General features: G+C 41.3%; 6 protein-coding genes, 1 non-coding gene and 2 pseudogenes across 7 annotated transcripts; 5 read left to right on the top strand and 4 right to left on the bottom strand.

The window, feature by feature from the left end:
- The first annotated feature begins 18,707 nt into the window (after positions 1–18,707).
- On the top strand, positions 18,708–18,968 carry LOC130882269 (small nuclear ribonucleoprotein G-like). Its single transcript, XM_057782173.1, has one exon. It carries the CDS (start codon positions 18,708–18,710, stop codon positions 18,966–18,968), a length of 261 nt encoding a protein of 86 aa, XP_057638156.1.
- A 16,612-nt stretch (positions 18,969–35,580) lies between these two features.
- On the bottom strand, positions 35,581–45,162 carry Six4 (SIX homeobox 4). Its single transcript, XM_057783070.1, has 3 exons — positions 44,321–45,162; positions 40,918–41,606; positions 35,581–36,377 (listed from the first exon to the last, which is right to left on the bottom strand). The coding sequence occupies exons 1-3, from the start codon at positions 45,160–45,162 to the stop codon at positions 35,581–35,583; spliced, it is 2,328 nt and encodes a 775-aa protein (XP_057639053.1).
- A 7,608-nt stretch (positions 45,163–52,770) lies between these two features.
- Positions 52,771–53,281, top strand: LOC130882268 (60S ribosomal protein L26-like; annotated as a pseudogene).
- Positions 53,282–54,577: 1,296 nt separating this feature from the next.
- Positions 54,578–198,517, top strand: Mnat1 (MNAT1 component of CDK activating kinase). The gene is made up of 8 exons (XM_057783202.1): positions 54,578–54,834; positions 93,487–93,639; positions 95,929–96,002; positions 105,916–106,019; positions 110,462–110,602; positions 118,209–118,334; positions 147,794–147,915; positions 198,069–198,517. Exons 1-8 carry the CDS (start codon positions 54,746–54,748, stop codon positions 198,187–198,189), a joined length of 930 nt encoding a protein of 309 aa, XP_057639185.1. The 5' UTR covers positions 54,578–54,745; the 3' UTR covers positions 198,190–198,517.
- On the bottom strand, positions 84,185–86,295 carry LOC130883031 (RING finger protein 44-like). The gene is given in 3 exon segments (XM_057783201.1): positions 84,185–85,912; positions 85,914–85,988; positions 86,150–86,295. Coding segments are annotated over 3 exon segments (1,299 nt in total). The 5' UTR covers positions 86,257–86,295; the 3' UTR covers positions 84,185–84,795.
- On the bottom strand, positions 93,831–93,937 carry LOC130883265 (U6 spliceosomal RNA). The gene has a single exon (XR_009057950.1). It is a non-coding gene; the product is annotated as a U6 spliceosomal RNA (small nuclear RNA).
- Positions 129,956–131,871, top strand: LOC130882689 (geranylgeranyl transferase type-2 subunit beta-like; annotated as a pseudogene).
- A 7,928-nt stretch (positions 198,518–206,445) lies between the features above and the next one.
- Positions 206,446–212,706, bottom strand: Trmt5 (tRNA methyltransferase 5). The gene is made up of 5 exons (XM_057782851.1): positions 212,569–212,706; positions 210,498–211,153; positions 208,633–208,757; positions 206,998–207,649; positions 206,446–206,665 (listed from the first exon to the last, which is right to left on the bottom strand). Exons 1-5 carry the CDS (start codon positions 212,571–212,573, stop codon positions 206,586–206,588), a joined length of 1,518 nt encoding a protein of 505 aa, XP_057638834.1. The 5' UTR covers positions 212,574–212,706; the 3' UTR covers positions 206,446–206,585.
- Positions 212,707–212,751: 45 nt separating this feature from the next.
- Slc38a6 (solute carrier family 38 member 6) lies at positions 212,752–274,288 on the top strand. The gene is made up of 16 exons (XM_057782852.1): positions 212,752–212,930; positions 214,267–214,397; positions 217,868–217,941; positions 231,965–232,017; positions 236,094–236,133; positions 248,562–248,640; positions 256,810–256,892; positions 257,278–257,336; positions 261,717–261,782; positions 262,013–262,066; positions 263,975–264,054; positions 264,376–264,476; positions 271,464–271,588; positions 272,704–272,848; positions 273,031–273,125; positions 273,388–274,288. The coding sequence occupies exons 1-16, from the start codon at positions 212,823–212,825 to the stop codon at positions 273,487–273,489; spliced, it is 1,395 nt and encodes a 464-aa protein (XP_057638835.1). The 5' UTR covers positions 212,752–212,822; the 3' UTR covers positions 273,490–274,288.
- The last annotated feature ends 14,070 nt before the right edge of the window (positions 274,289–288,358 follow it).

Genomic DNA, 288,358 nt, shown 5'->3' with positions numbered 1-288,358 from the left:
GCCCTTGCTTTGTTACTTATAAATGTTTATAAATTAATTTTAAATTATGTATTAGTTTTATTTATGTGTGTCCATGTGTATGTATGTGCATGTGTGTTACTGAACACAGAACCCAGGGCTTCTCAAATGCCACGCAGGCATTCTGCCACTAAGATGAGCCTTTTTTGTTAAGACAAGGTCTTAGTAAAAAGTCCTGTTTGGCTTAGACTCATGATCTTCCTGCTCAATCTGGGCTGGTGTTATGGGGATACACCACCATGATGGGGTATACCCGCCAACCTTAGTAGAATCTCTAAAACAATTTCTTAATTCCATTTAAAGCACTAACATGGGGACAGAGAGATGACTTAGTGATCAAGAGACCAGGAGCTCTTATAAAAGTCCTTAGCTCGATTCACAGCACCTATATGCTTGCTCACAACCCTCTGTAACTCCAGTTCCAGGGGATTGATTCAGTGTCCTCTTCCTACTCCTCAGGCACCAGGCATGCATGCAGGCTCAACGCCCAAATGCGTGAAATAAAATAAAGATTAAACACTATCATGTTGGAGAACTCATTACTTCACATCTGTCTTGTATGTTTCCAGATTCACCAAGACGAGAAAGATATGCCTAGTGACAGCAAGTCGCGGGCATCTTGGCGCCTACAGAAACTAGACAAGGTGAGAGAATAGCGTGCAGGGGCTCCTCCAATTACCTGTTGGTCAACTTGAAAGTTGGAGCGAACACCAGGAGCTAAATTGCTCTCTCAAGTTCCCATTTTAGGTATTTCTTCTGTTTGCCCTCTGCCTACTAGGCTGCGAGCTCACTATAGGAAAAGTAAATATTGTCATTTCAAATAAAGAACTGTTTATTATATAACAGAACAGAGGCTGCCTTCTATTTTTGAGTCTCTGGTGAGTTAATTGGGGACAGTAGGCAAAGCAGCTGCCCGGGAGACAGCTTTCTCCAGCAGCCGCAGTCTTTAATGCTGACTGAGTTTGTGTTTGTGAACTCGTAATCGTGTTGCTTTTTTCTAGAATGCTTTTGTGGCTTCTTCTGAGGTTGAACAAGCTTGCTACCTTACCATCCTATGTGACTCCCATCACAAGAGCAAAGCAGAAGTCAAAACAGATCAAACCCAGCCTGAAACCTGGTGACCGTGAGTGGGAGTCAGATCAGATTCTTCTAAAAGAAAGAAAAAAGAAAAAAAAAAAAGAAAGAAGAAAGGGAGTTTGGGATATAGTTCATTATTAGAGCACTTGCTTAGCATGCATGAAGTCCCGAGTTCAATCCTTAGCAACATACAAACAAAAAAAGCGGGGGGAGGGGAGGGGGCAAAGCAAGCAAGCAGACTGGGAAGATGGTTCAGTAGGTAAAAATGTTTGCTTTGCCAGCCTGAAGAACTGAGTTTAGATCTCTGGCATCTACACAAAAGCCACGTGCTACGGAGTGCATCTGTGACCTCGGTGCCAAAGGACAAAGACGGTGGGCTCCTTAGAATTGACTGACTAGACAATGTAACCAAACCGGGGAGTCCTAGGTTTAGTGAGAAATCCCGCCTTAAAAGGTAAGGGGAAAGCATTAGAGGAAGACATCCATCACCAAACTCTAGCCTTCACATCCACAAGAAGGAATACATCCATACACAGGGCCAGGGGCCAGGGAAGGAGGAGGAGGGAGAGGAGAACAGTAGTATTTTCATCGAAAGTAGGGGATCCAAAACTTTGGTTCAATATAGCTTCCACTTCCTCTTCTTCATTCTTCCCCTCCCTTCCTTCTTTAAATTATTCTAATATATATATATATATATATATATATATATATATATATATATATATATTGTGTGTGTGTGCGTGTGTGTGATACATGGGCACAATGTATGCCACTGGACACACGTGGCGGTCAGAAGACAACACTGTGAAGTCATTTCTCTCTCTCTGGCTTTATTTGTGGGGATTAGATCTGGGATTCCGAGCTCACACAGCAAGAATTTTACCTGCGGAGTCATAGTCTGGTCTCCTTTTGAGTTACAGTCTCTTTCAGATGCCTAAGTGGGTCTCATCATAAACTCAAGTGAGTCTCCCCCTTCAGCATCCTCAGGACCCCGGGGTTATGGGTGACACCGTCAACCTGTCCTAGCTCAAGTTTTCATTATGTCTCCACACCTACACCCGTCCTGAGCTCCTGTTCACATTTCGAGGAACATAGGCTTAAGTGAATGATAGGAAAAGCAAATCTGGTTTAAAAGCACCTAAGTTTGGGGGCCAGAGAGATGGCTCAATGGTTAAGGGTGCTGACTGCTCTTCCAGAGAACCTGGGTCCAATTCCCAGCACCCACATGGCAGCTCACAATTATCTGTAACTCCAGTCCTAGGGATCAAAGAACCATGGGAAAAAGCTAATGCACATAAAATAAAACAAAACTAATTAATTAATTTAAATAGGAGTACCTAAGTTTTGATTAGTAAAAGAATGCTGTTTTGTAGATAAGCTATACCTCTATAGAAAATTTATTTAAGACAAGGGCTTACTCTGTAGCCACAGCCAGCCTAGCGCTTACTCTGTAAACTAAGAGATCCACCTGCCTCTACCTCTGCCTCCTAAACACTAGGGTGAAAAAAAGTGTATCGCCATACCTGGTTGACCTCCTTCTTTATTTATTTTTTAAGATTTTATTTTTGCCTACTAGTATTTTGCCTGCATGCACAGATATGTGCACCACCTGCCTGTCTGGTTCTACGGATTCCTTGGAACTGGAGTTACAGACGATTATGAACTGCCACGGGGGTGCTGGAAACTGAACCCAGGTCCTCTAGAGGAGCAGCCAGCGCTCTTCCTTAACTGCTGAGTCATCTCTCCTGCTCTGAACGTTCTGATTTTTAAAGGGCTTCTTACACTTGGTGCTCATTTGTGAGATGGATGAGAAGGACCAATATTATTAACTTTATCTTATAAAATAAACAGATACAAAGAATGGCTAAGTGGTCACAGATGGTGCCAGGAGCCAGAGGTGCCCCACCTTTGTTTACATAGTTAGTTCATTGTCTTATTTTTAATAGGTCAAAATATATAGATGTACCTAAATTTTTCAATGCCTCTGAGTACTATTTTATTTACCTATTTACCTATAATGAACATATCTTTCTTCTAGATTTTTATATTGTATGTCTATAACTGTATTTTTGTATATATCTTTGAGTACGAATATTGTGTTAGGATAAAATGCTAAAATTGAAGTTACTAAATCAAAAATTTCATATAATAGATTTTTAAAAAGTGTATATATGTGTGTAGGCCTGAGTGTGTGTGTGTATATATATGTAGATATATACATACATACACACACACACACACACACACACACATATATATATATACACACCACATACATGAAAGCACTCGGAGACCAGGAGAGGGTGTCAGAGTCTGTAGAATTGGAGATAGGGGCCGTTGTGAGCTTCCCAGTGGGTGCTGGGAACTGAACCTGGTCCTCTGAAAGAGCAGTATATATTCTTCACTGTGAGCTGTCTCTCCAACCCCTCATATTTTAATTTTCATATATGTTGAAAATTGCTCTTAAAGAGTTTGTGCCATTATGAATTCATCTTGATGGTAAACAAAACTATTTGTTTACATATTTAAATTTTGCTGCTGTTGTTTTGAGACCTTATGTAGCTCTTGATGAACTGAAAGTCAGTATGGAGACCAGGCTGGGTTTCTACTTGTGACAATGATCCTTCCTCTGGTTCTCGAGGGCTCTAAATGTCTCCTTAATCTCTGTCAACTTAATTAGAAAGATGTGATTGATTTAAACTTTTCCATTTTTTTATTTTTATGCAGTTTGGCATCCTTTTGAATTGTGTCTAAAGCAGATATCATGATTTAGGAAAGCCTGCATTTCTAACGTGAGTATACCACTTCATGACTTTTTACACCTGAACAGCCATCGAAATCATTTCTGTCACCTCAGAGAGTTTTCTCTCCTACTTTTCCTGGCTGTTGCTCTTCTCACATTAACATCTATTCATTTAGCCTGTTCTTGAGTTTAATATAAGAAAAATATAATATAATCCTGTCTTTCTTCAAAACATCTGAAAGATTCACCCACTCAGTTCTGTGGGAGTTGATGGTTCGTATTGTACTGCATTCACTCATTTATGGGCATTTTGAGCTGTTTCTACTTTTCCATTATAATGGACCAAGATACTGAGAACATACTTGCGCATACCTGGCACTGGGCAGGCCTACTCATTTTTCCAGGTTGCACATCTGAGGAAGGAATCAGAAATAGCTGAGAGGTATTTTGGGAAATGCTCAGGATCACTAATCAATGTGAAATTGCAAATTAAAATATAATGTCAAATAAAGACTAAAATAAAAGATACTACTCCTTCCCATGTCAGTTAACACCTATCAAAACAGCTGCCAACACAAAAACAAAAGAAAATGAGCGCTGAGGAGGGTGTGGGGGAAAGGCAATCTTTGTATGCTGCCGTAGGGAGTAAAATTTAGTATAACCATCAAGTTACCCAGTATGGAGGTTGCTATGGCTGTAAAAGTGGTGTGATTCTGAGGGGGTGAGGCAGGCTAAAGTCTTTCTTCAGAGCATGAGACGGTTTCTACTGAGGCTGAAGAGGAATCGCATGAGTAAAGCTCACATCCACAAGAGCGAGCCGCATATGGCAAACAAGCCGCGCGTGGCATTAACACGCTTTTTCCACGGAGGCACTTAAACAAATGCAATAGCCAGCTGTAACGATTAATCTGACGGAAATTCACTCCTAGCTGCTACACCTGGGAGGCACACAAGAGCACACACATTCCAAGAGCAATTCCACTCTTGTTTTCTTGGGATTTTCTCAGAATTCCACTTGCGCAACTTTACTCCGACGGTGCTCCAACACGGAGGCTCTTGAAAATTGAAAATGACAGTATGAGATGACACAAACTTTGAGATCCCAGCTCTGAGAGGATGAAGCAGGAAGCTTGTGAGTTTTAGGTCATCCAGGTTACACAGTAATTTGAAGTTTCCTTGGGCCACATAGCAAGACCCACCGCAAATAAACAAATATTGTTAAATATGTAGCTTCCCTTGAACCCAGATACCCCACTTTTTCCTTATTCATCTGTCAGGTGGAAATGTGGCATATGGGTATGTAGTGGAATATTAGTAAACCGAAAATAAAACACAAATTCTGTTGTTTGAGACAATATACATTGAACCCGGAGGACAATATGTTAATTGAAGTAAGTCAGGCACTTAGGAAGACAAATACGACATGAATTCAGTCACATGAATAGCCTAAAAAGTCAGCCTCCTGGAACCAAACTGTAGAATAGTGGTTTCCACCATGTCAGAGGACGGGGGAGGGGGACTACTAACTGAAGGGTACGTCAGTTCACTTAAGACGTCTACAACATGGTGCCTACAGTTAGCAATAAAGTGTCATAGATTCAAAAAATTGTTCAGAGGCTCCGCCCCTTCCTGACTAATTTACTGCTGCCAATCATTCTTGTTTGAGTGTGGGGCCATGGATAGGAGTCCTGTGTTCCCGTGGATGGCTCTACACCCGTGCACACATAAACAGCATTAACTGGACTTAGTCGATTATTTAAAAATAGACGTGAAGTTGAGAGCAGAATGTGTTGGAGTGACGTGGGAGCATTTGGAGGAGGGAAATGGGGGATACACATGGTATTTTGTGGTGATACACGTATAAAATTCTCAAGAATAAGGAAAAATATTTTTTAATTGTTAAGAGAGTAGATTTTAAATGTTCTCAACACAGAGATAATAAGTGATTAATAGATATGTTTAATTACTTGTAGTAATTGATTAACAATATGTACATATAGTAGTAGATCATATCGTATACTATAACAAATATGTATATAGATTTGTCAACTAAAGCTCAACACAGCTAGTGAAAGATTGTGAGGTCCTTGAGTAGACATGTTTTCTGAATTTTGTTTGTCTATCTGGTTTTTTTGCTTTTAAATACATTTATTTAATGCATGTGTGCCACAGTGCTTGTCTGGAGGTCAGAAGAAAACTTTTGGAGTCTGTGCTCTCTTATCATGTGAGTGTCCAGGCTTGAACTTGGGTCATTGGGCTTGGCTGGAAACATGTTTCCCAACTGACAATCTCACCAGCTCCATACTTTTAGCTTTCAACGATACTATCAAGCAGTTTTCCAAAGTGACGCCAATCGTACAGACTTCCGTTGCTCCACACGCCTCCCCCTCAGCACTCTCTGTCTTTTAATTCAGACTTTCTCATGGATATCCAGGGTTGCTTGTGGTTTGGATTGATTCCCCTGGTGAATAATGACATCTTCTCTTTTTCTTTTTTCTTCTTTCTTCTTTTATTTTCCTTTCTTTTGCTTTCTTTTTTTCCCTTTCTTTTCTTTCTGGTTGTGTGTGTGTGTGTGTGTGTGTGTGTGTGTAACGTTTTTATGTATAGTTCTGACTGGCCTGGAACTCTCTTTATAGGCCAGACTGGCTTCAAACTCACAGAGTTTTAACCCTACAAGTACTGGGATTAAAAGTGTGCCACCAGATCAGGCCCAACATGACTTTTTTTTCATAGGCATAATGGCCATTTGAATACTAACCTTTATGTAGTACTTATTCATGTCTTAGGATCATGCTTTTAAAATTGTGGGTATCTGGGGCTGGAGAGATGGCTCAGAGGTTAAGAGCATTGCCTGCTCTTCCAAAGGTCCTGAGTTCAATTCCCAGCAACCACATGGTGACTCACAACCATCTGTAATAGGGTCTGGTGCCCTCTTCTGTCCATACACACAGACAGAATATTGTATACATAATAAATAAATATTTTTGAAAAAATTGTGGGTATCTTAGTCAACGTTCTATTGCTGTGAAAAGACACCATAAATATGACTACTCTTATAAAGAAAACCATTTAATTGCGGACTTGCTTGCAGTTAGGTTTTAGTCCATTATCAGCATGGAGGAAGCATGGTGACACTCAGCAGGCAGATATAGGTACTGGAGAAGCCAAGAGCTCTACATCAGGACCCACAGACAACAGGAAGAGGAGAGACTCTGGGCTTGTAGTGGGCTTCTGGAACCTCAAAGCTCACCCCCAGGGGCACCCTTCCTTCAACAAGGCCACATCTCCTAATCTTTTCAAATAGTGCCACTCCCTGATGACCAAGCATTCACATCTATGAGCCTATGGGGCTACTCTTACTCAAACGACCACAGTGGGCAAACACTCATACACGTAAAATAAAAACAAACAGGGTGTTATTTAATTAATTTGCTATTTTATGTGCAAAATGTTTTCCTGCACGTACGTCTGTGTTTGTCTCATTCCCAGAGAGTCCAGAAGAGAACAATGACTCCTTGGAACTAGAGTCACAAACAGTTGTGACATGGGTCCCGGGACTCAAATCCAGGTCTTCTGGAAGAACATCCTGAAGGGACTCTGGCCAGCTCAAGGATGGCAAACATGGCAGGCCTTGCCCTTCTTCCCCATTCCCTCCGCCTTACATTCCTAAAGCTAGTCACCAAGGTCTGTTCCCTTATTTGGCCTCTTCCTCCTCCTGAGGCTGACTACCAAGGTCCAGCTATCAAAGCATTGAAATCTGCCAATCGAAAGTCCTCTTTGGCTCACCAAATTAATATACCCAATTAAAATTAAACACCTCATCTTAATACTGGGTTTACCCTTTTTTCTTTTTTAATATTTTATTTATTTATGAGTACATTTGTCTGTGTGAGGATGTCAGATCCCCTGGAACTGTGAGTTACAGACAGTTGTGAGTTGCCATGTGGGTGCTGGGAATTGAATCCAGGTCCTCTGGAAAAGCAGCCACTGCTCTTAGCCACTTAGCCATTTCTCCAGACACAGTTTCCCCTTTTACCTCTATAAACTGCCGTTTGTCTATGGGACAAGTCTGTTTCCCTTCTATCCTTTGTCCCTCTGGGATCTTTAGGTCCTGAACCAATATCAATCACTTCACATTCAATGTTCTTAACCACTGAGCCAACTCTCCAGTCCAACAAAATTTAAAAGAAATAAATGAAATAACACAAATTGTTGAAGTTGGGCATGGTGGCACATGCCTTTAATCTTGGTATTCAGAAGGCAGAGACAGGCAGATTGCTGAGTTCGAGGCCAGCTGGTCTATAGAATGAGTTCCAAGACAGCCAGGACTGCACAGAGAAACCCTGTGCAAAATAAAAACAAAGTAAAAAAGAAAGGAAGAGATTGCTGGCTCTAGAGCGATGTTTCCATGCCCAAGAGGATCTGAGTTCAGTTCCTAGAACCTGAATGATTGAAGCTACAGGTGACCCTGAGCCACTAACGTGGGCCCTGAGCCGCTAACGTGGGTCCTGAGCCGCTAACGTGGGTCCTGAGAAGGGAATGCAGGTCCTCTTGGAGTTTGGTGTATAGCAGTTTCCTCTGAGATTGAAATATTCCATCCAACATGGAAGTTCCTTAAGTCAGAAGGCAAGCAACCCAAGATAGCGTGAGGAATTCCCTGAAACTGACCAGTCACTAGGCCCCTTCTTCCTAAGAGTAAACAAACCAAGCTGCAAAGAAGATTCTGAGACCAGAACACCTTCCTGGAAGAAGCAGAAACTAGCAGAGTTGTGTGGAAGAGGTTCAGACCAACTGAATTACTCGGAAGGGACCCTCTCCAACCAGTTGAGCTGTTGGTCAGCTGTGCCCTGTGCTCCAGGTTCCCAGCTTCTGTGAGCTGTCATAATCCACGCTGGGATAGACTTTGGTGATTCATCTGTCTTGGAATCGATTGTGCTCCTGTAACTAACCCCAGTAAAACTCGTCTGTTCTCCATGTTGAGCTTTGGTGGTCTCCATACTTTTGGTCTGTGGTGGGTTCTTTGTCCAGGGCGAGTAGAAGTGTGTGTTGCGTCTCCCCCAGGAAAAGGCTTGTCACACAACAGAACTACAAGCATTCTTAACCATTTGCCATTTCCCTAGCTCCCTATTATTCTAGTTAAAGAACAAAGTTGGGCTTTTGAAGATTGTTCTCTGCTGTATATGTGCTTTATCGTTGATGATTGAAATTTATTGTTTCCTTTCCCTACTTTAATATTTGTTTGTTGCTCTTTTCCATAGTTTCATTAGATGAAAACTTTTCTCATGTATTCAGTAGATAAAGGCCATGTGTGGTGATATTTTGCTTGTACTCTAACAAATAAAGCTTGCCTGAAGATCAGAGGGTGAAGCTAGCCACTAGTTAACCATAGAGACCAGGCGGTGGTGGCTCATACCTTTGACCTCAGCACTGGGAACCTCATACCTTTGATTCCAGCTCTTGGGAGGCACACTCTTTTAATCCCAGCACTAGGGAGGTGGAGACAGGAATATAAGGCCGGTGGAGACAGGATCTATCTCTCACCCATTCAGTCTGAGGATTCATAGAGACAGGGACTCAGGCCCTTTGGTCTGAGGATTTCGTAGAGGTAAGAACTTTAGTGGCTGGCTGCTTTACTGCTCTGATCTTTCAGCTTTCACCCCCTAATATCTGACTCTGGGTTTTTGTTATTAAGACCAATTAGAATTTGCGCTACAGTCATGGATTTCCTTCTAAGTACCTTTTGCTTTGGCTATGGTGTTCCATAAATATCCACCAACTCAAGTTATATAATAGTGCCAGATGCTTTTTATATTCCTTTTAATAATTGCTGACAGATGTACCATAAAGCTTCCAATTAAGATGGCAGGTTTGCTCACTACTCCCTTTGGCCTAGTTCATTTTGGCTTTATGAAGTTTACTTTCCTTATTTATTTAAATTTTTTGAGCTTTTACTTATTTTGATTTTATGTGTATGGGTATTTTCTCTGCATATATATCTGTGTAGCCTGTGCATACAGTGCCATTGGGGTCCAGAAGAGGACACTGGATCCTCTGGGACCAGAGTTAGAGATGGTTGGTAGCTGCTCTGTGGGTGCTAGGAATAGAATCTGGGTCCTCGGGAAGAGCAGTCAGTGCCCTTAACTGTTGAACCATCTCTCAAGCCCCTATTTGTTTATTTATTTAGAGACAGGGTCTCTCTGTCTAGCCTGAAACTCACTCTGTTGACCAAGCTGGCTTCTGATTCTCAGAGAACCTCCTTTCTCTGCCCACTGAGTGCTGGGATCAAATGAGTATACCACCATACCCATCAAGTTTATACATTTTAAAGTTATAGTATTATATCTGTATTAATTTAGAATCCTTAGTTCTCATCATTGAAATCAACACTCTAATTATCCAATGTCTCTCCTCACCTGAGTGCACACATGCTGTACTAGTTTAATATACTCTGACTGGCATCTTTAGGCTGACCTCTTAGAGTTCTTTAAAATTATCTGCATCTTTGCTTCAAGAATGTTTCTAATGCGGACAATGAGGACTACTGAGAACTCAAGAACAATGGCAATGGTTGTTTTTTTTTTTAAATATTTATTTATTAATTATGTATACAATATTCTGTCTGTGTGTATGCCTGCAGGCCAGAAGAGGGCACCAGACCTCATTACAGATGGTTGTGAGCCACCATGTGGTTGCTGGGAATTGAACTCAGGACCGGCAATGGGTTTTTGATCCTACTGCACGTACTGACTTTGTGGGAGCCTAGGCAGTTTGGATGCTCACCTTACTAGACTAGAGGTGGGTGGTCCTTGGACTTCCCACAGGGCAGGGAACCCTGATTGCTCTTAGGGCTGATGAGGGAAGGGGACTTGATCGGGGGAGGGAAATGGGAGGTGGTGGCGGGGAGGAGGCAGAAATCTTTAATAAATAAATAAATAAATAAATAATCCACTGGAGAATCTTGTGCATGTGTAGGCTTTATATACACCGCTCCTCTGTTTTCTTCAAGTAAATCAGTCCGAACTCATTAAAATAAGCAATGCATCATGAACAAATATTTTATAATTTAGTATTGTCTGGTGATGTGAGAAGTGCCCAGAAGAGATGATGTTGAGAACTTTAGCGATCTTCTCCAGATGAAGCTACCCCAGTGATATGGCTGATCACACTGATTCACTTACCGTTGCTTACTCACCAGCCACCATGTTAAAAATTCAGCATTTTGTTTGTTTGTATAATTGACTCTACTGCTCATTTTGTGATCCCTTACTCTTTTAAATCACCTGATTCTGACCTAATTAACAAAGTGGATATTTGACTCCAAAAAAAATGTTTCTAATGAACAAAGTATAATTTAGTATTATATATAAAAACCCCGAAATATATTTATAGAATGAGCTTTTTGTTATAACCTAGTGGAAACAAATTTTCTTATCTTTTTTTTTTAAATTGGTTTCTACTTCTCTATGCCTCTTCCTTACATGTGGAGGTGAGGAGTCATAGACAGCTCTTTATGTCATGGTAAACAGAACACAGACAAAGGGGCCTGGCTAAAGCCTCAAAGGCTAGCTCCCAGTGACACTTGTTCAAACATGCGAGCCTGTGGAGGCACATTTCAATTTCAAGTAATGACAATCTTGATCTGAATTTTTAAAAATGTGCCTTGGTGTTTTGTCTACATGTGTATCTATGTAAATGTGTCAGAATTCCATGGAGCTGGAGTTACAGATAGTGGAGAGCTGCTATGTGAGTGCTGGGAATCAAACCTCTTAACCCCATGAGCCTTTTCTCTCAGCCCTTAATCTGATTTTTATTAGTTTTTAAAGTATCATTCTTTTAGCAATTACAAAATGGTTTATTTAAAATATCAAATCCTCCCATTCTGGAATACAGTAATTTTCTTTTCTCAGGTGATGCCAGGTGTGCAGGAAGTTATATGTTATCCCTGCAAAATGTGCATTTCCCTGAAATCCTGGCATGCAATTTTATTTGGGAATGAAGCCTTTCCATGGAAATTTAAGACAGAGATGAGGTTTACAGGATTATTGTGGTCCCTAAATCCAACGGGATACAGAAGCGTTGTGGAAATACTTTCTGCCAATAGATTTGTGATACCAGCCTTAGGGTGTGGCCTGGAACTAGCTCTTATAGACCAGGCTGGCCTCGAACTCACAAAGATCTGCCTGCCTCTGCCTCCCGAGTGCTGGGATTAAAGGCGTGTGCCACCACCGCCCGGCCCAGTTGTTTGTATTTTTGATACAGGGTGTCATACATAGCCCTGGCTGCCTGGAATTTACCCTACAGTCCACTCTAACCTTAAACATCCCTCATCTCTTATAAGGAAAGAAACAGGCGGCCTCTCTCTCTCTCTCTCTCTCTCTCTCTCTCCCTCCCTCCCTCCCTCCCTCCCTCCCTCCCTCCCTCCCTCCCTCCCTCCCTCCCTCCCTCTCTCTCTCTCTCTCTCTCTCTCTCTCTCTCTCTCTCTCTCTCTCTCCCTCTCTCTCTCTCTCATCCTGGCTTGGATGGTAGGAGCAGAGCAGGTGGCTTGCTGTTGTTGCTCTTTCCCCTTGTTCAGAACAACTGTGGTGGCCTCTAACTTGTCCTGTATCAATGAGTGTTCACCCCTATTACACATCTAAATCAATTCTTTTGAGCCTCTCCCAGACTCTCTTGTATTCTTGCTGCACCTGGCACCCAGTGCATATCCTCTGAGTGGCTATAAGTGGCTGTGGGACGGGCGGGCAGAGAAACCAGTTCAGCAGGACCGGGAGAGATGGAGAAAAGTCTCCATTTATACAGAAAAGGACACAGGGGTGTAGAAAGGGCACCCAAGTGAAGACAATTGTCCACACTGCTGAGTGATTCTGAGAATTGACAGAACTGTGGCAGACAGGTGGTGTAGAGATTGCTGCCTGAAGGGCTGCCAAGAGAAGCCAATCAACAAACCCCTTCCTTCCCTCAGGACTCTGGTTTTGAAATAAAACAGAATACCTTCTTATTGTTTCAGGCATCCCAGTTGCTGGAGACCTGTGGCAGTCACAGCGACTCGATACAAAGCTCCCTGGGAAAAGTTGTAGGGTTTATTAGCATAAATCTGGAATTTGGAAGTTGAATTTATTACTAATCTTAAATAGTTTTTACTGCTATTGGTAATAAAAATCTTTGAGAGTTTTAAAATTAAAAGTGTTTGCAGGCAGTAGTGGTGCACATTAATCCCAGAACCAGCAGAGACAAGGGGATCTCTGTGAGTTTGAGGCCAGCCTGGTCTACAGAGCTAGTTTCAGGACAGCTTGGGCTGTTAAACAGAGAAACCCTGTCTTGAAAAAGTCCCCCTCCCCCCAAAAAAGTTAAAGTTGTCTGTATTTTTTTGTTTGTTTTTTGTTTTTTGTTTTTTGAGACAGGGTTTCTCTGTAGCTACGGAGCCTGTCCTGGAACTAGCTCTTATAGACCAGGCTGGCGTCGAACTCACAAAGATCCGCCTGTCTCTGCCTCCTGAGTGCTGGGATTAAAGGCGTGAGCCACCACTGCCCGGCCCAGTTGTTTGTATTTTTTTTTTTTTTTTTTTTTTTTTTTTTTTGGTTTTTTTGAGACAGGGTTTCTCTGTGGTTTTGGAGCCTGTCCTGGAACTAGCTCTTGTAGACCAGGCTGGTCTCGAACTCACAGAGATCCGCCTGTCTCTGCCTCCCGAGTGCTGGGATTAAAGGCGTGCGCCACCACCGCCCGGCGTTGTTTGTATTTTTGATACAGGGTGTCATACATAGCCCTGGCTGCCTGGAATTTACCCTACAGTCCACTCTAACCTTAAACATCCCTCATCTCCCTGCTTTTGCCTTGCTAAGAGCTAAGATCACAAGATGCATCACCATCCTAAGCACAAATAAAATCCTTAAGCTCCTGATCAGCCTTCTGACAACTGCTGAGGATGTAGAAAAACACTTTTTTGGTGGGGGAGGGTGGCATTGCAGATCTGCCAAAGTGCGAGCTGTCTTCATTAATAAAGTCTTACCATCTAGTCCTGGTGGGCAACAAAAAGCAGTGGCATTAGCCATTGTTTTGGGCCTTCAAGGACCTTCCTGACTAAGCTCCTAAGGGATATGTCACTCTGTCACTGGGAATTTCGTTTGATAACCTGGAATCAACATCCTTCTGCCCATGCTGGGTACCATTGTTCAATCTTTATATATTTGCATATATACAAAGAAGTGTGTATGCTTTCAAATGTACTTATTTCTTTTATGTGTATAGGGTGTTTTGCCTGTATGTATGTCTGAACACCCCATGTGGATTCCCTGTGACCAGAGTTACAGACAGTTGTGACCTCTGATGTGAATGCTGGGAATTGAACCAGATTCTCTAGTAGAGTAGCCAGTGCTCTTAACCACTGAGTCATCTCTCCAGCCCCTGTATATTAAACGCATTTATATATTCTTTATATACACATATATAAAACCTCTGCCTACCCCTTCTAACTCCGTCCTCCTGTCCACATCTCTACTTAAACCTTTAGGTCCTTGTATCCTCTCCCCTACTCTCATATAGCCTACGCTCTAAAAGTTTCCTCTTCTTTTTATACTCTGTTTAGGACTCTGTGTGTGTGTGCGCGCGCGCGTGCGTGCGTGTATGTGCACGTGTGTGCGTGCGTGTGTGTGTGTGTGCTGCAGATCAACCCAAAGAGCCTCCTGCACGTGAAGCATGTGCTCTACCACTGAATACCTTCACCCATACTTTCTTCTAAAATAAATTCTAGCACTTTTTCCTTTTAAAAATGTCTATTTTACCTACTATGTGATATTGTCATTACTTGTGGATAGTTTTCTTTTGGAATCTAGGCCTTTAGGCTAATGCACTTTATAGTGATATTATTTTTTGAATATTTTTTAATTATTTGTGCCTGTGGCTATAAAAAAAGTTAAGTATAAACTTGATTATCATTCAGCAATTCTAATTTAGGTCAAAATTTATGCTAAGATGAAACTATTTTTTCTCTTTCTCTCTCATATTTATTATATAGAGTAAAATTTTGCATGTCTGTCAAGTCTGAGAGCTGTTCATCCCTGTGTCTCTTGTTGGGCATATGAAGTTGCCCTACTTATCTTGATATTTCTTTCATAGTGTGTCTAGCTGTTGATATTTTGGCTCTCTTTCCAGGAGATATTTTTTCAGTGTCTTCTCTGACTTCTGGTCGCTTTCCCAGTCTTTTGGTGACTATATTGTTTTTTTTTTTTAATATTTATTTATTTATTATGTATACAATATTCTGTCTGCGTGTATGCCTGAAGGCCAGAAGAGGGCACCAGACCTCATTACAGATGGTTGTGAGCCACCATGTGGTTGCTGGGAATTGAACTCAGGACCTTTGGAAGAGCAGGCAATGCTCTTAACCTCTGAGCCATCTCTCCAGCCCCTGGTGACTATATTGTTAATCTCCATAAACCCTTTCTTTCCAACCGTCTGTCCTCATGACAGTCTCTCCTGGTTTGACGATTGCAGCATCTCCCCTTGGAGACACAGATGGGAATTTCTTGTGGTTTCTTATGGTTTCTGATTAGATTTCCATGCTGGATTAGTTATTCCAGTGTTGGTTTTGATTGTTCTCACTAAGGTACATACAGAGATCTTCCTTATGATCCACGGTCTCCCACTCTTCTTCTTTTCCGTGTGTGCTTTTTTCCCTTTGCCCTGAGTTAGAGCTGGATGTTACACATGTGAATAGACAAATGAATGACAGAGCACTGTAGGGGCACAGGGTGAAGAGAGACGTCACTGTAGGGTGCTAGGGGCGAATGGTGAGGACGGGCATTTCCTCAAACACCAAAGCAGACGAGGATGGTTCCTTCTGGTGCTTTCGACTCCACCAGCACAGTTACATGAAAATGCTCCCTAAATTCTCTCAGGCATATGTCCACCTCGGTCTTAGAACAGTAAGATAGGAGAACCAAAGTCCAGAGACTGATGGGGTCCACTTGCCCTGACAGACTCTGTCAGTACTGATGCTCACACCCATCTTTCCAGGGTGATGGCTGAGAACGGGATATGGTGGTCCACCCTTGCAAGCTCAGCACTCGGAAGGTTGAAACACAAGGATTATTAATCCAGTCCAGACTGGATTTAGGAGGAAACCCTAATTTAAATAAGCAAGCTAGCAAAAAAACAGAAACAAACAACAGCAGCATCAAACCTACAACAGCAAAGCCAAGCAAGAGGTTGAGTAGGGAAGATGTATTCTTTAGAAGTTTATTCAATTTTAGGGTTTTGAATTATAAATTGGTTTGTGTTATGCTGGGGGTCAAGATGGGGTCTCCGATCTTATGATCTCACACATCCTAGGTGAGTACTCTATCTCTGAGTGACATTCCCAGTCCTCATGTCTTTTGTCTGATGATTAAGGCATGAATGGTAAATGCCTGCAAATGTGATTAGCCACATTTAGTGGGTGAATTTGGGAAAGCAGTGTGATAGAGTCAGAGAGCATGATAGAGTGAAATCAGCTTCCTCTAAGCATATTGCTGAGCACGGAAACTCAGCTAAAGAGTGAACAAGTGAGCACATCTGTCCATCTCACTGTGGCCCCATGCTCTATCAGCTGTGAAGAAAGAGGGAGGGGCTTGAAGAGGGAAGGCTCTGCCAACTGTATGTAACCACCACAGTAAGGATGTAGTTGATGTTGCTAGAGTCCAACTTTCTGTTTCGGATCCACTGAAAATCTCCGCTAAAAGCATAGGAGGGGCTGGAGATGGGCTCCAATGGTTTAGTGCACTGGCTGGTCTTGCAAAGAGAACCTGGGTTCTGTTGCCAGCGTCTACACGGTGGTTCACAAGCATCCTTAACTCCAGTTCCAAGTCCCTGTTCCCCTCTTTTGACCTCTGCAGGCACCAGGCAGGCACATGAGATGCCTACACACGAACATATGTGCACACACACACTAGCACGCAAACATGCAAAATACTCACATAAAAAAATGAGCAAAACATTTAAATGAACATAGCTTAATCATGGAAGGAGACTGTGACCAGAGAAAAGAAGTTTTCCAAGATGCTTGAGGCTCTGTTCACTCCATTTCTCTCTCTCCCTTCATTCGTAGAGCTATTATCCACTTCAAAGGCTTTTCTGAGTGCTGACAGGGAAGAAAGTTCTGCCAGATTGGTACCTTCAAAACAGATCAAGATTTTCAACATGTCCCGAGCACCATTAGATGAAGATAAACCTCAACCACATGACAATGTTGATGGGATCACTCATTTCCTTCCCTTTTAGCAGAATAACTGTCATTCCCAGATGCAGGTCAGTTGTTTAGTCTTAACAAGGTTGTAGTAATCAAAATTCAGGGTGCTTAGCTTATCCAGTTTCCCATCTGCGTCTCAGCTATAATGTTTAATTTTCATTTCCTCTTTTCAATTGACATTTAACCTCGTCAGGGAGGCCCGATGGGCCTTTCCGGGGGATGCCGTTACTTCCTTATTCCTGAATAAGAGCTGGAATTCCATTTGGAAAGAGAAATTACATGGGGCTTGATCAATACCCTCAAAGAACTAAAAGACAAGAATTACCTGTTATCTGGCTTTAAAATGTACTCCATGTCTGTGATTTGTATCCTTGTGTTAATTTAGGGTCACTAGTTATTTGATTAGCGGTTGTTAAGATCTAAAATGGATTTAAATGCAAAAAGAATCAATACTTGGGCTAAATATTTAACAATCAGGACATTAACAAGAGACTGAGTCTTCTCAACTGAATTATTCTTTGCTTTGTACATTTTAGAAGGATGGGCATGTTTAAAAGAGATGACAAATCTGCTATTTTATTTATTTACTTTTGGTTTTATTTTATTCGTTTATTATACAAGGTCTCTCTGTGGAGCCCTGGTTGTCCTGGAACTCACTCTGTCTTAGACCAGGCTGGTCTCAAACTCACAGAGAGCCACTTGCCCCTGACTCCCAAGTGCTGGGACGAAAGGCATGCTTCACCACACCTGGCAAAATATGTTACTTTACGTGTCTACGTAAGTTGCTTTCTATGGCCATAGACATGAGGTTATCACTGGTGGGAAGGCTACTGGTGATACCTACTACACAGGAAGTGGTCTTGACCGCAAGTCTTTTCTATTATTTGAGACAAGGCCTCAAGCGGTCCAGGTTGACCTCAAGCTGCCATGTAGGCAAGATAGGGTTTGAATTCCCAATCCTGCCTCTGTATCCCAAGTGCTGGCATTCTAAGAGTGTGCCACCATAACCAGAGTAGCTCTCCAACTGGAAACGTATAGTAAGAATTGCAGCCTGTTTTAAGACAGGGTTTCACTGTGTGCCTCTCGCTGACCTGGAACTCATTATATAGATCAAGCTTAACATGAATTCTCAGAGATCCACCTGCCTTTTCCTCCTAAGCGCTGGGATTAAAGGTGTGCGCCATATCTGGCAATAGATGGCGTATTTTGGTTTGTTTGTTTGGCTCATACTAGATGTTTGGTACGATTATTTTATTTTTGTCATTTAATTTTCATAACAGAACATGAAAAAGGTGCTAAGTAACTCAACAAGAATCTGCCTCCCACCAAGTCACAAGCGGGCCGGAGGCCATGTCTACAGAGGACAGATCTAAAAACCTCTAACCACTATGTTTAAACACACACACATTCTCATACACAGACACACACACAGACACACATACAGAGACACAGACGCACACATATGTACACAGATGCATGCACATGCACACACATGCACAGGGCTCTCTTGTGCTAGTACACACAGTACTACTGAGCCACACGCATCTCAGCACAATATGAGATAATTTGAATCTTGACAAATCTTTAAAACAGAGAATGTTGAAGGCCACCTGCTCCTTTCCATTGTGCCGACCCTGACGAAGAGTCGCCATGAGCAAAGCCTACCCTCCCGAACTGAAGAAGTTTACAGACAGGAAGTTATCATTGAAGTCAAATGGTGGCAGACGTATACAAGGAATATTCCGGGGCTTTGATCCCTGTATGAATCATGTGATTGATGAAATGGCAACTAGTGGGCAACAGAATGACATCAGTGTGGTGGTCATACGAGGAAACAGCATCCTCATGTTAGAAGCCTTGGAAAAGTCTAAACAATGGCTTTTAAGCAGAGGAGTTCACATCCTTCTCTAGAGGGCTGTTTGACTGGGCTGTAAAACTGGGTCATGTACATTTCCATAAGAAACTTTTTGCTAAATAAACTCTTGTGATACTCAGGAAAAAAAAATAGAGAATGCCCCAAATACTATGTCTTGGTTACTTTTCCATTGCTGTGAAGAGACATCATAACCTAGGCAATTCATAGAAGAAAGAGTTTACTGGACTCACAGTTCTAGAGGGCACACCCCTTCCAATAAGCCAACAACTACTAGTCCTTCCCAAATAATTCCACCAACTGGGGAGAGCAATTCAAATACATGAGCCTTATGGGACCATTCTCATGCAGCTCACTATAGACCATGTGTTTAGATTTTGGAGTCTATCAATTACTTAGCTCTAACGATTTGTCTGTTTCACTCTTTTGTTAAGTTTGATGTCACCATTGAAATTACCTGGTGCGAGTAACAAGGAAACACGGAACATGCAACAAACCCGCTTAGGAGTTTATTAGAGGGGGTCCTTACAGGCCTAAGGATCGGTGGGGGGGCAGGGGATGGTGCATCCAGCTTTTAAAAGCTGCCAAGCACATGCGCACAGAGGGTTGGCGTGACTACGTCACACTGACAACGCAGATGACACGGACAACTCACGCAGGCACACAAGGGTTTAGCTGAGTCGTTCGTGGATATAACCACGCATGCGTGCATGTGGGTCACACGGGGCCCTTTGTGGCCAAGGGCCTGTCCGCACGTGCTTGCCTTTAGAACCTGAAGTGAAGTCCTATCTGTGGCTGAATAATTACAACCATAACCAAAAATATTTATTAAATTTGATCCTACAATTTTAATGGTAGAACCCACAAAATATGTTAATATGTTCAGACTTCTTTCAGGCCCTCTAGCTGAGAACTTTAAGGTGTGTACAATCATAGACTGTAGCACTATTTCAGACTGTGAGTTCTGGGAAAACTAACCTTAGCTTGAAGTGGGTGGAGTGGATCCCTCCCATACGTGTGGGTGTGTGCTTGAAGAGCTACAAGAGGTAGGTAGAGGACTGGATCTTCAGACCAAACATACTTAAACACTGCAGCTGCTTTGAAAACAGCAGAATTCTCTGGGCTCCTTTTGTTCCTTAGAATCGCTGGAGAAGTGGTCACAGTCATGCAAATGTCTGTCTAGGAAACCCCCTGGGCGCTAGTGGAAAGTGGTCTCAGGGGTGTAGCAGAGTCTTTTGTTGACTCTACAAAGGGCACTTCTATCAACAGCCCTTGGTTTGCAGAGGCGGACCCTGGAGAGAGCAGGTAGTAGTAAAATGAGTGAATTTGCACAAATACCCGAAACAAACAAACAAAAGATAAACACACCACCAACAACAAACAAAACAAAACCTTTCCCTGTGATTCAGTATTATTAAAATACCTCTAAAGGAATGAGACCATCTTGATTGAGAAACCAATGGCCAGAAAGAGCATCTGTGGCCCGTGTAGATTACCCCAAGGTGAGGGAATGTGACCTGAGGGTACAATTGAAACTGGGCCATCACCTCTAGTGTTTGTCACCTAGGCATAGAGAATATGCCTTAAGAGCCGATGCCCCCCATGCTTGACCGGGGTAAAGGAATTCCGCCAGTGCCCTTCCACCAATGCCCAACCCTGCAGTGTTCTGGGTTGCATGCAACATTCAAAGACTTGATTCGTTTTTTTCTTAGTTTAACAACTTTAAGAAGGAGCAAGCTGGGGCCCCACAGATGGCTCAGTGGTTAAAAGCAGTGGTTTCTTGCCTGAGGACTTGGGTTCAATTCCCAGCACCTCCACGGCAATTCACAAAGTCTGTAACTGCTTTACTGACCATCTTCTGGCCTCAAGTACACATATTCTTTGCACATGCAAGCAAGCAAAACATCCATATACATAAAAGCAAGTTTTTACAAAGATTTTTTTTTTAAAAAAAGCTATGTGTAGAGGCACACATTTTTTTTTTTAATTTTTATTTTTTTGTTTTTTTTTGAGACAGGGTTTCTCCGTAGCTTTTGGTTCCTGTCCTGGAACTAGCTCTTGTAGACCAGGCTGGCCTCGAACTCACAGAGATCCACCTGTCTCTGTCTCCCAAGTGCTGGGATTAAAGGCGTGCGCCATATGTGTAGAGGCACACATTTTTAATCTCAGCATTTGGGAGGCCGAAGCAGGTGGATCTCTATGAGTCTGAGGTTAGCCTGTTCTAAATAGCAAGTTTTAGGCCCTAAGGATACATAGGAAGACCTTGTATCAAACAAAGAAGAGGTACTTTTTTTTTTTTTTTTTTTTTTTTGGTTTTTTGAGACAGGGTTTCTCTGTGGTTTTGGAGCCTGTCCTGGAACTAGCTCTGTAGACCAGGCTGGTCTCGAACTCACAGAGATCCGCCTGCCTCTGCCTCCCGAGTGCTGGGATTAAAGGCGTGCGCCACCACCGCCCGGCTAAGAGGTACATTTTTTAAGCTTTAAGGAGGAGCAATATTATAATACAAGCTCCAATAGTTCCCAAGTATGCTAATCACCACTAGTTGCCAGGTTTGACATTAAAATGACAGATGATAAATTTTCAATTAAATTTTAACTTTAGGTGAATATGCTTTATTTGAAGATATCTTAATAATACTGAAATATATTTTTTGAAAAAAGAGTTATTTGCTTTTCCGAAGATTATTTCAATTTTGGAATTACTAGTTCCCACTATTCTTTTTTTTTTTTTTTTTTTTTTTTTTTTTTGATTTTTCGAGACAGGGTTTCTCTGTAGCTTTGGAGCCTGTCCTGGAACTAGCTCTGTAGACCAGGCTGGCCTCGAACTCCCAGAGATCCGCCTGCCTCTGCCTCCCGAGTGCTGGGATTAAAGGCGTGCGCCACCACCGCCCGGCCCCACTATTCTTTTAAATATTCATTTTTGATCTATTTGGAACCCTGGGAAACATCCTTTCCACGCCTTGTGTCCTGAGAAGGTGCTTTTTGTAGAAGTGTTTAGGCTAGAAGAGTTGTCCCAGTCAGAGAATGCACAAGTCCTGGCTTCAGTCCTCAGTACAACAGAAAGAATCACCAAGACTGTGCTATGAAACAGGCAGAGGCAGGGATGAAGAGTTGAAGGTCAGCCTGGGCTACACAGTAAGACCCCATGCTAAACAAAATAAAATAACACAAAAGGAAAGATTTTTATATCAAGTAGTTCTGGGAACCTAGATGGAATATTCTTGACTTTTTTTCGTTTTCCATGAGTGTGTGTGTGTCTGTGTATTCATGTTGGTGTGTATGGAATTACACATGTGGAAATGTGCAGCATGTGGGTACACAAGCACACAGAGGTCTGAGGTTGATTGTGGTATCACCTCAATTGTTCTTCCGTCTTACTCAATGAGACAATCTTCACATCAAACTCAGACTCATAAACATGACTAGGCAAGCTGCCAGCTTACCCGCCCCTGCCTCTGTCTTACAAGGGTGGAATTGCATGGCATTTCTGTGGGCTCTGGGGTTCTGAACTGCAGTCCTTACAAAGCAAGCACTTTAACCACAAGGGTATCTCCCCACTCCTTTCTATCTCTCCTCCCCTTCTTGACTTTTAGGGCAACTCTCCCCAACCTCTGTCACATGCTGGAGATCCTTAGGGAACTTTTTACAGACTGGAAAGGTTTTTTAAAGAGTGGGCAGATTTGATTTCAAATCTTGGACCTTCTACTCATCTTTGGGATGAGTCAGGGCCCAAAATTCTGAATCCTAGTTTGAGCCTTCAGCTGTGGAATGGGAGGAGATGACAGGAACTTTGCAGAAGTCTTAAGATTTAGTGAGCTAGTAAACATTTCTACACTTAAGTATTATCTTGAGACATCTACTGGCTCTCCTGATCACTTCCAACTTATGCAAGTTAGAATATAATTTATCTCTTTCTTGAGACCACATCAAGAGTTTTATCGTATAGTTTAAGAGCCTAAGGAAAAGGAAAGAAACTGGTTACCAGCTTCCAGCACACCATGGAATGATAAAAACAATAAGCAAACAAAAAGCAGACAGTAGATGGGTGGATAGTTTCTGATTCCCCCCCCCCAAAAAAAAAAGAAAGAAAGAAAAAGACAAGGTTGCCTTCCAGGCACTCATGGAACAGATATCTCCTGAGCATCTGCTCCCTGCCAGGGATTATTCTAAATCTGGAGGAACCAGAGAGAAAGTGAAAGAAGAAGTCCTTGCCCCTGACAGAGGGCTACACTCTGGAGTACTAGTGACAGAGTGGACACTTGTTCTGATGGACTGCAGCACAAGGGTTAAGAGCACAAAAACACACAAGCAGTTAGGTGTGGTGGCGTGAGCCTGTCACCCCAAACACTCAGGAAACCATGGCAAGAGGATCAGGCGTTCAAGGGCTAAGAAGTGTGTGTGTGTGTGTGTGTGTGTGTGTGAGAGAGAGAGAGAGAGAGAGAGAGAGAGAGAGAGAGAGAGAGAGAGAGAGAGAGAACACATAATGTGTAATTCCACTTATATCAGGTACCTTCCTAGAACAATCAAGATCATAATTTGTAAAATGGTACTGGGCTGGGGGAAGGGGACCAGCAATATTATAGGGTTGGTGGGGTTGGGGATGGGACAGGGCAGGAGAGTAGTGAGAGATATCTTGATGGGGGTGTGCATTTGGGGATTAGGGAGAAAATTGGTGCAAGAGAAAGTCCTAGGAATCCACAAGGATGACCCCCCAGCTAAGACTCCTAGCAATAGTGGAGAGGGTTCTCCTGTAATCAGATTTGCGACTACCCTAATCGTCATCAGAGAGTCTTCATCCAGTAATTGATGGAAGCAGATGCAGAGATCCACAGCCAAGCCCTGGGCAGAGCTCCTGTAGTCCAGTTGAAGAGAGGGTGGAGGTATTATATGAGTCAGTGGGGGCAAGATTTTGACAGGAAACTCACAGAGACAGCTAACCTGAGCTCGTGGGAGCTGAGGGACTCTGGACAGACAGCTACGGAGCCTGCATGGGACTGACAGAGGCCCTCTGTATGTGAATGACAGTTGTGTGGCTTGATCTGTTTGTGGGGTTCCTAGCAGTGGGATCAGGATCTGTCCCTGGAGCATGAGCTGGCTTTTTGGGACCTATTCCCCAAGCTGGGTTGCCTCGCCCAGTCTTGATGCAGGAGGAGGAGCATGGTCCTGCCTCAACTTGAAACGCCAGGCTTTGTTGACTCCCAGTGAAGGCTGCCCCTTTCTAAACAGAGGAGGCATGGCTGAGGAGAGGGGTAGACTGGAGGTGGAGGGAGGGAACGAGAGGAGAGAAGGGAGGGGAAACTGTGGTTGGTCTGTAAAATAAATGAAAAAAATATAAAATAAAATGTAAAAAGATGCTGGGGCAGGGGAAGGGGAACAGTAATATACTGTGCAAAATATACGCCCTGACTCTGAACTATAGCCCAGCATATTTCCAGCTCTTAAACTGGTTTTTTTTTTTTTTTTTTTCAGTAATTTATTTTAACTTTATTTTATGTGCATTGGTGTAAAGGTGTCAGCTTCCAGGAAGCTGAAGCTACAGGTAGTTGTAAGCTGCCGTGTGGGTGCTGAGAACTGAACCCAGGCCCTCTGGAAGAGCAACCAGTGCTCTTAACCGTTGAGCCATTTCTCCAGCCCCTGTTTTGTTTTTGAGACAGTGTCTTACACTGTAGCCCACATTGGCCTGGAACTCACTATGTGGCCCATTCGTCTCAAACTTGTAGCAATTCTCTTGCTTCCGGTTCCTGGGTTCCTGGACTATAGGTATGAACCACGCCTGGTTAAATGGTATATACTTTTTTAGATTTATTTATTTTATTTTACATATATGAGGGTTATGCTTGCGTGTATTTATATGTGTCATGTGGCCTGCCTGGTCCACACCCAGTCACGATAGTATGTTTTATGTTATATTTACTTTATTACAATTAAAAATAAAGAGGACCAGGTGAACTTTCGTTTCAATGATGTATAATTACATATATACACATAAATACATCTTTTTATTTATTTCATGTGTGTACATGTGTGGGTGCATGTGCCCAAATATGATAGTGGAATATCTCTATAATTTCCCAACATAACTTTAATACTGAAATACTAGCTGGTTTGTATGACAAGTAGCCAGGTGGTGGTGGCACGCACTTCTAATCCCATCACTCAAGAGGCAGAGACAGACAGACCTCTGAGTTTGAGGCCAGCCTGATCTACAGAGCGAGATCCAGGATGGACAGAGCTGTTACACAGAGAAATCCTGTCTCAAACCCCCACCCCACGAAAGAAGTGTGCAGCAAGTATATTCCACTGTGGGTTGGTGGCTCACCGCACACTTTCACAGAAAGTAGTGAATTAGATCCTAACAAAAGAGAGCACTTTCTCTAATCTTCCTTTTCTTCAGGACTTGAAATAGTCATTAATAAGGTGTCTAGTGGTGTATACAAAATGTGACTAATATACACATGGAATTAGCTAATCAAACAGTGAAGGCAAACTCAGGCAGGACTCGTCGACCATCAGGCCAGGCCAAAGCAAACAGGTATTTCGCACTGTAAGTTAAAGGCTAATAAACAGACTTCACCAGTTCAAGAGAGGCAGAGAAATACGGAGACACTGTGGAACTTTGTTCCACAATCAAGCCACCAGCTAGGGTTTGGACAAGATCAGTGTCTAAGCCCTGAAGAAACCAGAGAGTGAGGCTCAGGGTGTTAGAAAACAATATTTTATTATCAGGTCGGTTAGGGCTAAACAAGCTCAATTCCAGGTTCTAACTAGTAGGCAGATGTGACTGATTTTCCCAGTCACTAGGTGGTGTGTGAGGAAGTAGTTTAGGGGTACCACTCAGGGGCCAGAAGGAAAAAGAGGAGGTGCTGGTTTTCACTTCCCAACACCACCACTATTATTGTAGTTAAAATACATTCACTGGAAAGTCTGATGGACAGTTTCTATCTGTGTGTGTGTTGGTGGTGTGTATGTTGTATGCAGACCTGTGTGTGCAGGTGCTTGCCAGAGGAGAACTTTGGGTGTTAGTTCCGCCTTACTCCTTTGCTAAAGGGTCTCTCCTAGAACCTGGAGCTTGTTGGCATAAGCCATCCCATTCCACAGCATGAAGTTTTCAGGCATTTCAGGGTATGACCACATCTAACTCTCTAAAAAATATTTCTATTATGAACTGAGTGAGATGGCACAGGTCTTTAATCCCAGTACTTGAGAGACAGAGGCAGGAGGATCTCTGAGTTTAAGGTCAGCCTGGTCTACAGAGTTCCAGAAGAGCCAGGGGTACACAGAGAAACTGTCTTCAAAAACCAAAAAACGTGTGTGTATTATTATTATTATTATTATTATTATTGTTGTTGTTTATCTGTTTATATGTATGTATCCAAGGAGATACGACAGATGTCAGGTCCCCTGGAGCTTGAGTTATAGGTAGCTGTGACCTGCCTGCTGTAGATGGTAGGACGTCAACTCGGATTCTAAGAACAATAAACATTCTTAACCATTGAGCCATCTCTCCAGCTACGAGACTTTGGTACATGCTTCGTCAGCGAGTGCTTTTACCTGCTGAGCATCTTGCTAGCCTGACATTTCTGATGACTAAGCCACTGTCTCCTAGGTACCTTATTGCTACATGCCTCTGCCCTACCTGTCCACTGGGTGCTGCTATCCTCTTTTAAAAACCTGCGCCCTGGCCCATGGCACCTTGGCCAACCATATTATCCCCACCTAGTCTATCCACTGTGACTGGGTCACGATTGGAATGTGATTACAAATGGACATATGAGAATGCACAAGAACTTGGAAAGGTCCTGAGTTATCTGCTCAGCACAAGAGGAAATGAATGAATGAATGAATGAATGAGCAGATAAAATGGGCCGATGAAAACATTTCACTGGGGTTGTTATAGTGGATGCTCCCAGCCTCTTTAAACTCTTTAAACAATGGGGAACATCTCTCTTTTTCTCCTTTTCTTTCACTGGGTAATGTTACACTTCTGGTTATTGAACCAAGGGCTTCCTGTATACACATATTCTACCACTGAGCTACAGTCCTATCCCAATTCTTTGTTTTTCTATGTAAAACTAGAATATGTGTCTCTAGCAGCTGCTGGTAACAGGGACATATAAGGAAGACAGATCTCTCACGACAGACACTGACCCCAACTCAGGGAGGAGGCCCAAGGATGGATGGATTGAGACCCTGGTGCCAGAGTGGCTGTGCTGGTAAAGACATTTGCCATGCAAGCCTCATGGCTGGAGTTTGAGTTCCTGAACCATATGGTGGAAGGAGAGAAGGGACCCCTGCAAGTTTTACACACACGCGCGCTCACACACACACATTCCACATGTGTGCATATGCATGCACAAATAAAATGCAAAAATATTTTTAAACTATGTGATTTTAACTATGTAACTTTCATTTGCTGTCCTTGCCTTTGGCTTTGGGGATTGATTCTAGGGCCAAAGGCATGGTGGCACACACTTTACACATTTGGAACTCTGTGGGCTCCAAAGGAGAAAATAAAAGGCCTGGTGAGATAGCTCTGGGTAAAGACTCTTGCCATGCAAGCCTGTCCACCACAGTAAGAGGAGAGAAGTAAGTCCTGAACATTGTCCTCTGACCTCTGTACACTAAGGCCTACATTCAAGCATCACACACACATACACACACACTACTCAACTGTTTTGAAAGAAAGAGGGAGAGCAGGATGGAGGGAAGGGGGATGAATCAAAGAACCCTTGTTTTCCTACAGCGATTTTATGCTTTAATTATTGGTAGTGACTTATCTTTTCAACAAAGGAATCTGCTGGGATTTTGCTAGACTCTGGGTGGGAGAAACTACATTATTGTTTTCAGAAGATCCACAAACTTAGATTCTGCTGCTTGCCCTTGATACCCAGTAGGAAGTGGAGCACACAGAGAAGGAAGAGGGCAAAGTGGCTTTCTCCATGCTCCCCCATTTACTGATCTTTTTGTAAATTCCTTCGGTAAATGGGACCACCCCAGTCTGCTTCAATACTCAGAAAGGGCATGGGCTGCTCTTGACTTAATTCACCATGATCAGCATTGCCGCAGCTTGATGCTTTGCACTGCAAGTTTTCCAAAATGCAGATTCCGCCAGGTGGAGTGTTGGTCTCATCATACCTTAAATGGCTAAACGCCAACACCAGATGGCCACATAGGGTATTTGGGGCAGAAGGGTAGTGCCCAAGGGAAGGCAGCCCTATTAGGTGGCTAGAAGGGAAGGAGGGGGATGAGTTGCAAATCAGACCTGCTCAGCCTAACTGTGTACCTTGACTATTTCAAGGAGTCACAGATTGTCGATCTCATAGCAGTCATTTGATTTAATCATTTTATTTTAAATATATTTATGTTTTTGTATATATCTGTGTGTATGCCTGAGTGTCTATATGTCTACCACGTGCATGCAGGAAGCCTGTGCAGGTCAGAAGAGGGCATCAAATTCTCTGGAACTGCAAACAGAACTTACAGACGGTTGTGAGCTGCCACGTGGGTGCTGAGAATTCAACCCAGGTCCTCTGGAAGAACAGGCAATGGTCTCAACCATTGAGCCAACTCTCCAGTCCCTGATCATTTTGTTTTAAATCTGTTGTCCTTGGTCACTGTACATTTTCGTTCTGGGATTGGTTTGACTTTCAATTCTGCGATGTGTGTTTTAATATATATATTAAACTATGCAGTTTGAATATATCTCAAGCTGTTTTAAAATAGTTGATGTCTACTTAGCACAAAGCAAGAGAGGTGAACTGATGTTTCTAAAGTCCTGGGGAAGTGGAAACTCGCATTCTCTGATGGTTTCTGTAGGTGTCTGCTCAGGTCAGCTACTACAGGAAACATTTTTGGAAAGTGTGTACCTATACTCAAGTGTCAAGAGCTCTTCTGGGCTATTTTGAGATATTGGCCTAAGATGACTCAGTAAGCGCATTCTTTTTGGCTAATGCTGCTCGTGTCTGTCAGACTATAAGGCATCGTCTGTCATCTGGAACCCAGCCTCACACTTGGACATGAGTGGAAAAAAAAATTCTCTGGAACAGTAAGGAAAACAATTACCATAAAACCACCCACTAATGCTGGAAGGCTTGAAGAACCACTCAGACGCTATCCCTAAAGTATTGATTGGCTTTTGAGTTTTAAATGGTGATAACGGCCTGGATGGGACCTGCCTCGGTGGTGTTAGCATATGGCAAGGCTTTGGTGCTGTCCCCAGCACTGGGGGTGGGGGTGGGGGTTGGATAGGTATCATATTTTAACGACATGATTCCTAATCAATATCAGTAAAATGGCTTTAAAAGATTATGGAAATGCAGGCATAGTTTAATTTTAGAATGTTCTCAGTCTCTGAAAAGAAAAAGAAAACAGAAAAGAAAGGAAGACACAAATCTCAGAAAAGGTCCTTTGTCATTTTACACAGGTGGAAGGGGTGAGGCGATGCGTCCCAGGAGAGAGCCGGTGCCTTTCAGAGATTCCTGAGGAATCTGGTGCTTCTGAGAAACACTTTCCTGTGAACTTTGGGCAATGTATGTGCCCAGTTTAAGCGATAATTCTTAGATAACAGCATTGTCGAGGCTTTTAGTTGGGTTGTGTCTCTGGTTCTGAATGTTCCATCAAGTGAGGAGCAGATACTGGGTAGACCAGGTAGACTCAACTGCAGTAGGGAAACGATAACCCTGGAAACAACAGGGGGAAATCCTAGCAAGGGAGAAGAAATTAACATGAGGGGCCATAAAAAGGCAGGCTCAGACCGGAAGATTCCGCAGAGTGCTTTCCCGCTTGTAAAGGCTTGGGCCTACGCGCTGAAACACAACCACAAGGCATTGGGAGGTGGTTTCATTGTTCACAGGGGATGAGGACACTCTGGAGATGGCCATAGGAATCTGAACCCGTCAGCCTTCCTTTCTGGAGACAGAGTGGCTTTGGCTTGCCTCAGCAGAGTACCTGGAGGACATACCATTCTGGAGACCTTTGTGGGCAAATGGCCCTCCCTGCTGTTCCAGGGGCTCCTGACTATTTCCTGTCAGATAGCTCAGAACAACCAGGCAATTAGTTTCCCAGTTCCTGCCTTTTGTCTTCCTTAAGTTCATTTTCCAGAGTAGCCACACTGACATTTTAAAAGCCACCAATGTCTTCTCAGACTCAAATTCAAAGGATCTGGCTCTACCTTTGATGTGGCCCCTGCGTCTCTGAGGTGATCCGCCATAGATGTATAAAGTTAACCTTGCAATTGAGACCTGCTTCTCTCTCAGGGATTTTAAACCTGCTGTCTGACCCTTGCGTTGAGGCACTCATATTTTTGTTCTGAATCATATCATTTAAGCATCACTGCAGAAATGCTTCAGACCTTTCTTGTCCAACCTGTCTCCCACCCAGCCACTCCCCACTTGCAACTCCATCACTCTCAGTTACTCTCATGGTATTAACCTTTATGTGCGCAAACGTGTCTTGTTCATATGCTGCCAAGGTGTCCTGGGAGGAGATGTGCAAGGGCAGGTTGCCAAATAGATTATTTCTTATGGGATCCTGGGAAAGCAGGAAGGAAAATCAGGTAGCCAAAGACTTTGAATTTCTGTTGAATTTTATGAGATTTGCTATTTTCTGAGGAGCCACAATCATAGTTGAAACAGGGTAACGACCTTTCAAATGTCTTACAAAACTCATTTGGTTAAAAAGTTATGAAATGTAATCACTTCACTTCGTGTTTAACTGGTTTAACTACTACATCGGGCACTGCCAAAGGAGCTGGACGTTATGAATGCGTCTAGACATTCCACCCGACACTGACTTGATGGCTTTAACTAGATTTGTGAAAGAATTCTACAATTAGTTCCCAATCTGGTTTTTAAACATCTCCTGTGCTGGTGTAGAAGAATTGAATTCAGAACTTCTGTAATTATAAAATTAGGACTAAATTAGGTTAGTGCTCAATCTTCTCCACTCGACAGAAATGCAGGTCTGGCCAAACCTATTTGTCAAACTGGGGTATAATCACAATGTGGCTAACAACAGTGCCCTAGGGGTGAGCAACACAGCTTAAATTTTAATCAGTGAGTAAGAGATCTTTGACTCTGTCCATGTACTCCTGTAGAGTACCTACTGTGTGCTGTATTCCGAGTTCAACTCTTGGGAGATAGAAGCGAGTGAGGCATATTGCCTGCCTCTAAGGACAAACGCTAAGGTTTAGGTTTGAGTGTGCAGTACAGCTAAGTGAATTACGTAATTCTATACAAAGACCAATGCAGATTGCCTCTCTAAAATCACTCCAGTTGGCCTTCTAAGTTTTTGCCACCTGAAATAGTCAGTGTCTTCTCACTCTTTCCTTTTCTAGGAAGACATGAATCAAAGTGATTTCCGGCTTCTTGTCTACTGAGATGGGTTACTCACATTTGAAAGAACAGTAGCAACACAAAGTATGTATAAATATAAAGTTTATTTAGCATAGTGTTTAGAAAAATAAGTTCACATCATTTCAGAAAACAAATAAAACACTTAATTGTCCAGGCATAACCCCCCATTACAGTACAACATACAGACTTTAGATCTCTTTGGTTGGGCAACTAAGCACAGAAATGTTCTGGGACATGCTGTGTGCCATCACCTAACAGTGCAGTAGAGGCTTTGCTCCTCATCCATGTTATACATTCTGTATAGAGTTTCTCTTCATGTAAGGCACAGTAAAACCATATTGAGTATACAGCTGGTTGCTTTCTATACGTACAGTACATGCAGCAAAAAAAAAAAGGTACATTTTTTTGAGAAACCCTGAAAACCAAGAGTCACATGCTATATAATTTTGATTCATAAAATATATGGTGGTAATGTTGAATTAAATTGCATGTATCAATTCGACACAAAATAACCATTCAGTTCTATCATCTAAGTTTTAGGAAGACTTTGAAACAGCGCTTGTAAAATGCAATTATTTTCCCCCACAGATTTCCTGAATTATTTTCATGAGATGATCTGTCAAAACATCTGAAAGAATGGAGGACTTGTGGTTACGTATTAATGCACACATAATGAAGATGTAGCAAGGTTGCCTGCTACACATGCCCAATAATCCAACTTCAACATGCAGGATAACAAGGGTACATACAGAGAGACTTAAGGTCAGTGTGCAATTCAACTATGGATTTTTTTAAAAAAGAAAATCTAGAAAATCTATGACTATAACATCTACTTGCCTTTCACGACACAAGAAAGGCACCAAAAACACATACAAGTCAGTCTTTACTATAAATGTACATGAGATAGTTACGCAGTGCAACACAGGTGCTTTTGCTTGCTTGAGGAGTAAAACTGCACCTCTTTTGAAAGCTAGACCATCCTGTCTACTAGACGTAACTAAGAGCTGAATGCCAATTCTGGCTATAGAGTGCATAGATAGGCTGACGCCAAAAAATCCCACAGCCAGCAGCAGGGGTTGAGATTTAAAGGGAGTTATTTACCCCTATTCTGATTCCTCTCCTTGAATCTTTAGAGGGTAATTTGCAGCATCTTCAAGCATTGTTTATGTAAAAAGGATATTCTGCCATATGAACTCCAAGGGCTCCTGAGTCTGGCCCTTGAAGAAGAAGAAGAAAAAAAAAAAAACAACCCAAAACAAAGTCAGTTGCAATTCTGTGAAAGGAGATCATGGGGTTTATCTTATCCCGTTCACATATACACAGGCTACATACCAACTGGCCCTTAGTTTACTGAAAGAGTAGAAAAGAACAGTAAGTTCTTACATTGTGCACTGGTTCTTACCTGGTGGCTTGCATAGCTACCTGGAATAACTGTAGGGTTAGAAGTTCAATGTGTTGGAATACGACTACATTTCCTAGGTAAGTATTTAGTTTTGTGCTATCTTTTCTTTTTCTTAGGGAGAAAGAAAGGAAGAACTCGGAATAAAAGAGACAGTCTTGTGGATATATGAAAGTTTTCCATCACACATGCATGCACACAAACACACATACACACACAACCCTCATATAACTTCTTGACTTTCCTACTTCCCTTACCAGACAGGTATTCTAAAATAACTAGCTTTTGATATCTGCAGCAATCTAGTAGAAAATACCATTTTTATGTAAACTATACTGCAAGACCATGTAGCTAATCATAACAATATGGGTCAGCACACAACTGGGGGGGGGGATGGGGACAACCAAACTGTGGCAATAAAGTAGTGGCAGAGTAGAAGACCACACTAAATCAAATGGCTTTGTTTAAACAAAACCTCCAAAAACAAATAATCTCTGGCCAGAATCATGTATTTCAAGAATTGAGGGACATTCACCAACTTCACAAAAATGGGACTTAAGTTTTTATCAAAATGATGGCAAGGAATTCTTCATAGGGCTCTTCATCTAAGCTGAAAGTTCCCTTTGTAATAACAGCAAATGCTAAGCATTTGGTGACCCGTACTAACAGGCTCAAATAAGGAGCACGTTGGAAATCAAGCGACTCTTTCCCCATCTTGAAGAAAACAAGGTGATGTGGGAAGGTCATATGTCTATCTGTTGCTTTCATTGGTTAATTAATAAAAAAACTGCTTGGCCTGATAGGTCAGAACATAGATGGGTGGAGAAGACAGAACAGAATGCTGGGAGGAAGAAGGCAGTGAGGCCAGACGCCATGGAGCCAGCCGCCAGGTCAGACATGCTGAATCTTTCCCTGTGAGTCACCACTTCGTGGTGCTACACAGATTATTAAAAATGGGTTAATCAAGATATGAGAATTAGCCAAGAAAAGGCTAGGGCTAATGGGCCAAGCAGTGTTTAAAAGAATACAGTTTGTGTGTTGTTATTTCGGGAGTAAAGCTAGTCCTGCGGGGAACTGGGCGGGACAAAAAGCAGGTCTGCCCGCAGCTCATTACTACGAGGTGTGGTGCTATCTTTATGCTTGCCAATTTAAAGTCCCTGGGAGGTGGTGGCACACACTTTTAATCCCAGAACTTGGGAGGCAGAGACAGGTGGATCTCTGTGAGTTCAAGGCCAACCTGGTCTAGGAAGTAAGTTCCAGGACAGCCAGGGATACACAGAGAAACCCTGTCTAACCCCCCCACTCCCCCCCCCCCGCCAAAACCGAAACAAACAAACAAAACAAAGCAAAAAAAAAAAAAAAAACTGAAATTTACCATTAAGAAGATCACTTTCTTAAATCTGAGATGCTCCGTACTAATGACATGAAGGCATTTAAATTGATATATCTTGGGGTCAGAGTCCTGCTAAAACGTTTAAACACAGTTGAAAGCACACAAGAGAATATCCTACGGAAACCCAAAGAACTTGCTTGTAATGGAGATGTGATGAAAGAGGACAGGCAGCAGTCACGTGTCATAGTGTACCAACCGGTTCAAAACACCGAGAACGCAGCCTCAACAAGACAGAATTGTGCTGAATGTACTTTAAGTATCTATCCTTTGTTTCCTTTAAAATGTTGTTTCCATAACCTGCAGAATTGATGTTTCATAGTCTTCCATACCTTTTTGACTTTCATTGTAATGAAAAGCATCAAAGCTAATTGTTTATCCATTTGCATAACAAACATTACACATGACATCCAGTGAACCCTAAGTCCTCTGCATATAATGGGGTTCTGCGGTAAACTTAACTCTGTTTGACAGTGCAGAAGAGCCATCAACACTTTTGCTGACACTTCTGTACCTTACTGCTAATAAAAAGGCCACAAGGTAAAAAAGGCACATAGGAGTCTATATAAAACATATTTAAATGAATCAAAGCTTCTAAAGAAAGAAGGGCAGGACGAGAAGTACCAAAATTCCAGTATGGGGGTTAAAAGTTCCTGTTTCAGTGCTAACATTGACCTTAAGAGACTCTGGATAAAAATCACAAAAAATAAAACTTGGTTGAGAACAAAGCTGTTCCTGCTATTCCTGCTCAAACAATAAATATAAATTAAACAGTAAGAAAACATTTTTTTTCAGTTCATAGCGCCTGAAGACTAAGAGAGACGTACAAGGTATAAATAAAAATTTTATACTTGCTCAAATTCTGCATATAGAACTGGCATATTTACATTCATACCCAAGTTGTGTCAGAGTTTAGTGGAGTTTTGAACTTTCTCTGCCACATACAACTATTAGCAGTCACACTTGGAAACACGTAGAGACAAAACCAAGTCTTTCCCCCAAATGCTGAAAATGCACACATATATAAGCTACTTAATTTGAAAAATATACCCTTATAATAATCCGGAGTACCGTTATTTTTTAACCATCTCAATGCCCATGGAGGAAAAGTAAACAAAAACCAACCACATTGCTTCTAACAGCCTGTAGCTCTTATTTAAGTGTCTAAGTTAGGTGTACACATTTTAAAATTAGAAGACTATCATGTTCCATTCCAGCCCTAGACTTATATGGCTGACTAAATGCTTTATGATGGTTTGATAGGCTTCTCCTACTGCCTTGTCGCCATGTATTCCAAAGCCAACATGACGAGAACAGAAAGGCTTCTGTAGCTCCACCCCTGTACATTTAACTATGATCTTCATGCAGACCGATCCAAATATATTTGCTCGCACAAGTAGAGTGCATTCCTCTAAACGAGTAAAGGTTCCCCATCTTCAGGGTTTCACAGGGGGAAAAAAAATCGCTGCTGATGAAGGAGAAAAGGGGTATGTGCGTAGTGAGTCAGGCTTATAAGTCTTGCATGTCTTCGTCCAGCTGGACGGTTTGGAGCTTGGCCAGCTCTTTCTTGTCCGTTCCCAGCTCTTCACAGACAGTCTCAACCATGCCATCCAGGACATACTTGGATTTGGAGTCCAACATCATTAAGTTGTTTGTTGCTTTGTTCTCAGAATTTTGTAAGAAATTCTCTTTTATGTTAGCTACTGACTGCAGGACCAAGCGATGTTCTCTGACAAAATCCTGGTGGACTGCTGGCGAGGAATGACTCACAGGCTCTTCAGGGGCAGGAACAATTTCCCCCAGGGCAGCCTGAGTCATGGGGACCGACAATAGGTCTTGACTGGTAATAAGGGAACAGTTCTGAAGGGTTGCATAGTTAGTATTGCTGACAGAGGTCACAGTAGATTTGCTTGCCACAGGTGCAGACATTGGCCGGCTCTCAGCAAGGTCAGGGTTTAGCTCAGTGGGATTTAGTAGTGTAGGGGGAGACAGGGAAAAACTGTGAGCCGGGGACACATTAACCAGCGAAGAGGCCAGGGGATGGAGGCCACTCCCAGAGATATCCTCAGAGGACAGGCTTGCGTTTACTTGTGCATTGTGATTGACAGGCATCAGCTGAGAAAAAACCAGGCCTCTTTCTAACCCTTCCTGTTTCACAGCTCCTACAGTTTGGCCTGAATTAGGAACAGTGTAGACCACCGCACTGGGGGCAAGAGGGCTCAGGAAAAGTTTGCCATGCTGGACGGTGGTGGACTCACTTGTAAACGTGCTTCCATCTGAAGTGCTTGAATTTACTGAAATGTTACCTAGGGGAAGAAGTACCAATTGGCATTAATGCAAAGAATACAGAAAGGAAAAAATAAACAAACCAGTTACTTCTGTAACACACATGATTCTTCGTCAGGTTATTAAGGTTACTTATGGAGAGGTGATACTTCAATGTATAGTTGGGCACTGTTAGCTGCAGAGTCCCAGGCTTAGAACTCAGACTAGCTTTCTCTCTCTCTCTTTTATTTCTTTCGCAGTGCTGGAGATTAAACTCAGAGACTTCTATACCCTGAACAAAATATTCTGCCAGATTATCTGTATGTGTTAATTCAACCACACAATTAATCGTAATAACCAAATGAAAGAAAGAGTAAATTTGGGGCCTGGGGGTGGGATTCAGCATGGTGCAGGCCTTGGGTTCAGTGCTCGGCACCACCAAAAATTAAAACAAATTGAAAATTAAAGCCAACCAATCAAAACAAGCAAGCATATGGGAGCTTGGGCAGGAAGACTAAATTTGAGCCCAGCTTGAGTTTAAAGGAAAAGAAATGAAAGAAGAAGAAGGAGGAGGAGGAGGAGGAGGAGGAGGAGGAGGAGGAGGAGGAGGAGGAGAAGAAGAAGAAGAAGAAGAAGAAGAAGAGAAATTCTTATCCAAGATCTGGTATTTGTCGAGTTTCTGGCTCTTTACACCTCTGAATTGGTTGGTAGTGATCAATAGTACTGCCAGTTAGAACAAGAGAATACAGATACACAATGAAATATTTTTGTTAGGCATGCTCGGTTACTGACATAAGATGTAAATGAGAATATGAAAATACCACATAAAGTTAGTTTTCTGGAACTTACACGTTCACCACGTCAACCTGCACAGACAAGTGGCAGAGTTTCACCAAACCACCGAAAACTCCCGACAGAGCAGTCTCCAGGCAACAGAACCCTCAAGGTCCCCCCACCCTGTTGTGCTCGCCCTCAATTTTCAGTGTTGTAGTGATGGGAAGAATTAATGGCAGCATCATTTTTAAACACAGAAGGACATAAAGGAGTAGAATTAACGCCTCTTTAAAAGGTGCGTGTCTTTTGACGTTCTCACTATAACGGTCTTTAGAGACTAGAAGAAACTAGAAACACAAAACAGATGATCAAATGAGAAACTTGGGACAGTGCAGACCCCATGTCTCCCTCAAACAAGACCTCCTTTGAGTCTTTACAAAGTGAAATGATGACAATTAAATGACCCAGGTCCCCAGATATTACCAGCAAAGGAAAAGTGAATTTGGGGAGAGTTCTGGGGAAGGATTAAGATGGGTTACTTATCTACCCTGCTCTTGAATTGGAGGTTAATCGCCCTCTTTACAAGTGCAGAAAACAAGCCAATATAAAGTTAAGTAATTCACTTAACATTGACCTTCTCAATTAACAGAGTAACTGGGATCGTAGTTCTAGCTACCCAGTGCCATAGGGCCATGTATATGTCTCCCAACATTTTTAAGCGCCTTATGTAAGCAAAGGAGTGTCTTTACAGGAGAAAAAGAGAGAGAAAACACTGTATTTGAACTCCTTTAAAAAATGTCAACTACTAGTTTGTAAGTATTCATCACAGAAAGACTGTTAAGGACAAAATGCTTCTGTGTATCTTTGGGCTGTTCTCTAACATAAATGTGTTTTTCAGGCCATACAAATGAACAGGCTGCTTTAATTTTAAACCTCTTGGCTTCGCGTGTTTTAAAAGTCATGCAGGTTTCAAAATTGTGAGGGGGAAAAGCCACAGTCAATACTCACTTTGCTTTGGGTGTCGGTGAAACTGTTTGCTAGCAGACATATGCACAAAATTACTTTTTTGGCAGAGTCATAAATAACAACACATGCAGCATTTCCCCGATAGCTATTCAACACAGTAGACTAATAATACTCTGGACATGGAAAAGACTTGAACGTATATAAATGAAGGGAAAAACGGATACATTCCAAGGGATGATTTGGTTTTCTTTTTTCAGTGTTGGGAATTGAACCCAAAGTTTCACACATAAAACAGGATTTTGTTGCTGTTGTTTTGAGACAGGGTCTCTCTATGAGGTCCTGGCTGCCCTAGAACTCACTAAGTAAACCAAGTTGACCTTGACACAGAGATCTGCCTGCCTCTGCCTCCCAAGTGCTAGGCTTAAGGGGAGATATGTACCATGATGCCTGGCTAAATCATGAATTTTTATATAATTAATTAGTTAATTTTTTTGAGACTCTGCCTCCCGAGGGCTGGGATTTCGGGTATGTGCCACCACTGCCAGGCGCTAAAACCTGATTTTAAAGAACAGCTGCAGCTGAGTTACAAATTAAACAAGAATTTAAAAATCAGCAAAAAAACTGAACTTAAAAATCCCAGGTACAAAGTATAATTTTACAACGATGCTGGGAGGAACAAAAAAAAATTCTCTTTTTTTTGTAAAATGAATATATATAAATGATATATATATCATATAGATCTGCTTTTCCATGTAACTGCCTATATAGCTTTTTTGGCTATCTAGGAAGACAGGACTGTTTCTGAACATTTTTTAAAGAATGTTTAGTATAAGTCTGATTTGATTTGGTCTGGTATTTTTTTGGAGACAGACTCTTACTATGCAAACTAGCTTGGTTTGAAACTCACTATGTTGCTCAGGTGGGCCTTGAACCCCCAATCCTCCAGCTTCAGTCTCCCAAATGTTGGGATCATAGGCATTTACCACCATTCCCTATCTTTGCATGATTCTCCTTCTCCTTCTTCTTCTTAAAACTTATTTTATTTTTATTATTTTATGTTTATTGGTGTGAGGGTCAGATGCTCTGGAACTGGAGTTACAGACAGTTGTGAGCTGCCATGTGGGTGCTGGGAATTGAACTAAGGTCCTCTGGAAGAGCAGTCAATGCTCTTAACCGCTGAGCCATCTCTCCAGTCCCTCTTCTTCTTCTTTTAAAATAAAATTCAAATTCCCAAAATACTTTACTGCAAAATGTAATATACCACTACTACAAAGAAATGTTGCCTACTGGAATCATCTGGTTAAACTTAAGCTTCCAATTCTCCCAGAAAGTCAAATGGTTGACAGCCCTGTCATTTGATCTTAGCTATTTTAACTGACAATGCTATCCTTATTCCTGGTAAATATCTCATCTAAAAAAATATCGACCGATGGGCATTACAGGGTGATGGTCACGCCTTTAGTCCCAGGACTTAGAGGCAGAGGCAGGCAGATTTCAAGAGAAATTCTGTCTTGAAAAAGCAAGAAAAAAAAAAGTAGGAAACAACAGTCCCCCCAAAGCTCGCTATTACTTCATAATACTCTTATATGATAGCATTTTTCTTGATTACAGACGAAAAACATTATTGTATCTCTCCTTTGCCAACAAATATATTCAAATTTCCTGTGCAACTTCGCTGTCTTTAAAATGCTACAAACTACTTGGAAATTTTTGTAAAGAAAGAAAATGGGTGAGAGTCATAAATTATTGTAAAACCAAGCTCTTTGACTTTGCTCAGGCATTTGTCTTTTGTCCTTACGTTGGATAGTGACTGGAATTAACTCTATATAATCTAGGACAATGAACATCCAAGGAGTGTGTCACAGGACCACAGTAGCTTACTTAAAGATATATATACATGTGTGTGTGTGTGTGTGTAATGAAACATCTAGCCATTTTTCTTTAATGCCTCCAATAAGTTGAAGTAGACTACAGTTATAGTAGCAAGAGTTGTATAAAAATTGACCATGCTTCAGAAGGTTAAGCTTTAGTAAAAATCTGGGCTTTCGGCTTTGCTTATAGGAAGGTAAACATGATCACCACCTTCCACTCCTAAGAGCTGGAAACTGTAACTTCCAATGCCCAAGTCTAACTGTTCCTGTTCCTATATAGAGAAAAGCGATGAGTGATCTAGGTTTTATTCATGTTCCTGAAGAACTAATGCTCCAGCCTCAGACTTATTTCCTTTCTCTTTACAGACTTCAGTTAGTAAAGCCACAAATACGCAATGACACAGTTGTTTTCATAAACATAAACCCACAAAGCTGAGAAATGAACATATATCTAGGGCAACAGAAAATCACATATTCTTCTAAATTCCTTTCAGGTCTTTTGAGGTTTTAGTTTTAATTATAGGGAGAACACAAGGCAAACAAGAACAGATTCTGTCTTTCAGTTTATTCTTTTAAAACATTTTCTGGTCAAATAAATAACTGCTTGACTAATTTCATGTTCCTAGCAATTTTATTAATTTTTAATTTTAAAATGTCAAGTACTGGGTTAGTTCATAAGCACTGATTGACTTATCATATTCCTGTAATTGTACAGTTGGCAAGATCTGCTATAAACTGTACTTTTCCATTCTGCTTGGGGAAATTAAACTCCATCCTCAGCATGTAAGAAAATCAGGAAAGCTGAATAGTAGTTAGGCACTGGGAATCACATCAAGGCTATTCTGTAACTGTGTAAACCAATGAAGTATCTGAAAAAGAACACCAATCTATACCTTTCACTAAATGCGTCACTTATAGCAGCTGACCAACACATGACCTGGCGCATTATGGTACCAAATGAGGCTTTTACCTTGTGAAGCTGCTACCGAGACAGGAGGTAGCTGCAGCGGAGAGAATCCAAGGCTCCCGTTAAGGAACTGGCCGTTTGCTCCGGAATTGGGGATCTGGACAATGCCGTACTGGTTAATTTGTACTGGTGTAGTAAAAGTCACCACAGAGCCCCCCTCCTGGGAGGCCACTGTCTGGACACCTTCTCTTTTCACCTCAGTGCAGGGTATCAGCCCTGGGAATGACACGGGGGCGCTAGGGCTGTAGGAGCTGGTGGCAGCTGAGTTCACAGCAGAACTCTGGAGGACTTTGAATTCCTTCACATCCTGGGAGGTGGATCCCAGGATGTCTGTCATGGCTACGCCATTGCTCACAATGTTTGAAGACATTTTTGGTGGGTTCAGTGATACTGTCTGTGTATTTCCCACATTCAGTCCATTAAGGATAACTCCATTGTGTCCCTGAATAAAAGAATTGCCATTAAGGAAGACAGGTGAAGTACTTGCAGGTACCAAGCTTCCATTCAACAAAACTCCAGAGGAGCTTAGTGATATCTTAGCATTTCCAATTTGTTGCATGTATACTGGCTCCATGTGGCTGGAAAGGCTGAGGTTTGTGACGGCGTCAGATGCACCCGAAAGTGGGTGAGGAGGCAAATCCTCGTGTCCCTTGCTGGATTCGTCTTCGGTGCTGGGGTTGCCATCTGATTCACTGTTCAGGGAGAGAGGACATTTTGAAGGTCAAGGGGATGACAATCTGTATAGTTTGTAAAATGTCCTTCAAAACCAACCAAGGTGGTGTTTAAGCAGGACCGTTGCTGGCCCTGCTGAAACTAGAAGTTGTGAGCAAATTCTGCCCAACCAGACGAGAAGATGAATTCAGATCCGAACAATTTTTTTATAATAAATTCAGAGAAAGACCAGAAGGTTGGATAACGCAAAATTCAACTAAAATAACTTATTACTGCGTTCTCATTCTTATAGAATCCATTGCTGCTCCAACTCCTAAAGTCACAGAAACAACTCAGCAAAGGATGTGTTTTCCCTGTTTAGGGGAGCCAGCCCCTTTCTAAACCCTTCAGATTGCTATCGTTTTGAAGGCAAATGGAATTGCCAAAGGAGCAGGAGGTGTGAGGTGTACAGTTTTATTTGCCATCTAGTTAATAAGACACCATTCTCTCGCCTGCTCCCAAACTTCTACTCCACCAGACTGATATTCTCATTCAATAAAGTGGTTGCCCTTGTAGGAAAGGCACTTGCAACCTAAGACATGCACAGTTGCCTTTGAATCCAAAGGAAGCCATAGGGACCTATTTAATACACACCATCCAGTGCCCTGGTGAGGAGGGAGGGAAAAGGTGAGCATCAATCAGAGGTCTTGTTAACTCTCAGACGCCTTCCCAGACTATTCGGTCCTTCTATTGCAGAATCCTGGGCTTAAGAAAAATACCAAGTTCAGGTCAGGGAGGATGGTGGGAGTTTTCCATCAGGGAGGATGGTTTGAGTCTGGGCGGGGCCCGAACAGAAGCAGTTTGGAAGCATGGCGGGACTTGGTCCAGCAGAGGATCCAACATCCCAGTGTGATCGGTTCCCTTTCAAGCTAAGGGGAGGGGATTACCCGGGCTTTGGGCTTCGGGGCCAGGAGCGCAGAAAGCACTTTGATTTATGAGCTGAGGCTGAGCAGCCGTCGCCATTGGTGAGGGTGACTCACCAGGGGTGCGGGTGGGAGGTAGATCCGGAGAGGGGCCTATACCAGGCAATAGGGCTGGGGGTTGAGGGTGTGGAGTTAATGGGGGAAGAGGGTAAAGTCAGCAGAGCATGGCTCAGGATGTGTGTGTGTGTGTGTGTGTGTGTGTGTGTGTGTGTGTGTGAGACCATGTCCGGCTCCACAGCAAAAGTTACAGGACAGCTGGCCTGCCTGTGGCAGGGGCTTCGTACCCAGTGCCCTGGCCTAGCAGATTTCCGTTGGTGTGTCTGCAGAGCACTCCAGGGTAGACAGCGTCGCCTAACCAGTGCTCCTTCCATGGGTCACCCCCTCCCTCTCTCAAGACCGAGGAAGGATGCTCACAGGTCGCCGGGCATGTTTTGTTTATGGTTACTGGGAGCCAAAGCTAGGACTGCGACTGCACAGTGCGTCTCTCTCCTGCCTGGGGCCAGCTGTGGGCCTCCAGGCTCCACCCGGGCTCAGGAGCAAAGCAGCGAGAGCGGGCTGATGCCGGTTGATGCAGGGTGATCACCTTCACCTGGCCCAGGCGGGCTGGCTCTCCGGATCCCTGGTTCCTTCCCCACAGTAGAACGTGTGAACTGCGTTTGGATTCTTTTCTCTCCAATACCCTCAGGGCGGGAGACACTATCCTGACTTTACCCGCCCAACAATACACACACGCACAGAAACACACAAATACGCATACACACCCCACCCACGGGGCTGACTTGAGAGAACATACAAAAGCGGTGTGTGTGTGGGAAATGCATTTTCTACTATAGAACGGGGAGAAAACACAATAAAGTTCAAACCAGATTGGGGGGGGCTGAAGGAGGACTGAGTGGATAGCTCCCCCACTTCTTTTCTGCTGTCCACTTTTACGTCAGATTGTCGCCTACCCCCCCCACCAACTGCCCTATCAAGAGGGAATCTTGCTGTGTTAGGGGGCTCAAGAAACTGCTCTTCAGGCCAGCCACCTCTGAAGCACTGTAACCCGATCCGAACTTGTTCAGAATCAGGTTTCAAAACACCGCAGGGACGAGCTACACCGGCACCCCACGCTGCCCCAGGCGCGACGGGAACCGCGTTGGCCAGGGTGAATGATTAACTCTGTCATATTAAAGCCTCGACGTCCCCGGACCCCATCTGGGCCACTAGTCTCCACTACCACTAACGCTCCTACTCCTTCCAGAGTGGCCCTGGTGACCTCCAGGGCGAGCCAGGGGCTCAGACGAATCCTGAGTATCCAGGAGCGTGTGCGCACTCCAGGCTCCGAGTGAGCCAAAGACCCTGGCCGGCTCCGGCGGCCCCTGTGGGCCCGAAGCCGCGGTGAGAGCAGTCTCTCCGGCGTGCACACACGCTCACTAAGAGAACCAAGGAGAGAGTGGCAACTTCAAAGGCAGCAGGATGGGGGTGGGAAGCCGGGCAGCAGTGGCCAGCCGAGGTGGGGGCGGGGACTGAGACCTAGGCGGGCGACCAGAAACTTCTGGGGGCAGGAGGGGGAGGGTTAGGAGGGAGGATCCCCCCCCTTCCCGCTCGTTGCCACCGTCGTCCCCCTCCCGGTAGGGAAGCGAGGTGGGGGGCGGGGAGAGGTGGGCAGACGGACCGGGCTGGTGGGGAAGGTAAGCGCCATGTTTGCGAGCGCTTTGGAGGAAAAGAAAGCTGGGAAGGGGTGGGGGTTGGGGGGAGGAAGGGGGTGGAGGAGGAAAGTTGGCGCTCACCTTTTGGACTGGGTCTCGGAGGGATTCCGGTCGCGCTGCCGCCGGTTCTTGAACCAGTTGCTGACCTGGGTGAGGGAGAGGCCGGTGATCTTGGCTAGGTGCCGCTTCTCGGCGGGCGAGGGGTAGCGATTCTGCTTGTAGAGCTCCTTGAGCGCGTTGCGCGACTTCTCCTTGAAACAATACACCGTCTCCTCGCCGTCCCAGATGGTGCGGGGCAAGGGGAATTTCCTGCGCAGCCGGTATTTGTCCACGGCGCCCAGCGGCCGGCCGCGCGCTCGCTCGGCCTCGGTGTAGCGTGCCTTGTACCAGAGCTGCTGCAGCAGCGGATGGTTGGCCGACTCGAAGCTGTGGCTCTCGAGGATGCTGTACAACTCAGGGTAGATGCCCTGGTGGAAGGCCACGAGCGCTCGCGCCTTCAGTAGGCTCTCGTTGCCACGTAGCAGGTCGCTCTGGGGCAGGGACCACAGGAACCGGGCCAGGCGATCCAGGTTGCCCCCCTGCTGCAACGCCTCGCACACGCAGGCGACATGGTCCGGCGAGAAGGCCAGCGGGGGCTGCACGGCGGCTGAGTGCTGGTGCCTGCCCAGAAGTTCCGAGTGGAGTTGTACCTGATCTGCCGCTCCGGCCGCCGCTGTCCCTTCCTCCCGGCTTACCCTGGAGGCAGCCGCGGCGTCCCCCGGCTCCAGAGGGAAAGGGGCTGGAGCCGGGGGGCTCAGCCCAGCCGCCGCGCCCCCCGCCACTTCTCGGTGCGCCTCCTGTCCTTCCGAGGCGCTTTCCATCCCATTCTCCTGCTTGATGTCCGCCGCACTTGCAATCTGACCGGTGGGGGAGGAAGAGGACATTTTTTTGTTGTTTATTTTCCTCCCTCCCTCACTCCCTCGCACTCTTTTCCTCTTTCTTTCCCCCTCTCTTACTCCTCCTTCTTCGTCTCCCTCCCCCCTCCCCCTCCGGAAAGCCCACTCCCTCCCTCCCGGTTTCGGCTGGATCTGGCCGATCAGGTTTCCCCCAGGCCACGCAGTCACCATTAAGATAGCTGCTAGAGCAAAGTAGTGTAAACGGATAGCTGCTTTCTGCTGTTCCCCCAACGTGACTCCTCCGGTTGCTGCATACTATATGGCACTGGCCGCCGGGCTGGCCCGGCCGCGCCACCCCATTGGCTATTTCGCATTCAGAGGGAGGAGGAGACAGTGTTTCTATCCCTGTCGATCACCCGCCTCCCACTCCACCCCTTGCCTTTCCCTCTCTCCCTGACCCCCAGGCACCTATACCTGCCGGAAAACACCGACATTCTTTTCTGGCCCTGCTTTTGAATGGGCAGTCACCTAGTGTCGCCTGAAAACTGGACAGCTCTTTCAAAGAAAGACCCTGTGACTCCCAAGGGAATATTAATCGTGTGCTCTTACTGTCTGGACAGCTAAATTTTTAACAAAGAGACCACCCTCAGGATGCAGATGACAAAACTTCAGAGACTAATTCCGAAAGTTTCCCAGCAGCTCACACCTCTCCTCCCCTACTTTGGAATGTCTTTATTAAGGATGTGTATTCAAAAGTGTCAAGATCACTACCAAGGAATGTTCTAAGAGTGAAGCATTGATAGTAATGGAAATTCCGGAAGGGGAACTGCTCCAAAACCTTGAAATAAGCAGTGTGTGTAGCTCACTGAGATGACAAAAGCAAGAAACATTAAAAAAAAAAAAAAAAAAGAGAGAGAGAGAAAAGAGAAAAAGAAAGAAAGAAAAAGATGTTACCAGAAGGTCTGGAAACCCTAACTGAGATGAACCTGATACAAATAACATAAAGAAAATGAAACTGGTTTATCCTGGTTAAGTAGTGTAAAAGAGAACTAAGCTTTAAGTTATAATGTCTTCAAACACTAGTAGAAACACTTCAAATACGTGCACCAGTAGGTCTTCCCTCAACCAATGTGTTGCTAGGATGGATAAATAGTTTCTCGTTGAAGGTGACAGATCTGAGAAGAACACCATCTCTCTATGCAGGCATCTTGGAGGTCAGTACAGGATCAACAGCCCTTGCCATACACAGACAAATGGAAGACTGGTCTCAGGGTTTGAGGCTGAAGTATGGGGTGGAATGTGTCTTTTTTTCAGGGTTTTCATGAGGTCTTAACTCAGGAAGGGATGAGCCTGTCTCTATCTCTGTGGCTACTGTGGGCCATTTGAATTTGCCTGTGGCTACTGCTTCTCAAATGCCTTCCCCCTAACCTCTACTTCAGGCTGGCCTTGTATCGTTTCTGCTTCCCGGTTGGTCATAACTGCCTGCTTCAGCATAATGTTAGGCAGCTGTTTGGGTCACCTGCTGTCATATCAGTTTGGTGAGGTTTTCATTTTCTGCTACCAGGCTGCATTTTATTGTTGGTCAGCCAAGATACTTAATATAGAACCTAATTTTTCTACTTAAGTATTTATTTGTGTGTATGTGTGTGTATTTACTTGTGTGTGTATGTATGTATGCATGTGTGTGTGCATGCACATGCCAGCCATGACACATGTGTGGAGGTTAGAGGACAAATTTTGGGAGTTGGTTCTCTGATTTTCTTCTTCCACCTTATGGGTTCTGGGGTCTGAACCCAGGTGGTCAGGCATTGGCAAGCGCCTTTACCATTTCAGCCATCTCAACAGCTCTCTCTCTCTCTCTCTCTCTTCCTTTCTTTCTCTTTCTCTCTTTCTTTCAGAACCACTATTCTAATGTGAGGAAAGCAGAATTGACATCTTTGGTAGATAACTCTCATGTTCAGGATAATATCTGGGTTTCAAAACTTTTTTAAAAAAACAAACTTTCTTGCACTTAAATATACTTTTTATTTTGGAATAATTTTGATTTACTGCGAAGTCACAAAAATAGTAAAGAGGGCATTCCTACTTATCCTTCACATACTTGCCCTTAATACTGACACCTTCTAGGGATACATTTGTGTGAGAAATTAACATTTGCATATTACATAACATAAATTAATTTTAGATTTCATTATTTGGAGTTCATTTATCTTACTAGTACTTTCTGTTTTGCAGCCCAATCTCGGTAGCCATATTGCACTTGGTTTTTTGAATTTTAAAAGGATACTTATCAGAGCAAAATATCCAAGAAACAGTGTGGTTTTGTGGAAAAGATACATATTTAAGGTTCAGCTAGCTAGACTTGGGTTTAGTCCTGGCTCTGTCATTTATTTCAGTATAAAAAAAGAGAGAAGGTTATGGTAATTATCAAGTAAGTCGTTTCAAAAAGAACTTGATACATAATTAATCTTCTGTAAACAATTGCTATCTTCCTACTGTTTCTTTGGCCATCTTATGATCTTAGGAGTTAGCTTTAGAATTATTACCTATCAAATATAGTGTACGACCTAGGAAAGAACATATTTGGCTTTTGCATGTCTTCTGTATATTGTCTCTAGTATGACTAGGTTATATGCACCGGTGGCCTTGTCAGGTCTTCAATAGTGTATCTCTGGAAACCATGGACCTTGGGACCTGAATGATTCCATTTCTAGAAGATGTTTCTAAAACCAGGAATTGCAGTCTTTAGGTTTCTTGAGTAGGTTGAGCTTCAGAGCATATCTTGCTATAATTCCTGGTAGATTCAAACATGGCCAGTAACATAGGAATGGAACACTAGGTCTTGTATTGAGTTTATCTTGGAGCACTGGTTGCACCAACCGGTTTTTGAAATTGTTCTATTCCATCCCTCTACCATGTTGGGAACACTGAGTCTGTCGTGTTGGCATACGATGACATACTATGTTGCTTCTTGGTAGGCTCTTCCTCTTTCAGAGAGCAAATGTAGGTGGACTTCGAAAGTCACCCCCTCCATTGCTACTTAATGAAAGTGGTTGATATGTAGTGAGAATTTCTGAAGGATTATTCTTTTATCAATCATTTTCTGAGTCCTGTCTGAGCATAAGGCATCACATTAGGAACTAAAGAAGGATGAACCTATTGAGTAGGATGCTGAATTCTTATGGGAAAGATAAAAGGTAGAAAAACCAAAAAAAAAAAATTTATAAATTAATGCAATCTAGGATGTTGCAGGGGGCAGTCTGCTTGTTTGTCCCGTCTGCCTGACTAGCTTAGCCCTGAAATAACTACACAGAAACTGTATTAATTAAAACACTGCTTGGCCCATTTGCTCTAGCCTCTTATTGGCTAACTCTCACATCTTATTTAACCCATTTCTATTACTCTGTGTATTGCCATGTGGCAGTGGCTTACCAGGAAAGATTCAGCATGTCTGATTCTGGTGGCTCCATGGTGGCTCTCTCCGACTCTGCTTTCTTTCTTCCAGCATTCAGTTTAATTTCCCCCACCTACCTAAGTCCTGCCCTATCAAGGACCCAAAGCAGTTTCTTTATTAACCAATGAAAGCAACACAAAGGCAGAAGGACCTCCTACATCACTAGGATAAAAACAAGAATGGACTTTTAGCTGAGTCTTTGAAGGATGAGAAGTTTGAGAGGGTAGTGATTCATTAGAGTCAAAGGGAGCAGAATGGGAAATGCATGGAGCCATGATCATTTGAGGTGTTTCTGAAATACTAAGTAGTTAAATATGGAGTAGGGGTTTTATATAAATGGGTAGTTGGAGAATGGTTAGAAGACAGGACATTGATGTAGGAGGATTGATCCAAAGTTGTAGGCCAGCTTTGGTCACCTAGCAAGATCTGGCCACAAAGCAAAACAAAAAGGAAACCCAACTTTGAAATGTTCAGTTTGCTGTCATGTGTGTAGTTGTCATGTGTCCTATCATGGCCACTGTCAGTTGGTCTAGAATGAGTACTTTCCCAAATCAAAATCTTTTTTTTAAGGGTTTTCTATTTGTGCTAGAAAAATTAAGATTTGTGTTCGGAGACTTGGACAAATGCTTACAAGTTCTTGGTGATCAAGTTATTTGCCTTTGTAGTATATTGATCAACAGAAGGTAAGGTAGAGGGTGACCCAGTGAGTCACATGGGTTACAGTGTAAAAAAGAAATACAGACATGAAATGATGGATTGCAAGACGTCTCCTGGGCATATAGGAATACTCCTTCCTTTTTGTGATGGTATAGATTTCTCCAGAAGCCCAAAACTCATTGAGCTGGCTTAAGTAAATGGATGAGTTTACTGAATTATGATTCTGGGTTAGTTACTTTTTTCAATGACTCTATAAGATATCTGACACAAACAACTTAAGGGGGGGGGTGGACAGTTTTAGAGGGCTCAGTCCATGTTCAATTGGCTCTATGTTTCTGGGTCTGGAACTGTGACAGTCCATCATGAGCACAGGAGCACGTGGCAAAGGTTGTCCTCATCATGACGAAGGGGAAGCAGAAAGAAAGGAAATATCAGGGGACTAAGTATAACCTTCAAAATATGCCCTCAGTGACATATTTCCTTCAACCTGGCTTCACCAAATAAAGTTTCCAGAATCTCTCAATATAGTGCTGCCAGCTGGGCACTAAGCCATCACTTGAGCTAGTAGGGCATATTTTATAGTCAAACCCTAAAAGATACCGAACAATGTGAAGGTCAGCTGGAAAGACTAAGATCTGCTGTTCTATTCTCTAGTTCCCAAAGCTTTCTTCAGGAGGGAAGTTTCATGGCTCCCTATAGTCCCAGTTAATTGAGTATCATCAAAGAGACTGTTACTTTTCCTTACTGCCTGTTTGAAAAACTCCAGAGCGGATTAGTTCAGTGTTTTAGGCCAACTTTTAGGTTTAAGGATCTGCATCTTACTGGACAGGCTCTGTGGGAGAATTTACACCGCTGAAGGAACTGTTTTCCATAAGAATTGGGGAGAGATGTTATCTCTAACAAAGGGACCAGACAGCCAGGCTCTCCCCCCCCTCCCCCCCCAAGGAAAGCCTGATGAGCATCTATAGCCCTGGGGCAAGGAAGAAAGTCTGCATTTAAGAAAACAGTGCCTAGGGAGAAGGTTCCTTGCAAAGTTGGACCGGCAGATTTGGCAAGAGCAGCCGTGTACTTAATTGGTTCAGGTAGCTTGTCTTCAGAAAGGCAGGAAGTTTGACAGATTGTTGTTGTTGTTGTTGTTGTTGTTTCCCCCAACATAGATTGAGCTTCCACTTGAAAGGGAAGTTCGATGATGTCAATACTTTTCTTTTCAAAGCTTTTTTGCTGTCCTGTGTGACTGAGCCCTCTCTGTCAGTGATGATGGTGTTCATTTCACACCTTCTGTTTTGGACAAGGCAGTGTTTTGAGTCCATCATGTAAGCCCAAGCGATGGTACCATTTCATCATTATAAACACACCTGAGAAGGACACTGAGGTAAGGGCCTAAAAAATTAAGGCTCAAGTACAATTGTCTGATTTGAAAGCAGGTCATGCTTCTCTTATGAGTTACACTGCTTCTTTTTGATGTTACTGGTAATATATTATTACTGTGAATGAATGAGAATCAACAGGTATAGTGTTAAGCTTTTTAAATGAAATATCTCATTCAGTCTGTACAAGTGTTATCTTAAATTTATTATTGGGAAAAATCAATGCTTGAGTTATCATGTAACTAGCAAGTAAGTAAGCCATTATTTCTACCAGTTTTCTTAGTGCTGTGGCTCCTATCTATAAACAGCATTTTCCGCTGCCTGTATCTCTAGGAGCCTAGTATCTGACAGAGTTCCAAGTCAGCTGTTGTCTCTGGGCTTCTCTGTCAGCCGTTGCCTACTTGGCAAATGGAAACGTTTCTAGCAGTTTCCTTCTACACGTTTTAGTGTTGCTTTCCCTTGATCTTAAGGTTTGAAGGGAAAGAAGAGCAATTCACTTTACAGTGCGGTTAGAAGTTCTCTTTTTTCAAAGACTTTCCTGGTGCTAATAAGCAATAGTGCCCGCTGAGTGGATGGCATCTTAGCATAGTATCGACTAAACTGTCTGTCTTTTCTGGCTCAGGGACCACACTAATGCACCAGAAGCTTCCTGCTCTTTTAAAATGTAAAGACCCTAAAGTTACCTTTACTTTTGGGAGAGTTGCATTTTGGCGATAGGTTTACTGTGACTCTTTTCAAATCAGAAGTGCAGGATGACAGACCTCCAGACCAGCATGGCTTTTCATGTTTCTTACTTTAGAAAACTTGGATTTGATTAACTTTTATTAGTAAACAGTATTACGATCAAGGAGAGAATATAGTTTACAAAGTGAGCCCCTGATGTTTATACACTGATGTCAAGTCCTGAGCCATCAGAACCCGCTTCCTTTGGAATGTGATATGTAGCCGTTTGTCATGTTTCCCTGTCCATAACATATGGAAACCCTAATTCTCTTTTCAACCTATGGATGACTTCTATGTTCAGTTTTTATTTATTTATTTATTTATTTATTTATTTATTTATTTATTGTTTCTTTTTTTTGCTTTTTCGAGACAGGGTTTCTCTGTGGTTTTGGAGCCTGTCCTGGAACTAGCTCTTGTAGACCAGACTGGTCTCGAACTCACAGAGATCCGCCTGCCTCTGCCTCCCAAGTGCTGGGATTAAAGGCGTGCGCCACAACCGCCCGGCTATGTTCAGTTTTTAAAAGGAAGTGGGACTATTTTTTCTATGTTTTTATTGAGAGGAGAGAATTCTGTAGAGAGGTAAAATGCTGAGGTTAGACACAGCTGATATTCAAGTAATGTGCTAATTTGAAAAACCTTGTCTGAGACAAGTATAGTGCTCACTGAATACTGAGACAGGAGGACTTCCATGAGTTAGAGGTTAGCCTCTAACTGTGGAGTACACAGTATATTCCAGGCCAGCGTGACAGCCTGTCTCAAAAACAAACACCAAACCATAAAAAAAAAAAAAAAAGAAGTGGGCAAGCAGTCCCACCCTTAACTGAGGAAAGATTGGCATTTGATAACATTTGGGAAAGGAAGAGTCAGTTTTCTTTGATGGAGGATCATTGGTATACTTCATAATAGGCCCCAAATCTAAGAGTAGTTGACCAATACAAACTGTCCTGGAAAGGGGGGGCATAAAGAGAGAGACAATGGGGGGGGGAGAGGAAAAGAGGAAAGGAAGAGGGGTGGAGGGAGGGAGAGGAAGAGAGTATGAAATTGAGTGGGTAGGAAGGGAGTGGTAAGGGTGGACCTAGGAGTTGGGGGAGAGGGTTGAATATGATCAAAATTGTGTGAAATTCTCAAATAAGTAATAAAAAGAATATTAAAACAAAACAAAACAGGGCTGGTGAGATGGCATATGAAGTAACGAAAGGCACTCATCACCAACCCCAACGACCTGAATTCAATCTACAGGACCCATAAGGTAAAAGTAGAGAAACAGCTCCTGTTAGTTGTCCCCTGACTACCACATACATGCTGTGGCACATTAACACACACACACACACACACACACACACACACTTTTAATAAAAAAAAACTTTAAAAAACCCCACAACTCATACAAGTAAGCAAACAAACAGAACCACAAAACATTGTCTACAAGTTCACTTCAAACAGAATTTCGGTTCGATGGCGGTAATTATAAAAGATGTATGGCCTCTTTCCTCTTGCGGCCATTGCTGCATCACAGCCACCAAAACGAAGTTAAATCTGTCTGTGACTTCTGACCAAAACAAGAACCACAAATGGCATTTCAATGCACCTTCTCACATGTAGTGGATTCAGAGAAAAATCAAGGCTTCACCTCTTTCCAAAGAGCTGAAGCAGAAGTACCATGTTCCACCTATGCCCATTCGAAAGGATGATGAAGTTCAGGTTGTCTGAGGGCTCTACGAAGGCCAGCAGATTGTCAGAGTGGTCCAAGTGTACAGGAAGAATGTCATCTACATTGAATGAGTGCAACGAGAAGGTTAATGGCACAACTGTCCATGTGGGCATCCACCCCAGCAAGGTCAGTATCACCAGGCTAAAGCTGGACAAAGACTGCAAAAAGATCCTGCAAAGGAAAGCCAGGTCTCGACAAGGAAGAAATGAGAAGGGCAAATACAAGGAAAAACCAACTGAGAAAATGCAGGAGTAGGGGCGTCCCACACACAGCTTTCATTAAAGACTGCTTAAGTTAAAAAAAAAAAAAAGCTTGGCTTTTAAAATGTCCACATTTCACTGTTATTTGATGGTCATTTATTAATTCATTTTGTCTTCATTCATTAAATATCAATAAAGCTGTGCCTCAGAGATGAATAAGATGCGTCCCTTACAGTAGGTGTAGGTCATTATCTAATAGAGCTCTAAGTCTTCCTGTTGATGCAGTGAATGAGACTTACTATTCCCAAAAAGAGAGTCAGGCTCTCAGATTTTGGGGTTGTTGAAATAAAGTTATGTGAATTGTTGCTTTTCCCTCCCTTCCATCCTTCTCCTTTCTTTCTTTCTTTCTTTCTTTCTTTCTTTCTTTCTTTCTTTCTTTCTTTCTTTCTTTCTTTCTTTCTTTCTTTCTTTCTTTCTTTCTTTCTTTCTGAGGCAGAGTTTCTCTGTGTAACCTTGGCTGTCCTGGAGCTCACTCTGTAGACCAGGCTGGCCTCCAACTCAGAGAGCCACCTGCCTCTGTCTTTCCAGTTCTGGGATTAAAAGTGTGTGTTACCACTATCCAGCTCGAATTGTTTTTATAAAATAATCTTTTATCCAATATTTTTGGAAAACAAAGGTAGTCTTTTGTTGGGGTAAGATATATGAGAGCCAGGTGCCTGGCAGTTCAACGTGCCTGGAAGTCTTGAGGGGAAGGTCTTTGTGCAGAACAGGTGCAAGATATTATTTATAGAAGTATTCTGACATTTAGTAAGAATTTGCATTAGGGGTGCAAAGAATAGTGTTTAGATAGCTTTCATGAACTTAAACAATTATTTTGCCTTATTTGTTTGGTTTTATTTTTTGGAGACACGGTTTCCCTATGTAGCACAGGCTGTAAGGAATTCACTATGTAGCCTAGAGTGGGCTCCAACTCAAGGCAATTCCCTGCTTCAGCCTCAAAAGTGCTTGTATTATAGGTGTGAGCCACTACACTTAGCATTTTTCTAGTCTTTATATATGTGAATCAAATTATGTTTCGATTACACAAGTATAAAGACGTATACAGCACAGACTATCCAATTTCCTGAAAGAAAAAACTAGTCTGTACACCAGCCTAAATCTTCGAAATCATGTGGCCATTTTCAAACCACACGAGAATTTAACTTTCTAATACGAGATTTCCTTGTAAAGTGTCATTAGGCAAGGGGTGTATAATTTCAAAGCATCCCTTCTCCCATCCCAATATACCGAGCTGCCTCACCTAAGGTTGTGATGGAACTGTAGCGCCGGGATCTGAGAATTCACTCCCGGAACGTTTGTGTCGCGGCGCCTGGCTTCCAGCCGGTGCTCTTTCACGAAGGACCATTCCGGCCAAGTGCCTGTTGGTAGGAGCCTGCTTGACATCGGGTCTGGGGGAGCTCGTAGGTGGTAGTGGCTGAATCCGGCGTCGGGGGTGGAAAGCCAAAGCAGAGGAGACGCCATGGACGATCAGGGCTGCCCCAGGTGTAAGACCACCAAATACCGGAACCCTTCGCTGAAGCTGATGGTGAACGTGTGCGGACACACTTTGTAAGTCTGGAGACCCTGGATTCCTAGGCTGGGAGGACAGTCCTAGGAGACGCTACGAGGCAACTCCGGGGGGAATAAAGGGTGTGGTTAGTTTCTACGTCGTGGGGGGGGGGGGGAAATGGAAAAAGGCGGAGTTGTTCTTTTAAAAGATCTGTAGCCGCTTGCCCCGAGCGTCTCTGGCCTACTTTGAACTTGGGAGTTTTGATTGTGGCACCTGCTTTTCCAGCCAGTGAAAATCTCGACTGTTTCCATGCCTTGTGTTGTTAGCGAGACTCCAGACTTCTGGCTGAAAGTGTGGGAGATTGGAGTGTTTAATTCCTTACGAAACGTTGTTGTTGTTACTGTGGGTGTATACTGTTGCTATTAATTGAATGGATTAATTGGAAAACCTTCTCCGTGTGTGTATGAGTCCTGATGTATTCGGTTGGACCTTAATCGTGTAAAGGAAGGAAATGCAGATTCTAGGCAGTTTTTTTTTTTTTTTTTTTTTTTTTTTTGTTTTGTTTTGTTTTTCGAGACAGGGTTTCTCTGTAGCTTTGGTGCCCGTCCCGGAACTAGCTCTTGTAGACCAGGCTGGCCTCGAACTCCCAGAGATACGCCTGCCTCTGCCTCCCGAGTGCTGGGATTAAAGGCGTGCGCCACCACCGCCTGGCTAGGCAGTTATTTTGGAGGTAGGTAATGGTTGGCTTTTATTGGGTGCATATTATATTCCAGGCACTGTAGCGTTTTACCATAAGCAATCTCATGGTGAGTTTATGTGTGTACCATTCCCTTCAGCATAGGAAATGAGCCTGACACTTCCCAGGACCTTTGGTCCTGAGAGTCTGCAACCCTGAAAGTGGCTCTAGGAAGTAGATGCATTTTGGTTGCTTGGTGGGGAAATGAGGGAGAGTGACCTTGTGTATTTTGAATAAATGCAGAATTTGGTCAAAGTGTCAGTCAGAGTTTTATGGTGAGGTAGTTTAGTAAAAGGTGGGTTGAGGTTAAAGGTACTATGACATTTTCAGCACATATATTCTTCTTACGAAAGGTAAATCACAGTGTGATAGACAGCATTTTTAGGCACGAATTGCACAATGGGCAGTATTTATAATTGTCATAATAGGATTGTTAATTTCCTTAATCGGTTCCTTTTTCCAATTCACCTTTATTTTGCTTCAGACAGTGCAGCTTGACTGAATGGTTTAAGATTAAAAATACAGTAAAGGTAGTCTACTGGAGTACACGAACAATGGAAATGAGGGATACTGTTGGCATATTATCAGGTACTTGTAAAGACTGGACCTCAATTGGTAGTCCAGGCTGGCCTTGAACTTTAAATTCTTCTGCCTAAAAGTTCTGGAATTTCGGGCATATGCTACGGTGACTGGCAGACTATTAGGTTTTTGGAGAAGTTTTATTTAATTTCTCTGCAATTTTTCTTTGAAATACACACACTTATTTGTATATATACTTACATTTGTGCATATATATAAAATATGTATACACACATATAAAATGTATTGAGATCATATCTTTCATTACCTACTTTATTCCCCTTTTTTTCCTATTGAACTTCTTTCCAAATACTCCACCAGTGACTGCACCATTGAAGATGCTATTTCCCCATCCCACCACCTGGACACCCCCTCTTTGATGGGATGTAGAAGGGCAGATGTCCATTGCTGCTGTGTGCTCAAGATTGAAATGACTGGGACATTTCTAGATGACAGTATTTCATGGAACTCCTCCCCATCTCTGGCTTTTAACATTCTTTTTGCCAGTCCCAAAATGCCCCCATCCCCATGGATGTGTGTGTGTGTCTGTCTGCCTGTCTGTCTGTGATATAGCTATCCCATTTTATTTTCTGTTGTACCCAATAGTTAGTGATGGAATTGTCCTGCTGAAGAGTCTGAATTTTGTTTGCTGAATCTCTTTGGCTTTGTTTACTGTGTTTCTCTGTCCTTTGTATTATATCTGAATTGTTAATTATATTGAGTTTTATCAGAGTAATATCTAATTAAAACATTTGTTGGTTAGACTAACTAGTAAGTGGTGTTCATTTATTTTAAGTACTATATTGTAGTGCCTAAATTAGGAAACAGCACCCTCTTTGGGCAGAAAACTTTGGAGAAGGCATTCATTCTTGGGGGTTGTTAGAAGACATATGGGTATCCTCCATGGGTCTCTGGTCAAGGAACTGCCTGCATTCTGAATTACAACCCCACCAACTGATCTCCATCTATTCAGTAAAGCATAACTGATGTGCCTTTTAAAGACTTTTGTTTGTTTATTTTATGGGTGTTTGCCTGCAATGCCATCAGAGGATAGAAGAGGACATTAGATCCCCTGGGACTGGAGCTGCAGATGGTTGTGAGCTGCCATGTGATGCTAGGAATTGAACCCAAGTCTTCTGCAAGAGCAGCAAGTGCTTGTGTGCTCTTGGCTGTCTCTCCAGTCCTTCTTATTACTTTTTAAAAGATTTTTTGAGACATCTAACCTATGTGCTATATGCCTATGTTGACCAGGAATGTGTCTTGTAGTTAGACAAACCTTGAATTCTTGGTATTCCTGCCCTAATTTGAATGCTGGAATTATTAGCTTTGTGCTAACGTGTGTGTGCACACGCGTGCGCAAGTGCACCTATGTGAGTATGTATATGCATGGAGGCCAAAGGATGCCCAGTGACCTGCTGTATCATTCTTTGCCTTATTCCTTTGAGACAGGGTTTCTCATTAAGCCTGAAGCTAGCTAACCATCCCTTGTAGTGCTCTGGCTACAGGCACCTAGGCCATGTCCAGCTTCTTTCTGTGGGTCCTGGTATCTGAGTTCAGGGCCTTGTGCTTGCACAGCAAGTGTTCTTAGCTACTGAGCCAACTCCAGCACCTCTCTCCCCTCCCCAACCTGTTTGAGACAGGATTTTGTTTTGTAGCTCAGCTGGCCATGAACTAACTGGGTAGCCTAGGCTGGCCTCAAACTCAAGATCCTCCTCTCTTGGCCTCCAGAGTGCCGATATTGGGGCATACGCAGGTGGGAACTTTGGTGACAGAAGGTATCCTAGGGTATTTGGCCTTATGGACACCTTTTAGAACATACATTTCTTTCTTTTCTTTTCTTTCTTTTCTTTCTTTCTTTCTTCCTTCCTTCCTTCCTTCCTTCCTTCCTTCCTTCCTTCCTTCCTTCCTTCCTTCCTTCCTTTCTTCCTTTCTTCCTTTCTTCCTTTCTACACGTGTTTTACCTGTATATATGGAGTCGGATCTCCTGGAACTGTAGTTAGAGGTAGTTGTTGGCCACCGTGTGGGTTCTGTGAATTGAACCTGGGTTCTCTGGAAGAACGTCCAGTGCTGTTAACCACTGAGTCATATCTGTGGTCCTCAGCACTTCCTTTCTATGAAGTCATGTTATCAAATTTGTGCCCTAAGAGAAAAACAGATAATAGGAAGTTGTATGTTAAATTTTAAGAATTATTGGTTAATATGCAAATTATTTTATTCTGTAAGAGCCCGAAACAATGGCATATTAATTGCTTAGCCCTTTAGATTACAAGTAGAAACAGAAATAAAATTAGTTTTTTCATCACTTCTTTCTTTGGTGGGCATGAAGTATATCTAACAAGTATTATGATAACCTTCTTGACTCTCAATCCTAGATTGGCTATTTAATGTGTACATTTAGTGAAAATTAGTCATTCATTCTAAGGCTCTGAGGGATTGCTTCAGGCACAGTAAAGTAAATTTAAGAATTTACTCTTACCTATGAAGAGATATTGCCAGTATTCTACATAAAAAATAGTTTCTTGAACTGGCAATATGGCTCAATGGGTAATTGTGCTTGCCATCAAACCAGGTGACTTGAGTTTGATCCCTGGGACCTACATAGTGGGAGGAGAAAACCCAACTCCTGCAAGTTGCTCTCTGATCTCCGAGACACACTCTCTTCCCCCAAGTAAGTAAATGAATGTATTAAAAAATCCTTTGTTAGGTTTAAGTTTTAGGAGTCTGGCAATTTGCTTCCTAATTTACTTAGCAAGTGGAGCCTAAAATGGTATATGGAATGAGAATAATTTAGTGAGAAGCCTGGAGATAGTTTGTGCTAAATCTATTTTCAAAGACAAAAAAAACGACAAGTTATTAGTTAGTATTCTTTAGTAATTGATATTTTTTGTAGGCTTTCTTATACACTCAATAAAATTGCCAGGTCATTGATTCCCAGACTTGCCTCATATTAAAGAATCATCTGGGATGTCTATTTAAAATACAAACTTCTGGTCCCTGTTACAATTTTTTCTCGGGGTGAGGTGGGGCGAAGACCCATACTTTATATTACTTATCTAGGTGAATTTTGTGGTCAAATAGTTTTTAAACATTACTAGGGTTGTTGTATAGCAAAGAATGGCAGGCATGGTTTCTGCCTTGCCACCCATAACCCCCGTGTTTTTAGCTCTTTTGAGTGACCCAGAGGAAATTAGCTTGTATTTTTACAAGGAAAATTTAGTTATAAAAATTTGTAATTGACAAGCTGGAGAGATGGCTCAGCAGTTAAGAGCAGAGAACCCAGGGTCATTTTCTAGCACCCACATGATGGCTCACAACTGTCTGTAACTCACAGTTCAGGGGATCCAACATCCTCACACAGATACTCACACAAAACACTGATGCACATAAAATTAAAAAAAGAAAGAAAATCATTTAAACATTTCTAATTGAGGCATGAAAGTGGCTTTATGTTATTCTTTTAAATAATCTACTTGTTATAAAGTGCTATTTGTTGCTAGGCAGTGGTGGCTCACATCTTTAATCCCAGGATTGGAAGGCAGAGGCGGGTGAATCTCTGTGAGTTTGAGGCCTTCCTGGTCTACAGAGTAGTGAGTTCTGGGACAGCCAGAGCTGTTACACTGAAAAACCCTGACTTGTAAAACCAAAAAAAAAAAGTACTATTTGTTAAAGAAATAATAAACAGAAATTTGCCATATTGACATGTGTGGTGCACGTCTTCAATTCCAAAATTTGGGAGGCATAGGCAGGTGCATCTCTATGACTGTTTGTTTTTCAATGTAGTCTTGGCTGTGCTGATCTCAAACTGATAGAGAGCCACCTGCCTCTACCTCCCAAGTTCTGGGATTAAAGGCATACACTACCATACATGACCTGATCTCTGTAAATTTGAGGCCAGTCTGGTCTACCTAGTTCCAGGCTAGCCAGGGCTATTTAGTGAGACCCAAGAAGAAGAAGAAACAAGAGCTTGAAATCTTGCAACCAAAGGAAAAGGGCCTTTGATTAGTGGATACATCTTAAACTGATGAAGGTAAGCACCAAGGAACAAAATGTTTGGTGATCTCAAATGCATAAATGATGTGTAAGTCAGCCATTGAGGAAAGAGAAGGGGAGAGCCTCTTAGGAGAGTCTGATGTGGCTTAGTGAGGAACTTTGTACGAAAGGATTGACAGGAAGCTGGAAGGCCTGATAATTAGAAATTAGAAGGCTCTTCGCAATCTTGCTTATACTCCACACCCACCATTCTTTTCAGACATACAGGGAAACGAAAGCCCATTCCAATCTTTTGTGTATACATTTGATAGGGATTATTCAATTAAATTTTAGTCATGTTTTCTAAATAAGATTCTATGAAGGTTGCATTCTGTACTTTTCTATGTTTAAAATGAAAATAGCATAAGAGGAAAATACTATATTATCCAATTAAGTTTCATCTACTTAGAACAATTCTCTCTTTACATTTTGTTTTTTAGGATATTAGTTTAAACAAAAAAGAAACACTGCCAAAACTTTAAATGTTCAGTCATGGTTTTGTGGGCTATTGCTGCATTTTGCCCCGTCTTTATCCTTGGCATATGATATACTAACAGTGCCAGTATTTATTTTATAATTATAATTAGATAACAAGAAGGCTAAATGAATTTTATCACTTTTGAGAAGAAGTAATTTCAATACCTTCACTTTTTGTATTTCATTTTCAAGTTATATATCAAGAGATATTCTTTGTGTACAGATATTATATATGTGCAAATATGTATATGAATTCTCTATAAATGGAAAAGACAATGTAAAGTTTAATGAACTTCAGTACAAATGCTTTGGAGTGTTAGATTTTTATTTAAGTTGAAACATGTAAAAAACAAGAATTACTTTGAAATGAAGGCAAATGAATATATATTCCCTTTTTTTTAGAACACAAATATAGTGGCTACATCATTGAAAATTGATGAGGGCTCCATCAATATGGTGCAGTGTCTCTGCACTGTGGATTCATATATATTTAATGAGCCTGCTATTCTACTTCCAGGTCTCTGAAGCAAACTGCGTCTGACATTAACTCTGATTTACTTGTAAACAACTCATCCCATTTAAATATAAATGCTTTGAAATCTACCAGTATTCAATATAGTTTCTTCATAAGTAATCTAATAATATTTACTTTGTTGCCATAGCTAAGTTGTTTTTAAACAAACAATACTCAATTTTTAGTGTTATTTCAGATTTTGCTTAGTAGGTCATGTTTAATTGATATTTTATTTTATTATTATTATTATTTTTTTTTGGTTTTTCAAGACAGGGTTTCTCTGTGGCTTTGGAGCCTGTCCTGGAACTAGCTCTGTAGACCAGGCTGGTCTCGAACTCACAGAGATCCGCCTGCCTCTGCCTCCCGAGTGCTGGGATTAAAGGTGTGCGCCACCATCGCCCGGCTTAATTGATATTTTATAAATGATTACTGGGACTGGACAGTTGGCTCAGTGGTTAAGAACATTTGTTGTTCTTGCAAAGGACCAGTGTTCAGTTCTCACCACCCTCTCAGGCACAATATGCATGTGGTGTACACACATACATGCACACCAAACACTCGTGCACATAAAATAACAAAATAAATCTAAAAAAAAATTATCGCTGAAGGGTGTTGGTGGCTTATCAACTTTAATCCCAGCACTTGGGTGGCAGAGGCAGGTGAATTTTTATGAGCCTAGTCTATAGAGCAAGTTCCAGGACAAGCCAGGGTTATGCCTAAAAAATAAAAAAAATCAGTGAAATGGTGTTAATAAATACAAATTCCATATCTATACTTACCTTATGCCAAATTGATGGCAAAAGGAGCTGCATTTGACACTAATAAGCAAATATACATACATACATACATACATACATACATACGTACATATGTGTGTGTGCGTGCGCTCACCTGTGCACACACAAGGATTTTGCTCCATCATATTCCACTTTGTGCTCTTGAGATGGAGTTTCTTGCTGATCTGAAGCAAGACTGATGACTGGCCAGTCCCAGCAGTCCTGTGTTCTCTCCCTAGGGCAGGTAGCTGCACCTCACTTTTTACGTGGGTGCTGGTAGTTTGAACTCAGTTTCTTCTTCTTGTGCTGTTGAGCCATCTTCCCAGCCCTTATTGGAAATATTGGGCAATAGTTTTTAAAAACTAAGTTATTTGTTGAGACATGGTGTTAGTAATGGCAGCGTAGCCCTGAACTCACCATGAAGCTATGGAAGACTTTGAACTTCTGTTCCCCTTGTCTCTATCTGTCTAGGGCTAAGATTTCAGGGATGCACCACCATACCCCATTTACCTGGTGCTGAGGGGTTTGTGCATGCCAGGCAAGGGTTGTCAGCTGAGCTGCATCCCAGTGCCAGTAACATTTTAAAGACAAAAGATTTGTACCCTTAGCTGGGCATGGTGGCCTGTACCTGTCATCTTAGCCCTTGGGAAGGCTGGAGCAGGAGGATAACAGGTTGTAGGCCACCCTGAATTACATAGCAAGACTTTGTCTCACAAAGGAAAAGAAAAGAATGCTTGCTTAAGGTAATTTAAATATATTTTAAAAATCTAAAATATATTTTGAAATAGATTTTTCTGCATTACTTAGTTTATGGATGTCTTGTTTATATTTCAGTTACTCGTTAATGTTTAATTCCTTTTGGAGGTTAATTGCAAAAAGCAATCTAATCTATATAATGTGCTGCAATTAAATGCAAAATCATATACATTATAGTGGGAACCCTGTCGATGATAGCAATCATCATGACTAGGGTAAATTTAGTGCTTCTAACTTTTCCTTGGAAAGTACATTGCATTTCTTATTTATTTCATGTGTCTTGGTTTTATAGTATTTGAAAAGAGAATGGAAATTACAACATACGTTATGTGAAGAAGTTAGTGTATAATAAACTAGGAAGTAATGAAAACATGGTCCAAGCAGATTTATTGCTATGGTGTTTCATGAAAGAGTCCCAAGAATAGATAAGCTCCAGAGTTTATGTTTTTCTTTCTAGACACTGAAGTTGGGGTGTGGGTGTAAGCACCTGTTCTACCACTGTAGAGGCAGGTGAATCTCTGTGAGTTCGGGGCCAGGCTGGTCTGCATAGTGAGTTCCACAAAACAAAACAAAGTAAAAATAAAAATCTTATCTTGGAAGTGCCATATTCAATTATATGGTAGTGAGTCTCCTAGATGGGGAAAGGGTTGTATAGAACAGGTACCTGGAGGGATAGGGTTATTATTGGTTACTTAGCACAAGAAGTAAAATTTCTCCAAATATTTTGAAATTTTATTTTATATAATATGCTATTTCCTTTCTGAATACTTAATGAAATCTGCCAATACAAGTTTCTGGGCCTGTTTTTTTTTTTTTTTTAAAGGGAAGGTCTTCAAAAGTTTAATGCCTTTAACACACACACATATATATATGCATATATATATAGTATATAATGTTGTCTTTTGTCGTTTTCTCAGGAATTTGCTTCTTTCTAAGTTTTTCATGGTAGTCTATTGTTCTTTTAATGTTTATAGACTTGGGAGTCATTTTGTAGATTATCTATTGGGATTGGGCTTCACAACTCTGCATTTTCGGAGTTTTGAAGATTATTAATGCTTTGATTAGAAAGTATAAGTATATACATAAAAGTATAACAGGGTTACTCAGTGTAACCCTGGCTGTCCTGGAACTAACTCTATAGACCAGGCTGGCCTCAAACTCATAGAGATCTGCCTGCTTCTGCCTCCTGAGTGCTGGGATTAAAGGCGTGTGCCACCACCATCCAGCAACTGTGGAGTCTTTAGGAGCAGTGCCTTTCAGGCAGTAGACCACAGGGAGGGGATTTGAGGTTTCATAGCCTGGACCTACTTCTTGTTGCTGCTCTGCTTCCTGAATGGGAATGCAATGTGACCAGCCAGTTTCTGCACCTACTACTGTGACTTCCTTGCTGGTCAATGCCTTCTCCTCCAGGAACTCTTTTCCTCTGGAATAGTAAACCAAAAACCCAAACCATACCAAACCAAGCCATCTTTCTCCCTGAGGCTTTGTTTGTTTTGTTGTTTGGGTCAGGATGTTTTGTTGTTTGGGTCTGGATGTTTTGTCAGAGCAACAGAACAGAAACTCATACTCCCTCCTTTGCCTTCCAGGCTTTCTGTTGTTGCTTTAATGGTGCTATATTTAGATTCCAGCATGCACAGAGATTTAGGAATGAATGCAGACAAGGGTGAGTAGGTCTGTACTCAGCCGGAGTGACTAAAGTTGAGATCAAGCATAAAAAGCAAGCTTCACCGGGTGGTGGTCACTCACGCTTTTAATCCCAGCACTCGGGAGGTGGAGGCAGCCAGATCTCTGTGAGTTTGAGGCCAGCCTGGTCTACAAGAGCTAGTTCCAGGACAGGCTCCAAAGCTACAGAGAAGAAACCCTGTCTTGAAAAAAAAAAAAAAAAAAGAGAGAGAGAGGGAGAAAAGAAACAAGCTTCATGTTCACGGTGAATTTCAGCAGTTCTTAGTGCAGAGGGCACAATTCAAAGAGGGTTTCTTGAAAGGGTTCACACACCAGTTTTCAAGAGATACTTTCTATAGTGTTAAAGTCTTCGTGTGGATCAAGCCAAGGCAAGCAGTAGACCTGGTTCAGGTACCCAACTCCCAACACCAGCCTTTTTTAAAAATATTTTTATTATAAACTGGGTAAGGTGGCAAATGCCTTTAATCCCAGTGGATCTCTGAGTTCGAGGCCAGTCTGGTCTATAGAGAGGAGTTCCAGCACAGCCACGGTTATACAGACAGACCCTGGCTTGAAAAAGAGCCAAAAAAAAAAAAAAAAAAATCTTTCTATCAAGATAAAATGATTTATTGCAGGTATCTTTAAATTTAGGCTGTATAATCAGGCACAAGTTAAGTATATTAGAATTTTAAGTAATGCGGATTTATGCATAACAGTTTTCTAATCAGTGACTGAATGATAAAATCATCTCTTTTTAGCTCAAATTTTTATATTCTTCTATAAAAAGAAAATATTTTTATTACTCCAAGAGCAGCCTCTACTTACTTAAATTTTATTAGAAGATTATAATGTTATTTTGAAGGAACTAAATCTTCTAGTTAGATATTATTTAAGTAATAAAAATCAAGAGCCACGCACAGTGGTGCATGCTTTTAATTGTAACTCTTGGTATGCTGAGACTAGAGGTTTATAAGTGTGAGGCCAGCCTGAGCATTGTAGCCAGACTGTTTTAAAATCAAAACCAAAGCCAAAAATTGAAACCACTTTGTTCAGATACTGTGAGAGAAACTGAAATGTTTCAGTTTGATTAAAACTGCGCACAGTTTTTGTATGGTTGAATAATGTATTGTAAATGGGTTTTATAAACTTAGGCACTAATGAAATGGTATGACTGTATTAGTTTGAAATCTGCATAGATGGAGTCAGAGTGCACCTTTGCCTTTCTTTTCTTCAGTTCTGGATCCCGAGGATCCGTTTGCTACTGTATGTCCCTTACAAGGGCTGATGCTTTTCCTGTGGTACAAACGTAGGAAGCCATACTTTGGCTAGCTCTTCCTGAATTGCTCTGTGAAAGAGTGTTCCATTTAATTCCTCGTAGCGGCTTCCGAAAGCGCTCTTTCACCCCCAGACACTTGGGCTACACTTGGGTTTCTCATAAGCTCTGATACTGTTAACTGATTCTTCTGTTAACTGGTGTCTTCATATTTAGTAGCAAGTTTCCAATGTGAAGCAAATAAATACATTTTTAGCTTGAAATTGTTTAACTCTCTGAGTAGGAAAGCTCTATTGGGAAAGTAATTATGTGAAATGGCTGTTGTTGGTAAGCACCTGACACACCTCCCTCATTTCTGTGGAAGTGTCATATTTCAGTCATCATGGGATCTATTTTTTGGGCAGCTGGAAAGCAGGAAAAGGAAAAACGACTTTCATGGCTGGAAGAAAGTACATTGTGCTCCCGCCTAGTACCAGACTTGGTTCTTTTTCCGAAGAAAATGGCTTCCACACGGTGACTCAGCCTCTTGTGGCCTTACCAGGACCAGGTGCATTGATTTTCATCATGGCAGTCTTGGTGTTTCCATACCAAAACAAATGGAAAATGGCCAGACATTTGCACAGTTTGGTTCTGAGACTTGCTAGATGAACGTAGTTTTTGGTATAATGGGTATGTTACTTTTCTGGGCATAGATTATGCCTCATGATCTACTTACTTAATTTAGACAATGAAGCTAAGTGTATTTTAAGAGTCGGAAAGATTCCCTGTACAAAAGTTTTCCACACACTAGATTCTAGGAATAGTCCTCTTCAGATTGTCCTCTGGGGTGCCCTGTTGTTTGATGGACCTTCATATCCTAGTACCAAATACAAGTTTGAGTTCATCGAAGTCAAACCTTTCAGAATAAACCTGAAGTCGGAACTCTTTGGGGCTGGAGCTATATAGCTCAGTGTAACTAACAGCATTTGACTGATATGCCCTGGGTTTGTTCTCCGACACCAACACTACACAGACAGACAGACAAACATATACACACACAAGCACACCCATAGACACACAGACACACAGACACATAGAGATATACACACAGACATACAGATACACAGAAACATGGACAGATGTACAGACACAGGCAGACATACATACACACAAAGAGGAACAGATTTCTAGTAAAAACTAATCACTTTACTAACTGAGGAAGAGAGTTAGTGCCTCTTGCTTTAAGAAGGTCTCTTTTTCAGGTTTATAAATTGTTTAATTAATGGATGAATTAATTTAGTGTTTGTGCACATGTATGTGTGTGAAGGTCAGTTTATAACCTGCAGTTCTTGAGCTTCGGTCACCAAGGTCATCATAGGTGCTCTTAGTTGCTGAATTATCTCTCTGGCCAAAAGTCTTTATATTTTTTAAAGATTTAACAGAGTGTTAACTATCATAGCAAGCATAATTTATTTTATTTTGATACTTAGTGGATTTAGGTGTTGTCAAATAGTTAAAACAAAACTTTATTTTGTGGGTTTTTTTCTTCTTTATCACTGGGAATTGAACCTTGTATATGCTATGCATGTACTCTAACACTGAGCCAGCCAGGGGTAAATGTCTGTGTAAGGTTGTGTTTTCCTTGTATATACTTTAGTGAGTACTATTAGTGTCAAATGAACTTAGCATTACAGAATGATCTTATCTTTTGTCCTGAGTATTAGAATTCTTTGGTTATTGAGTGTCACTCTTAGTAAAAATTTTATGGTTGTTTTCCTTTATTATATCTTGTTTTATAAATAGTTTTATGTGCATTTTTAACCTATTTTTTTGTGGAAGTCAGCAATTCTTAGTATCTAGGTAATATTTTGAGTGGGATAAGATTATCTAGTCTGTGAACTCTTATCAGGATCTCATCATATAGCCTTGGCTAGCCTTGAACTTATAGAAATCCACCTGCTTCTTCTTGGGTGCTGGGATTAAATGTACCACCATGCCTGACCCCATAAATTGTGTTTTTTTTTTAAACACAAGTATGTTTTCCATTTTCCTGTATTTCTATTGATTCTATTTGTCTTAAGTGTCTTTTCCTTTCCCTGTTAGAGCCATCTATTTCCCTCTCACAAAGCACATCACCACTGTAATTTGAGCCAGTAACTTGAAGTTCTGGAGACCAAAGTTTGTTGAGATTTTGTGTTTAGTTGGGCCTGGTGGTGCAGGCCTGTCAGCTACTGGGGAAACTGAGGCAGGAGAATCATAGATTTAAGCCTTGCCTAGGATGCAGAGTAAGTTAAAGATCAATCTGGGTAGCTTACTTAAATTATATCTCAAACTAAAAAGTTAAAACTGAGCCCTGGCAGAATTGCTCAGTGGGGAAGGGTTCTTTCCTCTGAGCCTGATAATCTGAGTTTGATCCCTTGAACCTTCAGGTGGAAGGAGAGAACCAACTCAAGAAACTTGTTCTACACTTGTGCCATGCCATGGCATGTATGTGTGCCTACATTCATACCTGCACACACGTACAAATAAATTAATAAAGATTTAAAATAATTTTTAAAGGTTAATAAACAAGGATTGAGGCTATATATAGCTGTATGTGGAATGCCATGAGACCCTAGTTTTAAATACCAGCAATGCACACACACTTTCTCTCTCTCTCTCTCTCTCTCTCTCTCTCTCTCTCTCTCTCTCTCTCTCACACACACACACACACACACACGCACACACACAGATTCACAGGCGCCCACATGTTCTACATCTGAACAAATAAGTCTCATCTTCATGACTTTTGAAAAGTGCTTTCTTCAATAGTGTCTAAAGGGTTTTAGATAGCTTCAAATGGATTAGCAAGACAGAATGATGGAAAGAGTCTTAAGGAATGGACACTTTCGTATGGTAAAATGGTTCTATATATTAGGGTATGTTCTAAATATGGATTTCACATTTTTTTTTGTACTTCACCAAAAATTAAATTATGACCTTCACTTGGTCAGAACGATTTACTGAACTGTGCAAGATCATGTACATACAAAGCTAAAGAAGACACAAAGTTTGGAGCAGCTTAGAGGTACAGTGCTTACCCAGCTTGGATGAGGCCTTGAGTTCAAGCCCCAGTGCAAGCAGGACTGGAGGGGATTGGTACCTAAAAGATCCGAGAAAAGAAAACTCTACGTGGTTTTTTTCTTATTAGCTCAGTTTGCAATTGAATTTATCAGCTGCTGTATAGGGGGTAGTTTAGTACTTTGTAGAGACTTCATAAAGCCCAAAGGCTCCCCATAAATTATCTGGCTGACACAATTTATTTTAATGGATAAGATTACAGATATTTATTTATTTATTTATTTATTTATTTATTTATTTATTTATTTATGCTTTTAGGATTTATGGTATTGGAATTTTACAAATTCAGAGTGGCCTCATCTCCCCCCAGTTAAACAAAATTCATGAAGTTAAGAAACTCATATCTAAGGAGTTAGGCTGTGCAATTTTTGTTGGTTTTGAAGCAGATTCTCTTTTGAGGTTTGAACAAGCACACTTGTTTGTTCATCGCTTGTCTTGTTAGTTTGTGGACGAAATGGCCATCACCGTGTTGCTGAGCTACAACCCATATCATTTGAAATGATGAATGAGCTTCTTATTTTCAAGTATGAATAGATATTTTAATTTCTTAGCTTTTTGTGTTGGAAGAGATCTCAGAGAGTTTCCATTCCATGCTTTTATTTTATAGATGAATAAACTAGGTTACCAAGGCATGAAGTGATTGGTCAAAATCTCTAGTCTGAAGCATTTTGTATGTTTGAATCCACTGAGACTTAATGATAGGGACTTAATGCTGTCTGGCTTCAACATTACTTGGCAAACTCCCAATTTATTAATGTGTTCGTTGTATCTTGTGCTTTCATATGTTATTTAATGATCAAGTAGTGAAAACTCAGAATTTACGGTGAGTTGTAATTGAGCAGTCATTTTTCTAAACCTATCATTATCTGTAATTTAGAAACACAATGACCAGGAAGCAGTATTAGTGTAAGCATAGTTTAATAAGTTCATATTAATCCATCCAGTAAAGCATAACATTTTAACATACCTTTCAGAGCCACAGTGATGGGAAAATGATGGAATTGCTTATTGTCAAAACAAAAAGTGCTTTAGAGATGGCTCTTTAGGAAGCTGCTCTGCTTCATGTAAACTAGTTTGGCTTAAGCGCCGAGAGATGCAGTCACATGGGCTTATCTGTCAGTGGCAACTGTTGACTGTCTGCCTTTACATTTAATGCAGGTGTTGGTGAGTTATGATTCTCAACTTGTCACTTGGTGTGGCAGATAATTACTTGTAGTTATAGACACTATTATATTCAAAGACTTGCCTTTTAATGCAGTGATACCCAACTTACTCTTTTAGTCTAACATGATAGTTGTGTCATTCCGTGCATATGGAACTACTGTATATATATTAAATGAATATTTACATATAATATCATTAATAGCAATAATGTTGAAGTTCAAAATAGAGCACAAACAGCAAACACTTAGGTTGTCCAGTGTTGTGGAAAGCCTCCTTGCCTAGAGCACCCATTAGTCTGAAGTGTGCCACTCTCTTTTTCCTCATTTACAACTTTACATTTATGGCTGCAGTCACATGGCCCTTTGCTAGGGAAGCTCTGTTGTCAGTCTGTCAGGTAGCAGAGCTAATTGTCTTTTAACTCTACCCTGTCTGCCAGCTGTCCAGCAGGCTAGTAAATAGATAAAGCTTATCACAAGAGGTTAGGAGTTAATGGTCTGCTTCCTTTGGAGCCAGACTCTTGGTCACTTGCTTTATGTTGAGTGTGAGGAGGACATGAACTGCTGAGAGAGAAGATCTGAGACGGATTTAGGAGGTGGTTGAGATGTGCTGATCAGAACTCCGTGACTAAGGAATAGTGTGCCATGGCTTGTCACGTTTGGTTAGGTCTTTTTGTATAGCCCAGGCTTGACTCAAACTCTTGGTAGTTATCTTGCCTCAGCTTCCCAGATGCTAGATTTACAGATTTATGCCACCATTCCCTGATCACATTTGGAATTTTGGTAGTTATTCGAAAAATGAAAATTTAAAGATTTAATAAAAGTTTTTCGGAATAGGGCTGATGAGATATAGGTAGATGAACAAACAAATCAATTAGCAGCCATGGTCAGTGAAATAGTATCCCAGCTGGTTAGAGAAAGAGGTGTACTTAGGAGTGAACTATAATTAGAGAATGAAAGTATAAATTGTGACAGAGATCTGATCACCCAGATCAGAGGGGACACCGAGGGGTAAAGGATCGGCAGTGCTGGCTCAGAAAGACTTAGGCAGAGTTTGGATGTAACCTAGCAGGCTGGTGCTTCTCCAGTGCCGGAGAAGATAATGGCAACAAGATGTTTAAACAATTGGGAATTGCGGTGATTTCCTAAAATGATAATGGAAAAAGATACAGTCAGGATTTTGTTGCTCGAGGCTGCTGTTTCTGATTCCTCTGAATATCTTGCTGATCTAAACACTGTGTTTTGTTCAGTTTTGAACTTTTACTTTTTTTTTCTGTTTTCTTTCTTTTTTCCTTTTTTTCTTTTTCTTTTTTATGAAAGGGCTTCTCTGTGTAGCCCTGGCTGTCCTGGAACTCATTTTATAGACCAGCTGGTCTCGAACTCATGTAGATCTGCTTGTCTCTACCTCCCAAATGCTGGAACTAAAGTTGTGTGCTATCATGCCCAGCTGAACTTTTAATTTTTAATGTGATTATGATTCTAGGAGAGATTGGAGGTAACCTTAATTAAGTGTACAATTCTTAAAATCTGTCTCCAAAATTTAGACTTGTAGTCTGAAAAATATATAGAATCCTAACATGTAAAAGTAAAAGGATAACTTAAATGCTTTTTCAAAATGGATTTAATATTCTAACTTTTGGTTTTATTATCTTAAACTTTTTACATTAGTTGTGTGTTTGAGTATGGGTGAATGCACATGTCCCATGCATACATGTGGAGGTCAGAAGACAATTTGTAAGAATTGGTTTTCTCCTCCAATCATGTGGGTTTCAGGGTTGAACTCAGGTCATTGTTAGGCAGCTAGCACCCTTTAACTGATGAAGCTATCTTGTTGACCCTATTTTTTAATTTCTTATTTTTAGTTTTAACTGTAGTACATGTGTGTATGTATGTAAATGAATGCACATGAATGCACATGAATGCATATACTGTGGAGATCAGAGGCTGATGTCAAATATCTTCCCCAATCGCTCTGTGTTTTGAGACAGAGTGTTCTTGAACCCGGTGCTTCCTGATTGGTTAGATTGGCTGACTAGTAAACCTCGCTTGCCTTTGCTTCTTTTGGCACATGGGTGTTGGACATACAAACCCAGGTTCTTATGCCTGTATGACAGATACATTACTTTAACCTGATAATATTCTAAGAAGACAATGTAATTAATATAATAGGAGTTCATCGCTTAAATAATCCATACTACTCCCTCTTCCTCTCATTTTCAGTGCCTTGTTTCCCAAAATCTTTTTGAGAAATGCTCATATATAGGACAAACAGTAGGTGAGTGAATATTTAATGCTAATTATTATATGATTTTAGATTTATTCCATGGGAGTTTTATTAATATAGTTTAATAATCTTATTAGTAAAAACAATGACCTGGGTAGATATTTGTTAGAACTTCATATATAATTGAAAACTTGAAACAAAATGAGAGAATAGATATTCTTTTTTTCTCGTTTTTGCTTTTTGAGACAGGTTTCTCTGTATAGCCCTGGCTGTCCTGAAACTCACTCTGTAGCTCAGACTGGCCTCAAACTCACAAGAGATCTGCCTGCCTCTGCCTCTGAGTGCTGGAATTGAAGGCTTGTGCCACCAACACGCAGTTAAGAATAAATATTCTGTAAGAACTAGGAGGGCTGGGAATATAGCTCAGTTGGTAGAGTGCTTGCCTACCATGAACAAGGCCCTAGGTTTAATCTCAGGCCACCATCAAAACATAATCAACAAAAACAAAATGAGAAAAGTGGGCAAGGCTTATGCCTGTGATCTTAGCACTTGAAGCTAAGCTAGTGAGTTCCGGGTCATTCTGTGCTATACTATGAGGGACCCTGTTTTAACTTTCCTTGCCTTGAAAAATCAAAAAGTAGTAAGGTAATATGAAGGAAATATGTTCAGTAGTAAAAACTGTTTCTAAGTAAATCAAGTTTCTAAGCTTCTGTTTTAATGTGTAAGATTGTGTTCAGAGCATTGTTTCTTTTAGATGAACATTTAAAATACGGCAACAGATCAGGGCAATGGTTTCCATATGCTTCTGGAGGTGTTAACAGTGCACGTTTAGATTGGAAATGCAATATAACCTGTACTCCGTTTTGGAAGGTGAGTAAAAGAGCATGTCACGGTAATATTTACAAGTAACCCTGTGCTTCGTGGATTTGTAACTTCAGTTTTATGAGTTTCTGGAAGCTGCAAATCATTCCTCCACAAAGCATAGTCTGACATGTGTGCTCTGTCTGGCCCAGTGTTTCCTCCACTACGTACTATTTATCCCTGGACTCTCTCTTAGGTAACCTATATTGGTGGGGAGAATTCAGCCTAACTTGCAGCTCAATTTGAAGAGATTTAAGTTATCTAAAACAACGAGGATGATTGGGGAAGTAAATAAAAGCCAAGCAGTAATTTCATCACTTTAGGTTTTCCTAGTCATCTTGAAGGCAGGGTCAATTGATGTTTAATACTGTGTGGTGTGTGTGTATACATGTGTCATGTGCTTGCATGAGGAGGGACCCAGATGTTTGTGCTGCTGTGTGTTACATGGATGCTAGATGTTGATGCTGAGTGTCGCCATTGCTCCCTACTGTATATATTGAGACAGGGTCTCAGTTGGGCCCAGAGCTTGCTGACTCAACTGCTATAGCTAGTCAGCTTGCTCTAGGAGTCCTGTGTTTCTCCTTCCCACACACTGGATCAGACTGCTGCCTCCATGCCCGGCTGACTTTTATGGGCATGGTCTGAACTCAGGTCCTCACAACTGCACAGCAGGTGCTTTACCCACTGAGCAGCTTCTCAGCCTCCTCTTTGGTTGATTTAAAAGCCTAACTTCGCTTATTAAAATGCTGTCATGGTCTTTATAAATAGTGTGACCTTCAGAAAGACAAGGGAAAATTGCAGTCGTTTTCAAGATATGTCTGTGTAGGGCTTTTGTAACCTTTTAAGTAACAAATTTATTAAAAAAGTTGGGACAGCTGAGCCCCGCCTATGTCTTCCTTGTAAGTGCTAGGATGGAAGTTGCACACTACCTTGCCCAGGACAAGCCTTGTTTAATCATATTAAATGCTGTTTCAATCTTGATCCTTAAGACACAATTGGTTCCATGACCTATGATCTGTCTTGGAAGATTAGATGGTTACAACAGTCAGAGGTAGGCGGGTCTCAGTGAATTCAAGGTTAGCTTTATCTACATAGTTCTGGGCCGCTACAGGCTAGAGTTAGGCTGTGTCTCAAGAAAACAAATAAGCAGAGAACCAAAAACAAGACTCATAAATTTATGGGAATTTTAAAAAATATTTCTTTCCTTTCTATCCTATTAATTCCCTGAGTTAAAAACTTTTTTCTTACTGTGTAATAAAACAATAAGATTGGCGCACGCCTTTAATCCCAGCACTCGGGAGGCAGAGGCAGGTGAATCTCTGTGAGTTCGAGACCAGCCTGGTCTACAAGAGCTAGTTCTAGGATAGGCTCCAAAACCACAGAGAAACCCTGTCTCGAAAAACCAAAAAAAAAAAAATAAATAAATAAATAAAACAATAAGATCAACTCTTTCAAAGGGAAAACAAAACAAAAAAAAAAAACAAAAGAGTTGGGACAAGAAGGGAAGTAGAACATCCTAGGACGGTTTGAAAAGTACTACTATTCCTGAAATGTTTGTGTCACAGTAATGGTACTGAAGGTTTTATATTTATTTTCTCATTTTGCAATTTTAAAAAGGGTTTATTTATATTTATTATTATTATTTTGACACTTTCCCCTTTTATTGAAAATAGATTTTTTTTCCTCACATATATATCCTGATTATGGTTTTCCCTCTCTTTACCCCCAGATCCTCCCACCTCCCTTCACATCTGGATCTACTTCTTTTCTCTGTCTCATTAGAAAACAAGTAGGCTTCCAAGGGATAATAATAAAATATAATATAATATTAAAATATTATAAAACACAGCAATAACTAACCTATCAGAGTTGGACAAGATAGACAAAAAAGTGGAAAAGAGCCCAAGAGAAGGCACAAGAATCAGAGGCCCAATTGTTTGCACATTCACGATCCTATAAAACACTGAACTGGAAGCCATGACATAAGGGTAGAGGAGTTCAGGCCCTGTATAGGCTGCTTCAGTCTCTGTGAGTTCATGTGAGCTTTGTTAGAGAGCATTGTTCTCTTGGTGTCCACCATCACCTCTGGCTCTTATACTCTTTCCTCTTTCACTTGCACAGGTTTCCTGAGTTCTGAAGACAGGGATTTGATGGAGATATTCCAAGGTCAATCATTCTTTATGTGATGTCTGACTGTGGGTCTCTGTATTTGTCCCCATCTGTTGCAGGAGGAAGCTTTTCTGATGATGGCTAAACAAGGCACAATGTATGTGTATAGCAGGATGTATTAGGAGTCATTTTATCACTACTTTTTTGTTTGTTTATTTTAGAACAGTAGTATTTCTTTTTACCCTAGGTCTCTGGGCTTAAGTTTCTGTTCTTGGTCACCCAAACAGTGTTGGGTATGGGTTCCATCTCATGGGCCTTAAGTCAAATCACATATTGGTTGGTTACTGTAATCAGAGACTATTCATTTGTTTCCCAGCCACCCAGACCAGAATAATCACATAGAAACTATTTACAGCACTGTTTTGGCCAATAGCTTAGGAATATTCCTAACTAGCTCTTACATCTTAAATTAACTTTTTTTTGTTGTTGTTGTTTTGTTTTGTTTTTCGAGGCAGGGTTTCTCTATAGCTTTTGGAGCCTGTCTTGGAACTAGCTTTTGTAGACCAGGCTGGTTTCGAACTCACAGAGATCCACCTGCCTCTGCCTCCCGAGTGCTGGGATTAAAGGCGTGCACTACCACCACCTGGCTAAATTAACCCATTTCTATTAATTTATGTGTCACCACAAGGTTGTGGCCTACTGATAATGTTCTGGCATCTTTCTCCTTAAGCAGCTACTTGTTGACTACCTGACTCTGCTTCTTTCCTCTTCTATCTCAGCTTGGAATCCCTGCCTTGCTGTATTCTGTCCTGCTATAGCCAAAGCACCTCTTTGTTAACCAATGGTAATAAAACATATTCACAGCATATAGAGGAGAATCCCACATAATTTCCTCCTTTCTGTCTAAATAAAAAGGAAGGTTTTAACTTTAACAAGGTGAAATTATATATAACAAAACAGGTATCAAAAAAGAATTACAATTACAATGTACAGTCTATTTGTATCTAAAAAGTTTCATATATAATTTATCTTTTATCATAACTAGGGAAAACTATAACTATCTGTCTTCAACTCCATCAAAAACCCCAGAAGAATATAATATTACCTAAGTAAACAGGAAGTGCATTGTAAGCAACTTCCAAAACTCTAGAATTAACAGGGACATCTTCCTGCCTGGATAGTCACCAAAGTTCTTCTGTAATATTGGGGAATCTATCTTCAGTCTACAGGCCCAATGTATCCAGCAGATTTTTCCAAGAAGAAGGAAATTTGAAAGACTGTTTTGCCTGTATTGGCAGTTTGTCAGTCACTTTCTTCTGTGTCCTGCAGAATGTCTGGCAGACTCTTTCATGAAGCAGGAACCCTGAAGGGCTGTCTCACCTTTAGGCAAGTTCAGTAGCCATTTTTCTGTGGGTACTACAAGTTCACTTTATACAACATACCTATAAGCAGTCCAGGCAAGAGCAGTTTCTTGCCCAAATGGCTAGCCTTGTCACATTGAAGGCAAATTCCATAATGAGATTCTTCAATGCCAATCAACCTCTCTGAAGTAATTGGTGATGCCAGAAGCAGACATGTTTCACTGTCGAGAAAAGTCTAAGTTTTTAAAACCTTTCAAATGCCATATTCTGCTTCCTGCCACCCAGCTCCCGGCCGCCTGGCTAGCTTATGCCCCAAAATAACAACACACAAACTGTATTCATTTAAACACTGCCTGGCCCAATAGTTCCAGCCTCTTAGTGGCTAATTTTCACATCTTGATTAACCCATTTCTAATAATCTGTGTAGCACCACGAGGTGGCGTCTTACCGGGAAAGATTCAGCATGTCTGACATGGCGGCTGGATCCATGGCGTCTGCCCTGGAGAGGAGAGGCATGGCATCTGGCTCACTTCCCTTCTTCTCAGCATTCTGTTCTGTCTACTCCACCTACCTAATTTTCTGACCTATCAGGCCAAGCAGGTTTTTTTTTATTGATTAACCAATGAAACAACAGATTGACAAATGACCTTCCCACATCATGTAGGTCTTTGAAGTGTTGAAGATTTTCTATCTAACTGAAATATATCTCTGTATCTAGAAAACATAACATGACTACAAGTTTGACTGCTATAAATATCTATTAATCTGTAATTTTAATTGTACACTACATTATTAAATAAGCTGGATAAATATAATACCTTAAAGAAGAGTAGAAATATAATATAGCAAAATTGACCTTAAATTTGTATCAATAAACCAAAGTCCATATCAGTGTTTCATTTAAAGAGATTGATTGTGATCATTTAACCATTTATACCTAACTCCTTTTAAATGAAAATAAACTTTTATAAATAATCATTTTGGGAATTTAGGCATAGTTTTCTCCAAATTGCTTCCTGTTGTTTGTTGGGCAAAGTATTTTTAGGGTTCACGGAGACCTTTCTGGGGATCTTGTTCTATCAAATCACATTAGCCTGGAAGAAATCCACAGGTTCTCATCTTCTGTGGAAACAAAAGCAGAACCTCTTTTTCAAAGTAACATATCCTTAGACTCAAATTTTGAAGTCAAGATACCTTTAAAATATATATGTAGGATTAGCTTAGCAGTCCCCAGAATCAAATGTCTCTCTGCAGTTAAAAAAAAAAAAAATTCAAAGAAAACACAATAATATGCATAATCCAGATTCTCTGTGTATTTCCCATCTCTACGTGACCTAATTATTTAACTCTATTACTTTTTCCTTAAGTCTATCACTGTCTGTATTCTTTCTTCTCTCTCTCCTAAACCTGTATACATTTATCCAACACTGTGATCCATTTTGAGGTCTTTTGGGGGGGGGGGGGTCCTGAATCTGTCTTATTGTGTATCTGTAATTATTTTCTGACCAAGAGAGTTTTTTGTTTTGTTTTTAAATGATAAGCAGGCGTGGCTCAGACTAACTCTGTAGCTTTGCCTGTTGGCTCTGCCCTGTCCAACATAATGGAGGTATGTTTACTGCCTCTGCAAGCCATGCTCACTGCCCCAGCTCCAGGGATGCAGTGGGTCTGTGTCACCATTATGCAGCTTGTAGCACTCTGCTTACAAACCCCATTTAAATGCTCTATAGCAGTACTTCCTGAAAGTTGCCAACACGAACCAGGAAGTCATCTCTTAAAGAAGCCATGCAGTTTTTGCTACTAATGCTGAATCAAAAAGCCTTCTCTTAAAGGAGCTGCACCTCTGCTCACTGCCAGCAAACAGAGCTTATCTGAAAAAAAAAAAAAAATCCAGCTACAAAGAAGCTGCACTTGGTCCTGTTCTTTGTGGGTCTAGAAGCTGTTAAGGCCGACCTAAGCTCCCTAACACGAGACTGTGGCTCCAAACATTGTCTTTGTAAGTAGTTTGTAAACAATAGGCTATGTATCAGCTGGCATTTAGTGTTTTCTGACTACATTATAGGTATTTCAAGCCATTAGAAATTTGATAAAGGCAATGAAAGGCTTATGAACTGTTAAAAGTGTAAGGGCAGTGAGGAAAGATTGACTAGCAAGTGGGTAGACGTGGTAGGTATGAGGGAGTGCGACAGAAAGCAAGCAAGCAAACCACACTTGACAGAAACTGAGGTTGCGGGTGGGTATGGCTCGGGGGTTGAGTACTTGCCTAGCATGTGTGAAGCCCTGAATTTGATCACCAGCATAGCAGTCCCCGTCGCCCTAAAGTGCGTGAAGATATAGCTTTAGGAAATTAGTTCTCCAGGTCATGTGTGTGTTTCTTTCTTTTTATAATTCCATTGGCTTACATATAGCATTTTTCTTTAAGAAGGTAGGCACATTATTTCATCACTTGGAGATGATTTTTCCTCCTCCTTTTTTTTTTTATTTTATTTTATTTTATTTTTCTAGACAGGGTTTCTCTGTAGCTTTGGAGCTGTCCTGGAACTAGCTCTTGTAGACCAGGCTGGCCTTGAACTCACAGAGATCCGCCTGCCTCTGTCTGGGATTAAAGGATGTACATGAACCCAGATACAGGCATTTGATTTGATGTTATGTACTTTTGCATACGTATAAGACTTTTAACATTTTCAAATGCTATTTTAAAAATTCTGGTGGCACACACCTTTAATCCCAGCACTTGGGAGGCAGAGGCAGGTGAATCTCTGTGAGTTCGAGACCAGCCTGGTCTACAAGAGCTAGTTCCAGGACAGGCTCCAAAGCCACAGAGAAACCCTGTCTCGAAAAACCAAAAAAAAAAAAAAAATCATTTATTTGAGACAAGTTCTCGTGTAGCTCAGGTTGGCCTTGAATTTGCCATATAACTAAGGCTGGCCCTGGATTCCTGTCTCCTGTTTTCTCCTGAATACTAGAAATACAAGTATGTGATGTTATCCTTAGCCTTTTAATTTTTATATAAGATTTTTATTTTATTTTATTTTGAGACACGTTCTCACTATGTAGCAGTTGGCTGCCCTAGAACTTGCTATGTAGACCAGGATGGCTTAGAACTCAAAGAAATCCACATGCCTCTACCTCCTGAATGCTGAGATTAATGATGTGTGTCTCCACGCTGGGCTATATAAGAATTTTTAAAATTGCTGTGGTTTAACCTGTGTTCTCCCTGCCAGTCTCATTCCAGAGTATATATGGGGAAAGGCTTATGGTTCTCTCCACATAAAAACATCTATGTTTCCGGCTTTGTTGGCAATACAGTCTGTTTCTGTGTCATCAGGTATCTGCAGGAAATAAAATACTGCATTAGTAATGCACGTATGTGTGTCATCTGTACAAGTATTCTAGTGGCAAGGTTAGAATTTGAAGCAAAGTATATGACAATAAATGAAATATTCATATAAGATGGTTATGTGACTTGGTTGAATTTAATGGGCAGGGCTCCAGAAGCTGCCTTAGAGGCCATTTCTATTGGCCGAGCCCAAGGATTACCATATTACCATACACTCTTCAAACTCTTTTTTTTTTTTTTAAAGATTTATTTATTATGTATACAACATTCCTTCCATGTTTGCTTGCAGGCCAGAAGAGGGCACCAGATCTCATTACAGAGGGCTGTGAGCCACCATGTGGTTGCTGGGAATTGAACTCAAGACCTCTGGAAGAGCATTCAGTGCTCTTAACCTCTGAGCCATCTCTCCAGCCCCCTCTTCAAACTCTTTATTGGGCTCTGCTAATAAGCTTTTTGAATAACAAAATACTTAAGGAAATTCCCTTAAAAAGAGTAAAAGTCTTGTTTTGACTCTGTAAGAGGTTTCAGTCCATGGCTCCTGGGTTCTGAGCTAAAGCCTGTGGTAGCATAGCAGCACATCATGGGAGGGGTATGTAGTGGAGGAGACCTTTTTATTCCTGGTGGCCAAGAAGCGTAGAGAGGCACTTGGGAGATGACTCAATGGTAAAGTGCTTGCCATCACAGCATGAAGACCCGAAGTTCTCTCATTAGGCCCCACCCCCTAAAGGCTCTTTGACTTTTCAGTAACACCATGGGCTGAGGACAAACGCCTTTAATACATAGGCCTTTGCAGGACATTCGAGATTTAACCACAGAATGAGCCTAACCTGCTGACAAGTGTGCTGGTTTTGGTTCTTTGTACAATTCAGAATCACTATTCAGTCTTACTACGCCCCATAGCCTCAGTGAGTGGGTGCAAACCTATGAATATTTGTGAATACAATGTAAATTGACATTAACTTCTCCAGACTCAAACTGCTGCTCCTTCCTCCTTGTTAGGATGAGGCGTAGTAGAGGACTCAGATGAGCATAGTAAGTCCTGACTCAAGTCTAGCTCACAGGTTTCTGTTCTTACCTGGGAGGCATTTAATCGGTTCCTAGATGTGTAGTTTGATATACATACATGGTACTGGCAGAAGCCTTTATTTGGCCTTAATAGGGAAAGTCAAGGTAAAACATAAAACTGTGCCTCCTCTGCTCTGCAGAGTGCAGCTGTCCCTGTAGTCTGAGTTTAACATGTTCATTGGGTGTAGATTGGTTTTCTGTCCACAGCCAGTACTGCTTTCTGAGGATTTATAGTTTTTGATCCACCATTGTGGGATCTTGCGTATTATGCTGTTTCTTGCCAAGAGTACTACTTTATACTGAGGCAGTGAGTCTCAGTTGACCCAACTCACTGCTTCTCTATCCACGGTCCTCTGATTGATATAGAAGTTAAAATTTTGCCTCTTAAAGATCAGCTGAAAATCAGGCTTGGTGACACACATCTGTAATCCAGCACTCAAAGGCAGAAGCAGGTGGCGAATTTGAAGAAATCCTGGGTTAAGCAGCAAGGCTTTCTCAAAACAGAAAAAAAAAAAAAAACAACAAAAAACAAAACACACACACATAATTTCTTTTGAGGTGTCTGATTGAAGGCAATTTTCTACAAGAGTTGATAGCATCCTTCAGTATCTTTTTATATCTTGAATATGTGACCTTAATATGGATGACTATTGGGTGTCCTGAGCAGATACAATACATGGATCCTTGAACACAGGGATCAGAGTAGGTGCTCTCACTTGGTAACTTTAGGCTATGTGAGTTTAGAGGTCGTGTTCCTATCGGGAAATCCCACTAGGGGACAGACACAGTGAGGGCTTCTTTAGGACATGCCTGCTATCTAGTCACATGGAGCTCCTTGTGCTGAAAAGTTACTGGAGAAGCAAAGGAGTCACTAGCAGTAGTATTTGACTTTCTTCATCATCATGAGGGGTTCAGGGAAGAATATGCCTGGCATGCAAGGGAGCCACTGGAATGTCTCCTGGTGCTCCCAAACCCATCACTGTGCTAACCATACAAGTGTAGCAGCCACAGCCTACAAAGGCTGTGGAACCAGGCATTAGGGCTTTTAGAGATAAGGGTTTGGGTAAACATAGTAGCAAGTTGCCATGCCAGCAGCTGTTGGCAGAGGATGAGGGGACTCTAGAGTGAGATGATGCCAGTAATGGCCAGGAAATGAACTGCAGCATCGAGGCTGTAGTTTTTCCTCTCTTGAAAAAGTTTCCTGTGGAAAAAGGAAAGACTTCTTAATGAGCTGTCCTAGCTATAAAGGGATCCTTTTCTAAGAGACAAGTATTTTTTGGATGGTTTAATTTGAATAAGCCACTCATTTTTCTACAGCATTTTATGATTGATTTGTAGAATCCATATATAGTCTGAATAATTGAAGTACTATGGAAAAATTGCCTTGCTTTTGTGGCAAGGCTTCCACTAGTATTGTACACACCCTTTCACATAGAAGCTAAATTTGTATAAAATGAAAATTATCAGTCTTTTTTACATGATTTAAAATTTTAAGTTACCTTTAGGAAGTTCCTGCCCCAGTGGCATAATTATGTCTTCCAATAATCTCATAAAAATTTAAAGTTTTCTCTCTTATCTATTTGTTCACATGAAATTTATTTATTTATTATTTTTTTTATACATCATACATTTATTAGTGAATATCCCTCTGAAATCAGCAACAATATTAAAAAAAATAATGATTGCACTACTTGGTCAAGCAGAACTAGCAACTTTCATTTTAAAAAAAGTACAAATCTGTTAAAAATTTCAATCCGTATACACATATATAATACAACATACTAGTTATGTTAAATGCTACAAACCAATGTGAGTCCAGTGGGATGGAAAAAACCACACATTTAAGCTTTAAGAACCATTTTCTCTATATATTAGCATTTTCTCAAATACGTACATGGGAAATGAGGTAACTGTAAGATGTGCAAGGAACAGGTCATCACATGTGTTTACATGTGTGTAATTATATATATAATATAAAACCTTTCCAACAGAACACAGGCGCTGGGCCCAGCAGTGCTGGGGGAAGGTACCTTGCCCACTGTCATTCCTAGGCCAGAAGTTGGTAAATAAAGAGTAAACAATGCCTAGCCCCCACCACAGGAAATCATTGGTAACATGGCATCTACAGCAAGGTTGGCAAATCACAAACATCCTAAGTAATTGTTTGGTAAATCTTTCTTAAATGATTAAAAAAACAAAACAAAAAATACAAATGAAAACCGTGTATTCCCCACAGTAGCTGCTCGTTGGAATCGTCACTGCAGCCAACACAATCCATGAGCCAATTCCGCTGCCCCAGGAAACCACAAGGGTTTGAAAACCTTTTGTTGGGGTGAGGAAGGGACAGGGGTTGGATAAGGTGGTTCTGTGTAAAACGTGGATTTTCAACACTGCTATAAATATAGAAATCACCTGGAATTATATACAGTAAGACTTTGGGTTCTTGTGGGGTGGGACCAGGCCGATGGGCCCCCTGGCAGGATGGGTTGTGGGAGGCAGGGCGAGCCAGGGCTGCTGAGGAGAACGAGGGTGGTTGGAGCATCCCTGAGGCAGCAGGCGCCTGCTAGGATGTGCTGGCCCCACACGTGGTTCGTTCACTCAGGGCAGCAACCCCAGACAGGGGTAGGAAAGGAAAAGAATGGGACCTGGAAGGAGGAGTAGGGAACTCAGCCTCCTCCAGAACTTGGAGGGCAAGAGATCAGACTGGGAGGGGCCCCCAGGTGGAGGTTCACGCCCTCCCTGATCTCCATCCTCATGGGATTCCTAGGAAGAGACTCAACCAGGCAGGTGGGAGACAGCCCCTGGCTGGAGGAAATGCCCTGAAAAGCAATCGGTCCCTGGTAGGCTCTAGGGACATGTGCAGTACAGTGCATGGCAGTTATCAGCTGAGCACAGACCCCCAACCCTGCCCTGACTTCCAACCACCCAGCGCAGTCCCAGCCACACGCTCATAGGGAGGCCTGGTGCGGCACAACCTGACCCTTCTCTGCCCCCTGGGCATTTGTTCCCGGTTGGTCCCTATGCCCTCACCCCACTCCTATTAAACCAAAGAAGGAAAAACAAAACCAAAAAAGGAAAACAAAAAACAAAAAAAACAAAAAACAAAACAAAAAACCAACCAAACAAAAAAACAAAACAAAACAAAAAACCCCGAACACCTCTAAATATCCATACCCCCTACACGCAATTTTGGGCCAAATGAATAAACAAAAACTGCTGTTCCTCACGTTCATGCAAACGACAGAGGGGGAGAAGATCGAGCACGGGTCTGACACTGTCCCTGGTGGGGGGGCACTCACCAGGAACACAAGGACATGCCCAGATTGTGGCTTGGCTCTTGCAGAACATAATGTGTTCAGCTTGGAGCCCCCATCCCATTTGCTCAAAGACTGTGGCTGGGATACCCTCCAGCCTGGGGTGGGCTGGAATCCTGTGCCTGGGGTGGGGTCCTGGGGAGTCAGACCCACACTGCACAGCAGTGGAGGCAGAGTCGACTGCCTAAGTCTGTCTGGAGTCCTGGGCCTTAGGAAATGGTCGCTGGCTCCCATCTGCCCACAGACCTGGCAGTCCTACCTGTGCAAGGAGTACTTCTCTTCAGTACAAGAGACCAGCTGACCCAGGGTGGCTACTCCTTTGCCCATTTTTGGGGGTGGGGATCACACCAGCCACCACACTTGGGGAATGGACTCCTGCCTCCCAGAGCCAGCAGGAAGAAGGACCCAAGGGCAAATTAAGAGGCAGACTGAGTTGGGGACACTCAGGCAGCTCTATGGCGGGCGGGCAGGCAGGCAGTTTGAGGAAGGAGTCTTTGGAGCTTGGCAAACGCAGGGGCTTATTGCAGGGGCTTCTCCAGGGTTGACCCTGGCACCAGCTCTCAAGTTGCCGGTAGGAATGCTGAGACAGGCCTGGCCCCTCCCTTACAGTTCTCCCTGGGCCACTCCCTGCCTCCCCCCACCCATTTCTGGAGCTTTGGGCAGGGTTCTTGTGGGTGGCTGTGGAGCCTCACTCAGCCTCCCTGGGCACCTCGGAGGCATCAGCCCGGCAAATGGGACAGGTCCGGTTGGCCTTCAACCACTTGTCAACACACTTGGCATGGAACTCATGGTTGCAGGGCAGGACTCGGAGCAGCTGCCGCACCTCAAAGTCACTGAAGCAGACCACACACACAGTCTGCTCAGACTGATGGCTGTCAGGGTTAAAGTGGTATGATGGCAGCTGCTCTATGTCTGCTTTGGTGAGGCCGCGGGGCTTGGCATCTCCCAGCCGCTCAGCCAGGTCCAGGAGGGCCTCAAAGTTCTCCATGTCATCCACATCCAGGTTGATGGTGGGGCCCATGGTGGTCGGTGACATTGGCAGCATTGAAAGGAAGGAGGGGAGGAAGCTTGGGTAATAAGATGGTGGTGGCGGCGGCGGCGGCGGCGTTGGTGGTAGCAGCAGCGGCTGCTGTAGACGGTATCTCTGTGTGCTCAGTCTCCGTGGCATCATGTGGGAATATGGCACACCAAAGGACAGCTCCTGGTGTAGTGGCTCATGCGGTAGGTAGTGAAGGGGCACTGAGGGTGACAAGGCTGGGCCAGTGGCAGAGGTGGAGTAAGTGAAGCTACCTAAGGGGTGCTGATCCCCTCGAAGGTCCATATCATTGTCCAGACGCTGCAGGGACAGACGTGGGTGCTGGGTCTGCAGGGACACAAACTGCCCGAGTGGTGCCATGTGGGTAGGTTGAGGTGGTGGGGCCGGTGGCGGGGGTTGAAGAATGTAGTGGTCACTGGAGATGAGGTGGGGGTAGGTATGGTAGGGCACAGGGAGCTGCTGCATGGTACTTGCCTGGATCAGCTGTGGAGGTGGGAGGCAGCAGAGGGGGTAGTGCTGCTCACTGAACATCACGGAGCATGCTGGGAGCTGCTGGGCACTGCAGCCAGGGATGTGTTGGCTTATAGGCAAGGGGAAGCCTTGGGCGGTCACTGTGGTGACTGTGTAGGACAGAGGGACAGGCCCCTGGTGCACCTGTTCGTGGGGATCAACCATGAACGGGCTCTGCTGGGTGGCCGGGTGCAGCATTCGTGGGCTCCTGCCGGCAGGAGCTGAGGCTCGGTGCTCCTCTACAGAGGGGTGTGACGGTCGGGGGCAGCAGCTGCTGGGAGGGGAAGTGCTCATCCTGGGTAGGTGGGCTGGCCAGGGGCCCCTCGTGGCCAAGGCTGCACCACACAGAGGAGCCCCAAGAGGACAGAGGAGCGCCACTCATTTATAATGCAGGGAGGGAAGACTGGGTCATAATCCACAGTAGATAGTTCAGGGCCCTAGGGCCCACCCAAGCCAAGATGGCTGCCCTTGAATAGAGATGGAGACGTCTTCCTACCTTCCCCAGAGCTGGCCTGGACGGCTGCTAGGTCTTGTAGAGAATCGCCAGTGACCCACAGGGGCAGAGGGTGGCCACTTAGTCACTGCCAAAGCCCATGGTCTCATCAGGGGAGCAGGTAGGTGGAGGGGCTGGGCCGGGGCTCACAACCCTGGGGCCACAGCTGGGCTCCACCCCCACTAGGCAGCGGTGCGTTGCTCCCGGAGAAGCCTGGTCCCGCTCCGGCTGCGGCTTGGAAGCCGCCAGCCGCGGCCCTCCCCCTGCTCCCGCAGTGGACCCTGCTCGCCCGAAATTTATTTTTTGTATACAGATATTTCCCTTAATCTAGAAAGCCAATGGTGTCTTCAAGCATTTAGTGAGAAGTATTCCTTTGCATATTGGTTATAATGCTATGTCATTCCTATGTCAAAGTCTTAGATATGCATCAGTCTTTGTTTGTGTGTGTTTGTTACACAGTTTCATATAGCCCAGGTTATCCTGGAGTTCACCATATGACCTTATGTCGTCCAGGTTGGTGCTGAACTCACAATCTTCCTGTCTCAGCCTTCCATGTGATGGGATTATAGGCATGAGCCATCTTGCCAGACTTTTCTTATGCATTTTAAACTTCTTTGGTGTGTGCTGATGTTTTGGTGGTAAATGGATCCATGCACATCTTCCTGGAATGTCAATTTTACCTAAGGAAAAAATTTAATAATTGATACCTATTTGAAGGTATTTTCCAGTTTTAAAAAAGGGACCATTATAGAGACAAGTAAAGTTTTCTTTCTTTTTTTTTTAACAAGTAAAGTTTTCATGATTTTTTTAAAGATAAAGTATTATATTTTGTAGAAATGTTGACCTGAGGGAAGTTTGGGGAAACATTTGAGGCTTGTCTTTAGTCTTTTTGCATGTGCATTCTCTTAGTTTTTCAGAGTATCATTGGAAAAGACTATGACTACCTTACAGGAACTTTCTTTTTCTTTTTTGTTAAAATATTCTTTTTATTGTTGTATTTCTAAATTGAGAGCTTAATGGCTCTTATTTTGCTGTGCTTTATGCTTTGTAATTTGAAATGTCATTATTTTGTGCTTTAAGGCCATTAGCTTTCTCAAGACCCAGCTCAAATTAGCCTATTTCTTCTGGATACTTTTATATTTATAATTCTTGCTACTAGTGTGCCTTTGAACTCTGGTCCCGATTGATTCCTTGAGTGATTGTTATCATAGTTAATGTTTTCTGAGAGCATAATAAATACCTGGTGCATTTCTGAACCTGTAACCTATGGAAAACTTACAGTTGAGTTAGCATGGCAGAGGTAAGGTTGCCTGGGTGCAGGGTAACAATCAAAAGATACCCTTGCTGCAAGCTAATATAGAGCAGGACCCTATCTCAAAACCTGTCTTCTGCTGGCCCACAGCTCTGGTAGTCCTTTCCAGATGTTTTCCTTCTTTGTTAAAAATGAGCTTTTATTTCCTCCTGAATTTGAGATCTTTCTGTCTCAACTTCTTGAGTGCTAGGTTACATTTGACACCATAAACCCCTCCCTCCCTCCCTTCCCTGCCTCCCTCCCTTCCCTGCCTCCCCATCTGTCTTCTTTTTTTTTAAAGGATCTTGATATGTTTCTAAACTTAAACTCCTGAGCTAGTGATCCTCCGGCATCGGCCCCTAAAGCAGATGAGACTATAAACACATGCCTCTACCTCTGTCTGTAAAATTCTGAACTGGTCATAGTAAATCATGTCTAATAATCCCAGGAATTGGGTGGGAGGCTGAGGCAAGAGGATTGCCATGAGGTCAGCCTGGACTACATAATGAATTCAAGACTAGCCTAGACTAGAGAGTGAGACACTGTCTTAAAAACCTCCCACATAGAGCCTAGGCTGTTTGGATGCTCACCTAACTAGACCTGGATGGAGGTGGGAGGTCCTTGGACTTCCCATAGGGCAGGGAACCCTGACTGCTCTTCAGGCTGATGAGGGAGGGGGACTTGATTGAGGGAGGGGGAAGGAAATGGGAGGCGGTGGTGGGGAGGAGGCAGGAATCTTTAATAAATAAATAAATAAATTTAAAAAAACCTCCCACATAAAATGAATAAATATAAATAAATTACAACCATTTTAAAATGAAGAATTCAGTGCAATTTATATATTTATGTATTGTGCACATATCACCTTTCTAACTCTAAAGCTTTTTTAGCATCACCGAAAGAAACCCTTTATCTGTTAAGCAGTTAGTTTTTAACCCCGTTTCTAGTAACTACCAGCCTGTTTTCTTGCCTATTCTATATCTCGCACAAAGCAGGATTGTGTAATATGTGGCCTTTTGTAAATTCTTACTCCTTTCACTTGGCGTATGTTTTCTCAGGTTCTTTCTCTGCTTGAATGATTCAATTGTGTTTACATACCACAATTTGTTCTTCTGTTCATCTGTTGGCAGACATTTGGGTTCTGTCTTCCTTTTGGTTGTTGTGAACACTGCTGTTTATGAACATGCTTGCACATGCATTTGTTTGAGCACCTGTTTTGGGGTTTATAATCAGGAGCAGAATTCTTGGTCATGTAATAAATCCTATTCATCTTCTTGAGGAACCACAAGCTCTTTCCCATAACAGGTGAACTCATGTACATCTGTACTGGTAATGTTCAAGGGATTGGATTTCTCTTGTTGACACTTGTACTTCTTAAAATTATAGTCATCCTTGTATGAATAAAATGATGTTACAATTAAATTTGCTTTTTCTCTAATGACTAATCATGGGCATTTTTTTTTTTTATGTACCTTTGGTGTTTTGTCTTTTTGGATTTGGGTGTTTTTATGATCTTTTTGTTCCTGATCTGTAGGGTTTCTTCATCTTTTCTGAACAGCAGACCTTTACCTTTGCCCTTTGCATTTGTAGATTGTCATTTTACTTCTGAGTAATATCCTTTACTCCTGCCTCAGCCTCCCAAGTTCTAGAATTTACAGATGTGGGCTCCACCCCTGGCCTCAGTTTTTTTATGAAATAAAATAAATAAAATAAAATCTGACAATAAATGTCAGAGGGGAAAGGGAAGGGTGTCATCTCGGTCTTTAAAAAAAAACGTTAAGTATGTCTTCGGAAGTGTATATAATACTGACGATTTAGACCTTTTCAGCAACTTTTCTTGTGTTCTGTAAAATTTAAGATTTTGTTTGAAAGAATTCCCAGGTTTATCATAGCACATACTGCTGACCTGTTGGTTCTGCTGCCAGAGAAATACAACTGGCAATTACCAACTTTTCTTACGTTCTTTTCATGTGTCTAGTTTCCATGTCTATAGTCTATAAATACATAGAAAAAGATGTGCCCACATAAACAAAATCAGCAGGTTGTTAGAAGCAAGATGTGGAGCAGAATGAATTAAAGCTTTGTTTTTCTCTGTATACCTCATGTTATTTAAACATTAAGGGTATTTGATATTCTTTTTTCAGGTAAACTCTGAGAAAGAAAGGCTGGGAATGTAGTTCAGACAATGTGCGCAGATCCCTGGTTTCAGTGACCCCAAATAAATTAAGTAAATAAGCAAATAGATAGATTAAAATAAAAAAATAGGGTAAGAAAATTCTAAAGTCGCTTGTTGGGACTGGAGAGATGTTTTAGTGGTCAAAATCATGAAGTAGACTTGGGTTCAGTTCCCAGCCATATAGTATCTCAGAACTTTTCATGACTACATTTTCAGGAGATCCAGCACCTCCTTCTGATTTCCATAGACACCATGACTGTGCTGCACATCCATTCATGTGGGCAAAGTCAGCACATCTCAGAAAAAGTAGTTTTTCTCTGCCCTTTCCTGAAAGAGACAGAAGAGTGCAGGGAATTGAACCTAGGGTCCCATTTATCCTAATTACACATTTTAACATTCAACTACCCCATAGCAATTCTGTTTCAGTTATTTTGGCTTTAAAGCAGTGTAGCTGTAGCAGGAGACAGCTCTTTCGTTCCCAGACACCCAGACCCAAATTATCACACAGAAGCTATATTAATTACAATATTGTTTGGGCTACTAGCTCAGGCTTCTTATTAACTAACTCTTAGATCTTAAATTAACCCATTTCTATTATCCTGTGTATCACACAAGGTTGTGGCCTACTAGTAAGGTTTTGGTGGTGGTGTCTTTCCTCTTTGGCAGCTACATGGTGTCTCTTTGACTTCATCTACTTTCTCTCTATATCTCTGTTTGGATATCCCTCCTGGCTTTGTTCTCTTAAGCCATTGGCTGAAATAACTTCTTTATTAGCCAGTAGTAATAAAACATATTCACAGCATACAGAGGGGAATCCCACATCATCTCCTCTTTTCTGTCTAGGATGGTTTTAACTTTAACATAGTAAAATTACATATAATAAAACAGTTTCAAACAAGAATTATAATTACAATATTTCGTCTATTTCTTTGTGAGTATAAAGTTTTATATCTAATTTTTCTTTAGCATACTACAAAAGAAAACTGTGTTTCTATACCACTTCTCCCCTTCAAATCTATTCTCTGTGCTAGGAAGGGGGAAGTCTTCTTTATCACACAGCTAGAAAAAGTTCAGTCTCAGCACTGAGGTTTCCTGGTGAAAGAGAGTAAATAAAACCAACGAGGAATCCATCTGTTCTATAATGTCTAGCTTGGTGATTCCAGGCCAAGTGTGCACTGTCATGGGGCTAGCAGGCAGTCTCATTTGGAGGCCTAGGCACCTTAGGCATGTGGTCTCTCATGTTTGGCCCTATCCCTGGAGCCACTCCCTGGGGCATCAGGAGGAGGAGAGCCAGTCATTGGCATTATGGGAGTGTCTGTCATGTGGGGGTGGGTATCATACCAGAGTGAGGAGAACCAGAGACTGGGAGGAAGCAGGATCATAGCCCCAGCAGAAGGAGGAATAGCGAAATGAGCTGGAAGTGTGTTTCCCGGTTTAAATGCAGCTGTTGTCAGTAAGGCTCTTGACTTCATCCATTTCTGGTAGTAGTTTTTCATATCCTCTTTTTCCTACCACTGCATTGTGTCTTTCTCATAGCTTGAGAATCATGGGTAATATATGTATTTGTGGTGGTTTGAGTAAAAATGGCCCGTAGGCTCTTAGATCTGAATGCTTGGTCACCAGGGAGTGGCACTATTTGAAAGGATTAGGAGGATAACCTTGTTGAAGGAATGTGTCACTGGGATGGGCTTTGAGGTTTCAAAAGCCCACGCCAAACCCTGACTCTCCTTCTTCAGAAGATCAGGTTGTAGCTCTCAGCGACTGCTCCAGCATCATTTCTGCTTGTGTGCATCATGCTTCCTAGTGATAATGGACTAAACCTCTGAACTGTAAGCAGGCCTCAATTCAATGCCTGCCTGCCCACCCGCCCGCCCGCCCTCCCTCCCTCCCTCCCTCCCACATCCCTCCCTCCCTCCTTCCCTCCCTCCCTGCCTCCCTCCCTCCCTCCGTCCCTTCCTCCTTTTCTTTCGAGTCTTCTTGAGACAGGGTCTTGTCTGTAGCCCTGGCTGGCTTGGAGCTATCTATAATGCTAGTCTTGAACTTACAATGCTCTTTCTGCCTCAATACACTAGAATTATAGGCATGTGCCATCGCACTTAGCATTTGAAAATTCTTATACCCTTTTTCACTTTTCTGATTCCATTTATCACTTATGTCAAATACTTACTTGGAAAAATGAAGAAAGATGCTTAAATACCACACTAGCTCAGAATTGAGAAATAGATGGTTATTTATTTAGGGGTAGACTCCCAAATCAGAATCTTCTGCTGGAATGGAGATCAGAAACTGAAATCCACAACCTGAACAGAGAGGCTGGAAAAAGAGGCTGAACGCATGCTCTACATCAGCATATCTAGTATAAGAGGCCACGCCCCAGTGGGCAGGTAACCACTGGCTGTAAGACTTCCTACAGCAGAAAATGTTTTGCTCTTGTTTGTAGGGATTTCTCTTTCTTGTCGGTGTGATGACTGTGGTACACACCTTTTGTCCTCACACTTGGAAGGATTTCTCTTTCTTGTCGGGTGTGATGGCTGTGGTGCACACCTTTTGTCCTCACACTTGGAAGGCAGAGTTACTGTGAGTTTAAGGCCAGCCTGGTCTACAGAGAGTCAGCCGGGGATGCACAATGAGACTGTCTGAAAAAAAAATCTCTTTCTCTCCTGCTATTTCATTTTTTTCATAATATTTACTTATAACCTGCAGTCAAGCAATGTGAGATTCAAGTTTTCTTACAAAAAATATATAGTTCTATTTTTTTGAGACAGAATCTCATAATATAGCCAAGACTGACCTCAAATTTGTTAAATAGCTAAGGATGACATTGTGTTTCTGGTCCTGTCTTGACTTCCTGAGTGCTAGGATTTATAGGATGCACTGCCACAGATGGTTGAGATTCATGCTTAAACACTACATCTGTTTGTTTCTTATGTATACAAAACCCAAACATGGTTTTATGTAATGTTTTTAGTAATTTAGTGTATGAAACAGTTTTATGATGTGGAATTTTCTGTTCAGTGTCATGGCAACATTATAACATTTCAGTTTTCTGAACATTTTAGTCTCTCTCTCTCTGTGTCTGTGTGTGTCTGTGTGTGTATTTTGGCCAGAGACCAATGTTGGGTGTCTTCTTCAATTGTTTTTCACCTTACGTTTTGAAATGAGGTCTCTCACTGAATCTGGGGCTCACAGGTAGTCTAGGTCGTTTTGCTAGTGAGCGTCAAAGAATCCGCCTTGGTTTCAGCCTCCTCAGTACTGTGACTACAGCAGCACGCCACCATACCCCGCCTGTATGTGGGCACCGGAAGTCCAAACCCATGCCCTCATGCTTACACAGTGAGCACCTTATGACAGCCATCTCTCCAGTCCTGTTTTGGGGTTCTGGATTGGGATGCTCAGCTTATTATAAAGAGACTTGACAGTGCATTGGCAAGATTTTCCTTCCCCATTTCCTGTTTTCCTCTTCTGAATCTTCTTTTCCTCTCTCAATTTAGTCACCTTTGACATTTCTATAACTAGTATCTCTTCAGTTATCTGTGTCTGAAAAGGAATTGCCAAATAAAGGTTATATTCCATAGTTTTATTTTTTGTAAAATTATAAGTAGCCATGAAATTTTTATCTCCCATCTTCAGTCTTTCCCTGATAGGCAGATTGTTTAAGCTTGTAGATTTGAAGACTACCTTAAATGCTGTGTTTTCTGTCATTTAAAATTTATTTACTTTTGAGAATTTCATACATTGAGTACCATATTTGCATCAGTTCATCCCTTCCTCTCCCCACTCTAATTCTTCCTGTCTCCATCAACTCCCTTCCGCACTCCTGACCGCTTCTTGCTTCACAACTATTACTATGATGCTATATGTGCTTCTTTACAGGTGTGAGAGTTGTGTGGATTTGCTGTTCGTGAGAGGAGCTGGGAACTGTCCTGAGTGTGGCACTCCCCTGAGAAAGAGCAACTTCAGGGTGCAGCTCTTTGAAGATCCCACTGTTGACAAGGAGGTTGAGATTCGGAAAAAAGTGCTGAAGATGTAAGTGTTATTTATTGCTGAGGGACTGGCCAGCAAAGACAACTTGGACAGTTATCTCAGTAGCCATTATCATTACCTGCTCATGTCGGCTTGAACAGATTGGCAAATAACAAAGTAGTTATAAAAATCAGCTATGCACTTACTTTACAAAATTTGTTAAGTTTATGGTAACTATATCATCTACCCTTTGTTAAAGAAGAACTGTCTTCACGAATTTGTATGTCATCCTGGTTCAGGGGCCGTGCTAATTTTCTATGTATTGTTCCAATTTGTGTATTTGTGCTGCTGAAGCGAGCACGAGAACTTTCTTGGTGTTTTCACAATTTATTCATTTGCTATTATTTAATTAGCAAATACCTGTGTTATATGTATTAGCAGTAATTAAAATATGGTGTGTAAGAGAGGTGTCAACCTTGTTCTCATGAGGCTTACTAGTAAAGTAGTATAGGATATTAAGGAGATAAAAAATAAAGTAGTGAACAAAGCAGATTTACTATAAGGACTGATGAGAACATTTAAGTTTCAATTTGAAGCTCATTTAGAGACACTAAAATATTAGCTGTACTTTATTTTGGCATGCATGTGGGTGCATTTTTATGATTTGTTAGTAGTTTTGAGTTTCATTTTATTTGCCCCCTTTGTTATAGGTATTTTATTATTTTTAAATTAATACGTTTTCTTAAGGTTTTGTTTTGTTTTTGGTGTTGGAGGATTGAATGTAATGCCTTGGGTACTCTAAGCACGGACTCTGCCTCTGAGCCACAAAGCTAAATTGTGATTGACTCCCCCGCCCCTGCATGGTTTCTCTGCGTATCCCAGGCTATTCTGTAGACCAGGCTAGCCTCAAACTCAGAGATCCACCCGCCTCTGCCTTCCCACGTGCCTGGGATTAAAGGTGTATTCCACCAGCACCCGGCTTATTTTTATATTGTCTGTCTGTGAGTGCTTGTGTGTGTGCATCTGCGTGCTGGTGCTCTGGGAGCTAGAGCTGTTGTTTGCATCCACACGAAGCTGGAGTTACAAGCACTGGTAAACCTCAGACGTGGGTGCTGGGAACTGAACTCAGGGCTTCAGAGGATTTCAGATTGGTTTTTCTTTCTTTTTTTCAAGTTATTAGTTTATTTTCAATCTTATCTAGTATAAGAATTTAAGAGTTTAATCTTCCTCTTAAACATTCTTTATATCTGTTAAAAGAGTGAATTCAACATCCTTGTTTCTTAAGGAGTTGGTGTTTTACTATAAAGGAAGGAGCAGCAAATCCAGATCCACAGTACAGGGTCCTCATAGCCAGTAGCCACCACTTGTTTCCCACTGAAAGTGGCAAATTCTTCCCCAGGCCCTCCTCATAGTGCCTGCAACAGACCACAGAGATGGTGGGCCTCAGATGCTCTGGCTAGCATTTTGCTGCTGGAAGTTCTGCAATGGGCATAGAGAAGGAAGGTGGACGAAAGGGCTGTAACATTCCTGTTTCCTTTTCTTGTGACCTGGCTATCCTGAGCACAACATGGCTCTTAACCGCTGACCCACCTCTCCAGCCCCTCTCTCAGTTATTGTGTTGGGGGCATACATTTTACTAATGGCTTAGTGACATCTTCCTAGATGCTGAATCGATTATACTTTATCAGTCACCAGCTGATCTTTACTTGTGCTACTTCAAGGAGTCACCTTTTCATTCTGATCTTTTCTCTTTATCCTTTTCAGTTTTGTTATTCACAGGTACATTACAATGTCTATATATTTTGTGACATGCTTTTTTTTAGGTTACTATTTGTCATGAAAAACCATCGAGTCTTCTTTTCATTTGAGCTTCGGTTTTCTGGACTTAATGACTATAATAAATAAATAATAAAATTTTAATTTCTAACTTAAGTTCATTTCACATCCCTGAAGCACCTCATTAAATCTCTTTCCTTAAGTCCTTTAAGAAGTGTCCTGTGATAGCATTCTCTCCTGATGCTACATCTTCTTTGTAATCCTAAGAATTTTCAGAACAGTGTTTCTGGGTTGCATGCATAGCTCGGTGGTAGAACACATGCTTATCATGAACAAAAATCAACCTTCTACACCCCAGAAAAACAAAACAAGACCAAAGTCAGCCCAACAAACCTCCCCTCTCTCAAAGACAGCTTGCGTTCTCAGTCTAGTATAAACCAGCATCAAGGAAACCGGGTTTCACACAGTACACCATTGCTGTCTCTATACCATGTATGAGTTAAGTAGGAATGAGCAAGCTGCTTATATAAGATGGTCTGCAATCATATGTAATACTTGATTTTTTTTTCTCTGTAGATATAATAAAAGAGAAGAAGATTTTCCTAGTCTAAGAGAGTATAATGATTTCCTGGAAGAAGTGGAGGAAATTGGTATGTTTAAATTTGATGTGCTGGTCTTTGGATAGTGTGCTGTTGTTATCTTTTAGATGCCTAGACAGTATCTTGCACAAAAGACTCTTGATGGTTTTGTTCTGGTAGCCCATATTTATAGGTTTCTTTCTTTTGCAATTGAATCATATATGTCAAATTTAAATCATACAAAGTAATGGGTATTCTTAAGTAATTTTTTCTTAGAGGAATTATCATAGAGGGAATAGCTTTTAGCTGGGAAAAGGGTGTGTCCACATTACCAGCTCTACCAAAGCAGTTTAAGCAGAAGGGAATACTTTGACTTACTTTGTAGGATTTCTGTTAACTTTGTCTGCAACAACAAAAGATAAGAATGTTTTTACTGTTTATGCTTCTGTGGAACAGTAGGTTGGGAAGACTTTGCAGTAGCATTTTCTAGTCAGTGTTTTCCAGGCAGACAGAATGATCTGAGAACTCCCCCCCCCCTCTCTCTCTCTCTCTCTCTCCAGAAGTTTCCTCAAGTTTATTTGTAAAAGCAGCATAAGGTCCTGATCATCTGCAAATACTGTATAGATATTCACACTAGTCCATCAGTCTTCACATTGGCAGACTGAGATCTTTTTTTATGGGGCCTTCACAGGGGCCTGGGCACCTTTGGGAGCCTGAGCTGCAGCTGAGGCCTCTGCCGTGGCTTGAACCTTGGGCTTTGTTTTTTAGAGCCTACGACCCCTGGCCATGTAGCTTCTTTTTTTTTTGGATTTTTCGAGACAGGGTCTGTCCTGGAAGTAGCTCTTGTAGACCAGGGGGTGAGCAATGAAAGCGAGACGGGTGAGTTTGTGGCTGGGGCCCTTTGGCACCTTGGGCTTCACCATCTGGGGCTTCACCAGGGCCTTGATGGCCTCCGCACGTGCGCTCATGGCCTTTGCGTTATTTGCCTGCATCTTCTTCAGGCCTTTCTTGTTGTGCTTCTTGGCAAAGCGCATGTTCCTCAGGAACTTGGGGTCGACCCCCTTGAGAGATTCGTATCTTTGTGACCAGGGTTTCTTTTTTTTTTTTTTTTGGTTTTTCAAGACAGGGTTTCTCTGTGGTCCTGGAACTAGCTCTGTAGACCAGGCTGGTCTCAAACACACAGAGATCCGCCTGCCTCTGCCTCCCAAGTGCTGGGATTAAAGGCGTGCGCCACCACCGCCCGGCGTGACCGGGGTTTCTTGATGCTATTTCTGTGCCATTTCCGGGACTGTTTGTATGTGGTGTTGTTCTTGGACTTGGTCATGGCTGGACTGTAATCAGCGGCTCCCGAACCCGAGAACTCCTTTTTAATGTGGTTAGTCATAAGGTGTTTTCCTCCCAAAAGTGTGTTGTGTTTCCTAGCTTCTCTCACTTCCAGTGCTGGCTAGGGATTGAGCCTTGTTTCTGTTTTGCTAAAGAGAATTTCAGAACTATTAAAAGGTATGGGAGTTGTGATATATTAATTAAAAATTAAGATTTTTTTTTAAAGTTGTGATAATTGGAGCTGTTGAGATGATTCACTCAGCTTGCTACCACACCTGAAGACTTGAGTTCCATTCTGGGACCCACAAAATGGAAGGAGAGAACCAATTCTCCAAGTTGTTTGACCACTACACATGTGCACTAACTAAATCAATGTAAAGCACACATTAAACAAGTTACTATAAAACAAAAAGTTACTGTATTTATTACAAAGTACAGATTTGGAAATGATATAAGGGTATAGCCTATGAAACTGTGAGGATCAAATAGTCATCTTCTTATTCTTCCAGTTCACAACTTTGTTATTAAAATAGAATAAAAAATCATCAGGTTTTTATATGTGGCAAATTAAAAAATTCAAATTATTTCGATATTAATATTACAAATTTTCAAAATTTCCTTCTGGGAAAGTCTAGATATCTCTTTCCTATCAGGGTTTTTCTGTAGTGTCCATGGTATTTGCTATGCCACAGTAGAAGCATGTGCAGAACATAATCTAAATTTTTTTTCTGATGTATTTTAGTAGCTTAGCACTGTTGCTTTTTCATTCTCAGTGCACTCATGTGCTTTGTATTAGTAACCATGAGTAGTGTGGACTTGACTAGGAAGATTGTAGAATGTACTGATGCAAAGGAGCACCTTAGGAACAGACCGGGAAGATGCTCAGGTATAGAACAAGCGGGAGGCTTGCCGCCACAAGAAATGGTTTACATACATCCTAAAATTGTTATGATTAGTCAGGACTCTGGTGATACAAAGCAGGTAAAAGGGGGCAAGTTGAAAACACTGTTACAGTTCTAGCCAAGTATTCTAGGTAGCTAAAGGAAACTGAAGGACAAAGAAACTGCGGACCAGGTTTAAGGGCTGAAACAGCAAGGGGACCTTGATTTTTCATGGCATTCTGGTTGAGCCTATTTATGTATTTCTTTTTCTGTGATATGAACTAATTTGAGGGAATGAGCAACCTGGGGCCCACAGGTTCATGTTGAGAAGGAGGTGCTAGTAACGGGGCAGAGTAAGCTTGGATTTTGTGACTATACAACATGTATATTTTCTTCCTTTTCTTTGAGATGAAGTTTCTCTGTGTGGCCTCGGATGTTCTGATAACTGTTTTGTAAGTCAGGTTGGTTTTGAGCTTGCAAAGTCGTCCTGCCTCTGCTTCCCAGAGTCTGAGATTCCAGGCGTACACCATCACCCCTGACCTGTAATACCTTCCCTTTCTCTGTGTGTATGTACATGTGGGTATATATACCCATGCATGTGAATATGGAGGCCAGAGTCAACGTTGGATGTCTTCTGTCATTGTCCACTTTCTTTCTTGAGACAGGGTCCCTTGCTGAATGTGGAGCTCACCTATTGGCTAGATTGGCTGGTGAACAAGCCCCCGGGATTTTCCTGTCTCTGAATGCCAGTGCTGGGATTACAAGGTCTATGCTGCGGTGCCTTGGGTTCTATGTGAGTGCGGGGATCCAAACTCAGGTTCTTGTGCTCAAATAGCAAGCACTTCACCCAGTGAGCCACCATCTTACCCTGTAATACTTCACCAGATATGAACCTTTAGACCAGTGCATTTGATTTGAAAAGATGATGTCATTATATATATTTCATGAGGCTATATCTGTAAAGTATATAGACACTCTGAACCAATGTCTAGTTAATTGTCTCATTGGAGCAACTGACATTTCCTTGTCCTTCCATAGACTGTGCTGACTCATGCCAAAGCATAACGATGCATAGTAAATGCTTCCCATTGGGCGTGGTGGCGCACGCCTTTAATCCCAGCACTCGGGAGGCAGAGGCAGGCGGATCTCTGTGAGTTCGAGACCAGCCTGGTCTACAGAGCTAGTTCCAGGACAGGCTCCAAAGCCACAGAGAAACCCTGTCTCGAAAAACCAAAAAAAAAAAAAAAAAGCTGTCCTCAAGTCCATCTCTGTTCTGCTCTCTAGTTCAGTTATACACCATGAATTATTTGCACCAGTGATCAAGCTTTCTTACATCAATTGTGCTTATTATTTTATGCAATTTAGACCAATAATGTATAAGTCTGGGAAACTGGGTGCTTTTTTTCTTCCTTTAAAAAAGTGGAAACAGCACTAGAGATGGCAGTTATAATTTATATAAGAAAGAAGCTGAACTCTTATTAAAAACTAGGCATTAGCATATTACTCAGTTGATACACCATAACCAAGATAATTTATGAAAGATAGAGTTTAATTGGGCTTATAGTTCCAGAGGGTCAGAGTCCATGATGGTGGAGTAAAGGCATGGAGGGAGGAGCTGAAGTCGAGACTTAGGTCTTGAGTTACAAACAGGAGACAAAGAGTACCCTGGAAATGATTTGAATCTTTTGAAACTGCAAAGCCTACCTCCAGTGACACACCTCCTCCAACAAGATCATACTTCCAAATCCTTCCTAAGCAGTTCCACCAACTAGGGACCAAGTGTTCAAACATATGAGCCTGTAAGAGCCATTCTTACTCAAGCTATCACATTACTGTATTAGTCAGGGCTATCTAGAAGAACAGAATCAATAGAATGAAAATTATATCATATATATATGATATAATTTAATTATATATATATAATTATATATATATGATATAATTAAATTAGCTTCCATTGAAATAGTAACAATAGCTGTCTCACATCTGAGAGGCTGCAAAACCTCTTGCTTGGTCCTTGAGTTGGGACAGTTTTCCAAAGAGTAGTCCCACAGTGGCTGTCTCACACCAGAGAAGCTGACAGCTCAGTTGTTGCTCAGTCCATGAGGCTTGGTGCCCCAGCAGCCCCTGTCTGGTGCTGAAGACCTAGAGGGTTGTTGGAGAGCTAGTGATTCACAGTCAGCGACAGAAGCCTGGCAATGCTGCTTCTAATATCGACACAGGAATGGCCAGCAGCAGCAGCAGCCACAGGGTAAATTCATTTGGCAGCAAGAGAGAGGCCAAGCAAGCAAAAAGCAAGTAATCTTCCTTTTGCTATGTCCCTTTTCTTAAAATCTGGGCTGCCACCAGAAGGTGCCACCCACATCTGGTGTGGTCTTCTCACTTCTACTGAAGTAATCAGTATGAAGTGAGACCCCTTGCTCAGATGTTTTTAACTTGTGACAAGCTGACATTATAACCAACTGTCACAATTGCATAGTTATGGTGTGTATCTTTTAAGTTAAAATAATCCGAGGGAGGAGGTAAGGAGAGAAGCAGAGGGCAGAGAGAGGAAGAGAAGAGGGAGAAGAGGAGAAGATTTATTAAATTAAAAAGCTTCACTGAGTAAAGGAGACAACAGAATAAAGAGATAGTCCTCAGAAGAGGAGGAAACATTTGCAAACCACGCAACTACTATTGGCTCCTGTATTAGTTCCCTTTCTGTTGCTGTTATAAGGTACCATGACCTTAGCAATGTTTCAAAGAGTTTATTTTGGCTCACTGTCCCAGAGGGATCATCACCATCATGGCAGGAAAGCATGTCAGCAGACATGGTACCTTGAGTAGAAGCTGACAACTCACATCTTGAACCTCTCGCCTTGAGCGGAGAGAACACGCACTGGGATGGCAAGAGTCTTTAAACTCTGAAAGCCCACCTCGAGTGATGCACTTCCTGCCATAAGGGTATGCCTTCTAAGCCTTTCCAAACCGCACTACCAACTGGGACCAAACATTCAAATGTCTGAGGCTATGGGGGACATCTCATCCAAATCCCAGCATCTCTGAAATGTACAAGAACCTTTGGCAACTCAATGGCAAAAGTACAAATAACCTTATTATTATTTGTAAGGAAACATACAAATAGCTAACGGATAAATGCAATACTGCTCAACATCACTAATTATCAGGGAAATGCAAATTAAAGTCACAATTAGATACCATCTGTTAAATGGTCCACTACAAAGAAAGAGCATGTGATGTGACAGGTTTGTTAACCAACTTGCTATAATAATTCAACATGTGTATGTACATATACCAAACATAGTATTGTAGTCTCTCTCTCTATACAATTATTATTTGTTAAAAAGGCCCGAGAGATGTTTTAGTGGTTAAGAGCACTGACCATTCTTCAGAGGACCCAGGCTTGATTCCTAGCACCTACATGATCACACAACTATTAATTACTTTGGTACCAGGAGATCTGAAGCCCTCTTCCTGCCTCTGAGGGTACCAGATACGCACAAGTTGCACAGACATGTGTGTAGGCAAAATACCCATACTTATAAATCCATAAGTCTATTTTTTCGAAAGATAAATATGAAACAAGAAGCTCTGTAAACTTGGCTGTCAGGAAAATTTAGTCTGTGGCTCATAGTGAACCAGTAAGGTTTTTAAAGGACACCCTCATCCCCCCCCCCGACAGGGTTTTTCTCTGCAGTCCTGGCTGTCCTGGAACTTGCTCTGTAGACCTGGCTGGCCTCGAACTTACAGAGATTCACCTGCTTCTGCCTCCGAAGTTCTGGGATTAAAGGCGTGTGCCACACCTCCCATCTAGGGATCAATTTCAGTAGTGTGGATGAGAAATAAGGAAATAATTGAATAGACTGTAGTTGTGGGCATAATAGAGAAGACATTTTAGAGAGAATATGCACTGATTTGATATTATAAAGTGAGTCAGAAAGAAGGGACAGATGACTTGAAATACGGCCTTGAACTCTTAGCTCAATGGTGTTAAGATAGTGCAAGTTGGAGTGCTGGGAAGCTGGCAAAGTGCTCGCTGTGCAAGCGTGAGGACCCGAGTTCACCCCTAGGACCCAGGTGGACAGGTAGCTGTCCTGGCTTGTGCTTGGAGTCCCAGTGCTAAGGAGGAAGAGACAGCAGATCTATGGGGCTTGAGGCCAGTCAGCCTAGCCTGCTTGGCATGTTCTAGGCCAGTGAAATACCCTGTCTCAAGAAGCAAGGTGGATGACCGTCATGAAAAGTGACGCCTAAGGTCGACCTCTGTCCTCCACATGCGTGCGCTCATATGTGGGCCTGTGCCCTCTACACGATCTCTACCCCTACAAAAGCTAATGAACGTTGTAGAATCATGTTTTTTATTGTTTTGTCTTGTGAGATGGGGAGTCTGCAGAAATGAGGAATAGGATAAGGCCACTACTTTGGGGCCCTAACACTGTTGGGTGTGGTTGTACAGCTGTTTCATGTGGTGTTGTTCTGATTGTTATTGTAGAAATAGAATTACTTTCAAAATCTTTTCTGTAGCTGTCTACTTTGTGCTTTGTCTTTCAAAGAGACTTAAGCGTTCCTGCCATCTGTGTTGACTTTTTCTGCTAGTCACAAGAACAAAATGTCAATTTAGTAAACACCTACTGATTACCAGAGTGAGCCGCATACACACTATAAGTTTCAAAAGTCTAAAAGAGACAGGCATTTTTAGCCCTCTTTTGTATGGAGAACAAGCACCCAGAGCCTAAATATTGTGCACAAGTTCATATTGCTAGTAAATTGTGACCAATAGTCTTCTCTCAGTGCTTTGGAAATGCATGACAGGTATGAGTAGTTAGTAGTCCAAGTCTGGAGTATGGCATGCTGAGAAATAGGCTGAGATGTGAGAGGAGCTTGTAGGTTTTGACTTGGTGTGGTTCTGTATGCATGCAATTCTAGTACCCAAAAGATTGAGGCAAGTGGTCATGAGTTATAGGCCAGCCTGGCTTGCAAAGGAAACCCTGTCTCATAAAACAAACAAGCAAATAAAAAAGACCTTACACCGATTAACTAGTTCACCAGCAGTAAGGAAATTGTCTAGAGCTACTTTTTGGTAGGCGTTAAAGAGTTTTGACTTTGGTTTTGTAGCATTAAGGCCACTTAAGCATGCAGTGAGAGGCTTAGAGATAGGGGGTTAGTTCTGGTCCGTGTTTGAGGAGTCACAAAATGAAAATGAAGACATTTTGTATAAAAGTATCATTATGAATTCCTTGAATAGCACGTGTATAAAAATTAAAATGTGTAATTTTGAATAATGATGTCAGGAAGTCACACTGGAAGGCACACATGAAGATGAGCTTTCCTCCGGCCCTGACAGCCCTCTCTGTGGGGAGACAATGTGCACATAGAACATTTCGTTCCTCCTGGCCCCAGGGGTCTTCTCAAACGTTTGTTCTTAGCTTCATAATAACCAGATTATTCTTTGGGTGCAGAGAATACTTATTTTAAAAGGGTGAGAAAGCCTGAAGGGCTTTAATTGTAAATTCTGAATGTCCAAAGACTTTAAAATTGCACTTAAATAACATTAAATCTTTCAGAAAATAGAATAGGTTTTCTGTTTGCTTTTAATTTTCGATTAGTCAGGTCAACATCTGAGCCATAGCAGCAAACAGATAAAGGGTCAGATGGTTGTCACAGAAAGTTAGCTCCTGCCCCTTCTCTGAGGCTGCCGTGCCATCCTAATTCACTAGGGCTCAATAAGCTTACTTCATCTAAGACATTTTTATGTCAGTAATTCAATTTTATGATCCTGATCCTTATCTTTGAAAGAGTATTATCTGCGATCATGATTTACTTCTGTTATATTGCCAATACTTCAATTTTCTTAGTTAAAAATGAAATAAATGTCTATTTTGTTTTTATTGAGATTTATCATGGCATTTGTAATTACAAAAGAAACAAATTGCTTCTGACCATATGAATTTAACTCAGAACTGACATTTATTAACTTTTGGATTATATTTACAGCAAGTTTAAAATAAATCAATAATAAGCAGGAATATTCTAGTAGGTCTAACAAGATATGTACATTGAAAAAAATTACAGAGTGGAAAGCAAGTTGAAGAGACTAGTAAGAAGTAATGTGTTTTGGGCATTCACAGAAGGGGAACTGGATCTGCAAAATGATTTGTTTTTTGTTTTTGTTTGTTTGTATGTGTGTGGGGGGCGTAAATACCAAATCTTTTGTTTCAGGTAGAAATGTGTTTCTAATTCAGAGCATGTATTTCTGTTGGCTCCTGACTATCTTCAATTTTCATTTTTTTAGACATTTTTAATTGATTCTTTGTGGATTTCATATCTTGCATCCCAGTCCTAACCATTTCCTCATCCCTTCATATCCACCCTCTGCCCTTGCAACTTCCTCTTCCTCCAAAAAAGTAAAATTTAAAAGAAAACTTAAAAACCAAAACAAACAAACATAACAATAACACAAGTCTCAGTGTGGAAGCTGTAGTGTGACCCAGTCAGCCACACAATATACCCTTTGGTCCGTACATCTTTACTTGTGTTTATTGCAGTGAGTCATTGATCTGGCTCGAGACCTCTGGGTTCTGCTATACCATCAATGCTAGGCCCTCACTGGGACTCCTCTTGGATATCCTGTTGTCCTGTTAATGGAGATCCTGCAGCTCTGGATTGGCAAGTCATGACCGTTCACATGCTCCAACAGTTCATAGATACTGTGGATGTTGGCGGGGATGGGGGATGTGTGCTCATAGCCTTATTTCTGAGCCTGGGTGTCGAAACCACCATGGTGAGCTCTCCAACTCTGTGCCAGGTAGCTACACTACAGCAGGTGGCAAGGAGCGGGGCAGTTCTCCTGCTCTCGTGCCCTCTGGGCAGCCCACCCGCACTCACCCACAAGGGCCAGCTCTACTGTTTTGCTCAGACGTACTCCAGGGCCGGCCTTCCCATTCTTGTGCCCCCAGTGCCACCTCTCCTGCCTTTCAAAGGTGGCATGGGGTGGCATCTTTCCATTACCTGCCTGTTGAAGGGGGACACCTTTCCCTCACCACATGACAGATGTGAGGGGGCATCTCTCCTTTCTTGCTCCTAGGGCTTGCTCACCTGCACAGGGTCAGCACCACTGTGTTGCCTGGGGAAGAGCAAGGTGCAGGGCCCATTCTCCTGAGTGCTGTAGTTGGTGAGGGGCAGGGCCAGCTCTCATGCTCTCATGACCTCAGGGCCAGCTCTCCCATCCACCACAGGCAGTGAGAGCCAGGTGATGGGGGAGGGCAATCCATCCATATGAGAGATGAGGAGTGGGGTCTGGATTTTTATACATGTTTGAAGGGCCAGATCACTTGCGCCCCCATCAGCAAAGTGATTTGTAAAGGTACTTCTTGCAGACCTGATGGGCTGAGTTCCACTCCTGGAACCCATATGATGGGAGGAGAGAACTGATGCCCACAGCTGTCCTCTGACCTTCACATGCGCTCTCTGGAACACACACTCTCCTTCTTTCTCTTATTTAATAAATGTCAAAAACACAACCCTCTACTGTAATGTATGAATTGAGAGAAGAGAAATAGTTAAGTCAGGTGTCTATATTACATATTCCATACATGTTTCCTGGACCTAGAGTTCAAGGTTATCATGAGTGACCCAATAAAATTGATAGATGATTAAAAGGCACAGCAGAAGGATAAAGACTGAGACTCCAATGAGGAAGAAGTCAAAATACTGAATATTTGGCTTTTATAGGCACCTTAAAATTTGTATTAAAATTATTTCATATTATTTCCTTTCTTTTACAGTCTTCAACTTGACCAACAATGTAGATTTGGAGAACACCAAAAAGAAAATGGAAATATATCAAAAGGAAAACAAAGATGTCATTCAGAAAAATAAGTTAAAGCTGGTTGGTTGCTAAGTATTTTCTTCTTTTGTATGAGTAACAAAAATTTTTACATAGTACTTAAAAAGATTTTATTAGTCCTTGGAGTATTTTATACAATGTATTCTAATCATATTCACCCCCACTCTTCATGACTCTTCCTCAATTTACCCCTCCCTTCCTTACCTATCCATCTTTGTGTCCATTAAAAAAAAAGTATTTCAAAAGAAATTTGTGCTGCTCAAGTATTCCTGGATGTGTGATCTCCCACTGGAGTGTTACCAGGAGCTGCACTTGCAGAGAAGGTTGTTTCTTCCTCTCACAGCAGCTGTTGATCGCCAGTGGCTCCATGGCCTGGGGTGGGATTGTGTGTCCAGCTTCCTCTCCATGCTGGGACTTGGTCTGCCTTGGGCTTGGTATGGCTATGAGGTCCTTTGTGCAGTTGCTCTGATGTGTTCAGAAGACACCGTCTCCTTGTAGTTGTCTACTTCTTCCGGCTCTTAGACTCTTCCCACGACCTCTTTTCCATTGGTCCCTCAGCCTTGGGAGGGGATGTGCAGCATATATGTTCCAGTTAGGACTGACTGAGCACTCTGCAGTCTCTTAGTTTTTGTGGCTTGGCCCATTTTGGATCTCTGTTGATCACCATCTACTGCAAACGGAAGTTTCTCAAATTACGGTTGACTGATGTGTTGATCTATGGGTATAATACTAAGTCATTAGGAGATGGTTTTACCCTATATCCATTTAGTGGCATAGTAGTAGTGGATTCTCTCTTAGGGCCTATTGCCTATCTAGCTGTAAGTTCTTAGCCCAACAGTGGTGCCAAGTATGGATTCCATCTTATGGAGCAGGACTTAAATCCAATGAGAAGGTGGTTGGTTACTCATCATGATGTCGGTGCACTGTTGTACCAGTGGCTGTGTCTTTCCAGGACAGTTATGTCTCCCAGGGTTCATAGCGAGGAAGACTGATGATGGTTTCTCTCTGGCAGCTTGCATAGCACCTTTCCACACCATGAACACTGGGTGTAGGGATGAAGCTTTTAGTGTCATGCTGGCCTGCTTTCACCAGGTGCTAGGACTCAAGTATGTTTCTTTTTACTGTCAAAATCTGGAAGGTAACCAGTAGTATTGATAATAGCCTTTAATGTTTGGGCTTCTGGGGGACCTTACTGGCCAGTATTTCCAAAAGAAGTAGCTCATACCTGGTATTGGGCTATTTATTTGTTAACCTCTCAAGTTTATTAGGAATATTGTTATACTTTAATAGTATAGCTTAATTTTAACTCTTTATGTGTGTATATATTTTAGAATACTTCTATAGTAGTAGGTTTCTATATATCTTTCTTGAGAGGTCTTTAGTGTTGTTTACCCTTCTCTATTATACATCCTCTACCCTCCCCTCTGCTCCATTTAGCCATTCCTATTCCGTTATTCCCTGTTAGCCCTTTATGGCAGTGTCCATCCTTTGGAAGCCCCTCCCCATGGCCCCATAGTGATGTGTATGGACATTACAAATGAAGCACACCCCTGAAGATTCAAAGCTAACATCCACAGATGAGAGAACATGTGACATCTTTTTAGGTTTGGAGTAGCTCACTCAAAATGATTGTCTCCAGCTCCAACCATTTACCTGCAAATTTCATCCTCTATGGGTCCTTCTGTGTAGCCCTGGCTGTCCTGGAATTCACTCTGTAGACCAGGCTGGCTTCAAACTCAGAGATCCACTTGCCTCTGGGTGCTGCGATTAGAAGCACACGTCACTAAACCTTGGGTTAATTTTTTTTTTATAGCTGAATAATATTCTATTGTGTAAATATTACCATATTTTCACTATCTGTTCATCAATTGATGGGCATCACAACAAAATGGCTGTTTCCACTTCCTGGTTATTGTGAATAGATCATAAATGATCGTGGATGAGTAGGTGTCTTTCAGATGTGATGTGGACTCCTTTGAGTACAGACCTAGAAAGGGAATAGCTAGATCATACGGTGCAGCCGTCTGTGGAAATCAGTGTGGATGTTTTATATAATACTATAAGAAACTACCCTTCTTTTAAAAGCAGTTATATTCACAGGAATTTAAGCAGAAATTTAAATTTCTAGAAATACAGCTCCTACTGTATAGATGCATGTAGTTAGGGGATATTTACATTACTGTAGCAAAACTATTTTGACATTACATTAAGCTGTACTTTTTAAGGAATGGATGTTTAAGGTAGACGGTTGTTATTGCTAGTGTCTGTCTGTTGTTATTCTCTGGGCAGTTAAGTTTGCATTTGAGCACTGATCAAGCTCATTTCTATCCTTGGACTTTACCAACTAAGCTTTCTTCCTAGTTTCAAGTTTGGCTGTTTTGTATACTTCACATAGGTGAAAACACAAAAGTATTTATTATATGTGGTTAAGTTTCCCTAAAATTTCTCAGACTTATTTTGTGATCTGTCCTGGCCAAAGTTTTGTATGTTATGGAAAAGATTGTGTAGTCTGCTCCTGTTAAGTAGAATGTTCTGTGTATGTATTTTTGTACCATTTTGTATAAAGAAATGTTTTTGGTCTCTGTTTATTGACAGTTCTGTTTGGGTACTTTTTCCATTAATTAAAAATGGACAGTTTAAATTTTTCTTGTGTTGCTACCTAATTCTCCCCTCAGTTGTCATAGTACATGCTTTATATAATTAGGTGCTGTGATATCGAATGCATATGTAACTTTCATATTTTCTTTTATGTTAATTTTTTAAAAATCATCGTATTATGTCCTTCTTTGTCTCTTCTGGTATCTTCTCTCTTAAGTCTGTCTTGTCTTATAATCTTCATCTCAGTGAACGGTGCTAGCATTCATCAGTGCTCAAGCCATTGTTCACTCTCCATGTTTTATTGATGGCTTATGTTCTAAACCTGGCTCTTCTAATAATTCTATTATTACATAATTAAGTAGCCATTTAAAAAAAACTCTTTTGAATACTGTTCTACCCAGTCTTCCTATTTAGCTTGAACCCGGTTCTGTTGATCTACACGTCTTGTCTTACTGCCTCAAGTCATCTTAGAAATCCACTCCTTGGATTCTTGTAATGTCTTCCCAGGTGTCCTTTTGTGTTTTATAGAAGAGTGCCATGATCTTCCTTCTCTTTTGCTCTCTAGCTTTATTTAAAACATTTTCCCATATCTCATGACTTAGTCACACCAGATAATCTAACTTGTTTCATGTCTTTGCCCTGTTTGCTAATAGGTTGTTGTACTGTTGGGGGAGGAGGCTTCATTATCTACTGGTTGACGTTCTCAAACAATGTACGGCCTTCCTAGGGCTACTGGAACAAATTGCCAAAACCCAGGTGGCCTATATATTATTCTTTTTCACTATTATGGAGGCTAGAAGTCTGAAATCCAAGTGTCAGCAGGCCATGGTGTCTCTCTCTTAGCCTCTGGTGGTAGCCAGCAGGCTTTGTCATGCTTTGTCTGTCTTAACATGTGCTTCTCCCCATGTGGCTGTGTCCAGGTTTCCAGAAGGATGTTATTTTAACTTGATTAAATCAGCACAGAGCTCCCCTTTCACCCCCATCAAAATAAAGTCATATTTATTAGTACCAGGATGTCACTCTTTAGCCTCTCTTTTCATGGGACACAGTTCACCAGCAGCACTGTATGACACCCTTTCTATTTATACTTAGAGTCCCAGGGAAAACTTGTCAGCAGATTAATAGCATCATTGCTGCATACACTGTGTATGCTGTATCCACACCTGATGCATTTATCTGCAAACACTCCGACACATTATGTAGATCTGTCTTTTTACAGATGCTCTTACTAATCCTTCTAGATGACGTTTGGATTCCCTTCTCAATGGGAGTGTGAATTAAAAGCTTTGACTTATTAACAGGGTATAGGAATTTGTAAAAATGGTTGGGAGAATCACAAGACTTAGCAGCTGACTGAAGGAGAATGGAAAAGAGAGTAAACTGAATGGCTCTGAGACTGAGTTCACTTGAGGTGTGCAGTTGTCGTCAGAATAGCACTACAGTGAGCCTGACTGCTTGACTTTGCACATACCAAGTTTATAGTACAGGAGTTCAGTTTCTTTTTCTCCTTAGACAGTTTGGTGTTTTGTTGAAGGAGGAATTTGCTGAATACATGAACTGAAAAAGAAAATCCATGTGAAGTTCCATAAGTTGAATGACTTTAAATTATCTATAATAATTACAATTTACTTCCCCCACCTCACCCAGTATTAACCAGTTACTCCATTTCAGTTTCTGGACTTAGTCTACTTGGTTTGCTGTGTGTTCTTCTCTGAGATACTACAGGCTCACATGAAATAATAAGTATTCTAGTTTATTCTGTGTAGAATTGTTAGATTACTAAAGCACAAGTGAGGAACTGCTTATGTTTTCAGTAAACAGAGTACAGCATAGGATTGCTGTTGGTTGGTAAAGTCACTCCATTTCTTATGTGCCTTTCTCTTTAGACTCGGGAGCAGGAAGAATTGGAGGAAGCACTGGAAGTGGAACGACAGGAAAGTGAGCAACGAAGACTGTTTATCCAGAAGGAAGAAGAACTGCAGCAGATTCTGAAAAGGAAGAACAAGCAGGCCTTTCTAGACGAGCTAGTCAGTATTAATGCTACTTATCACTTAAAAACTAATCTTCCCGTGGATTTGCTGGAAAATGGCTTTTAATGGCAGTTCAGAGTGTTCCTACTCTAGTTTACTTCCAACTTTTTCCTAATACATTTAAATTAAAAAATTATTATTATTGTGTGCAAGGACGGGGCTTCTGAGAACATGCGCATGCCATGATGTATGTGTAGAGGCCAGAGGAACAGTGTTGTGGAGTTGGTTTCCTGCTTTATGTGGGTTCTGAGGATCAAACTCAGGTTGGTGGGCTTGCAAAGCAAGTGAGGACCTTTACCTGCTGAACAGGCATCCCTTTAACTTTTGTTAGTTATTCTTTTTGGCAGTGGGGGTCTTTTGAGACAGGGTCTCTCTATGTAACAGCTTTGGGTGTCCTGGAACTTGCTCTGTAGACCAGTGCTGGGTTTAAAGTCATACACACTCACAGCCTGAAAATCCTTTTTTTTTTTTGATTCTGATAGTTATTGATGTCATCATATATACTGCTGAAGAGTAACACGTATCCCTCAAACCTTCATCCTGTATAATTTTTATGCTTACAATTCTGTGAATCAAGAATTCAAGTGAGCGTGGTAGTGCAGGTCTTTAATCCCAGCACTCGGGAGGCAGAGAATGGATCTCTGTGAGTTCAAGGTCATTCTGGTCTACTTAGTGAGTTCCAGGACAGCCAGAGCTACATAGTAAGACCCTATCTCCACAAAACCACAAAACCAGAACTCCCTTCCTTTGCAGTATACTCAGGTCGCCGTGCCGTCTGTGTGGCTTCTGTAGCTGGGCATCTCGTCCAGTGTCTCAGCTGTAGGAAGGAGGATTCTAAGAGTAAAGAAGTAGACACAGTATGGTTTGAAAGGCTTGGCTGGGAAACTGGCACAGTGTACCCACTGATCAGTGAAGGAGCCTGTTCTATTTCAAGGGCATGGGTGTAGATTCTACCCTTTGTGGGTCGATAATGACCCCTTCATCTATAGTATATGCTCAAAAAATGTGTGTGTTCTTAGAATTTGGTATAGTGTAAGTTAATTTGATATCCAGTTTCTACCCCAAGGAGAATTAAGTGATAGGATCATGAAAATGATTTTAACTATAATTCTTACCATATACGCATATACGTCCTTTTTATATCTTGCTAACTTCTATAGTGGATTTAAAGTGATTTATCCTAAGATGTGAAGATGCTTCTGGACAAGACACATTTTTGACCTTAAAGAAGGCTGTTAATGATCAAGTGTGGTATCTCATGCCTTTAATTCCAGCACTTGGGAGGCGGAGCAGACGGGTTTCTGTGAGTTCGAGGCCAGCTTAGTCTGCAAAGTGAGTTCCAGGATAACTGAGGCTGTTATACACACAAAGCCTGTCTCGAAAAACCAAAACCAAAACTAACCAAACAAAAAGGCTGTCAAAGTGAAGCTCTGTTGTATTGGGTTGTATAGTATTCCTGTTTCTTCCCCGCCTCCCTCTCCTTCCTACTCCCTCCCCTCTTTCTTTTTCCTTCCCCTTTTCAGCTTTTTGTCTATATTCATCTCATAATGTTATAACTTTATAACAGGGTAACTGTTATAAATATAAACAATACTCAATAGATTGTTTATTTGTCTCTAAGCTTATTAAAACATTGTTTTTAGAGCATTTCCTCTTAATAGTTTCCCAACAAGCTGATTTTGAACGTGTTGGTTATGTGCTGAAATATAGTGACTGCATGTCATATTTTTGCATGAAAAATAATCTATTTGGGTGAAATGTGAGTGTTGTTAGAATATTAGCACTTCCTAGCAGTTAGCTTTGTATTCAGCTTTGTTAGCAAACAGCAGTAAGTGACTGTGGTCTGAGAAGTGGTTCATGGAATTGACACTTTATTATTAAAACATATTTTAACCCCTAGTGATGCTGGTGACATCACAAGCTAGAAAACGTTTCTCTCTGGGAAAGTATTTCTGCATTATTTCCTTTCCAATCTGTCTTCACACATTCATTTTCCGTGAGGCATTTCTTCAGTGTTGAAATGCTCCCAGTCTTAATTGTGGTGTTGTTATTCTGTGATGGAGGAAATGTAAATCTATTTTCTATTGTGTTTTTGTTCGAAAAGCATTTTAAGACAGTTAACCAGAGGTAAAATAAAATGCAAGGTTACATCTTAAGTTAGATGTAGGTGATAAAGAAGAATAAGAATAAGAGGATTAATGAGGATTAGACACAAAGTCTCACCATAAAAGCCTATCTAGAGCTGGTGAGTTGATCTTGCAATATTGCACTTGCTGTCAAGCCTGACAACCTGAGTTCAGTCCTCAGGAGTTACTTGGTGGAGGGAAAGAACTGACCTTCACAAGTTGTCCTCTGACATCCACATGTGACCCACACAAATAAATAAAAATGTACAAACCCTCCCCACTTGCTATGAGTAGAAAGTGAATTTGCTTGTAAGTTTGTTGGCAGTGGAAGCTGGAAGAAGCTGGAAGGATGTGTGCTTCGGCCACTGTCCCCGTTCTGGAGCAGCCTTTCATTAGCTCTCTGTAGTCCTCAAAAGCACCAAGCCGCTGCCTCAGTGAGCTGCTCTTGGCCTCAGGCTCCCTCAGATGCAGCGAGGCATGAAGTAAGAGTTTTTGCCCATGTTGTACATTGTGTATAATCTGGAGTTAATACCGGTTCTTGTGAGTTCCCTCCTCTCGCTTCCTGTTTTCTTCACCTGCAAGTCATTACTGCACATATTTCCCTCACTGTTTAGACCATGTAACATGGTGTTTAAATAGTTCTTCATAATTCACTGTATTCATATTAGTATAATACCACTGCAGTTGGGCTTTTTATTTCCAACTTTTAAATTTGTCTATAGATTTTTAGTGTTATTAATATTTCAATCTTTATTAAAATTTTTGTTTCTTTTAATCCTTGGCCTACTTAGTTAAGTTTATTTTATCCTGATTAATCTGTATTAATGAAGTGAAAATGTATTTTTCTATGTGTTCATGTTAAATTTTTATAAAAACAGAAAGCTAGCATTGACATTTGTAAGTGTGTCTAGAAGATTTAGCCTTTGAGTTGTTCCCTGGACCACACTTATGCAAGGATGACTTATTAGAATTCTTTTCTTTCTGTTCCTAAGTTTGGTCTTTGTGCCCAAAGTCACCTTTTAACCTTCTGAAAAGCCCTGGCCGCACACTGTACTGTATGTGAAGGGTTTATGTTACAGTCTGAACGTTTATGGCTTTGCATTTGCCATAGTGTTGGCTAAAAAGTCCATTTATTTTAATCTGAACTGTAAATTCAATTTTTTAATAGTTTGGAAAAAGATTTTTAATCAGGTTCTGTGTTATTAAATCTTTTTATATTCCTGTTTGAAAATTCTGTTCCGTTTATGTCTTAAATTTTATGAGTTAATGCTGTTGTCAAATGCAGTAGCTGATTCTTATTAGGAATATTGTTTGCCAGATGGCTAGCTTAAAGTCAGTTAAAGCAATCTTTAAAAATGGTCATTATAAAGCTTTTAATGAGTGTTACAGGCAGTCTTATTAAAATTTCTTTAAATATTAAACAGTGTGCCTTTAGGCAATTACTGTGGGCTCTGCAGCCTTCCAAGGTGAAGTGCGATGGTCAGAGCGGAGAAGCAACCCCAAACTGGACTTGCATGTGCCGTGTTCCCGGAGCAGGCTTTACAGGCTTAGTCTACTCTGGAGACATACCTGTCATCAGAGCCCGTGCTTAATTCTGTTTTAACAAAGGCATCCAGGCTCCAAAATTTTGAGTGCTAAAGTAGGAGAGTAAATTATGTGGCTTGATATTAAACTGAGATTCCTAGAATACTTAAGTTTTATAAAAATTTCAGCTATCAAGACATTTAAACACTCAGTTCCTTTTAATGTGAATGAGGAACTAGGATTATAATAAACCAGTCTTGGTTAGCAACTTATTTGAAGTGAGCACACTGTCTTAGGTTAAACAATTTTTAAAAAATTCTGTGTGTGTGTGTGTGTTTGTACTTGTATGTGTGGGTTAGCTGCCTAATGTAAGTGCTGGGAACTGAACTTGGGGTTCTCTGAAAGAATAGCAAGCACTCTTAACAGTTGAGACATATCTCTAGCCCCATTTTCTTGCTTTTATATGTGAAATTTTTGGTTTTTTTTAAGAATAAATTCCCATTCTATGTAAGTATTTGCATTCATTTGCAAATATCAATGAGAAGCCAGTGATTTAACTTTTAAAATGCTTTATTATTTTTGTGTATGTATATCTGTGTATGGGTACATGCATGTGCGCACAGGTACTCCCAGAGGCCAGAGGAGGGCTTTGATTCCTGAAGCTGAAATTGTAGGCTGTTATGAGTAGCCCAGTGTGGTGCTGGGAGCCCAACATAGGTCTTTGGACCAGACAGATGGCTCAGTCATTAAATGCTAGGGCTCACACTTTGAAATGGAGAGTTTAGTTCTAAAGTCCGGTCCTGTGGATGAGCAGCAGGTGCTTTTAATCATTGCGTCGTTTCTAGAGTCAGATGATAATGACCTTAAGACAGCAGTTAACTAGATATTATGTGTGTGAGTGCATGGTGTGTGTGTGGGCATGAATGTGGAGTTGGTTTATTTCTTCTGTCTTTATGTGTTCTGGGGGATCAAACTCTGCTGATATCCTGGGGAATCAGGTCTCCAGGCTTTTGGGCAAAAACACCTTTACCTGTCCAACTGTCTTTTTGACCCAATGGTTTACTTTTTAGCCAAGAATATTTTTTTTCTTTTCAGGTTGTGCACCTGAAAAGATATAATTAAAAAGATATTTTTGGCTCTAGCCCATTTAAGGTTTTCTTCAATGTTTTGGATTATACGAAGTGCCTAGTGGAGGTCTAAAATTTCAGCCTTAGGAAGTGAAAGGTATTGAAAACTATTCTCATACTACTTCTTATTCACCTTTATTATTCCTCTCCAATAGATAGCAATAATAGCTATCTAATGTAGGACAACAACCTATCTAGGTTTAGGATCTGGTTTTTTTTTTTTGTTTGTTTGTTTTAATTTTAATTTTTATTCTTTTTTAATTAAAATTTCCACCTGCTCCCCGTTTCCCATTTCCCTCCCCTCCTCCCAAATATTGCCCCCTCCCCCCACTCCCCTTCCCCTATCCCCACTCCTCTTCTCCTCCCCCCACACCATTCCCCCTCCCTCTCGATACTGGAGAGCAGTCCAAATTCTCTGCCCTGCGGGAAGACGAAGGTCTTCTATCTATGTCCAGGAAGGTGAGCGTCTAAACAAGCTAAGCTCCCACAAAGCCAGTTCATGTATTAGGATCGAAACCTAGTGCCATTGTCCTTGGCTTCTCATCAGCCTTCATTGTCCGCCATGCTCAGAGAGTCCAGTTTCAACCCATGCTTATTCAGTCCCAGACCAGCTGGCCTTGGTGGGCTCCCAATAAATCAGTTCCACTGTCACAGTGGGTGGGTGTATCCCTCGTGGTCCTGATTTCCTTGCTCATGTTCTCCTTCCTTCTGCTCCTCATTTGGACCTTAAGAGCTCAGACCGTTGCTCCAAATTGGGATATAGGAAGGGTGGATACGGGAGCAGCGAAGTATATATCCTAACTAAGGGAGCCATCTTAAGGTTGGCAAGAGACTTGACTCTAGAGGGGTTCGTAGGTGTCCAGGGAGATGTCCCCAGCTGGTACCTTGGGCAGCTGAGGAGAGGGAACCTGAAATGACCCTATCCTATACTGATGAATATCTTACATATCACCTTAGAACCTTCATCTGGCGAGGAATCGAGGTAGAGATAGGATCTGTTTTATAAAGAAATTTGTGTCCTTTATGTTTTAATTTTTGTGATATTGCTCTTGGAAAATTATTTTGGTTTTGTTCTCTCTCCTTCCTTCCCTCCCTCCCTCCCTCCTTCCTTTCTTCTTTCTTTCTAAATTTTATGTGCATTAGTGTTTTACCTGTATGTATGTATGTATGTATGTATGTATGTATGTATGTGTGAGGATGTCACATCTCCTGAAACTGAAGTTACAGATAGTTGGGAACTGCCATGTGGGTGTTGGGAATTGAACTAGGGTCCTCTGGAAGAGCAGTCAGTGCTCCTAATCGCTAAACCATTTCTCCAGCCCCTGCTTTTGTTGTACAAAACAGGATCTTAAGTTGTCTAGGGTGGCCTTGGACTCACTGTGTAGCTAAGGTTGGCCTAGAACTCCTGCTTTTCCTATTAGGTATTACATGCCGTGTACCCCCATGCCCTGCTGTATTATACAATCTTAATGTTAGTGGAAGGAGAAACAAGTCCTGCTCGCTGTCTGCTGGTCTCTGCACATGCTCTATAACATGCGTACGAGACAAATACACAGCACACAGATAAAGAAATGCAATTTAAAAAACGGAAAAGTCTTGATGTGCATCTTTATTCTCAAATAACTATTGACTGAGTTGCTGTTACTGTTCCTATGCTGGAACTCCTAAACAGTCACTTTAAATGTACTAGTCACCGACATGTGTGTCTACAAATTTTTCCTGGGTTAGATTTGGGAAGAAAATGAGACTCTGTAATGTTTGCTTTTGTATCATAAGATGTTAACATGGGAGTTTCTTGAGGATTAAATTCTGGGTGATGGCTATTTTTAATGCTCAATACCCTGCTTTTTGGTGGCCCTGAGTTTTAGATACGCTAGGCACAGCGCTGCATCACCAAGCTGTGTCCCTTCTCTATTTTTTATTTTTAGATGACCTCAATAAATGGTCAAGCTGGCCTTGCACTTGCTGTGTAACCTTTCACATAGAAAAGGGGTGGGGTTTTGTATTGTTTTGATTATTTTTATTTTTGTTTCTGGACACAGAATATAAACTCTCATATGGGAAGGTGGAGCTGGAGGGGTCCTTTCTCTGCATGTGTTTCTGGGTTCTCATTTAACTGAAACCTCAGAAAGGTGAAAGTCTAGTTATATTTTAGTTTAGCTCCACAGCACCACAAACATGTAAGTGCTTCATTCTGGACAGGATAAATAACAGTCTCCTCATTAAGATTAGTGGTTTGCTGCTCAAAATAGGGGTGTGTACAGATTTGTGTAAACAATGGCCCTGGCTAGTATCAGTATATGATATTAAATGTTTATCATTTTGTTACTTGACTAAAATGTGATTTAAAATTTAAGAATAAAATATACATGTGGTGGTACTTACAATAGTCCCATTGTGCAAAACAGAACAAGGATTACTGAGGCAAACAGCCTCAGGTGAAATCTAATGGGAAACATTTCAAATGGTCTGAAGTCTGGGGCAAAAAGAATGTGTCTCAGACAAACCTCTGATCTAAGTTATAGCCCTTTCTACTGCTCTTTGCATGATTTGCTTTCTTTATTTAATAAATGGGTTGATGGCTAGATGAAATAGGACCTTATTATATTATCTTTAATGTGGATTTTATAAAACACTTGTTTGCAGGTTACTTTGATTTATGAGTCTATAGCAACCTTTTTATTATGGAATGTTAATATTCTTTTGTAAAGCATTCTACATGAAGTGAGTATTTAGTTGACATCATGTGCTCACAGAAGAGGCAGACGTTGAAAGTTGTTGTTTTAGTCTTTCCGTTTTAAGTTTCACACTGAACTTTTCTTACAGGAGAGCTCTGACCTCCCTGTCGCTCTGCTCTTGGCTCAGCATAAAGACAGATCTACTCAGCTGGAAATGCAGTTAGAGAAGCCCAGGTCCACAAAGCCAGTCACGTTTTCCACAGGCATTAAAATGGTAAGCCATATTTTAATTGCTGTTTGAAGGAGAGTTTTCAGGACTATGCTTTTAAATTCCCTAGTAATTTCTACAGTGACGTGAACAGTTGAAATGTTGAAGAGCCCCTATGTCCTAGGCCAGATATCTGGAAGCGTGGATACATATAAGGAAAGAGATAAGTAATGTGTTTCTAAGTGTGCAAAGCAGTTTTGTTCATTATGGTATGGATTGGTGTGGTGTGGGTGTGTGTGTTGCTGGAGGTGGGACCCAGGGCTTGCATGTTCTAGGCAAGTGCTGTTTCATTAGCTACACCCTCAGTCCTGTTGTTATTAGTTTATAAACTTGTAGTTGTAGGTTAAAGAAAATTGCATAAATATGGTTTTTTAATATACTGTTTATCTGCTGGTATAAAATAGAAATAGTGGATTGCTTTATACTTCTCTGCAGAGTTATTTTCTACATAAATACATTTTTAAAAAAGCCATTTGTAAGCCGGGCGGTGGTGGCGCACGCCTTTAATCCCAGCACTTGGGAGGCAGAGGCAGGCGGATCTCTGTGAGTTCGAGACCAGCCTGGTCTACAAGAGCTAGTTCCAGGACAGGCTCCAAAACCACAGAGAAACCCTGTCTCGAAAAACCAAAAAAAAAAAAAAAAAAAAAAAGCCATTTGTAGTTTCCTCTTATCCTCTTTAAGGATAGAGTGATTTGAATTAAAACATTGTCTAAATTTAGTCATTCACAAGTAAGACTATATTTATGAAGTTTTTTGCTATAGTTTAAGAATTATCAGTTTTTACTTTTATAACTTTTTAAATGCATATGTTGTGGGGGGTCTAGGTGTATGTACATGTGTCAGGGTGCATGTGTGGAGGTCAGAGGACAACTTGTAGGCGTTGATTCTTTCTTCAGCTGTAGAGGTTTTGGGCATCAAGTTCAAGTCATCAGGCTTCTCATCTATAACGTTGTCACTTGCTTCTTTTTAAGATGGTGCTGAGGGCTAAATGCTGTTTTCCTTAATTGCTGTTTGACGTTTATACAGCATTCTGAAAGTGTGAAATAAAATTAGCATTTTGCAGTATTCTGTAGTATCTTGTTTTCATACCATAGTATATATGAGATATAATATATCTATATATGTCCACTATTAATACAATTATGCAGAATTTTTATATATTCACCATTTTTTCTTAAAATATTTCACTTTATAAAGTAGAACGCTCATCAGTTAAAATTATAGGTTCATAGCTTGTTGTGAAATGATTTTAGTATCTCGTTATAAATTTTAGCAAATAGAATTTATCTTGTTGTGCTAGTTATGTTCTCTGTAATTTTCTTCCTTGCACCACCACTGCCCCAGTATTTCTTATGAACATTTCTTTATATTAAGACCTTCAATCATCATATTTAAATTGTCAGTTTTCCTCTCTTCTTCCATAACTCTTGTTGAATGGATGGTTGGAGACTGAATGAATGGACAGATGATCTTAAAGAAAATTATGAAAGCTCTTAGTGAATTTTATAGACTGTAAATATTGGTCACTTTGATATTGTGGTGAATGAACGTACAGATTGTTTCTTTTTATCTTTTGCAACTTTAGTTTTAGCAGTTGTGTAGCAAACAAACCAAACCCTATGTAAGAAATGGCTGTTATATAGACAAAAGACACTAGTAACAAAATATTTCCTCTGTCATGCTTGCTCATTCTAGTCAATTCTCAGGAACTTTTTTCAACTTTCACTTTTTGAGACCTAATTTTTAGTAGCCCAAACTGACCTTGAACTCTTGATGTAGGGGGAGATGGTCTTAAGCCAATCTTCTGTCTCCACCTCCAGGTGTTTTGGTTAAAGGAATGAGTCAATGAACCAAGCGACGCTGCTTTTCCTTTCCTTTCCTTTCCTTTCCTTTCCTTTCCTTTCCTTTCCTTTCCTTTCCTTTCCTTTCCTTTCCTTTCCTTTCCTTTCCTTTCCTTTCCTTTCCTTTCCTTTCCTTTCCTTTCCTTTCCTTCTCTCTCTCTCTCTCTCTCTCTCTCTCTCTCTCTCTCTCTCTGGTTTTTTTTTGTTTTTTGTTTTGGCTTTTTTGGCTTTGGGTTTTCGAGACAGGGTTTCTTTGTGTAGCCTTGGCTGTCCTGGAACTCATTCTGTAGACCAGGCTGGCTCTGAATTCACAGAGATTCGCCTGTTTCTGCCTCCCAAGTTCTGGGATGAAAGGTGTGTGCCACCACTGCCCAGCCACAGTGAATTTTTTGGTGTTTTTTTCTAAAGTATCTTTTTCTACCCACATACCAGTAATTTATACTTTTAAACTCCTTAAATGTTTCCTTCTATATTTAGGATATAACCTTTGCAATCTTAACACTAAGACTATGACAGGGTTCTATGAAATGTTCTGGGTAAGTGGGTAAGTGGATGAATGTTATACATTATGTTGATATCAGTGGACTCTAAAGATATGCAGATACATTGAAACCTCTTTGTCTTTATGGAATACCATGCTTGGAATACTCTTAAATGATTGTGAAAACACTAACTAGTTTATAAGCATTAATCATACTTGGTTGTCATTTGAGGGCTTTTAGTGGAAGATGGCATTTCACATCCATTCTTCTGTTTTCCAGCTCTTCCATCCTTTTTCCTCCTCTGTGGTAGTGCTCCCTGAGTCTTTGAGGGGATGATAAAAATGTCTTGTTTATGGCTGGGCACTGTCTCTGAGTGTCGTGTAGTAGCCACGAGTCTCTGCACTCACCACCTTGTACTGGAGAGATGTGCATTTTATTTAAAGGCTTTGAATGTCCTTGGATTTTGGTAAACCCAGTCCCTGACGGATACAAAGCTAAGACTGTATTTGTTAAGATGAGCTTTGAAACTTTTTGAAGAACAATCACTGATCAACAGATATTTTGTAATAAACAACACATGCAAGGTCCTTGTCTGTATACACTTGTTTCCTTAATAAGATTAGGAGACGCAGCCACAGCTGACCCAACAGCACACTTTTCATGAGATGTGAAACCCCTGTCTCAGTTCATCATGGACTCTTTAACCAACTTCTGTAGTGTGTGTGGCCATTTCGGCGAGACTTGAGTGTGCATTACATCCTGGCTTTGGTCAGCAGTGTTGAAGACTCACAGAGAAACCAGGTTCTAAAGAGCAGACTCCTTGAGAGTACCATCCTGAGTTCCCATGATTGTTTGCTGGTAAAGATACCCATTGTTTATCTGACCACTTTGGGTGGGAAATATGCTGAACAATCCTCTCTCTCTCTCTCTCTCTCTCTCTCTCTCTCTCTCTCTCTCTCTCTCTCTCCTCCCTCCTTTTTTCCTCCCTCCTTCCCTCTGTTCCTCCTTGTCACTCTCTCTCTTTCTGGTGGAAGCTATATCATACTGTGAATTTGTTTTCTAATCGTGTTTAGCTTTTACCAAAAGGCATAGTTATAGCGGAAAGGCTTACTTCTGTCTCCGTAGCACCATGACGGTCTGTGGGCCACAGAGTGCTCTCATGTGGGCAGAAGACAACCTGCAGGAGTTGGTTTTTTCTCCACCATGGGGGTTTTGAGGATTGACCCTAGGTCATCAGGATTGTGACAAATCACCTTTACTTAACAAAAACTTTTGTTTACCAACTTCAAACACCTAATTGGACCCACAAATTTATACGTATTTTTCTTTACGATTATTCAAATGAATAAATCTCTTCATTTCTCAACTCCCATCCAGATCCTTCTTCCAACTCTTAAAGCTGCCTACTTGGTGTTTTGAGATACATACTAGTTGCTAGATTATAAATGTCTTGAGGGTAAGAAGCTCCATGTTTAACTTAGCTTTATATAGTAACGAGTATGTAGTACTTAAATAGTATTAAGTATTAATATCAGTTTTAAATGTACAAATGCAGGTGATATTAATACATCTGTATGTAGTGAAAAGAAAACAGTACTAACTAGGAAGTAGTGTTTAAACTTTTGAGTTATTAGACATGATGGTAAAGGGAAAGAAATTTGACAGAGAGATGAAATGGGGCAAAACCCTGCCCTCCCTTAGTAGATGTCCATCCAAAGCTAAGGTATTGACTTTTTGTTCTGAGTTTGTTCCTGTCCTGAGTTCTGTTGATTTTTCATTCTTGCTGGCATTTGGTATTGTGAGTTTAAAATATATCTTAGTTGTGTTGAATAGGTATTAGTGTCATCTCAATATGTGTTGAGATTTCCCCAAATTTAATATTTATCATCTCTTTGTACACTTACTTGCTATTAGTATTCATTTTGTGTTTAATATATGCTTGTTTTTATGGGTTAACTTATGGTTATTTTAGTAGAATTACTAATTCGGAAGGAATGATATTTCTATTCTTTAAATATTTAGTTTCTTTGTCTGGGACATTCAGAGTCCATTCTACCTGCACTTTTGTCCTTGGCTATAGTCACATCCATGCAGGAGGACATTAGAAACTGTTTTTCCTCCCCAGCTTGCCCTGTACATGTTAACCACCTTCTCTCCACTTCAGCCACTGCTAACCACTCCCTGCATCAGTTCCATTCATGCTGCCGAGAGACAGAATTCCTTTTACTGTACAGCTGATATTCCATTGTGAATATGTACCACATTTTCTTTTCTCCATTGTTCTCGTGGACACTGGCTGTCGTGGCTGTAGTGAGCAGTGCAGCAGTAAATAGAGGCTGCAGACCTCGCTGATGTCCTCGTCTTCTTACCTTTGGGTCCTTACCCAGCAGGTGAATGACTTGCTCTGTCAGTTAGTGGTATTTTTTGGAATGTTGGTAGTGCTTTTGATAGTGGCCATGCTGGTTACACCCTCACCAGTTGTGTGTGGAGCTGCCTTAATTGCACCTGCCCAGCCTTTGTCTTTTTGTGAGAGCTGCTCTTTGGGAGATGCTGATGTATCACCGTGGTTTTGACCTATGTGCCTGTTTGTTAGCGCTGCTAAGCACTTTTCATTTATTTGCTGGTTATTTGTGTATTCTAAAGAAATATCTGTTTGTATCATCTCCCCATTTCTAATCAGATTATCTACTGTCATTGGTTGGTTTTTACTCTATTTTCTCTTTACTCTTTGTGGTGCCCACCACCCAGCTTCCAAATAAATACACTGAGTCTTATTCTTTCTTATGAATACCAGGTCTTAGCTTGCCAGCTCTTAACTTAAATAATCCCATCTTTCTTTTGCTTCTGGGCTTTTACCTCTCTCTAGTCTGTATACCTTTCTTTATTTCTTACTCTGTGGCTGGTTGTATAGCTGGGTGATTGGCCCCTGGCTCCTCTCCTCCTTTTCCTGGTGTTTGTCCTGCTTTTCCTAGATTTCTCCTCATCTATATTCTGCCTGCCTGCTAGCCCTGCCTATCCTTTCTCCTGCCTTGCTATTGGTCTTTCAGCTCTTTAATTAGACCAATCAGGAGTTTTAGACAGGCAAAGTAAAATAGCTTCACAGAGTTAAACAAATGCAACATAAAAGAATGTAACACATCATTGCATCATTAAACAAATATTCCACAGCATGAACAAATGTAACATATCTTTAACTAATAGTCTATAACAATCTACCACAGTTTTTCACTGTTGGGTTGAGTTTCTTACATTGTGGATATTAATAGACTGAAGTTTTTATCTTCCATTATGTATCTGCTGTCAGTTTTGTGTTTGGTCTTGCCTTTCAGCTTCCTTACTTGCAATTTTAGTTTTGTTGTTGGTAGTTGCTTTTTTTTTTAGCCCTGGCTGTACTGGAACTCACTCTGTAGACCAGATTGACCTTGAACTCAGGGATTCAACTGCCTCTGCCTCTTGAGTGCCAGGACTAAAGGCACATGCCACCATGATCAACTATATTACTAGTTTTTGAAAAAAAGTTTGTTTTTTTTTTCTAGATTTATAAATAGGCATTTTTCATCTTAAACTTTCCTGTTAGTGTGGCTTTTTGCTATAACCCATAGGCATCTGTATGTTCTATTTTTATTTTTATTTATTTCAAGATGTTTTAAATTTTCCTTTATTCTTTCCATTGGTCCATTGTCCTCAGGAGCACATTGCTTAGCTTCAGTGTCTGCCCAGTTTTTGAAGTTACTTTGGTCATTTATTTATTAGGGAAGACACATGATGTTTTCATTGCTTAGAATTCGTTGAGACTTGTTTTGTGACCTAATATAAGATCTTTCTTAGAGAATGTTCTATCTGCTGAAGAGAAGAATGTGTGTTCTCTTGCTATTGGGTACATTATTTTGTAAAAATCTTCCTGCCTCTTGGTTTATAGTTCCTTTATGATACCTTCTTACTGATTTTTTTTTTTCTTCTTTGGTCTGGGTCATTTGTCTATTGAAAAATTGTCAGATTGAGAAAATTGTGTTTTAATTCTTTGTATAATGTTTTTGTTCTTCTTCTTTACCTCAATCTATGATTTTTTTTTTTTTTAATTTTTTGAGACTGGGTTTGTCTGTGTGTAACCCTGCCTGTCTGGACCTCACTCTGTAGACCAGGCTGGACTCAAACTCACAAATGTCTGCCTGCCTCTGCCTGGATTAAAGTTGTGCGCCACCACTGCCCAGCTCTTACTCTGTAATTTTAATTGCCTATAAATTATCTCCCTAAATAGTTGATGCCTTGTCCATTATGTTTTTCTAGCCGTTGCTTGTATTTGCTTTGGGAGCTACTGTTCCTGTGTGCTCAGATTCATTAATTTTTTTTTCTTTCATACTGCCTAATATACTGTTTAACCACTATATTTTTTCATTTCTTTCTCCTTTCTTTTTTCTCACTCTCTCTTTCTCTCTCTCTCTCCCTCCCTCCCTCCCTCCCTCCCTCCCTCCCTCCCTCCCTGTTCTTTTTGTCTTCATTTGAGACAGGGTTTCTTTACAGAGCCCTGGCTGGCCTCAGACTCACAGAGGTCTGCCTGCCATCCCTCTGTCCCCAGCTGGAATTAAAGTATGCACCACTTTATTTTCACTTCATGAAATATATGTTTTATTTCTGGAAAGTTCTGTTTGGGTGTTTGTGTCTTTCATTTTTCTCCTCTTGTTCATTTTCCCCCTATTTTCTTGAGCATGTGGAACATGTTTACATTAGCTAGATAGCTGGGCATGGTAGCACAGATGTGTAAGTCAGTTCCTCAAGAGGCTGACATGGAGAGTCATGAGTTTGCCGTCTGACTTATTCACCTGAGTCCAGCAAAAGTGAGACCCCTGTCTGAAAACATAAAACTAAACCAACAAATGTTGTGGGAGATCCTTCCGCTCCTCCAGCTAATAGCCGCTGAGATATCAGCCCATTGGGGCGTGGTCTCTCTCCCTTTAAAAAAGCGGCCACTTCCCTCCTTGCTCTCTCTTACTTCCTGCTCCACTTCTGGTGACTAGACTCCCTGATTGCGCAGAGGGCTGTTGTCTGGGACGGTGATCTGTAAGTTTTTTCCCCTTTAAATAAATAACCATTCTATTAATCATAGTTCCAAACTGGTGTGGGATTTGTTTATGACTTACGCCTTCGCCTTCAAACAAATATCCATCATCTTTACTAACATCTTTTACTGACATTTCATCACCCGTGTTATTTCTAAGACTGCATTTATCAACTGTTTGGGTTTTTTTGTTGTTTTGTGTTTTTCTCCAGGAGCAAGGTGATATTTTTGCACTAGAAGTCCCTTTATCTCAGAATGGGTCTATAGTTTTTAGTGGCTGATTTTAGACTGTCACATCTGTTCCTGTGTATTTCATGTTTTAGATATAATTTTCAAGGAATTATTTTAAATTTCATTTTCAGCTGTTTAGTCCTAGTATATGTGTAGCTTCAACTTGTTAGTATTTTTACTAAAGATTTTTGTGTCTATATTTCTAAGAGATACTATAGTGATCTGTGTTTCCCTTGCTGTGAGTACCATTGTCTTGCTGTGCTGTAGTGCTTTTACCTGTCATGTTTTGTCAAGTATTTTGCTTTTCTTGTCTTAGTGTTAAAGGGGTGTGTGTAAAATGCTGTCATTCCTCATCATATGCTTTGTAGTGTTCTCCTGTGAAATCATCAAATTCTAATTTGTTTATATTTATTTGCTTATATATATTTATTACATGCAGTTGATAAAACTTAATTTAAAAAGTAGATTTAAGCTATTCAGATATACCACATTTTTATTTTATAGAATCTGAAGATTTCATTTAAAATATCATATTTGTTGACATAAATTTTCTTATACTGTTTCCTCAAAATCGGTTTAATGTAGCTGTAAAACTTACAATCTTCTCTTTGTGTGTGTATGTGTGTCTGCATGCACGTGCACGCACAGACAAGAAAGAGAGAGAGAGAGAGAGATATTTATTCTAGCCCAAGCTAGCCTTAAGTCTTAAATTCAGCCTTGATCTTCCTGCGTTAGCCTTTCAAGTACTAGCATGTAAACAAAGTACAGTAGCAGCTGTGGTTAGTTGTCTGACGTGAACTCACGCCGATCCAACACTCCTGGGAGAGACTCGAAAGCACATTTCAGAACAGCCAATGTACCGAGAGCCTTTGAGGTCCAGCACCAAGACTCTCTTCAGGGTTCAGATTGGATGCAACAGCAAGCCAAAAGGACTTTTTCTTTGGGTATTTGAGGGTGAGCGAATGAACTCTCTCACTATGTGCTTTTCCAAATCAGTCTCTTTATTCTTCTGCTTCTATACTAATTCTCCTGTCCTCTAGCTTCTCTCACCCCCCCATCATCTCTTTATAGGAGTTTTGAAATGATAAAAAAAAAATTACAAGCGTTACCTCTCATTGGTCAAAAGCACATTCCTAGGGTAACTGATAGACTGATAGGAAGCTGAACCATTACCATGGCAACACAAAGTTCCAAGATTACAGGAGTAAGATCAGGACCAGACAGGAGGGAGCGCAGTGCCCAGTGAAAAACTTTGAGACATAGGTCTATTGTCAACAGACTGGCAAGCGAAGAATGGGCATGCTTTTCTTAGGGTGCTTTGTGTAGCAGCCCAGGTTGGACATTTACAACTCTGACCTTGTGCACAGCTGTAAAGTTTTAAACTTATGATCTATTTACAAAACGCCTTTAGTCTAGCTTGAATTTGCTCTGAGGTGAAAGTGAGCTAATTGTGTGCAGTTAGTCTGAGCAAAAGAACAAAGCAGGCTTTTAAGTGTCTACAGTCCTTGTGGGACAAATCTAGTAAGAAGCATGTCCCAGCATATATTCTATACTCCAAGCTTATTTAGTTAAATGAAAAGTCACCTTCTTGACCATCCAGAGATATATGTGCCCATAAGATTGACATGTAATCGTGACAATACATATATACATCACATGAGTATACACACTACAATGCAGGTATTGGGGAGATACTAAGCTGCTTTAACAAAAGTGAGCAATAGTTTCCAGAGTCAGTGGTCCTATAGGCCTTGCCTGTACAGGGTTAACCTCCATCAGAGAACCATTCCTCTGGTGGGCTGATATCTGAATTATCAATTGCCTGTATATTTCCATGGTCTCTGATATCCATGTTTTAAAGGAACAGAAATTACAAGACTCTTGTTTACTTGGAGTTTTCTCACAAGGTCGCGGAAATCTCCTTACACAGCTTCATTCGTGGACCGTGTTCCGACTATTGTGAGCCTCCATGTGAGCTGAGAACAGAGCCTGGGTCTTCTGGAAAAGTAGCCAGTTTCATAACCATCGAGCCATTTTTCCAGCCCCACCAGTTTTCATTAAAGATTTTTTTATGTGTGCATGTTCATGAGGTGTATCTGTAACTCACCTGAGCCTCAACGTCTATAATTTTGTTATGTGTGTGAGGCTTCAATACAAACAGGCAATTTAAATGTTTCATTATATTTAGACTTGGAGCCTAAATTCATCTTATTTGATTCCCTTTTCATCAAGTTGTCGTAGCTATGTGATTCAATAATACCTCTGACAACTTCAACATCTTTACTAGGAAATACGATGTCCAGTTTTAGTTTTAGCACATGGTGTTTGGATCATATTGTGAAAGCATATTGCTTTAATTCACTTTTCTCCTGTCTTACAATATTGTGAACTCATGTAGTCAGATATGAGATATCAGATAAAATAACGCTTATCACCAAGTATAAAATGTATAAAAAGTAAGGTTGAAATAAGGTTGATAATGATCAGAAATATTAGTTTTTCTTAAAGGTCTATATGATCTTGATTTAACATTCTCTTTTTAATGAACACTGAATGAAAAAAATTTAATGCTAGCAAGGGGTACAGTGTATTTAGTATTGTGTTAGGAAATGCGTATTTCCTTCAGGTGTTTATGTCAATAACCATTTCACTGGACTGTATCACTGCCATATGATGTCTCACACTCCAGTTCTCAGCTGGAGATCTGATTTGCTGCCTTCATCCTTAAAAAGTGTTACTATGAACAATAGGGAGGCAAAGGCAAGGAGTGGGGTGACAGATGGCAGGGAAATAAAGCAGCAAATTTCTGCAGCCTTGTTTGTTTTGGCTAGTTCTTGTCCCAAGCACATGGAAATACTTTGCACATTTGAGAACTGTGAGCTGCTCATGTGTGTTTCTGGAGAAACAGTAAATCATTTGTGTACCGGAAACACACTCAGATTATTCTGTTGTGACTTTTTATTTCTGGGGTTTCCTTTGTCATAAGAAAATACGTTTCTTCTTTCAAATCATATTTTTGATAATATATTTGGAGCATCAAAAGCATGAATTTAAATTGGATGGTGCAGTTAATATAAAAAGATGAAAGTTTTATTAACATTTCCTTGTTATCATAGTCTTCTATTATCCTAAAAATAGATGTTATTAATGAGAAGAGACTTAACATATATACCTGAAGTCACTGGAGTGAGGTGTTTGCAACTGCCTGTGCTCCTAGATTTCTTGTATGTTAATTGTATTAATAAATTTTAAGACTAAAGAGCATGTTCTAGTGTTGAATACATTCCCATGTATATATGCAATATAGATATTATTAATCAATCCCCCTTTGTTACTGATACATTCCGTAAGCACAGGATACGGTGGAAGTTCAAACCTTTAGATTATTTGTTTGTTTAATTATGATTTACTTTAGCAAAGTGCCTCTTGTGTTGAACATGTTAAGTTTGAGAGAGACTGGTAACAACTTGATCCAGGAAGTACCATTCCTCCTTGAACAGCTATAGTATGCATGGTAGTAGATCCTGCAAACTGTGCCACACTTAGCTCTTTTTAAATGACGATAATTGGAAATAACAAGGATCTATATCTATATATATATATATTGGCTTTTTGAGACAGGGTTTCACTGTAGCTATCAAGCCTTTCCTGGGGGAATTTTTAATCTCCATGTTAGGAATTTTCCTAAAGCGAGCTCTCTGCCGACTCAAAAATCCCAATCAAGCCAAGTGACAATGAGCCGAATTAAAGGAGGTCCAGGCTTAATGGGATTTCTGCGTTCTCAGGTGGTCTTGAGGGGAACCGGGAAGCCGCATATGCGACCACAGGTGGGGGGGTGGTTGGAGGAGATATGGACGAATACCACATGGAGACTTTCTGGGGAGCACTTTAAATAGACTGGGGGAGGGGTCAAGGTTTGGTGTTCACAGGGGCGGAGCCTCTAAAGTTGGAGGCCTGAAACTGGGGCTTACGCTCCATATCACGAATTTCGGTTTCGAGATTATAGGCAGAGATGTAATGACGGTTTCTGATACGAGACCCATGTTCCCGAAATGGTAACTGATGTTGCACACTTTTTCTTGGCTATTTTGAGTTCTAGAAAAGTCCCTCTAGCCTTTTCTAAAATGATATTAAGCTAGCTCCTTGTGTCCTACGTAGTAGTGAGTTGTACCTTTCTCACAGAAGCATTTGAATTGAGAATGGGAAGTAGTGGAGAATAATTATAATCTTTTATTCTAATTTAATGATACAAGCAAGAGAACCTCAACCCCCATTTATAGAAGATAGAGTTGTGATGGCCATAAGGGCTTCAATGTCAGCTTGGATGGGTTCAGATTCTGGTCCTGTGAGTTAATGCCTGTGGAACTTGGACAGATAACCTTGGTCATCTTTAGAATATACATTGTAAAATAACATACTGAAGAGCTCAAAGAGGATTCTTTGAATAGTCTTAGATATTGTCAGTTACTGTAACAGTAAACTGTTTCCCATACTTAACAGTTTTTCCCATAAAGATTAACTTTTTAAAAACCAACAAACTTACAACAAAGACGGCAAAGCCAGAGCGTAATTAGGTGAATAACCCCAAGCCTAAGATCATTCTCACACTTGACTATGGGCTTTTGATGCTGGGCGTGAGCATACCGCAGACGTGTCTTTATCAGGTCAGATGCGCCTGACCCTGTTCCGCAGAAGCATGCTGATTATGTTGCCTCTTGTGACTCCCAGAACGATGACCGTGAATATGTGGGTGCACTCGGGAACGAGTGGACCTGCAGGGGCTTGGCAGGGATGGATCTCATAATACTACGTCATCTCATGAGCAGAGAAGAAACACTGGCGTTCATCAAGTCATGTCAACATGCGTGTTAGTGGGAGCTGCAGGCTGTGTTCCTGCCGCCCCAGCTCCTGGGCCGCCTGGCTAGCTTATGCCCCAAAATAACAACACACAAACTGTATTCTTTTAAACACTGCTTGGCCCATTAGCTCTAGCCCTTACTGGCTAATTCTCATATCCCGATCAACCCATCTCTAATAATCTGTGTAGCACCAGTCTTACCAGGAAAGATTCAGCATGTCTGACCTGGCGGCTTGCTTCATCGTGTCTGACTCTGAGAGGAGCTGCATCCCGTCTGCCCCAGAGAGGAGAGGAAATGGCATCTGAGCTCACTTCCTCTTCCTCCCCGCATTCTGTTCTGTTTACTCCACCCACCTATGTTCTAACCTATGAGGGCCAAGCAGTTTCTTTATTTTTTAACCAATGACCTTCCTCCATCACATGTGTGTAGGGGAATAAGCATTGGACTTGACCCTCATCTGGGTACTCTTAGTGATGTCCAGATTCTTACTCTGCGTGATAGTATTACTGTTGCCGGTGTAAATAAAGTGGAGTGTTTTCAAAGTACAGGAAGAAGACAGGTTTTTTGTTTTGTTTTGTTTTGTTTTTTTCTGGAGATACTTGAGAAATTGATTAAAGAGTCTCATTTTCTGTGATGGCAACTTTGACTCTCTTGGGCAAGCTTGATGCTATTACTGTGGGAAGGAAAGGTGATTGGCTTTGTTTTGTCCTGTGTGAACTTTGATGATGGACTTGGGAGTGCACTGGGCTCTGCATCTCATGCTGGACAGATCTGTTGTTGTCCAGGATTCCTGGTGGTACCAAGTGAATTCTGACTTATTTGGCTGGTGGGTTTATGAACGACAATTGACTTCAGGTGGACTCAATGGAAGACTGGAGAAGTTATCAGCTGTATGCTATGGTGGGTTTTGGTTTCTGTAAAGATAACAGGAAACTTCTTTGGATTGGTAGAGACAGGCTGAGCCATTTCATGTGAGCGTGTCATGATGGAGAGACTGGAGATTTTGCCGATAGGCCAGGAGGTGTGGTGAATCCTGTTTATACCTTATTTGGCTTTGTTGTGTTGGAGGATTAAACATGTTACGCTGTCTTTAGAATGCCCGAAAAAAGTGTTGCAGAGAGTGATAGTCCAAACCTCTGAGCTGGATTCAAAGATGGGAAGGATGCTTAGTATATGCTGCTGTAATCTGAATATTGCTGTATGTGAAGTGTTTATCAAGCCTATAGGTGACTACTGTCAATATTTTACATATTATGCTAACTTAGTGATAAATTATGTAATTATACATATTGTAAAATACTTATTTAGATCTTCTGCAGTGTTCTCGTCTGTATTTGGTTTGTTTCTGGTTCTTCATAACAGCAATCTTAAGAACTACTGTTTCATGGATGCCTCCCCATGTCCTGTTGACCTGTAACAATGTGATGGAAAATGGGTTTTGCTAACAGAGTGCAGACTGATCCAAGTTAAACTCGTGATTTGAGTAAAAGATGCACCAAATTAAAGGAAAAAAATAAAACAAAAATCAACCCAAAACTTGGATATAGAATCTGCTAGAATTTTCAGCCCTTTAGAGAGGTGAGGAAAAGGAGAACCATTTGTTCTAAGTTGTAATGGGCTAACCATAAATAATGTCATAGTCTTCTATAAACTATTAGTGGGTCTGTAAGTCATTAAAAGGATGATATAAATAATAATCACATTTTATAGATAATTGAAATTCTAAAATTAATTCTCTTTCATTTTAATATTTTGTGGGACTTTCTGCTAAGCTGATAGGATCTGGTTAAATACATAATGAGACAAACATCGGTCTGGTAATCCATTGGAACCGCTGAAAACAAAAACAGGACTGCAACTATGTCAAGAGCTCGGATGAACTCGGTTTAGAAACAGCCTTGTTTTCTTAAGTGAGATGCTATGGTTAGAGAAGCTGCATAAGCGCTCATTCTCTTGTCCTTTGTGTAACTGTGGTTATTGCTGCCAATGCAAGGACACGTGTATCTGTTGTAAAAATCATGTCTTATGAAACAGGAAATCTAGGTCCGCTTTTGTGAGATACTGTGGTTTTATGCCTTAACTAGATATGGAGAGAATTTTGTCTGTGTCACATAGATTTTTGTCTGACTGTTGAAGGGGGTTTTGTTTGGTTTTGTAGACTCATGCTTTTGATCTGCAGGCCCTAAAGTGTAAATTTGTTTGGAGACCAAGAGGGCCATATCTCTAGACTGTTTTAGTGCTTTGTTGGTAGGCTGTGAGTATTTAATCACGTACAAGGATGTTGAAGGGAGAATCAAAAATTGAGACCTTAATAAGACTGGAGATGATTTTTCCTAGCCTTTCTAGTTTTGAGAATCCTTGAATTTTCTTGCTTTAGACCCCGAGTTAATCCTGGGTCTCTGTGCCCCTCCACGCTCTTGTCATAGGGTATGTAGCCCTGCTCTCAGTCGCTGTGAGGAAGTGTTAGTGCTCTGTGCTTGCCTTTTTTTTTAAATAGGAAATTATAAGGATAAAAAGTATAATTTCTATTGACACTTAAAATGCACAAATATTAAACAAGACATAAAATAAGCAAATAATCCTTAGTTTTAAAAACAACTACTTCATATATTGCTTTAAAATTTATTTAACAAATGTCTTTTTAAAAATAACAGTAATGAAATTACAAAATTCCGATGCTTATTAAGTAAAATCATACAATTACATTTCTTCCTTTAACACCTTATTGAAGTCAGGAAGTTTTTTATTATAGTAGATTCAGGTTGTAGCTCAAGATCAGGGAGCATAATAGGATTCATAGTGGCAAGAGGGGACAGGTTCTTGGGAATTTAGTGGTATCCTGTTGTGGAGGAACAGATGGGAATACAGAGGGCAAAATGAAAAAAAAATCTGAAGTTTAAGAATTTCAAAGCTTTGCCTAAGGGCCAACTGTGTACCCAGGAAAAAGAAAGTAAATCATTCTTTGATTTCCTTCCTGTATTGTTCCCAGAGCCCAAGACTAAATTAAAGATAATTAATGTGCTTTATGTGTTGTCAGTCTGGGACTGCACCGTCATTAGTGATGTTCTTTCTACAGGAAGATGTTTTGAGTTGTAATTTGATTATAAACAGATTGCACACTCTTCCCCACTCCCCCACCCCTGTTTTTTGCCTTTTTTCGGAGGAGGGATGATAGGATTTTGCTGTGTTGCCCAGGCTGTCTAGGAACTCAGTATAGCCCAGACTGGCTTTGAACTGTTGATCTCTCACCTCAATTCCACACTGGAGCTACTATAAGCCTGCATCACCATGTCAGGCCACAGTGGAGTCTGGAAAGGGCCCAGCTGACTTGTTGATTGCCTGCCGTGGTTCTGTGTGGTGGGATATTGAATGACAGTGGAAATGGGACCAGTGATCCTCCTCCTGATGTAGAGGATGCAGCAGCAGTGATAATAGAGGCATGCTGTAGGCATGCTGACACTACTGAATCAGATTTTGATTTCTTTTTATTTATAAGCAAAACCGACACTTAAAAAGAAGTTTCTGTTTATCCTTGTTCACAGCATACAGTTTAAGATGTTCAGATATAGGATGACCTTTTGTATTGCATAGGCCCCTCCCTCATCTCTGTCTCTGTGCTTCTGCCTCTGTCTGTCCCTGTTTCTCTGCCTCTGTCTCTATGTCTCTCTCCTTCCTTCTCTCTCTCTCTCTCTCTCTCTCTCTCTCTCTCTCTCTCTCTCTTTTTCTTTGTGTGAGTGTGTGTGTGTTGTGGCACATTCACCCATGTGTGTACTTGCAGAGGTTAGAGTAGACATCAGCCATCTTTCTGGTTTTGAGAGTCTGTCACCGAAATGCTTTGAAAAGACCAATGAGTGATGTGAGATTAAAACCAATAACAAACAAACCTTATTTTCTTAAAGCACAGATCCATAAGCATAGGGTTTTATCAATAATTTTGCTTTTGCCTTGTTAAAGACAGCAAGGCATGTAATTATTTTAAGATATGAGTATTTAAAAAGCAGTATTGTTTCTGAGCACACGCTAACAGACTTTTTTACAACCTTAATACATAAGCTTTGTGTGCTAGCTTTTTTCCCCATGCAAAATGAATCTTAATATGCCCTGCAATTAGTGACAAATAAGAAACCTTGTAATTAAGAGACAATCTGTTTATTTAAGAGCTTTTGAAGGCTGTAAAAGATTATGCTTGGCTATATATGAGGAAAATGTTGTGAAATAATGCCCCTTGGTTCCCCTTTTATAATAAATCTCAGCTGTGTGTTTTGCGCAAGGGCTCAGTGCCAAAAAGAACAGGTTCAACTTGTCCATGAGGATTTGCACCACAGCAAAGCGTACAACTGCTTTGTGGAGGTCACAGTGGAGGTCACAGGTTTGTGCAATGGAATAAAAGTGGGTTACAGACACTGTAGTCCTCGTGTTTCTTGTTTAAGAATCAGTGTTGATGTCAAGCATTAAAAGCATAGTTAGATCATAAAAGTAAACACCAAGAACAGTTCTCAGTGTGTTCCCAAATGAATTTAAAGTAACTTCATCAGCACCTTGTACCAGAATACGTCTAAAGAGCTTCAGAGTAATTTTATTGTCATTTCTATTATGCAGAAAAATTATTTTATTTGGTAGTTCTGAATGTGTTTAGTGGAGTAGGAGACCCTTGTGTAAGAACCAAGTGCTAAGGGGTAGGAGTTTTTTATGGCTGAGGGAGGGGAGTGTGGATGAGTTCCAATGCAAGGTCAGATGTCCTGAGAAGGTAAGAAGGTGTATGTTCTCATTAAATTCTATTTCTCCCCATCTTAATAAGACCAGGGGGTCAGAATTTAACAACAGCAGCGAAGGAAATGCTGCTCTGTATTACTACTGTAACTCTTTCCCTAAGTATCTTAGGATTATTCATTTGTCTGTCTATTTATCTGTTTCTCTACCTACCTACCTACCTACCTACCTACCTACCTACCTACCTACCTACCTACCTACCTACTTCAGTTTTTAGAAGAGATGACTCAGAAGTAGTCTGTGGAGAAATGGTGAGAGCCAGGCACAGAAGCTCTGGGTTTAATTTAAGGATTCCAGAAAACCATAGAAGGAAATGAGCAGATGCAGAACTTACCTGCACTGTGTTTTCCCTAAAGTTATGTCTGATTTTTTTTTTTTTTTATTTTGGTGACCATGTTTATTTTCAGTGGTGATTTCAACAGAGCAACAGGCAGCCGGTGCTGTTGGTGGGAGATTAAGTGGTAATCTGTAGAATGTGTTTCAGCAAAGGCAGCTGACTGGGGCAGCATCTGTCCTGGCAACTGGTCGTATGTTAGGACTCACCAGGCTAAAGACCAAGCTGTGAAATTGAGAAGTGTTTGGAAGTTAGGTTCTTCCTTGTTCTTTAGGTTGCTGTTGATACTTTATTATGTTTACTTTTTTTATAAAAGGAAGACAATAGAATAAAATTAGTTTTTAATACCCATGAATTAAAACAAAAAGCAAAATAAAAAAAAATAACTTAGCAAACTGTGTGACAGTCTAGATGCTTTTGCGTTGTGAGAGCAGCACTCACACTGAGTGACACCTATGTTCTCAGGAGAAAACTCCAAAAGGACTGTGGCTCTCCTGTACCGCTGTCCTAATCCTTAGAGTGGCCCGGAAGCACTGTCAGAGCACGGTAAAGCCGGCTTAAAGCGTTGGCGGCTTAGGGCTCCATGGAAGGTAGTTTATTTCAGCATTGCTAAGAATTATTCTTTTTAGTTGAAATAGTCTTTCTGATCATATTTCAAAGTGTATACAGTTTATAATGGCTGGAAAATAAGCCATTAACTTTTATGTTATTTAAAAAAGTTGTTTCTGCTTATTATGAAAAAAAACTGAACATCTAAGAAAATGTATATAAAAGTTAGAGTTCATATCTCAGTACGGGTGCAGTTTGCCTAAGTCTAAATGTTTTTAAGAAATTGTAAATATTTTTTGGAAATGACATTTTAGCAAACTAATATAACGTTCATTTAAAAAGAGCCTATATATTAATATATAAATAAGTACTTATACTTTATGATAAATGGTCATAAATCCATGTTGTTGCATATTAATTTGTACATGTCAATAAATACTTGAAAATAGGGTAAGTTCTGGTGATACACATTATATTACAACATCACAGTACCTACCATTTCCTAAATATTTGATAAATGAATTTAAATATTCCTATAATAGGAAAGTGCATGGGACCTCTGGCAATGGATGGTTTAAAACCTCAGTAGGAGGTCTGGGGAGATGGCTCAGCAGTTAAGAGCACTGGCTGCTCTTGCAGAGGACCTGGGTTCAGTTCCTAGCACCTATATGGTAGCTTGTAACTATCTGTATATTTCAGTTCTTGAAGATCCAACACCCTCTCCTGGCCTCCATGGCCACTGGGCATACCCACAGTGCACATTAAAACCAAAACCAAATCCAAATAAATAAATAAATAAATAAAAACTTAAAAATCCTCCAGACTTGGGTGGGGTATTAGTTATTTGTTTGGCTGCAACAATATAATACCTAACAAAAGAGATTTTACAGTAATTATTCATTCAGTAGTTCAAAGACCTTAACAAACAGATTTGTCATACACTGTTTGGGAGAGTGAGGTAGAGGATTGGAGGGGCCATTATAAAACACCTGTTCCTTCCTGAAATAGACATTCTTGATATGCACCACACACTGTCCCAGGCAGAGGATGTGTGTGACTCAATCTTTATAGCTTTTTGGTATATTTTCACTGAAAAAATGGTTTTGTTTTGCTTACATAATAATGGAACATTTAGATAACTTTGCATAAACCAAATTTGTATTTTATTGTGATCAGAAATGCACACACATTTTTAAGTTGTCATTATCTTTGGTTAACTACTAGTTCATTTTTGGTACCAAGATAAGAATTCTTTCTTAAAAATTAATTTTGTAGGAACTTACAACAAATCAGCTAAAATGTTCTGTGCCTAAAAAGCCAATTTTGAAATTTCTGCCAAGTACTGTTTTCCTTAGAATTAATACAGTCTTTTTAAGGAAACAGGCTTTGTCTCACCAGATAGTCTCCCTTGATGTTTTTCTTTTCTGGTCTTTTTATAGAAACAAACATGATTTGCCGGACGGACGCTATGTCCTCTTGGCAACAAATTATAGTCCAGCAGCAAGGCAAGCAAAAGAGAAAGAATTAAAAGCAGTTCTCTCACATTGTGTTGTTTGCCCATGCCCAAGGAAAAACAAATATAAAATAACAAACTCAAAGTAAATAAATACCTTGGGTTTTTCCTCTCTTCCCTCCTTCCCTCCTTCTCTCCCCTTTGAGACAACGTCTTTCTCTGTAGCCCTGAACTCCATAGTGGCAGACTCACTCTGGCCCTCCTACCCCGCTTCCCCGAATCCTCAGATTACAGGTAGGTATCATCTAACCTTTTCACTTCTAAGTAGGTTGCTTTTTATTTTTGAAACTCCTTTTGCAGTAGTTTATCTTGGTATGCCAACAATGTCTAAAAGTAGTGCTGAAGTATTATTAAAGAACATGTTTCTATGTGGTATTTGAACACTGAACGATGAGTTTTGAGAGTGGACACAGTGAGTGAATTTGGTGGGCAGATTGTGATATTTCAGAGCCAATTTTCTAGAAACATTTTTTAAGTCTTGTCTTGACTAAGAGAGAATATAGCATAGCTCTTTAGCATAGGACCATTCAGTTGATAACAATGAACAAGGTTTAAGTTCAGCTTGACAAATTAGAAATTCTGCATTCTGCTGAATTAGGAAACAAGGTGCTGTTTCAGTGTATGCAGTGCAAGTCCTCCTTTCTTACGTTTGAGAAGGAAAATATATTTTGGGTTGGTAGCAAATGTGTTTTGAAGGATGAAGAGGAGTCAGAAAGGCTGATTCTAGGAATGTCGTCATTAGAATGCTTTAGAAGTGATATATTTTTGGGAGGAGGGGGAGGGAAATGGGAAACGGGGAGGGGGCGGAAATTTTAATTAAAAAAAAGAGAAAAATCGAGCAAGCCGCCATGGAGAGCAAGAAAGGAAACTGTGGTCCTCCATGATCTTTGCTTTAATTCCTGTCTTTACTTCAGTGTTGGCCCGTGACCTGAGATATGTAAGATGAAATAAACCCTTTCCCCCCCCCAAAAAAAGAAGTGATATATTTTGAAGTTATATTCTGCCCATTTAAAAACATTTATCTTGTCTGATGATTTTAGTAAAGAACTGGGAAATACAGAAATGAGTGCTTGTTTTTTTCCCTTGGGGTGTTTCTTTAATTATGTGAACCAGACGTATATTAAGTTGGAGGAAAATGCTGTTTATTTTTGTGATACACAGAAAGGCAGCGGCTTACTCTGCCTACTGGTCATGGATTCCTAGCAGACTCCCTTGCTGTCCCAGTCTCCCCGACCCTCATCTTAAACAATATAAATAGACTTAGAGAATTTCTGTGTTCCCTCAGTTCATTCAGCTTTAGAGGGAACACCAGCATAGGTGCCTAGTTATCTTTTAGCCTCCAGACCCCTGCCCTCTATTTGTCCTTTGACAGTTACTGTAAACTTTGAAAAATAATGAGAAAAAGTCATTCTGTGTGCCTATCAGGGATGGGGGCTGAATTGCACCTATCATGAAATGATGTTTTACCAGGAAGTTATTACTGTGCAGCTGTTTCAGTGATGACAGGCTGACATCACCCTGGAGTGGCCGGAACAACAAAGTACAGAAATTACTCTGCTTGTTCTTAAAATAAACTGAAGATACCTGCCCTACCACAGAATTGTGACTCTAAATAAGCAATTTGTAAACTGTGTCAAGAGTATTCTTTTAGTTTGCTTGCATCTTAAAACATTAAAAAAATTCATACCAACACATATATGCATATATACATACACACATGTTTATTAGGACACTTACCAAAATAGAAACTACAGAAATACTTTGTTTAATTTTTCTCAATGACTTCTGTAGATCCTGTCTCGGGAAGTAGCCCTAGAATTGAGGTGACTCAGTGCGCGGAGAGTGAAAGGCTCGGGATCCCAGTTTCAATAGCAGGGCCACATGCTCTGTAGAATTTACAGATTTACCATTGGGAGAGGAGCACCTGCCTGCCATTGTTCTTTCCTGTGTTATTTAAATGACCTTAAGAAATGCAAGTAGAAAGCCAGGCTGTGGTGGGAGGCAGAGGCAGGTGGATCTCTCTGAGTTCGAGGCCAGTCTGGGCTACAGAGTCAGTTCCAGGACAAGCTCCAAAACTAACAGAGAAACCCTGTCTTGGTTGGGCGGGGGGAGAACAACAATCAGAAATGATTTCCTTATACTGCATGATCACTGAAATAAAAACTCTGCAAGGCAGAAGCTGATTTGCACACATACATATACACGTATAAGATATATGTATATGTATTATCCATGAATGGTTGTGTGTGGGCATGTGTGTGCCCACACACATGTACATGTGTGCATGTGTGTCTGTGAAGGTCTGCAGTTGATGTCAAGTACCTTCCATGATTACTTTCTACCTCATATGTTAGTCAAGGTTCTCTGTTAAACCCAGAGACCAAGGATCTTCTGCCTCTGCCCCCCATGCTGGGATTACATGTGGGCCACCTGACTCACCTTGTGTTCCTGTGTGTGCTGGGGAGCTGAACTCTGGTCCTGACTCTTGCATACTTAGGTTTTAAGCTGGCTCTTAGAGGAAAATGGATGGTGTATTCAGGCAAGTAAGATATTGTTGAGTGTATGGTTTGTAGCCATCTACCGGCAGTTTTGTGCTTTTTTTGAAACAGCATTTTCTACAGTATATTTAATCACCAATATAAGGTTTACTTTTAATCTTAAGAATCAAAAGCAGGGGCAGTAGTATCTCTTTGACTTCCTCAAATATATACTAAGCAAAGGGAACGTTTCATTACAATGGACTCTGTGTATTATGGGACATGAAAGGGATTCTCACACATGATTTAAAACCTTTCTTGCTCTATGGAACTAGAGAGAGAGCCCATGGTGAAGAGCACTTGCTGCTCTTGCACAGAACCTGAGTTCACTTCCAAGCACCCACTTCCAAGTTCTCAACTGTGAAGATTTACTCCCAAGGAGGTCCTCAGTCCTTTTCTGGCCTTCCAGGCCCTAGACAGTGCATGCAGGCAATCACACATAGAAATATTTGCAAAAAAGAAGAAATACATACAAATAGCTATTCTAACAAGAAAAATGTTAAAGAGTGCTTGCAGAAAATATTTTCAACTAACACATAACACAATACTTAACCAGTGTTTTAATTTGTTTGGAAATATTCTAAGTATATGGACCAGAGTGGTCTGACACTAATACAGATCATCATTCTCCAGAATCCTGAGGTAAAGGGCATGAACCTTGACTGGATTGTGCCTGGTTGACAGGTATTGTGGGCTCAGAATTGAACTCCACGTCTACAAGTCCTCCCATGTGTCCAGATCCTCTTGTGTCCACTCACTGAGCTGCTCAGAAGTTGAATGTAGGCATTGAGCAACATCTGGGACTCTGGCTACAGCTGTGGCAGGAACAGGAGCTTCCACAGTGGCTGGCCATTCATCCTCTGCTATGTAAGTCTGGGCTTCAGTTACTATGGGTTAAACAGAATCAGGAGCTGCAGCAGGGGCCTGACCGTCAAGCAGGATCTCTTGGGAACTACCCCGAGCATCTCCTATGGCCTGATCATCATGGAGAGAAGCTTGCAGGCTGTGGTTGAGTTTGGAATGGAACTCACTGTGAATGTGCCTGGAGACATGGACTCTACTTTAGCGGAGGCAAGGACAGATAAGTGACCATAGGAATGGGTGGACCCAGAAACATCTTTAAAGCTTCCACTTGATTCTGGAAGTTTTTCTTGAACATTCTGTGGATTCTTCTGCTTGTACTTAGCTCATTGGTTCTTGAATCAAATCTGGATCTCATACTCAGTCACATCAATCATTAGTGCCAGCTCCACACGTTCCTCCAGACTTGGAGGAGGAGCTCTTGTTCATTGGAGTACATGGTGTGTACTCTCTAAAAGTTGTGCGACAGCATCTTCCTGTGGACTGGTCATATCAAACATGCTTTCTGTCTTGCCATTTGTTTCTGTGATGGAGATAAGATGTTCCAGTATTGGCTTGCAAGCTTTTGTTTCTTACTGTTTGCATTTCAAATTAGCATTGACATCCTTCTGAATGTAGTTCAAGCTGTCTGCACTGATGTGGTTTCGTCTTGACACCGTTCCTGCTGACTGCTCTTCCCTACTTAGGTTTTTTACTGTCAGAAGGTAAAACATGTTGCTCTGGTGATTTTGCTGTTCCTCCCAATGCACTGCATGGAGTCTGTCCTATCCTAGTATCAGCTGCGCTGCCCCATTCTTTCACATAGTGACTTCTCTATCCCTTTGATTCTCTCTTTTTAAAAAATTTCATTCTGTCTGTTCATTGTATGTGGTACTGTACTAAGTTTTCATCTAAATATGGAATATAAATTGAGCACATCTTTCCATGATTCCCTTCCTATTCTTTACTATCCCTCCACGCTTTCCTTTTGATCATCTAGATGGTTTTATTCCTACTTGCATGTTATATTTACATTCATGATTTTATGTAAATACATATAAAATCTAGAAACCACAAATGAGTAACCATATGACATTCGTCGCCGTGAGAGTGGCTCAATTCACTTAAATGTGATTGTCTTCATTTGTATTTGTTTTCCTGCAGATGGCATACCTTGATTCTTTATGGCTGAAAAAAACTGCATTGTTTATATACTGTGTTTTCTTTATCCATTCCTCTGTTGATATAGGTTGGTACTATGACTTAGCTATTGTGATGGGTGCTGCAACAAACATTAATGTGCAGGTATCTCTATAGCACGTTGACTTAGAGTTCTTTAGTTAAATACTCAGAAGTATCACTGGGTCATATAGTAGATCTATTTTTAGGGTTTTGTTTTTTGTTTTTTTAGTGATCTTCATACTGATTTCTATAGTTTCTGGATTAGTTTGTTCCTATTAGCAGTTTTTTTAATACAAGTTTTCCTCTTACCTATGTCTTTGCCAGCATTTGTTATTTGTATTCTTAAAGATTTATTTCATAGACACACACATATTTGAATAGTGTGTGTCCATCCATTTGGATATGTTTTTGTGAAGCAGGTGCCTGTGTTGGAGTGCAGATGGTTGTGAGCTGCTTGGTCTGAGTGTTTGCATTCTTCATGATTGCCATTCTAACAGGGTGCATGGAATCGCCCTGCGGTTTTGATAGGTATTCTCTATTGGCTAGTGAGGTTGAAGAGTGTTTCATGTGTTTGATACTCGTTTTATTTCGCCTTTTGAGAACTGTGTGTTCATTTTATTAGTCACTTATTGATTAGATTGTTGTTGTTTTTACTCCTTTTAGGCTTTTTGGGGGGCACACCACCCAGCTCCCAAATAAATCACACACAGAGGCTTATTCTTAGGAATGCCTGACTGAAGCTTGGCTTTTTTCTTACCAGCTTTTCTTAAATTATCCTGACTACCTTTTGCCTCTGGGCTTTTTCCTTTCTTTACTTCTGTATATCTTACTTTCAATCACACTCTGTGGCTGTCATGGTGACTGGCCCTTAGCTCCCTCCTCCTTTTACTCGTTTCTCCTATTTATTCTCTCTTCCCGCCAGCCCCACCTATTCTTGCTCCTACCTCGCTATTGGTCATTCAGCTCTTTATTAGACCTTCAGGTGTTTTAGACAAGCAAAGAATCACTGCTTTACAGAGTTAGACAAATGCAGCGTAAACAAAAGTCACACACTTGAAAATAATACTCCCCAGCACTGAGCTATTTGATTTTTTTCTGAGGTTTTAAGTTCCTTATATGCTGAAGATATGAACCCTTTGTCAAGTGTGTAGATAGCAAGGGTTTTCTTCTGTCTTGCAGGCTGTCCTTCACTCAGCAGCAGCAGACTTTCCAATTGCCTGGAGGTCCGCTCTCCTGTTGTTGGCATTGTTTCTTGAATGATTAGAGCCCTACTCAGCAGTCCTTACATATGCCTATATTTTACATGGCTTCCTTACCTTTTTTCTCTTAATTGTTTCAAAGTTTCAGGTCTTGTATTAAGGTCCTTGTTCTTTGGTTTTTAGCGTGATTTGTAAAGGAAGTTATTTAGCATTTATTGTATATTTTTGGCACCTTTCTCAAAAATTAGGTGGTTGTGGCTATGTGAGTTTATACTGGGGTCCCATGGGCCGTTCTGTTGATCTGTGCATCTGTTTTTGAGGCAGCAGCATGCTGGGTTGTTGCCGCGTCAGCATAACTGGAGTCAGGTGTTGTAGTACTTTCAGCATTGTTTTTCTCGGAGTGCTTTGCCTATCTCTGGTTTTTTGTGCTCCCATATGAATTAAAGTTTTGTTTCTCTATTTCTATGAAGAATAGCATTGAAGAACTAGAGAGTTAGTTCAGTGATAAAGAGAACTTAATGCTCTTACCAAGGATCAGAGTTCGGGTTCCAACATCCATAATCCACACTGCTATTCATGATCACCTGTGACTCCAGCGCCAGGAGATCTGACACCCTCTTCTGAACTCCATGGATGTCTGCATTCACATGTACACAGACACATACATAACACATAATTAATAGATAAAAGTAATCTTAAACAATGCTAAACTTAAAGCAAATGGCATTGAAATTTTGATGGGAATTAGCTGGTATATGTTGGATTACTTTTGGTGATATAGTCATTTTGACAATATTGATGCCCCCAGTCCATGATCATAGGAGGTCTCTGCTGTTTTCTTCAGTTTTCTCCTTCAGTCTTTTATTGTAGAAGTCTTGTATTTCACTTCTTAGTTAAGTCTTTCCATTTTTTTTTCTCTTTCTTCTTTTTGAGCCAGGGTTTCTCTGTGTAGCCTTGGCTGTCCTCTGTAGACCAGGCTGGCCTCGATCTCATAGAGATCTACCTGCCTCTGCCTGCCAAGTGCTGGGATAAAGGTGTGTGCCACCACCGCCCAGCTATTTCTTTTTCTTTCTTTCTTTCTTTCTTTCTTTCTTTCTTTCTTTCTTTCTTTCTTTCTTTCTTTCTTTCTTTCTTTCTTTTTTCGGTTTTTCGAGACAGGGTTTCTCTGTGGCTTTGGAGCCTGTCCTGGAACTAGCTCTGTAGACCGGGCTGGTCTTGAACTCACAGAGATCCACCTGCCTCTGCCTCCCGAGTGCTGGGATTAAAGGCGTGCGCCACCATCGCCCGGCTCATTTTTTTTTTTTTTGAAAGACCTGTGAATGAAGCTATATTCCTGATTTCTTTCTTGACATGTTATTGGTATATAGAAAAGCTACTGTTTTTTTCTATGTTAACTTTATATACTGCCACTATAAAGTCTATATCAGTTCCATGAGCTTTCTGGTAGGGTCTTCAGGATCTTTTGTGCATAAAGTCATGTCTGCAAATAAGGATAATTTATCGTCTTACTTTCCTAATCTTGGCTGATTTCCTTGTTTTGTTTCTCTAGCCAGGATTTTGAAGCATGACACTGAGTAATTGTGGAAAAAGTGGACACCCTTCCTTGTCTTGTTCCTGATTTTACTGGAAGTGTCTTTAGTTTTTCCACTTTCAACGTTGGCTATAGGTTTGTCATCTTCAACCTTTATTATGCTGAGATGTGTTCCCCATGTTTCTTATATCTTCTGAACTTTAATCATGAAGGAATGTTGGATTCTTTCAAAATACTTGCCTGTATCTATTGAGTTACTACTGTGATTTCTGTTTTGGAGTTATTTATTTTTATGTGCTGAACCATCCCTGTGTCCATTGGGTGAAATCAACTTAAGGCGTTTTTTAATTGGATTTTCAGGCATTTAATTTTTGGATGTATGTCTTCACTAGGAGACAGGATTTTCCCTGGAGATGGATCTATACTTTTTGTCCTATTAATCCCAGCACTCGGGAGGCAGAAGCAGGCTGATCTCTAGGAAAACAGTTTGTATCAGTTGCTTGTCTTGTTGCTGTGACAAAAGGCTGACCGGAGCAATTTTAGGAAGGAAGGGATAATTTGTTTTGGCTCAGAGGTTTTGAGGTTACAGTCTGTCAATGGTGGAGAAGTCATGGCACGAGGAGCTGGAGGCGGAATGATGTTGCTCACACTTAGAGTGAGTCCTCTCACCTCTGTGAACCTAGACTGGAATCCGTTACAGACCTGCCTAGAGGCTTTTCTCCTTGGTTACTCTAGAGTCCCAAGTTAGCAATCAGTATTTCCCATCAGAAAGAGTAAGACTAGCGATTAGTATGGAGTCCATAAACGTTAAGGAGGGAAAGGCAGATGGAAAGAGAGTGGCGGTGACGGGGCCGGCAGAGAGACCTGCTCAGGGCTGAATGGAAGAGAGGAAAGAAGTGGAGTCAAATGGCGTCTAGCAGTCTCATCTCAGAAGGCTGAGACACGGTGAGCCTGCAATCAAGGCCAGCTTGTATTCTTTGGGAAAGCCTATTAAAAGAAAATAGTAGAAAGAAAGGGAAGGAAGGGAGGGACGAGAGATGGCCTAGTAACTTGACATCGAATATTAAATACAGGTATAAATACGGCAGGGAGGGTATAAAATCCTAATACAGTCTCTTGTCTGTTTATTGCAGCTCTTGTTTCTGACTCCCAGATTCTCATTCTCTCTCTCTCTCTCTCTCTCTCTCTCTCTCTCTCTCTCTCTCTCTCTCTCTCTGTGTGTGTGTGTGTGTGTGTGTGTGTGTGTGTGAGAGAGAGAGAGAGAGAGAGAGAGAGAGAGAGGAGATTTTTTAACTTGATTACATAGATCTTGGATGTGAACTATGTAGATGATAACATCAAGTTGCAGTACCAAAGTATTGGCCATACTGAATTATTCTAAGGTGGTGGTTGACATCTCTCCCTCCTTCAGAGAATAAATGGTAGGACATCACAGTGTCAGCAACTCAGATGTTGTTGCCAATATTTTTAGTACATGCTTTCCCACTGCAGTGACTTAAGAAAGCTGAAATTCATGTCTTGAAATACATATTCTGTGTCATCCTTTGTTTTTTAGTTGTAAATTAGAGAAATGATGAAAACCATCAGAATCAGAAGTTATTCTGATTAAGAAATAGAGATTTCTATAAGTCAAGAGAGTCCTTTCCCAAGCAAATGATAAATATGTACATTGTATAAGCATACTTAGATGGCTGAGTGGCATTTGATTTTGTGTCCTTGTATTCAGATGTGATACCTAGTAGTTCTTTCTTCTTTGAAAAGTACCTACATGTTCAATTGAATTTAGTTTTTGATCATTAATTATTTTTTTACATCATATGTATATATATATGTGCATATAGTACTCATTTGGTAAGCCTGATTTTATTATAAAGAGCTAAGCTATTTATGTGATGATTTTTCAAAATTTATTTTGTTAGCTCCTTTCCCTAGTTAGAACTTAAAAAGAAAACTGATTATTAAATCTGTGAAAGTATCTTATAAAAATTGAAATATATAAGATTGGCCTATGCTTATATTTTGATTAGCTCTATGGATACTAAAAAATAGTACTGATTAAGGCAAAATTTTGCATTTATTGGTGAATTTCATTTTCCTCCACTAAATTTCTTCATTATAATTTCATTTTCCTTCATAAATTGTATGACTGGATGTTATAGAATGTGCTTTGTGATGAAATGCATTTTACCCACAGAATCATAAGCCTGATAGCTATTTTTTAATTTCTAAAATATTTTATATTTTAAATTATCTGTATATGTGTGTCAGTGTGTGGAATGTGCATGTAAGTGCAGCAGCTTCAGAGACGAGGAGAGGGCATTGGATCCTCTGGAGCTGGGGTTACAGGCATTTGTGAGCTGCCCAACATGGGTGCTGGGAATTGAACTTAGGTCCTTTACAGGAGCTGCAAATGATCTTTACTGCTGTGCTCTTTTCAGCCCGTAATGACTGTTCTTTTTAACAGAGAAATTTACTTCAAAATTACTACAAATAACAATATGAAAATACTATTAAAATGTATGTCCTCCATTACTCTTATAGGGTCAACAGATTTCTTTAGCACCGATCCAGAAACTTGAAGAGGCTCTCTATGAGTACCAGCCTCTGCAGATAGAGACTTGTGGACCTCAGGTTCCCGAGCTGGAGATGTTGGGAAGACTTGGGTAAGCATCAGAAGCACTTTCCATAGAGAGGAGCTGATGTTTACGGCTCTTGTTGTTGCTCTTTTATGTAACGGACATTCTGGTTTTCTTAGGGTTGCTTTACAGAACTTAATCCCATTTCTTAAAAGTCAGTAGTACTACGTTGAGTTCTATTTAACATCTTGACTTTTCAGTGTATGTGCTAGATTCTTGAGGTTATGGCTGAAAGCAGTTCTCTTTGTGAGGCTGTCATTTGCAGCCATAGCTGAGTGACTGGTTTAGCTTACCACTTGTTTGAATTAAGGATTACCTCAGTAAATAATAGGTCAATAAAAATTTTAATTCAGCATCTTCCATAAAAATTGGCAGACTTAATCACTCTCTTTTATCTATATTGAAACTACATTTATGAGAGCTGAGCCAGAAAATATTTTGTCAGTAGGTGAAATATAGGACTGGACGAGGGCTCAAAGGATATAGTGTATGCATGTATTCTTTTGGAAAGTGAATTGGGATCATGGCTTTTGTGAATAATGCAGGCAGTCTCTCCTGCGAGCAAATGGGGTCTGTATTCCATTGGGAAAGCCAGACGCAGATGAGCTAGGTGGAGGAAGTCATGGTTCCGTCTGGGTGTTCAGTGTAAACTGTTGAATAGGAGACTGATTCAGGAATTGTGTTTCTTAACACGAGAAAATAATGTGAAAGGAAAGAACACACACATTGAGGCCACATGATTAACACCAGCGAGTCCATCAGCAGAGACTGGGAACAGGAAGCACAGCAAAACCTACGGTGTCCTCCTGTTAAAACCTATACCTAAGGATGGTGCACCATGTTCTACATACGGCTATTGAAGTTCCATAGTAGCCTAAAGTAAAAATCGCATACTATTTAATTATTTGGTATTGGGTAGCTCTTAAGGATAGATAAAATTTAGTTTTGTGTTCTCTTAAAGTCCTACAACCTCCAATGTGAACTCAACAGAACAGGAAAATCTAAAACTCCCCTTGAGGTAACAAATTTATTAAATAATTGTCCTAAACGCTAAAAGTTAAAGCCCAATGAGATAAGATAAGCATGCATTTTAGGGAAAGTGTGTCTGTGCATATGTGTGTGCTGCTGCGTGTCTATGTGTGTGTGTGGAGGCCAGAGGTGACCAGAAGGAGCTGTCTGCATTGTTTTCTGAGACAAGATACCTCACTGGGGGACCTGGGAATCGCGGGTCAGGCTAGCCTGTCATCACCTCCCTCCACTGTGGGTTACTAGCAGGTACAGCCACATCTGGATTGTACCTGTCATCACCTCCGCAGTGAGTTCCTAGCTGGTACGATCACATCTGGATTGTGACATGTGTTCTAGTGATTCAACTCAGATCCCCATGCTCGCATGTCAAGCACTTTATCCACTGAGATATTATTCTTCTGCCCCAAGAATATTATATTTTATGACATAGAAAACTTACATGTAACACAGATGTTGGGTTAGAAAATCTTTGCCTGAATTACCAACAGCCAGAACTATCATTTTCATCTTTCCTTAGAATCTTTCATGTCAATAAAGATTAGGTGTTTAAAATAATGCTGCCTCTGTTAAAGAGTTTTACATTTTCTAATAAGTTTGTTACAAAAGCTACATTTATGAGATCATGGAAATGATCATGGCTTATTACATGGAAAGTTAAAATGTTTTGTATTAAAAAAATACTTATTGAGAGAGAGAGAAAACACCACAGCACCACAGTGCCAGTGGGTGGGGGTTCAGTTCTCTTCTCCCACCTTGGATTCAGGTCATCAGCTTTGGCACAGGCACCTTTGTCCTCTGAGCCATCTCAGTGACTTCAGAGTAGCAGTGAAAGGAGAAGAAGGAGAAGAAAGTTTGCTGTTGTCACATCTGCACATTGTCATTGCAAGAGTGTGCTATAAAACCAAGGAGAGCTACCAAAAAATAACAAAAGAAACCAGGAATAATTAGCAGTACAGCCAATAACAGAAAACAATGGGTTCATAAAAGTTGCAATTAGAACAAGGAAAATGGCTCCTCAGTTAAAGAGCATGCAAGATCATGAAGTCTAGAGTTAAGACTCCCAGGTATTACGTAAATGCAGATAGGTATGGTAACCCACTTGTGATTCCAGCCTCAGAAGGCAGACATAAGGAATCCCTGAACAATCTGACTAATGGGACTAACCATAATGGCAAGCTCTGGAGTTGACTGAGAGACCCTGCCCATTGAGTAAGGTGGAAGAGTGATTGGATGATTTTTGACATCAACATTTGACCTCCACATATTTGTATACCCACATGTAAACATTTACACACACACACACACACACACAAACCATATGCCACAGCCACATACATGAAAATGGGAAAATAAAATGTCTAGTGAAAGAAAAGTAGGAAAAGAAAAATAAATAATAAGAAATATAGAAAGTAGCCTTATAACAGATATAATCTCAATGATATCAGGAGTTATCAGATAGAGATGGTGCAGCAGTTAAGAGCTCTTGTTGCTCTTACAGCGGACCCTCGTTGGGTTGCTAGCCCCCAAATTGGATTTTGAGCCACCCACCTGTGCATCTGGTGTCTACAGGTACTGACACAAGGATGCATATACATATACTCGGGTATACACACATGCACATACAATTAATAAACAAATCTTTTAAAAAATGTTAAATGTAAATGTTTTAACTAGGCAATAGAAATTTCTGTAATGATGTAAATGCTGTAGCTCTTTACTGCCCAGTGTGGTGACCACTGGTCACTTTCTACTGAGCACTTAAATTGTGTCTAATGTAGCCAAAGAACTCAATTTAAAACGTTATTGAATTTTATTAAGTGTTAAAAGTTTGAGTTTTTAAGCTCTGGATTTTATTATTTAATTTCGCTATTACCTCTTCAAATATTTCTTCGTCCTTGTTTTCTGTTTTTACTACACCTCTGATTTCATATTAAACCCTTTAAATGACATTTTAAAGGTGAGGTAACAGATATATACAGTAGTCTACCTTAACAAATTTCAGTGGACAGTTAATTTAGTATTGTTAAGTAGTTTCATATTGTTGTGCAACCAACCGTCTGTACTGTCTATCTCCAGAACTTTTCATTTTGCAAAACTGAAACTGTATTAAACACGATACCCTAATCCCCCTTCCTCTCAGTGCCTTTTTGTCTCTGCAGTCTGACTACTCTTAAGTTCCTCATAAATGGAATCTAGAATCTGTCTTTAGTGGATGGCTTAGTTCACATAGATAGCATCATGGCCTCAAACGTCTGTCCTGTTGAGATGTATAACAGGTCTTTTCAAGTTAAATAATGGCATGTTGTCTATGTATATACCTCTTTATCCACTCGTCTCTCTCTGGGCATTTGAGTTGTTTATATCTCTGGATTATTATAGTGTTTCTGTGAACCTGGGTGTTCAGTTAGGGTGTTTATTATAGGTACCCTGCTTTCATTGCTTTTAGATGATATCCAAAGTAAGGTTGTTGGGTCATTTGCTAGTTAGGTTTTAGTTTTTGTATGAGGAACTTCCATCCTGTTTTCCACCAAAGCTGAGCTGTTTTCCCTAAGAATAGATTACCAGTATTCCATTTTTTTTACTATTCCTACAAGCACTTGCTGTGTAATAGTAACTATATGAATGATTGCAGGTGGGCATGCATTACACTTGCAGTGGATGTTTCCAAAGTAATGAGTTGACTAATTTTCAATGTTCAGTGGCCATATGATGTGAGATTTCCCCTCTGTATGCTGTGAATATGTTTTATTACTATTGATTAATAAACAAGCTGCTTTGGCCTATGGTAGGGCAGAATATAGGTAGGCAGGAAAACCAAACTGAATGCAGGGAGAAAGAAGGCAGAGCCAGGGAGATGCCATGTAGCTGCCAAAGGAGAAAGACTCTAGAACCTTACCAGTAAGCCACAGCCTCGTGGCAATACACAGATTAATAGAAATTGGGTTAATTTAAGATGTAAGAGCTAGCTAGGATTATATCAGAACCATGGCCAAACAGTGTTGTGATTATTTGGGTCTGGGAAGCCGGGAAATAAGTGCTCAGTCTCTGATTAGAGCCATGTGAATATCTTCTTTTAAAAATATGTTATTATTACTGTGTGTGCATACACACTCTTGCACATGTGCGTACACATGGAAGTCAGAGGACAGTTTTCTGAAGCTGATTCTTTTCTTTGTCCTAGTGGGTCCCTGGGACTAAACCCAGATTGTCAACCTTGGAGGCAGGGCCCTTACCAGCTGAATCATCTTGCTGGCCCACATACTTTACATTTATTTTTATTGAGTACATTTATGCATGTGTTAGTGTACTTGCAGAGTATTTAAAAAAATAATAGCAAATGGTCTTTATATTTCTAGGTAGTTGCTTAAAGTAGTATTTAGAAAAGGCTGATTCTTGCTTCTTAAATTTGTTTTAAATGGATTAGTTCAGGTTTTTGTTAATGAAATAATTGATAGTAATCTAGAATGTCTTAAAACATTGTTACTTAAAAATGAGATTTATTTAAAGATTCATTAAAGTACAAATTTACACATATATACTTTGTGTGTACATTTCCTTGAGTTTTGACAAATGCATATCATGTACAGTCACAACTAAAATCATGCCATTGGCTGCTTTGTCTGGTGGTGGTGGCACACACCTTTAGCCTCAGCACTTGGAAAGCAGAGGCAAATGGATCTCTATGTATGAGTTCAAGGCCAGCCTGGTCTACAGATTGAGTTTCAGGACAGCTAGAGCTACACAGAGAAACCCCGTCTCAAAAAAAAAAAAAAAAAACAAAAAAACAAAAAAAACAAACAAACAAAAAAAAACAAAAGCAACAACAATAGAAAAGAATTTTCAGGCACTTAACTACTGCTAATGTCTTCAAGGTAGAGTATGACAAGTACTATTTCTAGTCAAGGGCTTTACTTGTTGGTAGTAAGATGTAATTTGCTCAAAAACAGACAAACAATTTTTAAGTATACTGCTTATTTAAAATAATACAAAGTCCTTGGGAGCATCATAAAATCAAAAATATAGGCAAACAAAAATTTCAAAAATAATTGAAGTATGTGTATGTATTAACATAATTTTTATTATACTTTATTGTAGTCATTGAAGTATTTTTAAGCTAGCTTGGGCTCTCTCTCTCTTGCGCTCTCTCTTTCTCTCTCTCACTCTCTCACTTATTTCTCTCTCACTCATATCTGTTTTTGTTGGTATTTGAATTAGAAGTCAACTCACACATCACCACACATCACCGTGAACCTTTGTGTCTTAGCTCCTAGTCTGGCTGTAGTCTGGTACTCTTTAAGTCTCTTTTTATGCAATCATGGAAAAATATGTTTTTGCTTGAAGCAGTTGTCAAACAAGCGTCTTTCATCAGCAGTCAGACACAGGGCAGCTGAAGGAAGCTGTTTAGTCTAGAGTAAATGCTCACGAGATTTCAGGGTCACTAAGGAAATGTAATTATGCAGTCTGTTCCAGAATCATATTTTGTAGTTAAGACTTTAACAATATTAAATCATAATGCTAATTAAAAATATGTAATGAGATATATTCTAAAATTAATCTCAGAAAAGCAGCTCCCGTAATAAATTATCACAGTGAAATACAGTTGTTTTTTTTTTAACTAGGACTCCAAAGGAGCAAGTTCAATAGAAAATTTGTTAGCCCCTGTAGATGCTAAGATTTTCATTAGAAAATTTTTCAAGTTTTTTGAGAAGCAGTGAACTTTTTAGCAGTAACTTTGTTTTGTTGTTCACTTGTTTATCACTCAGCAGGTATTTATAACGTATTTACATGTGGGACAATTTACTGTGTTGGGTGCCAAGAAAATACCAATGAACAAAACAGAAGAAAATGCCTCTTAATATTCTGGCCTAAAACTAACAATAAAAATACATTATCAGATCTGTTAGTGGATTTTTTTTTTTTTTTTTTGGTTTTTCGAGACAGGGTTTCTCTGTAGCTTTGGAGCCTGTCCTGGAACTAGCTCTTGTAGATCAGACTGGCCTCGAACTCACAGAGATCCGCCTGCCTCTGCCTCCTTAGTGCTGGGATTAAAGGCGTGCGCCACCACCGCCCAGCTCTGTTAGTGGATTGTTTAGCCAGAGTTTTCTACTGCCAAAGAACCAACAAGGATACACAGTTTGCGGATGAGATCTCTATTGGGAATTGGCTCCTATGATGGTGGAGTACCAGACCTAGCAGAAGAACAATTCACTGAGTCTTCAGAATTGAGAACAGTGCAGTTGATGTGAGTCTTGTTGTGAGGCCAAAAGCCTGAGAATGAGCAGGTGGGACATGATGGAGTTGATAACGGGGTTCAAGTCCTGGTGGCAAGACTTGAGAACCTGGAGTTCTGGCATCTGAAGATAGAAGATAGATGTCTTTGTTCCAGCATAGAATGAATTTGCCTTCTTTGATTTTCTTCCTGGTTTGAGCTGGTTATTGGGTAAGGTGAATCTTCTGTACTCAGACTGCTGATTGAAATGCTCATTTCTTCTAAAAACACTCCTACAGAATTTCCTGTAAGGGATTGTGTTTTTGAAAGGAAAATCACCAATAAAATGATAAAATGTGTATTATTTGACCACCAGGGCTTGCTTTTCATTCTGAAATATTTCAGGGTAGGAGAAGCGTCTATTTCTGTAGTACTTTATATTTGCTTGGTGATATTTTAGGTAATATTTCAATGCCTATTACCATTCTTGGTTTCTGTATTCCTGAACATAATCTTTCTCTCCCTAACTGTGCCTCCTCCTACCTCCTCACACCCTCTTCTTTGAACAGCTTCTCAATACGGTATTCCAAGCTGACCTCAGACTCACAGTCCTCCTGCCTCTGCCTCCCGAATGCTTACTAAACAGGCATGTATCAACACATCCAGCTTTTACTTTTGCAGTTCTGGAGCTCTAGAGCTTTGCTAAAAAGCTGTCATTCTTCCTCAGGAAGACTTGTATTTGAAGGCTTTATCTTTCGTTTGGTTAAAGTTAAGATGTTAAGGCTTGGTGTTGACTCTGTCCTTTTCTTGACTCTGAAAGTGGCTTTGTTTGTTACACATAATTTACCCAATCTTCTTCAAAGCTTCAGTGTATACAGTACTGAGGTATTTTAAAATGATGTATTGAGGATTTCTTAATCTTTCATGCTTTCACATTGTAGATTATATCTATGTTTGCTGTTGTTTTTTTTTTTGAGACAAGGTCTCATATAATCCAAACTGACCTCCAACTCTGCACATAGCCAAGGATGACCTTGAACTTGATCCTCCTGCTTCCTTTCACCTCTTGAGTGATGGAATTACAGACTTGAGCCACCACATTTTATGTTTGAGGGACCAAGCTCAGAGCGTTCCACTGCTAGGCAAGCACTCTGACAACTGGACCCCCATCCCCAGCTTGTGTCCATTTCTGAAAGGGAAGAAAATAGAAAGTAAACTAGTGAGGGATATACTTATTTACTAAATGAATTGTTTTGCGAAATTTATTTTAGTTGTGTGTATGTGTGTGCATATCGTATCCAGTTACAGAGGATTTTGATGTAAAATAACCCTCTAGTTATGGTGTGAACCATTTGGGATGTACAGATTTAGACAAGAAGCACAGAGCACGGTGTACTGCATGATTGTTCTCAGGCCAAGGCATCTTACTCCTGGAGAACACAGGTGAACATAGGCAGGCAGACAGAGAAGGCCTCTGCTTTCCCACGTTGTAAAGCAGATACCACAGTCCTCCACAGGAAGAGTCGTTATCCCTACCATATCCTTACCAATGAACCCTTTTCGAAAACATTTTTTTTTTCCCAAGACAGATTTTTTTTTGTGTGTGTGTGTGTAGTCCAGGCTGTTCTGGAACTTACTCTGTAGACCAGGCTGGCCTTGAACTCAGATCCACCTGCCTTGCCTTTTAAAGTTATTTTATGAGTAAACAGTAAAAACAGTTTTTTCAGATAAATTAAGAGGAATTTAAATGGCACACCCAGGTTATTTTTCCTTGTTATGTGTGTTCAGTGTATATAACCAAAACTGACAGTACCTTTGACTGCTAAGTCTAGATTTCAGTACCTCCCTAGTGATTTTGAAGTTTTTATTACCTCTGGCTCTTGTTGCATTTCTGTGTCAAGATGTGGTCTGGAGTCAGGATTCCAAATATATAAATAATAACATTTAGCTTTTATTATTATCTTTTACTCTTTTGTGACATCAAAATTCGGTACTTTGTAAAAAAAAATGGTTTAGTGAGATCACATCAAGCCATTACAGTATCTTACACACAAAAGGAGCTTGCGACTGCCATTGCTTGTTCAATAATTATAAGAGACTCTCATTTTTAGGCTTATGAACATTAATTGAAAGGATTAATCCAATTAATTGCTCATTCTTCTGTGATTTTCTTTCTTTCCTAGAAGTCTGTATGTACACATACCACACACTTGCCTAAAGCATCTAAAAATGATATTAAGCTCTTTATGGTAACCAGGCATCATGAGAAGTAGACAAATGTTGATATACATCCATCAGCAAGGTGAATGAGTACTGTTCTTGCCTCTAATTACTGTGGAATAAAATCCATCCTGTTTAATGGCTACTCAGAACATAGACTGTGCAGGGTGTAGGCAGTTTGAATGGGTTGGCAGTTCCTTTTGGTTCTTACTGAGCAATAGACCCCATTGATTACAGATTAGCATGTGGGGTCCATTCAGGGGTGAGAGACATGCTCTGAAATTGAATTGTCATGGTTGGATAGTCTACAAACTTATCAAAAACCATAGAATCGAACACTTAAAATATATTAGCACCCAAGAGGCAGAGGCAGGCTGATTTCTGTGAGTCCCAGGCCTGCCTGGTCTATGTAGGAATTTCCAGGCCAGCCAAGGTTATACAGTGAGCTCCTGTGTCAATACCTTCCCAATGCCTGATGTTAGTGGGCTGGGGTGAGACCCAGTGAGTGAAATACAAGCTGCACAGAACGATGGCCTTGGTTTGGGGCCCCAGTACCCATGTCAAAAGCTGGGCATGGCGGATTTTTTGAGGTGTGGGGATGTTTTGCTTTCTTGGTTTTAGGGGTATGTTTTTAGATTCCTGTTTTATTTTTGAAAAAGAACTTAAAGTTGGATGAGTAGGGAGGGAGAGAGGATTTGGAAGAACTTGGGAGATGGGGAGAATATAATCAGAATATATTTAAATTTAAAAAATATTTTAAATAACAAAAATATAATAGAAAGAAGGCATATTTGAGAAATACGTTAACAAGCTCCTTTTGTGGGTCAGATACTGTAATGACTTGATATGATGTCACTAAACATCACAGCTACCTTAAGGTGGGGTATTCACTTTTAGTTAAACCTATATTCTAATATCTGCTTATAAAACAAAATAGGTTTTGTTTTTTATATAGCCTGAGAGTTGAAGTGTTAAGGATTAATGGTACCTCACACATAGCAGTACGTAGTATCATATATAAGTAGCAGAAAAGCAATTGAATAAGTAAAATATATGTATGTGTATCTCCCTATCATCTATCTATGCATCTATTTATTTGTCTATCTGCAATGTAAACTCTAAATAGTATCTGAATCTAAGCTTAAAGCTGTTATGATTTTATTATTGCAATGACCTAAAAGAGTATATTGTGGCAGCAAAATACTGACTGTTGCCTATTTGTAAAGGTGTACACACTGATATGTTGATGTTGTAGTGAGAAGAGGGCCTGCTTGTTTGTCCCGGCCACCTGGCTAGCTTAGCCCCAAAATAACCACACAGAAATTGTATTAATTAAAACACTGCTTGGCCTATTATCTCTAGCTTCTTATTGGCTAACTCTCACATCTTGGTTTAACCCATTTCTATTAATCTGTATATTGCCACGTGGCTGTGGCTTACTGGCAAGATTCTAACCGGCGTCCATCTCAGGTAGGGATCCATGGCTTCTCCCCTTCCTCTGTTCTTCTTTCTTCCAGCATTCAGTTCTGTCTTCTCCTCCTACCTAAGTTCTGCCCTATCAAAAGGCCAAGGCAGTTTCTTTATTCATTAACCAATGAAAGCAACACATAAACGAAGGACTTCCTACACCATGTTGAAGTAAAGTTCCCCCCATCCTGGGTTGGGGGGAGGTGGAAAGTGATAGAGGAAGGTCCTCAGTGTTGACCTCTGAGTGTATAGTTGGGTGCATCCATAAACATGCGCACAGACATGCATACAACACACACACACACATATTAGTAGCTCACTGTATTTTTTAGCTTGACAAGGTTCACCTGATATCTGATAAGTAAATATCTGAGGTATTTACTTACATGATTATTTTTATCCTCATAACTATAGCTGAACAGGTTTCCTCATCTTTTTTATGGTTTATTTAATAATAGTGTAATGTCTTCCTTTGGCATTGTTCTTCTTTGTTATTGTGAGCTAAGAAGAAAATTCTAGCCGGGTGGTGGTGGTGCACGCCTTTAATCCCAGCACTTGGGAGGCAGAGGCAGGCGGATCTTTGGGAGTTTGAGGCAAGCTAGTTCCGGGACGGGCACCAAAGCTACAGAGAAACCCTGTCTCGAAAAACCAAAAAAAAAAAAAAAAAAAAAAAAAAAAAAAAAAAATTCTAAATTAAGTGTATCTTCTGAAAGCTTAATGTCTTTATACCCTCTTAGGTGCAGTACTCTAGTAATAATTTTTTCAGGACATTAGAATTGGTGTAATTGCTGTGAATCATTTACTGTTGCGTCATTCCTTTAAGTGATTCCATTGTGCTTTCATCCTTACTGCTTTGACTTCTGTTCCATTTTGTTTTGTTTTAGCATTGTGGGAAATAATTGAAATAATTTCTAAGATGATAAAACATGTTTCAACCTATAATAAAAATAAGATCACTAGGACGCCGTAATGTTTCTTATGTCAATGGAAGGATCCACTGGGCATACGTGTCAGCTTAAGACAGAATGAATTTCATTCTATTTGAAACAGCTTTGAGTAGCTTTATATAAAATAAACTTACATCTTCACACACACAATTAAGTATAGGGCTTGGTGAGCTTTGTAAGCATAAGCAAGGTAACAAATGTATATATTCACTCTTCAAGTTTTCTGCTGTCCCTGTGATTTTTTCCCTTCTAAACTCTCAATTCCCCACCAGGAAACCCATTAATATGCTTTTTGAATTACACGTTCATTTACAGTGCTTAACATTTTGTACAGATGAAATGATAATAGATGCACTCGCTTCTGACTTGTATGGGTCAGTATAGAATACTTACTTTGACATTAATCTGTGCTGTAGTGTATATCTGGGACTCATGAGTTTTGATTGCACAGTAGCGTCCCATTGTGTATATACCACAGTTTATCTCTCACTTGCTGACAGGTGTTCGAATTGTTTCCAAGTTTCTCTGCAGTCAGTTGTGGTCTTTTAAATAAATCTGATAGGAATATCCCTATCAGAATATGCATACTTGCTTTCTTTGATGTGAATGCCTAGGAGTAGAAGAGTGCACCATTTATAGGTATTTATATAAGTTTTTAAGAAACTCACAGCTGTTTTCCAAGGGGGTTACATCATTTTATGTCCCCCTCCTCCCCTCTGTGGTCTCTAAGGTCCAGTTACCTCATTTGTTGGCACTTGATACAGTCAATCTTTTCAGAATTTTAGCTGTTTTAATAGCTGGGTGGTGGTATTGTGTTTTAAAGTCTGTTTCGCTGGTGATTGACTACTCTGAGAATCTCTTCCTGTGTTTGCTGCTTTTTTTGTCTTTTTCTGATCAAGTGTTTGCTCAGATCTTTTATCCATTTTGCAGATGGGTTGTTTGTCTTTTTTTTGAGAAGTGTTGGTCTGTTGTAGGTTTAAGATTACTGATATGATTGGCAAGCATGCCTTCTCTGTCTCTGGCTTCTCAGTTCCTAAGTGTTCTTTGGAAGAGCACAACTTCAATTTTGATTGAGTCCATTTTATCTAGCTTTATTTTTCCTTTTATGACTTAGGCTTTACATGTTACATCTATGAAATTTCTCCCTGAATCAAAGTCAAAATAATTTCTTTTAGACACTTTCTTATTGCCTTGGGTTTAACATCTTTTATGTCTATGATCCTTTGCAGCTCATTTTCTGTGTGATGAGAGAGTTCAGCTCTGGTTCCTTTCAGCGACTTGGGATGTTTAGTAGTTTTTGTCTGTTTTGTTGAAGACAGTTCTTTCTCCACTGAATTACATCTGTGCCCTGGTGAGAGATCAGGTGACTATAGGTGTGTTTGCTAATGATCCTAGAGTCATGCTGTCCTGATTACTTTGGTTTTATAATAACTCTGAATATTGAAAAAAGTTTTGTAATTTTTGTTTTATTTGGGAGGGTGTTGGCTGGATTTTGTTTGTTTTTTATATTTTGTTATTTTAACTTCATAAATTCATGCAAATTTTAGGGTCAGCATCTACATTACTATTAAAAGGTCAGCTAGACTTAAAAACAAAACACCACCAACAAACAAACAAACACAGGCCTTTTACAGGTGTAGTAACTCTTGCCTGTCACCCCAGGAGGCAGAGATGGAAGGAATGAGTTGGAGGCTAGCTTGGGCCAGAAATCGAGACCCGTCTCTGTCCACCTCCTCTAAGTGGTGACGCTAGAGCAGTTTTTGATTTGTAAAGCAGTTGGTAATACAGAGAGCATACACGTTATTTCATGCACACAGCCTGCTTCGTTTCCGTAACAACTAACATTGGTATGGTATGTTTGTAAGAATTAATCAGTATTGATTTATTTTTATTAACTAAAATTTCTACTTTAGATTTCCTTAGTTTAACCTGATACTTTTTCTGATCCAGTTTCCTACTAGAGTTCCCTTTCATAATGAGATCAGAGTTATACTTGCTCATGAGGTCTACCATAGATATTGGTTTTATCATATCGGGAATATGTATATTGTTAGCTGGGTGTAGTTGTGCACGCTTTTAATCCCAGCTCTTGGGAGGGGGAAGCAGGCAGATCTCTGTGAGTCCGAGGCCAGGCTGGTCTACATTGTGAGTTCCAGGATAGCCAGAGCTACAAAGTCAGACCATTCCTCAAGGAAAACCAAACAGCAAGTACAAAGAGTATTTTGTCAGCGTGTCCTAGTGCATTCGGTGTCCACTTTGATACCCAGGCTGAGGAAGTGTTGAGCTTCTCAGAAGCAAAGTTACACTTACCCCCTTCTCTCAGACTTCTTCAGGGTGGGGAGTTATTCTCCACTTTCTTGGTAGTGCAGTATCGATTATCTATGCAAATTACTTGTAATTCTGCACGTGAGGGTGTATCTGTCTGTCATATTTCTGTATAGATACCAGAGGTTGATTTGTCTTCCTCAGTGATTCTCCACCTTATTTTTTGAGGCAGAGTCTCTCACTAAACCTGGAACTCACTGATTGAACCCAGCTGGCTTGCTCCATGTATCTCCCACCTTGGCCTCCTAGGAGCTGGGGTCACACCAGCTTTTACATGAGTACAGGCAGTTCAAATTCAGGCCCTTGTTCTTGTGCGGTAGGCACTCTGCCATCGGCTAGTTCCCATCCCAAGTTTTGCCTTTATTAGTTAGCTAATTAATAAATTAGTTAGATATTTTTGACTACCAAATACTTGTGTATGTTTCTTTTACATTTTTGGCTACCATCAGTTTAATGACCATTGCCATTCCTTCATCATAGTATTGTTGAATGAGTTGCATCTTAGTGTATAAGGAGATAGGAAAAACAGAAGCTGTAGTTTGTAGATACAGTCTCTCTTTGAACTCTGTGTCTGTTACTAGGTTGAACTGACAATAGAGTTTATTTTCATTAATTCTTCACTTTCTAATTGAAAGATTGGGATCACAAACTGGGATTCAGTTGTCCATTTTTGCTGTGTCTTGAAATATTCATACCATCCTAAGAAACACTTTCAATCAAGTAGAGATAATCTTTTTAAAATTAGGTTTGTAGAAACTGCATTTCTATTTAAAGAGACTAAAGAAAAGGCTAGAAAAGGAGCCTGGAGATTGAGTTGGTGGAAGTGATTAGATATGTGTCATTGGCTGATGGTTTTACCCTTTCAAATAGAAACCATGCAGGATCTTGACTGACGTACTCTTAATTTCTGTGTATCATGGTCTGTGGTTTTCAACTTGGTCGGTTCCCTTTCTTTCTCCTTGTTAGGTAGAATTCATTTGTTAATTTCTACAAGTCTTTCTACCATGAGTTTTTTTAACTAAATGAAACACAAGAAACATTAATAAAAACAGAAACAGAAACACCAGAAATTCCGAATTTTATGTGAGCTATGGGAAATTGTCGCTCATATTTTTGGAAATAGATATTATGACAGTATAAATTTGAAAGAAGCAGTGAGCATCATGTGTCAGTGCAAGTAACTTGTTTGTACTTATCTTGCAACTGTAGATGTTAAAATAAATAAGTTCATTGGTTTTTCCTTCCCATTAAAGGAAATATGAAGTCATTATTGGAAAACTTTGAGATATAAGTAAATAGGAGGAAAAATAGCCCATGATTTTAGTATTGCCCCCCCCCCCCGCCTCTGTGTGAATTCATAAGCTGTAAGTGGTTTCTGCCCTGTTAACAGTTGCCCACAAACCCTTTGCTTTTTTTCTTAGAGCTTTATTAAGCATTTTCTGCTTTCCTCCTGGTTTGGGGTCTGCTCTGCCTTAGGCTGGGAATCCAGTGTCACCACTTTCAAGTGCAAACCAGGCATTTCTGCTAAGTCCCGAGTCCCCAAAATAGTCACTATTCTGACTAATGCTGTCCCCCTCCTCTTGGTTTTTCTACATAACTAGTTTTAAATGTAAAAACATAAATCCTAAAGAGTGGGAGTGGAAAACAGGGATGGTTTTCATTTGGGACAATTTCCTGTGAAATGTGGCTCTAAACAAGACCCATATTTACACAAGTGAATATAGCTTTATTTAGAGTGGTATAGTCAGCACAATTTAAAGTGATTTAATTTCACATTTTGGTCATTGGTATTTAATGTTTTCATGGCAAATATGTCTAATAACAGTAGTTAAAGTTTGAAATATTTTTGAGTAATTTTACATTAGAAACACCAACTAAATCAACTCTGTAGTAACAAATGTCGGAAAAAATTAATTAGTTTCTGCTGCCACTGCAAAATCAATTGTGCAACTGTTCTTTTTAACTGACTTTCACATTACTGCGTTCTAAACACAGCACTCCTGTAACTTGTCAGGAGCAGGTTTTGGTTAATAGATATTTTCAGTGATGTAATGGGAACTTTTGGCAGTGAGTCAGAATATAATGGACTGTGATTAATGTTTTAATAAGTACTTTTCTATTGCTCATGATGTAGAGGAGAAATGGTTTCCTGCTTAAATTGATAGGAGAATAGCAGGTGTGCATGCGATTTTTTAAATGGAATATTTTTCTTAGGTTAACATTAATATTTTATTGTGGTTCAGTTCACTGTCATTGTGTGTGTGTGTGTGTGTATATGCATTCACAGACATACATATATATTCACATGGAGACCTAAAATTGTTGTGTTTGTACTCTTCCTTTGTTACAATGCTCTAATTTTAGTTAGTATGTTTTGCTCTTGGCTCCTAGGAAAAGTCTAAGGGAATAAAGGATCTGCCTAAAGTGTGTGGTTTAGGGTATGAGTCATGTGCCACAGTGAATTAAAAAACTTTCTCAGAGGTTCACTCTCGAGGCCAGGGAGATTTATAGCCAAATAGAGTAATGATCATGACTCCCAATTGGAAAGGCCATCAGCTGAACCTATAAACTCAGTAAAGTGCAGAGATTTGGAGAGTTAAGCTTTGTGATTTTGTCAGTCTTGGAATCCAAGTGAGTGAAGACAAACAGGAAGAGACTCAGCTTTGCCACACTTGAGGGCTTCATTCACAGCTTGCTCTTAATTTTTTGTTTGTAATTTAGTTTTCACAATTTCTATACAGTGGATACTTGTTATAGGTGAAGCGTCTTAGGGCTGAATAGAGTCAGTCCACTGGTCGTGGGCTGCAGATACCTTCTGCTCGATGTTTGTATATAAAACTTCCTTTGTTCAAATGTGTACTTTTCAAAAGAGTTTTTGGTTTTCAGAGAGTGTCAGTGATCCTGATTTTAATTTTTAAAAAGTTTGGATTAGTAAATCTTAAACTTTGCCTATCTAGTAACCACTAGAACCGGATTGGTCAGCTTCACCTTCAGGGTGTTTAATTTAGCTAGACTTGTGTGGGGTTCTCAGAATTTGTATTTCTGACAATAAATGGTGTTGATGTTGCTGATTAGGGACTACTGTAAATGTCACTAGTGCAGTTTTGGTAAACAGGCATCTAGAATTCTCCAGACTGTCTCCCAGATTCCAGAGGAAATATGGGATACTGACCTGGTTTCAGATTGTCCTTTTAATGTTGAGTTAAAAACACTATTAGTTGTTTGCCATCTTTCTTGCTCTCTCCAGTGCACTGTTTAAGGCATTCTGTGTTTTAACTTATTTGTCCAGTTTTTTATCTAGACTATTGTCTATTTGTTGCTTTTATATTTTATTTTAATTTAAATATTCTGATCATGTGTATGTGTGTGTTGTGTATATGTTTGCAAGTGTGTATGTTCCCATATATGGGCACATGGACGTATGTAGGTCTAAGGTTGACATTGCGAGTCTTGCTAGAATGTTCTTCACCTTATTCTTTGAGGTTAGGTATCTGACTTGACCCCATGGATATGGCTAGTCTAGTTAGCTAGATTGACTCTAGGATTGCCCATGTCTACTTCTGAGCACTGCAATTACAGGCAGACCAGCCACCACACTCACCATGCGACTATATTGGTGCTGAAGATCTGAACTCTGGTTCTATGCTTGTCACTTACATGGCAAACAATTTAGTTGATGAACCATCTCCCTGGCCCTGTGTTTGTTGCTTTTATAGAGTCTTGATAAATTTGTGTGCAGGTAATATCTTCCATTTGCTCTACTGGTAAAAATCCCTGCACTGAAGGATATATTTTTAAGGTCTGGCTGAAGTAATTATATACTGAATATATAATTACTTACTATAAAAGTAAGAAGTTTGAAAAATGAAACAAAAAAACTTATCTGAGAAACCAAGTGTTTTTTCCTTTAGCTGGTTCCAGTAGTTGTTTGTTTGTTTGTTTGAGTCAGGGTCTTTCTACATAGCCCTGACTGTCCTGGAACTCACTAGGAGGACCAGGCTGACTTCAGGCTCACAGAAACGTACCTGCCTCTGCCTCCTGAGAGCTGGGATTGAAAGTGTGCATTACCACACCCTATGATAGGGTCCAGTAGTTTTCATTTTGTTTTTAATGATAAAAATTTGTTAAGCAAATATATTTTGTAAATTAAAATGAGGTATTTTAATTTTTGTAATCCTAATCAGACTTCAACAGAGTAATGATAATTATTTTTATTTAATTATTTTAAAGGTATTTGCCATAATCATTATTGACATGTCCCTGTTGGGGAATATTATTTTTAAGGTGTGTGACTTTTGTTTATGTTGCATTTGTTTGACTCTGTGAAGCTGTGATTCTTTGCCTGTCTAAAACACCTGATGGCCCTAATAAAGAGCTGAATTGCCAATAGCAAGGCAGGAGCAAAGACTAGGTGGTGCTGACAGGCAGGAAGAATAAATAGAAGGAGAACCGAGGAAGAAGAGGAGCAAGAGAATGAGAGGAGGGCATCAGGGTTCAGTCACCCAGCTACACAGCAAGCCTCTGAGAAGGAAGTAAAGAAAGGTATACAGAATAGAGAAAGATAAAAGCCCAGAGGCAAAAGGTAGTCGGGATAATTTAAGAAAATCTGGCAGGAAACAAGCCAAGATAAGGCTGGGCATTTATAAATAAGAATAACCCTCTGTGGGCTGGAGAGATGGCTCAGTGGTTAAGAGCACTGTCTGCTCTTCCAGAGGTCCTGAGTTCAATTCCCAGCAACCACATGGTGGCTCCAAACCATCTGTAATGAGATCTGGTGCCCTCCTCTGGCGTATGGGTATTAATGGAAGCAGAAAGTTGTATACATAACAAATAAATAAATCTTTAAAAAAAAAAAAAGAATAACCCTCTGAGTGTGATTTGTTTGGGAGCTGGGTGGTGGGGCCCCTAAAAACCAAAAAGAGTAAAACATCATATATCACATATACAGGAAAATTAAAGTTTGCCTCTCAACTTGTATGTGTTGGTATTAAAGAGTTATCCTGTGTTAGTGCTTGTTTTTGCCTGAATGTAGCAAACTGTGGTACCGGTGGAGGCAAGATATAATTTCCTTTGCATTTATACCTATAGTAAACAAAGTTTAAATCTAGATTAGATAGGTAGGTAGGTAGTAGGTACGTAGGTAGATAGGGAGGTAGATAGATAGATAGATAGATAGATAGATAGATAGATAGATAGATAGATAGAGATTCTAAGACCATAGAGAGAAAAAATAATCTGAATGAGAGACTCAGAAATGTGGTCATTGATACTTTTCGTTATTGGGCATATTGGGAACAGCAAAGGTGATTGAGTGAAAAAATTGACAAATGGGACTCAGGTTGAAGTAGGTAGTAGATCAAATTCCATGTGTTCTGTTGCATGCCTGTTTCGAGAACACATAGCTGTGATGTGGGAGTGTCACATCAATCTGTTGCTTTCATTGGTTAATTAATAAAGAAACTGCTTGGCCTGATAGGTTAGAACATAGGTGGGTGGAGTAAACAGAACAGAATGCTGGGAGGAAGAGGAAGTGAGCTCAGACTTCATAGCTCTCCTCTCTGAGGCAGATGCGATGAAGCTCCGACCCAAGATGGATGTAGGCTAGAATCTCCTAGGTAAGCCACCACCTCGTGGTGCTATACACATTAATAGAAATGGGCCACACAGTGTTTATATGAATACAGTTTCCTTGTAATTATTTTGGGTAAAGCTAGCCGGTGGCCAGGAGCCGGGCGGCGGAACGCAGCCCGCAGCTCCTACTACATAGCTGAGACTCAAATTAGTTCCTATTCAGATGGTAACTAGTGGAATTAAAGGTGTGTGCCACCACTGCCTGGCCTGTATGACTGACTAGTGTGACTGCTTTGCACTCTGAACTTCAGGCAAGCTTTATTTATTAAAACATAGTAATATACCACTGTACAAACTGTAAAATTATTTTTATAGCTACTCCCTAACTGTAATTTTGCTACTGTCTATCTTAGGTGGCCCCTATGAAAGAGTTTTTTATCTCCCCAAAGGGATTGTGACCCACAAGGTGAGAATCTGTAGTCTGTTTTGTGGTTCCATGGATCTAACTCAGGTTGTCAGGTTTTGTGGCTAATACTTTTCCTCTCTGAGCCACTTTGTTGCTTCACTTCACAGTCTCCTGAGGCACAGATGATTGGGAAATAACTCTTTAAACTGAGAATTTAATATGTACAATCAGAGAGGTAGTACCTTGTACCAAGAGTCTTTCTTGTGAAGTACATGAAATATGGTGATATGGGCAAGGATTATGACCTGTCAGCCATGGCTCCCCTCTCAACAGCTGATATACCAGAGAGAGTCTGTCATGTAAACAGAGTAGTATGATGCTGGGGAGGCTCAGGCAGGCACCACCATAACATGGACACTGGAGCCCTGATTTCAAGGATCAGTGAGTGCTAGCAGCTTGCACAGACCACTCCTTAGAGAAAGACTGTGAAACCTCGGAGATTAGGGGGAAAGCCAGATTCGAAAGACTGTTTGAAATGTGAAAGAAAGTTCAATCTAACAAGAGAACAGGGCTCATAGCAGAAAATATCACAAACTACTTAGGATCAGATCACAGAGAATCTTATTTTCTGTAACACTTTCTGCTCCCTTTCATGAGTATACTAACTCAAAATAGAAACCCACTGCTATTTCTATAACTAAACTCCACAATCAAGTACTCTTTATGAGTGGGGAGCTTTTAAGGTTGCCATAGCTGGGGTAGTCAGCTTTATGTTTTAAAAGGTATTTATGGGATATATGTTTTAAAGGCCAAGATTTTTTTTTTTAAAAAAGCAAATGCTCAAGTAAGAGAAATCTAAGCACTAAACATATGCTTGAGAGGATAAATTTAGGAGATTTCAAGTGCTCCGTCTGTAGGACTCAGCAGCTGGCTGCAGGTAAAGCACTGGGGAAGGAGGATGCCGGGCTTTTGTCTTTACTGGGTGGCTCTCCAACACCTTCCACAGAGACAAGGCTCCCCTGTTTTGCACGGTCTCCAAAATGTACAGTAGACACACATCTTTGTGCGCTAGTGCAACAGACATCTGAATGACCAGAGCAGCTGCTGTGGGCTCCCTTCTCAGTCTGTTGGGATGAGCATTGCATTTATTCTGCCGCCAGAGAACACATGCAGCTGCCGCATCCCGCTGATGCACTGCCACCACTTGCCACAGCTGCTAGACTGAATCAAAATAGGCAGATTGGCAGTCTGTGCCCCTGAAGCTTGCTCTCCACACTGGGTGTGGTAACTCAAGGATTTGATTAATCATATTTTGGCGGGGGGGGGAGGGCTTTTTAAAAAGTTGATCCTAGATGTATGTTAAATTATCATAACTGGAATTGTGACACCCAGAGTAGAGTGCTTGTCTGTAAATAGGAAACCTCAAACTCTGTTTTCCAAATATCAGTGAACTCATTACTTACTCTCCAGACACCCAGCAGACTGTGTCAATTTTCTATTCAGCTGTTACAGGACCTATGAGTGTTGTTAGTACACTGGATAGCTTGTGCTTAACCCTTCACTGTTTCTAGAATATTTGTAGTTCTTGCCAATTTTGTTGCTCCCAATTTCACATTGAAAGAATATCTTTTCCATCAGTTTTGTATTTAATTATAAAGCCCCTTTTCCTCGGTGTATACATGTTTATTTTTGCTTTGTACAAATGCCTTGGGTCTTCCTGTCTACAAAAACATTTTCTTCTTTGCTTTTCTTCATCTTGTATTTTGATTCTCTGCTGGTGATTTCAGGAGAGCAAAAGTTAGACTATTTTTGCTCCAGTGATTAACACATTGATGAGTAGATTATTCAATCATGTTGATTGTCACATTGTTATCTTGGTGGGGACAATACCCTGTCTTGAGTGATTTTTCACTATGTTTGTGCTTGCTGTGAATCTCAAATAAATGTGCCATTTTAATAAAATAGTCAAGGACATGAGATATTTTGTTGTATGAGATTGACATTCCTTGGTGATCATCTTTCCTTCTGCTTCTGTTTTCATTATTTTTTGTGCAGACTAGTATGGTCTGGAATAGTTTTAGAGCCAGTTCGTGTCATATTTGTGTCTGAAATAATCCAGTCCAGTCATTTGGTGTGTTTTCACTTGTGGAAGCTTAGCTTAATGTTTAAAATCGTAGCTTGATTTTGGAAAGAGGCAATTGAATCCCCAATGAATGCCTTTGGGCTGTTGATAGTTTTTGATGATTGGTGTATTATTTTTTTAATCACCCATGCCTCTTTTGTTGCTCTTTGCTTGTTTGTTTGAGACAGGGCCTCACTATCTAGCCTTGACTGACTTGGACCTTACTATGTAGACCAGGCTAGCCGTGAACTCACAGAGGTCCACCTGCCTCTGCCTCCCGAGTTCGGGATCGTGCTGTCACCCCCGCCTGCTCCTCCTTTGTCTTTTAAGTTGTCCTGCTCCCCATGCACTGTTTACTAAGCAGAAAACAGGAAAGAAACCCCCTCTTCATTCATATAGTCGTCTCCATTTCCCACGTCTGCTTCTTCCTTTATCCCTTTTTAAAACACAGATGCTTCAAACTGCTCTGCTATTACTCCCTGTAGCAAGCGGGTAAAATAATTTCCTTACCAAGAAGCATACAGGTACTATTCTTATTCCCTCTGCTTCCCTGCTGTCCTCCTCCCCCTTTTCTCCCTTACCACAACATTATTACATAAAAACAAAAGCCAATTTTACTTGGGTTTCGTTAAAGTCTGCCCCCCCCCCTTTTGTTTGTTTCTTTTAAAGGCAGAATTTCTCAATATAGCTCTGTCTGGCCTGAGAATTGCTATTTAATCCAGGCAGACTCCAAATTTACAGAGCTCTTCCTGCCTCTGCCTCCCAAGTGCTAGATTAACAATGTGTACCATCATGACCAGGGTTTTCCTTATAACATATTTAAAATTAATATATCATTATTTTGTAAATGTGTATGAGTGTTCACCTGCATGCACATCTCTGTACCATGTACATACAGTACCCACGGAAACCAGAAGAAGGCATTGGATTCCCTGCAACTGGAGTTAAAGGAAGTCGTGTTGGAAATGAACCTGGGTCTGCTCCAAGAGCAGCAAGCTCTCTTAAGCCCTGAGTTACATCATGTCTGTTTTTTCTTCTGTAGGTGACACTTAAAATTAGACTGACAAATTAGTTTAATTTTTTTATATTTCATAAAATGTGTTTCATGTTTTAGTTTTTTTTTAAAGCACATTTTTAGAGCTATTTAGTTTTAATGTTTTCCAGTTGTCTTAGGTGTTCGCTGTTGCTGTGTCTTAGATGTGCTGTGCATCTCTCAGGACTGTCTTTTCACTTCCTGTAGAATTTCACTTGTTTTTTTAAGTTACCAGTTTTTAAGAACCTGATTTGTTTATTTTGAATGTGAGGGCACACCAACCATAGATAACTTGTGGAACTCAAAAGACAATTTTTTGAAATCTATTTTTTCTTTCTCCCATGTGAACCTTGGGCAAGCGCATTTTAGCTTTCCACTTTAATTAAATATGTGCACATCTCTCATTAGCATCATATACTCAATAATTTTATTCTTCACCCTTGGCATTAATTCTCAAAAACAGTTAAATGTGATGGTGATTTTTATCAGCGATGTTTCCGTTGCTCTCCATAAAATATCATGACTAAGGCAATTTGTAGGAGTTCATTTTGGTTCCAGAGGGATAAGAGTGTGGAGGAGGTAGCAGAGATTATGGCAGAGATGGGAAGTTTAAAGATTACATCTGCTACCAGGGTGAGGCTCTAAATTCTCCAAGCTGATGCCCAGGACCAGCATCTGCCAGCACAACTCTACCACCTCCCCGAGCAGCACTTCAACTGCAACCATTTTATATAAGACAAAGCTACATGACAATGACCAAAAGAAAGCCCTGTCTCAGATTAGAGACCAGACAAGGGCATAGCAAAGGCTGACCTCTCATAACCTTTTAAGCTATTCTGTATCTTATGATTAATATTTAATATATAAATCACAAAATGATAGAGTTTTGTTTAAGATTACTGTTATATTTGCAAAGTCAAGTTTCCTAAGCCTATTTAGATTGTGACACAGCGTGTGGAAGAGTAATACTAATATCTAACTACTTATAAAGGACTGTGTCCTCTGATCGGACACATGGCTTTAGGGTGGTAAATTCTAGAGTGCAGGATAAGAGATAATGACAAACTGCATGATTATTGTGTGCTTTAAATGAGTGGTAGTGGTGTTTAAAGTGATGGTACATAAGAGTCAGCCCTGGAAGTATTTAAATTCTGTTCGTAATTTCTCCTAAGTTTCTCCAATAGTAAAAAATTAAACAAAAGAAAAAGGTTAAAATTACATAGTTCCGAGCTCAATTTTTCAAGTCTTTTTTTTTTTTTCTTTAATTTCTTTTTAAAGTCTTAGACTTTAGTCACCCTGCTTCTGTTGAAAATTCCAAAGCTATGTATTGCTAAAAGCAAGAGGGGCTGGAAAGACAGCACAGTGTTTAAGAGCACTCGCTGATTTTCCAGAGGACCCAGCTTTTGTTCCAGCACTCGTGTTATGCAGTTTACAACCAAGGCATCTGATGTCCTCTTCTGGCCTCTGTGCGCAACTGCGCTCTTGTGCATATACTCTCCAGATATGTACCCATAAATGCTGAGTACCAGTAACTTAATGGCATTGTAGTTACTCAAATAGGATGCAGATGTTTTAATTCTGTCTTCATGGTAATTAGTGACTATTTAATATGGTGCCTCAATAACAATGGTAAATTTAACAAATCAAAAATCCATTCAGTTGTGTAACTGATTTGTTTCTCATCTGAAAATATTTCTATGAATAGTCCATTTCTTCTTTGATCTCTTAGTGTCTGTGATAGAGGAAATCATATTTACCAACTAATATGCTTTCTTTAAAACACAAAGTCATATTTTGTACTTAAAATGACAAAACACAGCTTTGTTGTTAAATATTTATACAATTTAAAATAGTTTCTGGTAAGAGGTATTACCAGAATATTATCCATATTACTTAATAATTCTTTGGCTGACTTAGAATAGGCATTTTTTAACATTATTAAGAGTTAATATTCCTATATTCAAAGATACAGAGTAAGTTGGTTCAAATCTTTTCCACACATGGGTAAAATTACTTTGAATCTATGAAAATACTTTAGGCCAACAGACCCATATGTAATAAATAGTCTGTGTGTTTGAAATAGTCATCAATAACTTTTCACTAACAGTTTAACCAGAAAAACTTTTTTGTTTTCCTTTGACAATTGTTTCTTATTCAGTAGTCATAATATAGGAACTTGTTTTTCTGGACATCTAAAATGTCTTCCAGACGTACTCTGTAGCAGGTGCTAACTTGATGGGAATCTGTAAAACTATGGTACTTTGAATGTGATGTCCTCCACAGTCTTCTGCATTTGAAGACCTGGTCCTTAGTTGATGGCCATGTTTGACAGTTTAAGAGGTATGCCTTGCTGCAGGAAGTATGTCACTGGGAGTGAGCTTTGAAAATTCAAACCCTGATGTTGTTCTAAGTGTGCTGTCTACTTCCTGTTTGAGATGTGCAATCTTGTTCCTCCAGTCACTGTACCTGTCTGCTGCCCTGCTTCCCCACTGTGACTGTACCGGGCTCTGATCCCTCTGGAACATAAGTCTTAAATAGCCCTTCCTTCTGTACATTGCCGTAGTCATGATGCTCTCCTACAGTAATAGGAGGACAGCAGCTGGCACTGAGAGTGAGTGTGTGACACACCTGAGCGTTCTGTTTTGTCTGAAAGTTTGGACTAGAAGAGTGGTTGGAGATACTTTAAACAGTGCTTAATAGGCCATCCTTTTAGGAGTCTGGAAGACAGTAGTGTTGAGAGTTATGTGGACAGTGGAGGCCCAGCTCAAGAGGTTCTGGAGGGGAACAATGTTAGCAGCTGGGCTTGAGACCAATTCTTGTGATACTTTGGCAAAGAATGTGGTTACTTTCTGCTTCTGTCCTAAGAACTTGTCTTAGACTAAATTTAAAAGTAATGGACCAATTTCTTGGGTGTAGGCCATTTTAAGGAAGCCTAATAGTAACTCTACTCCATGGTCATTAACAATCACTCTGATGCAGGTCTACAATGAAAAAAAGCAAACGAGGCAGAAAGAAATAGGAAATGTACAGTTTGAAGGGAAAAAGAGCACCAGAAACTTATATTGCAGCCAGGGTTTGTGCTGCAGGAAGTAAGGTGATTGAAGAGAGGCCTAATCTGTGCAGAATAAAGGAAGCGGTGCTTCAGGGCAAGAACCACCAGGCAGACATTCAGTTTATGAACAGAAAAGGCCTAAGGAATTTTCTGCTCTAGAAAGGAACAAAAACAAAAGTGACTCCAGGTGAGAGGATCCACCTCAAGCTGGCAGCTGAGCTTAGCAGTGTCCTGCACATGGCCCCGTCTTTAGAGTCATGAAGAATGCATGAGCAAAGGGGTTGTTGAGTCGTCTTCCACGGTTCCAGAGAAGTCAGGCAGCAAGTGGCAGGGGGTCATCTGGAGAAGGATCTGAGAGGCCAGCATGAAGCTGTGCCAGTGAAATCAGTGTTGTGTTGGAGATGCCAGAGATGTGAGATAGCTGCGCAGGAGAGCTGCACACAGGGAGCAGAGCTAGCCCGAGGGAGGGTGGTGTATGGCAGGCGGGAGAGCTGCACACAGGGAACAGAGCCATCTAAAACCTTTGACATCGGACAAGGAGCAACAGGATTTGGAGTTTGTCCTGATTTTTTCCGTCTTGCTTAGGCTAGTTTCTTTACTATACACCCTTCCCTCACCTTTGGAATGGTAATGTGAATTCTTTGCCATTGAATGTTAGAAGTATGTAATTAGTTTTTTTTTTTTTTTGGTTTTTCGAGACAGGGTTTCTCTGTGGCTTTGGAGCCTGTCCTGGAACTAGCTCTTGTAGACCAGGCTGGTCTCGAACTCATAGAGATCCGCCTGCCTCTGCCTCCTGAGTGCTGGGATTAAAGGCGTGTGCCACCATCGCTCGGCTGTAATTTGGTTTTTGATTTTACAGGGGGTTATGGTTTAGAGATTGCTTGAAACTTTGGATTTTTATAAAGTATTGAGACTGTGATAGACTATGGGTACATTTTGCCTTGTGATATGGCCATAAGACTATGGGAGCCAGGAAGTAAAATGTAGCTGTTTCAGTGAGACATCCCAGCCTTTTACATTTAAATCCTGGGTCCCCCATCGGTGATACTGTTCAGGCAGTGTCGGAGCCATGCGCTTGCTGGAGGAAGTCTGTTACTGGGGCAGGCTTTGTTCAGGGCCTCACATCGTTCCCAGTGCACTCTCCCTTCCTGTTTGATTTTTAAGATGTGAGCTCCCAACTTGCTTCTTCAATCACCATACCTGCCTGTTGCCGTGCTCCCTTGCTGTGATGATGATGAACTTTCTTCTAGAAGTTGCCTTGTCACCGCAATATAAAAGTAACTGATACAGGTTTTTATTATTTAATCCCTCCCCCCTCTCACTCATACACACACACACACACACACACACACTTGTGGGCACAAGTGCATGCACTTGGTACTTCCTTGGTCTTGTTTAAATTGCATCTCTTCTATAGTGCTCTTTCTTGTACTGCTATTGCAGTCTTGACTTCACCAGTGCCTGAGCCGGTCAGTGGTAACTATCACAATAATAAAACGTATTGTAGCTAACTATGAACTACAATGCTTAAGATTTTCTAATTTGAGTGGATTTTGTTTGTTTGTTATGTTTTGTTTCTTTGTAGTAACATTTGTATTGAATTAGTAAAAATTTACCCAATTTTATGAATTAAAATGGCAATTAAAAGTTTATAAGAAATAACCATTTTATATAATTGCAATTTGTTTCAGATCTTGAGTTTAAAATGTGTCTAACGTGTGTTGTATCAAGGGAGAAACTATGGAAGTCAGGCTTAAAATGAGCTTTGGTTGCAGATAAAGTTTCACTATCCAGACAACAGAATTCACTCAGCATAAAACCTAAGTAGGCATTCTCTATCTCTTGGTCTCTGTTGAGTACACCAAATAATTATGATCTGTTTATTCTCTTTCTGCTGATGTAGAAACATTTCCACATCATTAAAGGAACATAGGTGATCCAATATAACTGTAAGTTTGATGCCAGAATTATTTTGGGTAGTGATTTTTAGCATCAACCACTATTTGCATAACCTAATTATTATGCATTTTAAAACTTTAGCATTCAGATTGCCCAGGGGTGGGATGGCTCAGTTGGTGCAGAACGCTGTGGCACACTTGCAGTCCCAGTGCGGGAGGTGGAGACAGGTGGATGGATCCCTGGGACTCCCTAGTCAGCCTCTAAACACGATGTGATGGCTCCTGAAGAGCGCCCACAGTGAGTCTCTGTTTCCACACACAGGGTGTGTGTAAGAGAAAATCACTTAGAAAAAAATGATGTATCATCTTCTAATCATGACAGAGTCTACTTGAAATTGATTTTTTAAAAGGGGTTTGGGAGTGTGGAGAACAGAATGGTTAAGAGCACTAGTTATCTTCCAGAGGACCTGGATTTAATTCCCATCCCCGAGTGGTAGCTCACAGCCTTTTAAGACTGCAGTTCTGGGAGATCTGGTATCTTCTTCTGACCTCCAGGCACCAGGCATGCACACAGTGCACAGATCCACTACTTGCAGGCAAAACACCCACGTACATTTTTTAAATGGGGTTTTATTTAGCAAAAATATATGTTTTCTTGTTTATTTCTAAAATTAATAGAATTCTAAAAGGTAGAGCTATCAGGAAACATGTTAAATGATAAATATTTATATAAGAAGTAGGCAGGTTTGTTTTCTGTCACTTAGTATGAAATCCCTTCATGTTTTCTGTTTTTAGGAAGCACTGTCACTCACTTGGTAAGTGTGCCACAACTTCCTTGTGTCCAGTCTTAAAACTACTTGCTTTTCTGTCCTTTTGGTTTTTCCCTACTCTTTTTCTTCTTTTGCTCCTGTTTCTTAGTTGCAGCAAGCCTTAGATTTATTGAGGTAGAGTAGAAATTGGCGATTCACGCAGACATAGGAGTTTTTAACCCAAAAGCTTCTTTTACAGCTTTTAATGCATGGCAGATGCACCATCACGCTGTGTAGAATGTGGGCTTCGGCACAGAAACAGCACAGTATGTTTGTCTTGGAGGGAGCATGGAGCCCAGATCTGGGAACTTTTACAAGAGGTGCTGCCCAAAGTGGTGTAAAGGATGTAGGCGTTCCTGGGTGCTAGGAAAGAAAGTCATTCCAGCAGGAGAAAGGCATGCAGTAGCTCAGAAGCCTGGTTTAGTGATGGATCGTGTTCCAGGAAATGGAGCATTATTGCTGGAACATGAAATATTCAAGGGATAAGAAAAGAGGAACTTTTTGAGAAAGGCTGGAAAACCAGGTTTGGATTTAAGGGATTTGCATCTTAATTACATAGGTGATGGGGGAGCTAACTGATGGATTGAACCAGGGGAGTAGTGTGATGGAGTTACTCTTGTTGAGAAGTAACCAGTGTAGGGGATCCGGGTGTAGAGGTGACAGAACTGAAGTCAAGGGACTTCAAACTGACTTACTGAGCATGGGTGTTTAAGAGAAGTTTAGCTTCAAACATGTTCCTCGGGTAGTAACTGGAGCTGCAAGAGGAAGAGGACCCTTCCTTCTCTCAGAGAGAAGGCCAGCCTGGGCTAAGAGCACCCTAGAAGCCGCCCTTCTTTTTTCTTCTTACTTTGATAATCCATTTGAAGATGGGAAGCTTTATTCTTTAGCGCACTCATAGAAAGTCCTAAGTGATTTGTTATCCAAAGTGAATCTGCCTCCAGCAGAGGAACAGATCTACAGACACCACAGGCATTTTGCTTCCTAGGCTTAAGGATGACTTTTAAGTGTATACAAACATATTAAATCCTAGAGGATTGTTAGGACTTGGAGGTTTCCTCTCTATTCCTGTTACTGGTTTGTAGTTTAGATTTATGAGTTGATTACTAATAAGTATAGCAAGTTAGTTTTCTGTTAGTATTTGCATGTATGTAAGATTTTTTAAAATCTCATTTTCCTCTGGATAGTTTTACCTTGTATTGCTGGTCAGTGCATTATTACTGGACAACATTAGTAGGAATTTACACAGCCACTTTGCAGAAATTGATGTGGAATGTATTAAAATTGTAGGCTTTAATCTTAATTCATAGATTTTGTTTTATTAATCAGTTGGTTTTTATATAAAATAGGAATAAATCTTTTTACTTTTCAACTCACAAGTAAAATTCAGAGTCTAATTTCAGGCTTACAAGTGACATTCCCTAAAGCACACAAAACTCTAGATGTCTTTAAGAATAATCGTGGCACTTTGAATGAGTTGTCCTCGTCTTCTCCACAGAAAATCACTGTTGTGTTTATGGCAGCCCTCCTTCAAACCACTCTCCCTTTTTGAGTTCTCAGAATTTTGATTGTTTCTTTTGTCCTACAATGCCCCTGCTGCCACCCTGAGGATTTTCTTCCATAGTCTCGTGTGCTAAGGAACAGTGGCGATTCCAGTATGGATTTTCTTCCATAGTCTCGTGTGTTAAGGAACAGTGGCTATTCCAGTATGGATCTTCTTCCATAGTCTCATGTACTGAGCACTTGGGCCCCAGCACTAATTTGGGAAGACGTGGAAACTTGAGGACCTGGTGCCTGGCTGGAGGTTCCTGGGGACAGGTCCTTTGAAGACTATGCCTTGTCCCTAGTCCTTTCCTCACTCTCTGATTCCTGTCTCCTCCTCTGCACACCTGGGACTGTGATGTTTTCCTTTGTGTCAGGTCCAGAAGCAAGAAGCCAAGTGACCGCAAACTGAATACTTGGAAGTCGCTGTGTCAGAGATTTGTCGGTGTTGAGAAAAGTACACTATCCTCTGAATTTCTCTGTATCTTTACTTCCTTTTTTGAAATTAATCTCCCTTAGATTACTCTGTATAAAAGATGGTATCTCGGCTGGGTGGTGGCGGCACATGCCTTTAACTTGGGAGGCAGAGGCAGGCGGATCTCTATGAGTTTGAGGGCCAGCCTGGTCTACAAGAGCTAGTTCCAGGACAGGCTCCATAGTTACAAAGAAACCCTGCCTTGTAAAAACCAAAAAAATAAAAAAAATTAAGAAGATGGTATCTCTTTGATTTGGAAATGTAGCTGGTACATGACCCAGGATCTAAGTTAGTGATGTTTTTATTATTAAATTATTTTGCTTTTCATCTCAAGCTTAACTCAGTTATAGCAGTAGGTTGTTTTCTACTCTCCTTAATTTTGTCCTGCTATTCAGTGCTTTTTCCTGAGATAATGTAACTCTTAAACAAGCACCTTGAGGTTTTGCTTCATTGTAATAGTGGTGTTTTTTAAATGTGTCATTCCCAGCCTGGAGTGTGATGTGTGATGAAAGGACTGAACCGTCACGTATTTACACTGTAGCTTTAAAGCCATAGAGAAATTCACATGTCACCGTTATACATTTAAAATTAAATGTGAGGCTGAAGATGACTCAGCAGCAGTTAAGAGTACTCCCTACTCTTCTGGATGATGGGGTTCAGCTCCTAGGATCCACATAGGCAGCGAACAGCCATCTGTAATTCCGGTTCTGGGGATCCAGGCCCACATCGGGACATGAGTGCACAGGGTCCTTATAAACTCACACAACCTTACACATCTACACACAAACAAAAAGAAGTAAATCCCTTACAAAGTTTTGAAAATACAGATTCATTGGGTTCTAGGACATGCACAGTCCTGTATAGTCACCACCTCCATTGTAGAGCAGCGCATCTTCATCCTCTGTGTAAAGCCCTGTCCAAGGTTTCTATCTCGTCCTTAGCCTCGCAGACCCTAGGAACAGCCAGCATGCCTCTGTCAGTGTGGGTTACCGCTCTGTTTTGACTATTCTATATAAATAGAATCATATAGTAGGTAACCCTTTGGGTCTGCTCATTGATGTAGCATAATTTTCTGAGGTTTAGTACTCCTGACTTTTTAAAGATCAAATATTTTTGTATAAATATGAAATATGACACAATTTATTGATGTTTTTATGGACTGGCATTAGACCGTTTATGCCTTTAGGCAACTGTGACTACGCTGCTGTAAATGTGCCCACACATACAGTGATTTCAGATGTTTCCTTTCTGTTGCCATATGCAGTGAAGTAGAATTGTGAGTTATGTTATATAATTCAGTCTAAAGTTTGTCAATTTTGGTGATTTTTTTTCTTTTCTTTTTCTTTTTCTTTCTTTCTTTTTTTTTTTTTTTTTTTTTTTTTTTTTGAGACAGGGTTTCTCTGTGTAGCCCTGGCTGTCCTGGAAATCACTCTGTAGACCAGGCTGTCCTCAAACTCAGAGCTCTGCCTGTCAGTGCCTCCAGAGTGCAGGGATTAAAGGTGTGTGGAACCACTGCCCAGCCACAATTTTTTTTTAAGTGTGGTATTATTATAATTTCCCTATGAATTTTGGCATGGTGTTTCTATTTTCTAGTTTCTTCATTATACACTTTTGGGTCCATTATTTGTTTTTAAGCCTCCACATACTTGTGAGCTTTCCTTTATCTCTAGCTTCATCCACTGTGATTGGGAAAAATGTCTGTGTGAAGTCAGTCTTGTTTCGTGACGTCACATATGCTGTTTCTTAGGGAGTGTTCCATACGCCTGTGAGAAGTATACTTTCTACCAGTCTTGCTTCCCAGACTTTTTTGGTAATAGTCTGTTCTGCCTTCTCAAACCAGAAGCTGCGACCACACACTGGTTTCTAAACCACAAAGCCAGGGAAGATAAGAGGCAATGGCAAACAATGCCCATAGCTCCTCTAACATTTAAAAGTGCCCTTTAAACATGGTTCATTTCCAGAATTCTGAGACTTTCTTCTTGGTGATTCTTCAGGGTTACTTTGGAAGGATGGGTGTTTGGAGCTACTTCTACCATTCTTCTGAGATGCTAGCCTCACTTTAAATGGTTTTATTTTATTTTGGTAAGGCTACTTGGCATGCGGTCACTTGTTTGATGGTGGTTTAGGAACAGCTGAAGCAGTGCTATAGGTCTGGTTCTGTGTCAGATCTATTGAACTCACTTGTTTTGCTTAACTAAAACTTTATGCCTATTTGTTAGCTACTCAATCTCCCTTTTTTTATTCCCTTAAAAGTTTAAAACATTTATCTGTTATGACCATATGTATGTGTGCACAGGTATATGTGCATCACACACATGCCACAATAACACCCTATGGAGGTTGGAAGATCATGAGTGGGAGTCAGCTCTCTCCTCCCATTGTGGTCCAGAAACTGATGTTGGGTCCTTAGGCTTGGTGGCAAATGCCTTTCCTCTGAGTTATCTCTCTGGGCCCTCATTTCTTTGCCTTTGTAATCTTGCATTCGTGTTCTATGACCATAATTCTCTAATTATGTTATGGATACTTGGCTCGGGTGTCTGTTAGCCTCTTCTTGTCATCAGAGGTGATAGTGTCTTTTTTTTTTTTTCAAGACAGGGTTTCTCTGTAGCTTTGGTGCCCGTCCTGGAACTAGCTCTTATAGACCAGGCTGGCCTCGAACTCACAGAGATCCGCCTGCCTCTGCCTCCCGAGTGCTGGGATTAAAGGCGTGCGCCACCACCGCCCGGCCCGAGGTGACAGTGTCTTGAGGAAATCTTTGAGCTTTGACTAACTCTTTGTAATTGGAAGTGTTTTCCTTTACTCCTTTCATTTACTCCTGGATTCTTATCAAACAAGAACATGAAATATTTTGTAGTGCTAACCTAATAATCTAATCTTTCCCTATACCTTGTCAATGCCTTGTATCTGTGTGTCAATTAAATGCTAGTGAGTCAGCAAGAGCCAGAAAGTAGCAATAAGATGAACTGGGGGTTTTCTGGATCTGTTCTCTCTAGTCCTCAGAAAGTAGCAATAAGATGAACTGGGGGTTTTCTGGATCTGTTCTCTCTAGTCCTCAGAAAGTAGCAATAAGATGAACTGGGGGTTTTCTGGATCTGTTCTCTCTAGTCCTCAGAAAGTAGCAATAAGATGAATGGGGGGGAGAACTGGGGGCTTTCTGGATCTGTTCTCTCTAGTCCTCAGAAAGTAGCAATAAGATGAATGGGGGGGGGAACTGGGGGCTTTCTGGATCTGTTCTCTCTAGTCCTCAGAAAGTAGCAATAAGATGAACTGAGGGCTTTCTGGATCTGTTCTCTCTAGTCCACAGAGTTTACAGGGGTTGTGATCATAGCAAAACGTGAATGTTTTGGGGGATTCCTTGCCATCTAAAATGACTGCCCTGAGCAAAGAAAGAGATGAGAGCACACCAGGGGAAAGTGACATCATTACACATCTCCCAGCCTTTTGTGGTTAACATTGCCAAGTGTAGGCCTGAACTTTCTCTACCTAGAATATTAAAGCATACATTTATTTAAAAGTTTATTTTCTTTCTTAGGAAATCACGCTTCTGTTATCTTTATACATACATAAATTTCCCTATTCTTGCTACAAGACTCAAAAATATTCTATCAGCTGTCTGAAAGTATTGTTCTTTTATTGGAAAATACAGTGGTAATAGAGAGATGGGGTTTAGTCATATTCATCTATAATTATTTTCTATTACAGCATATTGTTGCTCTTGTAATTTAAGTTTCCTTACATTGCAAATTAAAAATATAAACTACTATACAGAAAAAATATATCCCTACATTCCTGTTAAGCCCTACTTAGTGTGCCATCACTATGTCTATGCTAGGCAGTGTTGAAACATATAATTGTTGCTATATTTAATCATCAACACTTTACTGTCCTGATTGTTTCAAACATTACTATTTTTAGAAATATGAAATTGTTCCACAGACATACTTTGTCAACTGTCTTCTTACATGACCATCCCAAACCAGTTTTAATGTATTAGATTTCAGAGATTAGGATTTTAAAAATCATGCCCATAATACACATTTGTTTATTGTTGCCTGCATACATTCATTCAAGAGGAATCATGGATGTGCTCATGGCATGGCACACCTGTTTAGGTCACCTTTCACCTTGTCGAGACAGAGTCCCTCTTGTTCTTCCTGATGCTGTGCTACTTAAGTGTACATCTGGGTGGTCCTTCTGTCTCCACCTCCATTTGCTAGCAGTGCTGGGATCACAGACATGGAAAGGATATCATTATGTAGCCTTGGGTAACGTGGAATTTGGTGTGTAGACCAAGCCGTCCTTGTGTAGATCTGCCTGCCTCTGCCTGCTGAGTGATGGGATCAAAGGCATGCATTGTGACACCAGTGCCTGCAACTGACATTTTGTGTGGGTTCCGGGACTCTGACATCATCAGGCTTGTACAGCTAGTGCCTGTACACCCTGAGCCATCTTCCAGGCCAAGACCCATGTTCTTATTTCATGTGTTAGATTATGTTTAACATTTTTACAACTGTTTAGTGTATGCACATGCATGTGCCATGCACACAGTATGTGTGAGTGTATGTGCTTACACTTGTGCACTGTGTGTCCATGATGCACTCACTGTATGTGTGGTCAGAGGACAACTTTTGGGAGTTGGTCCTTTCTCTGTACCACTTGGATTCCAGGGCTTTTAGTCAGGTCATCAGGCTTAGTGCCAGGCATCTTTCCTCACTGAGCCATCTTCCTGACCCCATTTGTTATATGCTTTTCTTTCCTGGCCCAAGTATAGTTGTAGAAATAATAATATGCATAGTGGTCTATTATAATGTTTTCAGTAGATTTGCATTTTCAGGTTTAAACTGGTGATTGTCCTGTGATTCTGTCGTTCAGTCCCGAAACTGAAATACATGTAGAAAAAGAATGCAATAGACAGCAGTATGCTGTTTCAGTGAACGAGAATCGTTGACTAGGACATGTTAAACTGTTTTAAATTACTAAAGGGGACAGGTATAGTATCTTATTTAGCTTGATCTAAGATGCTTGGTTAAATCAGTGAATATGTATATCGTTTTATAGTTTGCAGGATACATTGGTTTGTACCAATAAAATTCTATGAGTCTAAAAAATTCTGGTAAACAAGCGCTTAAATTTCCATTTCTACTCATGGTTTTTTATGTGAAGTTATCTTTGGTTTTCTGACTAGTTCTGAAAATGACTTTATATCATTTCATAGAAAAAATGAATAATGATGCCTCCAAGGGGTTTTCTTGTAAACATAACTTCTAAAGAGATTTAAACCTCTGTTCACTCTGAAGAAATAAATGCACAGAAAATTCTTACCGTAAATATGATTGTAGCAATTTCCCAAAGCCAATAAAATAAGTAAATGGTCAGCTAATGAAAAATTCAGTCGGTGCAATTAACTGATGTGGAGTCCTGGATCAGCTTCAGAGCTGCTAAGAAGGCCTCAGGCCGTCGTGCAGACACAAGTGCCCTCACTAAAGCCTCGGGCTTTAGTTTCTTGAACAAGGTCAGCTTTAGGAGTGTTTCCCAGCCTGCAGCTCCTTACTCTGTTTAGAATGGTTTTCTTGAGAATGCAGGACTCCCCTGACTTCTCGGGTTTTGAAGACACAATGTCATGTTTCCCAGACTGGCCTGTGACTCTATGTGTGATCCAGGCTATTTTAAACTCCTGGTCCTCCTGACTCAGCCTTGCAAGAGCTGGGATTGTAGGTATGAACCACTGTACCTGATGTGGTTCATCTATCCAGTCTGTGATGTATGCTAAGAAATTTTACAATGGTAGAGGAATAGAGGATTGGTTAGGGAGAGTATGGACTTGACATAAAAACTCTTTTTAAAATTTATTTATTGTTTTTATTGAGCTATGCATTTTCTCCTCTCCCTTCCCCTTCTACCTTCTCCTGTGACCCCCACACTCCCAATTTACTCAGGAGATCTTGCCTCTTTCTCTTTTCTATGTAGATCCATGTAATGTGTATTTTGTTTTTTTTATTTGGAATAAATTCAAGTATAAAATAGATTCCTTGTGGGAAACAGTACGGTGTGTTTCCATACCTGAGTCTAAGTAAGTTGGTCCTTTTCCTGTGACCACAGGAAAGGCATAGGTCACTGGGAAAGGGTCCATTCTAAAATTTCTATAGAAGCAACCATCTTTCTTTTTCTTTATGAATCAAGATCAAATGTGCCACTGTTAACTCATTTTGTCTATTTTTGGAGACAATATGCCCGGCACTGAATGCAAACAGTTGTCACCACCTGTCTTCCACGGCCCTTGTTATTTAACTAGGGATATTGCAGCATCCAGTTAGTCCCCATCTCTCTGCTCTGGTAGAGCCTTCCCTCTTCAACATTCAGACTTCCATTTGGAAACAGCATGCTGACTTCACCAACCTGAGGTCTTTCTCTGTTGCCTTTGCTCCTTTATTCATTGTCAGACTATAAAAAGAAGGCCTATGGTTTTCATCTCCACTTCTTTGTTTGTTTCATCCAGCAGTGTAATTTTTGTTGCTTAGAATATGTTTTTGTTAACTGACTTTCTTTTTTTCCTTGTTTTTTTTTGTTTTGTTTTTTTGTTTTTTTTGAGACAGTTTCTCTGTAACTCTGGAACCTGTCCCAGAACTAGCTCTTGTAGACCAGGCTGGCCTCGAACTCACAGAGATCCGCCTGCCTCTGCCTCCCACGTGCTGGGATTAAAAATGTGCATCACCACTGCCCAGAGCTTTTCTTTTTCTTCCTACCTCCCTTCCTCCCTCTTCCTTCCTTCTTACTTATTTGTTTGTTTTCCCTTCCTTTATTTCTTTTTTTTTGTAATATTTATTTATTTATTATGTATACAATAGTTTGTGTGTATGTCTACAGGCCAGAAGAGGGCACCAGACCTCATTACAGATGATTGTGAGCCACCATATTGTTGCCGGGAATTGAACTCAGGACCTTTGGAAGAGCAGGCAATGCTCTTAACCACTGAGCCATCTCTCCAGCCCCCTTTCTTTATTTCTTTTTCCCCTTTGTTGGGGGTGTTTTTGAGACAGAATTTCTCTATGTGTCCCTGGCTGTCCTAGAACTCACTATGTAGACCAGGCTGGCCTTGAATTTAGAGAGATCAACCTGCCTCTGCCTCCCAAGTGTCGGGATTAAAGGCATGGCCACTATTGACTTTTTAATTATAAAATTTTGTGGTAATTTATGGTCTTCTTTTACCTCTAGTTACATTTTTTGGCATCATTGTCCTATATTAAAGGGCTGAAGCTACATATACTCACGTTTGTGTCTTTGGTTTTGTTCCACTGGTCCTCATATCTCTTTTTGAGCTAGTATCATGTTTTTATTACTAAAGCTCTGTAGTATATATGGGATCTTGAATATTAATCATTCCAGCTCTTTTTACTCATGATTGTTTGGCTATCTTGCATCATTTGTGATTTCACTTGAGTTTTAGGATAGTTTTTTCCTCATTTCTGTGAAGAATGAGAATGAGGGTTTTATTGGTATTGCAGTGAATCTGTAAATGACTTATGATAGAATGGCCATTCTCACAATGTTAACTCTACCAATTCATGAGCATGGGCTGTCTTTCTATTTTGTAGTTTCCTTCTGTATCTTTTTCTTCAGAGATTTAAAGTTTTCATTGTAGAAGGAAGTCTTTCATCTCCTTGGTCAGTTTTTCTCCTTTGTTTTCTTTGAGGCTGTTGTGAATGGGGGTGTGTCTTTGATCTCCTCTGTACGTTTGTTGTTGATGTGTAGAAAACTATTGATTTTTTGCAAGTTGATTCTCTATCCTGTTGACCATTTCTAGAAATTTTCTGATCTAATTTTTGGAATCTCTTACATACATCTTCTACAATTGGGGAAGTTCGGTTTCATTTCTCATTTGTATCCCTTCTATTTCCTTCTCTTGCCTTATTGTTCTAAGTGGTACTTCAAGTGCAATATTGAAAAGTAGTAAGATAGTCATTTTCTTGACTTCAGTGGGATTGCTTCAACTTCTCTGCATTTAGGATGATGTTGATTGTGGGTTTCTTATATACAGATTGTATTATGTTGATGTATGTTCCCTCTAGCCCTACTCTTTCTAGAATTTTTATCATGAAGATATGTTGGATTTTGTCAAAGATGTTTTCAGTATCTATTGAGATGATCATGTGATTTTTTTTTTGTCTTTAAATCCATTTATGTGGTTTATTACATTTATTGACTTGAGTATGTTGAACATTCCTCCATCTCCAGGATAAGTTCATTTAATATATGATGTCACTTAATTCTGATGTTTCTCTGTTTACCTTTTGCTCAGATAACCTTTTAGAGAAAGTAGGGGGCTAGAGTGATGGCTCAGTGGTTAAGAGCACTGGCTGCTCTTCCAGAGGACCCGGGTTCAATTCCCAGCACCCACATGGCAGCTCACAACTGTCTGAAGATCCAGTTGCAGGGGACCTGACACCTTCACACCAATGCATATAAAATAAAGTTAAATAAACCATTAAAAAGTAGGGTATTGAAATCACCTACTATTAGTGGATTTACATTAATCTGTGTTTTTAATTTCCCTAGTATACTTTTTATGAAATTTTGTGTACCAGAGTTTGGTAAATATATGTTTAGGATAGTAATTCTTTTTGATTCATTGTTCTCTTTATTAGAATAAAGTGTCCTTTTGTATCTCTTTTGGTGAATTTTAATCTGAAATCCATTTTGTTAGCTATTATGTTAGCAATACCTGCTTGCTTTCTGGTTCCTTTTGTTTGATTGAGGCACTTTTGTCCATCTGTACACTCAAAGGTAGAGCCTGTCTTTACAACTGTATTTCCTGTAGACAACAGATAGATGGAGTTTGTTTCTTAATTTATTCAGCCAATCTGTGTCTTGATTGGAGAATTGAGACTATTAAATATTTAAAGTTATTATTAAAAGGTATATGTTGGTTACAGGCATTGTGTTGAATTTTAGTGTTGTTTGTGCTCTCAGTGGTACTTTGGTTTTAGTAATTATAGTTCTGCTTTTCTATCTACAGTCTCTTGGCAATGTTCATTCTTCTTTTCAGCCCAAAATATCACTGGATGTATTTTTTTTTAGGTTTGATCTGTTGGATATAATTTTTTTAGGCTCTTTATGTAATTAGAGGCTTCTCTCCCACCCACCAGTTCCCACTCTGAGGCTTAATATTAATTACAAATGTTTGACCAATTAACTGAGGCTTATTATTAACTAGCTCTTACAACTTAAATTAACCCAATTCTGTTATTCTATATTTTACCACCAAGCTTGAGTTTGTTACCTCACATTTTGCTTCCCCGTGGTTGCTGGCATCTCACTGACTGCCTTCTTTCTCCCTTTCTCTTTGTTTGGATTTCCTGCCTAGCTGTATTCTGCCCTGCCAAAGCAGCTTCTTTATTAACTAATGGTAATAAAGCATCTTCACAGCATACAGAATGGTGCCCCACATCATGTTTACATTACAGGAATTTTTTCTTTTTCCTTTAAATATGGAATATAGTATTTCTAGGTACAACGATCTATGTTGGCGTTTATGTCCTTTTAGGACTTGAATACTTTCCTTCAGGCTCTTTTGGCTCTCAAAGTTTCCACTGATAAATCAGCTGTTATTATGATAGATTTCCCCTTATATGTGACTTGTGTTTTTTCTCTTGCAGCGTTCAAAATTCTTTGTTCTATATATTAGTGTTTTAACTATGATAATGCTGTATAGGGTTTCTTTTCTGGTTTGGTCTCTTTGGTGGTCTGTGTGTGTTTTGTATCTGTGTATTTCTTTCTTTCCTTAGTGTGGGGATGTTTTCTTCTCTCTCCTTTATGTCATTTCCCTCATCTTTGCCTATAGATAGAAGGTTGGGGTTTTTCATGATGTCCCACATTTACTATATGTTCCCTTCAAGTGTTTTAAAACTTCTTTGCATGTTCTTTGCTTGTTTTGTTAGATCATTTGCTTTATCTTTTAGTCCTAGTATTCTGTCTTCTGCTTGATCCATTCAAAGGATATGCAGGATCTGGCTGAGCAGGGAGGTTGGAGGCACCAGTAGGTTTGGGCAGGCAGGGACGATCCTGGTGGAAGTGTAGAGTTTGGAGGTGATGCAGGCAGAGGTGGCTAGGTAGGGCACTAGTTTGGGACCTGGGCTAGATCTGGGGGGCATTGTGAAGAGTACACAGAAGGGAGGCTCAGGCAGACTCACCCAGCTAGAACATGGTAAAAGAATGAGAGAGTCTAGTCAGGCAGAAGGTCCAGCAGCATGTCATTAAAAATAGGTTTCAAGGAAATAGTTTTTATTTCTTTTAACCTTTTAGAGTAATGAAATAAAAACCTACCATCTAAACTACAAGACATCCATAATGTATTGAAGCACATTCTGTAAAATCAAAACTTTACAGTTGGTGGTTTGGATGGTGTCCTAGTTTGCTTTCTGTTGCTGTGATAATGGAGAGGAAAAGTTTATTTCATCTTCCAGATCACAGCCCATCGTGAAGGGAAATAAAGCAGAGACTGGGGGCAGGATTTGAAACAGATTCCATGGAGAAGGGAAGCTGCTTACTGGCTTGTTCACTATGGCTCACACAGCTTGCTTTTTTATAGAACCCAGGACCACCTACCTGCCTGGGGATGGCACCACCCACAGTGGACTGGGCCCTCTCACATCAAGAAAATGCCTCCACAAACTTGCTTACAGTTTAATCTGATGGAGACATTTTTTAAAATTTATTTACTTATTTATTATGTGTACAATATTCTGTCTGTGTGTATGCCTGCTGGCCAGAAGAGGGCACCAGACCTCATTACAGATGGTTGTGAGCCACCATGTGGTTGCTGGGAATTGAACTCAGGACCTTTGGAAGAGCAGACAGTGCTCTTAATCACTGAGCCATCTCTCCAGCCCGAGACATTTTTCTTGGTTGAAGTTCCTCTTCCTGATGACTCTTGCCTGTGTCAAGTTGACAAAAAGAATTACCCAGCACAGATGGGAAAGTCATATGGAACTTACTAGAGTATGCTGTACAAATGATATTATAGTAACATGTGCATGATCTCAAGGCATTGCCATAAAAAATATAATCTAGAAACAAAATAGAATAGAACAAAAAATGGTATAATTTTTAAAATAAGGGGAAAATATTTTCTTTCCATGTGAAAATTTTGTTTTAAATGCTATTTAGCCAATTAAGTGACAGGCCTGTTTACACACCCTGCTCCAGCAAAGCTCTGCTTGGCCGCTGCCTGCATTAGCACATCATGTCTGATAAGAGGCAGAGACCTCTTTTCCCCAAGTGATGCCGTGGTTTTCTGTGGGCGTAAGTATTAAAGCTGCATCTTCATCACACTACGATATTTATACTTGTTATGCTTTAAGCCGGTACTCTTGTGGCTTTTTCAGATTTTTCTAGTATCATCGCTGATTTGGAAGGTTAGCTGGTTTAGGAACTTGCTTTTACTTGCAAGTTAGAATTGTTAAGAGTAAGCGTCAGTTTTTTTTTCTTTGCTAGACATTGCCTTTCCTTATTTCCCTTTGACTTATCTAAGTTGTTGATATCACAAGATTCCAGAGTATGAAGCAGAGCTAGGAGAGGGTGCTTTGAATGACAAAACTAGTCTCTTTCTGGCTGTGTTTAGCCCTGCCTGGCTTTCTTGAATGTCTTTGCATTCATAGTTGTATCACATTGTGCTGTGCATTTTTAGCTTAAAATTTTTAATGCAGTTAGCTTAACTTCATGGCAGAATAAATTAAAATCTAAAGGGTTTTTGAAATATACATATTGAAGAAAATATACTTACATATTGAAGGAAATAATTTCACACTGTGTTTTACCCCATTTCATGTCTTTATCGGGGGTGTCCCTGATTGTCAGAAACCCTCCTGTCTTCAGTGTTGACAGGCAGCCTGCCCTCCATCTAGTCCACTTCTGCCTTCTTCCCTGGCTTCACAGTTTTTGGTGATCATTGCTTTCTTGCCCTCTTGTTTTAATCTGTCAACTGTTAATCATGGCCGTAATTTATGCTTGCATCTTTGCTAACCAAAGCCCTGATGTGTTTTCAATTCCAGCTAAAAAAAGATGATCCTTTAAAGTATTTTTATTAATTCCTTGTGAACTTTGTAGATGCCTACAATATATTTTGCTCATATTTATCCCTACTTCTCCTCCTAACTCCTTCCATACCCAGTCTCCTAGTTCACACCCCTCCATCCAGCATCAATGAATGCTATCCTAAGAGTCTCTAAAGCTAATAGCACTCCTCCTCTTGAAGCCGAGCCTTAGAATTCCATTTCTCTTGCTGTTTTTGTTATCTGTTCCTCCTGTTGGACAAATGTCCTTGCTAAAGTAGCTCTTTAATGCTGCTTTTTATCTTTATGTTCTATTTTCTCTGTTTAACTTGTCATTTGAGTTGCTTGTTGTTTTTTTAGTAAAGACTTTATATTGATTTTTTTAATATCTATTTTTTGTATTGTACTTTTCATGCTTTATGATGTCTGTTTCTTCATCTCTTTTGACTTTAAGGCTAAGCATTTAGACACTCACATTTGCTTCTGCCAGAATTCTGTGCGCTTCACTGAATCTGGACCAGTTCTTCTTGGTTCTCGGAGGTGAAGCGGCCTCGGTTGCTGTTTTCACTCGTGCCCCTGGTGAACCATAAGCTCTATTACAAGCTTCTTGGGACTGCCTCTGGGCTCGTGAGTGTGGATTTTCTATAACTGGCTTCACAGATCAGGCAAGAGTTTATAGAGACAGGTTATGTGCTGAGAGCCAAGGCCAGTCCAGTGTCTTTCCTCTGACAGGCCTGAGGCCTGTCTTTCTCCCTGGGAAGAGCAACTGTGGTTCATAATATTTAGAAAGCCAGACCTCAGCTACAAGTTAATTGTTCTTATTTTGACTTCTACTGTAATTTCTGGTAACTGAAAGATTTCTTTTAAGATTATTTTATTTGGGAACTGGAGAGATAGTTAAATTTTTGTATTGCTATTGCAGAGAACCAGAGTTCAGTTCACTGCACCCATTAATGGTGGCTCATAACCACCCTTAATTCCAGCTCCAGGATAAATGTCCTCTTCTGGCATCTGTGGGCACTGAACTAGTGTGCATAGCCCCATGTACATAATTCAAAACAAGTTTTAAAGATTATTTTACTTGTTCTTATTATGATCATTTCTCTCTGGGCCTCTTACTTGTTCAGAGCTGAGTGGCTGACCCTTGAACTGTGATGATATTCTAGTAAAGTCACTCTCTAAGTATTCCAAACAGGGAGACGTCATGAGCAGGGTGTAGAAGGGGAACTTAGGAGGCTTTAATGGAGAATAACAGAAAACTTCCTAATTGACTTTGGCTTTACTTCAGCGTAATGGAGATAATTAATGGGAGATATGCCTGGAAATGTGAACTGGAGTCAAGAATAGAATGCTGAGGAATTTGGAGCCGATTCTTATGGAGCCTGGAGCCAATTAGTGTCACTTCCATGAGAATCGTGTAGATGTTTGTCCCGAGTGAACTGCAGTGTGCGTCACATGGGTCAGTTTACTAGCAGTAGTCTGGTGAGAAAGGCCCAGTGTGGTGCTGCTCACCTGTAATCCATCATTTGGGAAGCTGCGACCCAAGACTCATATATACATACATACACATATAATTTCATATTTATATTTATATATAAACATATGATAGTTTTATTTATAAATTAGGTAGAGTAAAAGATTACACAATAATTGATAATGTACATTATATAAGGAAGGCTATATCTGGCTTTATGATAAGCCCATAAAGCTTTGCTACATAGTGCCAGCCTGCATCTGTCTCATGTTCTAAGGCCTGCTGGGTGCTTCCTTCGCACACTCATCTCAAAGATTAAGTCACTTCCTTACTCACATCCTGACCGCTTCTGCTTCCTCTTAACCTACATACATTTCACTGTTAGCTTTGTATCTTATTTCAGATCTTGACCATCTTCGTTTATTGTTTATACCTAGTTTTGTTGTTTTGGTTAGTTCTGTTTTTGAGATGGATCCCAGAATAGCTGGGATTCACTGTGCAGCCCAAGCTGGTGTGGAACGCATGACAGAAAGTTTTATTTATATGATAGAGAGTTTTATGTGTCTTAGGTATGGAGTGTTGTTCTGTCTACAGTTTCAAGTTGGAGTTCTTGTACTAAAATTAGCCAAACATGTAACAATCTGTTTTTGAAATAAATTCCTTCTGAGTTTGTAAAATATTTTCAATATTTATCAAAAATCATTTTGTCTGGTGGCTATTGTGTATATTCCTGACTGTATCAAGTTTATTTTATAGTGCCTGTATTAATGACTTTTCTGCTGCTGTGATAAACACCACGAGTTTATGGCTTATGGTTCCAAAGGGTCACCGTTCATCATGGTGGGGAGGCATGGAAGTGGGTGGCTCTTAGCTTCCCAAATGCTGGGGTTACAGGTGTGCAGTAGCACACAGGGCCTTTCTCATCCTTTATGGACTACTGTTAGTACTGTCAGGAGAGACTCACAGTAGTGTACTTCAGCAGAAGTCAGACTCTGTGCACTGTTGTGGCACGTGAGTGGTAAATCCTAGTGTATATGTGGATATCATAAAGTCTTTAATTTCCAAACCTAAGCCTTGCTGTTCAGATGGCCTAAACATCTGGCATATTTGGTCTCTTTGTTCCTGAGTATGTTGGTTTAAATGGGAAATAGCTTACTATTTAACTTATTCACCTTGCATCCTCATCCACTGGCTAGACCAATGATAGAGTAATGCAATGCATATCCACGGAAGTCATTTCCATGTATGTATGTATGTATGTGTATGTTATGTGTATTTGTGTGTATGTATACACATGTGTATACATATATGTGTGTATACATATATGTCTCTGTGTATGTGTGTGTATATATATATATTTGTCTTGGAGTTTATGAAGCCGTGTGTTTTTTTAACCAAACTACTTTGCAGGATTATGAACAGTATCTGAATCATAGAACCATCCCGACATTTACCTTAGCTTATACAATTATCCATTCATTGTTATTTTACCATTGTGATTAGGCTAATTTAGTTTTTAGAATGGCTTATTTTAGCAATAGTTGTCTGAGTACTCTATTGCTCAGGGTTTTTATACTTATGTTTTTGTGAATGTGTTGCATGCGTGTTTGTGGGTGTAGGTGCACCTGCATATAACATGTAAAGGCTAGTGTGTTATCTGCAGGAATGTCATCCACCTCCTTTGAAGGTCTCACATTGACCTGGTTTACCAATTAAGCCAGGCTGGCTGGCCAGTGAGCTCCATGATTCTCCTGTCTGTACCTTCCTTGCACAGAGATTATAAGTATGGGCCACCACACCTGCCTTTATATATGTGTCAGGAATTGAACTCAGGTCCTCAGCTTGCATAGCAAGCACTTTACTGACAGAGTTATCTCTCTGGCTCAACAAAAATATTGTGTAGTCATGGCTAAATATGGGAGGGTGGTACAGTGCATGGGATTGAAACAAGGACCTTGAAACTTGTTAGCCACGAATTCTACCACCAAACTGTGGGAGCTCACAGAAGTGGGTCTGTTTCACCTTGACTAGAGGTCAGAAAGTTTGGGCCTGTTCTTGCTCCTCCAAGGCTATTGACTTAATGTGTGGCTATTAACAAGATTGACCTAGGGTGTGGTTACCTGGTATTAAGATGGCCTACAGAGGTGGATCCGTCCACCTTGACCTAAGATCAGAGAATTCAAATCTATTCCTGCTCCTTCAGGAGGTTTGACCCAGGGAGTGGATGCCTTCAGGATACTTGTCCTAAGGTGTGATCACTGCATGCCCTGCCTAAACAGACAGAATACTTAACTCAAGATGCTTCAGGTATTTTTATCATGTTAAAATAGTCTTTTGCCATCTCCCCCCCCCCCTTTTTGGATTGGGGTACATAAGCATATGGAAAATAAATGCGAACAGATTTGGTATTCACTGGTTTGCGCTCCTAGTTTTATCCTATGTCTCTGTATTTCTTTTGTAGCTCTGTTCTGTCTGCTTGGTTTTTCTAATACACACGCCCCTACCCTGGAACATGCCGACCGCAGTAGATGTTGCCCCAACTATGGGTCCCCGATACCAAGTCACATCCTAGACCATGGGATGAAATCCTTACACTTCTAAGAGCTCTTAGTCCTGACATCTGGAACACAAAACTGTATGGGGCAGGTCTGTTTACTTCACAATGGCATTAAACACAAACTTTAAATGGGTTCCCTGCAGCTTGGCACAGTGAGCCTGTAGACAGGAAGGTCACTTGAGCTCAGTCATTTGGGGCCAGCCCTAGGAATGTAGGAAGTTGTGTCTCAAAACGCAAAGCTGAAGAATATTCACCCTGTTTTTGAAAAGCAGGTTCCATTCTCTAGGCTTCACACCTGTCTTACCTTGAACCAGTGCCCATTATAATTCTTGACGGGGCTGGTAATTCAGAAGAGAAGCAGCCAGTGTGAGCTCATTTCCGTTTCCACTCTAAAACTGATAGATTATTTGGAGCTGGCATGTCCCAGGGGTTGTCATGAAGAGAAGAGGCTCTGACTGGTGCTTGTGTTGGTGTTGATTCCCTCCATGTGCTGTCCCTTCCTGAGAGTGTGGTTTGAGCATCACCAAGGAGTTGAGTACAGCTGTCTACCCGGTGGTCAGTGCAGCGCTTATAAGAGAAAGGAAATAGCAAGAGCAGTCGAGAGCCAGTCTGTGTATCAGGACCTGAGGAATAAAGTCTTTCTGAAGTAAAGTGTAAGTTATCCCACCTACTGGGGAGTGAACCTGCTAAAAATGAGAAGAATGAAGATGCTAATCGAAGTCTAATGTCCAAGCCTTTTCTTCTCTAAGGTCCACTCTTCCTTCTTCTTCCTCCGTCTTCAGAGTCCCCTAGTGACTGACACATAGTACAAAGGAAGGCAACTTTAGGCAGAACATAAATTAAAGTTCAAAGTGTCCTGTGTATAAGAATTACTTCATACACATTTTTAAAAGCACACTGTTAGGTTTTATTAAAAAAATAGTGATTTTTTTAAAAAAATCTGAATTTGGTCTGTTTTCAGTAAAACTAATGGTATACTACCAAAATAAACAACCCCATACTGGTTTCTACTTAGAAGATTTATACATCATGAAAAACAGAACTACTACCTTGGTGTTGGCTAAATAGAGCTGTTGTGTCCAGGCCCCAAAGCTTGACTTCTGGAAATGAATTTGCCTAAGATACTTTCCTCGTTTTGTTACATAAATTATACATAAAATGATGCTGACCTCTGCTGTAGCCCCCAAGTAATGTCTTTTTAATGATTACAGAGGATAAATATAGGTATGGAGAACGGTAGAAAAGTAGGCAAAAACCAAATTCTTGATCTCTAGTTTCAGTGTGGCAGATCTTTAAAATACTCTGGCATACCACAATAATTATAGGGTTTAGTTTAAACAGTGAATTAAAACACCTAGGAACAAAACCCTACAACTGAGTAGTAAGAACAAACTGTATTTTTAAATGGAATCAATACAGGTTGCTTTGGTTGAAATATTTTTGAACCACTTAACAGTAAAAATTTTTGTATAGCCCTCGAGATCAAAAAGAGTAATATAAATAGGAGGACTCTTACAGACCTTAGTCCCAGACATGTTTAAGCGATTGGAGAAGGGAAATGTATTTTCTTCAGTGCTGTGCAGAGAAATTTTAATTGACTTATTTTGGCAGTGAGAATCATATAACTCACCATTAATAACTCAAATTTAACAATATTTGCTCATTGCTTTGGATTATGACTGCATTCAAAAAGTACCATTTTCAAACACTAATTAATCATTTTAGATAAACTTTTAAAAAATGCATTTATGGCCTCAATGAGTATGACTGTTTATTACATTTTCCTTATAAAAGCTGAACTGTTTTATATACTCTTTATGGAAACAGTGCACAGTCGTAAATTAGAAGATGCAACTGTTTTAGGTATTTTCCTGGACCTGCGTCTGCCTGCCAGCAGTGCAGCTGCTTCAGGTCTCTCGGCATAACATATAAAAAGCTGGATGCACACTGCAGGTTTATACTGGACTTGCCAAGCCAGGAATGGTGTGACTCAACTTTCCCAGAAGCCAGCCAGGCCAAGTGCAATGAATCAAGTTAGCTGCACATTGCTTTGTATTACAACTGTGAAAACCAATTCCACTTGTGATAGTTGTTCTCTGACTGTCAGCAAATACCTTGGAGCTTGTGCTGTGCTGGGTGTGAGCTAAATGGGACCAGAACTCCACCTTTCCTTTGAGAATCTGAGAAGAGTAAGGTGCCATCACATGGTCAGAATAGGGTATTTAGATTTAATTTTAATTATAAAACTATTACTTATTTGTGTGACTATCGTTGAGTTTCCAGTTACTTTCTGAGGTAATTCACCACTTACTTTGTTTCTTTATTGATAGGAATCCCTTTTTGGTTTCTTCTTTGTTAATTTTGGGCTTTTGTGGCAGGGTCTCACTTTGCACCCCTGACTGGCCTTGAACTCAGAGATCCACCTGCCTCTGCCTCCTGGGTGCTGGGATTAACCTAGCCTTATTCATCAGAATCTTAACAGCTAGCATTTTATTGTGCTTTGGGAGGACACTAATAAAATAACTTTGTAGTCATGTGATAGATTTAATGAATTCCTGTTTAATTCCTGTGAGACCTTGGCCACTACCTGGGATTCATCAGTGACACTTAATGATGTTAGTTCCTGAAGTAGGAGGCGTCCTTGGAAGCGTATGTGATGACAATATTTTATTTTATCCCTTACATTTTTCACTTATGTACATTTCATAAGATACTATAGTTGTATATAATATTTATATTATATAGAATATCTACTATTAGTGTTCTATATAACATAAATAAGCTTGGGATAGATTTACAGATAGCTTGGTATGCCATAAATATACTACCCAAATAGTTTTAGATTGTTGCTCAGTAAACATTTATTTATTTCTCCTTTGACTTTCACCCTTGGCAGAAAAGCAAAGATTTGAGTTAAGACCATGATTTGTGCGATGTGAATAAGTTATAGCCAGTTCCAAGAGTTTGGCCTATTTCATTTGACAGCTTCTTCTATTTGGTCCCTTAAGTTGCCATATATATTTCAATCATACAAGCTTACTAAACATAGACACAAACAAAAAAAAAGATTTGTTTTTATGTTAGAAATAAGAAGTTGTTCATGCATTGAGATCTTGACACACAGGAAGTTTGAATAAATGAGTAGAAAAGGTTCCAAGCTATTAAAACGTCCTGTTTCCTGATTTATTCTTTTGTCATACCTGTTCTTCTGAAAGTGGGTGAAGCAGCTTTGTTTCCAGGGACGATGTGGCTTCCTACAGAGACGTTAAAGCCAGGCTGGAAATGCCGCTTCCCTCAGTATGATGGCCATGCTGACACGTCACTCGTTTGGTTGGATTATCTAACTTTTTAGGCCTCCCTTGTCTATTTGTATGAAGGCAGAAATTCTCCATTGGTAAAAGACTGTGAGACTGAAGAAACACTGTTATTCTGTCTTTTGAAATCTGCTCAGTTCTTCCATACCTACCCGCAGATTTCTTGCACATGTAATTTCTAAGGTTTCTTTTTCTACAAGGAAGGAGACAATACGCTTTTTACTGAGGAGATTCTGAACTATTGTGAGCTCTCTTCCCTGCCCCATTTGTTTTTGGTATTAAAGGGTTTGCTTTAAACCGCTTTTGTGAAGATGTTAGTAACATAATAGTGCCATCATGTGTATTTATTAAGAGCATGCCGAGAAGGACAGCATTCATTGGACCTAAACAGCAGCCAACAAAACAAATCAGCAGTGGAAATTGTGAAACAGTGAACATTTTAATATTTCATCAGAATTTATAAGCCTTCAGAACTATTCTTTGACGTCACTGTCCTTTGAAGCTGAGTCTATTGAGACGATCTGTATATACAGTTAGCATGTCTCCTTTTAAAAGGTTCATTTATAAAAGCCTGAACATTTCGATTTCAGAATTGCTTTTAAAATTAGGGTCAGTTTGGCACTTGCTTTGTAAAGTGACACCGAGTCAGGTTTTCACGCCAGTGCCGCACTTCTGCTTTCTTTTAGGTATTTAAACCACGTCCGAGCTGCCTCTCCACAGGACCTTGCAGGGGGCTACACGTCTTCTCTTGCTTGTCACAGAGCACTCCAGGATGCATTCAGTGGGCTTTTCTGGCAGCCCAGATAAACCTGTGTTTTCTCCTTTATGAGAGCTGGATCTTGGAGCCGAACCAACAGGGTTGGAGGTAAAGAAATTTGTGAAATGGCAGCGCACACAGCTGCACAGGCTGCACCACCTCTCGCTGCCGTGCTCAGGTGCCTACTACAGTCTGAACCAAGCTGAGAAATGTGTTGCATATAGATTCCTGGAAGAGCTTTATTTTTTACTTCTGTTCTTCAGAGACGGATTGAAGCATTGACTCTCATCAGACAGGAATGGAATAAATGATTTCCCTATGTATGGAGTTTGACAGACTTATAAAAATTTTTTTTAAATAAAACTTGAATTTATGGTACATTTTGTGGTTTTTCTCTTCTTACAGTGTTTTCTGGAACATGTTTCCAAATGCCTTTTTTATTATACATTCAGTGTTAATATCCAAGTCTATATTTTCCCTATAAAACTTCTCCTTTTTTTTTCCTAATGTCTTCTTACTCGTGGTCCAGACAAATGGGCACATTCCCTCCCAGCAGCAGGCTGTGCAGAGTGAAGCCCAGTCTGGAATGATGACGCTCCCTCAGCAATGAGAGACTCAGCGCCTGCTCTGTGCAGTGCAAAATGAGGCAAGCCCAATACGGTTCTCATGATAAAGCAGAGCCCAGCATTCCCCCGCTTTCATGGTAAATTCAAAGAAGTAAGCTAATAAAATTTAATACATCAATGGCACCTTTCACTACCAACATGAGCTCATTTTATGATGAGATGTTGAGACTGGAAAAGGCAGCACTGAAGTGAGATTTCTCTGGGCATAATTTGTAGGCTGATGTAGTTTTCCACCGAAACCTCAAGGGCTTTCATTGTACCCGTGGTTTTGCCTCGAGTTGGGATGTGGATGGGATAGTCACGGAGTATCCCACGCTTGTGTGAGTCTGGGGCATAGACCCCTGGGTAAAAAACATAGCTTTTCAAGGTCACAGGTTAGTTCTTAATCCAGATCTAGTTCTGACGACTCTTCAGTGTGCCTATCATTCCTTTTATTATGTTTTTGATACTTGAGAATTCATGGTTTTAAATCCAATCTGTAAATCTGATGAAAGAAATGAAACAGCGAACCTATGGTTAGGACGTCACCGCACTTGGATGCGGAATTTGATGTATCTAAAGGTGATGAGCTAATTGATAAATGTTTCGAAGGCTTTCAGGCTTTGTTTTGCATCTGCCTTAGAAGTCCTTACTTGAATATATATATAAAGAATGCTCAAACGTACCACAAAGACACTTGCTCAACTATCTATATTCATAGCAATATAATTTGTAATACCCAGAACATGGAAACAACCTAGATGCCCCTCAGTCAAAGAATGGATAAAGAAAATGTGATACATTTACACAATGAACTATTACTCAGCTGAAAAAAAAAAAACAATGACATCAAGAAATTTGCAGGCAAGTGGATGGAACTAGAAAAAAAATCATCCTTAGTGAGGAAACTCAGACCCAGAAAGACGAACACAGTATGTACTCTCTCATAAGTGGATATTAGATAAAAAGCAAAAGATAATAATCCACAGCCCCAGAGAAGCTAGGTAACAAGGAGGACTCTAAGAGGGATGCATGAATCACCCTAGGAAGGGGAAATAGATGAGATCTCCTGGATAAACTGGGGTGAAGGGGGGTAGAGGGGAGGGAATGGGGATGAAAACATGAGGTCGAGTTGTGGGAGGGACACAGAGGGAGAACAATAAAAGATCTTTTGTTTGTTTGTTTTGTTTTTCAAGACAGAGACAGGGTTTCTCTAGCTGTCTTGGAACTCTGTAGACCAGGCTGGCCTTGAGCTCACAGACCTCCTTCTGCCTCTGCCTTCTGAGTGCTGGGATTAAAGAAGAGAATTGTCTGACTGAAAGAGATATCTTGATAAAAGGAGCCATTCTGGGGTTAGGGAGAAACCTGGTGCTAGGGAAATTCCCTGGAGTCCACAGGATGACAACTAAGACTCCTACCAATGGTGGAGTGGGTGCCTGAACTGACCTCCTGTAGATTGGCGACTAACCAAATTGTCATCATAGAACCTTTGCCCATTAACTGATAGAAGCACGTGCAGAGATCCATGAACAAACACTGGACTGAGCTCTGGGGTCCAGTCGAGGAGGGGGGGAGGGATCATATGAGGGGGGCGGTAAAGATTATGACAGGGCAACCCAGAGACATCTGACCTGAGCAGGTGGGAGCTCATGGACTCTGGATGGACAGCTAGGGAGCCTGCGTGGGACCCAACTAGGCCCTCTGCATGTGCGTGACAATTGTGTGGCTTGGTCTGTTTGTGGGGCCCCTAGCACTGGGACCAGGATCTATCCTGGTGCATGAGCTGGCTTTTTGGAATCTATGGCGGGATGCCTTGCTCAGCCTTGATGGAGGTGGGAGGGATTTGATCCTGTCTCAACTTGATGTTCCAGGCTTTGTTGACTCCCCGTGGGAGGCCTTACCATTTCTGAGGAGTGGATTGGGGGTAGTGGAGGGAGGGGGAATTGTGGCTGGGATGTAAAATGAATTAAAAAATGTAAAAATAAAACAATACACTGGGCGGTGGTGGCGCACACCTTTAATTCCAGCACACAGGAAGCAGAGGCAGGCAGATTTCTGTGAGTTCAAGGCCAGCCTGGTCTACAAAGTTTCCAGGACAAGCTTCAAAAAGCTACACAGAGAAACCGTGTCTCAAAAAAGCATACATAGATAGATAGATAAATAAATATTTAAGGAAAAAAAAAGAAATCCTTACTTGACTCTGTTAGGTAAATGAACTAGAGAAAGATTGTGTCCGTATGCAATGGGAATCTCCTAAATTGAATCTTGCACTTCTCTCTCACCGTCCCATGGGTTCCTCCTAGAGGTGGAGTGTACAAGTCTTTCATCTCTGGAGTATCTGTTCTGTAATGCTTGTACAGAAATAGCCATGGTACAACTTTTGTGCCAGGCATTCTACTTCATGTATTGCCTTTGTTGTGGTTTGGTTTGGGTTTTTTGAGACAGGGTTTCTCTGTGTAGCCCTAGCTGCTCTGAATCTCCCTCATGGTAAACCAGACTGGCACCAGGCTGGCCTCCAACTCAGAGATTCTCCTGCCTCTGCCTCCCGATTGCTGGAATTTAAGGTGTGTGCCATCACCACCGCCAGGCTGTATTTTCTAATCCTTACAACAATCCCATTACCATCTCCTCTGTTTTAGCAAGGAGCAATACCTCGTAAAAACAGTAGGGCCAGGATCCAAACCCAAGTTGTAAGGCTCCAGAGGCCATGCTCTAGATTAGTGGGTCTCAAGCTTCCTGATGCTGTGACCCTTCAATCCAGTACCTCATGTTCCCCAGCCATAAAGTTACGTCACACTGTGAAAAGGTCGTGGGACTCCTATAAGGGATCGCGACCCAATGGTTGAGAACCTGTGCTCTAGAGGTACCAGACTAGAAACATCAGCCCTGTTAAAGCCGTAGGCACTCTAGGAAGACTTCACAAGTTTTACAGAGCAAGTGTCTAACTGCTTTGTGGGATATAAATGAAGTCAGTGGAAGCAAGTAATAAAGGTCTGGAATACACATACATCACAAGATACATTGCTGGTGGGCCTGAATCATGTGACTCAGTAAAGATCTCATCTAAGAGCTCCCAGGAGCTGTCTTGGGCCATCAACGGGTGCCACATACTGATTTCAAAATCCAAATAGGTGTCTGTTTAAACTTTATTAGTATTTTGATGAGTTTTCTGTACACCAGTGAGCATCCTAGCTATGGTTTTCTACTGCGTTCATCAAAAATCCTTGTACTAGGAATCATCAGTGAAGATTAGGGTGACTCTGGAGTTAAGTGATCAGTTCACTTAGACTACATGAAAGGGGAGGGAGGGGCAAGCATTTATAAAAACAAGTTGTAGCATTGTAGAATTCTAATTGATCTCAGTAATAAAAACCTGGAGTCAGTCAGATATCGGGGTAAATGCTGAAAGACCAAAGAGACAAAGGAGCAAGCCACAGGCATTCTTACCTTGCCAACTTCTCAGCCAAAAAGGAGCCAAGCTTCTGTCTCCACCCTGCCTTATCACTTCCTCTCTCTACCCAGCCACATCATTTCCTGTGTCTTCCTTCCAGGTGCTGGGATTAAAGGTGTGTGCTACCGCTGCCTGGCCTTTATGGTTAACTAGTGGCTAGCTTTGCCCTCTGATCTCCAGGCAAGGTTTTTTTTTTGTTTTTTTGTTTTGTTTTGTTTTGTTTTGAGCACAAAGTTGCTACAAATCACTTTATACCGTAATTGCTCAGCTGTTTTTTCACAAATGACTTATCAAAACCAAGGGATCTGATAAAGGCTAAACCAAAAAGCAAGGCTGTTTGCAATTATTGCTTTATGAATAAAGTGGCTGCCCTTTGCTGCAGATTTTCTCTGTAGCTAACTCCTTTTTCTGTTACATATTTGGGAATTAATTTCCTAGTTCAGAAGAGTTTCCCACTGCCAGTCCTGTTCCTCTCTCCTCCCTTAGAATGTTTGCTAACTTTATCTCATGCAAGCAACCACAGGTGAGCCCAGTGTTCCTATCATTTGCAGATAACATGGTTTTCCTTTAGTCCCCCTGATCTTTGGCTCTTTCAATCTTCTTGCCTCCTCTTCTGTGATGGTCCTTGAGCTTTGTGGAGTGGTAGTGGCGGTAATATTGATGTCCTAGTCATAGCTGAGCGTTCGGTTGTGAGTTTTTGCCTTAATCATCATTCCCTATACAAAGAAACTTTCCCACTGAAGTTCTAGCGCTGTGCTAATCTATGGATATACAGAGAAGAATTTAGACTGCAGTTTGATATTACATCCGTTTAGCAGACTAATAGTAGATTCTACTCTTGGTACCCGTCAGCTCCCCAACCATGGCTTCCGGGCCAGATTTATAGTGCAAGTCATGAGTTTCCTCGCGTGGAGCAAGCCTTAACGCCAGTTGGAAAGCCGTTGCTTACCGCCATGACATTCATGCTGTCACATCCTTGGGCATACCTCGCCAACCTGGTCATCATTGTTCATGTCTGAGTAAAACTTTGACATTCCCCCTCCACCCACAGTAGCCTACAAAGCTATGACAGCTCATAAGGAGGGAGGGAACTTCCTAGTATCAGCTAGACTTCTCCATGTCTTTATGACCAAGGTATGTGGTGTCTCTAGCAAAAGGTCTTACCGTCAAGTTCTGGTGGGCAACCAAGAGCAATGGCGAAAGCCTGTCCTGTCTTACGAGTTTCCAGCATACCTCTACCCAACAACTCAAGGGGGCGTGTCCCACACCTGCCACTGGGCTTTTCATTTGGCAAGCCCAGGCTTCTGGGAGGAGTAGGAAGGCCTTTTAAGAGGATTACATTCTTTTCCTGATTATCTGTCATTACAGGGTACATGAGTAGGCTCTAATTTTCTGGTAGAAGCTCCTTAACTGCTGTAAATAGTTTGATGTGGCGACAATTCCCTAGGCCCTTGTAACGCATACTCCAAAATACCGAATATCTAAAAGACATCAAGTCCCAAGTCTTTATGAAGTTAATTTCTGAGGTTATTCAGTATTCCAGAATAATATTTAAGGATGGTTCTTCTGGTTGAGAAAAATTTGCATTGGATCAAAAGCTAAAACTAATAACTTCGAGAGACAGTGAAGTGCAGCAGGTAAGGGTTTCTGCCTCGGAAGCCTGATGCCTTGAGTTCTCTCTTTAGAAACCACATAAAGGAAGGACAAACCAAATGCACGAAGCTATCCTCTGACCTCCACCAGTGTTCCATGGTGCATGCATGCAAACACAAACACACACAATTTTAAAAAACTGTATTCTTTTAAATTACAAACTTTACTTTTTTTTTTTTTTTGGTTTTTCGAGACAGGGTTTCTCTGTGGTTTTGGTGCCTGTCCTGGAACTAGCTCTTGTAGACCAGGCTGGTCTCGAACTCACAGAGATCCGCCTGCCTCTGCCTCCCAAGTGCTGGGATTAAAGGCGTGCGCCACCACCGCCCGGCCAAACTTTACTCTTGATAAACAAATTAAATTAGGTGGCACAAGTCAGCCTCAAATGCTGACAAAACTCAACAAACTGGAGGACTTTTGGTCACAAAAGCAGATGAGGTTTCCCACTGATACAGCTCGCTCAGTCACATCTGCGAGACTGCAGCCTTTTCACAAGGCACTTGCGGGGCACCACAGTGGGCAGGTATGACCTTTAAACTCTGACACTCTCGGGCTTTCTCCAACTCGGCCCTCTGCTCCACATACTTTTTAAAAAAATCATTTATTAGAGACTTAGCAGATTCTGCTTTAGTTGTACATGATAGCATGTTTTGAAGCTTCATTTTCATTTCCAGTTCCACGCAGAGAGCAGTCATGGTGGCTAATCTTTAGTTATTCCAAGCCTGGTCACACAGCTTCAAAGAACTGGGCAGTATTAGCAACATCTGTCAGCCCTTTCAAAGCCAGGGCAGAATCCTTCACCTTCTCAGTTGCTTACTGACAGTGCTCCCTCTGTTCCGAGCCGAACAACTGTTCTCGCCAGAGGCCAATCCTCTTAAACATGTTTATTTTCTCTGGACACAGTTCTTCAGTTGCTGCATTCAAACACAATTCACTCAGCAACAGTAAATGGCTTTCTTTAATTGGCTCAAAGTCATTTGGGGACTTACAAGTAAGTTATAGCCTTATTTTTGTTTTATTTGCTGCTCTGGCTGAGGTTTTGAATGTTTGTGAATTATCTGAAAGTACAGACAGGCACTTGGTGTGGTGACAATGCATTTTCATCCTTCCTCTCTCTTTCTCCCTTTCTTTCAGTCAAGGGTACAGATGCCTCATTATCTAAGTGATATCAAAATGATTAACACCCCACTGAACTGTCAAAGCGTAAAATCCCCAAGATCCATTTATCCTGATATATGAGTATGCACTACTTACAAAAAAAGGAAACTTGTGAAGCTGGGCTTGGTGACTCACCTATAATCCTAGCATGTGGGAGGCTGAGGCAGGAGGGCTGTTGTGAGTTCAAGTCCACCCTGGGCTATACAGTGAATTCTCGGTCAGACTGAGCTATGAGACTCTTGTCTCAAACAATAATGTGTAGCCTGGTTATGTACAGACCATTCGAAATGCTATCTGTTGAGACACAACCATGTCCCTAGGATCTGTAGCATGCCAAGCTGCAGTATGGCCATGAGTGTCACCTCGAGGTCTGTGCTGCAATTGTTCCACTCTGGTGTCTATCGTGAGCAGCTGTAGACAGTATGAAAACTAACAGGGAGGGCAGGTGCCAATGAAACTTCATGCACCAAAACCCCAAACTCAAATTCATGTAAGTTCCATGTCACAAAATGTTATTATTTTTCAGTTGTGAAATGTAAAAAAATCCTCACGTCATAGGCCATTGTGTCAGATGTGACCTGGAAGACGTGGTTTTCCTATTCCTCATCTAGATAATTTTGTTTTACTTTTATACTGCTAATTGGTAATAGAGAAGTTGCATAAATTAATCACGTTTTTTCACTAATAACTACAATGTAGTTAAATGCTTTCCTAGTTAAGCAGAATATAGTCACTCCTGAAAAAGCATGGGATAAAACCGGACTCTCTGAGCATGGCGGACAATGAGAGCTGACGAGAGGCCAAGGACAATGGCACGGGGTTTTGATCCTACTTCATGTTCTGGCTTTGTGGGAGCCTAGACAGTTTGGATGTTCACCTTCCTAGACCTGGATGGAGGGGGGAGGACCTTGGACTTTCCACAGGGCAGGGAACCCTGACTGCTCTTGGGACTGGAGAGGGAGGAAAAGAGGAGTGGGGGGAGGGGGAGAGGGGCGGGAGGAGGGGGAGGGAAATGGGAGGCGGGGAGGAAGCGAAAAATTTTTTTTTCAATAAAAAAAAAAGAATATAGTCACTCAATCTTTAAAAACTCTTTCTAAAGGACAGACACTATTAAAAATGCATTTAATAAAAATAACTTGGATTAAAAATTGTTATACGATTTAGACTAATGAGTTCATTTATTTTGCATATGTGTGCACGCACGAGTGCCTCAATGCACGCGTGAGGTCAGAGGGACACTTTCAGGAGTCTCTCCTTTCACATGTTGGTTCCAGGGATCAAACTCAGGTCACCAGACTTGGCAGCAACTTCCTTACCTTCTGAGCCATCTTATTGGCCCATACCAATTCTATTTGAAAACTATACTGGGTAATGGTGGTGCGTGCCTGAAATTCCAACAACACATCAGGCTATTATACAAGTTCAGCTTATTTTGGTTAAATTTTACTTTGGTAATATTCCCTTTGTAAGAGCAAAACATAAGGGTTCAATAACAAATACCCAATATTTAAAGTTTACAAAATCATACAAATTGTACTTCTTCACAAAAAATTTACTAGGGAGATATAGGAAAGTTTTCAAGCTAAGAATTTGATGTAATTTGTGGCTCTGAGAAGGAATCATCTGTCCTCTGCCGTTTAAGAGATGGCTCTTCAAAATTCTCTGTAACAAATTCAGAAAGCACATTTTAGAGGATTTTAAACAACTGAATACACTTTAAAAAATATTAAGATTTTTTTCCATTCAGTCAACTTAAAAAACATTGCTGTGGATTAATTATTTTAACAAAACATGCCTGTTAGACTAAACCACATACCATGCTAAAACTTGAGGCATTCTAAACTAAATGGCAAGGTGTCACACACAAAATGACTGGAACTAGTTTAATTTCCCCACCTCCAAACTTTATACATAAACACGTGCATATACGCGCAGGTGTGAGCACACACCCACACCCCACAACACACAAGCTCCAGTCTGAAGAACATGCTCACCTAGACTCAGGGCCTGGTTCCCGTAGAGTGTAGCGGCAGGAATCTGGAAGGTGATGCACAGCATTTCCTTGTTAGGAGCCACATTTCTCACAAGGTGAACTGAACTACTCGCCTCCAAAGAAATGCCTAACACAGCTCCAGCTTGCTGACAAACATCCTTAGCAGGACTGGCATCTTTGGAGAAGCAGTAACAGTGCACTGTTGGGAGGCGCTCACTGCTGCACGGCTGCCCATCTAGAAGGGCCTTGAAAACACTGAGAAACTCTATGGCCTTTGCGGGCAAGTTCATGACGATGTGGACAGAGGGTGTTGCTTCGGCTGACGGTCCGAGCCGAAGCATCAATTCTTCTCTGACTGGTCCCTGGAGGAAGTCTTTTCCATCCATGTTAAAGACTTTCACTTTTTGGTCAACTTTATTTAGTTTACAGTTGTGCAACAGCCATTTGTGAGACTCAGGATTGAGATCATTGGCAAATACGGTGCAGTTTTTCCTTGCTGCTGGAATGGCAAAGGGCCCAACCCCAGCAAAAACATCAAACAAGACATCTCCAGGATTGAGAAGTTCAGTGATCCGGCCGTGTTCTGTGGAAAGACGAGGGTTCCAGTAGACTTTGGAGAAATCAAACTCGTACGTGTAGTTGTTTTCTCGAACCTGAAAAGGGTATCATGTTTTTAGTTAATCTCACAGGATTTAAAGTCTGTCCACTGAAACAGGATAGGTTATGTATGCACACATGAGAACACACATGTAAATGCTACTATCACAGGAACAAATAACTTCACTTAAAAATGTTTTGATTAGAATCCTGGTGTTTATGCCATTTCTGGGGCCAGTTAATATCTTGCATTCACCTTTTCCATGAGAAAAGTCAGCTCTCCAAAGCCAAATAGTTGTTCCCATCCTAAAGGGCCATAAAGTTGATTCCAATTCCCATGAGGAATGCTGCAGAGAGGCCAACCAACTGGCTTATGTTACCAGATGAAGGATGAGAACAGCATGAAGCATCTGAACCGCCCTCTCACAGAGCACTTCACGCAGCAAGCAAAGGGAGATATGTTAGAATTTGCGGTATCTAGGTTTTTAGATGACAATTACTGAAATTTTACAAATTTCATGTCTATAAATTAGATATTTTAAGCCCCTTGTTTTATGAACAAAGAATCAAAGACCAGAAAGTTCCTAGGTTGGACAAATCTTCTATGTCTTTCTTCTGTTTCCTGGGCCCTAATCTCATACTGGTATATTACCTTCTCCCTCGGGCCAAACCAGATGCTTCTGGCCAGAGCTGGAAACGTTCAAGTGTCTACCTCCCCACACCCCATCCCCCACTGCCCCACTGCCCACGAATAACCCGGCAGGTGGATGTCTCAAGAACGACTTTGTACACACAGTTCTGCAGTGTTTCTGTCACTGTCCATGGGCAATTCCTGTACTACAGAGAGCTAAGGGCTCTCCACTGATGGACTGCTCCACTACCATGATAGCAGGATTTAACTGAATCCTCTTCCAGGCTCGAGAGCACACAAGTTGTTCAGTCATACACAGCACTTCAACCCTGGGTAGATGAACATGCGCTGTCTGGACTCCGAGCACCAGTTGTCTGTTCACTTTGGGTTGGTGATACGGCACGGTACCTTGGTCAGCATATTCTCCTCTCCAGACAACACCTCCATTTGGAAATTTCGGTATGTATTGTCAATATTGCTGGTTTTATTTACTGCAGAGGTGATTCCTGGGTTTTTGTCAATCATAACTTGACCTAAAAGGTGAAAATTCATTATATATACTGCTTATTGTTTGTGAAATTAAAATTAAAAAATACTTACAGAAATTAATTACATTTTCTTTTGGCTTACAAATAAAAACTGTATTTGGTGTGTGTAATTTTGCCTACATTTCTAAAAAACAAAGGGATAAGCTAATGACTGACAGCCATAGTACATACCAAGTACGTATGGGCACCGTTAAAGTATTTTTTGAGGACTTGTGGTCTTTTTGTCAACATTTCAAAATTATATAAAAATCTATATGCACTCATTTCATAAGGAAAGAATTGCAGCTGTAAGTTAGTAAAGAGTAAAATGTACTGAATATAAATTCGTTGGAATACAATGAGAATTTTAGAACTCAGAATATGGTAAGATAATGAAACAATGGCTTGCTTACTGTGTTCTGCTTTAAATATCTGATCTCAATTAAAAAAATTTTTTTGAGAATTTGTACAATGAGTTTTGAGGCTATTAACTCCCCTCCCCAACTCCTCCCAGATCCATCCCCCTCCCCTCCCCACCCAACTTTGTGTCCTTTTTTTCCCCTATCCATCAAGTCCAGTTTGTGCTGCCCATAGTCACGGCTCTGTTGGCTTCCACTAACTTCTGAGACATAGAAGTTAATTTTAAATGAAATTAAAAACATTAAAAGTAATTCTAAAATTCCACAGCTAAAACTTAGGGCTTTGCACTTATTTGGTAAGCCGTATCTCAGGCCAGAGTGTTGTATTTTTAACACCCTGTGCACTTTACATAAAACTAAAAAGCAAGAATGGGCACAGAATGCTGTGCATTGGGGTAGGCAGGTACTACATGAAAGCCCACATCTGACACGGCACCTAGTCCCTACTGTAGGGCTCACTGCTGTGCAGGAGCAGAGAGATGCATAAAAGCATCCTCAAGTCCTAACCATGCAAAACACTAAATATTGCATTTTAAAATTGAGAATAATCCCCACAAGGTTTTTTTGTTTGTTTGTTTGTTTTTTGAGACAGGGTTTCACTGTAGTTTTAGAGCCTGTCCTGAAACTAGCTCTTGTAGACCAGGCTGGCCTCGAACTCACAGAGGCCTGCCTCTGCCTCCCGAGTGCTGGGATTAAAGGCATGTGCCACCACTGCCTGGCCCCCACAAGTTTTGAAAATTACTATATTAAAAGAGTCCTATTACTATATTAAATGAGTACTAATCTACAGAATGCATGGACACTGAGTATTTATATAAAATATAATTTTGATTAGTCTTCTGTCTAAAGAGTAAAGGCCTTGGGTCTCTGTGGAGCTACAATAGTAGAGTGTACATTACTTCCCAGCTTCTAAACGGCTGGGAACACTTAAAATGTTTTAAAGTGCTTCACATAAAGAAGAGGCTTAATTAGCCGAATCAGCATATGAATGGCATGGTATATTTGACTCTAAAACACAGGAAGTTTTGAAACCTAGTGCTGAACATCGTCCTAATGGCTTTTTGGGCCAAAAGAATTATGTCCAATACAGAACAGAGCTTTTCTGTGATGGGAGACCAAAGTCTATGCCAGTCCTGTGACTACGGAGAAGATATATCCAAAATGCTCTTCAAAAACATGGGTGGTGCTTACAATCTGGCTTCAAATTAAAACGGAACTACCTTGCTTCCGTAAGTTAGCATTTTAAAATAGAAACTTAAGCACTCAAATCAGAATTAGTCCTTTTTCTTCTTTTCCTAGAACATGAATCCGACTATAATACACCTACCAATCAAATGCTTGAACGGCAGCTGATGATCTCGGAGATTCAGGTGTGCAATGTGTCCAACCCTGCTGAACCCCGAGGTCACGTCTTGACCCTCGGGAAGCACAGCTCTCAAAATTTCCTCTGATTTAAAATTCTCGTAAGTTAGCTCCAAATTGTATTCGGACAGCTGTGGGTTGACAGCAAGTTCTTCTAAAACACCGAGTTCTGCTTTTTCAAAGGAATCAACGGTCAGCATTTTGAAGGGATCCAACATGATCAGTCTAGTATCTCCATCATCAGGGTCTTCAATGACACGCTTTATGCCCGGGCGCTGCAGAGCCACCCTCTTGAGGGCTCGCATCAACCTGCTGACTACTTCTTTTCTCACTTTGAGCACCGGAATGGACACTGTCTTTTTAAAAGCTGTTCTATCAAGTTCTGTCATTCCTCGCACCTCAGAGGGCGGGGAAAATAGTTCAGTATCTCTCGCACTTGCTTCTATTTCTGGCATGGCTGAGAATCCTTGTCTTTGACCCAACCAAAAAATTCTAGGTGCTTTCCGAAGCCTCAGTACCAATGTTCTCCTTGTCAATGCAGACAGAGACACTGATTCACTAGGGTGACACCGTGCTACTTGCAGAAGTCTTCTTGAGAATCCGAACGGCTTCCATAAGATTCTAGGAAGAAGATTTGAAAAACACCATCAAACTACCTGTGACGACATTCACAGAGGCTTTGGAGAGTGAAAATATAAATTGTCTTTCAAATCACCTGCTAAGTGCTGAGAAAAAGCTAGAATGGCATGGGAAGACAGACTCTCCTGCTGGACGGTACAATCTTTGTCATTTCCATCTTCAGTCTACTTGCCCTTGTAACAGAGGACTAATCGTCCAGCAACCTCCTATACTGAATGACCTCTGTTCATGGTTTCTATGGAACACATATAGAATTGTGTGAAAGCTGAGAAATGGGCACCTCTAAATGAAATGGCTATGACAGATGATGCCACCAATAGCAAAACTTCCTAGGATATTCTTATGGGAAGCTTATCAGAAGCTGTATTATGAATTTTGTAAGCTAGGGAGTAAGTCAATCACCCAAAGTTGTGTGGCTGTAAGCGGTTCAGCAAGGCTTAAGAGGCGGCTTGCCTAGCGTGCATGAAGCCTTGGGGTCTATTCCCAGCCTCACTTATATCAGGCATGGTGGTGCCTGCCTGTAATCTCAGCAATAGAGAGTCAGGAAGACTAAAAGTTCAAGACCAGCATTTGAGACTAAGCTCAAAAAACAAAAACCTTGCTCAAGAATGACCTTAAGGGCTGGGGATACAGCTCAGCTGGAAGAGTGTTTGCCTAGTATGCACCCACAAACGCATGGGCTTTCAGCATTGCAGGCCTCTGATCCCAATACTCCACTCAGAAGGGAAGGCAGGAGGCTCAGCAACTGCAGGCCACCCTCCAAGTCAGTCTAGATAAGTGAGTTGTCCTCCCCTTCCACATGACCTCAGTATATTGCCAGGACGTCATTCATACTGTACTGCCGCGTGTCTTGCCTATAACGAAAGGCTTCGGTATTTTGAATGTCGAGGCTCGACTGGGTGTTTCAAGCACAGTATTAATTATTCACTTCATCTTTTAAAATACCAAACCAGTGGCAAAAGGGTCCTGTCAGAGATCCCTATAATATAAAGCAATGAAGTTTAGGTTTATACTAGTACTTAATGAACTACACTGACACCGAGTAATTCTAGGTGTCCATTTATCATTTTGTAAAATGTGAAGAAAGACTCATGAAAAGATTTTTGGTACTGGGAACCTAATATTGGGCATTACTCATGCTAGGCAATCGTTCAACCACTGAGCTACACCCCAATCCTCACCAAGGGTCTTGGCTTACTTAGCAGCCGGTTGACCAAGAAGATAAATGGCCTGGTGGCTTTTCCGCGCTCGTTGGGCGGGAGATGAGAGCACGAGTTCTGCCGCTGGCTGACCGTCAGGTCTTTCGTATAACCCGGGACACGGGGGACCCCTCATCAGCCTCACCTTCCCAAGGCCAGCGTCATCGAGGCCGGCTAGGGACCAGAATCCTCACTCACCTCATGCTCTGGTGCAGATCAGAAATGGGTCTTCAAAGGGTGGGCGTGCTCTTGGCGACGTCATCACTGTCGGCCGCAGAGGGAGCGTAAAGTCAGGTCTCGTGGACGGACTCGCTCCACTCTTCCTGGTCGCGGTGAGCTACGGAAACCCGGAAGGGCCAGGCCCGTAACTCCGCCCCTGACGCGACTCAACAGGGCGAGTGGGGCCGAGCCAGAGGCTCGCTGATGGAACTGGTAGTCGAGAGCGGGGCAGCATGCAGGCGTCTCGGGGCAGCATCCAAGCCCAGCCGGGCTGGTACGTCTCTGCCCAGCAGCCCGAGGAGGCGGCGGCTGCGGAAGAGTGGAGCCCGTTGCTAAGCAACGTAAGTGGGCTCCGCTAGCAGCGCGGGGCTGGTTCGCCGCGGCATCCTTCAGAGCTTGCTAGAAGAGTTCTGGACTGGGGTGGGGGACCCCAGGGTGGGACTCGAACCACTCCCAGGGTGGGACTCGAACCACTGACCCCAGCCGAGTTTGGAATGTGGTAGCAGCTTGGCGCCCTGAGTCGAGAGTGGGGCTTGGGACACCGGCGGGATGAGCTAGGGTTTGGTGACTCACAGTTGTTTTGTATCTTTGTCGCCTTTCAGTTTCCTCTGGTCTTGTGAGATCTTTGCAATAATCGAGAGATTTCTTTTCTGGACTTAGTCATGCGGGCGAAGGGAAAGGTGAGCGGTAGGCACTTTAATACAGAAGTCCGCGAGAGTAAAAACGAGGAGAGGGATCTGTTAATATGCACATAGCTCGTCCTTAACCTCAAGCAGATGTAATGCACTGTGTGGGGTCCCAGCCCCCTCTTCGGTGCTGAAGGTCCAGCCCAGGGCCTTGGGCATGCTAGACAACCTAACCCAGAACTGCTTTTCAGTCCTGGGGCTCCACGTTTAAACTGAATCCTTGGACTGTGACAGTTGATAGTTTGCTTCTGTTGTCCCTGTGATGATCCGTGCCGGGCAGACTTAATTCACTGTGTATATAAATAAAAGCTTAGCTTTGAAGCCCTAGGACTTGGGGAGGAACAGTTATGGACAGCAGTTCCATGCTGACACTGGGATTCTTCAGGAGTCACGTGAGCCAAGGCCTCTTCCTTTCCTCACTCTCCAGCCTCTGCTTCCCTTATCTTAATCTCTTGAATTCAAGTCACAAGAAAGGCCACGGCTCCTACGAAAGCCAGCCTGGACCCTGTACTGGAGGAGGTAATTTTTCTGGGAGACTAGGTTCCTCAAGTTGCACCAGTAGGTGAAAAGGAAAGGACCAAGTGCTATATCCAAATCTGCTTTTTATTGGTGTGGCAGTGACAAAGGTCATGACCAAAAGCAACTTGGGGAGCAACGGGTTTATTCCATTTTACAACGACAGCCCGTCATGAAGAGAAATCAGGGCAGGAATGAGGAGGTGGAAACCACCCAAAGTGGGTCGTGTCATTCCATATCAATCAGAAAAATGACCCCCACAGGCTTGCCTACAGGCTAGTCTAATGAGGGATCCTCTCAACTGAGGTTTTCTCTTCCCAGATGACTCTAGCTTGTGTTATACAACAGAAGAGCTAACCCTGTCTTGGTTAGCTAGTTAGTATTGCACACAGATCCTCAGGTTTGTATATCAGCTCCGTAATTTGACAGTGGTGTTTTGACAGACTTTTAAAGTAGTTAAATTATATGTTTACAGGAACCTCACCGGCAGGCATCCCCAGGTGTTTCCTTTGGTTTCTCGGTCTTTAATGTGATGAACGCCATCATGGGAAGTGGCATCCTTGGCTTGGCTTATGTGATGGCTAATACCGGTATCCTTGGATTTAGGTGAGGCCTGTTTTCTTAGTTTATCATCACTTTATTTATTTTGATAAAAAATCTTGATTCCATAAGATTACTGGCCTACCATTTCTAGTTGGGTTATTTCTGAGGCTTTAACATTGTACCTAACTACTCTGTGGTTTGGAGGAATGCTACCTACCATCATGCACCGCTTGAGGGATGTGTGTTCTTGTAAGACCATCAAGATGGGAGTCAGTGACTCATAAGACAATGCAGGCCTTGGTTGGAAAAGGACCCACTGAGGGGGGCTCTGGCGTAAGAATCAGAGTCTGTTGGCTTATGGGCCAGAGTAGTTAGTTATAGACCACAAAATGGAAAGGAGGAAGGCCACTGAAAATCTCCCCTTTATGGCAAGTAGTTGCTAGGGGTCTCTAGGGAAGTAAGGTGAGCAGTGAGAAGGGCATGTGCTAGGTAAGCGGCTTTCCTAGTCACCTGTTCCTAGGGTCCATAGGGCACAGAGGGTGAGCATCTAGACAAACAGGTTACTTCAGTTCTCAGAACCTAGTGGCTTTAGCTTGGAAATTGTCATTGTTTAACCAAAATAGAGGAGTTTTACCAAATGGAGTAGCCATTGCTAGCAGTTCTGCAGTGTAGCAGATTCATTGTTGCTGAAGCCGCCCACACTGTCTGGGGCCGCCTGTTGCTCCCGGGCTAAAGGCATGCAGTGTGATGTCTTGTACACGCTAGTGCAGCAAAGCAGATGTGATGTAATGGTGTTTGTGCCTCTCACTACACAAGAGATGTAGTGACAGAAGAGTGTCGCTCCTGAGCAGGACATGACTGTGAGAGGGGCTAGAGGATTTTGTTTGGTTAGTTTTTCTTGTTTTTTTTTTTTATTTTTTTATTTTTTATTTTTTTATTTTGAGACAGGGTTTCTCTATGTAGCTTTTGCTGTCCTGGAAGTCAGTCAGTCTGTGAATCAGCCTGACCTCGAACTGAAAAGGAGTACATTACCACTCCCTGGTTGGCAGACTGGTTTTGTTTTGTTTTCAACTTTTTGATTCTTGTTATAACAGCTTAAAATACAAACATGTCATTTACCATATAAAACCAACTTTCCTTCCTGTCCTTATTCTATAAGCTTTTAAAAAATGTAATCTACTCTTATTTTCATATTTTACTTTTTAAACTTTTTACTTTAAGACTAAGACACGAACACACTCACTCCCTGCGAGCCAGGACTATCCCTGTCATTCACCACCTTTTCCCCTGGGAGGTCTTCAGGGCAGTGCACACCTGAAGCTCTCCGGTGCCCAACAGGCCTTTTCTGAAGGACCTGAAGGACGGGTCCGAGACTGTTTTACAGCGCCCCGTAACAAGAAGGAACGTGCGACACACCTATGATCCCGATAGTTGGGAGGTAGAGACAAGATCAGGAATTCAGGGTCCTTCCTCAGCCACGTAAGTTCAAGGCCAGCCTAAGCTACAGGAGACCAGGCTTCAAAAAACAGACAAGCAAACTGACAGCAATGACAATAAAAGTGTACTCTAAAATCATGATTTTAAACAGTACATATAGTAGTATAATAAATGCATGGGTATTTACTATATCATTTGATTATTTACTCGGTGAATACTCTGTACTATTTGTAAAAGCATGTACTGTACTTTTGCCACTGGCAGTGTAGTGGTGTTTTCCCAGCTTCACTGTGAGCGTGAGTGATATGTTGCACTATGACCTAAGGACAGCCATGGTGTCACTGAGACCTCATTGTTAACCCAGCCATCATTGTGCAGCCAGGGCTCATGCTGACTTTCACTAATCTAAAAATGTGGCTGAGATTTAAAAAAAAAAAAAAAAACACTTGATTTATATTCTTTTTAATTTTATAAAACCTCATAGCCAAGTTAATTTATGTCAGGTTGTCCAGTGTGAAGCAAAACTTGTCAATCATGCAAATTAATAGCAATTTTTTTAAGTGCAAATAAACTATTCCTTTTCTTCTCTCCCACCGCTTCTTTAATGTTCTGGAGCCTGGCATATATTCTGTGCCTACCTTCAAGAGTTGGTTATGGTCCGTGTCATTTGCCTTTTCTATTGCTGTGAGCAGACACCGTGACCAAGGCAGCTTATAAAAGAAAGCATTTAATTGGGGTCTTGGCTTACAGAGTCAAAGGGTTAGTCCATTACCATCATGATGGGGAGTGTGGCTGGCGGCACAGGCAGGCATGGCGCTGGAGCGGTAACTGAGAGCTTACGTCTTATCCACAGAGGCACTGGACAAACACACCTCCCAATTCTTCCTAATTTGATCGCCAACTGCCATGAACCTAAGGGGCCATTCTCTTACAAACCACCATGACCAGCCAGCCCCATAGTTTTCTGTCTGGTGTTCATATAGTGCTTTGTATATTTGTTGTTTTACGGTCACTTGCTGGTTTGGGTTCTGCGAGTTCATCTCTGCTCTAAACTCTGAAATCTTTTGGAACCCAATCTCAGACTGAGCATCTAGCACCAGGTTCCTTTTGCCTGTTTTGTCAGTGGAAGCCGAGTTAAAATGCAAGGTCTTGATTCATTTCCTCCCCTTTTTCCAGGTTTCTCGATAAGCAGATCAGCTTTTAAGTAGCCCACTTCGCTTTTGTTGTGGGATGTTTTCACAAGCTTTGACAGTTTTAAAAACTACACGGGACATATTAGCAACTCATAATCAGAGAGCCTCTTTTTTTTTATGGCTCTTTGAAAAATTCATTTTTTTATAATGAATCTTAGATGCAGGTGTATAGCACTGATAGGGGCTCACTGCATCAAATCAAATGTCCTTTTGCTGTTGTCAGACCATTATTTTGTGAAGTCTACGATGTCAGTTTGATGACTGCTTGCTGCCAATAAGTGTTACATGAGTCACAAAGCATTTCTGGAAGTCTCGTGTAGGCACTGGGGACAGCAGTATAGCTAGAAGCCTGCCCTGCCAGGCTTTTCCTGAGAATAGGAATTATTTATGCTGTTTGTTTCAATGAGTTTTTAAATTATGTCATTAGAAATGTGTTAATTGTCTGGGTGTGATCTGGAAAGAGGCACATGTTCCACAGAGCCTAGGAATCGGCGTCTTGTCATTACAGTAAAGCTCTGGTTAATGGGCCCATCTCACCGGAGGGGGTTGGGATTTGGGGAGATAGAGCAAAAATAAGACAGTGAGACTTAAAGGAAAAATGACTAAAAGGAATGTGCAGCTCACTGAATGCTTAGCTGGCAGTCATCAGACAGTGCAAAATGAGGAACTGGTTTGTGTTTTAAGTAAGGTTTATTTCTTTTGATTTCTCTTTTAATTTTCGAAGCACTGTATTTTCATTTAAGTACATCTTGGTAAATACAGAGCAGTCATTTCCTTAATATCTGTAGTTGTACTACTCAGAGATACTCCTTATGACCATCTGACTGAAGAAATCTGTAATGAGATGTCATGAAAAAGAACATGTTCGGGGAAAACGTAATTCTGTGTTCTTTTATATTTTAGTTTCTTGCTGCTGCTAGTTGCTTTCCTGGCCTCGTACTCAGTCCATCTCCTGCTCAGTATGTGCATTCAGACAGGTGAGTACCATGCCATGCTCTCACTACGCCCGATCAGTCCCTTGAGTTTGTTTTTGCATAAGAAGTGAATGTCTCGGATCTAAAGTGCGAGGGTGATGGTGTAGCGCAGTGGTAGCGTCTATATTTAGCAAGCACCAACAGGACCCTGGAACTCCAGCATCACACACACCTCTAAGAGCTAATTTCCAATGAGCACGTATCATTAGTGCTGTGGTAAGCAGTCTTCTTTCCTTGAGTTCAGGATGGAAACGGGTGTGTTGGGCACCTCTCTCTCTTATCTTTGGATTAGATTGGTGTTGCAGTCCAACACAAGCTTTATCTCTGCCTGGTCAAGCTTGATTTGCTCTCACTGGTCTTTGGATTAGATTGGTGTTGCAGTCCAACACAAGCTTTATCTCTGCCTGGTCAAGCTTGATTTGCTCTCACTGGTCTTGTGGCTCCAGACTTTCAGAAGTGGTATTATTCTAGGCTCAGACAACTAAGAACCCTAAACGTGATTTTTGAGAATTTTAAGACTCTTGGGAACAGAGTTCTAAACCTGCCATTCTATTTTATTTCCTTTGTTTACATATCAGAAATTCCTATCTTCTTGGGGTTTTTTAATGAACAGATTTTGTAACAAATCAGCTAGATAAATTTTTTAAAAAGACTTACTTATTATGTATACAGTGTTCTGACTGCAGGCCAAAAGAGGTTGTCAGATCTCATTACAGGTGGTTGTGAGCCACCATGTGGGCGCTGGGAATTGAACTCAGGACGTTTGGAGGAGTAGCCAGTGCTCTTACTTTCTGAGCCATCTCTCCAGCCCAATGAGATGATTCTTACGCAAAACCACCTTAGGATTCACATCTCAGAGGTGCAACTTACCAGTAGTTGGATGGCTTTGATCATAGGGCGTCCGGATGCATGACTCTACCCTCAGGCAGGTAAAAATACCAGAAGACAGTGTAAGGCAGCTTGCTCTACCAGCTATGTAGATAGCATGATGCTGTAACAGCATCCTGAATTCAGGAGTAAAGCTTTTAGATAGCATGTGTAAATCCTGCCAGGAATATCAACTGTAGAATCTCACTTCTGTGTTTGAAAACAGGTTTTTAAATTAGGATAGTTCTTCTGACATTGTAATATATTCTTTTGATAGATGCTATTTAAAGATTTAGGCTTTAGTCAACTGTGTGTGGCAGTCAGTTTTATTTCAGTTATTTGGGAGTTGTGTTTAAATTTATGGAATTTTAAAAATAATATTCATTTTATCCTTCGGACCATTAAACCTGAAATTTCTGACACTGTTGTTCTTTAACTCTGGGGCACATAAAGTGAAAACATCTGTTTCTCTTTTTCTCTTTCCCTTTCCTTTTCTTTTCCTGTAGCTTGCTTGGGCCCGTGAACTAACCTCTCATGGTTCTCCACTTGTGCTGCCCTTGTCTCCGCTGACCGATTCCTCAGTCCCTGTAAAGCTCTCAGTACAGGTAGGCTTCTTCTCAGCGCATGCGTGTGAGACTGGAGAGGAGCACCTTGGTCATCAAGGGGTTCTGTGTTCAAACTGGAGTCAGTGGTCAGACAGAAGAGCTATAAGTCTTTATGAAGGATAATGTCTTCCCCTTTTTTGTCTAGAGTTAAAAGGAGAAGAGAAAATGTCATGTTTCTAAGAGGAAAGGCTCTGTTCATGCGAAACTCTCTTACTGGGGTAGGTTGCGGTCCACCAGGACTTCTCTTGGGACCAGAGGAAGGAGGCATGTCAAGGTGTCATAAGCCTTGTGTGTTGACTATAAAACACTTTCGCCGACACTTTCTTCCTAGAATAAAACAGAATCGTGAATGCAAGATGTCAGATCCGTGGCGAAAACTGAGTTCTCACTGGGACTGTCTCAGAGGATCACAATGGCCGCTGGTCATTTTGTGAAAACATGGCTTACGCTCTGGGATTTGAACAGTTGCCTCCCTGCCCTGACCTCCACATCACTCTCAGGAGGGGAGGAGGGCTCTGGAGCACTGCACTGCTTCTGGCTCCAAAGCCTTTGGTTCAATGATATTGTAATATTTATCTCAATTATGTCAGTTACTTCACGAGTCTCTCTTATCTTTCGTTCCCCAGACTCCATTCCACGTGTTCATTCTCTGATCTTGTCTTTACTGTTTCCCAGCTCCCCAAACCCAGCTCCCTATGGTAGGGGGCAGGGCGGCAGGCAGGCAGGGCAGGGCAGGGCATGGCGGTGGGCAGGCGGGCAGGTGGGGTGCTGGAGTAACTGAGAGCTTACATCCTGATCTGTGGACAGCAGGCAGAAAGAAAGCTAGAATGGACCTAGTGTGGACTTTTGTCACCCCCAGTGACACATCTCCAACAAGACCTCACCTCCTCATCTTTTTCAAATAGTTTCACCACCTGGAGACCAAACCTTCAAATATATGAGCTTATGGAGGCGCTATTCCCATTCAAACAACCACATAGCCCTGGCTGGCCTGTAACTTTCCTTTTAAGATTTATTTGTTTGTTTGTTTTATGTATATTGGTGCTTTGTTATGTCTGTCTGCACCCAAGAAGAGGGCAGTAGATTGTGAGTTGCCATGTAATTGCTGGGAATTGAACTCAGGACCTCTGGAAGAGCAGCCGGTGTAACTGCTGGGTCATCTCCAGACAGTCCTATAACTTCCTATGTAGCCCTGGCTGGCCTCTGTCACCCAAGTGTTGGCAGTAAAGGCATGCACCACCATGCCCAGCTCCCTTCACTTTCTTACCAGCAGCGAAAACTCAAGACTCTTTAAAAAGAGCACTTGTTCTATTAGTGTGTGCTCAACAGTGTCATAAGAGAGCTACACGTGTAACCTCCTAACGACTGCAGGAGGTGGAGTTTGTCATATGTGTTAGAGATTGGCAGGATGAGACATGGTTTACCCAGGGCTCTACAGCCAATTGGTTGGTTAGAAGACCTCATCTTGCTCTTCACAGCCCCGAGTCACATACTGTCTGCTACCGTTTCCCACCATGCAAACCGGGAAGCTTATTTTCTGGAAGAAGTTAAAGAGAATTCTGCTTTGATGCTGAGTCATCTTTCTGAAGGCAGAATGTGAGTGGAAGGCGAAGCTGAGGATGAGTCCCGCTCACATTCTGGAGCTGGCACGGGCTTCTCCTCTCATCGGGGATCAGAGGAGTGCTTCGTATAGAATTTCTTCTGCCCAAAATGAAATACCTCCAGCTACAAATAACAGGGGTATCTTTCAGGAAAGACATGGTTGCTTCCTGTGTGACTGTTGTGTGATTAAGCCTGTCACTAATTAAGCAGAGCATCCGTTTATTCTCTCAGTACCTTACAGTTGTCAGGGGGTAGCCGAAGAACCGGAGAGGTAGGAAGCAACTGGTGGCTGCTCCATGTTCTCTGGTCTTTCAGGTTCTTACCAAAATAGTTGACTCCCGATTTTGTATTGATAAAGTTTAATTAGATTAACGCTTCACAATCCAGAGAAAGATTCATGCTAAAACAACCACTAAAAGGTTATGGAAACAACAGTGAGATGCCTTCATAAATATGCCTAGGCGACAGATCAGAGCGGTGTCACAGCTGATGCTAGAAGGGTGGGAGCCAGGGGACATGCCACCTTGTTTGTAGCCACCCTGGGATGCAACTGACAGGCCTTCATCTTTGCTGTTAGTTATTCATACCAAACCGTACTTGTACCACAGTGTCTGCCAGGATTACCCTCTTCACGTTTACCCAAAGACTTTATGTCTACACAAAATTTGCATGTAGATGTTTATAGCAATTTTATTTATCATTGCCAGGGAGTGACTAAAATGCTCTTCAGTTGATGACTGACTAAGCAAACAGTGACATTAAAACAACAGAAAATTATTTTGTACTAATAAGAAATGAACCACACAGGCCCCAAAGTAGCATGGAGAAGTCAGAAAAGCATGTTATCAGTCTGGTGAAGAAACCATATACTCCAGAGTTCTGCATGAAGTGTATACACAGAAAATGAAACCAGTGCCCTGTGGGGATAACCTATGCTACTTGTTCATTGCAGTGTTATTCACAGTGCTGAAAGAGCAACACCCTGTGTGTCTTTAGGTAGATGGATAAGCAGTAATCTCTATGTGTATTGGAATATTATCTTACCTTTGAAAGCAGACTCAAAGGGGAAGTCTTGCCAGCGCTGGGAGCATGGGGGAGCCTGGAAGATATTTTGATAATGATAAGTGAAATAAGCCAGGCAGAAAGAAAAACTGCATGTTCCCAGTTCGTGTGGATACCAGAAAGGTTTAGTGAAAAAAAATAACATAGCAAAGCTGTTTGCCAGGGTTACTGGGGGAGGGAGGAGAAGAAGGTGAGTTCTTGTATGAGGGACACAGAGTTGAGCAAGTTAAGGGAGTCTAGAGACCTGATGTACAGTGTTGGTTGTAATTAATAGCAAGTTTATTGGAAATTTGCCAAGAGAATAGATTTCAGTTCCTCTTAACTGAAAGAGAAAGGGAAGGAAGGAAGGGAAGGTTGAAGGCCTATGATTGTTTCCTTGAGTATCATAATTTCAGTATGTATATCAAAACATCATATTGAACACCTTAAGTGTTCATAATTAAGAGAAAGAAGAAATGAACCCGAAAAGATTGTGTATGACTTGGTTGCAGATGTATGACACTGGGAAGGGCAAAACTACGAAGAGAAAAGAAATCAGTGGTCACCAGGGCTTGGGAGGGAAGGATGCATGCATAGGAAGGACACGGAAAATCTTAAAGACAAGGAAAGGGGCCGTGGGATAGCATAAGTGTGAGTATACAGTTATCAAGATCCACAGACTGTCTAGTGCCAAAAAGGGAACCTTCATGTCAGCTGTGGATTTGGGTGATATTGACAGGGCAGAATTCCTTGATAGTAACAGGAATACTGCTCTATCGTAGGAAGGTAGCATGTGTGGGGCAGGAATATATCACAGCCTTATATTTTCTTAATTTTGCTGAGGTCCTAAAAATATAATCTGTTGAAGAAAGGCAAAGGGCAAGAGACATAATACAGAAACAAGATAAAAAGTAAAAAATTGATAATAATACATTCATAAAAAGCCCACCAGGCCTCACCCTATTTAAAAAGCAACAGGTAACTAAGGGATGCCGAGAGAGGGAGAAGGAATCTTCCCCGGGGAAGAACTAACCAATTGGTTATCCAATACCAAATGGTCAGCCCTGAAAACATGCGTACAGGTAACGTTCTAGAGACTGAGCAGGCTGTATTAGTGTTTAAGAATGTGGGTGTATTTGCGTACGTGTCTGTATTAGCAGTTAGTGAAAACAGAGGCCGTGAATGTGGACGAGAGGAAGGGAGGTACATAGGAGACTTTAGAGGGAGGACAGGGAGGGGAAGTGACGGAAAAGAGCTTTAAAAGGATCGGTGAGTAAAGATCTCTTCTTCTAGAAGGAAACTGTGGGTTCTGAGTGACAGTAAGGAGAAGGGGAGGAGTCAAGGTCACTAATGGGGGTGGGAACACAGAAGGCAGAGGTGGTTCAAATTTTAAAATAAGTTTATTTTTGACTATGTGGGCGTTGAAGTATATGTGGGTAGACTGATCTTGGACCTGAAACAAGATCTAAGTGTTCATTCCTTCAATGTTCTTTCATCTGTTAGGAATACAGAGATAATCAGTTCCTTGCTGAAAAACTCAGTTAGCACCATGGTTCTCAGCCTGGGGGGTCGCTACCTTTTGGGGATTGCCTATCAGATATCCTGCATATCAGATATTTACGTTATGATTTATAACAGTAGCAACATTCCAGTTATGAAGTAGCCAGAAAGTAATTTTATCAGTATGAGGAATTGTACTAAGGATCACAGTGTTGGCAAGGGTGAGAACCACCGCCCTAGCAGGAGAAACAAGTGCAGGAGCTAATGATATATGCTGTGGTGTGCTAAGTAGGAGCTAATGATATATGCTGTAGTGTGCTAAGTAGGGGGACCAGGTGTGAAGTCTGGGGGGCAGGTAAGGAGGGAAGAGTGTGTACTGTCTGCTGGGCGGAGAGTCAGGGAATATTCTACAAGACTGAACTAAAAAGGACTTTAACTAGCATATCCTGTACATTGTACACAGTGTGCCCCAAATAGCTTATTACTATTAGTGAATAATGTACAAAGGAGAAAAGTAGATGGTAGACAAGTCTCAGCCCGAAGAACATGAGGATTTTGGCCAAGGAATGAGAGGCCCATTGGGATGGTTAAAAAAGAAAAGGTAGGTACCAAAATCTATTGCTTGTTCTGTCCAAAGAGAATTGGATCCAGAGTTCAAAGTCAGCCTGACCTACAGATGGAGATGCTGAATGGCAACAGCTAAATGACAAGTAGTCAAAAGGACCTTTGAACTTACCTTATGTAGTTTATAACAGAATGTATGTGTTAACCATCCACATAGCCTTTTCCAGGAAAACTGACACTTTAGCTTGTTTGGTCTCATTCTGCCCAGCATTAGTCTGGGTATCATGGGAAGATTTTGAGTCCCTTTCAGGTCATAACAAATTCCATTTGAGACCATGAAAGACTTGACCAAAACCTCTGGAGATAAGGATGACAAGGCGTGTTTCTTAGGTCATCTCTCTGCCAATGGTTGTTTGTTAGGAAAGGTAGTCAGGTATCCAAACTACATTTTCCTCTGTTTCTCTTTTGGATTAGTGAGCATAGTGTAATGCCCTCAGAGCTACTTGAGTGGATCAGTTAATTGAGTCAGCTTCAGTGAATTAGTATCCTGTGTCCTGATTTTTATTACTGATTCTCGACTGGTCATGACCTCTCCCTCAGGGCATCTAGCAAAGGTTACAGACATTTCTGGTTATCATGCCCAGGGGTGGGGTGGGTGGGAGCAGGCTATTGGCATCCAAGTGTGGTAAGACCAGTTGAACAGCCCACAGTACACAGGCAGCTCTATTTGACAGAACTGCGTGGGCCAAATGTAGCGGTCAGGCCGTGTGACAGTGGGCTAGCTTGTGTGTGTTGTAGATCCTCTGCTCACCATGTTACCCGATGTTAGGGTAAGAATTTTCTTGCCAGAACCTCTGCTTTTTGCCATTGGCTAGAGAAGAATGGGTGTGAGTTCCTGCAACATTCATTTGTATTGTTAGAGTGTTTGCATATGTGTGTGTTGGATGTGAATGTGTGTACATGTGTAGAGGTCAGAGAACAACTTCATGGAGATGGTTTTCTGCTCCCGTCTTTCTGTGGGTCCTGGGGATGGAATGCTCACTGAGCCATACTGGTTCTTATTATTGTCTTTATTAAAAACTGCATGCCTGGAACTGCAGAGAGAACTCAGGGGTTAAAAACACTGGCTGCTCTTCTAAAGGACCTGAGTTCAGTTCCCAGCACTCACAGGGTGGCTCACAACAGCCTGTAACTTCAGTCCCAGGGGACCTGATGCCCTATTCTGGTCTCTGCGTTCACCAGGCACAATCACAGTACACTGGTAGACATGCAAGAAAAACTCTCATACACATACAATTTTGTTGTTTTGAGACAGGGTCTCTCTACGTAGCCCTGGCTGTCATGGAACTCACTCTGTAGACCAGCCTAGCCTCTAACTCACAGAGATCCACCTGTCTTTGCCTTCCAGGTGCAAGGATTAAAGATGTGTACCACCACACCCAGCTAAAATAAATTTTTTTGTTGACCCAATAATATGTGCTTAGGAGTGTGGGGGCACGCAATCGTGAGGTGGAGCGTTTCCTGCTTCACTCTTTCCTGACTTCTTTTGGCAGTTGCTTTTCCTTGTTTAAATTATAATCTTATGTTTTTTAAGGTTTTTTTTTGTCAGTTCTTCATTGCAAATGGTGAAAACTTAGCTCAGTCATCTCAAACACTCCCCTCCCCACCACTGAGCTCCATATCTACTGAGTAGCTCCTCACTCCTCATTTTATCTGTAACCACAAAACACACAGATCCTTGCTTTTGTTTGCATTGACTTTGGAAAGTTCTTTTCAGCTGTTTCTCTCCTGTCCATAGAGCATGTTCTTTCCTTAAGTCAGTGGTTCTCAACCTTCCTAATGCACCGACCCTTTCATACGGTTGTGCTGACCCCCAACCGTAAAGTTGTTTTGGTTACTACTTCATATTGGCCATTTTGCTACTGTTAGGAATTGTAATGTAAACATTTTTGAAGATAGAGGTTAAAGGGGTCATGACCTACAGGTTGATAACCACTGCCTCATGTTGTCAAAGTAAATATCATTTATTTTGTGCTTTATAATGACTTTTAAGCTGTTCATGCTGTCTATAGATTGAGTTTAATAGTTGAAAGCCAGTGCGTCCATTAATAGACCATGACTGTGTAAATTATTCACTGCACAGCTAACCAGTAAATTGGGAATCCAGAACATTCCTACATACGCAGTATTATAGACTCTGCTGCCAGCTGAAAGAATGCCACTAGTATTCTATCATCCTGTTTTCTTTCAATGCTCAGAAAGATTGTTAATCATGCCGTAATCAGTTGGCATAGTGCCACTGAAACGTGTAAGAGTTCAGAAGTCTGAAACTAGTGAATATTCAAGAGCAGAATGCCCTCCATGTGCTCTTAGAAAAAAAGAGCAAGAAGAAAATGATGGAAAACACAAGAAAGGAAGAATTTCAGAATAATAAGAGTACTTTCCAAATGGCCAACTTTCTGAGCGTTGAACTGTGTTTGGATAACTTGTGTCCCTCAGTCCAAATCCAAGGATAATATTGCTTCTGCTGAAACTTGGGCTCATACTGTAACCAGGGTTTATTAATTGTCCTATTTCATTGAGAAAAAAATGCAAAGCAGACAGAACACTGGACTAACTAGCTGGAAATACTCCACTGTTTCATGGGAAGCAGCTTTCCAATGGTTCCTATGGAGGACGGGGGTCTTGAGCCCAGTGCACAGTAAGGAAAAACAATCCATTTACTGATTCAGACTGTAGCCTCTCCACTCTTTCAAAGCACAGCATTGATTTCTTTAAATATCAAAAAAATGATTTCTGAAATACGTTGCTAGTAATTGCTTCAGCTATTAAAGAGGTTTGCTCCAAGCACTGCTTGTAGAAGACTGCATTAGTTACACAATTAATACCTTTCCTATGCAGTAGGAATATGCCACTCCTGTAGCTGGTTAGCAACATCTTATTTTTGTGTCTCTGAAACATCTTCTAAGTGTTTGTAAGACTTTAAAATATATGAAGGAGCAAAGAGAAAGAAAGAAAGAACAGAAAAGGAAGGAAGGAAGGAAGGAAGGAAGGAAGGAAGGAAGGAAGGAAGGAAGGAAAAAACATCTCTTGCTGGTAAATAAAGCTGCAAATTCCTTAGCATTAGAAAAAAGGAAAATTTCAGTTTAGCTGCAAGCTCTCAGGTTTATAGAAGTGGAACTATTGAAGTATTGTTTGGTTTTTGGTTTTGAGGCTACCTAGGGGGTTTTGCTTTGTTGCCCAGCTGCTCTCAAATTCTTGGGCTCAAATGATCCTCCTGCCTCAGCGTCACTGGTACCTGGGATTATAGCACTGTGCCAATTCATTTGGCCTTGTAGCTCTTAAAAATAAAGTTTCATCTTTATTGTTCAAGTCATTATAACATATTTGAACTCCTTTCCTCAAATACAGAGAGCAAAAGGAATATGATTGAAGACTCACCATTTATGTGTTCTACTTTATAGATTATATTTGAATCCTGGTTTTTTTCACTTAAAATAATATTGGCATTTTCTTGTTATTATAAGTGAGCCTTCATGGTTGTAATATTCCATAAGGTATACCTACCATGATTTACTTAGCCACCTTTTAGAGCGCTGAGGCTGGCCCTGTTTTTCCAGTGTGAATCATGGCATGATTAAATATTGAATGAGTTCCCTAGTTTTATTCTTATTTCCTAAGATAAAAGCTCACAGGTTCAGACGTTTTAAATATTTTAAAGGCTCATTGTTCTAACTGCATTCCAGCCATCAAATCAGTTTATAAACTTCACCAGCATTTGAAGAAACTGCCCAAGCGACCGAGCAGAACTTGAGAACTGTTTCACGAGCTGCCTTGGTTCGTAGGCTGAGATGTGGAAGAAAGCACTTGGACTTGGCCGGCTGCGACCTCATTTCATCTTAGCAAAGCCTCAAAGCAAAGCCAGAAGCCATTATTCATTTTCATGATGTCTCAGGCTGGGGAAAGTGCTTCTAATTTTTGCAACATAAAAGAGGTTTGATGACAGGGACAGAACTGAGCAAGGACCCAGACATGCTGAGGGGAAGGCTGGAATTAGGGCCTGAGCACTAGACTCGGTCTCCATTTAAAAGCCTGCTGTTTTTTCCTCTTTAGTTGGGGATGTCGTGGTATGTGGAGATATTTTTACGAGGCTGAAGAAACAGCAGAACAAGAAGGCAGGTTTGAAATTGCAATTGTCAGGAGCTGCAGCCAAAGCTGTCTATTAAGCTGCTAGGTTTTCTGTGTTTCCTGGCACAAGCAAGGGTTGAATTTTAACTTTTAAAATTTAGAGTAAGTGCTTAGTGCTTGAATTAGAATTGAAATATCTGTTCCCTTTAGAACTTTTCAGTATGTTTTTTTTTTTAACTAATAGATATTTACTTTACCTGTTTACTAGATATGCAGTCAATATGTACTTCCCACTACTGAAATATAAAACGAGGCTGGGGTGTAGCTCAGTGGTAGAGCATGTGTCTAGCATGCGAAGGGCTTGGATCCAATACCCTACACAGAAAGGAAGCAAGCAAACAAAAGTTAAACAGTTATAGTCTAACTTTGATGAATGCCATCTTTGCTTACATACTGAGAAACAAATACAAAATAGTAATTTGAAAAGCAATGTTTAATGTAGTCCCATGTGTAACACTGGAAAACCTCATTGCTTCGAGTTCTTGGAAGAAATGTTTTTCTTTCCTTTTTTTTTTTTAACACCATGTCAATTATAAATTATTTTTATTTTAAAGCATGGTCTGATATGATTTTCATTTGCTGTATAAATCTGTTCAAGTTACCAGGTGTATATGTCTTTGACACATAATCTATGATATTGTAAGGGAATTAATGAGATGCTAAAATATTTTATTTATGAGAAGAGAAGAATTTTGCTTTCAAAAGAACTTAGCCAAAAGGAAAGATTAATTATAACCTAGAAAATATGAGAGGGAATTTAAGTAGAAATCATCTTGAAGCAGAGGAAACTTTGACATAGTGCGCTTCAAACCTGCTTACCCATCACAAGCATGCCCAGCCATCAAAGCGGGGTATCCTGCCCACATCACCCTAGTCCCCACTGTTGCTCTACTCTCTGTCTTTATAAATTTATCTCAATGTGTGCATCACTGATTATTCTGTTGAGTTATAATTAATTGAGCTTAAATTTACATAAATGATAATGTGTGTGTATTTCTGGAATGTTGATGAATTAATTGAATATGTCGGTGTAAACTCATGCTATACTACGCTAGATGTCGTATAGACATGACTGTGGAAATCACTGAGAAAGACAGTAGACATGAGTGGCATTGTTTACGCGTTTCCATTACCTCTGAGTCGGAAGGAATTAAAGGAAGGAAGTCCGGAGAGGTGGGGGAACATATTTTTATGATTGGAAGATCAGGAATTTATTTTTCATACAGTGAGGCACTTAGGTGATTTTTTTTTTTTTTTGGTTTTTTTTTTTTTTTTTTGGTTTTTCGAGGCAGGGTTTCTCTGTGTAACAGTTCTACTTGTCCTGGAACTAGCTCCTGTTGACCAGGCTGGCATCAAACTCACAGAGATCTGCCTGCCTCTGCCTCCTGAGTGCTGGGATTAAAGGCGTGCACCATCACCGCCTGGCTAGGTCGGGTGATTTTTATAAAGTGACAGAAACACAGCTCACAGTGTAGAGATGTTTCTCTTCAGCAGCGATGCAGTCTGGAGTGGTGGTGTGTGCTTGCCTGTACTCTTGCCAGCAGCAGGGGCTGTCACCCTCAGTGGTTAGGGACCACGCCTCAGGTAAAACTGAATCCTTGACCTCGCCTCCTAAGAGAGTTTCTGTACAAGCCAGTCTGAATCAGAGTTAGGATTTATTCAATGGCATCTTTAATATAGAGTTCAAGCACAAGGGTTGAGAGAAAAAGGTGCCATGTAACAAGACACACCTGAGCATGAGTGTGGGCTGCCTTGAGCCCATGTGACCGTCATATATGGTCTCCCCATAATAGAAATGTCTTCCAAACCTAGTACTAAATTGTACGTGTGTGCTATGTTTAGCAGAATGTAAATGCATTTTTAAAAATGAATAATATCACTCAGAAAAGTATCCAAGCCCCTTGATGAACTTTGATAATAGATTAAAATGAATATTTTGTTAATTATTAATATCTTTTTATTATTCAATATCCCACTCTTTTCTTCCTGGTTCCATAATTACTGTATGAAAAACCACATATGATTTTTAAAAAGATTATTATTATGTACCTAAATGTCCTCCATTATGAAAATCAAAAAAATAATTTTTTTGGTCTCAAGTGGCAATTGAAAGAGAGCCCAAGTATGTCCTAAGAGATGCATTAAAGCTGGCTTTAACTCTGTAACCTGCAGAAACTCTTGCTGTCCCAAACCTCAGTGTGTCCCAAGCTGCTTCTCTCCACGGTGTAAGCGCTGTGGGCGTGCGTGCTCCTCAGACTGGAGCCTCATAGCGGCAGCATCACTTGTTAAATGCAGAGCTGTCTGGGCTGAGAACATACTGTGGCCCTTTTACACACTATTAAGCCTTGTAATTTTCTTATGTTCCTAATAGCCATACTTCCTGAACATAATGAAATGAGAATGTAATTTACATCTTTATGATGAAAAAGGAAAAGTATGTGCCCCTCCCTAATTATAGGCTGAGGGTACTGTTTCCATTGTGAACACATTGCCATCACTCTGAGCACTTGGGAAGGCAAATGGCACAGCTCTCATACCCCACCTTACTGTGTGTCCAGTGTTTAGACATTACTGCCAGTGAAAATCTCTGTTTGGACAGTATGTATGCAAGAGCACACGTCCTGTACAAGGAAGCAGGGTGTTCCCAAGAAACAGGTCCTTGAATTAACGTAGGCCAAGTAGCCTGGTTTTGCTAACAACTGCCTGTTGTAGATAGATCCTCATTTTACAAAGCATATATCTTTAAAGGTTCCCCCAAAGTCAGTACTCTCTGCTTAAAATTTAGTCATCTATCAACGACTGTGAGGTGGGTAGACCTCAGTGACTAGCTCTCAGAACTAATAGTGGAATTTTTTTTTTTGGCTGCTTTTGGTATTTCAGAATATTTAAGATAAAAACACACATCTATCCTCAATGGCCTCCACTGATAAGAACTGTCAGAGAGTTAGATAAACGGCTATTAGCTGGTTACCAATATTAGTGTGCTGATATTGGTTATCTTACAGTAATTAGAAACCTAGTAAAAATGGAGACTAACCATTAATATGTGCATTTGAGAAGCAAAATCAGAACATGAGATATTCTAGAGAAGATAATAGAAGGAGTTCTTGGCGAATCTTTTTGATCTTAAAAAAATAAAACAACTTTATGTGCATGAGTGCTTGCCTGTCTGTATGTCTGTGCCCTGTATGCATCCCTGTGCCCTCAGAGACCAGAAGAGGGCATCAGACCCCCTTAACCTGGAGTTATAGAAAGTTGTGAGCTGCCCCATGGGTGCTGGGAATCAAACTAGTGGTTTTAATTACTGACCCATCTTCACAGCCCCCTTGGTGATTTTTGTTTTTAAGAAAGGAAATACCCATCATTACTTATTAGAGAGGTACATTCTACAAAACATCTAAATCTTAGGCATGTGGGTTATATCTGGAGTGGAAATTAAGATTTCAGAGAGAAAAAGCTCAAAGGCCTTCTAGGAACCAACCAAGTGAGTGCGGCCTTCTTTCCTACCTTTCCCTCCACCCTAGGGTGCCGGGGCTCCGTGCCACAGCTAGTCCTGCCTGGCTGAAGCTAAGGACAACACTGTGCCTAGCTTGCAAGAGCAAAATAACCTTCATAATGAGTTTTGTGTGACAGTGACAAATGTGCTTTCCTCCCAACAGCGGTGATGTCTTATGAAGATCTCGGACTCTTCGCATTTGGATTACCTGGAAAGGTGATTTCCTTTGCTCCCCTTGGGGCATTTCTCCTCCAAGTTCACAGAGTCGTGTATGTGAGAAAGATCTTAGGAGATGAAGAAAGGAAGTAAGAGATGGACAATGGGATGGGAAAGTAAAGAGAATGTGGCCCCTGCCGAAGCACTGCTGTCAGCCAGTGCAGTTTTTAAGTCTCGTTGCTGACTCGCTGAGCTGCAGAGTAACGGGAGCCTGAAGTTTTCTCATTAACTTTGATCAGATCCTCTGAGTAGATCCTTATAAGGGAAGAAACAATAGAATTAAGATTATAGCCTGGCTTTTTTCAAAAGCAGTAATTAGGTAGTCTTATTTAAGTGCTAAAAGATTGCCTAGCGCTCCCCCTTGTTTACATGTGAGGAAATTAAGACCCAGATCTATTCAGGGGCCTCTTATCAACTGTTACCCAACACCCATTCCATATCCGAGGACTGGAGATGCTATATATACTGGTTTTGCTTCCTAGAATAATAAAATAAATGCAAATTTTTATTGGCACTGTTTTTTGGTAGCTTCCTAACTTTAAAAGTTGTAGGGAAATGTTTTTTCCTACAGATTACCAGGAGTTAAGCACTGCTGTCAGTGTTAGAGTTAAGTTGTTTTCTTTCTGTTTCAGTGCCTCAAGAGTTACCCACATTTATTTTGGTTCTAAACAAGAGTTCTTCTGATTGTAAATCTGCCTTAGTACTTCCTGCTTGCATTTAAGTTAACAAACAAGTACTATAGCATGTATTTGGTACTCTGAAACGGGTATGCATCTGAGCTAACTGACGCATGAGTTACCTCACCCATTTATTCTCCTGTTTATATGCTAAGTGGGTACCATACTATAACTGGCTTAGCTGATTTTAAGGAGTGAGTTCTGGAGGAAGATGCAGCTCTGCAGCAGGAAGAGAAGCTACATTTGCTTCCAGTTGCCTTTCCTCTTAAAATGTATAGGGAGTACGTAAACCTCAGAAACGCTGGGCAGGCCTTACGTCTTCGTAATCTAAACCTCAGTTGTTCCCAGGAACATTTGCTTCCTGGAGAGCAGGGTGTTTCGTGTGTCTGGTTCATTCCCTCCATGTAGTTTAACCAGAGGAAAAGAAATGTGTTTGTATATGGCAATGCCCCGGGGTGGTGAGGAAGTACTTGCTGTATAAGCATCAAGACCTGAGTTCAGATCCCCAACACTTGTATAAAACCTGGGCATGGCAGCATATTCTTGTGACCTCAGTTGTAGATAAAAGTTTCTGTCCCGCCCACCTGGTTCCCCAGCCATTCAGTCCCAAAGAACCACACAGAAGCTTATATTAATTATAAACCGCTTGGCCTATTAGCTCAGGCTTATTATTAACTAGCTTTTCCAACCTAAATTAATCCATAATTCTTATCTATGTTTAGCCATGTGACTTGGTACCTTTTCTCAGTAAGGCATTCTCTTCTTGCTTTCCCTGCTTTTGGATGATGACTGCATCTTTGCCTTACCTCTTCCAAGAATTCTCCCAGTCTGGTTGCCCCACCTATACTTCCTGCCTGGCTACTGGCCAATCAGCATTTTATTAAACCAAGTACAAGTAACACATCTTTAGAGTATACAAGAGAATTATTCCACAGCACTCAAATGCTGAAGAAGAAATGCAGAAACAAGGAGATTCTGGGGATGGAGCATGTTGCTGGCCTGCCAGCCTCACCAAAACAGCCAGCTCCAAATTGAGGGAGAAACTGTGTTTCAAAAAGTAAGGTAGAGAATGATAGCAGAAGATTCTGCAGTCAGCCTTAGCTTTCCACATGTTCTTCATAACACACCCACAATAGCACATCTAATGCATAGGTGCATGCATATAACAGGCGCACAGCAGCAACCACAAAGTAGACAGGGAAGCTCCCTGCTCGATTTAATGTGACCTATTGGTGTGAGTCCATGGTCAGCACTGGCAAAACCATCGGCTGATGGTGGTGGTTCCCTTATCCCTGCCTAGCAGCACAGTCTCAGAGCGTGGACTGTGAAGGCTCTTCTTGAATGTAAGCTGTTGCATCATTGTTTACATGGGTCCCTACTTCAAGGAGGCAGCTGCACTGGACAGAGCATATCCAGAGTGAGGACTCGTTAGATTTTGATTGTATTTCTTCCCCATTTCTGTAATTGTTCTGAAATCTTCACATTTTTTGATGTGTAGTTGAATAATATTCTGTAATTCAAAGAAATATTTTTGAAAAATTTAAGGAATATTTTTAAAAATTTCTTTGTGTATTTATGTATCAGATAAATATCTATTGAGCAATGCTATGGTCCTGCACTGTAGTAGGCACAGAAAATATAGGTAGGCAGATATTCATTCTGGCTTTCTAAACACTAAATACCTAAATTTAGGCAAGGAATGGAGAAGTGGTTAGTGCTAAGATACTGTATGTGCAATATATTCATAGAAAATGGAAGTATTTCGTGTGTGTAGCCAGGGGTTTTATTTGCAGATGGTCTACACAAAGTCAGAATGGTCTTCCCACAAATGACTGAATTTCAGGAACTCATATTTAAGCTGAGATGCAAAGTGCCTTCTAGAAAACACTGGAATGACCATGACCACTCTCTTTGTTTAGTTACTATTGCTGTGATGAAACACCACAAACAAAAGCAAACTGGAAAGGACAGGGTTTATTTGGCTTACTTCCAGGAAACTGTCCATCCCTGTTGCGGGATGTTAGGGGAGGAAGTCAAACAGGGCAGGAACATGGAAGCAAGAGTTGATGCAGAGGGGTGTTGCTTACTGGCTTGCTCCTCATGGCTTGTTCAGCTGGCCTTATAGAACTCAGGACTACCAGCCTGGGGATGGCACCACTCACAATGGGCTGGGCCCTCCCACATCAATCACTAAATAAGAAAATGCCCTACAGACTTGCCTACAGCCCAGTCTTATGGGGGCATTTTTTCAATTCAGGTTCTTCTAGCTTGTGTCAGGTTGACATAAAACTGTCCAGCACACCCGCATCTCTAGAGACCGTGCCAGAATCCAGATCATTAGGCTTCTTCTGCCCTACAAGGACTCCAGCTCCTAGGAAGCTCAATGATTGTAACATAGGCAGTGCTGTGCTCCAGGAGGAATTCCCGTGGAGGTGAACCTCAAATGTTACCTGTCCTCTGTCTATGGAAGTCTGATCATTCAGCTCCAAATGTCTGCTGGTGGCTACAGCCCAGGTGTTAGTGGTCAGGAGACCCAAGAGAGAATATAAGATTTAAACATTTCCTTTGCATCCCCCAGGAGTCTCATCCAGGACCAGAAACAGACTGGACATAGTCCTTGGGCAGTTTTTGTTTAGCACAGACTTTATTTTTAGCCAGTTGCCAACTTTTATCCTCTTGAAGGTGTGAAATTCAGTTTCTGACTTACTAACTACTGGGTGATCTGGCTACACTTTTTCCCATGCTGTCAGCTGACCAGACTGAGTAGAGAGGAGAAGCTCCGGGGGGGCGGGGCGGGGGGGGAGGCTCCAGTTTACTGTTGTCCTTGCCAGCACCTGTTCATTTAGACTTAGCTTATTTCACACTTTTGAGTTTGAAACACATTGCTTACATTTTCCTGATCTGGTCGTTGTGTGCTGGAGTTTTCTGCTGTAGGCTGTTTAATCTTTGAGACTGGGATGCCCAAACTAAGTCTGTGCCAAGCTGATATCCGAAGACCATCTGCTCCCTTTAGGTGCTATATGTTGACACAGCGCACTCCAGTCTGTTTTGGGATAACTACTAAAGCAATGGGTAGAGCCAGTAAGAAGGGGACTACAGGTTCAGTTAGACATCGACAATCACAACTTACCAGCTTTATAACATTTTTCAGCTATTCAAACATGACTGCTAAGAAAGACTTCAGAAATATCTTTCTAGTAACTATGGAGGTATTAAGGAAAGACTTTATGTAATGTTCATTAATTTCACATAGTACAAACAGCTGACAAAATTTATTTCCGATATCTCTTCATTCATAAGACAGTGCATCTGTCCTTGTGGTATTGTTTATTAATTATAAAATTCTCTCCTTTTGTACTGTTTCCCTTTTATCATCTGAATGCATTTGTCCTTTTTTAGGTGGTGGTTGCAGGCACCATAATAATTCAGAATATTGGAGGTAAGCATTGAGAATGGATCAGGTATGCATGCAGGTAATGGAAATAGTTGCTTCTCTGGTTCCTTGCCTTCCTACACTAAATCTCTGTAGGTGCAGCCATCTTCAGAAGTCCCCTTTACCCACCTCCTAATCTTTCTTGAATCATTTTTAATAGCACTGGTAAATACGCTTCTAGCTTCAATTCTAGCTGACTTCTGTGGTTGTGGTGTGAGGGAAGCAGTTTGGAAATGCTCCTCCCAAAGTGATTCTTAACTATTAGCTACTTTCCCTCTGCTTTCCCCGCCTCCATCGCTCCCACTACAGATACTTCTTTAGAGGGAATAGTGCCCCCTGGGCGGTGTGAACAGTCAGCTATGCCCAATGTGCCCTAGGAGGTAAGAAGTTAAAAATGACCAAGTGGCTCAAAATATGTCTAAGGACAAGAGGCATCCTCATGTTTGTCTTTCCCTTGGTTCCTACTAAAAACTGATCATACAACTGATCCTTATTATGAGAACTCTATAGAAATGAAAATCACTGTTGATTATAGACAACAACTGACCGAATGAATTAAACATTAACTCCAAAGTATGAGAATTGCATGGACGTGTTGTAAGGAGACTTCGTTTCTTTTTACCACCAGCTGGAATGCTAAATAGTGTCAGAATCATAGAAAGCCCATAAGGAAATGATGTGCTCTTTGGACCTTATAGAAGATTGTGTGCTCGCAAGGAATTTTAATTATTTTTTTATATCTAATAGTTTTAAGTAACTAAAAGTTGATAGCTTAAGATCTGAGCTATTTCACTCTAAGTATTGTTCATAAACTGATGTTAGCGAGTATTGTGGTGTGTGTGTGTATGTGTGTGTGTGTGTGAGTTGTTTTGGAATCCTTAATGTCCATGTTTTAATGCTTTGAATTTTCATGAAACAGTGACTTCATACTTCACTCCTGAAGCCAAAAACACGAACCTCATCTTTTGGGAATTGTTGCCGTGCAACTGATTTGAAGATTTGTTGTAGAATAACTTTTAATTAGCAAATATGTATTGCTTAATCTCTTAGTGATGATTCTTCTGCAGACCCTCATTAACACCGATCAGATTTGGTTCAGATGGAGCCATTGTATAATAATTTATGTTGAATTTTTAGCATTTTATCTTGGTGTGATCTTGTTGTGTCTCCTCTGGTTCCACCATAGTAGCTTCTGTCTCTAGCCTGGTTTAGATGCAGCCGTCTTCCCCTTGCTGGGGCTAGCCTTGTCCGAGGTCACCTCCGCACTGTTTCTCTTCTGAGCCTTGAGTTTTTCCAGAGCTTATGTCTCATTCCTCTTTACTCCTGGGAACCAACACAGTGTCTGTCAGGGTCCAACCTCGACAAAATTTGCACGTTCCAGTGTAGGAGCATGAGGATTAGAATTATTAAACTCAAGGAACAAATAGAGAAATAAGAAGGCAGACACGGAACAGCATGCGGGGTGGGGAGGCATTCACTGAATACTGAGCCACCTGCATTTTTTCCCTGTTGTAATAATGAGCGGCAGGGCTGCGTCCCCGGCACCCAACCGCCCGCATGGCTAGCTTATGCCCCGAAATAATTACACGGAAACTGTATTCTTTTAATCACTGCCTGGCCCATTAGTTCCAGCCTCTTATTGGCTAGCTCTTACATATTGATCTAACCCATTTCTAATATTCTGTGTAGTACCACAAGCTGGCTTACCAGGAAAGATCTTAACCTGCGTCTGTCTGGAGTGGGAGAATCATGGCGACTCACTGACTCAGCTTCTTTCTCCCAGCATTCTCTTCTGTCTACTCCACCCACCTAAGGGTTGGCCAATCAAATGGGCCAAGGCAGTTTCTTTATTAGTTAACCAATGACCTTCCTCCATCATTTCCCACCGGCTCATATACCTCATTCCAAAAGGGGAGGGGGAGACAACAGACTTATTAATATAAGGAATAGACCAACTATCCTGCAGGCAGCCAGTCCCTGGAACCTCCTGCCAGTCTCCTTTGAAGGAGCAGGAATTGCAAGGTGGAGCAGATCCACCTCTATTCTCAAAATACTGATTACCCACACCCTGGGTCCCGATCTCTTGTTTGTAGCCACACCTGTTGTCAGCAACTTTGAAAGAGCAAAAATAAGCTCAAACTCTGACCTTTAGTCAAGGTGGAACAGGCTCACATCTGTGGGCCCCCACTAGTGTCTGGAACTTTGCTGGATTGAGACACACTTAGATGATTAGTACTCTATGTCTATGAGCTGGAAAGATGGCTCAGCAGTTAAGAGCCCTGGCTACTGTTTTCGAGGACCTGGGTTCAATTCACACCACCCACGTGTCAGCTCACAATTATCTGTAACTCAAGCTCCAGAGGGATTTCATGCCCTCTTCTGGCCTCCACGGGCATTACATGCACGCAGTGCACAAACGTACGTGCCAGCAAAACACCATACAAATAATTTTTTTTAAAGTGAAAATAAGTGGGGGAATGGTAGGGCTGGGAAGATAGCTCAGTTGGTAAGGTACTTGCTTTCCAAACAGGACCCAAGTACCAATTCCCAGCACTCCTGAGCAGCCAGGTGTGAGGATACACACCCTAACCCCAGTACAGGAGAAGCAGAGTGGACGATCTCTGGGGCTCACTGGCCAACTAATATAGCTGAATCCGTGGACTTCAGAGGTTCAGTTAGGTACCTTGCCTCAGAAAAATAAGGTAGAGAGCAATTGAGAAAGTTTCCGTGTTGACTTGTGGTCTGCGCGCACACACACACACACACACACACAATGCTAGGCTCATCATTGGTGTCAAAGCTGATGGAAAAGAAACTAGACTAATTCAGTATTTTACTCTTTCGAGGGCCCCACCACCCAGCTCCCAACTCAATCACACACAGATGCTTATTCTTAGTTAGGAATGCCCAGCCTTAGCTTGACTTTTACCAGCTTTTCTTTCTTTCTCTCTCTCTCTCTTTTTAAAATCATTATTTATTTATTATGTATACAGTATTCTGGCTACATGTTTTGCCTGAACACCAGGAAAGGGCACCGGATCTCATAGTAGATGGCTGTGAGCTGCCATGTAGTTGCTGGGGATTGAACTCAGGACCTCTGGAAGAGCAGTCAATGTTCTTTACCTCTGAACCATCTCTCCAGCCTCCTTTCTTTCTTCTTTCTTTCTTTCTTTCTTTCTTTCTTTCTTTCTTTCTTTCTTTCTTTATTTCTTACTTTCTGTGTAATGATGTGATCTGTTTATTTAAAATGATTTCCCAATTTGCCCAATGATTTAGCAGACTTTCTTTTACTTTCACCTCAAACAATCAACATACTTTTGTATTTTATTTTAACCATGTATGCTATTTTGACATTTTATTAATACCAGATTTCAATACGTTGAATACAGATTTCAAATAGACCCTTGGTGGCTATGGTCTCATTGCTGGATTCTTGGGATTTTGGTGATGGTGGCTGTTCCTTCAGACCCTGTCTCCAACCTGCTGTAAGACTTAAGCAGCACACTCCTCCATTCAAGGCCTCTTTTCTTAAATCATCCTGATACCTTTTGCCTCTGGACTTTTTCCTTTTCTTACTTCTGTGTATCTTACTTTTCCTCTTACTCCGTGGCTGGGTGCCTGGCCCCTAGTGTCCTCCTCCCCCTGCTCTTTTGCTCCCCTTTTCTTCCCATATTTCTCTTCATGTATTTATCCTCTCTGCCTGCCAGCCCCACCTACCCTTGCTCTTGCCTCGCTATTAGCTATTCAGCTCTTTATTAGACCATCAGTGTTTTAGACAGGCACAGTGACACAGCCTCACAGAGTTAAACAAATGCAGCGTAAGCAAAAGCAACACAGCTTCACATCATTAAACAAATGTTCCATGGCATAAACAAGAGTAACACACCTTAAAATAATATTCTCAAATTAGAATATTCCTCATCTAGAATACTTTTATTTTTGTGTTCTGTAGCAAAATACACTGACTGGGGTGTTTGTAATAAACAGTTATCAGCTTTTGGAGGTTGGAAGTCTGAGATCAAGGAAACCACATCCTGTGAGGACTTTGTTACCTGGTCATGTGTGAGAAGTTGTCACGCGGTAGCTTAGAGCACGCAAACTCTTAGCCTTAAGCCCTTACAATGTGCTAAACCTGCATTTAAAGGTGGAGTCTCATGACCTAACCCTTTCCCATCAGACGCCACTTCAAACACTTCTGCACGTTGGGACTGTGCTTCCTGTACACAAGGCTGGGCGACACCATCAGACTTAGCCAATAGCCTTGTCAGTAAGCTGAGTGACTGAAGTGGAGATGACTCACAGTTTTTGTTTGTTTGTTTGTTTGTTTGCATTTTCGAGACAGTGTTTCTCAGTGTAGCCCTGGCTGTCCTGGAACTCACTCTGTAGACCAGGCTGGCCTTGAACTCACAGATCCTCCTGCAAAGGTGTGTGCCACTACTGCCCACCGACCCACACTTAAAAGTGTTCTTCATCCCTGAAAGCATTCAAACAGCTATCTGACCTGGAAAAGATTCTTGGATTTGGTGTCATATGAATCAGGTGTCTGCAAGTTGCTTTGCTTGCTTGCTTTAGAATTTTGAAAAAGCCGCTTAGATGCTGCCACACATTTTAACTGTCCCTTGAGTTCAGGAAAGCTAGTAATGCTCATTTCAGGATGATGTCCTCGTTATTTCCTTCGCATCACTTGTGAGTTTACTCACTGCGAGCGCTAAGTGGAGGCATATCTCCGCAGTTCTCTGCTAACTGTGCGGAAGTGACCCTCCATCGCAGTGGGATCTGAAGCTAGCTGGGTGTCAGGTGCCTCATGGTCTGACTCCAGTCTTCTGGTCAAGCAGGCTCATGCTTCAAAGGACCCTCTACTTTTCTTGGCTTTAGTTTTACCTTCGGTGAAGAATTCCAGTGGGAAATAGCTCAGGGTCGCCTCTCTTCCAGAACTGTGGTTTCTGAGGTGGCCCTTGGGGAAGGTGTGCTAATTCTCTCAGGCACTACTGGGGCAGAGTCTGTATTTTCAGGTAGGTGGCATGTCCTGATGCTTCTTAACTCTTGCCGTCTTTTTTAATGTGTGTCACAGGTCTAAGTTAGCCTGTATTTCTTGGTCCTTCTCCCTTGGCCTCCTGAGCACTGGGATCCCAAGCGTGACCACCACACTCCAGGGTTAGTAGTGACTGTCTATGATGCTGCTATAGAGTAGCTGAGGAGGAGGGAGGGTTTGCTTTGGCTTCTGCCCCAGGGGACATGATCACATGGGAAAGTAGAGCTGCAGGGTCCTGGCTCCTGTCAGCTTGTCCACCACAAGCAGGGAGGAGTGGAGAGCAGGGAGGAGTGGAGAGCAGGGAGGAGTGGAGAGCAGGGAGAAGTGGAGAGCAGGGAGGAGTGGAGAGCAGGGAGGAGTGGAGAGCAGGAAGTGGAGAGCAGGGAGGAGTGGAGAGCAGGAAGTGGAGAGCAGGGAGGAGTGGAGAGCAGGGAGGAGTGGAGAGCAGGGAGGAGTGGAGAGCAGGGAGGAGTGGTGAGCAGGAAGTGGAGAGCAGGGAGGAGTGGAGAGCAGGAAGTGGAGAGCAGGGAGGAGTGGAGAGCAGGGAGGAGTGGAGAGCAGGGAGGAGTGGAGAGCAGGGAGGAGTGGAGAGCAGGGAGGAGTGGTGCTAAGCCTTTTGTCTCCAGTTCAATCCTGGACTCCCTCCCACATAGTCGGTGCTGTCCACATTTTCCCCTAACCCCAGCTTCGCCTCTGTGTTGTGCAATCTTGTTTCAATTCCCAACCCTAAAAGGAAAACAAGAGACAAAATGATCATAAATTCATAAGCTGCTCTTGACTGTTTATTCTGTGGGTGTTTTGGTGAAGGCCTGGTCCGTCCCCTTACCGTAGTCTGTGAACAACAGGGAGGTACTCGCACTAACCACAGCACCATTGGGATTTACTGAAGGGATTGCGGTGGTGCTTTCTTTCAGGTAACCTCTAAAAATGCCAATTAGTACACGTTGGACTCTTAAGGTTTTAGAATCACTGGCCTTTAGAAAGTGGAGAGCCATATAGAAAATATTTCTCATTCGTGATTCTTGCTCTCTGAGCGGTGATGGTGGGGAGCCTGTAAGAGGCCATTGCCAGGTGTAGCGCTTTGTGTCCCCGCCTCAGGCAGAGCTAGTGCTAGTGTTTGCTGTGAGCTTCCGCTGGGGCAGAGGGAGGCAGGAGGCATCCTAGAATGTTGAATGTTGTCACAGGCCGGAGAATGCTAGGCGCAGGGTTTGAACTCAGCCGCCTTCTAGGAAGACTGAGAAGTGTGGTGGAGGGCCGGCTGATTCTCACAGCCCCTACTCTGCTGCATTGCTCACTCGTCTGAAAAGTAGTTCGTTTCACATTAGATTGGATGTCTGCAGACTACGCTGTCGCTAGAAATCACACAGCCAGACAAGGTCCTACTCATTCTTGGACGTCTGCGACTAAAGCAAAGGCAGTCAGTTTCCTAATTCATGTCTTGCTCAACTCAAAACATGGCAAGGTGAGTGGCTCCAAGCAATGTGCCGACTTATTCTTCTAGAACATGTGCATTAACTCCTCAGGTCCTTGCAGAAGATCAGTGATTTAATCAGTGCACATTGTCAGGAGAACCCTAGTTTCACTGAGACCTCCTGAGACGGCCAGAGTGACCCGGGTTTTCCTGTCTGGCACCGAATCCTCAGACCTTAGCAGCCTTTATTAACGCCTCATTTTGGGGCAGTGAGGAGTGAGAGAATTTCAGCCTGTGAACCAAGATGGCACAGGGTCTGCAGCTTACAGATGAGAAGATTCAGTGACTACCGAAATCTCAGATCCCCGTTATTGGACAAATCCACCATGTAATGTTAGACAACTTAAATTGTTTTCTTGAAGCAGAGGCTGAATTCATCAGTCTCTCTTGCCCCTCTGGAAGCTGGGGTTGGGAGTGCTGTTACGACGCCACCTGCTGGTCACACTGATTGCAGCCTTAAAAACCTGAACAGTATTACCCTCAAATTCTAGAAAATACCGCAGAAGTCTAGAAGTACAGGAAATTGGAGAGGAGCCTTTTTTTCCCCCCAAGCATTTTTCTTGACAAATTTCTATAGTAACATCATTTTAAAGAGACTTCAAAAACAATGTATTAGCAAAGATGTCTATTGACATTAGATAATGAGATTTTAAAAAGTATATATTCTGATTATGCACGCGCGTGCGTGTGTTTCTGTTTCTGATTATTGAACACATGTGAGCTTTCCACCACAGTGCTTTCTCCTGGCCCCCTACCCCACCCTCACCTCCACCCCTGTTTGGAGACAAAATCTCGCTAGGCTATCCAAGCAGGGCCTTGTACTCCCAATCCTCCCATGTCAGCCCCCTTAGTAGCTTAATTCCAGACCCTGGCCACTAGGCCTGACTCGCTGGTCCTTCTTTAGGTTCAGGGTCTTAACGGACTATAAAATAAAGGCTCTTGGCGGATCTCGGTGAGTTCGAGGCCAGCCTGGTCTACAAGAGCTAATTCCAGGACAGGCCCCAAAGCTACAGAGAAACCTTGTCTCAACCCTTCCCCCCCCCAAAAAAAATAAAATAAAATAAAGGCTTTTTTAGGAGAGCGAAGGAAGGAACATATTCCATCATGGTTTGTGTTTTTCCTCCCAGTTTTGCCCTTTAGGGAAATTACATTGTTTTACAGACATTTTGAAAAAAAAAGATTCTTTTTAAAAAAGAGATTGTATGCTATTTGAGTGGGGATAGAATTTCTGTGACATTTAGATGTTTGGTGGAAACACCAGGTTAACAAGACATCTTGAATAAACTAGTTATTATCCATGACTAAAGACAAGTTTGAAATAAATCTGAATCTCTTCGGTGGAAAGGCAAACCATAGTGCCTCTGTTTGTTTGGGCCACTGACTAATCCTCTGAGAAGCTGCTGGGCTTCCCCCAAGCGCTGAAAACCCAGTTCTATTTTTAAAGCAGTTGAACGCCATCCCATCTTCATGCATGTTCTCCTAAATGTTTAACAACATGGGTAATTGTCTTTTAGACTAATGATTGTTTAGGCCCAAACTCTGGTTGAGTTTTTCTTTCTCAAAGTGACATGGTTGACTAGAGACCATTACTGGGAACACTGGTTCCTAAAGCCTAGAGATATGGAGGAAGAGGGTTGAGTTTTGTTCTTTTTTTAGGTTTCAGTGATGTGTTGAATCTCTCATATGTGAATAGGAGACGTCCTCTTTGGAGCTATACCTCCACTGACATGCAACTTAATCATGGCGGGAGATGCTATGATGTCCTGGCATGAAGCTACGTGAATTCTGAGCCAGTTACTTCACCGAAAGGGCTACAGCCCCAGATGGACTCCATCAACAATACAGTGTGTCTCTGGTTGAAATGGTCTGAGACTTCCATCTCTGTTGCAGAGATTCTCATTTTCTTTGAGCCCGATTGTTAAACTCAGCAGCCAAAAGCAGTCTGTCGCTTAAATGCTGATAACAAATAGATAAAAGACTTCATTCTAGAGAGACCACTTTGATAGACTTTTCTTATTTTTCTTGGCTTTGACTGATTCCTTCTCCACTGGCCCAGAGCAGACTGACATTTAATAGTGTGAGCTCCGCAAGTCAGGCTCACCGTTCCCACCAGCACCCACATAGCAAATAAGTACACAGGGCTCCCATTTCTGTGGGTGAAATTGTGTTTGGTTGATAAGGAAGTTAGATGTCCAAAAAACTTGCTATCACCTAGAATATAGCCAAGCATGTAACAGGCATAGCATGCCACGCCCAGATGAGCAGCTGTTCTCACTTCTAGCCTTTCTCCTCTCTGCCTCTGTCCCAACTCACGTCTCCCATGACTGTTAGTAGTTAGTATTCATGTCTTCCATGCTGTCGGGAAGTGGTACCCGTGTCTCCATGCTGTCGGGCAGTGGTACTCATGTTCCTATGCTGTTGGGCAGTAGTGATACCTTACTCCCTGTTGATGCCTGATCAAATTTCCCTGTTTCAGGGCTTGCCAAATTTCCTGTTGGTTTTCCACGTGGTTTTTAAAGGGTACTTTCTATTCCTGTGTCTTGACTAAGGTGACAGGATTTTTTATTTTCTTCCCAGGGTAGTTCCATTTAAAATGAAAGGGAAAAAAATACCTATTCAGCTAATGTGGTGAAACTAAATGATTTGGAGTGGCTGATAACTGTCATCAAGGTGTATCTTGTAGCACAGATCTTGGGAGTGGTGTTATGGAGGCCCAAACTGTTCTATTGTAACTGTGGCTCTTATGGACGATGCTAGTATAGCCATTAATTTGGAAGAAACATGGTGTGCCTTGTATTTGGAGTCTATACCATGGATAGATGCCATCAAAAATCATTTACAAATTCTTGCTTATGACCTGTCTCTAAGTCAAGCCTTGAGCATTTCCTTATGCTATTAATAGAAGACATGGGACAAGAGGTGTGGCAACCAGCTATTCGACCTAGTGACCTTTTGGCTAAAAACAGTGGATATATGAGCATTCCCGCTGATATTATTCTTTCTTAAAACCTTTCTCAGCTTACTTTATTGACTTGATCTTTTGATGTGACTGTAATTAAGATGTATTTCCTAACTTGGTGTCTATCTAGTAGTCTTTTGTTCTCAGTGTTATGTACTGTATGTTAAGGTGGTAGTACTTACATGAAATTTTATTTGTGGTTAGGAAAAAGTAATTTTAGCAGTGAGATTTCTTTGTTTTACTTGCTCAACCAGTGGAGTTTTCCCCATGGTAGGCTCTGTGGTTTTGTAGCTCTTAAAACACGCCAGCGTTCTCCAAGGAAGAAGCAGTGTTTCACATGTTTTATTATACTCGTGTATACTGAGAGGCCTTTTCTTAAAACAGAGAAACATATGTTTGGTGAGTTCATATTTCTTTAAGTACACATGGCTCTTCAGACTGGAATCTAGTGAAACAGGACTCCCATTTGAAAACCAGAGAGTGAAGGCTACGACACAAAGTGATCAAGTGATTAGCCAGAGGCTAATAGAAATTCTGGAAAGAATGACAGATTGTATATGAGAAAGAAATATAATCTCACATTCATTGTGGCTTTTTTACAATTAAAGATCAAAAAAATAGAAAATTGCTGGAAGAGGTGCCTGTCTGAAACTTTAGAAATCTACACAGTGCCGGCTTATTCCCAGCGAAAGGGACCGATGAGCAGATGGTAAAAGTACTGAATTGGAAGCCTGCGTTCCTTGTTTTGAGTGTACGTTTGTCTGTTTACCCCCTCCTTCTCTTGATATATTTAGGTAGTGTCTAAGCCAGTTTCAGAGAACTCGATTCTATTTCTTCTTCTTCATTATATCATGCATGTACAGTTCTTTGGAAAACAAAATGCTGTGACAATCCAAATCTTTGAGTGAAAGGGTTAGCAATGACCTCCCTTCCTCCTCCTGTGCCCAGCTGCTAGTGTTTTTCCTTCTGAGAGAACAGAGCAAGGGAGAAGACATTACACATCCAGTTGCTTGTAGTAGCCACTGCTAAGGCCTTGCAGGCATGTCTCAGTGGCCCTTGGTAAGCAGCCATGTTTCTTCCAGAGAAAAAGAAATAGTCTTAAATTACAGGCTATGGGTACGTGTTTTCATTGCAGAAAAGTGAGTGTTACTTACCTGTTCTAAAGTTAACTTTACCATAGGTACCTGTTATTTTACCCAAACAAACAAAAACAAACAAACAATTGAGTGTATTTAATCTCTCCTCTTGCAAACTAGCATGTCTGTTTTTCTCCAGAGTTAAACCATCACAGTGTTGTAACTGCAGAAGTAGCTGCTTTCCAACAGCTGGACTGAGAAATGCATGCTGTTCTTAAATGCATCTTTTCATCCAGCTTCCTCCAGACTTTCATTGTTCAGGCTTGGCGCTCAGTGGTGTTCTTAGTTTTTATAAGTCCAAGGAGAAAGTGGAATGTTTCCTGAAATATAAATGAGCAATAAAAGCAGTGTGCACATAGAATACACACTTCATTCTTCAAGGGCATTTTTTTCATTGACTCTTTTAAAAAGAGTGAGTGTGTGTGTGTGTGTGTGTGTGTGTGTGTGTGTGTGTGTGTGTTCAATTCATCTCTAGGGAAAAGACTGTTATACTGAAGGTCTGACTCCAGATCACCTGGGTTTCTATAGAGCTGAGTATTTAAGCTTCCCCTTCTGTATTTGCCTAAATGAGTTCTATATTCCACAACCATATTTACGATGGAAGGCTTACAGAATGATTTGTGTGTGAGTTACCTGTGGAGGACAGAAAAGGGTATCAGATCCCCTGGAGCTGGAGGTACAGGCAGTTGTGAGCTGCTCAGCAGTCCTAGGAGCCAAGCACTGAGCATCTCTCCAGCCCCAGAATGTGTTTTAATAACTACATGAGGAATAGTGTCATTATTAAGTGATATAAAAGCTAGTTATTTCTCATATGCTATCAGATAAAATCTGGGTGGCAGTGCTGGCTTTGGCTTCTGTCTTGTTATTGTTATTTTGTCTTTTCATAAACATGGTTTCTCTATGTAGCTCTTGTTGTCCTGGAACTCAATTTGTAGACAAGGATGGCCTCGAACTCACAAAGATCCACCTGCCTCTGCCTCCCAAATGCTGGGATTAAAGGTGTGCGCCTCCACCACCTGATTGGCTTTGGCTTCAGATTTACACAAATGGAGTGAGGATTACAAGCTCCGTATCCTTAACAGGCTGCGTGATACAGTGAGTCAGAAGAGAGCCTTAATTAAGTTATTGTTTACTGTTTAAGTATTATGATCTGTAGCAGAGAGAGGAAGAGAAAGAGGGAATTGGGTTTCTGCAAAAGACATTTCTTCCTAGTTAAATTAAAAAAAAAGAGCAAGTGATTAGTTATTAATTGTACTTATTAAATAAACATGGTCTTTTTGTTTGTTTGTTTGTTTGTTTGTTTGGTTGGTTGGTTGGTTGGTTGGTTGGTTGGTTGGTTGGTTGGTTTTGGTTTTCAAGACAACGTTTCTCTGTGTAGCCCTGGCTGTCCCGGAACTCACTCTGTATACCAGGTTGGCCATGACCTCACAGATAGCAGCCTCTGCCTGCTGAGTGCTGGGATTAAAGGTATACGCAACTATCTCCTGACCCTTAAAGTTTTTATGTTTATCACTAAATCTTGTGCACTGAACAGATGAGACAATGTGAAAGAGAATTTTTCAAAACTTGAAACAATTTTATTTTAAATAGCCTATTAAAAAATCCCTTTTCCTCTTATCTTCAGATTTGCAGTATAAACAAAGGTCATGTGATAAACTTACCAGTTCTTCCCTACAGAGTCATTTGCCTTTATTTCTGCTATGTATGTGTTTGGCTTAGTTCATTGTGGGTTATCTTCTATATGGTGCCTGAAATCCTATGGACTTCTGTGTTTCTGAATAGATAACTCTTTGAATGGTTAAAATTCTAATAGAAATTCTCTTTGTTCTTTTGTAGCTATGTCATCTTACCTTTTAATTATTAAAACAGAGCTTCCTGCTGCTATTTCAGAATTCTTGTCTGGAGACCACAGTGGGTAAGAAGAAATGTTTCATTGTATCCATTCATCTGTTCATTCATTCTGTTCTATGAAACCGGAGTGGCAATGTGGTGCCCGTCCTCAGGACACTTAAAGGTTCTGTGGGAGGACGGTAATAGAGGAAACACTGTGTACCTGTCCACTGACAGTCCACTGTGTCAGAGCACCAGGATGCCAACGACCGAAGCTCCAGGCCCTTGTGCTCCTTGGGAAAGGCCAAGTCAAGTCCCAATTAGCCCTTGGAGAAAAGTGAAGAGGCACCTACGGAATTGAAAGCTGGAGGACAGTGGGGGAAGGCTCGAGACACCTAAGCTGAAGGGACAGTGAGACGTCCTTGCTGTCCTTCCCAGCAGGTTGTCATGACAAAAGGATATGATGGCTGCAGCCACTGTGTGAGACTCATGTTAGACAGCATAAAGAACTATAGGTGAGCGCTTGCTTTGCTTAGCCTTTCTTAATATACTGAATAACATCGAACCACAGCATACTTCCTTTCTCCTTTAAAAACACAGGCTCCTACAGACTATATTGACTTAGCGCTTCCTATGGGGAAGGATCCCAAGTTAATTATGTTTTTCTTTTTGATATGTAGAGCAAGGAAAAAGACTTCCCTTTTCTTTTTTTTGTCCAGAAAAATAAACTTGAAAATAAAAATAAACTTGGGTTAAACTTGTTAATTGTCCAGTTGCTCTACCCAGTTTTCAAACCACAAGTGAGGACTGCCCTGTCTCTAGCCTGGAGCGTTTGGTTGGCTTTCCCCAGTAATCAGACTTATCTGGCATGCAGAGGAAAGCTTCAGAATTTAGTTTTCAGCTTAGGGAAGTGGCTGCTCCTGCAGAAGCAGACAGGTGCAGATGTGTGTGTGTAAGGAAAGTGTGGTTACTTTTGATCTCAGTACGAACTGTCAAGATGTGATTAGCATGAGGGTTATAAAGTCCTTCATGATCTTCCTCAGAAGCTGTCCCTTCACTTTCACTTCAGAGCTCATTAGGGGCCCAGCGCATGCTCACAGCTACCTCGACTTCTGTCAGCTTTGTCTGGTTGCATTTTTATAATGCCCTATGTGACAGCTAACTACTCTAGCAAGTAACTGTGTGAAATACACTTGTTTGCATTTGCTATAAAAATATTAGGAACCACTTTTGTTACTTGAATTCTAAGTGAGAAATTTGCATATGGAGCTAGGAACTCAAGGCAACGTGATGAAAGGAAACATATGTCCCGTTCATTTTATGCTAGTTAGCCTCGGGTCTCTAATTCCTGACCATCTAGCTTGTCATGAGCTGTAGGTTTCTTTACCTGGTGCTGTGAGGGTACCAATGAGAGCAGGACTTGTGGCTCCCAGACAGAGTGCTTGCCTAGTATGCCCAAGGCCCTGGGGTTCAATTCTCAATGCCAGAAAAAGAGAAAAACAGACAGGCATTCTGAAAGGGCTGGAGAATTGGTTCAGTGGTTAAGAGCACCGACCTCTCACCGGAGGACCTGGGTCCCAATTCCCAGCACCCATGTGGCAGCTCCCAACTGTTTATCACTCCCGTTCCAGGAGATCTGCCACCCTCATACAGAGACATGCATGCAGGCAAAACAGCAATGCACATAAAAAATAAATAGATCATTAATAAAAGGGGGCACTGGGTGGTGTGGTACACACCTGTATTCCCAGCACTGGGGAGGCAGAGGCAGGCAGATCTCTGTGGCTCGAGATCAACCTGGTCTACATAGCAAGTTCCAGGACAGCCGGAGCTGTTACACAGAGAAACCCTGTCTCAAAAAAAAAAAAAAAAAGAAAAAGAAAAAGAGGTGACACCAATGACCTTACCTTTGATTATTTGCTTCCTTAACAGAGTTCAAATGATCAAATAAGATGGCACAAGTGTACGTGCTTATGTGCACATAGCACAGTGTAAATGTGGGGAACAGGGACCGTGATTGTGTTAAAGGTAGACTTTCCTTCTTCATGCGGATTGCCAGGAAGCTCAGAGTCAAACACAAATGAACGCTGATAATCCTAATGGTTGTCCTATGTCACCTGCATTTGTCTTTATCTGTTTATCTTTTGGTTGGTCCTGATTTTGGTGACATCTATTAACATTGCCTTAAGTAACTTTAGACATAGTCAGGGTGCTGGATAGCAGAGCTGCTATTAAAACTGCGGTGTTTTGTCTGCTGAAGCATTGTTCTCTTTAAATCGAATGCCATGTCTGCTGTTTTAGCATATGTTTTAAACACTTAAAATTAAGTCCTATTTCAGTTGTATTAGTAAAACTTCTATATAAATGTTCTATTTCTATCACAAATGAGCTTTTGACAAGAATGCTGTCACTAATTTTCACCCACAGTGTGTTAAAATCACACATTTTTGATAACTCATTGTTTTACATGTAGCATACTCATTTATGAAGAGACTATGTTAATTGACTACAGACTGTGCTAATTGTCTTTGAAGCCTAACCTTGTAAAGTCAGCAGTGAATGTTGCGGCAGTGAGCGCTGCTTTTGGACAGTTTGTTTCTAGATGGTGTTGCGTGGCGGTATTTTCTCACTGAGATCATGTGGTGTTGATGTTTTATTTTAGGGTTTGGTTTTTCATAAGTTTCAGTTAATCTTTCAGGTGTCTTTGTTTTCTGGGTTATCTGTGGATGTAAGATATCTATATGAACTATAGCCCTTTATGAAGATGCGGTCGAATCACTTTGTGCTCACTGTATTCTAATTTCAAAAGTTACTGTTAGAAATCTAGATTGGTGATGCTTATACCAAACTCTTATGATGCCTCTATATTTTTCCTAGAATAACTTATATATATTTTTTAAATCTGTAGCTGTTAAAAGTTGGGAGCTCTCTGTTAACATTTAATGGTCTTGTCAGGGGCCTATGATTGACACAATTAAGTTGTCTTGCATTTGAGTTACATAATTGATATGGGATGTGAGCAAGATCCTAATTGAGAACATACGATACTCTTGTTCCATTCTATTCGAGAATGAAATTAAAGCAACTTATAAATAAATCTGGTTTTCATTTAAAAATGGAAAAAACATCTGCGTGCCAAGCATTTGCAATCCAGCTAAGGATTTATTCTCTGTGTTTCATAGTTGGAGCATTTTTATCATATAGGATTAAATCCACAGATCAAACAAGTTTTCTAGGAAGTATAAAACTTTTTACTCTAATTCTTTTGGCTTAAAGAGAATGTATATTTAGGTCACAGTAGGAAAACAGGAGTTTGGTTAGATAATTCTTTTTCCCCTCTTAGAAAAAAAATTTAAGTGCAGTAAATTTTCCTAAAATCTTGGCTTATAAAATAAATGTATTTACTGCATACTTTTTAAGACTGCTTATTTGTATTCTCTGGGCTGAGGTTTAATCGCATCTGCTTTGGACTATCTCCATTACCAAACACAGTGCAATTGTCTGGGATATGCGTGTGAAATTCACTTAATTTCACTGTGTGTAACTATGTGGCCTTTATTGATAATGAATGATCACAAAACTGCTATCTTAATGATTGGTTTTATTACCATCAATCAATAAGCACAAGGAACTATTTATAACCAGTCTCCAGGCCTAGAGAATCTCTTTTTTAAAATAAAATCATTTTCGTATTAAGATTCTTTTTTTTTTTTTTTTCCCCGAGACAGGGTTTCTCTGTAGCTTTGGGGCCTGTCCTAGAACTAGCTCTTGTAGATCAGGCTGGCCTCAAACTCACAGAGATCCGCCTGCCTCTGCCTCCGAGTGCTGGGATTAAAGGCGAATGCCACCACAGTCTGGCTCATAGTAACATTTTAAATTCAGTCCTAAGGAGAAAATGAAGTGCAGCCTTGAAATAGATCGGAGGCATCTGAAAAATGCTGTGAACTCAGTGGTAGCTGAGGAGAATGGTAGCTGAGGCCGGGAGTGTTTGCATGGCTACTGTCTCGAGCCCATGGTCCTTTATGGCTTTTGCAGACACGTGAAATGGAGATGCTGAACTGGGGGATCTCTGAGCTCCCTCAGCCCAAGCATTCCCTAACTCTGCAAGTCTGATGCCTTCACACCCTACAATCAGGCCTGAGTCAGTCATGCTGCTCTTACTGATGGACATCAATTCCATCTTCAGGCACACAAAACAGCCCTACCTCAGGATTTTAGTGTTCCTTTAGTCCTGTGCAAGGGGAAGGTTGCGGTCCTGTGGCTTAACACATACCCTTTTATATAACTCCACCTTCCTAGTTAAAGAGTCAGTTTGGGCCAGGTGGTGGTGGCACATGTGTTTAATCCTAGCACTTGGGAGGCAGATGTAGGTGGATCTCCAAGTTTGAGGCCAGCCTGGTCTACAGAACAAGTTCCAGGATAGCCAGGGCTACATAAAGAAACCCTGTCTCAAAAACAAACAAACAAGCAAACAAACAAAAAAGGAGACAGGTTAGTTTGTGACCATTTTTGCTTTGTTTTATGTTCAGAACATTGATTGTGATCCGTACCCTCTTAGCAGACATTCAGAATACAATGCAGTGTTGTTATCCAGAGGAACAGCAGTGCTAACAGATGGAATCTGCTCGGCTGTTCCCTTGGGGCCATTTTTCTATTGGCACTGCAACTGTCTGGGTCTGATACCAGGTCCCAGAAGAAAAGACATTTCAGACGTAGAGCCCTGGGCTTGCTGCCAGTTTCAGAATTTAGTTGCCAGGTGTTTCTTGGTGAGGGCTATTTTGAGGTTCCTATTTGGCTTTTTATTCAAGGGCGACTAGAAGATGAGCCTTTTGTGTATCCATTTGTGTTTACTATGTGGTTGCTTTTGTAGTACTTCCTGCACAACAGCCTCTGAGGGGCTCGTGCAAGTGTGGCTGGAGAGCACGGCCTCAGACCCCGCAGCACAGAAATAGTTGTGCATCGCTTCTAGCTTCTGGTGGTGCATCTGCAAAGGATGGGAGTTAGAGCAGGACAGGGGGGAGTGTGAGCAGGACAGGGGGGAGTGTGAGCGGGACAGGGGGGAGTGTGAGCAGGACAGGGGGGAGTGTGAGCAGGACAGGGGAAGTGTGAGCAGGACAGGGGGGAGTGTGAGCAGGACAGGGGGGAGTGTGAGCAGGACAGGGGAAGTGTGAGCAGGACAGGGGGGAGTGTGAGCAGGACAGGGGGAGTGTGAGCAGGACAGGGGAAGTGTGAGCAGGACAGGGGGGAGTGTGAGCAGGACAGGGGGGAGTGTGAGCAGGACAGGGGGGAGTGTGAGCAGGACAGGGGGGAGTGTGAGCAGGACAGGGGGGAGTGTGAGCAGGACAGGGGGGAGTGTGAGCAGGACAGGGGGAGTGTGAGCAGGACAGGGGGGAGTGTGAGCAGGACAGGGGGGAGTGTGAGCAGGACAGGGGGGAGTGTGAGCAGGACAGGGGGAGTGTGAGCAGGACAGGGGAAGTGTGAGCAGGACAGGGGGGAGTGTGAGCGGGACAGGGGGGAGTGTGAGCGGGACAGGGGGGAGTGTGAGCAGGACAGGGGGGAGTGTGAGCGGGACAGGGGGGAGTGTGAGCGGGACAGGGGGGAGTGTGAGCGGGACAGGGGGGAGTGTGAGCGGGACAGGGGGGAGTGTGAGCGGGACAGGGGGGAGTGTGACCACGGTGCTCTTTCTGCCGCTGCTGCCGCTCCTCGTCTTGCTCTCCTAAAGAGGGTGTTGTCACCCAGCAGTCATAAATGAAGGGGCAGCAGAAAGGATGTCCTCACAAGCCAGGGTAAAGATAGGCACCGGACAGTAAAGGCCAGGCATGCTAGAAGCTAGCTCTTTAACCCAGGCAAAGGCAAGCTCTTAACTTGACAGGGCCAGGGGACACTGGCCACCTGTTGAAAGTGATATCACAGGGAGATTTTGAAGTCATCTACCAAACACTTACTAAAGGAATCCCTATTGATCTTTGATGTTTCCCAATCCCTTTCTATCCTGGATTTTATTTTCTTCATGTGGTACAATTGTGTATGTTTTGCTGGTTTTCTTAGTTAATTGCCACTGCGCTTTCATTGTGCTGGTTACTATTGCCATTCTTTTTCCAGAGAGTCCTGATTGGACAATGACATAGTAATACATACGGGCCAATTATTCCACATCCTTGACTATTTTACTAATTTGATTTCAATAATCTCAGGATAGATCCATTTAACTGGCAACTGTGATTAGATCTTTCTTCCTATATATTTACTAGTTGTATTCCTTATATTAATTGTTTGTCTTTCACATGTGCATGCATTAAGGTTTTGAGGAATTAACTTTAATATTTAAATTTTCTATAGATGTATTAAGAAATTAAAATCATATGTGTACCTATGTATTGCTACCATATAGAAATAGGCCATTTTTTGTATTCTTAAGTATATCCCTCTGACTTTAAAATATATACAAAGTGTTATTTTTCCCTCTCTGTACTGAAATTTGTCTTTCAGTCTTCTTCCTGTCTGTGTATGAATGTGCTTGCACACATTTGAGTGTGTATACACACGTATGTGGTGGTCAGAGAACAACCTTGAGTGTTTCTTGGGTGCTGTTCACCTCTTCTCTTATTCTTTTTAAGACAGGGTCTTTTACTGTCCTTAAACTTCCTTACAGGGCTGATCTGCCTTGCCAGCAAGCCCGCCACCACATCCCCAACACACATTACGATTTATTTATTTGTTTGTTTGTTTGTTTATTATGGATAGAGTGTTCTGTATGCTTGTGTGCCTACAGACCAAAAGAGTGCACCAGATCTCATTACAGATGGCTGTGAGCCACCATGTGGTTGTTGGGAATTGAACTCAGGACCTCTGGAAGAGCAGTCAGTGCTCTTAGCCTTTGAGCCGTCTCTCCAGCCCACATTAGTGGGCTTGCTCACAAGGCTGATCAACCCAGCCAACAAGCCCGCCTCCATGTCTCCAGCATGTGCTGGTGGCTCCCAGTCCTCGTTTCTTTTTTATTAAGAAACACGTGATCTCACTACTCGCTAACCATTCTCATTCAGTATTTTACTGTCTTTTAAAGAAAAGTTTAGTGTTTCAAACTGAATTCATACCCCTTCTGAAACTCTGGAGAAGTGTAGGAAAGTATGAAGAGTAAAAAATGACTATCACCGAGAAACTATGAAGGTCCTGTACATTTTTAATAATATCTGTATTTTTCCTCAAAACAATCAGATTACACACACATTCACTATATTTGTTTTTCCAAATTGTAGTATTAGATGTTTGTTCGCTTTCATTCTTTACTATATTTTATGTTTTAGATTTTCATTATTTTAAAGGTTCTCAATAAATATTATTTGATAAAAATCTCTGTAACTAGGGCTGGACAGATGGCTCAGAGGTTAAGAGCACTGGCTGCTCTTCCAGAGGCCCTGAGTTCAATTCTCAGCAACCACATGGTGGCTCACAGCCATCTGTAATGAGATCTGGTGCCCTCTTCTGGCCTGCAGGCATACATGGAGGCTGAACACTGTGTACATAATAAATAAATAAATCTTTAAAAAAAAATCTCTAACTATTGCTGGTGTTTCTTTGTTTTTAATAGTATTTTGTAAGTGTTGTAAGGCATAGTCACATGAGGTCTCTTAGTATTTTTTGCCAAATTGCTTTTCATGAGGTAATTAATACAGTTTTAGCAATTAAAAGCCATGTTTGGCATACCTCAGTACTCTTCATCAACATGAATTGTTATCTTGTTTTTAAGTTTTTGTTAATTTGATAATTGAAAAATGGCATCTCATTGGGCATTTTTGTGTGTTTGTTTTGGCTTAGGTGTTATTTAGAGACAAGTTCTCACTATATACCCCAGCCTCAAACCATTGATCTTGCCTTTGCCTCCAAAATCCTGAAATTGTAGGCTTATATCAACATTATTTTAGTATATTTCCTAAATGTATACTCATGCTTAACAGTAAAAGATTTTCTGTGGAGTAGGTAGAGAGATGGCTCAGGGGTTAAGAGCCAGAGGACCCAGGTTCAATTCCCAGCACCCACGCTGCAGCTCACAATTACTGCTAACTCTGTCTAGTTCCAGGGGTCTTGACACCCTCACACAGGCAAAACACCAATGCACATACAACTTAAATAAGTAAATAAACAATAAAAAGTTTTCCTAAGACCATTTAACAAAAAAGTAGGTTTTTCGTGGTGTTAGAATAGATGTGAATGAGTTCCATGTCCCGTACCTAACACAGAATGTTTTTCCTAATAGGTCTTGGTATCTTGATGGACAAACGCTGTTGCTCATCATCTGTGTTGGTGTCGTGTTCCCTCTTTCGCTGCTCCCCAGGATAGGTGAGTCTGTGGAGGAACACAGGATGTCTGGGGGAGGGGCAGCACCACAGCTCCGTGTATAGAAGAGTGGTCACTGCGAATCATTTTCAGCTTGGCCTAGTTTCAATGGCTCCATCCTCAGCCCTGCCTAGCTAACTTATGACTTGGCTTGTGGTAGCGTTTTGTCCGCCCCACCAGAGCCTTAAGGAGCAGCCTTCCTTGCAGTGCACTGCCAGTGCAAGCCAGTCTCATTCTGCTCTGCAGAGCTGCATAATGGTCTGTGACAGACGGGCCGGGGCCCAGACACCAAGCTGCAGAAGAAAACATGCCCATGGTGCATGGCTCTATTTGTGAGTCAGGGTCACTTGCCTTATAAATTGCTTTTTATTTTATTGGTATTTTACAGGCTTTCTTGGCTACACAAGCAGTTTATCATTTTTCTTTATGGTGTTCTTTGCTCTTGTGGTAAGTTTAAAATATAATGCATTGCTATTTCATCACAAAAAAGCGACTGTGTTAACGACGGCTTTTACTGCTTCGTGCTGAGCACAGGAGCCCGTTTTATATTGTTAAAAGCACTGTTTTGTTTTTGAAAATAATTTCGGTCACAGGATTATTCATTTTGTCCATTTTAAAGAAGCTTAGAGTAGCATTTGAAATTTAGTGTTCTGTGCTTAGCAGAGAGGGATGCACAGCCCTCCGGTTAAGACTCTAGGTGGACTAGACCCCTGGACAGCCTAGCACTCTGGAGAAGCAGTAGGCCTGTGCCCCGTGCATTCAGCTTAACGCAGCACTGCCTGGAGCGTCGTTCCACCACTGGAATGATGGTCTCTGAGACTTGATCGCAAAGGTCCAAGGAGAAGTGGGATGTGAATGGAGTCCTATCCAGTCTGCTTACTCGGCATAAAATGTTCTCGTAAACGTAGTATTGGGAATAAATTTTTTTTCATATGCAGAAAATGTATTTTTAGTTAGCTTGTTTTTATTATATATCAGATGATAGTTTAACTTATATTTATAAAATAATTTAGCATAAGGATAAAAGAGAATTTTAATTTATGGCCTTTTAATTCTTCTAAGACAGATGCATCCTTGTATATAATTTTTTAAAAAATATTTTTTTTTATTTATTTATTAAGTATACAATATTCTGTCTGCATATATGCCTGCAGGCCAGAAGAGGGCACCAGATCTCATTACAGATGGTTGTGAGCCACCATGTGGTTGCTGGGAATTGAACTCAGGACCTTCGGAAGAGCAGGCAATGCTCTTAACCGCTGAGCCATCTCGCCAGCCCCTTGTATATAATTTTTTAAAAACTTTTTCTTTGCACTGTAGTTTATCCTATAGTAAGTATCTAGATGTCAAACCTTACATAGGATTAAGCATTTTTAATTTGCCAAGAATATATATATCCCAAGTAACCTTTTCTAAGGTTACTTAATTACCAATAAATTGAATCAAGGGGAAATACCACACATAAGCACCTTATAGAGCCAGATTCCAGAGTTGTCCAACAGTCTCCGGACTGGGACGTTAGTTCCGCTGATAGTGTTTGCCTTGCCAGTATGAGGACTTGCATTCAGTGCCCAGAACCCGTGTGCACAGTTGGGCGTGTGGTATCTGCTTGTGATCCCATTGCTGGGAGAGCGGGTTCCTGGGCTTCATTGGCCAACCACCCTGACTTTCTCCCACTCAGCACACTCCAGACCAATGAGAGATTGTCTCGAGAAGCAAGATGAATGGCTCCTGAAGAATGACACCCAACTTTGACTTCCACATGTGGACACACAGCCACACAGTATGCAACCAGCTACCACTACACACATGTACACACAGCTACAATCACAACCACATACACACCACACACACATGCAACCACATACCCACTATCTATATACACACCAATCATGTCTGCATTGCATTTATCTTTGGCCAAATCATCTGAGACACAGGATGAAACAACTAAAATATGTACAAGTAACTCTTATTTCACTGTACCTAAACATTTTATTATAAGGAATGTTCGTACGGCTGAAAATAGTTAACAGTGCTTGATTGTTTGTTGAATTCACCTCCATTAGAATTATCCCTCCACCCACTCCAGTGTCATTCAAATAGTGAATTGAGCATGTATTTTTTAGGTTCTATACTTAGAGAGGAACGGTAAGTAGTTTCATCGTAAGGTAATTGTTGAAAAACATCTAAATGGTTAGAAGGTATCGTATCCCACACATACATAGAAGTGTATGGCTCTTAAATGAGTGCAGGTAACATACTAAATTTTCTCCTCATAGTTAATCAACAAGGCAAGCATTTCATAGGTAGAAGTAATTCAGTTTTCAGTCAATAGCTTAACACAGGTGAAACGTATTGATACAATGTGTCTGTTGGAGTTTTTTTCTGTCATAGTAGATACTCTTTAATCCGATGCAGATTTCTGCTTCAGTAGTCATATGGAAATAATTCTCCAATGTTTATCGTGATGTTCTACAAATCATCTGCTTGGATTTCTACCCGGGAGAAGAGTTGAAATTTGACCTACAGTGAGACTGTAGATTATGTTGGGTTTGTTTGTTTGTTTGTTTATTGCTGTCTTTTGCCATATGTATTACTGTTTCTGTTTCTAGTTTTTGTTTGTTTTGCGTGTGTGTGTGTGTGTGTGTGTGAGGGTTTTCCTATGTAACCCTGTCTGGCCTGACCTCACTATGTAGGCTAAGCTGGCCCAGAATTCACAGAAATCTATGTGCCCATGCCTCTGCCTCCTGAGCGCTGGAATTTAGGGTGTGCTCCACCATGCTCAGCTAACTGATGTTTTTCGAAACATGTGCCGATATGTTCATTGATTATTTTTAGAACATGTGTGTATAAGTCTATTATGTTTATATTACATTATACAATCAGTTCAGAAAATGTTTTCTTCATTTTATTTTCTTCCTTATGCTCTTCAAACCTTGTTGACCAGTGCATCCCTACTAGTGTTCTCCCAGATCCTAATTTTCATTCAGAAAGTTAGCATAAATTTTCCCTGAGAGTACCTAAATTTAAAAATAAATCTCAATTTAGCAGTGGCTCAAAATAGCCAAACAGATGCTTTTATCCTTTTTTTTTTAACTTATCTTTTTGGTCACCTTGAAACAAGTCACTAGAGTCGAGAGGAGGGAGGGGCTGCTGAGAGCTCTGTAAAGGGATTTGGAAAGAATTAAAGTGGGCGCTGACCTACAGAGATGGGCAGGGCTTGAGGGGGAAGGAGGGGGAAGGGCCTTTCATGCGAATGCAGTATTTCTAGTGCCTAAGGTTGTGTGTGTGTGTGTGTTTGTGTGTGTGTGTGTCCCCATCCCCCAGAATTACCTTCTTACCCTGGAACTCTCTTCTCTTGGTGGTGGGTCTCTCCCAAACTCTGTAGCTCTGACCACCCCATCCCACCATGCAGATTTGAAACCAGATTGGCCCTTTGCACAGAAATTAGCTGTAATAACGGAATTTATGTTAGTGTAAAATTGAGTTGATAATAATTCTCTTTAATAAATGAAATAGGCTATATTGTATCTTGGAGAATTTTTGCAAGTTTTGACTTGAAGGCTTTTGAAGCAGCAGATGACCAAGGAAAAAGAGAGGGAATGATGCTCTGTTGTCCTCAAGGTCTGCGCTCAGCAGTGCTGAGAGGCCCCAGTGGAGGACTCTGCCTTTGGGGAGACATCTATCGGCAGGGCAGGGCACGAGAGACCAGCTCCTTTCCCTCTAACCCCCACTCCATCACTTAAACTTTTCAGGAAAAAAAAAAAAGATAATAAGCTCTGGGTTCTGGTTTTGTTCTTTTCTGTTTATGGTTAAACCTGGTTTTATGTTGCAAACGTAACCTAGAAATGCCCAGTTGGTCCTTAGCCACCCACCCCGTTTTGGGTGAGATTTTAAATTAAAAGTGACTCAGGTTCACTCTTTAACTTAATCCTAAAAGTGTGTGTTTTCTTTAGATTTATCACTGTATAAAATTTTGATTGAATTTGTTAAAATCCCAAACTAGATAAGTTCCAAATAGGAATGGTATTTACTTACTGGTCTCCTGCAAAGACAAATACTTCCTTTCTTCTCTCTGCCCCTTTGTATGCTGGGATTTAGCCCGAAGCAAATATTTACAGAGTAATTATGTGCCTGCAACAGGGGCTGCAATGGCAGTGTTGACACAGCCACCACCGTGGCTCTAGGAGCAGGACGGCCACAATTAAGACTCAAGTCCTGAACCTTTCATCGACATTTTCTGGGGAAACACCATCCCTCTGGGCTTCTTTGTAATTTTTTTAGATGTACTTTTACCTGCTGGAGTTCCCTAGCTCTGCGCTCATGTTCTAGCCAGCTCTCGCCACATTGACCAAAGTAGCACAAACCTGAAAACGTTAAGGGGTGAAAGTAGGTGTGCATCAGGTCACACTGGGCAGTGAAGTCCCTGCTCCTCTGCTCACTGCTAGGCCTGTCTGCTTCTGACACAAATAATCGTATTCTGTGCAATTGTCATTGAAAACGTTGCACTTTAAAAAACAAACAAGCAAGCGAAAAACCAGGGTACTGTTGGGGTTTTGGGAAATCTACACAAGAGCTCACTCAGTCTTTCATGAGCCAGATCCTTCCTCTCCCCTCCCCATCAAAAGTAAGGTGCCCTGTGTCCTCCCTCTCCACCCAGTGACCATGTTAAAAGGTGACCCCATTCTCTCTGGGGAAGACCAGAGCAGCAGGGATTCATCTGTTAGCCTCTTGTTCAGCATCTTTTAAAATGTTGTCCTGGTTGAGATCAGCTTGAGATGAATTTTACTACAAATTATCTGAGTGTGATTGTATTTACTTTTCCAGATAGTGATTAAAAAGTGGTTCATCCCTTGTCCTGTGGCCTTCAGTTGCATCGATGGAGTGTTCCAGGTGATAGTTTTTAGGCTCTTTTATTTTTAATTTTTCAACTAAAAAAGAAATGGGAGATCAATGATTATTTTTTCTAATTAATGAAAAAGTTATGGTTGCATTGCGTTTTAGAACTGTGCTTTGAAGTGATCTGATCTGAAAGTGTAGTGGTAATAAATTCGTCATATTTGTTGCAGTATCTGACTTTAATAGCTATTGGTTTCTCTTTTCCCCTCCATACTCTTAAACAGATTTCCAATGCTACAGATGACTGTAAACCAAAGCTCTTTCATTTCTCCAAAGAGGTGTGTAACTTATTAACAGATACTTTCGGTTGATTTTTCACATTTCAAGTTTTAAGAGATTTGTGTAACAGGGTCTCTCAGGTCTTTATACCTGTAACTAATTGATTTTCATGAAAGTGCTAAGTATAGGATTGCCTACCAGAAGAATAATATTATTTAACACAGGGTGGCCCATTATGAAGCAGCCGCCTTTTTCTTTTCTTTCTTTTGGCGTGCCTTTAAATGGAGCCTGTTTTAAATGGGCCTTTGCCTAAAAGAACAGATTTACCAAATGTCTGGTCTGGCCAGCACGGTCCTCTGTGGGTACGGCTTTCCTGTTGCGCTCTGGACTTGTAAAGCTAAATCGCCAATTACATCAAAAACTTCTCCCCTGTGAGCAGGACTTTGGTATTTAGCTAAACAGCCCCATCGTTGGACCAGCAGTTGAGTACTGCCAATACTCCTGAACAGCATTCTGAGGGGAGATTTATGATGCTCAGAGCAGAGACCAACAGACCAAGTCCTATGCCCGCTCGAGAGCGCTGTAGGATCCTGGAATTGCCTGGAAGATTCTCTGAGCGTGAACAGAGAAACAGGAACCGCCGCTGTCTGCATGGTCCCTGCTTTGTTGTTTTGTAGGCCCGAGGAGCTAGGCTTTCCTACTCACTGCCCAGCCTTAATAGAATAGAATGCTAATGTGGTTAGTCCTCAGTGCAGAACTTTCCAATGCAGCTCCAGTTTTTAACTAAGAAATGTCTCTCCAGCCTCACAAGGGAGGTCACCACATCTTTCACACGGCGAAGCCCTCCACAGGCCTTAAAGATCTAGGTAGGGTAATTGACAAGCTGGGAAACGGAGCAGTATATGAAACAGAGAATGTGTGACTTAAACTCTCATTCCCCTAAGGCAGCTTCAGGGAACACGACTTCCTAGGTACTGTATCCCAACGTAGTTCCTCATCTGGAAGTTCTTTTGGTGAAGAGCTTAAAGCCGGCTAAGGGGAAATATTTTTAGACCAGAAAAAAGAAATCATTGCCATCCATTTGTTAAATAGAGTACTTTAATTTAGAGGGTAACTTAGGCTTGCTAGTTTTCTCTGGCTCTTGTTAAATATTCTAATAATAATTTTTTTTTTCTAATAATAATTTTTAAAGAAACTGTAGGCTTATGTATTGCATGGGATCCCATGGAGTTTTTCAGGTCTAGAATTAATGATTTTTGTGTTCATTAAAAAAGATCTTGGTGAAGGATTCTGGCAGCACAAGATGTGGTTTCTATTTTTAGTACTTGCTTGCACTGAATAAGTAAAAGCAGATTCAAAAGCATCGGAGTTATTGCTGCTTGGGGTAATGAGATGTATTTAAATTGTACATACCTTAATAATGACTGGAAATTATAATAAAATGTCTTTAAACATAGCTACTTATATCTTATCTGAATTATTTTTATCTTATCCAAATAATGTAGAAGGTGGTGATTGTAATAAAGCAACATGGTATTAGGGACCAGCCTGAAACTGCTCAGGTCAGAATAAACCAGCCACGGACCTGTAAGTTCCAGTGTTTGCTAGTGACTGTAGAGCTCCTCTCCCCCCTCAAAAGTCTTATAAAGAGATCATTCATAAAAGATGAAATAAATCTGACCAAGTTGTTTTTTTTTAAGAGAACTTTATTTCGGGGCTGGCAAGGTAGCTCAGTTGTATTGTTGGGCCACCAGGCCCGATGACCTGACCCTGCACTCATGGTAGAAGGAGAGTACTGGCTCCCAAAGTTTTCCTCTGACCTCTACAAGTGCTTAGTGGCATGGGTGTGTGGGCATACACATACACAGAATTTTAAAAAATGTAATTAAACCAAAAAAAAAAAAACCATGTAGCAAAATGGAATAGCTTTTGTCTTCTAATAATTTTGTCTTTAAAATTGTTTTCAGAGTATTTACGCCGTACCAACCATGGCTTTTTCATTTCTCTGCCACACTTCAATATTGCCCATTTACTGTGAGCTTCGAAGGTACTGTGGAACGCTGGGAATATGCATTACTTATGGGGCTTGCGGATTGGATTGCGTTCTCACTTAGGAACCCTCCTCTATTTTCGTGATTCTAAGCATCGGTTAAGAAGCAGACAAGGCGGCCAAGAGCTAATTCTGCCCTCCCTGAGATTGATGCCAGTGATGCCATCTTTGCCTGAGTGTCCACTTATGATTCTGATGTGTAGTCTTTGATGAACTCATGGTTGTCCAAAGAGTCCCAACTGGCCTGGGAGATACTTGTTTCTCTAGACAGGATTCGGATCCCTGGCTTTATCAATGTCTATCGTTTTTGTGTTTCAGCCCCTCAAAGAAGAGAATGCAGAATGTGACCAATACAGCAATTGCTTTAAGCTTCCTGCTCTACTATGTGTCTGCACTCTTTGGATACCTCACTTTTTATGGTGAGTATATTCTTAACTCTAGGTGACGAAGGAAGCACAGGTGACCTCATGCCTGTAGCTGTCTTCCTACCTTTCCCTAGTAAGTTCATCTCTCAGGCCACATGTCAGCACTGTGGTGACCTTGTCACCTCCTCTCTCTAACAGAGGTGAGTCAGGCTTAAAAATAATGAATTCATGGAAAAGTTCCCTCTTTTCAGATTTTGGTTTTGATTTTCAATTATGATGGTATGTATGTTCGTGTCTGTATGTGAGTTTGTGCATGTGAGTGGAGTACCTGTGGGGGCCAGAAGAGGGCGCCAGGTACCTGGAAGCAGGCATCTGTGAGCCACCCAACTTTAATGTCAAACTCCTGTTCTCTGCAAGAGTACTACCTGGTCTTGATGGCTAAGTCATCTCCTAAAATTTTTCTTAGAGTTTTATGTCAAATTTCAACATATTGGTATCTCTATAAAATAATGATTTGGGTCTTTTAAAATTGCATGTTCAGAGCCAGGCATGGTGATGCACACCTTTAAGGAGATAGAGGCAGGTGGATCTCTGGAAGTTAGAGACCAGCCTGGTCCACATAATGAGTATCAGGACAGCCGGAGTTACATAGTGAGACCCTGTCTCGAAAAAGTAGAAGGGGGATCACATATTCAGTATGTTAGAATCTAGATGGATGATAAACTTAGAGGTTAGGGGAGTAAACCATCTCAATAATTACAAAGGGCCAACTCCAGAAAGCACAGTACAGTGGACTCAGCTGTCAGACATCTCTGCCTTCCGACTTCATTTCTACAGCACGTGCTGAAACGCATTACTGCCTCTGCTGCGCCAGGGTCTTCCTCTGTAAGTTTCTTAGGCACTTGTAAAATTATAAAGCATAAGCAAAATTCTCTTTTATTTATTTTGGAAGTGTTTCCTGCATAGTTTGTTGGGTTTTTTTTTTCCTCTTTCAACAAGAATGTCGAGAACAAAAACAAAGCCTAGAACAAGAAAGAAAATATGAGCAACATTTGTGAACAATCACATCACGACACATGGCCACTCAACTCGCCCAATTTTGAATGTATTCTTCAGCTTATAAACGTTTTTATAGTAACTGCAAGTGAGCGGCTGTTCCTTCTTGGGGATGCTTAGCCGCTGATGACCTGCTTGACGGCTTTGTGAGCCTTTCAAGTCTGAGACTCCTGTGGTCGCCAGCTGTGGGCCTTTATTAATGCTTGCCTCCCAGTTTTCCCAAGCTCCATATCTTCTTGTACCACAACATTTCCCAGGCCATTGAGGGGAACACTGGTTTGGGGATTCAACAATTCTGGGTTGTGTAACTGACTGCCATTCCCTAACCAGCTCTGTGACCTTGAGGGGAGCCTCTACCTTGAAGCATCTTCAACTCCTAATCTATAATACATGCCTAACTGCATAGGGTTGCAGCGAGGCAGAAGTGAGTTCTATATAAATCCTGCTATGCTATTCGGCACGGAATAGTCCTTCTCTGGTGTAGGAGGTCCTTCTGTATTTGTGTTGCTTTCATTGGTTATTAAAGAAACTGCCTTGGCCTAGTTGATAGGGCGGAACTCAGGTAGACGGGGAAGACAGAACAGAATTCTGAGAGGAAGAAAGCAGAGACAGGCAGACACCGTGATTCTCCTGCCTGAGACTGACACTGGTCTTGATGGCCAGGAAATGAATGTACAGTCTCCGCTTACACAGTGGTGATTCAGTTGAGCATTGCTCAGTTTCTATGAGTTTGTGGGCTTTCTGCAATTGGCGTTGTTGTTGATTCTAACTTAAGCATGATGGCCTGAGAAAACACAGGGGTTATTCCAGTTGTTTTGTATCTGTTGAGATTTGCCTTGTTACCGAGTATGTGATTGATTTTGGAGAAAGATCCAGGTGCTGAGAAGAAGGTATATTCTTTTGTGTTTGGGTGAAATGTTCTATAGATGTCTGTTAAGCCCATTTGAGTCATAACATCTGTTAGATCCTTTATTTCTCCATTGTTTCTGTCTGGCACATCTGTCCAGTGGTGAGAGTGGGGTATTGAAGTCTCCCACTATTAGTGTGTGATACTCGATATGTGATTTAAGCTTTAGTAATGTTTCTTTTGCAAATGAGGATGCCATTTGGTATGGTATTTGGGCTATAAATGTTTAGAATTGAGACTTCATCTTGATGGATTTCTTCTATGATGAATATGAAATGAGCTTCTTCATCTCTTTTGACTAATTTTAGTTTTAAGTCTATTTTGTTAAATATTAGGGTAGCTACACCAGCTTGTTTCTTAGGTCCATTGGATTGGAAAATCTTTTCCCAGCTCTTTACTATGAGGTAATGTCTGTCTTTGTAGTTGAGGTGTGTTTCTTGTATGCAGCAGAAGGATGGATTTTGTTTTCATATCTAATCTGTTAGACTGTGTCTTTTTATATGCAAATTGAGTCCATTGGTATTAAGAGATATTAATGACCTGTAATTGCTAGTTCCTGTTATTTTTGTTTTTGTTATTTTGTGGTGGTATGGGTGTATGTTTCTCTTTGGCATTTGTTGGTGTGGGATTATCTATTACCTGTGTTTTTGTGGGTGTAGGATTGGAGTTTTTCTTCTGGTACATTCTGTAGGGCTGCATTTGTGGATACATATTGATTAAATCTTGTTTTGTCATGGAATATCTTGTTTTCTCAATGTTGATTGAAATCTTTGCTGGATATAGTAGTCTGGACTGGCATCCGTGGTCTCTTAGTGTCTGTATAACTCCTGACCAGAACCTTCTGGTTTTCATTGTTTCTATTGAGAAGTCAGGTATAATTTTGATAGGTCTGATTTATGTGTTACTTGGCCATTTTTCTTTTAAGCTCTTAATAGTCTTTCTTTATTCTGTATGTCTAGTGTTCTGATTATTATGTGGTGAGGGGTCTTTCTTTTTGGTCCAGTTCATGTTTTGTAACTTTCTTGTATTTTCATAGGCATATCCTTCTTTAGGTTGGAAAACTTTTCTTATATGATTTTGTTGAGTATATTTTCTGTACCTTTGAGCTGGACTTCCATCTTTGGCAGTCTGTTGTTTATGCTTGCATTTGTAGTTCCTGATCATCTACCCAGATTTTCTTTTTATTTATTTATTTATTAAAAATTTCCACCTCCTCCCATCCTCCCACTTCCCTCCCCCTCCCCCCTCCCCCTCCCCCTCTCTCTCCAGTCCTAAGAGAAGTCAGGTTTCCCGGCCCTGTGGGAAGTCCAAGGTCCTCCCTCCTCCATCCAGGTCTAGGAAGGTGAGCATCCAAACAGACTAGGCTTCCACAAAGCCAGTTCATGCAGTAGAATCAAAACCCGGTATCATTATCATTGGCTTCTCAGTCCGCCCTCATTGTTAGCCACGTTCAGAGAGTCTGGTTTGATCACACACTCGTTCTGTCCCAGTCCTGCTGGCCTTGGTGAGCTCCCATTAGATCAGTCCCACCGTCTCTGTGGGTGGACACACCCCTCGTGGTCCTGACTTCCTTGCTCATCTATTTCCAGATTTCCCTCGGTTTGTGCTTTGTTTTGTTTTGTTCTTTTAATTGCCTCTATTTCAGTTTTCAAGTCTTGAACCATTTCTTTTACCTGTTTGATTGCTTTTTCTTCGTTTTCTTTAAGAGATTTATTGATTTCTTCTAATTTTTTAGTTGTCTTTCCCTCTATTTCTTTAAGGGATTTTTTTATTTCCTCTTTAAGGGCCTCAGTCATCTTCATAAAGTTATTTTTAAGGTAGTTTTCTGCTTCATCTGCATTGAGTTTGTTCAGGTCTTGCTGTTGTGGAACCACTAGTTTCTGGTGGTGCTGGTTTGTTCTGCATGTTGTTGAGTGGATTCCTGCACTGTTGTCTTCCTGTCTCTTCCTCCAATTGGGACAAATAGAGCCTGTGTTTCAGGGGGGTCCCTTTCCTCCACTTGGTGTAATTGGGAGTCATGGCTCCATTAGTAGCGCCTTCAGGTGTAGGCAGAGGAGAGCCTTTGGTGATCATTCCTCTAGATGCCTACAGGCCCAAGGCTGAGATAGTCATTCCCCCAGGTGTTGGTGGGGCTGAGGCTGAGGCTCTGTGGTCAGACACTTTCTGGAGGCCACGGCTGTCATCGTGACTTGCCACATTGCTGCTCATATTTCTCCTCTTAGTGATCTGGCCTGGTCCAGCCCTTCGCACTGCTGCTTAAGCTTCTCCTCCCAGCAGCCTGGCCTGGCCCGCCACACTAATGGTTGTGCTTCTCCTCCCAGTGGTTTTTCCTTGGTGTCTTAAGCAGATACGACACCAGTGGTACAAGTGACTTACAAAAATCACCATCAGGTCCTTTCTGAAATTTGTGAAGCTTTCTTTGAGTTTAAATAAGTGTGTAATAATTGCTCCTTACATATATTAAGGCCCAGCTAAGAATATGGGGTAGTTGTGTAGTGGTGGTTGGCTCAGAAGGTTTTCCCCTTGGGAAAGTAGAATTTCTAGTAAGTGTAGTTCTTAATACTTCTGGAACTGAATGGAATCTTTATCCAGGACTCTAAAAGCCTAGTTAATATCAAACTTCTGTCAGATTAAAAGGATCTGTAAGTATCAACCTACATTAATAATATTGTTTCTAATCACAGATATTAAGGAGGGAAAGTGTCCCTCTGGTGAACTAGGCTGGTGCCCAAACATTAAGTAACCAGGCCGTTTTAATGTCTGTGAGGTTGTTAAATAAAGTGTTAATAGCTCATTTTATGATTTAGAAAATGGAGATAAAATAGTTTGCCATATTTCTCCAAAGACTCCCAAGTATCTCCCAGATTTGGAAATAGATTCCAGATTTCTTGGTTTTTCCCAGTTCTCGTACCTAGTTCCACTCTTCATTCTGTAACTTCCGTCTGCGGCACTGTAGACAACCTCATTTCTCTCCTGTGCCCACGATGACCACCTACACTAGCCAGAGCCCCATTATGTAGTGGTTATAGCAGTGGCTTTCTGTTTTTTGTGTTCTGGTATTTTTCTTCCACTCTGTACTTGTGTGTAATTCAGGTCACAACACACTCCTCTTTCTCTCTTACTTTCAATCCTCATTGCTGCAACCAAATACCTGAGGCGTGAAGCAGCCGAAGGAGAAAGGTTTTTGTTTTTTTTTGGTTTTTTTTTTTATTGTGGTTCCCAGTTCACGGTTACAGTCTATCATGGCGGGGAGGGCACAGTGGCGGGAGCTGGCAGAAGAATCAGGAGTAATGAGGCCTTGCTCTGCTTGTTCTCTCCTTTTTATACAGTTCAGGGCCCTGGACCTTGGGATGGTGCCGTCCACCACTGAGTGTCCTCACCTCAACTGAATTCATCAAGATAACTCCCATAGGCATGCCAGAGGCCTTGACCATTGAAATTAACCAATCCCTAAGTGATTGTATTTTTAGCTTGTCTGATTCAATCTTGAGGGCCTCTCCAGCTCATCCTCTCTCCACCCTCTTTGTCCTCCTGCTCATGATGGCTGCACTGTAGTGCTGACTGGAGCAGCCCCCTCCTCAAATACATGTTCCCTTTGCTACCACAGGCTTCGGTTCTAGAAAGTCTCTTCCGTGGCTTTGAGTGTCAGCACACACATCAGCTCACCCCATGCATTCAGTTAACCCTTGAGTCCATGGATTACTGTCATCTGAGGACACAGGAGTAAGGCTCAGAGAAGCTGCTAGCAGCTAGTGGGGTTTGAATGTGCACTGTCATCTCAGTATAGAATCACTGTAGCTCTCTTTATTTAAACTTTCGTCTGTTACTCGGGTTTGTACATGGTGTATACACTTCCTATTGTGTCTTTATGGGGTCCTCGTATCTCTTAAGACATAGCAAAGCAGAGGCACTTTTGATTTTTTTGTATTTCTAAAACCCTGTTCTCTTAAATGAAACAGCCCCATTCTAGTCTAGTCTAAGCTGGTATTGACTATAGGTCCTGAGGTGTGGCGTGATCACCTCCTCGGGTGACCTGGGCAAGGAAAACCATGTAAATGGAAGGAGACTACCAGGCAGAAGGCGGGGTCAGCGTCCCTCAGTCCTGTCTCTCTCTCTCTGTCCTGACCAAACAAGCCATTTTCTTAACGTTTCCTTTTTTTCTCATGCAAGATGGAAACAGACACAGCTGATCATATGCACAAAACAGTATACAGACTATAGACACGACCCCTAAAAGTGGTCAGCACTGTGGACTTTGAGAAAACGCTGGTATAGAGGGAAAGCATGTGAATGTGGGGTGCTCTGCTCCCCCCCCCATGTTTTCAGGTGAACTACCTGGCACTTGTGAGCCTACACATCTCATATTGCCATGGTAACCAAATTCAGCCCATGCAAGCACTTTACAAGCGCTTTGTTAAATTATGGACGAGTTCTAAGGAATTTTGCTTTGGTTTATGTTTTATTTTATCTTGTTTTTATGACTGGGCCTCACTATTTTGGAACTTGTTAGGTAGACCAGGCTAGCCTCAAAGTCACAAAGATCCACCTGCCTCTGCCTCCCCATTGCTTTGATAAAAGCCATGACCATCACACCTGGTTAAGGAGATACTTTTAAATACTATTGTTTTGTCCTAACTTTAGAGATTCTGTGTGTCCTGGCTTCAAATTTTCTTAAAAGAATACAAAAGAGCGGACGTGGGCTAATAGGCTGTCTCAGCAAGTAAACGCTCTTATCCCCAAGTCCAATGACCTAAGTCTGATTCTCGGGACCCACAGGGTCAAAGGAGAGAACCAACTCCCGCAAGTTGTCCTCCAAGCTCCACGCGCGTGTGGTGGCAGACACACCCAAATAAGTAAATAAATGTAATGCGTTTTAGAAAGAAGTGTACATCTCAAGAAAATATTAAGTATCTTTGTATTTCATAGCAGAGAGAAAAGGGCCAGAAATGAATTTCAGAATAGGATCTAAGCCTAGTATGATCTAATAATCCAACAGAACATAATAATTGATATAGTGGTACATAGTTTACAGTGTGACCCTGATTGCTGCTGCTGTTGTTGTTTTAATTTATTTACAGACAGAGTGGAGTCAGAATTGCTACAAGGCTATAGTAAATACTTGCCACATGATGTTGTTGTCATGGCTGTGAAGTTATGCATACTGTCTGCTGTGCTTTTGACAGTCCCTCTAATCCACTTCCCTGTAAGTATGCTGAAAGGTTTTGTTGCTTAGTGTCGTGCCTCCCTAATACGGCAACACTAATTCTTTGCAGACCAGAACCTTTGAGTCACATCTAGTCTTGTGTATCTTATTCATTTGTCAAGTAATTGATCCAAGACCTCATACTTGCATATGGTCTCATGAAAGCACAAAAATAACAGTGAACCTCGAAGCTAATTTGTGCTTTCTGAGATTTAGTTTAGATTTACCTCTCTCTCAGTTTTGTTTCCAATTTAGAGACTATAGTTCTAAAGGGTTTTTGTCAGGGGGGTTGTCTTTCTGTATTCTGTTTTCAAAAGAATGTGTACAAAGAAGAGAGAGTCAAGTCAGCAGAAACAAGCCCCTCTTGGTCTAGTCCAGGTCGCTTCCCACAGGGAGTTCATGCTTAGGCTTGGTGCTTGCTCTAGAATTTAAGGGGTGGAACAGATTGCCATTCTGTATCCAGTCGCTGCACATGAGAATCCTAAGAATTTCCATAGAGATGAAACCAACGGCAATGGGTAGAAAAGCTTCTGCCCGGGTGTCTTGAACTCATGTGAGTTTCTAAAAACCAGGACCTTCCGGAATTCTTGCCCCTCCCTATGAGACTGCAGGGCCAGGGGTCCAGCCAGGGCCAGATAACTTGTGGGCTGTGGTTGCCAGTGGCCTGCCCTCATACTGGAAGATGTGGAAACCGGTTCTTTGTATTTCCATGCCGTGGAACAGATAACAGAAATAAAACAGAACTGGTATTTCTTTTCCATACCATGGTTTATTTTTTTCCTCTTGGAAGTTTGTTTGCCTGTTGAATTTAATGAAAATTGTTCTTTGTGATTTCATAACACAGTGTTACTGCTTGTAATTTTTTAAATTACAGAACCTAAAAAAATTGCCTGTGAAACTTTTGTGTGGAATTTAAGAAAAATAATTCTTATGAAGCTCTCTCAGAAAGGTTTATGTGTGTAAAAACACTGCATAATGATAGTTTATGCTGTGTCTGGGGAATATAAATGATCTGGGGTAAAAATATTATGGTTACTATACATGTGTTTCTCTAAGCAAATGCCATGCCTTTGATCCTTCCCTTTGCCTAAATGTCTTTTCCCCCTGTTATATAGGCCAGAAAAGCTTTAATGATGATACTTTTCTCAAGTTTTCCGTTTTCGTGGATTCGGCATTCTCTGACCACACTAGCACTCAACATTATCATTGTCTTACTTGCAATCTATGTTCCTGACATTAGGAATGTATTTGGTGTAGTTGGTAAGTTTCCATTAAAAAAAATATGTACTAAAAGAGACAGGGGAGGGTGTCTCAGTGGTAGCGCACATGGGCAGAGGTCTTCGGTTTGCTTTCTAGCTTGGCAGAAATAGAAGGGGTAATAAAATTGTTGCCCTCACAGCTGAATCCAACGGCGTCTTGGTTTTCTCCTCTCTACCTCGTAGGTGCCAGTACATCAACATGCTTGATCTTTGTGTTCCCAGGGCTGTTTTATCTGAAACTCAGCAGAGAGGATTTTCTCTCACGGAAGAAACTTGGGGTAGGTTGTTCTCAACTGTCTCCTTTAAGGCCTCCATCTTAAGAAATAGTTTGTCATCTTTTTATTACTGCATCTATGTCTAAAATGTCAGCATGTATCTTAGTGCATAAAGGACATTTTGGAGTCAGGTGTGATGCTCATGCCTGTAATCCCAGCTCTTAGGAGGCTGAGGCAGGAGGAGTGCCGAGTGTTTGGGGCTAGCCTGAGCTACACCTCCGAGGAGGGCAGAGGCTCACCCTCACTGTCTCCTTTGTCTCCACAGGCACTGCTCCTGCTCGTCACTGGCACCTTGGTCGGGAGCTTCAGTTTAGCGCTCATCATTTTTGACTGGGTCAACGATAAGAAAAATAACTTTCTATCATAAAGAATAATTATAATTCTATAAGCAAGAAGGAATCATTGTGGAAGGCATTGTACATGAAAATTACACTCAGGAAAATTATTACCAGCAAAGCAGGACAGAGCCTCAGTATGGGGCAGAAAGTTGGCATTTAGTCACTTTTTTTAACCCAAAATTAGAAAAACTCACAATGTTCTTAGATACATTGAGTCATTCTTTTGTGTGGCAGTTTTGTTTTGTTTCGTTTTTGAGACAGGAGCTCAAAGCTTTGACTAGGCTGGCCTTGAACTCACAGCTGTCTGCCTGCTGCTGCTTCACGAGTGCTGGCGTTAAAGGTGTGCGCCACCAGCCTGGCGCATTCCTGCCATTTGTGACTTTAAAAAATTAAGTAGCCTTTATTTTTTTAGAGTAGTTTTATGTTTCCAGGCATATTGAGTAAACAAAATAACGGATTCCATGTGACTCCCTACCCCAACCTCCAGCTTTCCCTGATATGGACGCCTGGTGTCAGGAGAGCACACGTTATGCCCAGGGATGCTAAAGGTCGACGTGAGGGTTTGCTCTTGGCCACCACTGATCTTTTGACCGGAAGGCCATGATTGGGATCATGTAGGACCGTGTGTCATTTTGAGACTGACTTCTTTGATTTAATAGCTCGTTTCCTTTTGATTCTGAATAATATCCCATCATAGGGATGTATCAAGTTTGTTGATCCACTCACCCGTGGAAGGCCTTCCTACTGCTTCCAGGTTTTGCCAGCAATCAATAAAGGTGCTAAAACTGTTTGTGTGCAGGGTTTTACATGGTCATGTTGTCAGCTGGAGTGTGTGTGCATGTGTGTTAAATACCAAAAAGCACATGCTGCATCATAAACGTATGTTTAGTCTTATTAGAAACTGCCAGACTCTTCCAAAACCGTTGTAACATTTTGTATTATTGCTAGCAGTGAGTGACCGTTCTGTAATCCCGATCGTCACCAGCTTTTGGTGTTAGGAGTGCGGTGTGCTGAGTTCCCGCCACTTGACTGGGATGTGGTGGCAGCTCTGCTTTGCGATTCTAATGGAATGAAATGGGCGTCACACATGCTTCTGTGACCAACCACTGCAGATTTTTTTAGATGAGAGGCTAATTCTTTTGCCCAGTTTTGAATTGGGTTGTGTGGGGCTGGAGAGATGGCTCAGCCGTTAAAGGCTAAGCTCACAACCAAAAATAAATTGGGTTGTGTGTTCTTTGTTTAGTTATACATGTTCTTTGTGCATGTTGGATGCTTATCTTTTATGAAATAGGTAGGTTGCAAAAAAATTCTCTCAGTCTGGGCCTTGTCTTTCCATTTTATTTTTGGTTTTTTGAGACAGGGTTTCTTTGTGTAGCTTTGGCTGTTCTGGAACTCGCTCTATAAACTAGGTTGGCCTTGAACTCACAGAGATTCACCTGCCTCTGCCTCCTGAGTGCTGGGATTAAAGGCGTGCACCACCCCCGCCTGGCTCCATTTTTCTAACAAGCTTTCGCAGAACAAATTTTTTAAAATATAAAGAATCAGGCCAGATGGTGGTGGCGCATGTCTTTAATTCCAGCACTTGGGAGGCAGAAGCAGGTGGATCTCTGTGAGTTCAAGGCCAGCCTGATCTGCAGAACCAGCTCCAGGACAGTTAGGGTAGTTACACAGAGAAACCCTGTCTCTAAAAACCAATATATAATCAGGGGCTGGAAAGATTACTCATTTGCTAAGAGCACTCATTGCTCTTCCAGAGGAACTCAGGTTCAATTCCCAGCACTCACATGGCAGTTGACAACCATCTGTAACAACCGTTCCAGAGGATCCAACATCATCTTCTGGCCTCTGCATGCATGAAGCACACACATGGCACATAGACATACATGCATACAAAATACTCATGCACATAAAATAAAAAATTACTATGTATTGATAGATGAATAGACAGAGAGACAGACACAGACCTGAATCGGCAGAAATAAGGGCCCCAAACAGCGAGGTGTTGATAGTAAGGACCATAGATGAGAAATAAAGAAGACGAGAAGTAAACAAGACAAAAGCAATAGCAGGAACCAAAAGGTCTTCCCTAAACTAATGGCTTGTACCAAGCCAAGCTAGTTTATTAAATTCAGCATCATATACACTGTGTGCCTTGGAGCTAGAGGGGCAAGGTCAGCAGAGAGCTAAGTCAGACATATTGCCAAAGAGAACATGGACTACCTCAGACACAGCTGCCTGAGGACTGATAACCACAGCCCAGGGGGGAAGAGTCAGGTCCCCAAAACTGTAGCCTTGACTCTTGAGACGTGGGCTCCAGCCCTAGACCCCCTACCAAGTCCACTCCTAGACAAGAACACAGAACTAAAGTTCTAAAGTTCTCTTTGTCCTCTCTGCAGGGCCTCTAAGAAAGTCTTGAGTTGGTCTGTCTCCCACAGTATATAAAGAATCAATTTCTGTTTTTTAAGAAGTCAGTGTATCACATTTATATGTAAATTTGATTGTTAGTGTGTGTGTTAATTCTAGTGTCAGTCAGAAACTGAGATTTCTCTATGGGTGTGGCCCTGCCTCCTAGCCTTACCTGAGATTTTCCTGTTGCTTATGTGAGTTTGAAAGTTCTCCAAACCTCAGTTCGTCACAATATATAACCTTATTCTTGGAAAACATATCCGTAGTGACAATCTGTCTCATGTTGACTAGAAATTGTAAAACATTGCTTTTGACCACTGAGATGTTTCTCAGCTGGAAGCTTGACTCTGGGACTCTTCTGCCGTGAGGAACCTGTGTAAAGGGTCCCATGTCTGGCAGCCTGGCAAAGCCAGGATGCCTAAGTTAAACGCTGCCATGCCGCAGTTGGCTTGTAAAGTAGGGACTTTGATGCAAAGCGCTCATTTGCATAAATGGAAATCCACACTTTTGCAGGTGTCCTCTTGCCTCCCACTCAAGAAAAGAGGCTGAAAGTTTGGCGACAGAGCTTCTCTTTTGAAAAGATCAAAGAGAACGCTGGCAACTTGAGAGCAATGAGTGTAATGGGAAGACCAAGCTTTGGGCTGGGAAGAGCTGGATTCAGATCTTAATGAAAGCTGTGCAACTCTTAACCTCTGAGCCTCTACTTTCAATCCCGTGAAAGGGAATTAATACCCATCCTCTTCTCTTCTCTCCTCCCTTCCTCCCTCCCTCCCCACAGGGTTTCTCTGTGTAACTCTCAGAGATCCACCTGCCTCTGCCTCCCAAATGGGCCACCACCATTTTCATGACTGTAGAGGATTAAATGACCTTTGATGAATTAGATGCAGACCAGCCAGGCTTTCTTACTAGGAGATTGGTTCCCTGCCTGATCCCTATCTGGAGCAATAAAATGAAATAGTTTTTACCCAAGGGCATGGAAGGAAGTCTTGGATTTTCCATTTTCTATCTTGCATAAACTTTGACCTTCTGAGTCTCTTTTGCCTTCACCCCCCAGGAGCTGGCCCCAGAAGCAGAGGTTAGTGCTTTCCCACAGTTCCACGCCAGCTGTGTGCTTCTCCTTGTGCCATTCCAAAGCCAGGCACTGAGCAGGCCCCTAGCACAGGCAAGCATGGCCTCTCGCTCGGCCTTCAGGTCCACTGCGTTGCTCGTTCCCTGTTTGTCTGTGTATGAAATAATGCTCATAGGTGTTCAGCTGCTAAAATAAATCTTAACTCTGGTAATACCAAAATAACCCTAAATCTACAACAGATGCAAGGACGCCCCTGGGGGCAAATGTTAAGTGTGGTGACAGCTGGGCATCAATTAATACGTTTATCACCTGTTCCTGAGCCGGTGCCCTGGGAGGTTTGGCAAGAGACAAATATCCTTTGTAACACTGCACAAAATTGAGTTCCTATCAAGAAAAATAGTCGGTGGAGGTGGTCAGTTTAACATTCTGTCTTGCCTGGTTGACTGTTTGAGGTCACATTTTCTGTGACTTTGGAGGAAGCCGATGAGAACTCTAGCAAGAGCCATGGCCCCTTCGTGACCTTATGCAAGTACCCCAAGCATTTTTTTTTTCTGGGAAATCTGGGCCTTCTCCTTATGGGCTTAATGGTCATAATTTATTAGGTAATAACTATTTAAAATAAAACTAAGAAACGCACAAAATACACACTTTTCTAACATTTGGAGAGTTATTTGCTAAATTAAAAGACAAAATGCCAAGACCGTAAATTACTTTCATATGTTCAGAGTGAATGTTTAAGTTGTACTTTTTTTTCTTAACAATGTTTACTCATGAGCTTAGCATTTAAATGGTTAAAACAAGTCTTTGAAGTTAACACTCCATTAAGATGAATGGGGGTAATTCACACCTCTGCTGGGGTTGTATTATTTCAGTCTGGCTGTGGAGAAAACAGGACAGCCCTGGATTGATTTACTGTGTGAAGGCCCTTTAAGCGCACCCACCGGCTGGAGAGCTTTGTTCTTGTGGTTTCTTTTGTTTGCTTGTTTGTTTTCCTTTTCCACCTGGAAACAAGATCTTAAAGTCCCCAGCACATTCGGGTGTAGCACTGGAGTCTTGAGAGGCGGTGGATGGTCTTCTCCGGTGGTTGTGAGTGTGTCATTTGATGGGTAGTGCGTTGCCCGGCCAACTAACGATCCCTGGCCTTGTTCATCCATACTGTAATGTAGCCTGTAAAGTCCAGCATTGTCCCTGGAAAACTCACCCATCGAAAAGGAGGCAGAACCACTCTCAGACTAACTCCACGTGTGTCTTTAGAAGGCTGAGAATTAACTGGCTTTCTTGTACTCTTAAAAACTTTGTTTTGGCAAAGTTTTATGTTCTTATTTGCATGTATATAAAGAGCTACCTTTTAAAAGCCAGGCATGATGGTATACACCTTTAATCCCAGCAGGCTGAAGCAGGTGGATCTCTGTGAGTTCGAGGCCAGTTCCAGGACAGCCAGAGCTATGTGTAATAGAGAGACTGTCTCAAAAAGACAAAACAAAAAACAAAAATCAGCATTAACAACTTTTTTATGGCCCTAAAGATGACCCAGGGTAAAGGCCCCTGCCAAGAAAGCCTGGCAAACCATTTCCACGAAGTTGACCTCTGACCTCCACATAGTGTGACACTCATACTCTACACACCTCTCTCTCTCTCACACACACACACACACGCACATGCATACGTGTGCACACGCACGTGCACACACATGCACAAATAAGTAAAATAAAGATTTTTCAAAAGAAACTTTGGTATTCCTGTGGCAGTGAGGTGAGCAGAGATTGCCAGGACAGCCTCCTTTCTCCATGAGTCCTCTGTGGTGTGTGTCCCACTCACTGGAAGTGCTAAAGCCATCTCACCCAAGAGGATTCAGTTTAGAGCCTAGGAATAAAGTGTTCTTAACACACATAAAATGGCTAACATTGTGTGAAGTTAATGAATTCGAAGGATCTCTGTTTAATATGGGCAGTGCTTTCTCCCTCCTTTCTCCACTCTGCCTATTTGGAAGATTGGGTTACTGGGTATCCTGTGGAGGACTGGATGTGGGGGTTTCCGCTCTCTGCAGTGCTGGTGTTGCCAATGGGATATGGAGAGAGAAAGGAGATTGGAGGAGCAAAGCCCCCCCTCCCCCCAGCTGCACTCGCTCTACCCTGTGAACGGCGCTCCGCATCCACATTGGGAGATTCTGGCGTCATAACATCTGACCTTCACACATCTCAAAATCTCTTACAATACCGACAAGTTTTCTAGTTTACACGAGCGATTTCCTCACTCTTCCAGTTGTACCCCTGCTGTCTTTCCCCGGTGGGGTAGAGACATTGGAAAAGGAGCTTGGGTGGAGGGTGAGTAGGACCTCAGGCATGATTTCTTCTTGGAGTGAAAAGTTCTTTGTCTGTCTTTCTCCTTGTGAGCTGTTTGTCCTGACTCACCACACTGCCAGTCAAGAGGAGCAACTCGGAAGAGCAGGAAGACTCGGCTTGGCTGTGAGCCAAGTGGACAGGTGGGTGTGAGAGCTCTGTTTACCTGTGGGACAAAGAAGATGACGAGAAAGGGAAATTGAGTTGCTGGGGTGAGAGACAGATGGCTGAAAAGACATTGAAACATGGGATACTATTTTTTTAAGTGACCTTTAGAAAAACATCTTTCTTTTGTTTCAAGGGACACACATTTATCTAATGTCATCTTGACTGAAGTGCAAGAGCAAAGGGGTAGGCTTATAGTCACCTAATAGACTCATGTACATCCCGGGGATTGTCCCAGTCCTGAAGTTGTAAGGCTAGGAGCTAGCTGTCCTTGCCTGAGAAAAGAGTTCAGAGAGACTGGATTATTGAAACTGCTGAAAAGGAGATTTATGCTGGGTATGGTGGCACACTCCTTAGTCCTAGCACTCGGAAGGCAGAGGCAAGCGGATCTCTGTGAGTTCCAGGCCAACCTGGTCTACAGAGCAAGTTCTAGGACAGCCAGGCTGTTACACACAGATTTGTGCACATATTTTCATATGCATGTGTGTGTTTGTGGGGGATATGAGTATCTAATTTAACTTGTGTTCAACTCTTTCTACTTTTGAACAAGTTAATTATTTTCTGAGCTTGCTGGAAACTTTCTTTGATTGGTAGTGGTGTGTGTGTGTGTGTGTGTGTGTGCATGCACACGTGCGTGTGCAGAGTCCAGAAGAGCATTAGATCTACCGCTCTACCTTTGAGGCAGAGTCTCTACCTGATGTGGGAGGGTCATCTGTCTATGTGTTACTTTCATTGGTTAATAAAGAAACTGCCTTGGCTTTTTGATAGGGCAGGATTTAGGTAGGTGGAGTAGACAGAACAGAACTCTGAGAGGAAGGAAGCAGATTCAGAGAGACACTATGGAGCCAGCCACCAGGTCAGACATGCTGAATCTTTCCCGGTAAGCCACCACCTTGTGGTGCTACACAGATTATTAGAAATGGGTTAATCAAGATGTGAGAATTAGCCAGTAAGAGGCTAGAGCTAATGGGCCAAGCAGTGTTTAAATGGATACAGTTTCCGTGTAATTATTTCAGGTGTAAAGCTAACCATGTGGGAGCCGGGCAGGACAAAAAGCAGGCCTGCAAACTGGTTTTCTCTCAACAAGGAGAAATATGCTTCATTTCTTCAAGTTATATAGTAGTTGGGGAAAGCCCGAGGAAACTGTTAAGGTGCTGACTCTGGACACTTTTATTACTGGCTGTTCCCCAGATCACATGGCTGCCAGCCAAGTGTCTCTGTATCCCTTTTCCCTGTGTCAGTCACTTAGACAGCAGAAGACAGTGTTGGCCTTTGTTCTCGCAGCTCAGGTCTTCTCCCCCGAAAAGCCATTTTTATTTTATTAACATTCCAACTTCAATAGCAGTACACCTTTGGAACATATAGCATGTCGCTAACAAAAGGCCAGGCCTTTTTCAGATGACTTGCTCTACACCGGAGACCCTGTATTTAAACTGTAGATTTAAATATTTAACTTTGAAAGAAGGTACACCCTGCTGGAGATGGATGTTAAGTGTCCCCCAAAGACTGATCTGTTAAATGCATGGTCCCCACTTGTAGACGGCAGGAACTTTAAGAGAAGGGCACATGAGAGGTCCCCCAGTCATCAGACACATGCCACTGAAGTATGGGACCCTACCCCTCCTTGTTTTCATTTCCTGGATGCTGTAAACTGATCCATTTCCTTCACCGTATTCCATCCCCCGTCATAGGCTCTCAAGGCAGCGAGACCAAATGACCATGGGCTGAAAGCTCCAAAACTGGACCAGAATAAACCTTTTCTCTGTTTAAATTGGTTATCTTGAGTGTTTTGTGTGTGTCTGAGAGATTGACTATGAACCTGACGTTATGTGTCAAGTTTCATCTAATTGTCCCTTTTTTAGACTCATGATTCGAGTGCGCCAGTCACGGTCCCTGCTTTTTTGGCATGCCTCGTTTTCCGTCTGTTTCTTCATCTCACTCACAGATAAAAAGACTAAGCGACACAGTCGAGTCCGGCTGCTGGAAATTCCTCTTTTATGGTACCACAGCATTAGTCTTCTGGTGCTATCTATGTCCCTACCCATCTAGTGGCACCCAGCCTTTAGTTCCTCAGCCCCAAACCTTGTTAGGAACACACTTTATACATATGTCTTTTTTCTGGATCTCGGGTTGCTTGGCGATCACCTGCCTGATGTCCCACAGTCACCTAGAACTCGCCCTATCTGAAGCTTCCCTCTGCATGGCTTGTCTCTGCTCCCAGCCCCGCTGTTCTTAGCCAACTGCCCAGTTGTTGTCTTGCTCGCCCCCCCCTCCCCGCCACCTGCAACCCATTTGCACAGCACAGCTAGAGTTGTTGTTTAAAATGTATGATGGCTTCCATCCCCTGTTTACCTTCCTCTGGGCTTCCCATCTTACTTAGATTAAAATCCGCGTTGTGCTTAGCAAGGCTCGATGTTGTCTGTGCTCTTAGACTTCCGTGTGTCATGCAGTATTGTATGCACACCGAGCAGCAGATACCTAGAACTTTCTCAGCTGGTGTGAATGAAATTGTATATCACTGGACAGTTCCTATTCCTTCATCCCCCGAAACCCTGGGCAAGCCCTTCTTTTTTCTGTGAGTTGATCCCTCTGTCCCCTCCTGGCGTGGGCTGTGTAGGGACAGTATGCAATCCATTACATGTAGAGAAACCTTGTAATGTCCGCCATTGGGACCTGATTTGTCTGGCTTAGCTTATTCTCCATTTCCGTCCAGACGCACACAGGATTCTCTTTCTGAAGGCCTGACGGCATTCCACTATATGCACACGTCAGGATTTCTTCATTCATTGGCCAGTGGGTGCTGGGGCTGTTTCCTCCTCTTGGCTATTACAGATGATGCTGTGATGAGCATAAGAACGTTCAGGCCTTCTGCGGTTCTGTTTTTCAATGATTTGGGGTAGATATCCAGAAATGGGATTACAGGGTCATAGGGTAGTCCTACTTTTACTCTCTGGGTGGTTCTCTAGCTACAGCACCATCTTACACGCCCCCAATCCTGGCTCTGCTTTCCCCACACCCTTGGCAGCAGTTGTTGCCTGTCTTTTGGTAACAGCCTTCCTCATGGGGTGAGCTGCAACCTCGGTGAGGTTTTGTTTTAACCTCTGTGTAATTACTCACGATGTCAAGTATCTTTCCTTAGAACTTCACAATTTGTACATTGTCTTTGGAAAAACATATAACCCAGCTTTTTGTTTTGTTTCAAAATGAATTATTTGGGCTTTGTTACCATTTCTAAATTACAATTCCATATATACTTAGGACATTAATTTCTTATCAAGTTTATAGCTTATAAATATTGCCTCTCAGTAGCTGTCTTCTTGTTCTGTTGTTTCTTGCTGTGGTTTTGGGGATCGGAGCCAGGGACTCATGTGTGTCAGGTGCTCTGGAGTCTTACCTCCCTTTGATTATTTCTCATAATTGGTTCTAAGGAACTCTTTATGAGCCCTTACCACATGGTGTATTTAGGGAGTTTTCTTGTGGCTTTTATGAATGCTGTGTGAGAATTGTCCTTTTTGCCTGTGTGCTGTTCCCGTGAGATAAGGTATGATTCATAGGAAAGATGCTGTTAGCCTGTTTGCTAAAGGCTTGATCGTTTATAATGAACACAAATGTGTAGGTTGCAGCCCTAGAGGCTGGGAAGTGCAGTATCTAGGCAGCATTGGTCATGGTGTCTGTTGAGGACCTGCCTATCCTCAGGGGACCTGGTCTCCTATCCCAAGAGGACACCTAGAAACCTGCACGCTGCAGAGGGGAGAGGCACTGTTCTCATGACAAAAATGCAAGAGCCACAAGAGAAAATACACGTCCCTTCATTAAGGCATTACCATTACCTGCCCATGAGGGTGGAGCCCTCAAGGCCCCATGCCCTCCAAAAGGCCCTGCCTTCCCCAGCCATCCCTCTGGAGAGTGCTTTTCAGAAAGAGCAATGCAGAGACAAACTGGAAACCCCAGCAGGCCAACCGTTACTGCGGCTCTTCCTGCCTCCTGGATTACCACTGACTTGGAGGCAAACCAGTCCTTGGTTCTATACTCAGGTTTGTTTAGTTTGAATCAGTCTTAATGGTTACAGCCGACACCGAACACATCCAATACCCTTCGTATTCTATAACTCAGGAGATAATGCAGGTTTTGCTGCTGACTATAAACAGAAAAGTCACTCCAGTAGTGTGCCCTACCTTTTGTAGAAATTTTCAAACATGAGTATAAATTGAACTAATCTGCCCACATATGCACCACTGAAATTTAACCTTTGTTCAAATTTGTATTGTTACCCACATCTGAATAAAATTGGCTTTTAAAGGATTTTTATTTTATCATTTGTTTATACATCTCTGTGTGTCTGTGGGTCCCTCTGTGCAGGTGCCCTTGGAAGCCAAAATTACGTGTTGAATCTCTGGAGCTGGAGTTACAGGCAGTTGTAAGCTGTCTGGTGTAGGTACTGGGGACCTCTGAAAGCGCAGCAAGCACTCTTAACTACTAAGTTCTCTCTCCCGCCCCATAAATTAAATTTCTATATAAATCTATGTGCAGAATGACTTTTAAGAAAGTGTCTGACAGCTCACTGAGCAGTAAATTTAAAACTGTTTTTTGATAATTTCACCACCTATCTTAGCTCAGGCTGTTATAATCCCATAATATAGTATAATATAGAGGGAGGGAGATATTAAAGTGACTGCATGACAGAGAGGGGCCAGCAACAGGGACTGGGACAGAGGAAAGTGACTGAAGGGCAGTGGGAGAACAGAAATGTCTAACCTCCATTTAACCTGCCTGCCAACATCTATCTGAGCCAGTAAAGGTGGTAATACCTGAAAATGCTTTGTGTGCCGAGGACCCCAGGTATAGACTCACAAGGGTACCCACAGGCCAGCCTGGGTCCTCACGGCTTTGGTTGAGACATTCACAAGCCTGCCCTGCACTTGGTGGCACTGGGCAGTAGGGTGCCATTATGATGAGCAGACGTGTGGTGGCAAAATGGGAGAGAAAAGGTGGAACGGTCTGTGTGCTGTGGAAAGAGAGAGACCAGAGGAAGCAAAGGCCGTGAAGAACAGGATGATATGGGTAGTTTGCTTGCCACACAAGGCCATGGTGACATGGGGCCCGGGTTGCTGTCCGTGATCCTGCTGCAGCTGCGATCTGTACTGATGTCTGTGACCCGTGTTACCACAGTGGGTCTGCAGTTGAAACATCAGGGCCAGTCTGAGCCAGTCCTGCCCTTCCCTGGTCCTGGGAAAGCTGGTCCCACTCCTTGATGGACACTGTAGTAAGAACTCACCCAAATACCCTAGCATGGGAAAGCTGCTCTCCTGCACACAGGAGAGACGGCCCCACCCACAGCATGGGTGTGGGAGAGCTAACCCTGTTGCTATGGGCATAGGAGAACTGGCTGTGCACCTCACCTGAGGGGCCTGGCCCCATCGACTAGGTCTGACCAGCTCAACTACCACCCACGCCCACATCGAGTCTCGGGTTGGCCCACCCTAACATCTACCCCATCTGGGATCTACTGGAGCATGTGAGAAGAGACTGGTCCTGCAGATCAATACCTGCAGAATCTCCATGACTTGGGTCGGCCTCAGGATATCCCAGAGGAGTTTTGGTGAAGGTCTGGTGATGATGGTGTGCCAGAGACCAGAGACCTTGGACTAGACCAATGACTCATTGTAATGAGCATTTCCAAGTAAAGCTGATGGGACAGAAGGGTACTGTCACTTGAGACACACTTGGGCTCCCAAGGCCACTAAGACACGTGAAGAGGTGTTGGAAAGGTGGAAAAGATGGAGGATAAAAGTGGTTTGGGTTTTCTGGGTTTTGTTTGGTTTGGTTTGGATTTAATTTTTAAAATTTCTTTGGGGGGCGGTGTTGCAAGGGTGAAGGGCAGATATGGAGGGACTGGGAAATGAGTGGGATTGGGGTGCATGATATGAAATTCCCAAAGAATTAATAAAGACATTATGTTAAAGAACAAATAAATAAACACACAAACCCATATGAGCACAGCAATGTGCTGGTCATGTGATCCAGAAACTCAAGTAATGGCAGGATTCAACGTTAGAGATGACCAGGAAACAAATGGAAGCATGACATACCTGCTTCCTCCATGGTCACTGGGAAGTTTTGAGGATTATTCTCATGACAGGTATGTGACTGAGCCAACCAGACCAACTCAAAGTATAGAGATCTGACACTATGACAGATTACTTCACTGATCTGAGAGCTCCTTCTTTGTCGATGTTCAAACTGTGCTTGTTGAGAAATACCTCTTGCTAGAAAAACACCAGTCTTTTACAGAGGGAGACCTGGGGTTAAGGCAGTGCTATGCCCCCTAACATCTGTCTCCCTTTAGTAGCAACCCAGCAGGTAGTTCAGGGTCTCAGCTTCCAGGACTTGCCTTAGAGCAATCTGGAGTTAGGTACTCTGATCCACACACACACAGACTCAGCTTCAAGATATATGGAGATAGTAGACATCAAAGAAAATGTGGCCCCTGAGTGGCCGTCCCATAGGAAAAAGGGACGTCTCTAGTTTCCTTGTTTTTTTAGCCTGATCTCCACTCCATTTGAATGGGAGAAACTTTGGCGTTCTCAATAAGGGAAGGCCATCAATCTTGTGAAACTTTGTGGCAGTAGTGAGCTATGTGTCTCTGCGGAGATAAGCCTTATGCCAAGCACATGATATCATGGAACTAGAGGCAGGAATTGTGTCCCCCGTTTAAAAGATTAGAAATGAAAGTTTATAGCGATTGTAAATGATTGATCTGTCCAAAGTCAGACATCCCAAACATAATCTTAAGTTGAAATGTTGTGTTAACTATCATACTGATTAGCTAATTATATCCAACTGTAATAGTTTTATTTACTGTTCTTCATAAAAATGTTCTGATCATAGGGGTACATGGTCAGTATTGTGTTGAAAGATGCTCTATTAGTTTCTAATGTGGCATCTAAGCCTGTTCTGTCACATGCTCCAGATAATACTTGAGCCTGATGTGTCCTCTGAATAATGGCTTATTCCCATTACCAAAGGAAAGACATATGATATAGGCTATTCAGTAGAATAGGAAAGTTCCAAAAGTGGAGTCCCTTGAAAAACAATGTTAGAAGTTCATGTCTTGGCTCTACAAATAGATACTATTTGTCTAAAAGTGAAAAGAAAGTTTTAGTTTTATTTTAGGTGCTTGTGTTTTGCCTGCATGTATGTATACCACATGCATGCCTGATACCCACCAAAGTCAGAGGAGGGCTTGGGATCCCCTGAAATGTGAGTTACAGATGGTTGCAAGCTACCGTGTGGGTTCTGAGAACTGAGCCCTGGCCCTCTGAGTAGTGAATGCTCTTAACCACTGAGCCATCTCACCAACTCAAATAGGATTTTTTGAGTACGTAATAGATGATAACATTCTAATTCAGTGTTTTCTACACTTGGTACTTTTTTTGTCTCTTTAGAATCTTCAAAAGATATATAGGGCATTTGTAATGTTGCCAGCCTTTTATTTTATAAGTTGATTGAGGACATTAAAAAGCAGCTACCTGTCCTTTCCATTCAATATAAAAAATGAAAGTGGGTTCCTGAGAAGGAAGCTCTTGGGTTCCAGATCTGTGGAAAACTTGATGTAGTCTGATTTTCTCCTCAAGAGCCAATGAAAACCTTATAAAGCAGCATTTGAAAACAACCAGTTTAAATAACCAGAGTCTATATTCAAAAACTCAGTTATGATTTCCTCATGTCTCATACTCATTGGCTTCATTTATATTTAAAGGAAAAGGTATTTAAAACAGATCTTGAATATAAAAAATGACTTAGTTGGATTTCTCTCCAATAATTTATGAACTTTGGAAGGGAAAAAATATTCAATCTTTGACTTATAAATCTCCAGAATTTTGCCAACATTTCAAACAAATTGAGGGAGGCACTGATCGAGCATTCTTACTTCAAACATCATCAGTTTATCAAATGCATCTCCAGTCAATCCGGAATGATTAAACCAGGATAATGTTTACATTTCATAGAGAAACAAAATTCTTGGAACTTCTCCACGTCTCTGTCTAAAGGCTTACCATTCATTTGCATTCGGATGAATTCTTTGTTTTCAATCATCCAGAATAATTCTCAAGTTATTAACTAACCAGACTAAATAGTTTGTTGCGCTCATGCATTTTAATATCAGTGTACAGAAAGGCTTTCCTAATTTTGCTTTCAATCAAATATTCAAGTGTTGTCTAGTGACTCCCAGATTCAGTTACTAAACAGGTCACTTCCAGAAGGAGAAATAAAACTTGTTGCGTACATCTTGGCCATTTCCTAGAAACCTAGAACTATGCTTTGATCTACCTCTGTGAAGGTTTATGAATGAGTGACCTTACCTGTCACAGAGGTATATGACTAAGTAGTCATTGCTGAGTATGGGATTTGTGTTTTATGTGGTTGTAATCCAATGGAGGCAGCCCGTATGCAACACTGGGCCAGTTACTGCATCTTAAAGGGCGGAGTTTGTCCATTGCATGACCCGTGTAAATACTAGGTCACTCATGGGTGCTTGTTGGGAAAAAAAATGAAATATTTTGGTAAGATGAACATTAAAAGTTCCACTGAGAAAGTCCCCAGGGGTGGGGCTCCCTGCCTTCTGTGGGAGGAATGAAGATTTTGCAGAACTAAGTAACAGCTGATATAAAATTGAAAGATACCCAAAGTGAAGCCGAGCCGGAAAAGAAGGGGTTTGCTTGCAAAGCGAATGCTAACAAACACAAAGGAAAATGCAGGGTGTAATTCAGACTGAGAAAACCACTGCCTGGAGCAACGATGCCCAGCAGCCTGAGAAGCAGCACCGAAGGGGCGGAGCCTGGGTTAGCAGAGTGCTGGAAGCCTCGTTTAGCCCAGCTTCCCATCAAGCAGAAGATAGGTCTCCTTGAAAGCTGTAGA

This window comes from Chionomys nivalis, chromosome 10, assembly GCF_950005125.1.
Source record: "Chionomys nivalis chromosome 10, mChiNiv1.1, whole genome shotgun sequence".
Lineage (NCBI taxonomy): Eukaryota > Metazoa > Chordata > Mammalia > Rodentia > Cricetidae > Chionomys > Chionomys nivalis.
This window is presented reverse-complemented; position numbering and strand designations above follow the sequence as displayed.

Excerpts from the sequence above, each read along its gene's own strand:
- LOC130882269 (XM_057782173.1), top strand. The coding sequence starts at position 18,708 with ATGAGCAAAGCCTACCCTCCCGAACTGAAGAAGTTTACAGACAGGAAG.
- Six4 (XM_057783070.1), bottom strand. The coding sequence starts at position 45,162 with ATGTCCTCTTCCTCCCCCACCGGTCAGATTGCAAGTGCGGCGGACATC. Across the intron at positions 41,607-44,320 it reads TCCGAGACCCAGTCCAAAAG|TGAATCAGATGGCAACCCCA; the intron begins GTGAGCGCCAAC and ends CTCCCTGAACAG. Across the intron at positions 36,378-40,917 it reads CTCGGTAGCAGCTTCACAAG|GTAACATTTCAGTAAATTCA; the intron begins GTAAAAGCCTCA and ends TTCTTCCCCTAG.
- Mnat1 (XM_057783202.1), top strand. The coding sequence starts at position 54,746 with ATGGACGATCAGGGCTGCCCCAGGTGTAAGACCACCAAATACCGGAAC. Across the intron at positions 106,020-110,461 it reads AGAAAAATAAGTTAAAGCTG|ACTCGGGAGCAGGAAGAATT; the intron begins GTTGGTTGCTAA and ends CTTTCTCTTTAG. Across the intron at positions 118,335-147,793 it reads TTTCCACAGGCATTAAAATG|GGTCAACAGATTTCTTTAGC; the intron begins GTAAGCCATATT and ends TTACTCTTATAG.
- Trmt5 (XM_057782851.1), bottom strand. Across the intron at positions 208,758-210,497 it reads GCCGTTCAAGCATTTGATTG|GTCAAGTTATGATTGACAAA; the intron begins GTAGGTGTATTA and ends TTCACCTTTTAG. Across the intron at positions 207,650-208,632 it reads AGGAGAATATGCTGACCAAG|GTTCGAGAAAACAACTACAC; the intron begins GTACCGTGCCGT and ends TACCCTTTTCAG.
- Slc38a6 (XM_057782852.1), top strand. The coding sequence starts at position 212,823 with ATGCAGGCGTCTCGGGGCAGCATCCAAGCCCAGCCGGGCTGGTACGTC. Across the intron at positions 214,398-217,867 it reads ACCGGTATCCTTGGATTTAG|TTTCTTGCTGCTGCTAGTTG; the intron begins GTGAGGCCTGTT and ends TTTATATTTTAG. Across the intron at positions 262,067-263,974 it reads TCTTTCATTTCTCCAAAGAG|AGTATTTACGCCGTACCAAC; the intron begins GTGTGTAACTTA and ends AATTGTTTTCAG.